Source organism: Enoplosus armatus, chromosome 13, assembly GCF_043641665.1.
Source record: "Enoplosus armatus isolate fEnoArm2 chromosome 13, fEnoArm2.hap1, whole genome shotgun sequence".
Taxonomy (NCBI): Eukaryota; Metazoa; Chordata; class Actinopteri; order Centrarchiformes; family Enoplosidae; genus Enoplosus; species Enoplosus armatus.
This window is the reverse complement of record NC_092192.1, coordinates 23178920-23422076: the sequence shown is the minus strand read 5'-3', so window position 1 is coordinate 23422076 and position 243157 is coordinate 23178920. Positions and strand designations below refer to the sequence as shown.

The window sequence follows — 243157 nt, the reverse complement described above, 5'->3', positions numbered from 1 at the left end:
TCGCATTCAGCTCCGAAGTCGGGCGAGCGTGCCTTCAAAATAAAAGCACGGAGCGAAACGATCTCATCGATATATTCGACCTCTGTCTCTCAGGTTTTCAGTTTCACGCAAATCCGGGCTTCCTCGGAGTTAAAGAGTTAAACCGAGAAGCGCTATTTGAGTTTGTTTTTTGTCCTCCACAAATAGGGAAGTGTAAGGTTAGCAGTTTTTTTGGCAATTTGTTTAAACTGGTGTTTATGGTGTTAGTAAGATGAGTGGCCCAGAAAACAGAATCAGGAAATTGAGGAAAAGTACGCGCACTAAGAGAAAGTTTTACACCTTGTAAATAAAAGAAATATTATTTGAACAATATGGTTCCATGTTGAAGATGTTTTAAAAGCCCTACAATAACCACGGTGGCCTGGATGTGATTACTTTTTTTTCATGTTTAAAAAAAAAATAAATCTATATGAAAAAATATAGACGGCAGCTTTTTTTACTGTAGCGTCGATGTTTTTATTTTGAAAGTCACGGCGGGAAGTCCAGTTCCTCGCTGTGGCTCGCTTACTGCTGGCACTCAAAACTGTTGGTGATGCTGTCAGTTCATATGGCAAACGCCACTGTACAGCACCTGGCTAAAGAATAAAGAGATATATGTGGCGGCTCGAGGACAGGGCTGCCTCTTTGCCAGGAGACGTTTCCGGCGAGCGCACGGTCCGAACCGCTTTACGGAATATGAAAGTACATGGAGTCGTTTGAGAGCCATGCGTTTTCTCCCACAGTTGGCAGGCAGGTATTTTCCGACAGCCAGGCGTCGCACTGGGAAAGCATCATTCCGCTTGGCCACCGCCGCTGGCTGGTGATTTAGCACGAATGCTAGCTAACAAATGTACAACACGCATGTTTATATTTGGCAGCAGCAGGCGGCGTTTACAGGCAGCGTTAGAGGTTTTTTTTATTATTATTAATTTATTTTTTATATCATGAATTGCCGTTACCCGCCTCATGGGGAGTACACACACGTCCCTCCATAAGTCAAAACACCCAGACAGAAACTCTGAAGTCACTGTTACGTGCTAGCTAACATCTCCTGTATCGTTGTAAGAAAGAAAACGCAGGGACAACGCACATTTCTTTTTCTTTTTTTTGGTCATTCAAGTGTGGGGCACCCTTTGTCCTGCGTTTTGGCTCGCAGGCAGGTGAAAAGAGAATTCAGGTATGGACTGTCGGGCTGGAGAAACGATGTAGACCTGCTCCTCAGGCAGGAGGACCGAGCGAGGACTGCCACACCAACGCCGGCTGCGTGGACGGAAGCAGAGAGCGTTCCAGCACCGGGCTGACGGCTCCTCCTCACCGGTGAGGCACCAGACCAGCTCCCGTGCACACCCTTCACCCGTCTGCGAGGACTTCATGGCTCGGTGTCCACCCGTCTGTCTCCAGCATAGTGTGTTTGTAACCCGTCTGGACCGGCGCTGAATCAGACATGACAAGGCACACCTGTGGTCTGCCAGCTCTTCAGCTAAAGGGTGTCCTTTTGAAGTGGATCCAGACAGAAGTAATACACAAGCTCAGGTGCAGAAACCAGGGGCTCCAAAGCGTTCTCACATCAAGGACCCTTGACCTACTGTACATACACAGTAGATAAAAGTACTACAGGGGACCTTATCTGAGCTCCTTGTGGATTTCTGTCAATACTGTCATCTGGGACAGAGACACCTGTGATCACAGTAATTCATTTCTCTTAAATCTGGTCTTTGGAATTTATCTTTCCCTCATTTTTCTGGGCCACCCCCCTTGGATAACCTCCCCCTCAGAGGCCCTTCTGGTGGTCCCCAGGGACTCCACCTTTGAGAGCCACTGGCCACAAGTTCTCGTCTCCCAGAGCCCTCGGGAGTGGAGCCAGGTTTACCAAAAGCCCGTCCCGTTTCCTGTCGTCGCCATTTAAGGAAGAAATGTCTTTGACCACGCACAGGAGGCTGAACCGGCAGCCTTAGCGAGAGTCAAGTTTACACGGGAGTCAGCCATGCCGATCAGAAAAAAAGGTGAGTTGCTCTTCCAGCGTCAGACCCCCTAAATGTGTACAATATGGATGCTGTCACACCACCAACGTGGCATTTGCCAACAGTTTATAGTAACAGTCTGAACTCAAGCTTTTGGTCCATTCATTGCCCACAGAATATACATAGACAATACGGCCAAAAGTATGTGGGCGTTACTCCACACACACACACACACACGCACACACACAGTGGACGAGGCTCCCGTTGACATGAAGTCAGCTCCATAAAGAAACATTTTTTCCCCCCTAGTTTGGTGTGGAGGAACTTTTGACTGGGCCCGCGCAGAGCCCCTCCCTCGTCCAGCACCTTTGGGATGAGCCAGGTTCCTCAAAAACCTGGTGGGAAATCCCGAGACCAGGAGAATTGGAGGCTGTCAGAGCTGCACATTAATGGTCCATGGTTTTGGAGTGACATGGCAAACTGTCACATATGGCTGGGAGTGCTGGGGTGTCCACATACTTTTGGCCCTATATTGTGTATCATCCTCTGTCCTTTTCTGGTAAACTATGTCTTTACTCATCACCAAACACCAAAGCTGGTCTTCTCTGCCCCCCCCCCCCCGCCCCTTCCTCTGCAGACACAGCTCGAGCCCTGGGGCTTTTGGAGGAGTACTGCACTAAACTGAGGAAGCCGGAGGAGCAGCAGCTCAAAACTGCCATTCAGAGAGTGATGGGGATTTTTAAAAGCAACCTGTTTAAAGCTCTTCTTGGTAAGTCAGTGAATCATGGCCGAGTCCGTCAAGCACCTGGTACATTCTGCCGAGCTCATACCATGGTGGTTTTAACTAAACCAAGGACGAAACTGTGAAAGGCACGCAACCTTTCATGGGCGGTCACACCATGACTGCAGTCTTCCTAATGCCCCCACAGGAAGCAAACTTTACACATTACATATAGGCCAATTTCAAACCAGCCTCAGCAACACACAGAACACTACTACAGGAGGAGGAGGAGAGAGCTTTATAAGTGTGTCTCCTGTATGAAACCAGACTGTATCCTCATCGGGCTGCGTTTCATGAACTATGATAACGCACGGCGCTGCTTTGCTCTGCCCACCGAACGAGTGTTCGACTCATGCTTGGAACTGTTCATGGGAGTCAGCTGTCGCATGTTAAACTGTAGCCGTCGCCGTCAGCTGACTGAGACTCCAGTCCGCAGTGCAGTTCATACACTTCACGCGAACCCAAATTAACACTGAATCACATTACAGAATTTCCATAAAAAGTTAAAGGTTCTATATGGAGTTTTCAGAGCGAGCCAAAACAGTAAAGTGACATAAACTAGCTTACCGTTTTGCAATTTACTTCATCAGCTAACTTCAACGCGGGATCCATGCTAAGTTACAGCTAGCTGGCTAACCTTAGCTTAGGTTAGCGAGTTGTCCACCCCTGCCTTGCAATCAACACCCATTTTGCTTTGTACCACTACGTCATTTATTGTTGGCTAAAATCAACGCCGTTTGTCATAAAACATCAGTTAGCATCATGGATCACATTAGCTGGTGGAGTAATGTGGCAAGCTCGCCAACAAACAGATCCACTCAGACAGTATTTTGCTAGCCATAATGTTAGCGAGCAAGCGAAGGTTAGCCCGCTAGCTGTCACTCACTGCTTGGTATCGTAAGATGACAAAGTGATTTGCATACGGCAAGATAGCCAGTTTACCAGCCAGATTAGCCCCGCGAGTCTGGATGGATTAGCTCACTCAAGACAGTATTTTGCCACGTTAGCTGGCTGACAGTTCGTCCGCGTTGGCAAGCAAGCTACTTGGACTTTGTGTCGGGCTCTGTGTTTTGGCGGGTGGCGGGCTTTTGTTGACGGCAGCAGACTGTGCTGAACGTGGAGGGTCTCATTGGGTCCATCTGTGCATGCCCCCCCATATCTGTCTGTCTCTCTTTTTAAGGAGTCAAGTTAAATCAGGTGAACAACTTTAAAACTCACCGTCTATAGTATCGGCTAAAAGCTATAACCAAATCACTACATTGTAATGAAATACGACCTATTGTACACAGTGATTATTGCACAGCAGTGGTAATGAAAACTAGACCCACGTTCTTGTGACTTGTCACGTTGACAGGAGCACTCTCAAGCACCGAGCTAAAAATGTCAAAGTGTTTGCCGCTGATAGACATGCTCAAACCTTTTCGTGAGTACATGTCAACAAGTGTCAACTTTGCGGGATGTTTTGATAATTAAGGCATAATTAAGACCAAAAGAGAAGCTCAGTTCTGCCCCAAACTCTGGTATTCATGTGCAGCGCTTAGCCTGCATATAAATACACCCCCAGTTCAGGCAGATGACTGAGGGATGCTGGCAGTACAGTAGCTACTAGGTTTTACATCATGTGTAGCAGCTGTCTGGCTTACTTCCCCATTTACCATAAATAGAGTTTATTTGGCCGCCCATACTAATATATATTTTCGATATTTTTATTTTAGTTCTGCCAGGATATTTCATTCCAGTGCTATTTTGCTGCCAAAATCCAATGCTCAGAGCTCATTGGAGCAAATCAGCCTGTGTATAAACATAGACACTTGTGCCATTTGTGATCGCGCAACTGTGCACTAATGAGTTGCCACTTTTTCAAGTTCAAACGCATGAGAACCACCGTGGAATTTGTTTGAATTCATGTCCTTTCCATTCGTAACCTCTTATATTTTCCTTATATGTCCACACACCACCCCTCAGAAGGTGGTGGTGTCATGATTATCCGTGCAGCATAAGCTCGATGTTTTCCCTCCGTTTTTTGCTTACGTATTGAACAACAGTAGGCTGATCATCAGAGTGACTGTGCACTTTACTAATAGCCCCTCGCTGGAGCACAAGACCTGTTCCGCCTATCCACTGCTGTGTGTAGTGTTGAATGTGAACAGATCATTACTTAGCTTTGTCTGCTAACTCTTTTAACAAGTTACTATACCACAATGGGAGCAAACTGCTTGGCTATTGAGTACAGTTTCATAAGTAAGTTAAGCCAGGTCATAAACTAGGAATTATTTGAAAAAAGTGACCCCCCCCTTCCTCCTGCATTTGCTAGACTATGTAGAGGATGTACTGTAAATGCAGTCATCATCATAATGTGCTATATAATATGCCTGCTTTTAGAGTGCACTTGCACTTGGTCAAGCTATAGGGCTCTCCATGCTACTTAAAGGCTCTGACCACCTTCCTCTGTGAGGGTTTGGAATTGTCATTTCCTAAACCGAAACCAACCGCTGGACCACATACACTGGTCCCATCATCATGCGCACTCATGACAAGAGACTTAAGGGACGTTGGAAAATCAGCCCAACCTGGTATCAGAGGATGTGGGCAAACCATACGTTTACACCACTGGCCACAGATCTTCGTAAAGCTATCGGAGTTTGGCTTGAAATAATTCTAATACACAGTGAAGCTTATATTGTTTTCCTCCTTCTTGTACCAAAGAAGAATTTCACAATGTATTATCTGGAATTTCTCTCTCTGACGGATAAATAAAAAACAAAAAACACACACAAGCACATGTGGAGTGACGTACTTAAAATGACTGAAAGTCACATTTAAGTATATTTGGACAAAAATTAGACAACTTCATCATTATCATTGTCATCACTATTGTTGCATGGATCTGACACACTGCAGCAAGTGTTGCAGCCGGGGCTGAAGCAGCGACGTGAGACAGATACGGCAGTAGGACAGCGGTCTGCCCGTGTAACCCAAGACGCAGACCGTCTCTCTGTTCTCTGCTGGGCTGTGTGCTGCGGTCAGGAGGAGGCTTGACGAGGAGGTAAAAACACGCGCCAAACGGTGACAAACAACATGCTTGATGTACTTGTCCAAAACGACTCGCCAGTCAAGTTGTGAATTTTAAATGAGCCACATCTGTCCTCTGGTCAGCCCCGAGTGGAGATGCTGGTGTTCCTCCGCTTCAGTGCCACGCGGGCTCACCTAATGCTTCTTCGCAGCTCGATCCAGAGCTTTTGGTGTCCATATACTTCACTTTAGTTTGACTGACATCCCAACTCTGCATGTGGCTCACAGCCCCAAGCCCATTGGTTCTTACTGTCATGAATCCTTAAAGATATGTCAGAAATATGTACATATATACAATTTACAATACAATCACATCAGGGTGACAATCCAAAATAAGTATTTTCTAGATGATAAGCCCCTTGAGGCAAACTGCGACTTGTGATATCAGGCTATATAAACAAAATTGACTTGACTACTTGATGAATATTAATCGTGTGGACAAACTGCATTATGACGTGTGGATTACATTTGCTAATCTTTCCCAGCGCTTACGTAATATCCTGCAACAGATGTTCTCCAGGAACATGCTCACATCTTGGACTGACAGTGCTGCATATAAAAAAAAAGAAAAAAAAAAGCTGTCATTCCAAAGTAATATTGATGATTAGTCAACTAATGTCATTCATTCATCAGAGCCCAGTGGTTGTCATCAGGATATATTGATTCAAGGCTTTATTAGTTAGCCCAGTTGTTACGCACACTCGTCGCTACTCGCTCAACAAAGGCGGGCCTTTAAACGGTCTTACCATATTCCTTTGGCAGCGATGAGGAACAATATAGGCCCATGCGACGCAATCAAACACAGTTACCACTCCGATGGAATAAATGCCTCCTGAAATAGATGTAATCATCTTACAAAGCATTAGGTGCTGTCTAATCTGGTCAGTGGCGTGGGCGCCCCGGCTAAACCCCATCGCTGCAGAGTGGATCCGTGCGTGGATTAACCCATTCATCATCCCCACTACTCCTCAGTCGCTCATCTGCCCAGTTGAAGGACTTCGTGCTTGCTGCGATTCACGGAAGAAATAACTTGTTACTTACTCGAGCTGAGCCCAGCGTTCTGTCGGGGTGCTTTTCAAGGTGCTCATGATTTCCCAACGCATTTTTGATTCTCAAGTCATCATTGTCTTTTTAACATACTGTAAAGTGCAACATATTAGGGTTACATGGGCCCCATTTCAATAGATTAGTTTGAAGTGCATGTTGGCTTGTACACTTCCATTCGTGGCCTCTTATAGATGTACTAAATTGTTTGAGAAAGACGAATCTCTCCTGACTTTGGTGATCCTTCATCAAGCGCAATTGTCAGGTTGAAATTCCCATTTGTCCAACCCTTTGGGTTTACGACCAAATGCCTGCAAAACTAATGACATTCGCATTAGCCTCATCTGTACCCTGTGGCTAGTGCTAAGTAGCAGATGTTAGCTTGAGTACACGCTAAGCTAAGACAGTGAACATTGTACCTGCTAAACACCAGCATGCTAGCGTTGCTATTGTTATTGTTAGCACTGCGTGATAAAACCCCGCATTCATTTGAATGGGGCCGGTCTACAACAGTTGAACCTGGCTGAACTGCTTTGTTGGATGGCCGCAACCCCGCCCACGCAGCCCCATCCACTAGCATGGCCGGAGACTTTTTGTCCAACTAAGGATCGGCATCAGCCCCGATACCGACCTCATGAAGCAGATCGCGCCACCAAGTGATGAGTGATCAGTGCCAAGTGCGTGCTCATGGTGGGAAGTGTTGGGTCTCTGTAAATGATATTATAAAGAGTACGGTGTCGACCTGCTCTACAGTGCATCCGGAAAGTATTCACGGCGCTTCACTTTTTCCACATTTTGTTATGTTACACCCTTATTCCAAAATGGATTAAATTAATTTTTTTCCTCAAAATTCTACACACAACACCCCATAATGACAATGTGAAAAAAGTTTTTTTGAAATTTTTGCAAATTTATTAAAAATAAAAAACTAAGAAATCACATGTACATAAGTATTCACAGCCTTTGCCATGAAGCTCAAAATTGAGCTCAGGTGCATCCTGTTTCCACTGATCATCCTTGAGATGTTTCTGCAGCTTAATTGGAGTCCACCTGTGGTAAATTCAGTTGATTGGACATGATTTGGAAAGGCACACACCTGTCTATATAAGGTCCCACAGTTGACAGTGCATGTCAGAGCACAAACCAAGCATGAAGTCAAAGGAATTGTCTGTAGACCTCCGAGACAGGATTGTCTCGAGGCACAAATCTGGGGAAGGTTACAGAAACATTTCTGCTGCTTTGAAGGTCCCAATGAGCACAGTGGCCTCCATCATCCGTAAGTGGAAGAAGTTCGGAACCACCAGGACTCTTCCTAGAGCTGGCCGGCCATCTAAACTGAGTAATCGGGGGAGAAGGGCCTTAGTCAGGGAGGTGACCAAGAACCCGATGGTCACTCTGTCAGAGCTCCAGAGTTCCTCTGTGGAGAGAGGAGAACCTTCCAGAAGGACAACCATCTCTGCAGCAATCCACCAATCAGGCCTGTATGGTAGAGTGGCCAGACGGAAGCCACTCCTTAGTAAAAGGCACATAGCAGCCCGCCTGGAGTTTGCCAAAAGGCACCTGAAGGACTCTCAGACCATGAGAAACAAAATTCTCTGGTCTGATGAGACAAAGATTGAACTCTTTGGTGTGAATGCCAGGCGTCACGTTTGGAGGAAACCAGGCACCGCTCATCACCAGGCCAATACCATCCCTACAGTGAAGCATGGTGGTGGCAGCATCATGCTGTGGGGATGTTTTTCAGCGGCAGGAACTGGGAGACTAGTCAGGATAGAGGGAAAGATGAATGCAGCAAAGTACAGAGACATCCTGGATGAAAACCTGCTCCAGAGCGCTCTTGACCTCAGACTGGGGCGACGGTTTATCTTTCAGCAGGACAACGACCCTAAGCACACAGCCAAGATATCAAAGGAGTGGCTTCAGGACAACTCTGTGAATGTCCTTGAGTGGCCCAGCCAGAGCCCAGACTTGAATCCGATTGAACATCTCTGGAGAGATCTGAAAATGGCTGTGCACCGACGCTTCCCATCCAACCTGATGGAGCTTGAGAGGTGCTGCAAAGAGGAATGGGTGGAACTGCCCAAAGATAGGTGTGCCAAGCTTGTGGCATCATATTCAAAAAGACTTGAGGCTGTAATTGCTGCCAAAGGTGCATCAACAAAGTATTGAGCAAAGGCTGTGAATACTTATGTACATGTGATTTCTCAGGTTTTTTATTTTTAATAAATTTGCAAAAATCTCAAAAAAACTTTTTTCACGTTGTCATTATGGGGTGTTGTGTGTAGAATTTTGAGGAAAAAAATGAATTTAATCCATTTTGGTATAAGGCTGCAACATAACAAAATGTGGAAAAAGTGAAGCGCTGTGAATACTTTCCGGATGCACTGTATATGTAAAGTAAAGAGATGACTTCTGTTGTGATTTGGCGCTATGTAAATACACGTTTTTAATGACACCGCAATCTCTGGCCTGATGCCACTTTACATAAAATGACCCCAATGAGTTCCAGTATTGACTTATACCCCTGTTGAGGCATCAGAGTATTTGGGAGAGAAAAAATTAGATCTGTGAATCCCTACTTTTAGTCCAACATGATAAGATGCTGATGAATATTTGAATGAGATTTCTTAATGGCTTTATGAACACTCATTTGCTCTGTCTCCTTATTAAGAGGTTCGTAAAGCATAATTAAAAAGTGAATCATATGACTCTTTTTTTTTAACACGGACAAGAAGCTGCCTCACGTAATTAGAATGAAAGATTGTTTTGTTTAACATGATATGGAGACTTAACGGGGAAAATAATGAAACAAAGCTGTGTCCAAGTTTAGGAATACAAAGTTGATCTTTGCCCCAATGGTGAGTTTAAAATGCAAACAAATTCATGATTTACGCTTTGGGTTCATGTTGACTGTTAAAAAAAGGTTGAATGTGTCGGACTTGGTTTTAGGGATTTGTTAGACGTTCAAATACTAAAATTCTGTTATTATTATTGGGGAGATTCATTGTGGTGGTGGTGGTGGTGGTGAAGGATGGTGCGTTGTAGAGACGCTCTTTCCCAACTCTTGTTGATGTAAATTGGAATGAAAAAGGCCAGAATCAAAAAAGTAGATCATGTTTTTTCTGAAACCAAACGTGGTACTCTTAAAGCTTTAGTATTAGTCACGTAATTACCGTAAAATCAGTCAGCAATCAATGTTCATTCAGGACAACGTATTTATAATGTCACTCTTCTGCCTGCTTATGCCGGCCGCTACTGTTTCGCTTTGTTTTCCTGTGTTTAATATAAAAACGCCAGTCCCTGGTTCACACAGTATATCAGCTGCCGCGGAAATGGAAAATTTCTTCCTCTTCTTCTGCACGAGCGGCAAATTGGCCCTGCATATTTTGGCACCGAACACTCAGCAGTAGGTAGACCTCACGGTGACGCATATGTTCCAAAAGCTGTGCTGCAAAGCTGTGTGTTGCTGTGCTGCAAAGCTGTGTGTTGCTGTGCATTCAGGAAATTGGACATTTCATAATTAGCTGCCTTGCGTTTGTTCATTTTGGGATGTGCACGCTTGTATGGCTGGCTTTTGTTCTGGTGGCCGTTTGCTAAAAAAAACAAAAAAAAACACCAAACAGTGGCTTTTTGACTACTTTCGAATGTGTGTTTTTTTTAAGAAGTAGAGCTGAATATCTAGTCTGAATGAACTGAAAGCTCAGGTGGGGTTCATTGGGTCCCGTTCTCATAACCCGTTGTCTGCGCACAACCTGTCAGCGTCTGATGGACAAAGGCAGGTCGGTCCTTTTTGATAGGAACGTGGGTCTTTTGTGGCTCTGGTGTCAGGGAGAGACCCCGTCCTGGGAGGCTTCACTTTCTCTAATCTACGCTCAGTGTTAATTGAATCTCTCCCCGGCAGACTGGTAATACCAGCGGGAGTTCACAATCGGGCTACAGAAAAAAAGTGAGCGAATTGGGGCGACCACACCGAAACTATTCACCATAATATTACTCTGTCTGCCATTGTTTATTGTTTTGATTCAGTACTTGGGTTGCGATATCAGAGGCTATTGCAGATTATAAAAGACATTATAAGTCACTGCCGTTTATCCTTTTCATAATATGGCTGCTTAATTGGCATATTTCAAATGTTCCAAGCCATGTCAAAGGTTTCGAGTGTCATCGGTAGGTTTTAAGGGTTTCATGCGTACTTAATGGATTAAAGGACTTCTGTAGGGCTTTAGACCAGATAGATCATCTGTTGGACCAGTTCTTAAGGTCAGGGCACATTTAAAATCATTTACTACTGTTTGTATATCGGGGGCTTAACAACAGCGCACATGTGAGCTTCATTTTAACTAAGCTATCGCTTCCACACTGCCTGGACTACTACCTGCAGAGTGATCATTTATTTCCACATGGTTCCACAGACTCACAGTGTGCTGTTGGTGATGCTCAGAGTCAGAGAATAATCACAGCCCAGTATGAATTGTTCTAGAGAAGGCTGCCATCTTGTGGAAGAGAGAGAGTACTTGTAATGAATCATGCTATGATGGCAACAGTGGCTGTTGGTTTTCCATGTTTTCCATCTATATAGCATCAAGCCTCGGACGTACATTCAGAAGAGCGTTTGCTTTGAAATGCTCATCAATACAATAATCTTCACACAAATCTTCACAATTGTTAAACAATTCAAGCATTTTGAGCAGGCAATCTCAATATATTTTTTTGCAATCTTACAATGTGGACAGGAGAACCTTTCCACCCGTAGTCAGATAGTCATCATTTATTTATTTCTTTGAAACCTCAAGTGAATCTCAAATATAGTAGTAATAATGCATTTTCCAAAACGGGCAATGGCGTGCTTAAAAAAACAAACAAAAACAAAATGTAAATGAAATAGGACTGAGACAAGCTGTAAGGAGCAGCACAGCTCAGATACCTACACACTGAAATCCCCTGAAACCAGTGGCCACAGGAGCATATTAATGTTGGGGAAGTGTTATTGATTGAGTTTATGTCACAGAAAACTCCAGGCAGACAAAGGAGATGGGAATGGAAGGTCAAAAAAAAAAAAAAAGGACAATGAATGAAATGAAATAAGGAGAAGCGCCTCATTTTCAAATTTTCATGTATTATCTCCATATTATATGATATATGTGGATATTGGGAGAAAAAGGGTTAGGGTTAGGTTCCCCTCCATTCCCCTCCATCGACAAAGAAATGTTGGATCCGTCCTCGTGTTCATTAAGTATGGCAGGCGCAAAATTACCATGGCGACCACTGTATGAGGGAAATGTGTTGCCGCAGAGACAAGTCAAGCATTAGTTACCCGTGCCCACGCAGCACAACGCCTCTCTCGGCAAAGTTTCAGGCCTCCAGGTGCGTTTTATTATTCACCTTCTCCGCTTGAGTTTTGACATTCAAGCCCTAAATTGAGGCGGTGTATTCAGGGATGGGTGGCATACATGCAGATTGTCAGAGTATTCTTAGGTGAAGTTGGAGCCCCAGAAGAGGGAGCCAGAAGACCGGGCTTCCTGTCGTTTACCTCCGGCTCCACCGCGCCGCACCTTGAGTCCCAGGTTTTTTTTTTAATGACAGTCAGTGTGAGGCAGGCACGCGGTTTAGCCCCACGTTTCACCACGTAATAACAGATGTTGTGCGTCTGGTGTGCACACTGTCGTCCCACGCGCGTGTGGTGTGTGAGGTCATTAAGACACCCACCCACTTGGCTGATCCCGCCGCAGTGGACCCGGCTTCACCTCAGCCTCGTGGCTGACCCCGCTGGAAATTTGCAGCCCCGCATGCATAAAAGCCATATGTTGCTGTTTTCAGGGCGGGGGGGAGCGTGTCGGCATGCAATTAGCATGAAGCTGTGGGACATGATTCATCAGTTACTGTATTCTTCCACTGTTGAATCTTGTTGGCTCCCAAATATCTGCCGTGATGTTCGGGGGTTACTTCTCAGTCAGTGATATCTATCTTTAACTGCCATTGCTTTGGTCATCAGCAGATGGAATGTACAGTAATGCAAAAGTCAGTGTGTGTGATTAAAAAAGAGGTTGCAACTAAGCATGGACCAGAGCAGGACGGGCGAGTAGGAGGGACAGATTCATTGGATGATATTAGCTTATTGCAGCTACAGTATATTGGTATCGGCGCGTATGTTGGCCCAATAAATAACAAGGAATTGCGCTGCAGCAATGCCGAAGACAAACCCGAAAGCCAAAGGCTTGCCAAAGTCTTTGACCCCCCTTTTATTTATCTTTTATTTAAAAGGCCGCCCCGCAGGACAATTTTAAAGCGTCACAGGTTTCATGTCATAATAAGAAAATATTTTGTAAGAAAAAGTATCAGCAGTCCTGTAATGCTTGAAGAAGTTCCTTGAAGTTCCACCGTCCTTTAGGTTGTCAATGTTTTTTTTCTTGCGGTGCCGAACACTTTATTCGTTGTCCTATCGGTTTTAAGTTGATAGGTCCCGGCCCTTTTTCTAAACTTCGCAAGTCCCGATCCCCATCTGTCTTGGCATTATGGTGGATCTGGCTATGTTTGTGACAGAACATCGCCGATGTCAGGCGAGACTTGGCTAAACCACGTTTTAATACATGGCGGCATGGTGGCGCAGTGGTTAGCACTGTCGCACGGGAGGTAAAAGCTGGTTAGAGCGGGTTGGGGGTTCGATCCCCGGCTGCTCCCGTCATGTCGAAGTGTCCTTGAGCAAGACACTGAACCCTAAGTTGCTCCCAATGGAGACCAGCACCTTGCATGGCAGCTCGGTTGCCATTGGTGTGTGAATGTGTGAGTGAATGAGACTTAGCTGTAAAGCGCTTTGGGAACCGTGAAGGTTGAAAGGCGCTATATAAGTGAGATCATTTACCATTTACCATTTACAAGCACAGCCGTTTCTACAAAATTACGAAATTGTGAAACAAAACTAGGTGGTCTTGATCCGGGCCTGATTCGGGTAACATTCTTCCTTGTCGTGACTCGGTCCGGAAGCATGTGGCTTTGCAATAAGAATACTGAATGGAAATCACTTGTAACCCAAACAAATCTGGTAACTTTGAAGGGGGTTGAATACTTTTACAAGCCACAGTACTTTTGAAACAGTGTCGCTTTAGCTTGCAACTAGTTCAGACGTAGTAAAATATCCGCAATACGTGTTGCACATGTTCTAAAACGTGACATCTTAAACATTAATATTAAACAAGATCACATTTTGAGTTCGGATGCATTAAGAATGACGGCCGGGTCACATTTACAGTAGCCATGCGAGTCAGCATTCCCGACAATAATGTATAATGTATAAGCTGGCGACACAGGCTGTAAGAAATTCACTATCATGCTGATAAGAAGTCGAAACTCAAAGTCATCATTATCCTCCAGTCTTGTTATGCACAATGTGTTGATGATAGTGTACTCACACAGTGCCAGTGATTTCAGTGATCCCAGTAATTTGCAACACAATTGATGGCAATTGCATTTCATCGCTGTCTTTCGTCAAATAATACGTTATCGGCTTATGTTTTCCCTTTATTGTCAGCCACTCTGACATCTTATATATCCCATTCTTTTTTGTTATGTTTTGTTTTTATTACTGTCACTCAGCATTAAGTAGATTTCCAATTTCTCTTTTTTTCATACGCAAGCGCTCCTTTCAGTTTAAGGCTCAACTTGCGAGAGGGGAGTTTTTGACTGAAGTCTAAGGATCCAGACACTCTTAAGCCTCCAGTCTCAGATGAATTGGTTTCGGAGGCAGATGTCACTGGGTGTCATTTGGGTCTGGAGAGCAGTGGGAGTTTGGCTCCATACGATGCTCTGACAAGCTTGCAGGAAGACCAACAAGCTATTAAAGGATATTTCTTGCTTTATCGCAACACGGATCTCACTTTTCATAGCTTTTGGCCATCATTTATATCGTGTTAATTGTTAAGATCCGGAAACATACCATTTAGCCTAACTGCGATTGAAAATAGAACATAGGCTTTCGTATGTTGAACGAACCTGCTTGGCCCACTGACTCCAGCCAAACTTTAAATTAGCTAAAAGCAGGACTGTGCTATCGATGGAATGCCGAAACCAATTTGCGAGTCGACGTTAGCTAACTTCCAGCTAACCAGCTAACGTTAGCTTGCTGATAGGACGGGACTTTTCGTGAAGGAGCTCGGATGAAAGAGTCTGCTCCTCTAAGTGTAACGTGGCTATCAATATTTTGCATTAGCCCTGTTGATTTTATTATTTGGGATGTAGTGGAGGATAAATGCACATAAAGGCAGTTCATCCACCTGACTTAATCATAGAGGTAAGGTGGTGCAGACTGTCCAGAATCTCACAGTGTGATTTCAGAGTTTACCAGTTAAAAAACCCCAAAACAAAACAAAACTACTGCAGTTTCTCACAGGTACTGACGTTTGGGAAAGTGCACTTGGTATTTGTTTCCATGGAGATGCCATGAGCAAGGTACCTGGATATGGCTTCGAGAAAGTTCCGACATATTCACTCCACCCAACCTCCCTTTCACAGAAACCAAGTTTATGTTTTAAAGAGGACCTGTTATGCTTTTCCTTATTTTCTGTCATATATATATATGATGTTACAATGTCAGATATTCCTATTAAATGTCGCCAAAGTTGCAAAATAATGAGGTAAACGTATGTAAAAATGATCCCTGTGAGCCAAAAGCTCAGGCTGCAGACTGCTCTGAACGCTATGTTTCAGTTTTTTCAAGCACCGTGTCTTTCTGATGTCAGATAGGCACGGATGTCCTTATATGGTATCTCTGCTCCAGGCACAGACCAGATGTTTATGTCTATGTCAATGTTGCTTAGTTACGTTAGGTTCACAGTTTGCCGTTGGAAATTCTTCCAAAGACTTCCGCAAGTTGGCCGGCCAATCAGAAGAAAGTGGGCTGTGAACCATGCAAAGCTACTCTAGTGGAGTCACTAAATGAAAAATATAGAGCTGGAAATGAGCATAATAGGTCCCCTTTAAAGGGGAAAATAAATAAAATAAAATCAAGAAAATAGAGCAATATGGTGCATTCAAGTGTTAACTTCATCTTTCAGTCATATGTTTTTTAATCCTCTTCAAATTGGAGTTAAACCTGAGTAGAGTTGTCCGTCCACTCATGCACGGTCCCCGCGCACTACAATACAGTTGTAATGCTGTGTTATAAATGTTGCATATATGTTACTTGATATGTTATAGAAACGTTCACTTTCAAATTTTCGTTACTTTCGTAATGTCTTGTTTACTTTTACAAAAACCAAATAATAATATTCAATCTACAATGACATGAAAAATATATATATATATAATATTTGGGAGTTAAATTCCTGGACAAAACCACATCCCTGGATGAGCTATACATGATTTATATACGTGATTTCCTCGAGAGAGGTTAGAGCCGGGAAGGGGGGGGGGGGGGGGGGGGGGGGTGAGCAGTGATGTATTACCAGTAATTGGTAGCCTGTGTGTGTGTTGGGAGATAGAAGAATTAGCTGGCACCTTAGTCACTGTGGAGGAGGGCTAGCCGTGGGGAGGGGGGTGCAGCTGGAATAATCGCTCCTCCAAAGAAGCTGCACAAGAGCCATCGCTGTGAGCCCCAGCCCACTCCACCCACCCGTTACGTAAGCATGGGGGGGAAAGGGGGGGGGGTGCAGATCAGCATTGTGACAGCGTGCTTGCGTGTTCGCTGCAACACTGCTTTGTGTAAGTGGGATTTTGTGCTTGTTGAAGGAAAGCTACCAGCAAAGGCGCATGTGGAACATATGTGTCAAAGAGGATGCAGATGCTCCTCGGATCCACTGCAGGGTTGCCTTGGAAACGCAGGAGGAGCGAGAGCGGCATGCAAACAGCCACTGTCAAGCACTTGAAAGCGTTGTGACCAGAGAGTGTAAAAGTGCCTTCAAGTGATAGTGGCAGTAATGGAAATTTGCTATGCGCTGCACGATGTATGTTAGTGTTACCAGAGCATTCCTCAGAAGATGCAATATGCTGCACTACAATGAGCTGTCTCTCTCCATTTAAACTCCTGGCATTAAAATAGCTTTATAGCAAAGAAAAACTGTATTTGTAAAATGTATTTACATTTAAGTACATTTTACTCAAGTCCAATTCTGAGGTACACTCCATACAACAATGTAGTCCTAGTGCAGGGTTCCCTGTTTCCCTGTGTTTCAAGTGTTACCTGTGTTTTTGGACACTGTTTCTTTGGAATTTGGATTTGTTTGCCAGTTTTGGCCCTTGCCTGCCATCCTTGTAAGTCTTTGTCCCCCTGGATTTGCTAACAAATCCCCTGCACTGCATCTACTCTGCCTCAGTGTGCACATTTGGGTCCTATTCCTCGCGCTCCTTTGCTGCCCTGCCCCACCAGCCCCAGGCACTATTTTGCAACGGCGCCGCCGCTGCATCCTGGGCTCAGCGCCGCCCCAAGACGACTGTGATTGGTTTAAAGAAAAACAAAAGAAGCCAGAGCCAGAACGACGATGGGTTGAGCCAGACCTTTTCTCCAAAGCGTGGAGATAAGTCTGGCTTTGTTAGACTGTTAAGGGCCGTTAATTATACAAAGCTACTCTGGTGCGGCCCCAGAATGAAAATATAGAGAGGAAATAAGCATAATAGGTCACCTTTTTAAATTTCTCAAGAACAAAAGCCGAAACCACTGGTCTGCCAAAATCTTCGCAGCTAACAAACAAAGGGTTAGCGTTGCTGCCAGCAAACGTTTGTACGTCTTTGTGGCTTAATTTTACTACTAAAGGTTTGTAGCTAATCACATGTCATTTTTAAATAGTAAATCACTGAGTTCTCATCAGGGGTGCGACCAAATGCGAACGCGCCATTTGGATATGCACGGATCAATGTGCTCCCCATTGCATGTGTAACCCTCCCCCCTTTTTAAGACAAATTATGCAGCTATCGTGGCCTGTTTTTAAAATTTTTTTGTCGATGGCTCATTTTTCATCCTAGACGCTTCAGACCTTATACATTTAACCTGAGCCTCCTCCCATTATATACCTAGCTCTTAAAGAAACCATGCAATATGGCCCAATGCAACTCTTAACTCTTGTTGTTTCCATTAACAGTCACACAGCTTTTATTTAGACTCAGTTTAGGCTGAATTAGTTTGAAATAAGCCCAATATCTCATGCCCAAACAGTGATGACGTACTTTGCAGCTGAGCAGTGTTGCTCGTCCGTGTTGAAAGAGCAGACTTGGCCCTGCTGGCTGACAAAAATACCAGATTGGGATTTTTTTTGTTTTTGTTTTGGTCATTGTATTTTCTGATAAAGCCTATGGATTAACAGCTAATGCCAAGGGGCTTACCGGATACTTGCACTGTTAGCATAATTACACGATTAAGAATTTTAGCAAAGCACAATTTGTCCTTGTTTATATAAATAGCCGAATTTCCGGGCTATGCACGAACCTCATCTCATTCTGACGGGCGTCAGAAATTGACCTGCTGCGTGAAAAACGTAAATATAATGCGACGCGATGACACTGCGGCATCGGCGGAGGCTCGCGCCCTGAACCGAAAATGCCGGTTGCCAGTCTGTCGCGGGCAAGGCTTCACACCTCACATGTTTTTAAGTTTGGAGAAGCGTGCAATGGGAACAGTGTGACCGTTGACTTCACTTGATGCCAAAAGTGAATGTTCGCCGCAAGTTTCTCCCTCATGCTGCCTGGCAGGCCTTTTCCACAAAAAAAGTTGGATTTCCTTAATTATACCTAAATCGCCACTGAAAAAAAAGAAATTCTATATCCATCCACCAATAAGACAACAAATTCCTCCTTTCTCCTAATGACTGTTTCACTGGAGCTGTTCCTTTTCCTTTACAGTAGAAATGGAAGCACTAAAAAACAAAAAAAACAAAATGCAAATTATACCACTGTTTTGTTAAAAGATCAGGCCCTTTTCTCTGTTTTCATATCATTCTAAACAGAATGTCTTTGGTCGGACAAAATGAGCATTGATGAGACCACCTTCGGCTCTGCGAAACTGTGGCTTTTCACTCTTATTTATTTATTTGTTTCTTGTTGACATTTTATAAATGATAAATGAATCCCTTAATTACAATAATGAAATAAACCAACAGATTCCTCCATAATGAAAGTGATGATCTTGCACATGTGCTGCACTGAAGGAATCTACATGCTCTTTAAGTATCTGACGTGCAGTTGCGTGGTACTTAAAACACTGTGATTGGAAAGGGGGGGGGGGGGTAAGGTCATTGAATGCAATGGAAGGGAGCAGGCAAGCTTCTGTGTCTAGAGGATTAGGCTCGCTGTGGAACTCGCCACGCCAGACATCTGGTCCCCCCCACCCCCTCCCACATACACACGCACTGTTTCGCGGGACAGCAGCAAGTGCAACTGCAACATGACCGGGAGCAGGGAGGTTTGACTTGCGCTCGTGAGTTACTACTCTCTTCTCAACAAAGTGAAACTACAAGCAAAGCTCAGTTTAGGAACAAGCCGCTGATGAGCACAGTGGGTAGTTTTGAGGGGCGGGGGGGGGGGGGGGTTTGAGCCCAACTGTCTAACGGAGACGGAGGTGAGCGCTGGTCTGCGCGTAATTCTGCCGTATAACTTTATCGTGTCTGGTGACGGCTAACGAGCCAAGTTTCGCACCAGCGCTAGCAGCGTGTTTTTGGATCGAGACCTATTCAAATGTAAATGTGTTTCTCTCATGTGCACTGGGTGAGGCACTGGACCTGCGCGGCAGATCAACTCGTTCCGGATCCGGGTGTTTTGCCAAAACAAAACGATGGCCGGCCCCGTTCTCGGGAGACTGGATGAGTGCCGAACAAGGACGCGATTGGCGTCGATGTAGTGGTGCGCCAACAGACTTGTAAATGCAGTGAGGCCGCTGCAGCAGCAGGTTGCTCTCTCAAAGTGCTAAAAGTGTGGAAAATGTGCATGCAGTTTGGTACGTTTGTTGCGCATGGCTGCGTTTTTGTTTGGTTTTTTGATGGCATCTATTCTTACCCCGGCCTCCCTGATCTGCTGTGATGCTTAAGACAGGGAGGCTCTGTCGTCATGGTAGTGTGTGACTGTGTTGGTGTGTGTGTGTGTGTGTGTGAACACAGTAGGACGAACTTCTGTATAGAGTTCATGAAGAGTTTCGGGGCATTTTGCTGTGGACATTTGCAGGTTGGTTGTTAATATTGCTGGTTATCCGTTTGCTCTGTGTAAACATGCTGTTAATACATTAAACTGTTATATCAACGTCTGCCTCGCTGTCTGAAATAACCTCATAATTACGTCATGTATTGTCAACAAAGGCTACTTTAAACAATCTCTAAAATATATATTTTCACCTTTGCTTGGGGGATCCAGGCATATTGACAGATTTAATCTACGACATCTAAACCTGAACATCAGTGTAACGTTAGGTTTGATTCTTGTTTTCACTTTGTACAGTAAGAAACCAGAAAAGCGGCCCTTTACACTGACAATTGGAACAAAAGAACAATTCCTTTACAGCATGGGTTCAATCACGGGTGACTCCCCTGGTGATGTTGCGACCTTCTTCTTTGCGGGATTTGCATGTTCTCATCCGCAGGCACGTCGGCTCCCCTCGCACCCTAAAGACGCGTTGAGTACGAGGCACACTTGATCCTACATGTGGAATACAAGCATGCAGGAGGTTGTGGAATGTCTCATCTAGCTGGAACTTTGTCCTTTCTCATTTCGGGAAATGATCGGTTTGGGGGGGCTTTTCTTGAAATTTGAAGTTGAAGCCAGAGATAGAACGGAGTTATATTTTGGTGTGTGTGTGGTCCTGTGCTCACAGCTGGCAGCATTCTGCATAGAAGTCCGGAATGGCGTTTGCACCAGCTATTCATAAATCCATTGCTAAGTTTGTGTTAGAAGAACTCCCTAAGTTCTTAGTAGCTACTAGCTTTTTTTTTTTTCCAAACTAGTGATTGATAGTGAAGTATTGCACCATTTAAAGTTAAAAGAGCGTCTTGGCTATTCAAAATCTCAGCGATGTCAGGAAACACTTGTCGCACCGTCCAATCAAAAGCAATCAGCTGTGTAAACAGGACGTCAGCACTGGAACAGCAATTTGTACATTTTAATAGTTGTTTTTGAATCCTTTTTTTTGTTTTTTTGCACAAATATATAAATAACATTTGTGTGAGAGCCTCAGCTGCCTTCACAAACAAACTTGAACATGCACATGTCATGGCGTGTGAATCTATACGTGGGACCTAACCTTAGGCCCAAGATATTCATTCTGAACTGTGAGAATGTCACCTCCATCATTTGATGGAATCCATTTCATACGTTGTATGCGTCGAGCAATTGTTGCGGTGCTGATTTAAACCGGTGTGAATGTGTTTCTTTTATTGGCAGTGAACTGTGTTGTCTGCGAAGAACATTACGTAATATATATATGTTTCCACAGATATCCAGGAGTTCTATGAAGTGACGCTGCTGAACACACAGAAGAGCTGCGAGCAAAAGCTGGAGGAGGTCAACCACATGGCGGACAAGTGGGAGAAGAGTGTGTCCATACAGAACTCTGAGCTCGCACACTCCGCCTGTCCGGTGGAGGAGGTGAGTCTCTTGACACAGCGCATCAGCCATGCCTGGACTGAAGAGTTACCTCTGCATGACTGGGTTTGTCATGCTGGAAGCCATTCAAGTGCAGGAGTGAGGCAGGTGGAGGCTGAGCGGGGGGGGGAGGGGGTCTCTTGCAGACAGCAGTGACAGTAACAGGCAGCAAAGCATGAATCAGCAGACATGCGGAGTATGAGGGTCAAAACAAACAACAACAAAAAAAAGCCTTTAAATAGACGGGCAAGTCACTGCGGGGAGACGTGCTGTCAGCTGAACAGCAAAATGTGATGCTTGACATACAGTGTCCTGCCAGGAGTAGTTGATTTGAATACAGCATCTTAAGTCACGGGCTCATTAGTCATGGAGATGTACATGAAAATGTCAACGTGCATATTCATGTGTAAAATTATTTGTCAGCTGCTGTTGACAACATCTGTAACCTGAGCTTATTTACCCCCTTTATGGCTGACTAAAGTAACGTAACGTAGCTATGGGTGTATGGGTGGGACCTCGGTACCCCCCCCCCCACCTTCCATACAGCAGTGGCCGTATCCAGGATAGTTTGGCTTCATTTTTGTGGCCGTCTTTATATATAGTCTATGATAGAAACCAAGAAAGAATGAGTGGCCTCTATAACGTGGTTCTTTATGCCTCTTAAGCTTGCCTATCATCATTAAATTACTCGATATGCTGTATGTTGACAGCAAAATGAGATGAAGCGATCTTGATTTCGTAACAATGGTGCACCCGAGTGCTGTAACCACCTCAAAATAGTGAGTAAATGTCATGACCAGAAAGATGTATGCTCACAATTTATGAACAAGCTGCATTATGTCCAGGCCGTAAGTTGGAGCCTTATACTACAGTATTTTATTGGTAGAGCCATTGGTGTTAGGGACGACAGTCCAAGGGTGTGTTTGAATGTGCCAGCAAACCAATACAGTGGAACAACAGTGGACAGAGAAACCTTATTACATAAAAGCATGTCAGTAGAAATGAAGGTGAGTACCTAACCCTACGATTCCTGGTATGATGCAGCTTTTGGTTTTTCTTGTCGGCTGAAGGCACAAGGCGTGTTACTAATAGCATGTTTGACTTGGAATGGGACCAGCCCGTTTGGTAATCCACTAGTAATCCTATTTACTGCGCAGTCAAACCTTGCATCATACCTGCCGTTTTTTATTCCTCCTGCAGTAACAGCAAAGAACTGGTTAAGACGGGACGTGGATGATACATCTCGGAATCAGATCCCGTGTGCGACATCTTCATGGCTTTCAAAATAGCCCCGAACCACTTTGCCATGGTCAGCCAGTAGCACCAGGGTAGGGATAAGTGAAGGGGATTAGAAGAGTCCTCAGAGACTGATGACCCCGGCATGAGGCCGTCGGTACCCTGCTGTTGCGTCCCCTTTTTGGTTACCACAATCAGCCCTCGGAAGATTAGGCAAATGTCCTGTCAAATAATGGAGGCGGCAGATGGCCCCATCCGAATGAATATACAGGGTCCGTATGGGTTATTGAAATATACAAACAACTGATTTGGCAGATTCCCCCCCCCCCCCACTAGTGTGCCTTACACAAGAGGCATTATTACACCTCCGAATGGCCACTTGGGGGCAGACGCGCTAGGCCAGCCATGAATAAATGAGTGAGAGTGGGGGACCGTGAGAAATCCCCAGCATTTTTTTTTTTGCATTTAAATGTTGTTTTATATAGTATTAAGGCGTATATTTGATGTATGATATTCTACCTGTTCAGTCAGTGCTTCAAATGTTCATCAATGTAACAGCATCGGGCAAGCCAGGAGAGGTTAATGGCTGCAATACATGCACTATACGGGGCTAGCAAGTCATTATTTCCAGGGCCCGATTTTTGTTGTGATATTATACACTCTTTATTCGTCAAATCGAGTGAATTAACAAAACGCTTGTGTTTTTAAGTCAGAACGGCTTTGCTGCTATAAATAGAGGGAGCGTTAAAGCGAGCCTGTGTGTGTACTAAAGGGGTTGTTTCAGTGTGCTGGGAATTTATTTTTGGTTTGCCACAGGGCGCATATAGGCTTACGCTATCTGAGCCTCTAATTAAAGACTTACCAAGGCAGCAGACACAGACTGACCAGCCAATGGTGACGTCATCTCTCGTGTCTTTTATATTAGACATATTTACCATATGCACGTGGTTATTTATTTATTTATTTTTGCATTAGGATAGGGATTTCAGTGCTCACTGTTACGGTGCACCAACCAACAATATCCGCAATGCATCCAGGCCATAAAACAGTCGGTGGGCTTGTGTCTTCAGGTGCCTTCAGGTACAGTGTGTTGCTACACTTTGAGCATGCCTGTGTGGAGTTACTCATGCACCCGATTGTTGTTCCCAGCAGAGGGAGCAGAGCAGCTCAGAACCCAGTGGGATGGAGCAGGGAGAGAGCAGCGCCAAGACCTCTGAGGTGAGTTATGTCCACACACTATGTGTCACGTCTTCACGGCTCGTGGGACCTTTTTATTCATTTGGGACCCAAGTCACCAGTCGTGTTTTTTCGCTACCACCGTCCATTTTCAGTCCGTTTCAGGTCCAGTGATCCCATTTTTGGATTTCACCTCGTCATCATCCACGGCATGGCAGAACACTGCAATGTAACGCAGCATCTGTGTAGCATGGACTACATAGATTGGAGTCCCTCACATGTGTGTACTAAAATTAATAACAAATCCCTACATTTTTATTGCTTATTTTAGGGCACTTTCTACCATTTTAGGAAAAACAAGTAGTGCCCCAAGACTAAATATAGTACGATAAGAAAATTGCAAAAATTGCAAAAGTGTTTGGTATCTATGAACTCATAAGAAGTTGAATATCAAGGATATACACATATATGTAGTGTAAAATATATTTATATATATATATGGAAGAAATTTAATAAACACAATTTTAGCATTTCTCTTCAAAAATCCTGACTTTGACCTCATGTAAATGATCTCACTCAAAGTGTTCAAAGTGTGCTGTTAGATACTCGCCAAAAGTACGTCTGCGCCAAATTTCAAGACTGAAGACCAATCAGAGCAAATATTGTGGCATTTTTCCTCATCATACCAACTGTAGTCTTCGGTCCGCAAATGATTCATGTGCATGAAGGCCTTATTTCGTTTTCATTTAGTTTCATTGGAGATCTGCTGGAGATCTGCTGCGTCTTTCTTTAGTCGCCGTGTCAGAAAATGACTTGGGAGAATGTGTCGGGGTCAGCCACAGGCCAGCTTCAAGGTGAAAAAGTAAAGGCATATCCGTCCCGTGGGCTGTTAGCACCGTCAGCGCTGCCGTTCACATTCATGGACGAATCCAAATTTGTCACACCTAGTCTGTGAGCCGCGGCAGCCCACGACAAAAGGAGGTTAAAGCGTTCCTCCTCTCTAATACAATAAGTCGAAGCTGCCTGAGCCGCATCGCCTGAAAAGATTAGCCCTGCTGCTCTGGCAGAGGGAGTCCGAGCCTGCGAATGTGTTCGGTGAGAGCGACGGGAGATCGGGAGTGTTCGTTCCACAAATGAAAGCAGTAGTCAAGGTCAAGTTCTGCAACGCGCCTCTTCACCGGGATGGCTCCAGGAAACAGGTACCAGGACAGTTTAGGCTGTTTAGTTCGGAGGCTTATAGTCTCAAGAAGTGGGGGGGGAGGTTTCAACATCGGAGGGTTATCAAGTTCACCTGGGAGCTAGAGCTACACACCCAGTGCTGCTGTGTCTCCTTTATTTACTTCAGCACTGTAATAAAGTTGCTGTACTTGCAGGCTGGATAAATGCGTTCTGCACTTGAAGAATATGTTTAAAAATCTGTTAATTATCTTAAAAGAGAGATTGTTGTCAAAAATGTGGCGAGTGCATCTGTGCATTTCGACAAAGCGATACAGGACGTACAGTTACAGAGGCATTACCATTTAAGTCCTAACAGGAGACTACAAATTGGCCTTAAAGGGGAGATCTTACTTCTAGAGTGCTGCAGGGATGACATAAAGTTAGCATCGCCCTGGTTCACCTCGACAAAAAGCCAGTGGGGATTTTTTTTCCCACGGGATTTTGGATTATTGCAGGAAGTGAGCTCTGTGGCAAAACAAAACGTTGAAATCTCTTAAGCCCGTGTGTAACCACGGACCTCATTTCAGGCATCGAACTAAAAACCCACTCAAAAAAACCCACCGACTTCCAGACGAACGGGAAGCGGAAGTGTAAAAAAATGCGGACTCATTTCCTGGTTTTAGGACTCGCTCCTGCAGCGAATTAGTGAAGCTTTTAATCTGTAGGTAGGCTGGGCAAGACCTGTTGGAGATAAACAAACTCTGCGGACAAATAAGAACGATAAAGATGGAAGTTGTTAATAATAATAATAATAATTAATAATACATTTCATTTATAGAAGGTTCTCAAAGACACTTCACACCAGTTAAAATGGTGATAAAAGCAACGTATTGATAGCAGTTTTGATTTTGAGTTTTAGTTTTGATTTGAACGCGGGGCAGTTTGGCAGTGCAGCCTCGGGTGTGTTTGGGGAGAGAGTTCCGGCAGCTATGGTTCAGGACAGGGGGGGTGATGCGGTCATGATCTTTCCGTCAGTTTCCAAATTGCGGCATGCTTGAATGGCCGTTAAACCATTGTGCGCATGCGCTCATTCGTGTTGTCCAGCCACTTCTGAACTTAACAAAAATCAACCCCCCCCCCCCCCCCCCCCCAAAAAAGTAGCTTTTAAGTAAGTTTTAAGTGATTCTGTCATCAGCAGTGCATTGCCCGTCTTTGTACATCTTTGAGTCATATTTAATGCAGTGTGATGATGTGTTAAAAAGACAATTAGAATTCTTTGGTGTTATTAGTTGTTATTGTTGGCACTCAAATGCTCAAATCCCAATCCCAGCATTCTGTATCCTTCAAATGCCATACTGGTCAAACCTCTCTCTCTCTTTTTCTCACACACACACACACAGACACACACACACACAGTCAAAAGTCAGCGGAGGGCAGTGCTGCCCCCGCTCTGCAAGTGAAATTAAAGCAAGTGTGTTATTATTAAGTTCCAGCCAGTCGGCCACAGCAGCTAATAGCCAGCAAGACAGAGCGGCATGAGAATCCAATTCATTCCGCTGAGCTGACGCTCTCTCGTCCTTCACTCTCTTCTCTCGCTCGCTCTCTCCCCCTCTCTCTCATCCCATGACGCTGCTTAGTCGCTCGGCCCAGAGACAGGAGAGAGAGAGAGAGAGAGAGAGGAGGAGGAGGAGGAGGAGGAGGAGGAGAGGATGAACTGAAAACAAGAGACAGAGGATGAATGAGAGGGAGAGGAAGCTAAGGAATGATTTCGGGTTGTTGGAGGAGGCCAGGCCAGCTGCTAAGCGTTTTTAGCGTGTGTGTGTGTGTGTGTGCGTGTGTGTGTGTGTGTGTTCTGGCTGATGACGCACGCTCCGCTCTGAGATGGCGTTAGGAATCCTGATTGCCTCCAGCGCTGTGGAGGAGGCATCCCAATCCTCACCAGGGGCCCACATGCAGTAACGTTTGTCCGCCTTGGCTTCTCTCCCTCGCCAGGGTGTGCGTGCGAGTGTGTGTGAGTGTGTGTGTGTGTGTGTGTCTCTTCCTCTTCCCACCCCCCCCTCTTCTTCTTCCTCCTTCAGCAACCCCTACCTTTTTTTTTTCTTTTCTTTTTTCCTAATCTTTTCTCCTTGCTTCTTCTCTCACACTGGCATCTTTTTTCTCCATCTTTCTGCTTCCCCCCCCCTCCTTCTCCTCCTCCTCCTCGGTGATATTAGTAGTGATGAACGTGAGCATAGGTTGAGAGCTCCAGCATGGATTGTCTTTGCATTGTCACCACAAAGGTAAGAGACCCGGCACGGATGAAGTGACTCACCGGACCAGAGAGGGGGATGAGAAGGTGGACGTGGACTGAGAGAGCACTGTGGGAGAATGGAGTGAAGCAGGAGGAAAGAAGCTCTGTCTACATAGTCGGTTATTTCTGGAGGTTTGCATGTGCATGCGTGTTTTTTGTCTTCCCTCACCGTCCCCCGATAGTCTCCATCACCTCGTCGCATTGAGCTTTGAAGCACAGAGACGTAATAAATGATTCAGTGTTGCTGTAGGATGCTTTCAACGCATATATATGTGTGTGTGTATACTCACATATATACACACACATATATATATATATATATATATATATATATATATAGTGTGGGTTATTATCTCCCGACCGAGTGGGTTGTCATGTTTAGGAGTGTGTGTGTGTGTGTGTGTGTGTGTGTGTGTGTGTGTGTGAGAGAGAGAATGATTCACTTCTCCCCTCTAACTAACAGTATGCGCGTCAGTCAGCAAACTGCCAGTCCGACGAGATGTGGCGGCAGAAGTTGGCTTGAACTTTCTGTCTGCCGGGCTCGTGGCTCTGCCGCAGCCCGCGTTGCAAAGTGCGGTTTGCGTCCTTGTAACGCACAAGTCCTCATGCGGGCTGCAGAAGTGCGGCGTTTTCACTTGAGAAAGATGCCAGTGTGCTGTGTAAAAGGCACCTCCGCATCACCGGAGAGGGGGAGATCCTCCTCCCGCGGCAACAAGTATGTTCTTGCTCTGTGTCCGTCTCATGATTAATATGAGCAGAAGACCGCATCGGTTTTGGTCATGAGAATATGAAGTTTAAATGTTTTCTGTTACATAATTATTGTTATTTTCACGCATATAATACGGTTACGGCTTGCTGCATATATATGCCATATGCTTTGTGTTAGTTTAGTTTTTTTTTTTATGTGATATGTATGTTGAGTTGAAGTACAGCACAGGAAGTACAGTAGTGTTGTTTGATTGAACTTTTCTACACGGGTCAAAATGTTGTCCAATACATTGGTTTATGACTTAATTCACCTGTAAAACGAACTCCTTTCCCACCATTTAGCGCTAATTAGCAAATTTTTAGCACCCTAACCCACCAGACTAAGATCATGAGCGTGCTAAACATTAGATGTGCTGAGCATCAGCGTGTTAACATTATTGTTGTGATCCAGCAGCATGGCTGTGGACTCTCAGTCTTGTTTACTAGCTGTGACGAAAGGCAATATCTTCAATATATAAGCAATGGTCATAATTGATAATTGCTTTTTTATTATATAACCTAACCATCTGCTATCTGCAGGCATGCAGCAACAGCGAGCAGGTTACTCCTTTTTTACGCTGTCATATATGCTGAAAATCCCAGCGCTGACGGCTCCACTGAGTGGCTCGCAGCCTAAGTATAGGCACAGTCCACGTCCAGTAAGAGAGAGTTGGCCCACGTTCCTGGCTGGTAATGTTAAAGATGGACACATACACCCCCCCCCCCTCCCCTCTCTGCATGTGGTAGATCACACACGTGGCAAGAGCAGTGACCCCCTTTTCCGTCAGTCAGGGTGTCGATATCCTGCAAGCCGTGGTGAAATATTCACACCGGCTTTTGCATGAAATCCATTACCGAGTTGGTGTGCTGCCTTTCACTCGGAGAGCGCCTCACGCAGGGCGGTTGCCCCCTGCGAGAAGCAAGCATGCATTTTGTCGATGGGGGTCGTGATTTTCCTTTTAAAAAGTCTGTTAGTCTGTGGGCACGAACAAACATTTGAATGATAATTTCTTTCACACCTTGAGTAGCCCCATTCGTTACAACAGTCATGTTAGGGCGACGAACTGGTGAAGGTGTTGGGGGGCAACAGGGAATGACAGGGCGTGTTAATACCCAGGTCAGTAGGTTTGAGGCGGAACCACAGAAGGCGACTTCCGACGGGCATGAATGAGATGTAAACAGTCGATCGCCTGATTTGTTTGGGTGGATGCCGTCCCTATTGTAAAGATGCAGACCATTCCGGAACAGTTTCAAATTGTCAATAAAACCCACATTGTGAACTCTACAAGGTGGACTGCAGCCAAGTATGAAGATAAAGGATCCTGCCGAAATAACCAGTACCGCAGCCTATACTATGGAATGGGCCCGGAGATAAAAACAGACTTCCCGCAATGCTTTAGGAAAAACGATGGTTAAAATCAAAATTTGGTCAACTTGGACTGTGCCATTTGTTCTGACGGGGATTATTACGCCTCTAATGGAGGGACAGGAGTGATGGCGGTAAACCCTGGAGCTTTTTTTTTTTTCGTTTTAGAATGTCAGAGGCTGTGGCGCCGCATTCACTGTGGTCGGACTGTGGATGGACTGTGAGAGCCGGAGGAGTGGGGGGCGGCAGTTTTGCCTCACAACTCATTGGCACATTCAATCCTACTGCACAGGGTTACCACAGAGCGTACTCCTCACAGAGACCAAAACTGACGGTGTATTCGGGCGCCCTTTCAGTGATATAGTGCATGTGACCGACGACCGGTTGAACCAAATACGTTGTCGACATGATGTGGCCATGTGATGCTTTTTTTTTGTGTTGGAAAGGACCGACTGCTGCGCGAGCAACAGGCCGCAGGTTTTATGGTGTCCATTGAAAAGTCCACATCGTAGTTGTGAGACACCACCAAATTCTGTTCAGCAGCGTTTCCGAACTGTGATTGCAACAGCTTGCATACTCGAGCGCGGAATGGAGCCTGGAGGAGTATGTGACAGCATTGTTAACATGCTTTATATAAGGTTTAACTTCAGCCCACACAATGCTCAACCTAAGATTAGATGTCCTCCAGTCTTTTAAAAAACACATCCACTCCTTCTTGGTGATGCAGGTGTCACAGGGCAGCACTGCTGCTCTTGAAAAAGACTCGCCATAACTTCGAGTAAACAAAACAATCAGCTCTTCTGTATATACCGTGTCCAGCTATTCTGGTCTCTCTGAGTACCTTGATTCATAATGCACACATTATACAGCAGTCACTCTGAGCTCTTCAGAAGCACCCCCCCCCTCTTAGTGCTTGCATGACACTGTGAATATTATATTCAGCTCTACTACCTTTAAGTATTCAGCTCTCCATAATGAATGTGCACCGTATAATGACATGCAGTTTTCATTCCATAGCCATGTTATGTAATGCTTCCGGGAATGATGAGTACCGTGCTGTAGTTCAGCATGAGAGGGAAATGAGAGGGGAGGAGGGGGAAACCCCCCCCCCCAGAAAGAAACCACTCCTCCATGAGTGTGTTGATACTCTGCCATTGTTGCTGTTTTTAGATTAGCTGCTCTCTCATCTGGATTCTGACACCCATTTGGCGAGGCGAGCGTTCTCGTCTCTCGTCCTGGGGAAAACAAGCATACAGCATAGACGGGTTCAGCTGGGCTGAGCGGCGAATCACTGTCATGTTGAAAATCGTTAAATTGAATCGGCGCGACTTCTAAACTTCGTTTTAAATGTCACTTCCACGAGGCAGTGTCTTAACGAGCTGCAGCAAGTAGAAGTTAAAGTTAGAACTGTAATGACAATAACTTCCCAATGAAGGTCTAGAACTGGAGTGGGCTTACAGAGGGGTTTTTTAGTCAGAAGCCGCGAGGAAGATTTCAAGTTACATGAGGAGTACATAGTACTTTGTCGTCTGCGGAGTTGCCTGGTCCCCTCTTTCTGCACCTTTCTCTATTTTTGTTGCACTCTTTGGAAGTGCAAATAGTTGACTGCCAGTAAATCCCTCTGGGTGTGCGCAACGCCTTTTTTGGTTTCACCCCACAAGCCTGAAACACTTTCCCCCGTTGTTTCTCAGTTCGCATGCTGATCTGAACCTTTTTGCCGAGCTGCGCGGTCAACTGCGTGACCTCTGTTGAGGACCCTGTCCTCTGGCACCCTATAGAGTCCAAAGCATCCTGCTGTTGCCTCGTCATTACCTCAAAATAGAGATCACCCCTCCAGGCAAGTGACTTCAATTGTGATCTTATTATTAATGCAGACATTTTAGTCATTCATTCGTTTTTTGTCCACCAATCGACTACTATGTAGACTTGGCAATAAAACATGGACACGTGCCGGAAACATTACATGAAGTATATTGCAGATAGTGAATGTATTCTAGGAAAGAAATACTGTAGAGGCAACATAAAGTAATAATTATTGTAGCGTAAATAGATTAATATGGGGCACCAAAATATGTAGCGTAACTACATTAATTGCTGCAAAAGATGAAGTACAGGGATTACACTCTTCAGGCTGTCAGAAATGGTCAGTACTTACACTATTCAACAGTAGTGTTGAACTTGTGTTAAATTCACCACGGGGCACCACCCTTTGAAAAAGGAAAATGGTAGCCAATTCATGAATTCAGTCTCAATCCGGAGGTTGCACACGTTCTTGACAGTGACCGTAATACTTCGTACGCACAAACCATGTGATCAACTTCTTTAAGCAAGGAAAAGTTTATTGAACTACTAATGACACACAGATCTATTAACTTATAAGCCCACGAATAAATGAATAAATACAATGACGATCGAGCCAATGAATTGAGCGGTCAGCACTTGAATGAATGAACGAGGACCACTGTATACCAGATAAAGCAGTGACCGGTGTCTCGGCAAGGTGGATTACTTGTGGGAACAAAGGAGACCACCAAGAGGGTGGAAGCTGTAACATTAACCAGTTAAATTGAATTAATGCACCATTCGGCAGCTGAGCGAGGTTATTGGGAAGTAAAAGTAATACCTGAACAATACGAGATTGTTTCTATATTGATGGGAGACCTTACTCTTAGCTTAACATTCCCTGATTGCTCCCATGCTACATCACCAACCCCAATGTCAGGAAAAAGTTAAAGTTTCACCTGCTGACATGGGGGAAAAGGTGAGCTGGACAGGAGGGGTGAAGCGGATGATGAGCGCCGGTTCACACGTGGACTACTCCCTGGAGCTCGGGTGTCCTGGGGTGCTCTGTTCGGATGCAGTCGGTCCCAAAGTGGCTGATGATGATGAGGTCTTCGATCGCCCCCACTCAGCAGGGTGTGAGAGGAAAAACGCGACGATATTCAGATGAATTCAGATGAATTCAGATATCGTTGTGGTACTGAACTTTGGCAGTGTCTGAAGCCCAGACGTCGAAGCAGGTTCTTTTCTTTCAAGGTTCGGTTCTGTGGGGTTCCATCTGAGCGAACGGGGCGTACCTAGCCGGGCGCAGTGCCAACGAGGCAGTAGAGTAGATGAAGAAGAAGAAGAAGAAAAAGGAAAATATAGAACAGGGAAGAAGAGGATCAAAAAGGAAGAACAAAAGAAGAGAGTGAGCTTTGGGGCTCTTCTGTTCTTAAAGTCTCTTGTTAGGGGGCGGTGTCTAATGCCAATGGCGCACCTCCCGCCACTGAATCTGTCCCAGCTGATTCTTTTCTTTGTTGCACTTTCTTATTCTTTATTCTAAAGAATGAACAATGTTTACCATACACTAATTCTAGTCTAATTCTCCCATCGGACAGGGAGCTTTACCTCACAGCATACGACACCCTCTGTCCTTAGACCCTTGATTCAGATGAGGAAAAACTCCCCCAGAAAAACCTCCAACAAAAGAAATAGAAACCTCAAGAAGAGCAACAGAGGAGGGGAGCTCCGTCCCCTACTTATAACCTGCAAATGAACTTTTACAGCCTCTGTAAGCAGGGACAGAAACTAGCTCGTGAAACCATGCCAGATTGCTTGACTAAATGCTTCTTCCGCCGACAGAGAACATGTCGAAACACCACTGATCTCTGACACCTTCGGCGTGACTCGAGTTTTGCCTCACTCGATGTGCTGCATGGTCATGCTTGGCTGCTGGGGCTGATTCAAAGACATTAGGAATCTAATGTGTGCATGATGTGAAATTATTAGCAAGTTAAAATCTTTTTTTGTAGGAACACATACCAGATCCATGTGCTGGTTCCTCATGATGTTCCTATCTGTCTCCGTCCATCTCTGCGTCTGCTCTGTCTGCGATTGACACAGTTTAACAGCATTAAGCTAACAAATCTTGTTAGAGCCTGGCTGTGGCAGAAAGCACATCCCCTGCAACAATAATAAAACTTTCCTCCCACTACAGGGCAGCCTGCTGGGTAGATTTGTGATTAGTTGTGTTGCCTGGAAACAGCACCGCTTCTCTATAGGGGTGAAGGAGGACAGGCTCTCTGGAAAGGGCAAACAGTCAGATGTCTAGTGGTTCTGCTGGCACCCCTTACATTGTGTGTGTCGTGAAGCGATTAAGTTGTCCGATAGTTAATTCTCCTGACATTATGTCTGCTCTGAGCAGAAGCCCGTCAGATCTTTAACCGGCTCACCCTCCCGCATCACCCGAGAACAAGCGGGGCCGGGCCACTCTGCTTGTGGGTGGGAAGCTCAGGTGACTGTAGCGCCGAGGGTGAGGACATGTCAGGCTGTCAGGGCAGGGTAAGTTACTACCAGCGGAACTGGAAGAAGAAGAAAAAACAAATTTTAGAGAGCAAAGGTCAGAACGGAGTTGAGAGATGTAGAAATAGGGAAATTTAAAGCACAACTTACATTAGCTATGCAATATTCCCCCCATAAGCAAAGACATCGTCGGCATACGGCATTGGCATGGATCCATGTCTTTGAGGAGTGAGTGACGTGTACGGAAGGAGAAACCTGTACAAGCAACGTGGATGCCCTGCTACACCCACGCTTCAACAAACTCATGCGCGAAAATAAAATCAAACTTTAGGTCTAAAAATATATAATTAACTTTACACTTGTTTAAACTGAGATACACAGCAATGCACCAACAGAGACAGAAGAAGAAGAAGCGTGCTCGCCAGGAAACACAGACGAAAACAACAACGCAGGGTTAAGACTTTTAAGAACTGGCTGTGCACATGTTTTAGGAGGAAGGGAATGCACTCGACGTGTTTGTCCGTGAGTAATTCTGAATATAAACATACCATTTGTTTACAAGGCAACTCCACCATGCACCTTTTAGCATGTACCTAAGCGCAAACAAAAAACCTAGAATTTTACAAGAAGTTATAATGTCCTGGCCCTGATTTAGCGCAACGGCACACACACTACTGCAAATGCGCAATCATGCATGTGGCAGCAACTACCATTCGACCAATATCAAGTCGTGCCTTTTTATTCTGTTCATGTAATGTACAGTAAGGGAGGGGGTGAGGCGCTTGTACTTTTGATCTGTTGTTATGTGACGTTCAAAGAGGTGGGGGGTGGGACCAAAAACAGAAATGGAAGTTTTGGTCTGTGTGTCGTCTCCACTTGAGCCTGTCAGTTGAGGTCAGCAAAGTGACCCGGTGCTTTAGCTCCAGCTGCTGCGTTGCATTCACAAGCTGATCCACACAGACAAAGTGTAAGGGGAACACTGATTTTTTCCTCCAACTGAAATCTCTTTACTGAGATTAGATTTTTGTGTTGAAATGATGCGATGAATACTGACTAAGATTGATATTATATGGTACTTTGCATGGGAATTTATAGTTATGAGTCGCAATCAACGAAGGCCACTCCGGATCAAAACATTTTCGATGCAGGTGTGGTGGACCTGAGCTCCCGCCGAGAGGCCCTGACAAGTCGCTTTCCACACGTCCCAGCTTGGATATTTTTGCTGTGTGGGGGTAGCTCACAAGATGACAATGGATGATAGTTAGACCCAAGCACCCCCTTTCTTCATGTGCCTCATGCTGCCCTCTGCCTGTCGCCCTCCCCTCTTCACCAGCTGTTCTTCTTCTGTGAGCTGTTGCAGCACTCGCTCCTACAGGCTTTTCATAATAGCACCGAAGCGCCTAAAATGTGGATGATATGTCCGCTGAGCTACAGTGGCACGTTGGCATGTGTAACTAATATTTCCTCACGCAGGGGGTCATTTCAGGTGGCAAAGAAAATAGCTATCGGGCTGGATTTCATATAGTTTAACATGTTTTGGTGCAGGAAAGCTAAAACATTTTTTTTGGAGACTAAGAATCTTACTTCAGAAGGTGCAGACAGCAGTACACACCTGCAGTATGAACTTGCATAGCATTTAGGCTTGTGCTCAGTGATACTGATAGTGAGCACAAAGAGAAAAATAGTGGATAGTTCATATTTTGTGATGGCTATCTTGTTGTTAAAAGGGTAGTAGTAGGGGTGTGCATCTCTCCCTTATAAGACGATTCGATACATATCGAGATACATGGGCTACGATACGATTCAGGGGCGATGCATTTTAATACAGGACGATTCGGTGCGATACGATGCGATCTGATACAGTTCTTAACATTTGTTTAATGTAGGCATTAAAGCCAATTATATTAAAGTAGCATCGCTTACCTTCAAATGGGTACTGCATATTTCATGAAAGACCAGGGAATCCCAACAGGTTATGTAACAACAAGCAACGTTCAGTTGGGTATGTTTTGACTAAAAAGCGAAACAAAGACATCCTCCGGGACAGCTACGTATTATCTCATGACAGACGCATTCGGCTGAAAGTCGCCAGTTAACAGGGTCACCCGTTAAACCGGGACACCCGCATAGGTTTCACCGTGCCGTCTCGCCAGGTGAGTGTTGAGATATGTCGTGCTGCCGCGGTACTTCATCGCTGCTCCTACAGACCTCACAAACGGCCAGACGTTGGTCCAATTTTCCGTACTACTCATAAAACACATCTTCCAAACTTTAGATTTGATGGCGCACTGCGTTGACCTTTGACCTTTTTACGAGAGTGGAGACGCTGTGCAGAATTAGCATCAAAGCTTCAGTCGACCGATTTGTAACTTTAGAATTGGGCCATGTGCTGGTACATGGTACGTTTACATCGCTCTGGGGGTCTGTGTACCCATGTGGTCGCATCTTTAACGTTAAAGCCGAATCCCGATTTGTATCGGTAAAGCGTTACACCCCTACGGTTAACTAGTAGTAACAGTAGTATATAAAAGTACATAGGGAATGAATTAATTGCAGAATACACGTAAAAAGCCATTTATTGGATAATGGCTGATTTGAAATGATGATAATCATCTGGGACAATTTTGTTATAAATTCTATAGTATTATGTAAGTCATTATAATTGAACCCCTGTAGTTCGGAGGGATTCAGTGGCCTCTTCAACCCTGATCAATAGTCCGCCCTGCAGCTGAGGAGCCCTCTCAGTTGTCCCCCCCCATACAGGGGAAGGTCTCATCAAATACACCACGTTGCTAGGTATCCTGTAGATTCAGCGGTGCCAAGTCGGTGTGCCTGCGTTTGGGATGTCAACTTCAGTCGTTTCTGAGCAGTTTCATCTCCATCCTCCAGCTCGTCCACCACCCCCAGGTTTCCTCCTCCACTTTCCCTCTCCGCTCCTCATCCGAACCCCCCTCTCTTTCCTCCTCCTCCTTTTCCTCCCCCAGCACAACTTCACTCTCTCGGAGAGATCCGTTTGGTCTCCTCCGTTCACTAATGCTGCTGAATCGATGGACTGTTACCACGGTAACAGGAAGGCTGGCACCAAAAATATATTCTATACAACATCTTTAATACCTCCCCCTACACTCAGTTTGCCGACTGGTGCATCTTCCCACATATGCCGCCGTGACCTCACTTCCCAAAGCAGGATGCACGTTGCACGCTGCTGTCTGATGTAGAAATTAAAGACAAAAGAATCGAGTGTTTGTGAAACATTACAGTACATTTAAAAGTGTAAAAGACCTGTAACTTATGAAGTAATATGAGCACAACATGAGAATGCCTCCTCCCCTGAGTAAGGAGCTCAGTCTTGTTAGAATTTGTGAAAGCACAGGATCACATGCAAAAGTCTGAGTTTAGGTCTGTCCCTGCTGCCTACGAAAAGTCCTTTCCTCATAACCCTAAAACTAACCTTCATCAGTTTATTCTTGTTGCTTTACTTGTTGAACCTTTTGTTGCACAGTTTAATGTTATACACCCAAGTGTATATATATAAATATACATATATATATATTTATATATATATAAATCAATCCACTTGGTTGCCTAGGGCTACCTCAGGTGTGAGCTAGCTGCAAAGCTAATGTGGCATCGAGGCAAGCTGAGCCCAGAGCTGCAGCTGCTACATGGCACTGTAATCATTTGCTATTATTAGTCACATTTCTGTTGTTATTATAGTTATTGTCATTACTGTAGTCCCCCCACCCCCCCCCACCCCACCCCCCTCAGGGAACTGTGATAATATCATAAAGAGTACGGTTTAGACCTGCTCTGTTTGTAAAGCGCCATGAGACGACTTTTGTTGTGATTTGGCGCGACATAAATACAATTGAATTGGAACTGGGCCGTGGGGCTGTTACCCAGGGTTACCCCACCCTGTCTGAACACAGCCATTGATGATACAATGGGCTACCATGATATGCAGGGCAACCAACAGGTCAACATGTGAGGTCTTCGCTGTGTGATGTAGCGCCGCTGCTCATTTTCCCCAGAGGCTTCAACAACACAGTATGTACATTTTCTGCCGCTAGGGGTCTCTCAATCAAAACAACAACAAAAGTGAAGTAGCACGGGATCATGGGAGTTGTTGTCTTTACCACCATTGCTGACGGAAGTCTGTCTGACGTGACTGCGGCTCAGAAAGGAGTAGTTACTGGATGTGACTCCGGTTCTATGAGGTCAATCCCCATTCACAGACTAGGGAACGTAAAGTTTTATCCGCTTTGCCGCTTTTATTCATTTCATTCTAAAAATAGCCGCAAGTGATGTGAGCTAACGTAACGTCAACTTGCTAACTTACCCTTAGTTGAGTTGACTATCCATACAGGTACTGCAGCTAATGTTATGTGGCGAATGCAATGGCGGGGTTAGCTCTGGGCCGTTATCCATGGTCAAAGCAGTCGTGCGCAAAATGACTTCATGAGCACGTTGAACGTTGTGGAAACGTTCTAACATGGCTGCACATCTGGTGTTTCCCCGGAAGTTACGGCAATGAGAGGAGGTAAAGGGGATATGATGCCACTGACAGGCGACCAAATGAAACGCACCGTTACCTTGAATAAAACTGCGCATTTCTCTGGCTTTGGACATTGTTGGAAACATTTGGGATAATGCAAGCACACAGCTCAACAAAATATGTAGTGCAGGTCTAACCGTTTTTAGACATTTTAATGTGGAAATGTTACATGTTACACCTTGTAATAAGCCTGATGTAGTTAATGATGTCAGCGGAGGCAGTCTTTATTGCAGGTGAGGTGGTGTGTGCTGATAATACAGTGGTAGTGTGCGCTGCCGTGCAGTACACGCAGCTAGTAATCACAAGGAGTCATTAGAAGTCGTTCCTGTTAGTGTGTGTTTGCTCAGTATTACGTAAGGTTATAACCCATAGTTGGTACTTGATGTATTTTTCACGCTCCGGTGACATGTGGTTAGAAATGTAAATGAGTTACGTGTGTAACATGTTGGGCTTTCCCCCGGTGGCTCCTGATTGGTTGACACCGCACCAGAAAGTAGCTGGAAATGTTGCCAGATTGGGCGATTTTCCGCCCATGCAGGTGGCTGTAGGATGGTTTTATGTCGGTAAAAATCAGCTGACAAAACTTTGGCCTGACTTGTCATAGTGCAGACGTTTTTTCTCTCTCTTTTTTTCTTTTTCTTTTCAATATTCATATTATGATCTGGCTAATAATTACGTTTTTGAAGCAACCCTGGCTGACACAGCCCAAGTACTCCAAAAATGACACCAAAAACGCAGTAGCATAGTTTTTTTTTTAACCACGTGACAGTATGGCGGGTAGCCTTCCAAGAGTTAGTAGCCCCACCTAGTGGAAAAGTCGCGCCACGCCACTGAGAAGCACCCCCCCCCCCCCGCCTTGCATCGGTTCAAATCGCGTGGTGTTACTCTGTTGCTGGTGTTTTTTTACCAGAGCACCGCGGTAGTGACAGCGTGGAGTACTGCTTGTTATGTAACACTGTGTGTGAGTGTGTGAGTGTGTGAGGGAGGGAGGGAAGGAGAGACAGTAATCCAAGATGGTTTGCAGCATGCTGGAAATAAAAACACTACTTCTAAGTGCACATGACTCTCTCACACACACAGATATTCAGACACACAGATACAGTATGCCAACCAATATCCGCACCACGTTTCTCCTGTTTTTCCTCTCTCGTCTTCCTTTCGCTCCTGCACATGTTGATCACATTCAACCAGCAGACTTTTCTTCTTCTTCTTCTTCACCCCCCCCCCACCCCACCCGTCTTGACAGTTCAGTCCCGCCTGCTTTGCCTGTGAGCGGCGATGGAGCTTTGCATCAGGCACAGGGTCCTTTTATTGGTGTTTTAAACCCCCCCCCCCCCCCCCCTACACACAGAAAAGAGTGGTCCGGCCACCTCAAGCGTGCCGCCACAATCATTTCTCTCCACCAAACGCCGCCTCAACCGACACCGTCCCTTTCTTCGCTTTCTCCGGCTTCCAATCCTCGGGAGAAGGTTTGGCAGTTATCCGCTGGCTTGCCTTCATGTTACGACAAAGCTGCCATGTTTTTTGCGTGCTACTGTGCTCTCAGATCACACGCGCAGGTAAGGGACCTCCTCTGTTTGCGTGAAAGGGGGAGGACGTGCATGTGATTCCGCGTGAAGCCCGGGAGTGAGCGGAGGCAAACTTGTGGGTCTGTAGCACAGGTGTACACGTGGTGTTTAATCTCCTCTATGTTTTTCTCTGCGTGTGTGTTTACCGGCTCTCTTGTTATACAAGTCTTAAAACTGGAAGGCTGTGTGAGTACAGTTGCCTGACAATAAACCCGCCATCATTTAATCGTCTCTCCAAACTGCCGTGCTTATTGTGTATTTATTTTTATTCAAGTTACAGCACTTATCTTACCTATCAGCACAAAGCCGTGCCCCGCGGTCACCTCCACCTTCAACCTCGGCTGATATGGGAGTTAATGCTGCCAGCTAAGTAGGCTCAGTGCAAGCTTTGATCACTCACTACCGCAGAAGCTCAATGGCATAAGCCGCCAGCCGAACAACAGCTAGCGTATTACATTATTCCACGGTAGGGGATGTACGGTTGCTGTCATAAAATAAAGACTCGGCAGCAATGCGTAGTCTTAATGTGTGCGTGTACTGGTACACAGCGTTGTGGTTTTAAATCAGCACTGGCATGACTCGTATAGCTGCATATCAGGAATTGGTTGATAAAGATTAAATGAACAGATTTTGTGATGAATTGCACGGGTGATTTTTCCCAATTTTGGATTCTGAATGACAACCGTCTGCACGTTACAGTGAAGATGTGCGGAAATCTGAGAATCACTCTTGGAGCCACTTAAAGCTACAGTTGGCAATATTATTGTAATATAATTTCAGTTTGAATAACAAATTTTTGACCATTGCATGTCATCAACAATGAAAATAAATATTTAAAAAAAACGTGTCTGTGAGCACCGGCCCCTTTTTGTGTTTAGTCTTTTAAAAAACTGGACCAGGTCTGAATCAAACAACCAATCAGGGGTTAGCTAGCACGTAACTGGCCAATCACATCGGCTCCGTACAAACGAGGGCGTTCTACAGAAGGTTCCACCCTCTGGATTGGAGTGTTAATCGGAAAACAGTTGGAAATCAGAACCCCCGTCCTGATTGGTTGTTTGATTCAGACCTGGTCCAGTTTTATTTTTTTTAAAGGACTAAACACAACAGGGGCTGGGGGTGCTCACGGACACACATTTTATTTAAAGGAGCCCTCCAATTAAATATTGCCGGTGACATGCAATGGTCAAGTTGTTTCAGCCGATCATGGGGGAATGAACAAGCACAGACCAACATGTAATATCTATTAAAAAAACAAGTATAAACCACCTTATGACGAAAGTTTAATGACAGTGTTGCATAAACACGATCTGTTTGCCGAAATCTCCGAAGCAGCTAACGTCAAGGGAAAAGTGCTCCTGAAAATAGAAGGTACCAAATCTCAGAATCCCTCCTGAAATCTCTCTCGGAGGAATCATGCTGAAAGTGAACCGAGGACCAAAACGTGTGAAAAGTGTGGCCATCGAGGTTTTTAGACCCTCAATGTTGCAAGTAGAAAAGTTATAATGACATATTTTGACTTTTATGTGTGTTTTTTTTCTTTCTTTTTAATTTTCTCTAACAACTGTGGAGTTTTACACAAGGGCAAAAGTCAGCACTGCACACCTCACCTGTATGCCTACAGGGAAATAACCCAGGTGCTCATTTAAGCAGAACATTATTTCATGGCTTAAATCTCATGATAATTACCCATTTTCCATCAATTTGCATAGTAGGCTGTACGTAGACCTTAACGTGAAGGTATCACAGCCCATCTAACTACATTGTTTTGTAATTTCTCTGCACCCCGCGAGTGAATCTGGCAGGAAAACACGCTGATAATCTCTTGTAAACGATGTAAATCATATATTACATGCAATATAAATGATCTGATTCGCATAGATGATAACATATGTGGCCCATGCTCCCCACTCCTGGAGTTTCAAGAGAGATTGGAATCATTTTAGGAAAGTCGATCGGATGCCTCTACTCGTAGTCCTAAAAGTAGGACTAGGATGAAAAGGTAGTGACATTTACAGCTGACGGATTCGGTTCCGGTCATCCGGTTTGGTTGTGATGTGTCCCAGCTAGGCCTGAGGAATACCAGTTATCAGTTTCGGCCCCGGACCTGATTTGGTTTAAATGAATGCTGCCCTGGTGGGTGATGAATTATCACAGTTAACAAGTTCTCCATCCCTCTCTCCCTCCTTTGTCGGCTGCCTCCCTCCACAGCAGAGGGGGGGAGGAGGAGGGGAGGGCGGGGGGTGCCCAGACTCAGCAATGTTCCCATCCCCAATTCCCTGCCTCCCGGTTCGCCTTCTAAACCCATTGGCACTTGTTTTTGTTTTTGCTGCTCAGACCCTCAGAAATCAGTAATGTAATTCAGGGTCCAGATGTTGTGAAACCAGACTGTACATCACCAGTAATAGCTAGGATGCTGTCTAATGACACATGCGTTACTTCATGCTAAATTAGAGTCAGGCCCCCTGCTTCGAAAAGCGGAATTGTGACGCAGCACTTGACTGAGCCTAATTCTTACTACTTCTTCTTTTTATAGAGAGAGAGAGATTTGGAGTCGAGGGATTGCTGCACAGCTGGAAGGGATCAGTGGTGTATGCATTTCAACTCTTCCGTGGCCTTGAAAACCAATGCTCCCCCATCAAGTAATGCACAAGTGGCTGTATAGAGAGCCATACTTGGGAGGGATTATTCCTCACTGTGATACACATGTCAGAGCGAATCGCAGGCAAGGGGGACTTTGAGCTACCTCTTAAATACTGTATGACACAGATTAGGTTGATAAATGTGTAGGAAATAAACCCAGCAGCATTTGAATGCAAACTGCACCGCTAAATGATGCTAGGGGTGTTAAGAATTAACCGTTTAACCCCCCCCCCCCCCCCCCGGCTACTACAAGTTTCCGTCTTGACGTTTTCACCGGCTCGGCAGCAGTTGTTAAGCACAAGTATTCCAGTTTAGCGGCACCTAGTGACCGCAGCAGGAAACTGCAACAACATTGGAAAACTTTTTGTTCAATTTTGTGACTTTTTACAAATTCCAAGCCCCCCACCCTCTTTGCTAGGTAAGCGATTTGAGATGTTTGAAAGAAAAGAAGGGAGAAACTTTGCGGCCTCAGTTGGAATGGAACCCCCCCCCCCCCCCCCAAATGTCCCGTTCCATTTTGGTGTTGCGGTTGCAAAGGGTCTAAACAGTCATTTGGAATATTATCATTCACCTTTTGGCCCTCGCATGGATTTTTGTCGCAGCTCAGCTATCATCTTTGGGGATTAAAATACATTCAGGACCCAGGTAGTAAAATTATCTAGATTTTTGCAACTTTTGCAATGGCAAAATAATAATAATAATAATAAAAAATTTGTTGTCAGATGTCACGGAAAAAACTTCACTGCCCAAACAGGCAAAAGTTGAAGAAATGCAACTTTTGCAAGTCTCATCTGCAAGCACAGCAGATACAAGCTTTGCTGACTTCGGATAACACAACCCACCAAACGTACACATCACATACTTGCCTTTCTCTGCTTGTAGTCAAACTTTCCTTGTGCTCTGCTGTGTGTGTGTGTGTGTGTGTGTGTGTGTGTGTGTGTGCGTGTCACCCCGTGAAGTGTCCGTGCCGCAGCAGAGTCCGTCCAGCCCGTGGTTCCCTCTTGGCTGGACTCCCTGTAGCGGGGGCGGGGTGTGGGAGGGAACTTGTTTGCCGCAGTTACCGATGCAGCGACGGGGAAGCAATTCATTGCTGGCCCACAACGCTCACACACACACACACACACGCGCATATACTGGCACAATGAGCAGCCCGTCTGAGTGCTGCCAGAGAGCAGGCAGTTGTTTGAAGAGAGCACTTCCCAGCTAGAGGGAGAGCAGGTTGAATCTCCACACACACAGACACACACACACACACACACACACACACACATATACGGTCTAACACACATCTTCATACACAGGCATGCAGGAGGAGAAGGGACAGAGCGCGGAGGTAAGGAAAGACTTTAAGGCCGTTCACAGTTTACTATTTACAATGTGTGAGTGTGAGATATGTGAGTGAGATGGTGCGTGGGCGCGCACTTGTGTGTGTGTGTGTGTGTGTGTGCATTAGCTGCCAGCTCACCCTGCAGTCCCGAGTGGTAAGAGTGCTTGAACTCTGTAGCAGTAAAAACTGCAGCAAAAGTCTTGCTGGTGTCTTCTTCTCTGCTTCCACCTCTCACTGACAGCTCCACGGGCTTATAGAGCCTCAGCCGCTGAATCATTCATATATGTAAATCTCAGTGGCGAGGTACCGTAGCACCCCCCCCCGTGGGCTAGAAATCTGCCTTTATTTGTGCTCCGGTTCGGTGAAAAAAGCAGGAGGTTTTCCGTTTGCTGAACGCAAAACAGCCTGTGTTGCAAGGGTTGGGGGGGATGAAGTCCTGCTGAAACAATTCATGGCTGAGTCGGTCAGTCACTTGCAATTTTGATCATCTATTCATGATGTCAATTACTTACTGAAGCTACAACCCGTTGCATTGGTAGCGTATGAAGCCTGTCTTCTTTTATTTTGAAATGAATATTTTCTGCGAGTGGTCCATGTCAAGTAAATACTGAAACGGAACTGAAACTACATTTGGAACCATGACAGGCCTGCAGAAATATTACTATACTTTATTATTTGTATTTCTGATTTGGACAACGATGGAAGTTCAAGTTGCACTTAACAGAAATTTATCCTTCAGTGATGTCTGGGAGACATTTCTTTTTATTAAATCCTCCACTGACGCCTTAGTGCAGCCGTGGTGTCATGAGCTGTCACTCAGAGGAGGATTAGGAAGTACTAATGTGGGGACAGGTGCGTGTTTTATCCTCCCGTCTCCTTGTTCTGCGGCTTTAGTCGCATTGTAGTTGACCAGCGGTACAAGTTGTTGTTGTTGTTGTTGTTGTTGTTGTTGTTGTTGTTCCGGCACTGCAGGCTCAGCCATCTACAGGCCATTATGAATGCGCGCCCGCCTTTTACCGTGTAAGCGGTGGCCCCCGTTAGTTACATGACAGAAAGTTTGGTTGGTGACGTGTTTTCTCATCTTGGCCGTTCGTAAATCATTTGTGCTGGGGGAGCTGTTTGCGATAACGAGCGGAAAAGCACGTTGACTCCACTTGTGTTTGTCCCAGGGCCTCCCTTTGTGAGATCCAATAAAGTGGCCTCTTTCCCATTCATGCTTTCCCTCTCTCTGTCAACCCCCCCCTTCCCTCCTTCTCTCTCTCTGGCTTCCTCCTTTCTCTTGTCAGAGCTCAGGTATTGTTCCGAGGGGAAAGCCCCCCCTTTGGTTTTCGGGACACAGGGGAATTTAAGAGGTAGAAATGAGGGAGAGAGAGAAAGGTAAGATGGTTCCCAACTGGAGGGAAAGAGAAAGGAACAATTTCCCCAGCCTTTAAGCTCTCTTTGTCTCTCACCCAGTTAGCGGAACAAGGAATCAAATTCACATCTAGAATCAATGTGGCCTCATATTCTCGGGATTAACTAACTGTTTGTGTGTAGTTCTGTCACATTGTAAACACACACCCCTCTTGCCCAGTGCACTTAACTGGTTACCACTAACTATGAATCAGAAAGCGCTGAGAGACACACCATTTTGGTTTTGGTCTTTTAATGGGATTTTGTTGACAATGACAATCAGTTCTTCCAGCACCAGTCACGTTTCCATAAACCTGTTTTTATCGCATTGGAAAAGCTGTTAACGGCAAAATTCGGTCGATTGCACACAAGAAGAAAACGGAGCGCGGCGACACGTCCGGCTATGCGAGACTACCCCAAAAGTGAAGCCAAAACTATCGCCCCCCGGTGGCTGGCTGTTAGTTTAGGAAGTCTTCTATGAGTTGCGTTTTAAGCGTCTTTATCGCAGCCGGTCAGGTTCATTTAATTGTGGGAAGTCAAAATCGCAATCGGGATTAAAATTCGATGAATTGCACCGCCCTACAGCGATCTCTAGCGCTAGCAAACAAGCCGACCGACTAACACTGTGACAACTGTGGCTTTCCCTGCTAGCACTGCAGCACAAAGGCTGGAGACGTAACGTCGTGCGCCTTCACAGGTCCGACATTTATGCAACTCAGTAGTAGGAAGGAACCTGAACGCCTCCTTGGCATTCTTGTTACTCTTCATGTATGTTATTATAGTCAGTCCACATGAAATGTGTGCGCAGCACCGAGGCTCCGACTCCATCACTTCCTGCGAGCTCACACCTTAAAGGTTAGCACAACGAGAGGCCGTAACATGTTCAGACTGGGGAGGGGGGGGGGGTCTGACTCTATAGGTTGTATCTTTGCTTATTCCATACTGCCACTGAGACAACAACTTCTTGACCTTTTTGTAAACTGAAAGCATGAATTTGTCGAGTTTTAAAAGGTGAAGGAGACAAGTGTGTTGATGGTACTCTCCTGTATTATCGCAACAATGTAATTGTATTCGTAGGACTCATAGCACGGCACGGCACGGCGTGGCTCCTGTATTCCGTTAACGCGAGAGCCACGGTGTGAAAGAACGCGGCTGCGCTCTGTTGACATGTTACCCGCAGCCACTTGAGAGACAGCGTTTCATATTGCTCTTGAATGGACATATTTGTAATTGGACCATTAACCCAGCGTGGGGGGAGTGTTGTGTGTAAACATCATCCGTCAGCCACATGTCGTGTAGGTTCAGTTTACAGCTCCATGTGCTGTTTGTCTCTGAGTCATGGGCTCCGTGGTGGTGGGTTTCATTCTGGATTCGTTTCAGTGTAAAGATGCAAAATGTGATGTCGGTATTTAAAATAGCAGGAAGTGGTAATAGAAATTGGCATATGGGGTTAGGAATCAGAATCAGAATCAGAAACTGTTTATTGCCAAGTAACATACATTACAAGGAATTTGCTGTGGTCTGAAGGTGCTATTGTTTTGATAACAAATAAGTAGAATATAAAAGGTAAAATAAGAATAAGAATAAAAATAAGATAAGATAAGGATGCAGAAGCCTGATGCTGGCTTTGGGCCTGTTGATGCTTGAGTCCTGTCACTGCAAGCTGCAAGCATTCCGCCGTGTCCTCTAGTTCTCGGGACACGCAAGTGGATTGTAAAGCGTACCGCATAGTGGCCTAATCAGCAGTAAGAATGTCTCTCAGTGTCCTGGGTAGTCAGATCTTCTAACGAAACGCTGTATAAAGCCCATTGTCACAAATCACAAGTTTGCCTCAAGGGGCTTCACAATCTGTACAGCGTGCATCCTTAGACCCTCAATTTAGACAAGGAAAACTTACCCCCCCAAAAAAACCTTTAATTAGAGAGTCTCGGGCTATTTTCGCCGTTTTTGAATACTTTTGATTTTACCTTTATACACCACTCTAAAACAGGTTTAGCATGCCAGTGTTTGGTATCTCTTTCTTCAGCACAACCTCACCTGTATGACCTGACAATTCGTTTTTTTTCACTGTGGCATGCTGTATCAGCATGGTGGACCCCCCCCCCCCCCCCCCCGTACAAATCAGATTTCTTTTTTTACTTTTTAAGGTTTAAGGTTGCAAACATAACATGTGAGAGGTGAAATTGACATCACAACAAGCAATACACAACTAAGATACAACAAAGATATTTAAAGACCCATCTTGCGTACTTGTAAATATGATATTTATATCAAATGTATATCGTCCTGTCTCCGTTTTTCACTCGGCCTGTCAACACCAAACAAGAACTCAATCGCGCCGGCGGGAAGAGCAACCGAGTAGGGGTCCCTCCTCCAGGACGGACGTGCATTAAAAAGTGCAGTCAGAGAAGCTTTAATTGGGAGTTGACAGCCTCGAGGATGGGGAGTGACATTTCGCCCTGGTTTTGTGTTTTTTTTAATTCATGAAGTGCACTGTGGAATTGTTTCCCCCCACCCCACAGGCTCCCTGATTAATTAATCCTCACTGACCTCAGTCCCTGTTTATTAAAGTTGGTTTATAATTGAGTTTTTAGTTACCGGCTCCCTCTCTCTGTGTCACCACTCGCACAGCGTGATGTCCTCAGTGCTACGGTTCCATCTAGTGGTTCAGTTCAAACAACACTGCGCTGTCCACTGTAGGTTTATACTGGCGAACCAGCGCGCAGCGCTCGCACAGTGCCTGCCAGGCCTGCTGCTGCAGCTGTGTTATGTAGCCCGAGTGCTCGACGGCCCGCCAGGCTTTTAACAATCTCGCCCTCTGCAGCTCTCCCGCAGGCTGAGGACTGACTAAGAGTCATGGAGAGAGGGATGGGGAAAGTTTCAACCAGCTGTTAGCAGGGTTACATGTTGTTTTGTGTGTATTTTACAGTACTGCATCTTGGCTGCGTCTGACGATCGGGGGGGGGACTTCAGTGTGTTCTCGTGCAGGAGTCAAACCTGCATTATCAACCATTCAAGTTCATAACTGCCATTCACCATTCATAACTGCATGTCCGCTACAAACCAATTTGGCAACTGTCTCAGTTTCATAGCAGTGCATCTAGGATGTTAAAAAGTATTTTCTTTTGCAGGGAAAGGCTTGCCAGAAATGCACACACACACACACTCATGCGCAGACACACTCTTTGGTAGAAGTTTCTAGAAGTAGAATCAGATAGCACTACATTCTGACATGAGATATGTAGTCGCCACCGGCAGGGCGTGACTTCTGAACATATGAACCTGCTGTGGGTTTTGTCATTTTCACCCGGTAATGCACACATCTCTTTACCTGGGCCGGGTGCCAGATGAAGACGTCCCCCGGGGGGTGAAGTGTGGGGGGCGTGGATATGATAATGCAACCGTGTGGAAGAAAGGAAGTCACTTTTCTTTTTTTTTTTAGCAGGTTAGAGGTGCAAGTTATAATGTGGATAGCGTAAATTTAGATACTGCGCAAGTTTATTTCCAACAGTGTTACAGAAACAAACTGAAGTAGCAGAATGACTCAAGTGCTCCATTTAAACAGAATGTGATGAGATTGCGTGGTCAAAATGCAACCGGGCATCTCAGATGGTTAATCCCGCCCCTAATCGGCCACGTCAGTCGTTTCCTCGGACTGCGTGCTCCTCGTGCCCTACCTTACCTCACCTCAGAGTAAACGTCTCATAAAAATAACCTGCGCTTTAAAGCAGTCGTGTGTGAGTTTTTAATCCAGTGCAGAAATACTGTAAATTTACTACACTACATTTATGCCATCAAGCACTTGTTCATTCCATCAGCTAAGCACTAAGTCCTCCACACGGCCTGAAGCCTGCGTACAGCACATGACCGCTTGAATCACATTATTATGTTTAATTGTAATTCTTTGACATAACGTGCACGTTGTGTATGAAACGGCTGCAGTATGAGGATAATTAAAGAGACGGATGTCGTATGTTTAGGTGGAGTGATGAAGCATCAGAGAAATACTCAAATACTTTTTTGATATTTCACAAATATATAGCTTCATTTATTAAAAAAAAAAAAAAAAAAGCAGATGTTACTCAAATAGGAGGAAATCGTGCATTTGTTGATTTGCCTTTTTTTTCCCCACATTTATACAACTATTGCACCCGAATGCATCATTCTGGCTGGCAATAAATTCCCACTTTACACAGCTGCAAAATAAATAAATAAATACAAATCTGTTGAGATGGACCTCCGATGGAAAACACTAAACTTGACACTTAAAGTGGCTGTCTGCAGTTTTAATTTGTCAGGCGGAACCTTGGCCAGCTGGGGGCACCCTCACAACATCAAGACTGAGAGAGAGAGAGAGACCCCTTTGCTTTACCTGCTGCTGCATGTGCACGGCAGCCACAGACTCAGCCTACGAGTCTAAAACAAAAGCAGTAAGCAGTTCTTTTCTAAATGCAAATTAGTCCCAGTTAAGGACTGAGGAGGCTGATCCCTCCACAGAAGTGAGACTTGCAGGAGGGGGGACGGTCAGGGCGCTCGAGGTGGAGTGGGAAGAGAGAGAAAAGAGAGATAGAGAAAGTGGGCATTGCTGACAGAGAGAGAGAGAGAGAGGGGGGGGGGTGTATGGTGGGGATAGAGGGTGTGTGTGTGTGTGTGTGAGCAAAAGCCCGTATGCAAAAACCTCCCTCTCTCGCTTTCTTGCCGGGTTCGACTGTAGCTCCTCGTCCCCCTGCCTCGCAGCTGTGCCGTCCAGCCGGTCACTTCTTCTTCTTCTTCTTCTTCTTCTTCTTCTTCTTCTTCTTTTTTTGTTTTTTCTAAAGAGGAATGTCTCCCATAGTCAAAAGCCCAGAGTGCACCCCGGTGCTGTGTCACTGCAAAGTTGCCTGCACCAACAACACTTTGTCGCTGATGTTTGGATGCAAGGTAGGTCGCAGACCGCTTCTTCTTTTGCTTCGGAGGTTTGCGGTGATGTCGGCGGTTGCTCTGTTTGAGTAGTAGAAGTGGCTGGGGGGGGGGGTGTAGGGGCTCTCTGTGCTCTGTTACACCTGATCCAAGTGGGAACCCTATGGGGTGAGGACTGGTTGTGTCCTTCCATAAGCCGAAGAGAGAGAGAGAGAGAGAACAGTTTAAGTTTGCATTTGAAAGGCAGTGCTAACGCGGTTTTGTTTTTCCCCATCTGCGCCCCCTTGAAGCTGTGCTAATGCTCACTGGGGCTTAATGAGAGCATATTTACAGTAGTATTTCTGCATCCCCTTGCTGTCACCCTTCGTTTATCGGAATGACCGGAGTTACTCCCCGTAAGTCATGACATGTCCTCCCTTTAAGTGATCTTTAAGTGCGCTTCAAGTCCAGCTCCCCGGAGTTGCCAGAGTTGTCAGGAATGGAGGGCTCACCGTTATAAAATGATTTCGATGAATCAGAAAATGAACACCGGATGATTTATGTTCTTTTTCAGTGACGTATCGAAGCCCATTTACTGTCTGAAACTAACTTCTTTTTGTTCTCCTATTGATGCATAAAGCCACTGCTGACAGTACGTCACCGCCCGCGTGCTTTACGAAAGCGGCGGTGGGCCTTTACCGCAAAAAAAACCTGGAAGCGTTCGCTACTGTTGCCAAAATATTCTTTATTCTTTAGCTGTTCCAAAACTACATTTAGACATCGCTTTTTGCTGGGAGGTCGTTTTGAAACGTTGCATGTTTAACAAAGCTCAATGAAGAAGATCTTTTAGCAAGATTATCTTGCACACACACAACATCTCTCTTCGTTACAGAACAGAATGAAAACAATTAACGAATCAACAGACATCAACTATGGTGCATGAAATACCCAGTCTGTGGACATTGCTTTGTTTAGGACCATAATCCCATCAATAACTATGGTGCGTTTTGTGAACAGCAACTGGAAAAACACCCAGACTATCACCCAAAAAGAGCCTGACACGCTGAAGCTGAAAAACACCAGATCACAACAGAAATGTGTATGTTCGACTGCAAAAGCAAGACAAGCAGCAGAGCCATGGCTCGGCTCTCCCTCCCACTGTCTGTAGGAATTAGGACCGCGGCAAAGAACGGGGGAAGAGAGTCGAACTGTAGGTATATAAAGCCGCAGAAAGAGGTCAGTGCACACAACCGCCAGGAGATTCCTACGCTAAATCTGCACAGAGGCTCTGAATCTGCCCTCGGCCATGCCACCCCACATTTCCATCTCATCGTGATTCTGCTGGTTGGGGCTGCAGCGGACGTCAAGAGAGGAGGGATCCTCTCAGTGGAGCATGACAACACCACACGTGAGCGGTTTCCGCTTTGCACACAGCTCGGAGGAGGGCGTGCAGTGTTCACGGTGCACCGACTTGCTCAGGTTTTAATCAAGAGACGCGTTTTCATCGTCGCTATCGGGAGTGCAAAAATGGCAAAAGCGACACGGCGTGCGCGATGCTTGGTGCGTTACCCTCAGGACAAAAATGGCCCACGTTGAAAATGGCTCCATGAGAGGAGAATTTGATGGAGATTAAACCTCTCAAACTCTTGCTTATAAGTAAAAGAAACGCGAGTCTAATTGCCAAAATTGCGTTATCGCGCAAGAGAAAAGAGACTATTGAACGCGTTGGTGTAACTTATATGTTTGTGGCTCACAGGGCCGAATGTGCGAGCCTGTCTGTGGCCGGCACGAGACGATGTGCGACGATTAAAAAATGAATGGGAGTCAGAACAACACTCTGACAATGATGGATATGTACTGCAGTTTTTTTTGCGATTTTAGCAAAAACTAACTAATTTTCACGCATGGCATTTACTTTGATTATTTGACATGAAAGAAAAAAAGAAAAAAAAAGCCAAGACCCCCAGCTTTTTTTCGTTGGACCCTCCCCTTGACAGAAACTGCCAGTCAGTCAGCTATAACTGGCAGTGCTGGTGTCAGTTTTTTACCGATTTTACACTAGTCTAAAGTGTATGTCTTACCTGCCAAGATAAGCAGCAGATGTTTTGTGATGGTAAACATGTCAAATTTTACAAATACAACCAACAGTAACCGCGATTTACGGTTGCCCAGGGGGAGAAGGTCCCCACGCTCCCTTCAGAAATCACACAGTCGCACCGTCCACAACAAATTATTAATTCTTCATGCCTTTGAATGAATTTGGCATTAAATGTAATACAATCACTGTCTTTATTTATATATTTAAAAACGCAGGACTACAACTACCATGAGGATCCCAGTTGCGTTTTCATGCCACCTGGTGGTTGTTGGTGCGCACAACAACTCCCGGATGTTAAAATAAAAAACGAAAAAATTAACTCAAGTGCCCCCTGCTGGTATTGCAGCTATTAACTAAAGCAAATATTTGCACTAAATATAGTTTCATAACTGTATGAAGTACTTTGAATGTACAAATCCACAAGCCCAGCTTATTTTTGATGGTTTTGTTTCTTGACAAAAATCCCGCTAACGTGGCCTTTTGTTGCCTGATCAAAATATGATCTAATCAGCCTTAAACCACCCTCCCTTCCTTCCCTTTACTCCAGACTCCTTGTTCACCACCAAGAATAAAACAACGTTGTAATTAGTGTTAGGCTGAACTGAAGAGAAGGGGTGTCTTTGTCACCATTGTGCCTTTTGATAGCTTTGGAATGGAACCTTCCAGAGGTTAAAAACAGCCCCTTGCATGGCTCTGATAAATCATAGTATTGCACTCTCCCTGCATCTGCTTAGTTTAATGAAGACATTTCCTAATCCTTTATCCGCGTGGTCACGTGCCCCCCTCCTCCATCTCTCTCCCTGGGTCTTCTCTATGTCTCCCTGTAGCATTAGTCACTCATCGTTAAAGTAAACATCAGTTCTAAAAGCATTCGCCCGTCATGCCTCAGTGCCATGACTTATTTTTTTACTGTACACAACAAACTGCAAAAGTAGCTTTGGGGAGGCAGTATGATGCACTCTCGCTGTCTTGCTTTTGACACGTGCTGCCAGCTTTGGGAACTGTGCTGAGCTTGTGCTGTTGGGACACCGGTGGCGTCCAAACTTAGATCCTCTTTGTATACACTGACAGGACTTGCTTCAACTGCACAGCACAGGGGCTATCAAAACAAGACGTTTGGGGCCAGATGAGTGAAATATAGGCGGCGAGTTCAACCGTGAAGTGTCATGAAAATGGAAAACGACGAGAAAAACGCAGCTAACTGCGCGTTACTGTTTTCAAAGTCCGTGCTTTTAACGGGTCCAGCGAGCTCCTCCAGAGCTAAAGTATAGGTGGGCTTCACCCCTAGGACACCGCTGATCAAGTTATGTTTGTCTTTTTTAACAGTAAAAGTTGTATCACATGCTATCCCCCCCCGGACACACATTTTGCAAGTGCAATTTTTAGTGCATTTTCTTTCCCCCCTATCCCAGAACAACGATGGGTTTGAGCCGGACCTTTCTCCAAAGTGTGGAGACATTAGGCTGACCCAGTAATTCTGCTTATTTTCTCATTTAGCCTGCACGTATTAACCCGTTACTAGTTTAACCAGTCATGTTATGTACTGGAAACTTCCTCGTGCCCCATTTATTCTGCTTTGCCAGTCGTTTTAATGACTCCTTTCGTCATAAATCTTGGCCCCACTGATCACAACTCCATTAACAAACCAAGTAAGTCGAGCAACACAGTTGTTCACAGTGAGCTTGGTGAAAAGACGAATGAAAAGAAAATGAAAATATACATTCATTTTCATGTCAGGCTTCATACACGCCAAACAATGCTCCAATAGCGCTCCACACTACACTACTATTAACCACTAATCTGGTTGCGTAACCAGAGCATGACTGATTTCACCCAGTGCCGTGGCGATGCTCTCACACAGTACATTGTAGGTCACTGGGCTTCTCTCAGGCTTGAGGTCAAAATGGCCTCGGATTGGTACAGTAGATGCGGCCTTTAGCTCCGAGCCTTCCTTTATCTACTTGCTTAGTTACGAGCATTCCGCCTCATTATAGCAATTCTGCTGCTGCTTATCAGCGTATTCTGGCCTCTGCCTCTAAGCTAGTGACACTGAATACAGGAAAGCCTACACATGCTCCTTAACTTTAGCACGCCCTTGCATTGTCGATAATGTTGCTGGATGAAAGATACCGAGGAATGTATTCCTCATAGGGATGTTTAATATCAAAAAAAGTTATTGTTTATTTGACATACAGGAAGACAGAACTACTACGTCTAGTGGGACTTTAGAATTAATGTGTGAAAGCCACTTACATTCATGGTTTGAAAACTGAATCTGCCACCTTCCTGGCCACTGTAGAAGAAAAAGACATGTTAGAAAGAAATATTTGATGCAGAAAGTGTTGATGGTGGAGGCAAAAAGGCTGAAGGCCCAGTGTGAATTGCAATATCGGCGACACCGCGCTGCAAAGGGTGTTGCTGCCAGCACGCCACAGATTCAAGCTCATGATGACAATTGGAGACAACTTTGACACTTAAAGATGTCGTTGAGGACGGCTATTAATGAGGAAAATGGACATTGAAACAGCAGCACTGAAGTGAACTCTTCCCAACACGGCATACGGCTGATCTGAAGCTCGTGGAGATCATAGAAGCCAAGAGATCTGACAAAAGTTCCTTGTAATTCATTTTCATTTAGTGGTGACCGTGTGTGCTGGTGTGTAGCCCCGCTGGCGGTTGTTGCTTGGTTACAAGGTATAAAAAGTAAACAGGCAGAGGGGTCCTGTCCTTAATCTGGCCACAGTGCTGTACCAGGGGACACTGGTCCTCATTAGCATACCACAGCCAACTGCAGTGCACGGACTGAGCTAACTCGGCGGAGTTATGAGTCATATTCCTTGAACTGTTGATCATGTAAGAAGAATCTCATTTCAGCTACGGTGTTCTTGTGGCTTCTATATTTAGACGCCCCTCCTGTCGCCCATTAATTCTGCTATGGTCGTCCAAACAGCAGTAGTAGCTGCAGACACCTGCCTCCTTGCCCCTGTAGCAGCACCCCAGTAGAAACGCATCTGTGTTTTGGGAACTGCCTATACAGCCCGAAAGCAGACGGGCACTGCCCCCGGCCTCCTCGCGTCCTCGTCTCTTGAGAGGACCGCTGAGAACAAGTGAGTGCACGATGTACCGTGTTCGTGTGTGTTTTTGTAGCTATGTTTAGACGGATCTGTTTGACCTGTAGGTGTTGTTCAGACCTGGGACATTTCACTGACTGCAGTTAGTTTGCTGGTCCTCACATTTTCTGGAAGTTAATGTGCAATTCTGATTTGTGTTGCAGCGGAAGTTTGGAATCCGGATCAGATTTAGGCTAAAGCTAGGCGTGGAATGGTGAGAATGGACAGTGGTGGAGCAGAGGACCAGCCTTGTGGTCCAGGTCTAGGTAAACCTATGTGTGGATTCAGCAACTACCGCTAGAAACCACATTTACTCATGACTTGAGACAAGACTTGGAGCGCAATGGATAACAAGTGAACATGGACAGGATATATAACATTTTCATCAAGTTGAACAAACCGATGTACTCAATCAAGATTAATCAAGTCACAAACTAGAGAGGACACAGGCAGGAGTTTCAGTCAAGTGACTGAATCAGAATCAAGGACTCTCACTAAAAAGAGTTCACTAATCTCTTCAGCAGTTTTTCATAGCCCGGAACTGGCCTGTGCAGTGTTGGCTAGCGGGCCACAAAGACTATAAGACTAATGCTGGGTTCAGACTGTTTCTTCCCATCTGCAGCTGGCCTCACCAGCTTTATATTTTCTACGTACTATTTTTAATGGTTGTGGATCAATAGCCATCCATCCATCCGTTTTCTTATTCCGCTTACCCGGGGCCGTGGTCGCGGTGGCAGCAGGCTGAGAAAGGTAGCCCCGGACGTCCCTCTCCCCAGCAACGTTTTCCAGCTCCTCCTTGGGGGATGCCGAGGCGTTCCCAGGCCAAATGAGGTATGTAATCCCTCCAGAGTGTTCTGGGTCTACCCCGGGGGTCTCCTACTAGTTGGACGAGCCCGGAAAAACCTCCAAAGGAAGGCCGCCTTTGTCCTGACAGAGAGGTTATTTACGTTGTAATATCCGTAAATAAGGCCGCGAAACCCGTCGAAATCTACGCCGTTCCAGAAATCACCTTTTAATGATGACCATAGGGTACCGTAGGGTAATGAGCCCCTCATTCTGTTCTGCATAGCCAATATGTTTAAAGTTTCGTAACCAATCAGTGAAGGGCAAACTCAGACCAAAAATGAAAAGTGCCTGCCAATGTTATGGTGTGTTGTCGTTGTGAATTGTACAGTATTCCGGATTGAGAGGATGAAATAGGCCATCGGTGTCCCCTGTGAGCATTATTACCTTCCCTTGTCCTTTTGAAAGCGACCTCTATCAATCGTTTTCGTGCAGATGTAGCTGCACTTGACTGTCGCCGAAGAAGATAGGCACTTGGTGCCAAATGGTCCGAGTTTACACTTCATTACATTGCATGATTTCCCGATAAAGTTTCAGCTCACGTCTCTCCCTCTGGCCATATATGCAGTCTCCATCTCGCCTCACTCTCTCGCCCACACCTGTGCTTTGCCCCCCCCCCCGTCTCTCTCTCTCTCTCACTAGTGCCGTTGACAGATTCATCATGAAAGATTTATCGCCTCAAAAAAACAAAAAACAGGAGTGACCTGGAATTAGCTTACGTTTGAACTTGAGTTGAATTAATGGACGTATTACCAGGCGTGACAGCGCGTGGACAATGACGTTAAGAAGGCAGCCTAACTCTCCTCCGTCACCGTTCTTTTTAAACGCCAAGATGGGTGAAGACATAGCGCGGTTGTTGTCGTTGACAATTCTTTCACCACCGCAGCGCGGCCGTTTAGGAATGGCTGATGGTTAATGTGTAGTGCTCATGTGTTCCGCGACTAAATAACGTTCATGCTCATTCAGTTGTCTGAGAACAGAAACAGAAAAGTCTGTAAACGAGAACTATATGGTGAATTTGGGTGCATTAGAACACAGTAGGCCAGGCAGTGACCACCACCTTTTCTGGGATCAAGCATTTAAAACGTTGACATGGCCGATCACACGGCACCGCTGCTGGGCTTGCGTTGGTTGGGGATGCCCCCCCCCCCCCAACTGAAAAGAGGGGCAAATCCCAATTCTAAAGCCCTACAAAAAGAAGCCTGCCTTTGTAAAGATTACAATCTAATAGTCAGATTTTGTATTCATTTAATTCCATGGGCGTTTGTTGTTGTATTGGATTGCATTACATTTGAAGGTGGGGAAAAATCTGGGGGTGGGGGCGGCGGGTGAAGCCATCTTGATTTTAAGAGTGTAAGAATTTTTATATATGGAATATAATATCCATGTATTTCATTAATTTCTGTGAAAACGACAACTAAATTGAAGGGTTATTAGTTTATATCTGCTGCTTGAGCTATCAAAACGTATGTAAAAGAAATTACAAGAAAATCATAATACGGACATTACGGAATTGTGTTCCTAAAAATATAAGGATAAAATCCTCTGATACGTGGCAATATCCACAGGAAATAGCCTGTTCAGAATTTTATACACATTGTTAGTTTTACACAACCTTCCTGTTCACTATTTAGGTTAATCCTACAGTTGATTGTTCTGTGCTGTTATTGTTAGGATATTTTAGAAGAAGTAGGCTACTTTTTGCCCTTTTTATGTGGGTGGGGGACGTCAGTTTATATACAAATGGTCAAATAGGGGTCCCTTAAGAAAAAGCTTGGGAGCCACAGCAGCAGACAACGCATGCATGTGAATGCAGCCCGGCACCAAAAAAAAAATTACAGGTTGCACCTCTATTTTTTTAGCCGTGTCCTCCTAACACTGGTACGTCGTCGTCTCTTTACATCGCTGCCTTCAGGCGCCGTCAAAAATAGCCGCGACCGCTGAGGCCTCGCGGTGGCTTTGCATCTCAGCGGTGCAGCAACACATACAGCCATGTTATTTCGCCTTTGATTTTAAACCCAGATGTGGCTCTTCCTTTATAGAAATGGTACGTGTTAAGGATTGTGTCATGCTTTAGTTCCCTCTTTCACAGATCTACTCGCCAACAGTTCACATTGACCTGAGTGTACAACCATGCCGTGGGATGATATGAGTGTTTCTCCGTGTCTACCCATCTGTTACTTACCTCTGTGTGTTCCACATCTGTCCTGCGTGCACTGACAATCTGTTGTGTTCGTGCAGAATAATAAAGACACCAACATTACTGTGTGTGTGTGTGTGTGTGTGTGTGTGTGTGCCAGTGCCCGTGAGTGAGCTTCTCGACCTCCTGCTGGTGCTTCTTGCTTCCATAAAAGTGTGTGTGCTTGGGATCTTGGGGAATGCGATCGATCAGTTACAGACTTCGTTTTCTACAGTCACGCCTGTTGTGTTTGCTCTTGGTGGTCACACATGGTCCTGTTGCTCTCTCCAGAACAGGCCGCCAGCAGTACAGGGGTCACCCCACAACGGCCAGCCCTCACCCTGCATGAACCCTGCCTTGATGAACGCTCCCTGGGTGAGAGAGGGGAGGAGGAGGGAGGGAGGGAGGTTGATTGGGTTGTTTTCTTTTTTCCCCATCCAAATTGCATTCAGTATCATCCTGGCAATCAACCACAGCATTTACTGACATGATATGTGACAAGTCACGACCGCACACTCCCATGACCATCCCTATTTACGTTGTTCACTTTGACACTATTCACGTCAATTCACTGTTGTTGTCGCGAAAGTTTAGTATGAGCAGGGATTTCAAGGAAATGTTACAAAAAGTCAACTTGTCAGGTTGCAGGACTGGTCCAATTAGTTTCAGGAGCGTGGTTTGAGAATAAATATCCTGACTGTTGTGAAGTCGAAATTCCCCCTTGTGAACTTTTTAAACGAAATGCATCACAAAGAATCCCACGAAAAACACCAGAAACACATTTGTTCACCAGCTCGTAACAAATCCCAGTGAACAGGGGACAGAACATGAAGACTAAGCTCGTCGAATCCGCAGCTTGAAAATCGTTGTCTCGGGGGGGAAAACACAATTTTTTAAACTCGAAAACACGGCATCTTTAAAATAACTGAGTTAGCATATACAGAAGATTAAAAGAAAAGAATATATTCCATGTCTGAGACACTGCCCATGTTTTCTGAAATAGTGGCACGCAACACATCAATTAAAACCTTATGCGTGTTGTGAATCTGGTGCTTCTCTGGGCGCTTTTATAGTGCAGCAGTATGAATAGTTTTTCACGAAGGAAACTTTTACAAACATACAGATTTAGCCCGAATATTTAAGCATTGTACAATAATTGCACCAAGAGAAGATAACATTGAAAATAATGGTAGAACTATGAATATTCTCCCCCTTATTTCTGGGAACGGTCACACAAAGCCCATTCTTACTTTTTGTTTTTGTGGGGGGTTTTTTGTTGTTGTTTTTTTTTTACCAGCATATGGATCTCATCGCTTGTCTTTGCCTTTCTTTCTCTCGCCACGTTCCACCCCTCCCTCTCCCTCCGCTCTCAGCAGTACCACTACCAGGAAGACGACTCGCCGCCTCTTGACCAGGGCTTCCCGCGGCTCACCAACGAGGTGCGTGCCCCCGAGCTCGTGCACGTGTCTGAGAAGAACCTCTCCGAGATCGAGAATGTGCACGGCTACGTGTCCCACTCCCACATCTCTCCTCTCAAGGTGAGCACCCCGCCCCCTTCACCCCCAACCTCTCTCCCTCTATTCCTATAAGTACATGGGCTTTTTGGCATCTGGCATAGAAACCATGACCCCTCCGACCTTCATCCCAAATTCAGCAGCATGAACGACGACATGGCCTCCTCCTCAGTCTCTCTCCCTCCTCCGTTTGTCTTTTTCTTTTGTAGCTTAAATCAGTGTTTATATATATATATATATATATATATACCCCGAAATTCATACTACTTTTTGTGTTTTATTAGGCAGTTATAAGGAAAGTACTAAACAGCAGCTTGTAGTGTTTGTGTTTTGGTAATAAAGAGAACCAGGAGAGAAAGATACAACACCCAGATAAATGATAGAACACGTGTAAACAACAAATGCATGAGTAGACCGTCGATTGTGGTCGAATTCAGGCCGATGTTGCAACAATATGTGAATTCTGCTCAGGTTCGATCTCAATTGTTGCTTTCCTGGCCCACAGAAGCACAGATTGGTGGCAATCATTTGGTTGTCACTGTGTAGTTTTATTTGTGTGTTATTAGAAGACGACATTCACACCCCCATCCTCCCCTGTGCCCTCACCATCCCCCTCTGCATTGTCTTGATCCCTGGCGCGTCAGCGCGTGTCCTGACCTGGACTACTAGCCACTAACAACCTCGGTGCTTCTCTCTGGAAGAGCATGCTTCCATTTAGTGTCCCACGTTGGAACAAAAAAAAAAAAAAAAGACATTCCAGCCGCGTTAGGAGGTCTCAGGTACACAGTACAAGAGTTAAAGACCAGATCCAGCAGTTTGTTGTGTTTCTACTCCGCTTTGAGCCAGCAGAGGGCAATGTTGGAAATGAAAGAGAGTTGATTTCAGGCAGTGTTTGACAACCTCCCTTGTTTCACTGGATGGGGGAAATGAATTGCCTGCATAAATGTGCTGTGTTTTTGTTCACAGGGGCGTAGGCAGAAAGAAAGTTGAGTAGCAACCTGTGATTTACAGCAATTGTAGAAATGTGTCATACCACTTGAGAAATCTATGGACCTAATATTCTCAGCCTGTGTAATTTTACATTATGTAATATGACATTTAGTGATGGTTTAAAAAAAAAAAAAAGAAGAAGAATACATTTAGGAATGCCATAGTGGAAGGAGGGACATTATAGTAATTTGTTTTGTTGGAATAAAAATACCACAATCTGACCTGGCACATACAAAATAATCCTCCCTGATGTCAGTGTTCAAAGCAACTGCTGTTGAAGGAAGTGACTATTTCCCCCACAGAAACCTGTGATTGGCTTTAATATTCCACCGGCTGACGTTGGTTAGAACGCATTTGATTGGACGACTGGTCTTGACTTGGATTTGATAGGCTCAGTACTTATCCCGCAGTGTTGTTGTTGTTGTTAGATGGCGATGTTAATGCTTTTGTCTTTGAGTATAAGATCCAGATCCTATAATTGTCTCACGTTTCCTTTTCGACATGTTGGAAATGATACACTGCCGCCCTATCTACTGCCAGGAGGAGCTCTGGGTGCCTCAGCTCTGTTTGCACTTCCTCTTCCTCGCGCTGCGTCACAAAAGCGATATCCGTCGGCGCACTGTCGCCGACATCTGACCCATTGTGAAGCCAAATGGCTCGCTGATGATCTTCATACGATGACGTCTCAAAGTGAACAAGCTTATTGTTGATGTGAACGTGACACACGGCAACCTTAAACCAACCTTTGGGTTCGTAGACCGTTTTCACACAGCGGCCATTTTCCTCTGACATCACGCTCAGTGCTGTTATCATGTCGTACTGCTGTGCTCCAGGTCACAAGTCGTGTATAAACGCAAGGAATCGGACAAAACAGTTATCATTGCACCGCTCCCTGATTGATCAGGGGCCATATTTCAAGGTCAAACAACATATTTGGTAACCCATTAGCTACCAGTTGACAGCTAACGTTAGCATTCAGCCACTTCCGAACGTTACCGCTTGATAAAGTTAGTGTTACACGATACGATAGATTCATTCTGTAATATCAACGCACATCTTGGACACATTTATTTAAGTCTGGGAGTAAAACGCACCGGATGCAATCAAGCTCGCAGTGTAGCGTTAGCTGACTGTCTTGTCGTGTCTTCACCCGACCGCGGGAAATGTGACCTTATGCTCACTGGAACACATGTTACGTTGCAAGTTTGATTACATCCAGTGCATTCTCAAACGGTAACGTTAGCTAGGAAGTGCTTGAATGCTAACGTTAGCTGTTGTCTAGCGGTTTGCCTTAAAAAAAGTGGCCCAATGTCCCTCTGGATTTTCACCTCGTGAGGTCAGAGGAAAATGGCCGCCGCGTGAATATGGTCTATTATGTCGCGCCGTAGTTTTTTTTGTTTCGTTACATTAGCAGTTGGGAGACGGATATGCCGTCTCTGCAGCCTTCACGGGTGTTGATTATTATTTTTCAAGCATGGCTGCAAAGCTGTTTGAGTGTTGACAGTCTGAGTCCCTCGTGGGTGCCGCAGCGATCATCAGTGACTGCGAGGTTTGCAGTTGCAGTTTGTGCGGAACATTTCTTCATTGACATAAGTGACGCAGGAAGCCAGAGTGATCCACTCCCCCTCATCCTCATTCAATCTTAACCCCTTTGAACATGCCCCCCCTCCGTCCCTCCCTTCTCCTCCCTTCAACATGTGACAGGGTAACCATTACTAATGCTTTTTTATCCTGATGCACCGGGCTCCCTTCTTACTTTCTCTCTCTCTCTCTTTTTCCCCCCAAGTATACCAGCTAGTGATCTTGTCTTTCGTTTCTTACCTGCAGCCTGCACTGGTTACCCGTTTTGATCTTGCATACCCAGGTGTGACCACAGCAAACTACATGGCAAGTTTTATTTCATTTTCATTTTTATTTTACCTCTCTACCCCCCTGTATTTTTCTTTCTTTCTTTTCTTTTGCCTATTTTTCTCTGAGACCCTTATTTCCGGGTCCTTGTACTCTTTCAAACAGCTGCATGGGCTCTGTTTTTGGTGTTGTCTTCAAATCCATCGCCTGGAGAAGCAGTCTTTCCTGACATGCCCACACTCTGTTCAAACAACCCCATGCGTGCTTGTGACCCATTTGCTTGCCGGCGAATCCCATGTGCTCGTTGTGGTGTGTTGCCGTGGTCTGGTGTTGATCTGTCTCTGTTAATGACCAATGTATTATGACATGTTGAGAGAGTTTACTGTTACCCAGGACATGTGTTGAGGATCCCCTTATGCGATTTCACCTGCGTTGACGTTCAAAGGCCAAGTTACGGCATGCTCTGCTGTGCACCGCGTTTATCACCTCTGATTTTTAAATTTTTTTTAATTGGTTAAACATTATTGTCAACAGTAAATGACAGCAAACGTTTAATTGGGTAAGGTGGAGGTGTAAAACGGCTTTACATAATAGATCTGTGCTTTCATTTTGTCAAGGAGTCTCAAGGTTGGTCACCAACTCACAGCTTTTAGCACCCAAAGTGATGCCAATCAGTTATTTGATTTAACCGCCGCAGACAGACTTTCGCTATTGTAATGGAGTCTTGCAAACATAAGCAAGCCAAGGGAGACTGCCCATCAGATACTTTGCCACTGTGCAAAATGAAATATCTGGTCTCTTGGTTGTATTTGACGAAGAAGAAATCTTTTTAGAAGTGTGTATCCCTTCTCCAGGACACTCGCACACTTAATTAAATGCTCCGTAACCCAGATTCATCCAAGCACAGTTGATGAGATAGTGTGAAGTGTATTGTTCAGTTTTACGAGAACTTTACCGCTACAATAAAAAAAAAAAAAAGCATCGGAGAGGAGTTTTTAGAGGACAAACCTCCGAGCCAGACACTGACGGTGCACTGTAGGTCTGTGTTTCATAGGTAAGGCATCAGTTTAAGCGGACTTGCACCCAGTTCGAAAGTCTCCTCGCACACAAAAGAGTCTCAGTTTCATATCATAAATAAATTGAACACTTTTTTTTGCCTTTTCGGAGCCGTTTTAGCAATTCTTGCCAATCCTTGCCCTTTTGGCGCGGATTCGTCATATTTCTTGACATTTTATCGATTAAATTATTCATAAAATAACTGAAAGACAAATCAATAATAAACATAAAATGAAATATGTAGTTTCACTTCCTCTCTGCAGTTTTGTCTTCAGCATTCTCACACGTGCACATCTGCTTAGATAACTATTGACTTTTCTCTGAGTGTAATTTCCTGGTGGGTTGGTTCCCTCGTGGCGCAGAGGTGGACCCGGCCTGATCCTTAATGCGAGTGTGGGGAAAGGCAGAGTGTTGAGGAGGCCGAGGAGGACCATGAATTCTGTGCTCAGCCTATTTGTTTCCTCTCAGCCGTGGGACTTTTTGAATGAAAAATTGCTTTAATACAGCTGGTGTAATTGTTAAGGCGGCAGGGAGGTAAGAATTATGGTTCATCTATGACCAGAGGAAGTGTAACCCCTCCCTCGCGGGCCAAATCAAGCACCACAGATTGGAGACTGCGACTCAGGGAGGACATTATTGATTCTAACTGCTGCGATGTTTATTGATTGCCAGCGTCTTTCCATGGTAATATCAGCTTGTAAAAACACATGCATTTCTTTTTCTTTCTTTTTTTTGGGCAGCAATTACTTCTCTGTCAATCAGGCAGGGTGAAGTTTGTGAGTAATAAATAGCAGTTTAATGAAGCCTGCAGCAGAATTCTCCTGTTTCGGAATCAGAAATAATTTATTGATCCCTTGTGGGGGGGGGGGGACAGCGTTTAAACAACAATGTATATGTATGTATATATATGTATATATATATATATATATGTATTGCACTGAAACATTCAAAGAATAAACAATAGTGAGGTAGGTGAGCAGGTCCAGGTGCTCTTGTGTCTGACCAGTACATCATGGAGAGGATGGGAGACGTTGTCCAAGATGACCTGCAGCTTGGACAGCATCCTCCCTCTCTGACACCACCGTCTGAGAGTCCAGCTCTACCCCGACAACGTCACTGGCCCCCTTGCGGATCAGTTTGTTGAGTCTGTTGGAGTCCGCCACCCTCAGCCTGCTGCCCCAGCATGCAACAGCATAGAGGATGGCACTGGCCACCACAGACTCATAGAACATCCTCAGCATAGTCCGGCAGATGTTGAAGGACCTCAGCCGCCTCAGAAAATAGAGACTGCTCTGGCCCTTCCTGTAGAGGGCGTTAGTGTTCAACGCCCAGTCCAGTTTATTTTCACTGTGAACTCCCAGGTATCCACCTGCATCTCCGTCAGCTTCTCACCCAGTAGAGCCGGACGGATGGTGTTGAACGCACTGGAGAAGTCAAAAAACATGACTCTCACAGTGCTCGCCGGCTTATCCAGGTGGGCGTAGACGCGGTTGAGCAGGTAGATGATGGCATCCTCGAGTCGGGAGTTTACTGTCGCCCAGTTGGAGTTAAACTCCAAGTCCAAGTTTATGCTCTGCAAGGGGCAGCAGAGGTCGCGTCAACCGCGCACTCTCAGTGCAAACTTACATCCCATGGGGAAAGGAGTACTTTTTCCTCATCCGCTTCCTGTTGTCATTATCCCTTCCCTGCCTTCTTATCCACACAACGGGGAGGCCCTGATTGCCTTGTGAAAACTCTCAGATTGGCTTTTCAAGCCACTGTGGGTTAGTGCGGACGTGGATAACAACGGTGCCACCAACAGCGCAGCAATGAGGAGAATCACTTTCAGTCAAACACTGCACAAATGCACTTCATGATGCCGTTTTTGTGGCTAGTTGCTAAAGCCAAAGGCTTTCCATTGAGAGCCACATCATTATTTTTAGGGTTTTTTTCTGTGCACATGGCAAGGCAAGTTTAATTTTAGGGCACCTTTCAAACACAGAGATAATTCAAAGTGCTTAATGCGACATTAAGTCAGTGTTGGTAATTCATGACTAGTTTATATAAACCTAACCCAGGCTGAAGCAAAGACCGGGTTGAACACAACACATTATAAATTAGATCAGTCAGATGTTTTAATTGTGCAGTGAACAAATGTCCAATTTAAAGGGATACTACTCGAAGTCATCTTGACAGTTTTGATGACAGTGGAATGCATTTCCTCTGAGCTAAAAGTCATATCGGAGTGGAAAAGAAGTCTTTTAAGGTGGTGAATTTATTTGTCGGGCAAGGCCAAAACAAATTCATAAGTGACTAGTGTCCTTGGAACTGGCTGAATATTATCAGGACGAAATGTTGTGACAATGAGCCAACAGTTCCATCACTCTGAGTCTTCTACTGCTGTCTACTGCTATTTCATAACATTTCATAGGATTTCATCTCTGGGAATATATAGATGACATTCTTTTATACGAGTGGGACAGATTGTGTTTTATCTTCCTGCTTCTTGTATGGATTTATTTCTCGTCTGTGACATTGAAACACTGTTCCTGGCACAAAGTCAATAAGAAAGGCTGCAGTGCAGGTCGGGTTCCTGGGAATGCCTTTGTTATATCCGTTTTGTTTTTAGGTTTTGTGCTTTTCAAGTTAAAGTTTGTATAAAAGACTGTGCCCCGTGACAAAAGCACAGATTCAGACCTTAATTGAAATACAGTAGACAATAATGTTGTACGGTATGCATTGGTGGAAAGGAGTGAAGAGGAAGACGTGTCATTTTCAGTGACAGACTGCGGCACACTAAAGAAAGGGAGCGTATTGTAGATTATGTCTTCTCGGATATTAGCATTTAACTGTATGACGAGTTAATCAAAGGAAGATAATTCACAAAAACTCCATTTCTTCTCATGCAAAATGTCTGCTGCTTTTAAATGAGAGTGGCATGAAACAGAGTAGAGGGCTTGTCCAATTGGTTTGGGGGTGCTTAAACTCAATGTATATAATAAAAACATGTTGAACTTGAAGTTCCAAGCATGATGATTTAAACATGTTTTTACACAGTTCATTTTGCAAATAATGACCGTTGTTTCCAAGTAGAGAAGGCAAATGGAGTACCGTAAAACCTCTTAGGAATGCGTTCTTGGTGGATAAATGGGTCCTTGGCTTTCAAATGTAGGATTGTCACATTACAACCGGTGCCTTGCACTAGCTGAGGTTTGCAGACCTTATTACATAGATATCTTTTTATTGTCTCACAATGTAGTTTGCTTTGGGCCCTGTTAATGCACCAGCTTCATTTGTAAAGCTGTAATATTAAGGGACAGAGCACTTTCCATTAAGACACCGGAAAACTTGGTCACAGACGAAGAGTTTTACACACCCAAACCATGGCCGAGATGGCCGAGATTTGGGTGAAGACGCTTCACTCAAACTTAATTATCATCAAGAGGTTACACAGAAAATTTCCATTCATCATAGCAAGCGCATGAATATTCATTACACAGTTGATAAAACAGCACTTTTCAGTCTCTTTAATTGGGTGAGAGGAACTGTCTAGACTCCCAGTCATCAAAGAGATTCTTTAAAATGTCTCTTCTTCTGTAGATTGACTGTTATAAAAGTGCCCATCTGCCTCAGTCACATTTGGACAGTTCTTGAAAATCTTCTTTCCTTGTTGTCTCACTACCTTTTATTGGGAGGGAAAAAAAGATTGAAACTTGAGTCTCAAAAGATAATGTTACTATCAAATACTATCAAAGGCCTCCAGAAACTTTTTTCATAGTCCAGTCATCAGATGTATCCCTGAGTGGTAACCCGAAATGAGCACTCAGAGGCTTTTAGGGGGCCAAGTGAAGCGAAACAGTTTATTGCGACATTGTGGAGGTAGAGTTCACTGTTTATCTTCCACCGGAGCACCTGTTAAAGTGGGTTCTGTCCTGTTATCAGAATGCGAGCTACTTGCAAATGAAGCACGACTTCTGCCGGCATTGTGAAAGACATATTTGTCGTTGAACATGCTTGAATGTTGCGCCCAACTTCTCGCAGATCCAGTCGAGCAAATTTTTTGGCTCATTCTGGAGTTTGCCGTCCAGTCCCCTTCGCCAAAAGACCCCAAGACGATACGCTCCCGCCACTCATTACTCTGTTCTCTCATCCACGCTGACCGGTTAACTGTTGTAGCATTTACAGTTGCCGCAAATGCAATTGCTGCAAACGGGGCCAGTCGTCTTTTCCGCTCGCTCCTAACAGGAAAACGTAGAAATTGACCCCTTCCTCGACAGAGAAAAGGTAGAAACACGTGGTACAGTAATGGCATCTCTTACCCCTGCCATGTTGACAGCCTACATTTGCCACCGCCTCAAATTACTCACGCGCAGCAGAGATCCGATCTCAATGAGGATAAGGAGAACGCGTTAGAATACCAGGTGTAAATACAAAGGCACGATCGGACTGTTTATTATCCGGAGAAGGTGTCCGGATACAGATTGCATTTTAATACCAGGTGTTAATGGGGTGTTAAAGTCCAAACCCTTGTACTTGTAGTATTATAGTAATATAGTTATAGGCAGTAGTGATAATCCTTTATTTCTGTCGGATGAGGTCTTTGGTCGGTGTGCCTGGTGATGGTAAACACAGTTGATGTGGTATCTTGGCTCCTTCGGCACACATCCACAGATGGCCTTTGTAATTGCGTATGTGTGGTCCACGACACTCCGTGGGCGTTCAGAATGCATTTCTCTTTCTGCTGGCAGCGAGGGAAAGAAAAGGAGTGGGGAAACACACGCAGTCAAAATGTCACCCAAAGTGTGACTGACATCTCCTGTTGATGGCCTGTTCACAAGGAGTTCCCATCAAACCTAGATTGACCATAATGATGCACTGCAAATAACCCCACAGGCCCATCCCGCCATCTATGTGAAAGATTCGGCGCTCGCCGTCTGCGCTCAGACACACTATGGGATCCTCCAAAATTGATTTGCTCTTAGTGGGCTTCTGTAAGAGGTCAATTTTGTGCACTTTAGCCATTTTCCCTTAAAATAGTTTTTTTTTCTTCTTTGCTGATGGTTCACCGTCTGCGAACATGAATTAAAGGTGCTGGCAACACTCAAAGAATAAAACATACATGGAACAGTTCATTTAATATCGTCGTTTCGAAAAAGACAGAAAAAGAAATAGGACAGCGTTTAAAAGAGGTCAGCTCTTAAACAGAGGAAAGGGAAATGGAAAGCCATTAAACAGGAACAGCCATTAGTACTTACAGAGTGCTGTCTTTGCTTCTCGAATCATGAGATGGAGCCTGACTGTAGCTGAAGGCTGGGTCTAAGCATCGTGAGGGACAAGCTGGATGTGTGCTGACCCTTTTTTATTCTTTCAGACTTCCCAAAGAAGCACTTGTGCTCATTTGACAGTGAGTTATATCCTCAAAATAATTTACCAAAGACCTCAACAAATATTTGGCGCCCCAAAAAGTTGCATTTGTCAAATTTGTGTTGTGAAGATGTCGATGCCGATCTATTTTCACACACACACACACACACACAAAACGGTCGGATCTCAGCTGCAGCAGCTTGAATATGGTCTCTCTGATTTTAATGTTGAACTGTCAAAATTCAGCCCGTGTTTTTCCCCAGTTAAAGCGTCTTATGCAAATTGCAGGAACACATTTAGTTAAATCGTCATGGGGCTGTTCATTAGATTGGAGGAGCGCTTGCCTCTGCTGAATTCTAAATTGGCCATCTTGCACAGCAAAAAAAAGCACTTAATGGTAAATTATTAGCATGTGCATCCAACATGCTTTTGCCTTTTATACTAAGTTGAATGAGATGTCTTTGAATCATTATAAAGCCTGCGTAAGTAATGTTAATGGAGTCAAAGCAAACAAGCCACCCAACAGTAAAAGTAACAGTTTGCACGACAGTGTCTCAGATAGCTCATCCCAAATATTTGCCTAAAATAAATGATTCATGAGTCTTTTTGTCAGTTTTCTGTTAAGACTTAATATACCTTTAGCTAAGCATCCTGATTCAAGCATGTAACAACGTTGACAAAGGGGGCACTCCACCAGTTACAATAGTCAAAGTCAATTTACTCGTCACTGCGCAGACCGTGAAAATAGCTTCATAATGTCCTCTGTGGCGCAGTTAGTCTCAGGCTGGCCTTGAATGCTACAATTTAATAACAGCAAGACTGTGTGACAGACGTGGGCAGTGAGTTCGAATGAAAGACGCTATCAAGTTGCATGATGGGAAATGTAGGTCCAAGGGTTTTTGGAGCTGGACCCATACTAATAGAGCGCTGCAGGAATGAGCCTTAAAACCCTGAAATTACTTACCATTTTTACACTTCCTGTTCCCTCGCCTGGAAGTCAGCAGGTTTTTTTGAATGGGTTTTTGGTTCGATTCCTGAAATAAGCTTGAGAGATTTTCATGTTTTGTTCTACGACATAGAGTACGTCAGTAGATACCCCCACTTGTGAATTTTGAAGCTTTTACTTGTCTTAAAAAAGGCAGTTGCTAACAAGCGGCTAAATGAGACTACAGAGGTTGTCGCGGACATTAAACGGAAAGTCATCTACTCACCAGTTCGCCTTTACAGCCTCGTTGTGTTTATATTCTATATCTATCTGCCTATATATCTATAGCTATCTATATTCTATTTAGTGGTGGTGACGTTGAAGTAATGCGACCGTGGTGTAGTTCCTTTATAGCCTAACGTTGGCTTTTTACTTCTGGCGATTCCATTTACGCTTCAAAAATCATAAAAGTGGTGTTCATTAGTGAAGATTATCTCGCTATCATAAACTCTTTGTTTGCCACACAGTTTATTTTCTAATAATCCAAAATCCCATTGGCTTTTTGTCAAAGGGAACCAGGGCGGCGCTAACTTCGGAGTTGGCCTACAAAAATATGTAATTAAATATATCTTGACCTCTGCTACATCAACTTTCAAATACTCGTGTCTCTGACTTGTCCCCCAATGTTATGGAAGTGCCATACTGAGTGCACTTCAACGTAAAACAATTTCCTTTTCATAATTTAACAGGGCAAGTTTTTAACTGCAGCTGTGTGTTGTGAAAATTAGGGGGAAAGCTCCCTGAGCAGGAGCTTCAATCCATTAAATGCCCCTTTAATGTCTGATTGTCCATACGTCCTCTTGTCTTTCTCCGTCCAAGCTGACTCCCTGACACTAAAGATCTCTAGCTGGATTCTCTGAGCTGCTTCGATGAAACAAATAGTAGCTCATAGGACAGAAAAAACGTGTTGCGTTTAACATAAATGATGTGACAGTTAATGGGCGGTGGTGGATGAACTCTATGGTTTCTATGAGTTTACAGATCGAAGTGGAGAAGAACCAGAGGGCTTGGGATTGGTTTTTCATTGTTTCATTGGTGTTTAATTGACTATCAAGCAACTGCAGCATCTAGTCGAGTGCTAAACAGCTCAATGATTGACTCACTGGCCTGTAAACCCACCAGAAAATAGGCGGAGTGATCCATCTCAACTAGTTCAGTCTCAAAACAAACAAACAAAGCGGTCTGATCTTTTTAAAATGGCGTCCTGGTTACTATGGGAACCGAGTGCTCATCGACTCGACTCGGATCGACTCTAAAAGCAGTAAAAGCTATTAGTGGGGAAAGAAAATCGTCCGCGCTGCGGCAGATCTGATCTGATAGTCCAGACATAAATATATAAGAATAGTTACAGCAATATTAATATATTGTGTAAACAAAGACATGGCTGGATTAAAGCCAATGCTACGGGGGAAGGCGTCTGATTATTTGTTCCAAAATGAAAGGTTACATTGCTCGTGCACTAGCTTTACATTACAGCCGAGGGTGCTGCGGACAAAAGAGGTGACTATTAAGAGGCACATGATCATCAGCCCCATAATTACCTCCCCTCAAAACCCTATACATCATCAGACACCGCCCACTACATTGTCGGACGGATTGTGCACGCTACAGACTCAGGACGGCCTGCGTGGTGTGCAAATACGCCACCTATGGGCGACCAGTGGCCTCATTAGCAAGAACGGGAATTTACAAGGGAACGACGAACAGGTCAGCGGCCCAGTTCAAGATCTAAAATCTCGGGTCAGCGGGCAGCTCGGAGAGTCGAATTCTATGTCTTTCTAGTGCACAGGGGTGTAAAGCTGTTTACGTACTCATTCGGATGTTTCAAAACAAATTAGCTCATCAACTTGATCGAATTTGAGACGCAGCACACCGTACGTCAAGTATTTTGGACTGAGATAACCAGGCCGTGGCTGCCCGCATGGTAGATTGTTGGTGTGGAATCAGATTAGGGGGCAACCTGTTGCACAGCGATGCCGTCTGTCCCAGTACACTGTGTAATCTTCCTTTTTGCAGTGATTAAATTCACATTTATACTGCCCTTTGTTCCGGCCGCAGGATTGTTGGATAAAAATAAGAACAGTGATATCACGTGAATCGGAGATCATGGTTTTTCCTCTCCCAATTCTTAAGGAAACCATTTCAATACAAATGTGGTTTGTGGACAGGTGTAGTATTTGTGTGATTTGGCAGCATGTTTGCGTCATCGTAGTGTATTTTGTGGTGATGTTTCAGGATGGTTGTATACATTTTTGTGGTGAAAAACAAGTCCCTCATCGCCTTTTTTGAGAACTAGTGATGAGACAAATGCATTTCCCTTTCCCCACCATTACAGGTGAGGTTTCCTGAGTTCTGTCTCATTTTTAAGTGTTCCTCCAAAGCCTTTTCTTCCACCGATCACTCTCGGAGTCTGCCTCTCTCCCTCGCTCGCTCTCTCACACACACACAAAATCGATGCGTTTCGTCCTCTCCCCCTTCTGTGCACTGCTCCTGAGGCTGTCTTGACCTCTGTTGATGCAGCTCCGGGGGGGGTGGGGGTGCGGAATTCGGAGCGCTTGGTTTGGCGCAACAGTTCTCCCTGCTTATGCAAATGTGGCTGAATTGTCGTCATGTAAGAATGAGATGGCAGTGAGGTCTGAATCACGCAGTCCTCTGCCCTGTGTGACTTGCTGAGAGCTGTGCTCTGTTTCTGACTTACTCTCGATTGGTATCAACAACAGAACCTTTGCCACTCAGGTGGGAGTTTTTAGCTTTACTAAGGCACACAAGGAGATTGTTCTATTGTTTTCGCTTCGGGGGAGATTATGAATGATGCTGCGGTATGTAGAAATAAGCCACTTCGTACCCGTTTATAGTTTTTATGATCGACCCAAGTAGCATGTGATTTGCTGATCCTATTCTGAAGATAGTTTAATTAATATACCATTGTCAAAATAACATGTACATAGGCACATACTATTTTCATGTAGGACAAAGCACACTTTTACACAATTACAATTGGCATCGTGAACAGCAACCAGTGCAAATACAGTTTGTCTTTCGATCAGCATCTTGTTGCTTTTAATCCATAGATAACCTAGAAATCCATTTGATATATTCACATATATCAATTCTCATTTTTTCCACTAAACATAAGCAATCTGTTGCCGTAATGTTCTCCAACGTGTTGTCCCTGGAAATATCATCCTGTTGCACGTGTGTTTGGAGAATAAGAGAAAGCGAATGCAGTCTGCTGACCTCCTTTACAAGGCCGAGGGTGGCTTGACGAGATCGGCCCCATCCCCGCTGAGTTCTCCTCCCCGCCATACAGACCTTTCTGTCACACACACATTTGCACACATGCACGCCGGGCAGAAAAGTTGTGTGTCCTCCCGCGCACGAATTATAACTTGAGTGCGACCCTGGGGACACCAGGACCCTCCGCTCCAGATGGTCAAGGCCTCCTCCAGCCCCTGCCTGACAGCCTTTCACAATCCGAGCTCCACAGTTAGTGAGGATCCAGCCGCCCTGGACTAACCAACCTTGACACGTCAAGCTCTCAGTGGCAGACACATAAAAATACAACACTATACCAGACGGAATATAAAGGAACACTAGTTCCTTTTCATATTCTGTGATCCCTTTGTTGCTACACAGACTGATACTTCATTAGTTTCCCAATAAGCTTCTATTTGTAGACTCTCATGTATGATAAAGTCTTTATTTAGGGTTGAATTTAGATGAAATAATTCTTTATATTTTACTTGAGACGACCAAGAATGTATATAACTTACATACCATACAAACTGAACAACTGCCGGGAAATGTAGTTTGCATGCTTTGCTTGCTGCACTTTACTGACGTCATCTGCGAAACAATGAAAACACTCGCAGTGGTTTTTAATGTGCCCCGAAAACTGAGGTTTGAGACCCATCATAAATAATCAATGAAGCAGAGGGAAATGTAATCACTAATGCTGGGAAATGTCAAATATAACAACCTTTTCACAGCAGGTCCCTAAAGGCATCAGCACCTTTTTACATTTTTAATAATTACCGCAATCTCCTGATTAAAAGCTGCCCTTAGATCAGCCAACATATACACCCACGTCTGAAATTACCGTTCATCAAAAGATTTTTTTATTTATTTTCTTTACCACCAGGTGTTGCCTGAATGCCACGTTTTTGTTTTTTTTAGTTTTTTAGGTAAAATGTCGTCTCTCATCAAATAGTCTGGAAGATGGTGTAGACGCAGCTCGAACTAAAAGCAAGTAATCACCCACTACCCCCATGACAACTTTCAAGGATTTAGTGTTAGTGATGTATTTACCCGGGCCCCTCAGCTGTGGAACTCGGTATCCGAGTGTCTTTTTAATCTCTCTCTTTTTCTTAACTGATGGTAATGGCTGAAATGATTTTACATGATTTTATCTCGTTTTGTATTTGATCTAACTTGGTTGAGAAAGATGCTATATGACTGAAGTTATTATCATCTGTAGGACTGACATTCATATGCTCATATGCAACACGCTGTGATATCCAGAGAGGCTCAGTATTGGCTCAGGAGGTATATTTGCAAATCTAATACTAGCAACAAAATGTTTGCGTTTTCCCCACAGCTACCACCAAATGAGCGTATCACAAACAAGCGAGAATTGCATTACAATTGAATCCAGGCCTTGGTTTTTGTAACGTCATCGTCCTCTGAGCTCTCCAGTGAAAACCCATCCTCGTTTGAAAAGCTGTGAGATTTGGACAAAGGAGTGAAACACACGCAAAAAGATTTGTATGCTGTAAAATGGTATCAGCCGCAACCATCTGCAGTAATTGCAAACAGAAAGCTCTGTCATAGGACAAAGCAGGACAGGGTGAGCCAGGCTGAGGCTCACAGCCACGTCATCCTCCCCATCCTGTAGTTTATCATTGTTCAGCTGTGTGGTGCCATCTCCCCTGGCAATTAGCCAGCGGCGTTTCTCTCTTCTCTTTAGTGATGGATGGGCAGGCGTGTTATTACAGGAGGACGGTCCGGAAAACACGCTGTCGACACGCACGTTCTAATGTGGGAGGAACGCAGCCTCCTTCTGGTGTTTCTCCCTCGTGGTTCGGGTTGCAGAGTGATTTGGAAAGCAAAGCGAGTCGACCGGTTGATTAGAGAGGCTTGAATTGAAGCCCAGAAGGAAAATGCAGAGCGTCGGGGTTCGGAGTTGATAGATGAGAAAGAGGAGGGTGATGCATGGGACAGGAGTGTTAATACGGCTCATTATGAGGTGTGATGTCAGCGCCTGGCACATTAATGAAACACATCTTTTAACTCCCGATATTTGCAACTGTCAGTGTACTGATCCCCTCTCTCCAGGCCCTGCTGCATTGTACTACTGTAAAACTGCATCTATTTCTGTCTTTCAATCACATTACCTTCACACAAAGCCTTAAGGTTGACTTATAGTTGCGTCTTAAGGGGGTTACGTAGCTTCAGTGGCTACATGCATAGACTCTGTAGCTACGGCAATGTAATCACACACGGCGGTGATGGAGATACCACCACATGGGGAACACAAGAACTGCGACTGGAAGCTTATGTTTCTGATGCTGGTGGCCAATGGGATTTTTCCGTGGGATTTTGGATTATTGTAGAAAAAAAGCTCTGTGGCAAAACAAAAGTTTATGATACTTACACGTTCAGTTCAGCGGGATAATCTTCTTCTAATGAACACCACTTTTATGATTTTGGAAGCGTAAATGGAATCGCCAGAAGTACAAAGCTAACGTTAGGCTATAAAGGAACTACAGCACGGTCGCATTACTTCAACGCCACCACCGCTAAGCTTCACTTTTAAGAGAATACAGATAGATATAGATATATAGACAGATAGACATATAAACACAACGAGGCTGTAAAGGCGGACTAGTGAGTAGATGACTTTACATGTTCGGCCTGAAGACGTTTAGTGTCCGCGACAACCTCTGTAGTCTCATTTAGCCGCATGTTAGCAACCGCCTTTTTTAAGACACATAAAAGCTTCGAAATTCACCAGTAGGGGTATCTACTGACGTATATTGTGTCGTAGAACAAAACGTTGAAATCTCTTAAACTTGTGTGTAACCGCAGACCTTATTTCAGGCTTCTCACCAAAAAAAAAAAAAAAAAACCCTGCCAACAACCTCTTTGAGACAATGGAACCAGAAGTGTAAAAATGCGAACTAATTTCCCGGGTTTTTAGGACTCACTCCTGCAGCGCTCTATACCTGGATGTAACTCCAGTTACAGCATATATGTAGCATTACCTGCATAGCCTACTGTCACTCATATCACACAGTGAGGTGGAACAGTTGATGTGGGGAATAGAATCCGTCAGGTGTTGCGGTGGTGCTATCGATGAGAGGAATCTGACACTAAACTATAAAACAAAACCTGGGAGTCCTCTTAACCCCCTTCATTTCCTCACTTCCTCAGGTTTTATTCCAATTGCGAAATACAGTATTTTCTCTCTGAAATGTTGATTGGTTGATTTGGCAGCACCTGTGGTTTGCTGGTGGTAACACAGAGTGCATTTTAGTGACCACCGGGGGGCAGCAAACGCATCTTCTCATCGTCAGAAATGCACACAGAAGAAAAGGCTACCATTTACAGCGCAGCCAAACAAACCAGGAACTGAGAGGATTCCTCACCTCACATTGTGATGTAGAAGACTAAAATGGACATTTAACATTGTCGTACTGAGCTCATGATCAAATGGTTGTCTTCCACAATAGGCAAAATGCGTGCATGCACCAGGTTTTGTCATTCACACCATGTCCAGAATGTACACGCAGCGCCTCCTGTGCAATTTGATCACGTGCAAGGCAGGCGAACCACGCCAGTAATAGTGAAAACTGCTATACAGGGGACAAGAAGGGAATGCAAATACATTGAATGGCTATCGCTGTAGCAACGCTGTCCTTAAATGGCACAATGAGGTTTGTTATGAGGAAAATCTCTGTCATTATTCACAGTAATACAAAAAAAAGGTGACGTTTCAGTCAGTTTTTTCTTCTTTGCTGATCATGGTTGGCTTTAGAATGATGTGAGTGGCTGCTGGCGTAGGTATAGTGAGAGCAGAGCCACCCCCCCCCCCCCACACACACACACACACACACACACACCTCTGGAAACCGCGAGCTACCGACAACCTCTTACCAGGATTCAATTGGTGCTGAAGATGCTGTTTCCACGTGGAAAGCAGCAGCCCCTCCCCTCCTCTTCTTTCTCTCCCTTAACCTCTCTCTCTCTCTCTCTCTCTCTCTCTCTCTCTCTCTCTCTCTCTCTCCCCCCTCCATCTCTCTCTCCCGTTCTCCCTCCCCTTTCGCTTTTGTGGCTGACGGAGACCTGACTTTGCTGTGCAGACGCTCTCCCTCCCCACAGCATCATCCCATCTTTTCTCCCTCCCTCTCTTTTATTATTATTGTTTTTTTTGTTCTTTTTTTGTTTTTTTACCCTCGCCTGTGCGCTAGAGTCCGCTGATAAGGAGCACTCGGTCCAGATGGGCAGCAGCGCCGTTTGGGCTGTCACCGCGGACCAGAGAACATTACTATTTCACCTGCCGCTATGTTTGCCTCTATTTGGTATGCCAAGAAGCTAGGGAGACGACTTGTACAGAACAGCCGGAAAGCTAAAATGCTGAAAGACAAGGTAGGTTTGCCACTGTGCGTGCTGCTTAACTGATTTACTTTGGGGTTGGCAGAGCAGGTAGAGGATACCATTTCGCGGCAGGTCTGTGTGGAAGACACTTCTGCTGAGCTCAGCTTCAACACATCCTCTGATATTGTCATTTTCAGGAGAGGTGCTGCTCTTTATAGCCAGGACGAACGGTTCAGGCAGCACTGCAGCAGGTAGCACCGCTTCAATCCACCTGTTGATTATTAATAGCGCTGTTGACGTCCGCGCTAGTGATTTGACTTTGGGGGTAAATTAGTTGACTTTGCTCAATTGCATCCTTTCTTTCCGCCTCATTTGAAGAGGGTGAATGAGCAACGGGGTGGGGGCACGGACCCCGCTGCTTGGAAAGCCCAACCTTGTAATTCTGACCCTGCCTATACGTCAGAAGCTCACTCCAACTCAGCTCATTAAGCCACAGCAGATTCGCCCTATCCCAGCCATTCCGTCCCCGGGCACCTTCTTTTTTTTTTTTTTCTTCATCGACATCTTTTAAGTCCTCTGCCTTCAGCGCAGCCAAGTTTTGACACTGCAGACACTGCTCTCGCAAGCAAATTCTCCCGCTGATAGATGAACCTGAACCTGAGGTTTACTATACTAGACAGGACAAGGAGCTTTTCTCTGTTGCCTATGGATACTCATGATGCTGTTTGCACTCGTCTTCAAAAAGAGTGACGTGTGTATTGTCTAGGGGCTGCAAATACTGACGTGGCTGAACATTCGGAATGCAAAATGAATACACTTAATCAGACTTTGATCTCTGCCAGGGGCAGGGCCTAAGGCAGAGTTCTCAACAACCTTCTGGGCAAAATCTTCTTGGGATTTACTATAGATACTTTTCTGACTAAACCTTCCGTTTAGCAACCGCAAAATTTACCCTACATTTGGCCCTCAACTTCCAGCGAGATCACCATAAGATTTGCTGTGGATATCCATTGGCAATAAGCCCAATGTGTCTGGTGACCCACTAATCGTGCCACCACCTTGTCTACAAGGAATATTCAGATCTAATGAAATTCACTGAGGACATTCAGGCTCCGCAGAGGATGAAGCTTTTTTTTTTCGTTTTGGACACTCCCTGTGCGACCCTCTAGCACTCCCCTCTGGGCAAAAAATATCAGCTTTGCGCACATCCCACGATCTCATTTTCTGTGCTCGTTCACGCTCCCAAGTGGGTGAGCACTCTCCTCTAGCGTCACTCTCGGGGCAAACTTTAAATTTGAAGCTCAGCTCACCGTCAGGCCAAAATGTCCACTTGTCTACTCATACAATCGAATTTTCTGTGCTCGTTCACGCTCCCAAGTCTCAGGGCAAACTCGAATTTCAATCTCAGCTCGCGGTCAGGCTCCGAGATGTCAGCGCGTAGCCCGTTCCATGCAGCGCTTTTTTTTATTGCGGGGTGCGTTGAGCCGTATAGTTCTAGAGGGCCCGCTAGTTGGGCTGCAGTCACCCTGCTTTCCGACCAGACGTGGAAAGCGCAACGTGAAGCAGACAATGGTCACCTTCTCTGATTTTTCTGCCCGGTTTTGTAGTATACTGACCTCCGCGACCATGGACGTTACACTTTCATAACACCGGGTTAAAACGATATTGTGATTGACGGCTAATGCTTTAAATGGATTTTTTGCTTTTGTTTGGTGTGAAAGATGGGACAGACTTAACCTCTTCATCCAGGGAGGGTTGATCTTTCTTTTTTTCCCCCTGCAGCATCCTCCCTTGACATATGTATCGTTTGAACTCATTTACATATGAGAGCTGCCCAACTGACAAGGGCAGTCACCCAGCCTGGTTTGGCTGCTCTCTTCTATTGACAGCCAGTGGTAGTTTTGACTGCCTTTAACTGTCATGGAGCCCCCCTGTCCTTGCTCAGAAGCACCTCGACAGTAGTTGCTGAGTGTCAATGGAGAGGGTTTCTCATCCACTAATCCAAAGCCAGTTCTCCCAGCTGCCGTTTTTCCAGCTAAATAAGAACCAGTTCTGGCCACAAGCCCAGTTTTGTTTTTTTGACATCACAAGTATGATCTCACAACTTCCACCATGGACTGGCTCAGCAATCATTTGCAGCGTCAATCCTACTGATTATACTCTAGCTACGTGCGTAATCTGTGACCCCCCCCACCTGAAGAGTGTGTGTGTGTGTGCACCAAGGCCACGTTAACATGAACAAAAAAAGCAGCGTGCTGCTTAGCAACAAAAGTCAAGCCGTTTATTAGGTTATTTATAGAGCCCGTTGACCAAAATGCTGTACAAATCGAAGGGAATGGCGCAGCAATAGGAGTGGGACGCGGCGGAGCGCTTGTAATTCGTTTAACGGCCCCGGGTGGAGGGGGGCCAGTAATGGGCATAATGCATTGAGATGATGCATTTTCACACAACAGAGGATTATCGGCAATATATATATTTATATATATATATATATACATATACCCATAGCGCATGAATGGTGTAGGACTTGATGTGTACATCTGATGGCGTGACTGCTAATAGGTACATAAGAGGGTCCTCCCTGACTATTTTTCTTCCCATAATAGCCTCTTCCATTGAACTTGAAATAACTTGCTGAGATCATTCACATCCTCACGGGATGGTATCAATATGGGTAATGTTATTTTTTCAAGCAAAGATTACACATGGGCAGGGTGTGTAGGTTCGTATGCATTAGATAAGGGCTGGAGGTGTGACCTGCTGGACGGACTGCGGTGGCCCTAAGGTGGTGGAACTTGCGAGTGTGTGTACATACAGCGCATGCACTGTATGTGTGTATGTGTAGTCATGCGTAAAGCACTGACAGAGGCACATGAGAGTAGGCTTTCCTCAGCACAGCTGGGTAAGCAGCTAATTGGATTTTTCTTTTTTTTTGATTGGCAGGCTCCAGGATTTCACATTCGGATATATATATATATATATATATATATGTATATACGTTCTGACTCTTTGCATACCGTGTTTGAAAGGTTTTTTTTGAGTTGTGAAGGATTCCATTCGGCTTACTCTCACTTTTAAAGTCAAAGACAGAAATGACAGAAATGTTGCTGTTCGATACCTCAGAAAACAATATTGACCTAAAGTTCAAACTATTGAATGCAACAGAAGACAAAGCAAGGTGTTCAAAAAGAAAAGCCATTTCTCTGTCGTCAGTAGAATTGGACGTTGTTGCTTCGGGTCCCGTGCTGTATCAGTAACATTTGCTTTCAGAATCAGAAATACTTTATTGATCCCCGGGGGGAAATTGTACAGTACCGGTGCTCCCATTCAAGAGTAAAAAGTAGCATAATTTAGAACTAAAAGTATGTACAAAATATAAAAATAAGAAATAGAAAATAAAAAATATACACATTTACAGTATTTAAGTGAACAGTGAAGTAAAAAATATATACAATAACAATGTATATGTATGTGTATACATATATATATGTATGTATGTATTTCACTGAAGTGTATGACTATATATGTATTGCACTGAAACATTTTAAGAATAAATAGTGAGGTAGTATATGAACAGGTGAAGTAGATCCAGATTTCCAGTCTCCGGTTTCTTCTTCCTCGCCACTCCCTGGACGGATGATTCCACCCCACACGCTACTTATTATTCTGCTGCGATTAAAACAGACACCTCACCTGTAGCAGAACAAGTCGGTGTGCTTCGAAAATCAAATTGGAAGAGGACTCTTTTCAATTACTGCATCTGCACTATCCTCGCCCCCATCCAAATGTACCCATGTGTCAACTCCTCACTGGAAAAAGCCTGTTTAATTTCCTCTTTCCATAAATGATTTAAAGATCCTTATTTCCTCCGTAGCCTATTACTTTTGTATTGGATCTGCTACAGTAAGGGGCGCCCACAGAAAGCTGTTCATTTTAAAGTCTCTCTCGGAAATGTTCTTTGAAGTGACTTGAAATTGCGGAGAAGCTGAAAGGAAGTGGGTCATAGGTAGAGTTACTGTACAGCGAGGCGTCCGAGCGGGCTTGCTGTGTGATTTTGCAGGTTCCAGTCTCACCATCTACGGCGTCTCTGCATGTCTTCAATGTGCAGTCTCAGTTAAAAGCCGTTTTACAGCAATTCAGTGCGTGTATTACGCAGTGATAGTATTTTGGTAACCAAAGGGCAACGCAATGGCAGTGAACTGAAGGGCTGTATCTAAAATTGGACCGCGGATATCAGGTTATATTATGGTCAGTGAGATGAGCAAAGCCGTGCTAGTGAGGTGGGGAATGAGTCACCGGCTTGACATAAAGCGAAGGGTGTTTTTTTTTTTTTAACCTGACACATTCAGGTTATACAGTATGATGTGGGCCGTTTTGTATCCGACTTAAAATCATTTTACAGGTGCTGTCTATGTTTTTAAAAGGGGAGGTGAAGAATATGAATAACCAAGGACAAGCCGAGTTATTGTGACTCAGGGTAGTCCAACCAGGGGTTAGCTCGCACGCAACTGGCCAATCACATCCACTCTCTACGAACAGGGGCGTTCTACGGAAGGTTAACTGGATTAGAGTGTTAATCAGAACGGTTGGAGGTCAGAACCCCTGATTACCCTGACTGGTTGTTTGATTCAGTCCCGGTCCAGAAATTAGTTGTTTCAACGCGAAATAGTAATTCAATAATATTGCGTATATTGCTCCAAATGATGGGTTTCCTGTGATGAGACTGTCAGGTGTCGGACAGATATTCTCTCTACTGCTTGTATTCTTGTTGTTAGATGACCACGCCTCTGCAACAAACTTTCGATGACATCAAATATATATATATATATATAATAGTAACAGTAACCCCTCCAACTCCGTCAAAGAAACATTGTACTTGTATTCCGGAGTCAATGGATGCTTTATATCTCTACCAACAACATTTTTGTAGCGTCTGTCTCTATACTAGAATCAGCTGTCCAATAAAGGCAAAAATGCCCCTAAAAATCTTTGCAGTGAAACAAACCAGTTGTCGCTTGCTGAGTCGATGCCACCACAGTCCCTGGAGTGATATATGTATATATATATATATATATATATGTATCCTTGCATCTGTTCATACTGCGTGAGCACAGCAGGGCGAGCGAGAGCCGTCGAGGGCTACCTGGCTCTCCACTTCAAATGGCCGCTTGCTCTCCAAACACCCGGCATTAATCTGTCCCCACAGCTGTCCACGGCAAACTCTGCTTTATTTCAAAGGACTAAGCCCCGGGATCACAACAACCCCCACAGCTGTTGAATGGCTGTCTGCTGTCAGAGATATCGTAATTACAAATTGAGCCCACATACATAAGCCAGCAAAGTAGAACATAAATACGACAGGGGGAGGGGTTTTTTTTTTGTGTAATGCCGGAGTTGCAGTCACGGAGCACTTGCGACGTTTTACAAATGAATTACTTAAAAATGTATTTTGTATTTTACAGCAGGACGTCCTTGAAGGTCCCGCAAGCCGCAATTGAGAGCTGCAAGATGCGTGACGAGCACTTGAAGGCGGCATATGCTGCATCATTAGTTGAGTGGGGCAGAGAGGTATGCTTATTCTTTGAGCGTCTCCTGTAAAAGAAAGAAAAATGTAGTCTATGAGCACAAATTAGAGTGCTCAGAGCCCGGGTTTGATTTGAGGCGGCTACAACTCCGTGTGACCGGTAGGGGTCGCGCTTAAGTCGCGCTCACCGGCGGCGTCACGTGGTCTGCTCCATTTCTCGTCTCTGTTTTGCATTGTGTCCAAACGAACAGTGCCGGTCAACCTCCAGCCACTTCTGACTGATTTGGAAACCCTAAAAGAAAGCATTTGTTCTTCTCCCCTTCTTGCGTGTCTTCGTTATCGAGTAGATTAAGAGATTGTCAAATAAAATCTATTTAAATTTTAATCAGTTAGTTATTTAGCTGTCAAAAAAAGAGATTGTATTGTTATTGTGTTATATATATACACTATATTGCCAAAAGTATTGGCTCAGCTGCCTTGACTCGCATATGAATTTAAGTGACATCCCATTCTTAATCCATAGGGTTTAATATGACGTCGGTCCACCCTTTGCAGCTATAACAGCTTCAACTCTTCTGGGAAGGCTTTCCACAAGGTTTAGGAGTGTGTTTATGGGAATTTTTGACCATTCTTCCAGAAGCACATTTTTGAGGTCACACACTGATGTTGGATGAGAAGGCCTGGCTCTCAGTCTCCGCTCTAATTCATCCCAAAGGTGTTCTATCGGGTTGAGGTCACGACTCTGTGCAGGCCAGTCAAGTTCATCCACACCAAACTCTTTCGTCCATGTCTTTATGGACCTTGCTTTGTGCACTGGTGTTGGAACAGGAAGGGGCCATCCCCAAACTGTTCCCACAAAGTTGGGAGCATGTAATTGTCCAAAATCTCTTGGTATGCTGAAGCATTCAGAGTTCCTTTCACTGGAACTAAGGGGCCAAGCCCAGCTCCTGGAAAAACAACCCCACACCATAATCCCCCCTCCACCAAACTTTACACTTGGCACAATGCAGTCAGACAAGTACCGTTCTCCTGGCAACCGCCAAACCCAGACTCGTCCATCAGATCGCCAGATGGTGAAGCGCGATTCGTCACTCCAGAGAATGCGTCTCCCCTGCTCTAGAGTCCAGTGGCGGCGTGCTTTACACCACTGCATCCGACGCTTTGCATTGCACTTGGTGATGTATGGCTTGGATGCAGCTGCTCGGCCATGGAAACCCATTCCATGAAGCTCTCTACGCACTGTTCTTGAGCTAATCTGAAGGCCACATGAAGTTTGGAGGTCTGTAGCGATTGACTCTGCAGAAAGTTGGCGACATCTGCGCACTATGCGCCGCTCCGTCATTTTACGTGGCCTACCACTTCGTGGCTGAGTTGCTGTCGTTCCCAATAGCTTCCACTTTGTTATAATACCACTGACAGTTGACTGTGGAATATTTAGGAGCGAGGAAATTTCACGACTGGACTTGTTGCACAGGTGGCATCCTATCACAGTACCACGCTGGAATTCACTGAGCTCCTGAGAGCGACCCATTCTTTCACAAATGTTTGTAGAAACAGTCTGCATGCCTTGGTGCATGATTTTATACACCTGTGGCCATGGAAGTGATTGGAACACCTGATTTCAATTATTTGGATGGGTGAGTGAATACTTTTGGCAATGTAGTGTATTAGCCTTTGCTGGTTGCTGCTCCATAAATGCTACTTATTGCCTTGGTTTTCGCTGCATCATCAAACCAGTGGGCTCTGGTTACTGATTTTTGACATATCTTTTCTCTCTTCCACTTCCATTCTCATGGATTACCTTGCTCTATTCCCCATCTCTCTCGCTGCCTCTCTTTTACTCCCCTGTGGTTGTTACTCTCATGATGTCCCGGTGGCAAAGCAGCCATTTGCCGCGTGGGAACCAGCTACTTTTTTTTCGATAATGGATGTGCACTCCAGCGGCGTGATGGCAAAGTGGGGTTTGAGAGGGGCCGGTGTGAAGCACCTGGAGAGCCGAGTGACGCAGAAGCATGGCAGTGTGCGATGGTGTCCGTGTGGCTCGTCGTTCGTGTTTCTTTAAGCGTGTCTGCGCTCTGCTTACCCTCTCGACTCTTGTTTTGCGTGTACCTGCGAGTCGTTATCAGCGCCACGCCAGGCGCGTCTAATCCAGCACTGAAGCAGAGAGCGTTGCTGCTTCCAGGCAGCCCGGGCCCGAAGCCTGAGTTGTTACAGCATCACACACACCGCCCCCCCCCCCCTCCTCCCCACCTGCACCCTGATCCACCGGAAGACAGTCAGGGAGAAAATGAGGAAGACACACGAGAGGCCAGTGTGTGGGAGAGGGAGATGGTCGTGGGCTGCGAGCGAAGGGGAGAGGTCATTGACGAACGAGCAAACAGAAGAGACAAGAGAACGCAAAGTGAGAGACGGAAGAATAGGAGGGGGGGGGACAGGTAGATAAAGCCGCTCATCTCTCTCTCTCTCTCTCTCTCTTTTCTGGCTGAGCCTCTTCTCTCTTGATTGCTCCAATCACAAAAGAGTGAGACAAAAGGTTGAAGCCGCTCTATTCTGAGAATTTTCAATTAGCCTCAAGCCAGCGCTCAGCGTTGTATTTGATTTGCCTCCCACTGCAGTGGCTATGCTGTTGTTTCCATTTGTTTTTTTGTTGTTGTTGTTTGTTTTGTTTTTTGCTCATTATGGTGTGTTTGTGGCAGGGGCCACCGTTGCTCCACCTCTTTTCCTGACGCGCTCCATTGATCTGTCCCTAATCTAGTTTTGGCTTCCTGACAGAGCTGACTTCCCTCAGGCATTAATTATGCCTCCATGTGATTTATATCAGTGGGCTCCAGCACCCAGCACTCTTCCCCGCCTAATCCAATCGGATCCACGTCTGTGGCCCAGCCACTGCAGCTCTCACCCAATCAGATATATTGAGTATGTGTCGCGAGTGTTTCCCCTCGCTTGCACCCCCCCCCTCCCCCAGAGCGATATCACCCATTTGTCCTCGACGGCTCCACTACATCCATTGTTCTGAAGAACTCCTATGTAAAGAAAGCGCTGTGTCGCGCCAAAACACAGCTGTAAAGAGGGCAGATGTGTCCAAAGCAGAGCCTCTAATCCACACACAACTCCAGCTCATGGATGAGAAGTTGATTTTGAAAACAGGATAAGCTGGTATCTAGAGGTACAGCTGATCCATGGATTATTTTACTCCTGAAGACGTTGTGGGAAATTACTGAACTTTTTGTCTTCGTCGGGGTATCTTCCCTATAACAAGATGCCTGGTGGTTTGTAGAGGCTGTCCGACCCGCTTGGTGACCCCCGTCACTCAGGGCACATTTGGACCGTACAAAACCGGCCTCAAGATGAGCTTTATGGGGAAGCGACGGTGGGACGGCATGTTGAGCAGCTCATCCCTGGGATACACTCTCCGTGGAGGAAGTGTCCCAAACCTCCTGCTGCCCCCTCCGCACTCCGAGAGCCTGGGGACCCTCAAGAAGAGGCTGTCCATGGAAATCCTGCGGGGCTGGGCCCCAGACCTGGGCAGCCTCAGTATGGGGCTCAATCTCAACCTGAGCCCAGTGAAGTGGCCCTCGCTAGTTACTGTCTGCAAGTGGAAACAGACCCTTGCGGAGAAGCTGAAGAAGAGACAAAATGGCTCCGAGGACGAATCGCAGGTTAGAAAGCTTGCACATGCCCCAAGACTGACTGACACCCCCGTGTTTGAAGGTCTTAATTATATATTTTTAGAATGTTCAGGCTTTAATTGCACCTTTCCTTTAAGCCCTTTGGCTAATTAATATGACTGACTGGCCATGCCTTGTATACAGCTGTGTGTTTGTAAGAAAACCAGCGCACAGGTCCTACGCCTTGAATCCTTTATTAAACTGTTTTTGAGTCCCAGTGAGATAAAGACTCCTCATCAAGGGCAACCTGGCCAAAAAAACAAAAAACAGCATCAAGATAAACAAAAGGTGCAGATGAACACATAGTACAAAATAAAGTTGCATAAAAAGAGCAAAAACCAGCAAGCTTGTAGGGCAAAGGTATTTAAATCTCGACCAAATGTGGCTTTCCACCCAACAGGTTCCTTGAATGTGTGGAATTCATGAAATAAGCTAATGGAATAGCTCACTGGTGATCTGTCTCTCATCAACAACCACTGGCTTCACTTCCACGGCTCTCTGGGTTGTGTCATTAATGGCGTAATATCAAGGCTCACACTTTGATAGTGGGGGTTGGTGGTTGAAACTATCGCCCTTCTAGTTGCAAAAGGAGAATGAGAAAGTCCCTTTGGTTGCTCTGGTGTCGTATCTATATTCACTGTGACATCTTAGGTTGATAATAATAACGATATTGATATACTTACGTTGATAAATACAACTTTATTTAGTGACCACCAGTATGGATTTTCCAACCAAGCGGTCTACCTCACGAGCGTTACTGGAACTGGTATAGAGGATTTTTTTCATCTGCAGTAGACAATAAAGGGTGTACATACAGCAGGAGTGTTTATAGATCTCAGAAAAACATTGGACACCATTGATCATGGTTTGCTTGTGAACCACCTTGAGAGCAATTATCCGTATGTTCAAGTGAATCATTTTGATTCAGAACTTAGGGAGGTCACTCGTGGGGTTCTGCAAAGGCTTCGGGTGCTAAAGCTCTTTGTACTCTATATACATATATTTCGTTATATTTGCCAAAGACAAACTTGAAGCATTTTACATACAGTTGGAGGGGAATTGGAAACCCTACAGAAATGGTTTTATACTAATAAACTCCCATGGAAATCGTAAAAATCTATGCTGAAGCAATTCTTACGATTAATGATGCAGAATTTGTATGTATTGAAAACAAATTCTTGGGGGTGATAATAGACGGTAAACTCTGTTGGAAACCTCACATTAGATTATATCAAACTAAAACTATCTGCGAAAAACAAAAACTAAGCACAACTTGAATCACCATTCATTATTTATTCTATTCTCTCTCATAGAAACAATCTAAAAAGCACAATACAGGTGCAGAGTAGCGGAGGATGTTAAATCATCCATTAAAGAATAAAAAAAGGGTGAGTTTACATCAGGGTCCTGATGGGAGTGCATTGGGGACCTGGTTTTCTCCGGACAGCTGAGACCAGAGTCCAGTTACGGCATCAGAAAGTGAAAACTAAAACATGCATGCATGCAATCGAATCAACCTATGTTTACGCTAACGCTAGTTGCGTTTTAAGCTGGTTTGTTATGGTCATTTCGACTTTATTCTCGAAATAATAATAACAATAATCATATACCTGGCCCTGGAGTCCAGAGGTAGGAGGCTGCCATGGAAATGGCCCTGTAACCCCAGGTCCAGTGTTTGGTCCTGGATGGTGGCGACCATGGTGGAGTGTTGGCAGCGAACCTCTGGATGTGCTGGAGTTTATTGAGGACTTTTGGATGCTGTACCATAAAGAATAAGCCATACGCAGTAGTCGAGTCAGGATGCGGTGGAGGCATGGATCCGAGTTTTTGGCGAGGACTATGGGACCGACGATGATCATATGGGATTTGCCACAGTTCATTAGAGTTGGCCCGCATCCATGATAATCAGCTTTTCACATATTTACCTTTTTAAAAAAGCTGCGTTACTTACCAATATCCTGTGTTTTAATTAGGGACGGCTCGATACCAATTTTTCATGTCCGATACCGCAACCATGAGTGTCTGCCCATACCATCTTTTCCCCTCTCTTAAACAACTAACTAAATGACAAATCTAAAAACTAACAACTCTCCTCCCCTAAAGGAAGAACACGACTCTGTCATGGACAGCATGGCATCTTCAGGCGCTCACAGCTGAAACTCTGAGGCTGTTTCACCTGATATCGAGTTAGCCGCATTGAAAAAAAACAACATATCTAAGGGTCGAAACAGTGCAAGCTCTAAATGTTTCTTCCACGTGTACCCAAATGCAACAAGTGTTTAACCAGGTTCACGTTCTAGCTGCTGTTCACGTGACACGTGCTGCTCACCCATGTTACTCTTGACACATCCCTCTTGCCGTTTACATGATAGTTTAGGCTGATGGATGGTATCAGATTATACTTTTCAATCCAGCGATTTTGGCCAGCATTGAACCAATACTGAGTATCGGATCGGGACCTCCCTACTATTAATTACTATTACACTTATTAGGGGAGGCTTCTTTGGCAGCTGCGTCTGTGTTCTCTGTGGTGAGAACAGTTAGATTGCCTGAGGCTCTTTGCAGTTTGTAAGTATTTCGACATGTTGTCTAAACTCCAGCACGTTGGCTGTGAAACGAAACAATGACTACGGGGGTTAAAGCGCTCACTTTCAGCTTTAATTACAGGGTGTCTGCATCCATATTTTCCCCACGCTGTTTGCTCACTAAGGCGATATGGCCGCGAACTCCCCCAAACACTCTGAAAGCTGACAGTCGGCTCTTTAACCAGTTCTTGAGTTATTTTTTTCTTTCCAGATCCAGAGCGCTGGAGCACAGAGCCGAAATGGCAGGAAGTGTGTCGCTGTCCAAACACTCGGGACGCACCTCTGTATCATCGTCACGTGGATGGTGATAAAACTACTGGCCACTGGTGTTTCCTCCGTTGCTACGGCAGTGGACAGTTTATAGAAGTTGGTTTGTCTGTGAGGAGGAACTCTGTAAACCCATTTTCCTTCATTCATATCGGTGGAAGTACTGTACCTTTTTACCCCCCAGTGGTTGATGCTGTCCTTTCTGAAACTAATATCACTTGGAGGTTTGAACAGGTTGCCATGTTGTCCAGCCTAGATGTTGGCAATTGTGAGTGCATAATTGTTAAACCTGGGTGGGATATTTTATCATGTCTTATCGGTCTGATTGCACGCTTGAAACAGCACTAAGCTGGTCCCAATGGTCCCTACTGGCTCCCTTCTCTTTTGGATACAGTAGAATTGGTTAGTCTGGGAAATTTGGCCAAATATGGAAATATGTGAATATGTAATCATTTACAATTCCAGCCACTGCTCACAAAGGCACATGAAATGACACTCATTGACCTCAGGGTGGCGCTGTAACCAAGTTGACACATGATCTCGAAAAGCGGCTTGGCGTTGGGTCAATTCTTTCGTCATTTTAATCTCTCAAGTCGTCTGCATCTGGTCTTCTGCTCTTAAAAATGTCAAATTTTGCGATTTGTCACAATCTTCGCTGACCTCGATGATTGACGCTTGCAGCAATATTTCTGTCTTGTTTCCTCGCAGGTGACATTTAAAAAAACAAAAAACAAAAAAAACAACATTATATCCAAGCAGTGCCAGACGATGCAAGACCAAGCGCTACATGTCAGTTTAGGCCAGCTTCTAACCTTGATCAAAACCTGACATACACCAAGCTACCATCAAGTCTCAGGGGGCTTCGCAGTCTGTACAGCATACGACACCCTCTGTCCTCAGACCCTCAATTCGAAAGGAAAAACTCCCCCAGCACGGACAGACATGCAACAGACATAGTAAAATTGCAGTATGGACTATCAGGATTACAAAATTATAGATTGAGATTGAAAACACATATGACGAATGGATCCAGGAGGACGTCGAGCAGCTTCAGGTGTTGCCAAACAGATCAGGACCCGAGCCACTACCACCTCCTCCCCGCCGCGGAGACCCGGAGGTAGACAGAACGCACAGCCTCGACAGGAGAAAGACACGGGCACACACAGACGAAGAGACAAAATACATGAGCGGCTAGAACAGCTGCTTCAACTCCACAGAAACATTCTTTCACTATCACCTTTGCTGCAGGGCTTTTATTGTGAAGCAGCGACAGGAGGTGTTGAGTTTGCATCGCACAAAACAAAACAAAAAACATTTTCTTAAAGAATGTCACCGACTAGCGCTCCAAGGCCACACACAAGTGCAAGACTGCCCCGCCATAGAGCATAGAGCCCCCCCCGGGCCCCCGACATTGCTGCGTGACTTGTTTGTGAAGAGAGCTGCAGCTTTTCCTCTGGTTAGTTAGTCAGGCCCACAGCTTGAAGCTGAACTGCAAGTGCCCCCATGTGGCAAGTCGGGTGTATTGCATGAAATGCACTAAAATGCCTGTTTCTTGGACGAGGTTTGAGGCAGCCAAAGGAAGCTCTTGTGTTTTGTTTCTTTTGTCAGATACGTGATATAATGTGGCCGAATATACGCAACTGTCCGAAACCACAGAGATTGTATGGATTGCTGAATCTTTCAATCAGCGTATTGCATGAATTTTACATGATGGTTCCCTTTTTTTCTTTTTCGTTCTTGCGTACATATTTTGATGTCTGCCGTTTGTTTCTGGTGCTACTGCATGCACGAGCAACGTCAACCTCTTCAAGAAGCCCAGGAGGGAAAAAAAACTCGCACTCTGGTTTTTTTGTGCTTCTTTGAACCAATCACAGTTGGGGGGGGGGGGGGGGGGTCGGCCAGTGGTGAGTCAGACTCATTGATCAGCAGCAGTGACTCAAAGACGGCGCTGGCTAATATCTGAAACTCCGATTTTTAGCTTTAATGTCTCATAATGTCGTCAATGCGAAACTGGAAAGGTCCCATTGTGTCTTGACAGTTGCGTCCTCCGTCTTCTTCTTTATGTGGGGGGGGGTACTCAAATAAGACACGTGGGCGCAAACCTGAAAGGAAGGGAGCTGAGAGCTCTGTGTTTGTTGATTTGTGCACATTTTTTTTTTTTCTTTTTCTGACCAACCGTCCATCCGACCAACCATCAGAATCAGAATCAGAATCAGAATCAGAAACTGTTTATTGCCAAGTAACATACATTACAAGGAATTTGCTGTGGTCTGAAGGTGCTATTGTTTTGATAACAAATAAGTAGAATATAAAAGCTAAAATAACAATAAGAATAAAAATAAAAATAAGATAAGATAAATAACAACAGTGCAGTGACCAGAATAAAGTAAAGTAAAGTGTCCAGATGCCCCCTGCCCCATGCCCCCTGCTGCACACACACACACACACACACACACACTCACTCTCTTCACCTCACGTTACAATATCACAGGCTGCCCACTGATGCTCTCCTGCCTCAGTCAGCTCTGATGAGGTATTATTCTCCACCGCTGACTGTTTCGTGGCTGTCGCCTCTGGTAGATGGAATCGGTAATCATGACGCCCACACACACGGACTCACACACACACGCTAAAGCGTCACATAGCATAGCTAAACCTCTGTTATTTTGTATCACAGTGTGGAAAGCTGTCACAGGGACATCATCTCCACGTGAGGATTCAGAATATACGTAGTTTGGTGTGTTTCCGACACCAGGAGGCACGCCGCCCGCTCCCTCCTCATCATCAACATCCCGAATGATGTTGACGCTAAAGCAGCCGGATGTTTCAGCATCATTCGCTCGCGACTAAAAGCCTCCGCGACCCTGATTCCATCTGACTTGAAGGAGTTGGCGGGGATGCGGTTTCTGACCAGACTGAATTAGCAGGCTTCCAGTAACTTCTCAGTGGACCCGGTCTCACAGCCGAGGTTTTCGGATCCATGTGGGGATCAGGGGCTTTTGGGATTTGGTTGCAGTTTTGCCCTCTTCCTCTTTGGTTTTTCTGTCTTTCTGACCCCTTTGAGGAACCGAACCTCTGGGAGGAGGAGAGGAAGGAAAATATTGTATCCGCCGTGGCGTAGAGAGGACAGGACCATACGTGCAGCTCTTTAACTAGCAAGCCTCGCAAGTTAGTGGCAGTTTTATTTTTTTTTTTGTTTTGGCCCGGCTCTTTAACTATTTATTTCTTTGTTTACATACAAAGCAATCCCAGATGCTGTAGATTTTGAATCAGAGATCCATTTTTGGATCTGGACCCACCAATTCCAGGATAATTAGAACACCCCAATGTTGTTGCCTTGTTGTGGCAAACAGGTTAGCAGCTACTGTGGTGACCTATGTATTTACAGGGCGGTATTAGCATTCATGGTCGCATGTCCACGTTCCTTTTCGCTCTGTTTTTGGTCTCTGAAGTTTGATTGTATTTGGATCCCAAGAGTCCACATTTAAGCATACATACATTGGCACATATACCGTAATGTGCCACATATGATACCATATACTCTGCAAACCTACCGACAATGCAGTCCAATAGTGTGATGATATTACTACATCTCGCAAACAACAGTTCAACTGCAGCACTGCTCTTGAGTGCTGTTATTGTAATTAATTTCATAATATAACTGTTGTGAAAATTCATTCAACCTTTAATTTAAGTCTGGAAGAATCATCGAGGACGTGCCCTCATTTTCAGTCATGTCGAGAGTGAAACGGAATGAATACATACAAAAGAAAATGAAAAAATAATATTAATAATAATCCATGAGAAAACAGACAGCAGAACACAGTTAGAAATGGCAGTTATTGACCTATAGGTGCCCGCTGTGTTAAGTTTCAGTAAGTGCTGTAAAAAGTTCCAGGTGTTTGCGGCACAAATGAAATTATTTTTGGTCGCGCATAGTGATTTTTTTTTTTATCTCTCCTTCCAGCAATAGCAACAACTACTGATACTTTGACTCCTCTGTAACCTCCTTCATTTGAACACCGCTACATGTTAAATGTGGCGTCAGTTTTCCTCCTATTTCCCTATTTCACATAACACGTAGCTATTGATCCATCGCAAATATTAAAGTGCAGAACTGGTGTCGCAAAGCTTAGTTTTGTTAAAAAAAAAAAAAAACACAGCTTCTTCAGCTTGTTTTGTCTTTGACCCGTCAGATGCAGCCACTCCCACAGTAGCAGTCTAGGGATTTGTAGTTCATGCTCCTGCTGCCTCCGATTCCCAGCAGCGCGGCCATCAATTGTTTCTGCCTGGAGGTGCGGATGCTGTCAAGCAGCACTGCCAGTTTGACTCATTTATTGACAGAGGGCTGGCAGCCAACACACAGACAATTCTCCCTCCCTCTATCTCCTGCTGTTCTTATCTGCCTCCCTCCTTCCCATCATCCTCTCTCACTCATCTCCCCCTCTCTCACCCCCATTCCTCCCTCACTCAGCTGCCCCCCCCCACTCAATTCCACTCTCATCGAGTATCTCTCTCTCTTTCCTCTTCTTCCCTCCCCTTTCTCTCTCTCTCTCTCTCTCTCTCTCTCTCTCATTTATCGTCCTTCCACTCCAGAAGCTCTGACACACACAAATTCACACACGCACACACACACACACACACACACACACTATGTAGCCCGTGCAGCTACAGCAGCCAGCCAGTCGGTTCATTCATCATTCATTTTGCCAGAGCGAGCGGCTCATACATCAGGCAGGACCGTGTCTTGTGTTTGATGATTGTACCAGCGGAGCTAAAGAGGAGGAGCAGAAAGAAGCGAGAGACGGAGTGTCGAAGTAAGCAGAGGGTTAGCGTTGCGTGGCCGCAGCATGACCGGGTACCTGAGCAAAAAGCAGAGTGGCCTTGCCGACCTGGATGGACGGGGGGACTGCGGGGAGGTGCCGTGTTCCTTCAGCTGGCATCACCAGCACCCCAACAGTCAGCACCACCACCTGTGCCAGCGCTACCACTACGGATCCGTCCCCGGTGGCGCCACCCTTCCCCGGAGGGGGGGCCGGACGGCGGCCTGGCACTTGGACAGCGCGTCCTCCAGGAGCCCTGGCCGCTTGGCGGCAGCAAGAGCCAAGGGGGGGAGCTGTGACCTGTGGCCCCCTGAGTGTGGCTGCGCCCAGAGCTGGCAGGAGCCCTATCAGGTAAAAGTCTGCCATTATCCTCAGCAGACGTGTCCACGAGGACCAGCAAGCTGTTGGCAGATCCCGACTCTGTGATTCATGGAGTGTTAATCTAGAATGAAGGTAAATTATGAGATGGAGGAGATTGTTGGACTAATACATCACTTCGTCAAGGGCAGTTTGGACTTTTCTCACGGTCACAAACTGCAGTTTCTGAGGTTTTCTATTTATTCTGGCAATGAAGTAGATGTGAATTAGACACTGTGCATTTGTGTAAAGAAGAGAAAGAGAAATGCAGGCATTAGAGTTTGATTTCCTGTTTTTTTTGGGGGGGGGGGGCTGGAAGATACCAGACCTTCCTGTTCAAGCTTGTTAAGAGGCTATAGACCTGTTTTATTAACTTGATAACCTCTGCCTCTGTGATGTTTTTTTTCCTCCTTTAGCATCCAAGCTAGGCTTCCATACAGCTGCTCTTCGTCATATCATGTCCAGAAATACGTTGTGTCTCGCGTTGTCCCCCAGAACTGGAATGTGTCAGTTACATTTCCGAGAGGTTTCACTGCCAGGGATCGTGAAGCATTGGTGTTTTTGTTACTCGCATCTGCGTCGCCATTCGAGTCGTGCGTCAAAATTGCTTCACCTGATCTGTGACCGAACTGTGGTTTGCTGTTGTGAAAGATCATTTAGTCAAGAGAAATCAAGGGTGTGGACGAAATCATAAAAAAAAACTCCCCATGACAAGGGAGTTAAGTATATAATTGTAAGTCTGACAAGTTGTGTTTCCAAAGGAAGTAAAACAGCCATTTCAAATGTGGATGGCAACATATGTCAAGCTTTGAAAGAGGTCAGGGACTGAATCGCGGGTGCACCGGTCACAAAACCTGCAATATTCAAAGTTGCAATGTGCACAGTCTTGGCAACCCTACCACACACCGTGTGCCAAACAGGAGAGAGTGCACTACTGAACAGGAAAAGCATCTACAAATCAAAGCGCAAGGACAAACGGTGGACCTGCTCCTTTGCCAACACTTGGCACTCATGATTTTAGTTGTTTTTGTTTATGACACACACCCAGTTGAGAGAAGGGGAAAAAAAAAAAAAAAAAAGAAATCAGGAAAATTTGATAGCACTGATGAAATTGATTTCAAGGGTGACTGGGTCGATGGGGGATCTCAGCCTCGGGTTCATCTCATCAGAAATCGGAGCAGTGAACCAAGCTGGTGATCTGCATCTGATTGCCAGAGCGGAGTTATTTGTTGAGGAGGCGCAGATGCCGGATTCTCAAGTGCCGAGAGAAACGTGGGTGTGGAAAGGGGGAAATTCGGCCGCTATTCTGGGATGTTTTTGCCAGTGGCCATTTCATGATCGGCTCAATGGACTACCACTGACCAGGCTATCTTCTTGAAATATGTCAGGAAATAAACAATCTTACTGAATAAGAAACAGATTAATACATTCACATGGACGCGTCTGGTGGACACACTATGTAGAGCAATGGAGTTTTGCAGGGGTGTGACGTATTTTTGTAGGCAAACCCGGAAGTTAGCATCGCCCTGGTTCCCTCAACTAAAAGCCAGTGGGATTTTTCCATACATTCAATACATTTATGACACTGACATGTTTTGTTCAGCGAGATAATCTTCACTAATGAACACCACTTTTATGATTTTTTTTTAAGCGTAAATGGAATCGCCAGAAGCAAAAAGCTAACGTCACCACCACTAAGCTTAGTATAGAGTATAGAGAGATATCGATATATAGACAGATAGACATAGAGTGTAAACACGACGCTGCTGTAAAGGCGGACTAGTGAGTAGATGACTTTCCGTGTTCGGCATGAAGACGCTTAATGTCCCTGGCGACCTCTGTAGTCTAGCTTGTGTGTAACCGCAGACCTTATTTCAGCCATCTAACCAAAAACCCATTAAAAAAAAACCCCATCAACTTCGAGACGAGGGAACAGGAAGTGTAAAAATGTCTAAACCACCTCAAGCATATCTTCTGTAATACAATTTCTTTGTTATTTATCGGCTAATATATGACCTGATACAGACATAGCTGCTATATGCTAATGTCGGCGAGTATGTTGACACTCAATGTTAACATAAGCAGCAACGACCTGAAAATCAAAGTCAAGGTGTCACATTGCCATTGGCAGGGACCTCTCGGACATGTGGTACCTGCTCTCCAGCTATTGCACTGCCTGAAATATGAAATATGGGGAGCCGAAGGGGTATAATAAGCTGGGACACCCTACGAGCACAGGAGGAGATGAAGGGAGAAGCCTATAGTAGCAGTGATGAACTGTAAAGGCTTTTTTTTTTTTTTTAATGGAAAAAAGCCAAATTTGACTCAAGCTGGTCACGTTTGTCTTAAAAATACTCGTCCTTCGTTATTTTCCCTCTGTGTTCCTTTGACACACCGGAGGAGCCGAATGATGATTTGCTGTTTCCAATTAGACCCAGCTGAATCCATCAGCATTATCTCTGCCGGACAGAAGTGCGGACAGGTGACCTCCCGGTTCGAGCATAGCCTCATTCGCAATCTTGGGTTCCCTCACTCATGCGTCCCATTTCGTCCTCCCATTTTCCTTCCCCCCATACTCTTGACTCCACTCCTGAAGCCTCTCACTCTCGCGTTGTTGACTATTTTTACATGCGATGCTTGTGAATTATTGATGCGCTCCCCCCTGTTTTTCATGAGCCGCTATACCGTACATAGAGGTGCCGCTGAATTATTGAGACTGGACCAAAGAAATACAAGCAGCAATATCAGAGTGAACGTTCATAAGGGAAAGACAAAAATGCGCAGCAACTTGCGCTCAATGGGTTTCAATTAGAGAGCAGCTCACATGCTTTAGTCGAGTGTTTAGCTGAATGATGTGCATGAGAAACGGGCCACGTAGGAGGGCATCTGGCCTGAAACCATCGGAGAGCTGCCCCAATTAATACAGCACTCTGCATTCAGCCTGTAGTTTGACTACAGCATTGAACTGTGGGTGTATCTTTTTTATAATTTTTTTTTTTTTTTTTTGCGCCGGCAGAACTCTTAATTGCTAGTTCGGCATTATTAGACGGCGATATTACCGTTTAGTTGACTTTATAGCTCCGTGAAAGCCTCTGAACACACACACACACGTGCACACTCCTGGACCACTGGCTTTTGATGCGTTTGTCGGAGGCGGTCGATCACGTGGCGATGTTAGGGAGCATGAAGAGAAATTAGTGCAGTTAAGTATGCCATTTGTGTTGCACAGTTGAGTGGCCATTACCTCTCTTGGGGCGGGGGGGGCAGAGGTTTGTGTGTGCATACATGTGGATTCGTAGTGGCAGTGGCATCCATGCTATGTGGTATTAGAAGTACTGAAGGGAATCATAATGCAAAGGGGTGAATTCAGCTTAGGATTTCCTCTCGGCAGCCATGCTGTAGGACATTAAAAGGCCACTCTTGCTCACTGCGGTACAGGTCACTGTGCCGGCATGTCGAGTCTATAACCAAATGTACAAGGTGGGTACAAGTACTGCATTAAATACATGCTGAAATCTCAATGGGATTCAATTCCGTAATGGGATTTCCTCTCTTAATTTCACCATGATGAGTGTGTTTGTTGGAGAATAGAGTAGGGGAGTCGACTCGGGTGGCAGAAGACCTGAAACAAAGGGGGGCGGGAGGTAAAAAGATCACAGAGGGACGTTTAAAGACACGCGAGTTCACTCTGTCTCCCTTCACGTCCACCAAAAAGCGGGTAAAATATCTCAGAGGTCTGGTCTGGATCTAATTTGTATTCACTAATCTGCAAAAAATAATAATTAAAAAAACACTGATTCATTGATTCGCACTCACTCGGATAGCAGAATCAGACCGAGCGTGACAACACGCTGATGGTGAGTATTTTAGCGGTGGGCAAACTGCATTATTCATTTGACTTGGAAGTGACGATGACGTGCGGTAATTAAACTTTGGAGCGCGTGGCTAATTCTTGCAAAGTCTTCCGCCGTCCAAGCAATCATTGTGACGTTCCAGCTTGGCTCGGCCTCGACGGAGCGGCCTCTGGGTCCTGCTTCTTCCTCGTGGGTTGGTTTATTTATTGCCCTTCCGGGGGGGTTATTTTGGTTTCGTCTCTACATCTTTTATGGTCAGGCGCTCTTCTTTTACCGAGGTGCGTCTGGGCAGCGCTGCTCGTAGATCAGCTGACAGTCTTGTTGATCTACTCAGTCCTTCTTCTGTTTCAAATCAGTGAAAAGTAACTTTATTTTCCAAATGAAGAAACTCATTTGGTCTGAGGCGCATACAGGGGTGAATAGAGCACAAAAGGTCATGTAAAAAGCCATAGAAGGAACCATACCAGTGCAAGGCCATATGTCGGCCTCCCGCGAAATAAAAATATCCTCTCAAATCAAGCGCACACACACACACACACACACTTTCACCCACACCTTTACGCATAAGAGCAATTACAACAAGAAAAATACATGGACAGAAATGTCTAAAATGAGTGTTACCAAAGCGCAACAATTCATTATTAATGCAGACGTTGACAATCTCTTGCTGATGACGTGCTGTCACTGGACTGATGTGATGACGAATCTGAGTGTGTGTGTGTGTGTGTGTGTGTGTGTGTGTGTGTGTGTGTGTAGAAACTGCACACAGTGTGATAATCCCTTCCAGCTCACGATAACGGATTTGGGACGGGATTAGTTGCAAAATTCAACCACTATTCTTCAGTTATAGTGGTGCTCTCGTCTTTATGCTACACTATTTGACATGCATTACATTCATTTTTGCCTTAATTGGTCACAGGAGAATGATCAGCCCCTTTCTTTTCTCATTGCCCTTCGTTTGTTTGAGTCCTAATCGCAATCAAAGGAGGGATTTCAAAGGAATCTCCTTGGGCGTCGTCCTCTGAAGCGAGTCTCATACATACGCCAGGCCCGTTGTTTGCGCACTGCAAACAGAACTGCTCTTCCCGTAGTCCCATATTATGCTAATTTCCAGCTGCTCATATATTTTTATTCTGGGCGCCCACTAGAGTAGCTTTGCATGATTCACAGTTGAAAACTACTGGCCCTTTATGTGGCCCCTCAGTTCACCAGTGCCTGAATCAGATGACCTGCTGGGGGGGGGGGGGGGGGTTGTGGCTGAGTGCAGTGACATTGCAACCTTACGGAATTCCCGACGGCTCGTTTTAAGAGGCGCAGTGTCTGAATACGGGCTGTGTTTCATTTCTCGGCGGACTGAGCGCTTTGATGCTTTCGCAGTATTTATACAGCACCCAGAGCTGCTTTATGATCAAACAAGACGCGGAACTCACTTTCTACTATCCAGGACCTTCAATCGGATGCTCGGCCACTACTCCCATCAAACACTTCCTCTCTCAAGGGTCCTGCCTTTAACCATCTGCTCATTTCCGACAGGCCATCAGGAGGCCGCTTATTTTGCGTGACATTTCATACCGCACAATTTGTGAGCAGCGTTATTATTATTATTATTATTATTATTACCTGACTGGAGGTCAGGCGCCTTGAACTGCTTTGGCTGTCTTACCATTGGGTGTCGTTAAAATGTGAGCAGTGCGAATCATGAATCCCGCGGTCACACTGTCTTGGCGATCAGTGAGGTGTCAGAATTGCATATCTGCACGGCGCGAAACCTACTACATCTGCTCGCTTACTCCCCGCGTTCTCGCCCCTCCCCCCCCCTCTCTTGTTAGACCCATTCAGCTATAATAACTGTATCAGAGTGCTGTCTATGAGAGGGGAGTGTTTTCTGGGGCCATCCAGCAAATGGAAGTCTGTTAAATTGTTGATGATACAGAGATCCACAAGCTTGTCCCCTGGATACATTTACGGAAAGTAGGACAGTGGTGGGCCCAGGCATCTCTCTCTCTCTCTCTCTCTCTCTCTGTGTCTGTCTCTCTCACTAAAACCTAACCCCCCCCCTCCTCTCTTGTCTCTCTTACAGGCCAGCCCTGCCCCGATAATCGTCAACACAGACACTTTGGAGTCAGTTCCTTACGTGAGTTCCAATTTTTGTGTCTTTTTTTTTTCAGTAGAAGATCAACACCTCCAGCGGATGAAAGTAGGGTCACGTTAAAAGAAAGAATCGGTCTCATCCTCTCCGCTCTACTGCCGAGTTTGAGGCAAGACAGGCATGTGTGGCGTATTAGTGCATTTTGGACGGCTACGGCAACTTATCTCTGTAAAAACAAATGAGGCCACAGCGCTGAATTATTGATGTTTGTCATGAATAAAAGACCGGCGCAGGCACTTTCACCTCTAGCGCTTTACACAGGGTTTCACAAAACAAATAAACGAAGCCTTGGTGCAGAATACATAACACATGCTACTCAAACAGAGCTCTGGGCTCCAAGAGGTAGTAAATAAAAGTAAGAGTTAAATGACTGCTCTTCCCTTGCCCGGACAACGTTATTGACTTTTAATTCAGTTTCAGAGCTTTGTCCATAAACTGAGGAGTCCCAATCAGACCCCAGGTCTTCCATTTCCTTTCTACAATCACATGAAGTTCCGATAAGAACATCAGGAAATGATGCTGGGGCCGGGGAAAAATGATATGCAGCCACCCGCATATGCGCTATTCCTGTGTAAATGCATCACAGCGGAAGCTGCTCGCTGCTAATTAGTCATCGCAGCGAGACACAGGATGAGGCTGGCTCCTCTGTAGCGAATCCTCAGTGTTGCAGAAATGCTGATTAACCATCACCCCGAAGTTTGCCTCAAGATGGGGCCTATTATGTTACAGATGAACACTTTTGACAGTCCAGTGTGATGGTTCTAAAGCCATGTTTCTAAGGGCTGAAAATGGAGGGGGATGTCTTGGCTCAGTGTGTTTTCTGTCTCCTCAGGTCAACGGCACAGAAATTGAATACGAGTTTGAGGAAATCACTCTGGAGCGGGTGAGTATCTCGGATCCCCAATACCCCCCCCCCCCAATATATCACGAGCCACTACCTGAAATGGATGCTTTCCATTCTCCCCGGTGTGAATTTGTGTGGGACCAGCGAGGCCTTTTATGTGCTCGGACCACCGTATCAAAGAAATGACAGGAATTCAGCTGTATACATGCATACCTCCTGACCTAACGGAGCCTGTCGTATGTGCAGAAGATCATGAAAGAATTTCCCATGATCCTGAAACCTTAATTGAACATATACATAGTCATAAAGTCTAATACCTCCCCGTCTGTAGTGGTCAGCCTCCGTCCATACTCCAGGACTTCCATATATTTACCATCAGCCGTCAGACGGTGGCCAAAACCAATCTGGGCCTCACCCCCACCCCCAGTGGGTATTGTAATCAAGTGAAGCTGCTATCAGCCAACAACTTAATCAAAGCTTGACTCTCATTTTTGTGAGCGGGCATCCAGGGGAATTTTATTTTCGCAGAGCCGACAAAGACACGACGCTGGACCCCCACTTGCCTTTTATAAGTACAGGCTGTGACCTGGACTTACAGCATGGGGGGCCAGAGCCATTTTTGCAATGGCAAATTGAAGGCTTAACACCTCTGACCCCTTTATAATCACACCGAGAGCAGCGACTCCATAAACTGTTAAGTTAATGCATCGATATTTCGTTGGCTTTTACAGAAATTTGCTACTCGTGCTTTTCAACGGAATTGAAATGTCAACATGTGGAAAGGGAAAGAGCCGCGGAATCGAGGTTCTACATTTACTTTTAAAAATCAGTTTCAATGAAGGGGTACTTGAGCTCATTTCATGGCGATGGTGGCGAAAAACCTGGGACGCCTGTGTTAGCATTAACGTTAGCTCCAATATAACAGTAGCAAACAATTGGCTTGTTTTCTCTCCACTGAAATTATAAACAGCAGCAGGAGTCGGGTTGTCTCAGCTCTGCTGAAGACAGTCCAGTCCTCAGACTGTGTCCCAAACACGCAGCTGATGCGTCGGCGTGCAGGAACGCCGCATAGAGAATAAGTTCCTCCCGCAGCGTCCCTGTCGTCACCGACTGCTTTTTCCCGTGGCTGGTTGCAGGGTAACTCGGGGTTGGGCTTCAGCATCGCCGGGGGGACCGATAATCCGCACATCGGCGACGACCCCGGCATCTTCATCACCAAGATCATCCCTGGGGGAGCTGCGGCAGAGGACGGGCGCCTGAGGTCGGTCACTTGCACTTGCACCACTCACACCAAGGTTTTTAATAAGAGATGTCTCAAAAAAAAAAACACTATAAAAGAAGATAATGTCTCTCATTAGTCACTGGGGACTGTTTACTCCTCCACTCCTGCACTAATAATCTCCCCTCAGAAAGCTTCCATAGAAAACACATCATACAGCGCTTGCTAAATTATGTTCCCTGTTTTATTTTGTTACTTGCCTCTTGAAACGAGAGGAGACAATAAAACATGAAAACTAAACACGTAATTTAGGAGGCCTAAAATCTGTGGATCCCGAACTGTCCAGTAATATGCATATTCAGCACCTAATCGGGTATTACACAAATGGAACTTCTGTTTATTCTCAAGAGTCTTTGTCCCTTTTTCTTTCCAGTTAAATCCAAGTCTTGACTTGGCTAATAAGTCACATTTCGGTGTGCGATGCCTGTCCCCCGCCTGGTCTGTACGTTTAGCACTTTCAGCTGCTCACATGCTCTCTGAATGGTCTGTCATGAGACACTGGGATGTCATCTGTGTCCCACACTGGACCCCAGTCAGTGCAGCCGCCTGTGAACGTTTTCCCACGTTTAGCAGTGCACTAGCAGAATGGATCAGTGCAGATGTAATACCTTTAATGAGTTCAGTAATGACTAGGCATTAGGTCTTGTATTCTCTCTTGTATTTTTAGAGCAGCAGTGATGGATAATGCTGGTTTTGGTGACAGGCCAGTCCCTGTTCTTCGTCCAATTCCGCAGCTCTGGACCATTACTGTCAGATCACAGACGCTGGAGAGGAGCGTAAATGCGTGCAACAGCGTCAGGTCTCGAGCGGAAGCAGGCCCGGGCATAAATCACTCTCAGCCCAATTGATGGCCGCCCGCTTCCAAGGTGGGCGGCGAGGCTAATGCATCGCTACGGATCTCTGCGAGGAAGGAGTCCCGATAGGGATTTGGTTATAGAAATGTTATAGAAGCCAGAACAACTCTGGGACGCTGTAGCAGAGCGCTGAGCGCACTAGCTCAGCTTAAGGGATCGCCCGGAGCGTTTGAAGTGTTTCTCATGGTGGCTGTTAAGAAGCGTGGATGCTGTCAGGGCTAAAACCCACAAACACCCCGCCATTTTATCTCCGAAAGATTTCTATACATTTCAAGTTGACCATTTACATTTATTCATCTCAGTTTAGACAACCACAAAGCTCCAAATAACGACTTACTGTAGGTGTACTACCTTAACGTATTGGTACTGTCTGAATTATACATTAATTATTAATTAATCTGTATCCTTGAAACAGAATAAAAATATTTTTTTTTATGTGAGACATTTTTTCGCTCAGCTTCCCACTGGTGGAAGTGTATGTATGTATGAATATATGTATGTGTGCATGGGATTTGGTGTGTGTTTGTGTGTTTGCTGGGTCCCAGCTGGTCCCCATGAGTACCCCCAGGAGAGTTGTGTCCTTGAGTGCCAGGGCATGGATGTTTTGGTCGACACCTCAGGGGAATTCAAAGAAGAAAAAAAAAGAAAGAAAGAAAAAACGGAGCCGCTCACTGACTCTTGATTTTTACACACTTGTGGGCTCGCTCACATGCACACACACACACACACACACGCTCGCAGGCGAACCGACTCTGTCTCTCTGTCACACACATCACTGACATACATATGCATAAGGGTGTATAATATGCAACATAACATTGCCTGCGATCTAAAACTCGTGTTCGGACACGTTGTTTATGCATTTCAATGTTGTCACGGTGGAGCCAATTTCCACGGCTTAATAAACTACCCATAATTCTCATCGCTGCTCCTCTCCCAGAGTAAACGACTGCATCCTGCGGGTGAACGATGCCGACGTGTCGGAGGTTTCTCACAGTAAGGCAGTCGAGGCCCTGAAGGTCGCGGGCTCTATTGTCCGCCTGTACGTGCGGCGCCGCAGGCCCATGCTGGAGACCATCATCGAGATCAAACTCATAAAAGGACCAAAAGGTGGGCTCGGACACACACACACACACACACACACACACACACAACCCAGAAACTAACCAGCTACTTTTTACACGTGCACACACACACAGGGCTTGGTTTCAGTATCGCGGGCGGAGTCGGAAACCAGCACATCCCCGGCGACAACAGCATATACGTCACCAAGATCATTGACGGCGGGGCCGCGCAGAAGGATGGCCGGCTGCATGTTGGAGACAGGTTGTTAATGGTGAGTGCACGAGTGAGTTCCATTTTTTTTTTTTTTTTTTTGAAGAGTTGCTGACGGATATGAAAACACAGCACACCTTCGGTGAACCTCGTTGGACACAGATGGATAACCTAAAGACAGAAACCACTCGCTAGTCAGGTAACAATTGAATTGGACTTGGATTAAACATGCTGTGCCATTGCACAGTTGTTTCAGGTCACTTAGCAAAGGTAAAAACATAACTAAATCAAATAAATATGTTCAAAACAATCACGATATTTTCATAATATGTAGCTAAATAAAGGACAAAAAAAGACAATATGACTGAACCCGAACATTATCCCTCGCATATTCAGGGACAGCTAGAGGCATGTCGTTTCCATTTCCACTATTAGAATAAAGGTTTTCTATAATTCAAATACAGTCCCAGATGTCTTTATATACACCCTACAAAGGTGCCTATTCTATTACCTTTTACATGATGTACTGCTTTAAATATGATATTTTTACAAAAGTGCATGACAGATGATAATCTCACGCAGTAAGTAGTCAGACTCTTGTAGCCCCATGACATCACACTCCTGAATCTGTGTGGCTTCTTTTTCTTTTTTTCTTCATGTTAATTCAACGGCCATTATTAGATTGACAGGTATCCAAGAGATTAATGGCGATTCCCTGAATCAGGTTACGCTGTGTACACTACCAGCAGTGCATTAATCAGGCAGCTGACAGCCTTCTCCCTGCGCCTTCAGTCGAAAATGATTTAAGCGGTGAAATGAGTCCCTGGCGCGCACTTTTGAAAGCAGGGACAGTGGCGTAACAGCGAGCTTCCTCTACACGAGGGCACCCCCCCCACCTTGCTTAACCAGCGTCTAATTCAGTTACCTCCCCCTGTACCGCCGCGTTCTCACCCGAACGCCATCTGCCCTAATCTAGTCTCCCGGAGGCCGCGAGCGCACCGGACTAATCTGAGCCGAGCGGTAAGAAAAACACGAGGCGGGGGGGGGGAAGAAAAAAAAAACCCAAAGCCTGATTGAACAAACGAGGACTGTGTCTGTGTCTGTGACAGGTGAACAACTACAGTCTGGAGGAAGTGTCTCACGAGGAGGCTGTGGCCATCCTGAAGAACACGTCAGACGTGGTCTACCTAAAGGTGGGAAAGCCCACCAATGTCTACCTATCAGATCCCTATGGGCCTCCTGATATCACACACTGTAAGTCCTCACCTCTTTTCATTTGACTGTTCAGTAAATGTAAAATATGCCTGCGTGTGTTCATGTGTCGCCTGCTGGTTATTACACGTGAGATTTTGTGTGCGTATCTGATAGCGTGACTGCGAATCCCTTATATTGTCCAGCAGAAACGGAGCGACATTAGCGTTCATTTGAGGTTGTGTTTCTGTCCACCTGACGGAAGTAAGTCCAATATTCACTCCGTCTTTCTGAGCCCTGGTTTGATCGAGAAAATGTCTGGCTCTTCAGCTCTCTAACTGGGTTTATCAGAGCTCTTTTCCGCTAAAAGCAGCTGCCTGTTGCTACTAAATTTTTTTTTTAAAAACTGAGACTGAACAATACAGTAAATGTTACGTTAAAGACCCTCTGGGCTCCCCTGTGAACATGTAAAATTCCGACATTATTCACCCTCTAACTTCAGCTAAATTATGCCTTTACTGTCACGTTGCACATAGGGGCACCCCTTTTTTGAAGCTGTACAGTAGGGCTGTGTGTGTGCGGGGAACACTCTCCTGGCGGCTAGTGTGTCTGTATATGCAGCTGCCAGCCTGCTTTTTACTCTCCATCTCCCTCTTCCTCCACAGCTTTCTCTCCAGCCATGGAAAATCATATCTCTTCCCCCGTCAACAGTGGCACTCTGGAGTACAAGTCCGGTGTCCTCCCCATCTCCCCCGGAAGTTATTCCCCCCTTCCTAGGCACTTACTGGGGGAAGAGGATATAAACAGGTTGGATGGTTTTTCCTTCTTACGGTAATTACCTCCCTTCCTACCAGACTACTAGAACAACAGGTAGAGACTTTGCCCCCACCCCCGCCCCTTGTCCCGACTGATCTGTGTTGGTGTTTGGAGCCACTCCCAGTCTGTGTGCAGTGTTTTTCAAAGGTAGCCTAAAAAAACAATTTAAAAAAAAGTTCTGGCACGATAAAGGTGGGTCCCTTGAGCCCCGATCAGGATCTGCAATGACATTTTCTGAAACAAATATCTACAGAGGGGCCCTCAAAAACAGCAATTTGAAAACCACTGGTCTGCTGTCGTCCTGTCTTCCTGTTGTAGTGTGTTGTGTTTGCGGCTGAATGTCACTTTTTTTGTTTAGTGTTATTGTGACGCATGCCTGGAAACCATTGGAGCATCAAGTAATTGCTTTGTAATTAAACGCAACAGGGCCATTGTGCGCATGTCATGTTTTGGAGTTGTTGTTGGTGCTGTTGTTTGGAATGTTGGTCGTCAGTGGAAGTGATGTTGCTGAAGGGAGGGTTGCCTCAGGTCCAGCAGCGGTGCCATCGCAGTGAAATACATTTGCACAATGACAACCGTAACAAGTGTTGCAGGGGTGTGACGTATTTTTGTAGGCAAACCCGGAAGTTAGCGTCGCCCCTGGTTCCCTCCACAAAGAGCCAATGGGGTTTTTCCACCCAGAAAATAAGCTCTGTGGCGAACAAAAGTTTATGACACAAGATAATCTTCACTAATGAACCCCACTTTTGGGATTTTTGAAGCGTAAATAGAATCGCCAGAAGTAAAAAAGCTAACGTTTATAACGGCTATAAAGGAACTACACCATGCTTGCATTACTTCAACATCACCACCTAGATATAGATATATAGACAGACAGATATAGAGTATAAACACAACGAGGCTGTGAAGGCAGACTAGTGAGTAGATGACTTTCCGCGTTTAGCGTGAAGACGTTTATGTTTATGTCCGCAACAACCTCTGTAGTCTCATTTAGCTGCTTGTTAGCAACTGCCTTTTTTAAGACACATAAAAGCTTCAAAATTCACCAGTGGGGGGGTATCTACTGACGCATTTTATGTCGTAGAACTAAACGTGGAAATCTCTTAAGCTTGTGTGTAACCACAGACCTTATTTCAGGCATCTAACCAAAAACCCATTCAAAAAAACCCAGACGAGGGAACCAGAAGTGTAAAAATGTGAACTCATTTCCGGGTTTTAGGACTCCTTCCTGCCACACTGTATTGTTGGAACTTAGTGAGTCTGCCCGGGAGCTGGTATGACATATCCTATGTCACGTCTGTAAAGATATGCTAATAGGCTACACCACTACAACAGCTTTTTTTTTTTTTTATGAATCCGTGCAGGAAAGCGATGGAGTTGGGCATACCCAAAAGTTTAGTGTGCGCATATGTGTGCCCCCCCCCCCCCCCCCCCTTCCTTATGTATTTTCAGTCGGTCCTCTCTGGCAGCTGCTCCCAGTCCAAACAAAAGAAAGCTTAAGATGTCTTACTGGACTGAGTCACAGCCAAACATTAGCAGCTCCCCACCTCAGAAGCCCCCAAAGTAAGCTGCCGTGAGGCTCGAGGACCAAACAGGCCAAATTTCCTATCAAGTCCGAATCTGAGAGTAAAGCTTTCGTCTTTCTGCTCAGCAAATGGTGCCTGGAGGTGGATGTTCCCCCCTGCTACTTGTCAGACAGGGGGTTTGGTCTGAGCGGCAGCCTCAGCTGGTCTATTTACTGGTTATGTGTCAGGGCATTTGAGGAATTGACAGATTAAAGCAGATTTTTAAGCAGCACAACTAGGAAAAGTGGTGGATATCACAGTGAACAAATGAGTACGTACACTCCTTAATGCTTCTCTGTTAGATTAGGTCGTTGCTCTGCGCTGTGGAATATTATGTTGTGTTGTCATATTCCATTTGCAAAATGGAGGAATATTGCAGCAGAGTGATAACAAAAGCTCATTTCAGAGGATAACTGAAGGGCCTCCCCGTGTTAAGCTTTGTCGAGTGAAGGATTAGTCCTCCATTCTCTTTGGAGTTAAGAGGTTTACTATTTGCTCTTGGCCAAGGTGCATCCCTAATAGCCTTTGAGATTACCTTGCTGACCTGAAGTGTCACTGTGGTCCACTGCGTTCTACACACACAAGTTGCACCAACGACAGCAGTGTGAATGCTTCGAAGCCAAGTGGATCCTCACGTCTCCAGTAGCTTCGTTTCTCCTAATTTTGATTGTAAATGTCAGACGTTTGAATACTAATAAGCGAGGGAGGAGGGGGGAACGACTTCTGCTTTATTAGCAGAGTGATCCCATAGTTGTTCCAGCCACTCAGACCTTGGTTTACTTGTTCCGGCCACTCAGACCTTGGTTTACCTTGGTTTAGTTGTTCCTGCCACTCAGACCTTGGTTTACTTGTTCCGGCAAACTCAGACCTTGGTTTACTTGTTCCGGCCGCTCAGACCTTGGTTTACACCTACAGGTCCTTTCCAAGGTCACTGCGTTTTTTCGGTCTGATCTGGACTGACTGGCTGCCTCTGCTCAAGCTCGTTGCAGTATGAATGATTCAGCAAGAGGAACGAAGCTGCAACTGCTCCGACCTCTCTGGCTGGCGCGTCTCACCAGTGGGTCATTATCGAGGCTCGGCATACAGATGCAGAATCAGAGGAATCAAGGTAGAATAACCGCTGGTAAGGATTTGGTTCTAGGTGCGTTTTGTGACCGCTTGCTCCCGTTAAATATAAGATATCATTTACACCTCTGACCTCTGACGTGCCTCAAACGTCAACCCTCCTCAGTCTCTTGTCATTGCTTTCTGCAAGCGGATGAGGTGACCTCATTTTGTTTGGTAAGACATCCACGCTCACACTTCTCACTGCTCTTTGAAAGCACTTCCATGTTGAAATAGGATTAGCGAAACACCCTTGCCTTAGGGGCAATTCATGTCACCAGATGCAGTGGAGGGTGAGCCCACCCAAACTCTGTTTGGCTCTTTATTTTAGCGCCATCTATTTCATGAGATGCTTAACTGTCAAGACGGACTGTAGTGTGTGTGATATACGATGACGCCAGATAGCTTTAAGGTGTACGTTTCCTTCTCCAGCCACACTCAGGCCAGAAGGGACAGGGTTGCTTGGTGAAGCATGCTTGAACAGGATGCAAACACACAACAGTTGGTCACACACACACAGAAAGAGGAAACAAGAGGAGGATGAGGAAGAGAGGAGTGTGTAGGTGGTGGTGCAGCAGTGTGCTCAGGGCAGGCCAAACAGTGACATCACAAGTCTAGTCCATGCGACACTGTGTATGTGTGTGTGTGTGTGTGTGTGTGTGTGTGTGGGCAAGACCTACAGTATATCCAGCTACTCTAATCTTGACTGCGATAGTATGACTACTATCAACAGACTACACACACACACACACACACACACACATTGTAAATAAATTCCTCCATTCCAAACCCACATACTGTATTCCATGCTCCAGTTGACCCACTTGAATCCCACATCAGGCCACGAACAGCAGACATGCACACACAGCATGACTGTTTTAGCCAATGACGTGCATTTGCAGTGTGTCTGCAGACACACCGCGTATGAGCTGACACACTCTGATGCCTCGTGATGATGTTGTCGGTGACTTTATGTATCCCTGACATGGACATTTACTTCAGCTGCTTTTCAAGGACATGGCTTTTTTCTTTTCTGTTTTCGGTGTCATTCTGTTCTGTGTGGCATCCCCCCCCCCCCCCCCCCCCAAGTGTTTCTTTTGATCAGTGTCGTAATGTATATTACAAAAAAAAAAAAAATCAGCTGTGTGCCATGTTAACAGCAAATATGCCAGCGTTTTATGATAAAAGACCGGTTATCAAAAGTTGACTTTTTCCATCCCATCAGAAATCCCTCGCTAGACGACGGGGAGGGTCACAGGTTTGATTCCCAGCACTTCCAGTTGAGGTGAGAAATCTAGCGCGCTCTCGGTCAACCTGCTGCATGGACGCATGTACATCAACACGTGGTTTTTGTGTTTGTCGCAAGGAATCGCTGGGCATCATTAAACGTCTTCAAGCATGCGGCCCCCTTTTTTCATTTTAGTTTTGGATGCCTGACGAAATGTTATGACGAAATCCCGCTGTTGAATGTTTCTGCCTAAACCTTTCTCCTCAGAGATAACCTTTCTATTGCCTAAAAGATATATGAATGACTTGTTTTTAGAAAGTTATCATGCATGCTTACACGCTCCTCTTACAAATAAAAGAGTTGAATTGATAAGCAATCCAACACACTCTCATTTTTGCTGCTACAGTCTTGCTTAGTCTGATGGGACCACTGGCTTATGGTGGCTAATGTTAGCTAGCTTTAGATGCGTATTGCTGTGCAACTGACATTACTGAGTCAGTTCACAGGTAACTAAAAATATCCATATATATTATCAAATAAAGATAAATCTCCCTGTCAAACCAAGATACTATATCTATGACTATAGGCCATATTCATATGCATATTTAAGGTAGAACAACATATTTGATGACCCATTAGCTGCCGCTTGGCAACAGCTAACGTTAGCATTCAACCACTTCCTCACTAACATTTAGCATAGTGTAGTGGATTTAATCAAACTTGCAATGTAACGTTAACTGTCTTGATGTCGTGTCACAGAGGTTGGGCGACAGTTAACGTTACATTGCGAGCTTGATTTACATCCAGTGCGTTTTAATTTCTGGCTTAAATAGATGTGTCCAAGATGTGCGTTGATATTTCTGGATTAATTCACGCCTTCCCTATAGCATCGTCTAACACTATCAAACATAGCTAGGAAGTGGTTGAATGCTAACGGTAGCTAAAGGGTTATCAAATATGTTGTTTAATCTTGAACTACGGCTCAGTGTCCCTCCGGACAAAAATTCCCTTAATCTAACAAAGCACATGATTTTAAGAGCTCTTAGCCATAATATCTTCTTGATTATGCCTTTTCTTTTTAAGATGTAACGCATGCCAACTCTCTGACTTTTGGGTTTTGAGCAGCAAGAACCATCCACCATTTACACCATATACCTTCCATATGTCCTTCCACCTGCTCTCTCTACCTTATCTCACACTGCTTTATTTCCATTATTCCTCCTGTCTTCCACCCGTGTGCCTCCATCGTCTTTGTTTATCCCAGACCCCCCCCCCCCCCCCCCCCGCCTCTGTCTCTGGACACTAACCTCTCTGCTCTTGTCTCTCACTCCACTGTAGGCCTCCTGAGCCAGTTTACAGCACTGTGAACAAACTATGTGACAAAGCACCCTCCCCCCGACACTATTCCCCAGTGGAGTGCGACAAAAGCCTCCTCCACTCCACCCCCCTCCCAAACTATCACTTAAGCCTGTACCCTGACACGGACATCACCAGGTACTTTCCACCACCACTATCACCGCCTCTCTGTGTCCCATCGAACCGTATAAATGGCATGCCATGTCACCATATCGTCCTTTCCACCACCTGGTTTTCTCTCATGCATTCAGTTGCTTGCTCCTTCCTTTTGAGCCCCACCGCAACCACGCTGTGGTGTTGTTTTGTCAAGCCAGCATGCCTTTCTTCCCTCCTCTTTCTCTCTCTCGCCTTATCTACCACCATCACATTGCCAGTTTTATCCAGTGGCGGAAGAAGTACTCAGATCTTTTACTTTCAGGCTCACGCCACAGAGTGACTCGGTTGTCAGTCACAAAAGATGAGCGTGTACAAAGTCACTGGAACAAGCACCATTACCTTTCATGTTCAGCCGCTGTGCCATGCCTGTGGCCAAACGACGTCGGCAATCGCCTTCATATCGAAAGAAGGTCATATACTTGAAAGAAGTGATGGTATGCGGGTAAGCAACCATTCGGTGCTTTCCATTCAGATAATTCTGCTTCCTCTGCGTCCTGAAAAATGGCGGATCGAGGTTCCAATCCCTTAAATGTGTCTCAAAGGAGGCGAGGAGCGAGGAAGCACAGGTGTATCCTTCTATATCTATCTATATTCTCTTAAAAGTGAAGCCTAGCGGTGGTGACGTTGAAGTAATGCGACCGTGGTGTAGTTTGTTTATAGCCTAGCATTAGCTTTTTACTTCTGGCGATTCCATTTACGCTTCAAGAATCATAAAAATGGTGTTCGTTAGTGAAGATTATCTCGCTGAACAAAAACGTGTAAGTATCATAAACTTTTGTTTTGCCACAGAGCTTATTTTCTGCAAAGATCCACAATCCCATTGGCTTTTTGTCGAGGGAACCAGGGAACGTCCGGGTTGGCCAACAAAAATACGTCATCCCTGCAACGCTCTGTACTGTAGACGAGGCAAACTACCCGTAGAAACAGGAACAACAGCAGCTCCAACATTATTCATGTTTATTCATGAAATATAAATCACAAGATGTGTGAACGATGTAAATCATCAATGAATTATAAAAGTGTTTTTTGCAGCTTTGCTTTTTTTTTTTTTTTTACCAAAAAGCTTTTGTTTTCTTTTTACTTTCTTACTGTAACGAGTGCATCTTGGCTGGTTCAGGAAAAACAAGGTCCAAATATTTGTCCTACCCCGCTGCACGATCGATACTGATGAATCCTGCTTCCTCGCTGTACCCGCTGCCTTCCACAGGCAGTTTATAGATTCCATTTCGTGCATTTATAGCTGATTTTTATTGCTCCCTCGTGTCTGTTCTGTTCTTTAAGTAATGAACAGATTTTAACTGGGGAGAGAGGAGAACGTGAGTGAGGGAGGCAGAGGCCGTGTTAGCCAAATGGGAAGCGCCCCAAATGGAGATGGAAAGTCATGGATTGGTTTAGTCAGAGGCTGTTGCATGCTGCCAAGGTAATTCTTTAAAGCTTGACCTTTAACCTCCTACCGGTGCCTAACCCTAACCACATGCCACCCCTCTGTGTTTATATATATATGCTGTTTTTACAACACATAACTTGGCACATTTTCTTATCGCTCTACTTTTTACTGTTTAACTTTACCCTTTAAACCAACTTTGTTCAGCTGATAACATTTACCGGTTTTTGCTTGTTACCATGGTAGCACAGTTCCCTCACAGATTCATTTCAGTCTCAAGTGAATGAGAGTAAAAATGAGTTGTAAGTGCTTTTTTTTTCTTTTTTTTTTCCTGTGACCAATCCAATATACAGTAAATTACATGTCTGGGACTGCAGGCGACCAAAGGTGCGCTGAAGGGTTGTGAAATAAGGAAGCCTGTTTTGACAGCTTTGAGATTGAGTCATTCGGCAGCCGAGCAGAAAAGCCTAGCTGAGCTTAAAACCAACTGCAGCGTTAAATTAAAAAAAAATGCAGGATAATCCATCCCTTTAGAAATGTAGAGCTGACATACTCTGTTCTGGTTTGATTTGATTCTGATTATTTTACGCAACAGAATATTGTATATTTTGGGTCTACACATGTTATCAAAGATCAATCTGCTAATATCTGACATGCTGTAGTTTTACAAATCATGCAAATGTGTAGATATGTAGTGTATTGCGAGGGTTGGTCTCACCAATTCGAGGAACCAATCCTCTGTCAAGAAACAAGAACAAGGTGCTTGTTGGCCTGAGCTCTTCCTTATAAGACAGAGAATTACTGATTTAATCCAAGATAATACCTTCATCTTGTTTCAATTGTACAATTCCATGCAAAAAAAAAAATCACTATCTCGCTTTAACCTCATCCCATCTCTGTACCTTTTTAGATGTACATCTTAGGCTTCATCAGACTATGAAAGATTAAGTTGTTGTAGTTAACTTATTATTCATGTCCCATGATTAATCACACATTTACAGTACCATAGGGGGTTGATTAAGTGTCTCATGTGACAGACAACAGTCAGGGAATCGTTTTCCAATGAACGAGACTATGATAGGGTTTATTCAGACATTGCACTCGGTATTGCTAGATACGCATGGAAGCAATTCTCTCCACATTGCGTCTCTTCCGCTCTTTTTTAACTCTTATTCATTTATTTCTGTTTAGACAAAATGTCAGTTCATTCTGTAGGGCATCAAAACCGCATTGCTGTGTGATCAGAAGACCTTTTTTTTGTTTTTGTCATAAAACTCGCAGGGTTGCAGAAATGGTTGAAAATGGCGGGGAGGGAATATTGCAGTCAGGGTGTCTGTGATCCATTAGAAATGCCTGAGTGTCCGCAAATTAGCCCGTTGTTAGACTACTTTATTTTGCCTGTGTTCAAGGTTAGAATTCATCGGGTGGGTGCTATCTCTAAGTACAAGATATGTTACAGTTAAGCATCGGACTGCACAGAACTTGGTACCTCCTGTAAAAACAAATTCATTGATTTAAAAAAAAAAGAAGAGAAAATTAGAATTAAAATGGCCCACAGTGCCCAATGGATGTGGCCTTCCTTCTTCATGCTCCTGTAGTTTACACATTCACCAGCAGATGGCAGCGTGCTGCTGACGTTCATGATGACATTCCTGTGCTTGGTCGTCCTCTTGAAGGGGGACTAGTTAGTTTGATGTGAAAGGAATAGTTGTTCAGTGTTTAGTTTGCTAGATATTGTTCCTGTTTGACAGTATAGAGCAATGACTGCTGTCATCATGCTATGTGAGAAATATAGGCATCTGAAAGAACAATGTATGTGTGATTTAAGGCTTGTACGGCCCCTCATATCATACAGTAGGTTTCACGCCTGCCATTGTCTCTTCGTGTACACTGTAGGCACTAATTCAGTGTTAAACAAAAAGAAATGTTTATACATGGAGTGCCTTGAACCAGTTTTTCTTAAAATGGGAGTCTGTGGCCGAAAGTATGTCTACATAAACCCTGATACCCCAAATGCTACTACAACCCTATATGGAGCTAGTGTCCTTTTAGTGTATGTTTGTACACATCCCATGCACGTATCCTACTGTGTGTGCATTGCTGAGAGAGAGACAGTGAGGGAAAGCGAGCCAGTCTGTGTGTAAGCATGTGACGAGGTTCCTTTTCCGTCAGAACTGAATCGGGGACAAGTGATCCTAAGTAGAGCACCATCCCCCTGTGGAGCTCCAGCAGCCTTTTGAGGTCCGTTGCCTGAGCAAAGCATCACTGAGGCTTCTGTCGGCGCACCGTGCCATTCGTTGTCCGCCTCCTCTAGTCCGAGCCGAAGATGCTAAAAAACGCAGACTCCCCCGAGCTCATGTACTACCTGAACTGTCTGTACAGGGAACCCAGGAAGGTCGTGCTCCACAAGGGCTCCACGGGCCTGGGCTTCAACATCGTGGGCGGCGAAGACGGCGAGGGCATCTTCGTCTCCTTCATCCTGGCAGGGGGGCCCGCTGACCTGAGCGGAGAGCTGCGGAGAGGCGACCAGATCTTATCGGTGAGTGCAGAAGAGCCACCTCAGCCTAGTTCTGCAGATGTAGACACACACCCATTCAAAAACGAGAGAGCTTGTGGAAAAATTGACACATCGCCATCTGGATTTGGGGTTTTGTCTCATGTGATAGAAACGTGTGGTCGAAAATGAGTGATTGAAAATGATTGTAGTAGCCTTTTTAATATTTCAAAATACAAGCTGCTCACACACACACACACACACATGTAAACAATCTGTTACACGATGAAACATCTTTCTATCTGGAAGTGACCACAAAAAGACCAAAGCTAATTGAACAAAGGCTGGGCAGCAGGGTTTCATCAAGGTTCCCTCACGGCACGTACAGATCTACTTTTAAAATGGTCGACTCTTGTTTAAACCTGTGTGTTCCCAGCATATTAATAGAGAGTGTAATAGTCCTACTGGCCTAGATTCATTTTCAGGGCCAACCACTAACAACCTAGTCTTTTTTTTTTCCTATCCCTGCAGCATTTTTTTTCCAATATTACGACAGAGAGGTGTAGGGTGTCTGTCTGTGGTAATTTGCTAGTAACTTTATTTTGCGCTGGTCATGTTAAATGGTGCCGTTCTCAGCTCCAGAAGTTGCACTATGTTCCTGGGTGTCCCCATTCATTTGAGACATTCTCATCCCATTAGGATATGAACATCACTACAGGGGGCATTCCGTCAGAAACCAGTCACTTTCTGACCTCACCCCCTTTTCGATGTTGACCTACATGAGAGATTGTTAGAACGTGGTTTGATTAACCAGAATGACCGACCATTCAGGAGACCGGGGCCCCCAAAGGGTGACCCGTATCGGACCATCACCCCACCAAAATCTTAAAATCTAAAATAAACATATAAACCTTAATTTAACGTAAAGCTGAAGTAGATATCTGTGTCTTTAGGTGGGGTGGGTAAAAAGTATATAGTAATATAGTACACACTGTAGTAATATAGTTCTTTTGCTTGGGTTTAAGCCTTTATCACCCTATAGTCCAAACATACAGGTGCGGTTGTTGGTTTAGTACAATTCACTTAATAATTTAACAGGCCAGCCGTCCCTAAAAAGTCTGCAGTGTCTAGTCTGAATGACTGCTTACCCCCATTCTGATGAAGTGCTTTGACAAACTGGGTTCTCGAGCACATCAAAAACAACACCCCAGCCAGCCTGGACCCTCACACGTCTTTAAAATAGCAACACCTACATCAGAATGCTGTTTGTGCTGAATGCTGAAACTGATTGGCAAACTTAGCACTCTGGGCTTGAGCACTACCCTCTGAAACAGGACATTAGACTTCCTCACAAACAGACCCCTGACAGTTCGGATTAGCAGTCACACCTCCTCCACTGTTACAACCCAGCTCACTATGGGTAAGGGAAGCAACATAAAATGTATTTGGTAAAATAAAGTTATTTATTCACAAGGAACTTGGAACTGACAACAAAGAATGCGTGAGGCAAGCTACAAAAGAAGAAACTAGAAATGGAAATAAAACCTCACAACCTAACGTCACATAACGAAAACCACCAAACAGTCTCAACAGCACCCCTTCTCCTAGTGAATCTAAACAAAGGAATTCCTGTGCACGTGTATCAGTAGTCGTCACTAATATACTTGGCCCAGTCCCCAGGTAGCTGACGAATACCTCAGAACTCTCATAAATGCACCACAACGATGTACCATCAAATGAAACAAAGCATGTTTGCGAGCTGTCCAATACGAATCCCAGCCACGCCAAAATGTCGAGCTGACCAGGCTTTTGTAACCTCCCTGTATCCCCGGATTGGAGCTCCGGACCGGGTACCGCTCCAATAAGGTTCATCAAGTCACCAACCAGGAAACAGGAGGGGCACCAGAACAAGGACACCAAAAGGGATTTAGACCCATGGGCGGGCGCTGGCTGCAGCTCTAACATCCACCGTAAAGCTGGATTTATGGTCGCCGTAGTGTCTCTGGCGCGAAGGTCAGAGTGCCCAAAATTACGTCATCGTGCCATGCCTAATGCTAAAGTATTTCTTCAGGTGAAATTCCACTCTTGGCATTATTGCACCTGCACACTATACTTCAGAGCAGTGTGATCATCGAGATCGGAAGACGATATAAACCGTCGAGTCATGTGGTGATATTTGACCTCATCTGGGCAAAATGTTCAAATAAAGTGCAACATCACAACCTTCTAAAAATCCAGACAATATTCGAAGGACTGATTTAAGTGTAGTATAGTCTTTCTGATGTTTTACTCAGTAGTAGGTGTTCTCATTCATTAATTTTAAGCTTCGATTGGAGCGTCTCTGAGCATCATACAAAAAAACCCCCTTGACATCGTCAGCATCTGCTGCCATTAAAGCAGCGGCTTTCAAAAAAAAAACACACGCTGTGTTGTTGAGTCGCAGTATTTACGAGTGCTGTATAACAAATAACAAAAAAATGAAAGTATGTATGATGACTTACTGAGATGATGGACAGAGCACACAGTGGGCAGTAGCTGGGAGGAAGTGATTGTTCTGCCTCATTATAGTTAATTGTAACAGTTTGCCTCCCACGCTAACGGCACACTGTGCGGCAGATTACACTGTCTCATTTCATTGCAGCGTTACGGCGTTGTACAGCCTGCAGATTGGTAAATCAACGCTGTCTGGCAGTTAATTTGCGTCCAATCAGCACCTCCGTCTACCTTGATGAAAGCCGGCGGTTGGTATTCCAACGGTGGCCTGGTTTTGAAGTCTAACAATAACCTCCCGTGTCTCTCCCCGATCATACTACTCCTATCTCTACACACACTACAATACGTTCACATCCAGCGTGGCTCTTTTTTTTTGGCGCTCACAACTGGGGCTCTGTGGTCCGTTGCAGCTGTTCAGTTGCCCTAGCTCAACGAAGCTCCACAAAGTCTTGAAGGCGTATCGAGCATATTTTTTGAAATATGCAAAAAAATATTAGATAAACAGTGAGAGAGAGAGATCTGCATGTTAAGTTAAGTTAAAGTTTAGTGAAAATCATCCTCTCAAGATGCCTCTGTGAAAGTGTTCTCAACCTCCATTCATTGCGCCTCAACCTGGACATTTGGTCAGACCATGTATTTGTTGTGGTGCGGGTCATTGTACTGTATCCAATGAAACAGAAATGCCACCAACACAAATATCCTGTGAACTTTCCTTGTTGTTGTCGAAACAGGTAAATGGCATTGATCTGCGAGGAGCCACACACGAGCAAGCGGCGGCAGCGCTGAAAGGAGCCGGACAGGTGGTCACCATCGTCGCCCAGTACAGGCCAGAAGGTGAGTCAGCACAAACAAACGGCTGCACAAGCACGGGGGGGGGAACCCTGCGGCGTCAACGTCCCGCTTACACAGGACGACACTTTGATGTGGTTATAATCAGGCCATGGGATGGCTCACCTTATGTTCCATTTGCTAGCTTTATTCACACATCACTACCAAACAACCTTCAAGTATTAATGCTCTGTTGTCACAACAAAAGAATCCCCCAGAGTTCTCTTTTCACCGACTGTGTCAGAAGAATTGAAAGCAAAATAGTCACTTTTTGATTCCAAAAATTGACTGCACTGTATTAGTTTGAAACCCGTCCACGGTACATTGGACAAAAGACAAATGATACAAGAGCCTACAAGAATAATTGCCCCTCGCACACTTGCACAGAAACATTCTGCCTGCGGGGGTTCAACTCGGAGCAAGAAAGGTCTTCACGCCAAAGCAATTGTCCCGACTGACGGCTGAAACTGGTCCGTGATGCAAGGCCACTTCTCATTTTGTCTTTGGTTCGACATTTTCAAATCCAAAAGTTGCTTTTTGTCCCCTCGTCACACCACACATGACTGCAACGCTTTGACTTTGAGGATTCTGGCACTGAATAGACTCTTATACGGACACTTAACGAACTAACTGAGCTTCTTCTGTCCAAGATGTCTCCTTCAGAATAAGAGCTCCCTCAGTCAAAGCATCCATGCACAACTTGGTGAAAAATCAATCAAAATGTGTGCTGAAGCATTTCCTCTGGTTTGTTGAATGGGTGACAATGGGGATCAGTTTTTACTGAGACAATAGCGGAGCCGATTAGTGATTCAGAAGTTGTACAGTGTAATGACAATTAGTAATGTAGTCTTTGTTGGAACTTTGCACTCCTTGGTCTTTTCAAAGCCCAGGGACAAGACATGTCGAATCATTTGAAGTTTTCTTACTCACAAGAAAACATTCGGTTTGTCTTAAACTGGTTTGTGGTTTCTTTGTCCTGTAGCGTCAGCATGTAAATTGTAATAACCCATGCGGGGCATGTTCATGCTAATTAAAATCTACCAAAGACTGTCTGCCTTAACCTTCTGTAAGTTAACATGTAGTGGACCAGACAGCTTTGACTGGTGACATGCCTCCTCGGATTAGGGTCAACAGCAGCTGTATCTACTCGAGGGCCGTGGAGATAGTGACTCAGGGTCAGAGACCTCTTCAATGTCTCAAGAGGTGCCAAACTCACAAACTGTTCAGACCCTTATACCAAGAGCTGTGGCGGGCATTTGAATCCACATCAAGTTTATTTTATCTGAGATACTAATCTGCCGAGTCCAGGTTCCTTTATGCGTTCCTTGATTTATGCTTAGAACACCAGTCAGACCTGAGCCAAAACTGTTGGCAGCGACTGCCTCCAAAGGCTGATCTTGGTGATAGATAGCTTCGGCTTCTCAAACATGTTTTAGAAAGATCTCGGAGCAAAGCCAGTCTGTACAATTTGCATCAGCTCACATCTCACAGGAGACTCTTGAGTAGTGTGGCAAAGATCATCATCAGAGAAGCTATTTGACTTGCATCATTTCGTCTTAGTTTAGGGACGACTCGGAAATCGGTTTCATTGAACGCTCCCGTCTCACTGCCTGGTCCCCATCTGAGGGGGACATCATACAGCTGACTAACTGGGCTCAAAACCCCCTCTCAGACTAACAACTGCTTTCTCTTCTTACCCATCAGAACTCGCTCTATGCTCACCGCGACGGGCCCACTCTCCTGCACCAGGTTTGTGCCGCTGGCACCTGTGGCTGCTCTAAGCTTTCGCATCATTCACCAGGGCTCGGGCTAAGCCAGAGTCACTGAGTGAATGTGATCGCAGACAAGCCTGTTCACTCCTCACCTCACTAAGCGTTTCACTCACCTGAAGCACGCCCCGATCCTCTCCTCCCCCAGCCTGTTTGACTCTCACTCCTCAACTGCACGTGCACTTTTTTTAAAACCCTGACCCCTGACTTCACCTTACTTCCTGTGCTCCCAAGTTGGGACCCTTCAAACAGTGTCCTTTCGTGTTCCCCTTTTGAAAATGCTGTGTTTTTGATGTCGTGTTTTGAGGAGGTTATTATTGCAGCTCAGTCTAACAGCTTTGTAAAGGAATTATTAAGTTTCATTACAGTTTTCATTGGGATCTGTTTCCCAAGAAAGGTAGATAAAAGTCAAAACTGTCCAAAGTGATGTCTTTGGATTATCCAGAGTAACCAGGACACAAATGTACATTGTCATTGTAACCCCCCACCCCCAAATGACACCCCATTCACCTCCATTGTATTAGGGTAGTGGCAGAGATGTCAGCAGTGAATGTCTCATAACCACAACAAATGAATCCAAAACTCTACGGAATGCGTGGCTGGATACCACCAGGGGTAAACGCGAGCTTTTAGCGGTTTTATGTGCAATATGTTTCCTTTTCTAGAGCACAACCTAAGTGACGTTATGCTCTGCGTAGGATTTCCAAACGAATGCCTTCAGAAACGCAGGAAAGAGCGGGCAGGGGCTTCATAACTTTGCAAGCAAATTCGTAAAGTATAGGTGTTTGATGGGGGGCATCAAGTTTCTTCACTGATTCGTCACATTGGTTAAGGACAGAGAAGCGACACATAGACCTTCATCTTTGGTACAAAGCTACAAAAACTGTACGTGAGACAGCCCAAGGGGGAGATGGCATGCTTTAACACGAAGCCGATGAGTCTGGATACCTCACTCATTGTCAACCGAAGACTACCGCCAACACTTTGGCGTGCTAGAAGATCCGCCGTGCAACCAAAGCAGATGTTATATGTCTCATGGCGTCTTCATCGGCAGTTGGCAACGGACTTTGGACAGTTCCTTTCAGGGTTTGTCTTGTATCATGTTCATGGTCAGTTACAGGGACATCAGATTTGCCTTTTGAGTCCAGTTAATAAGTGATAAGTTTAGTTAATTGAAAAGAAATGCCTCCATGTTATCGGAAAAACTAGGAACTTCCTCCCTGACTCTCCTAGCTCCCGGTTTATGATACAGCTTGTTTATGCATGATCAGATATGTACATTAAAAGAAAAATGGGAAAGGGGTTGTCTAGTAAATCCTAGACTGATAAAGCAAACAAGCGCTGGTTTAAGAACAGTTATCCTGCCTGGTGCGTCCATTTCCACTTGCCTCCGCCCCCACAAGAGAGAGAGAGAGGGAGAGAGAGAGAGAGGTGTTTCCCTGTCTCCACGTTAGCACTGCACTCGGCAGAGTCACAGAATTGGACTGTGGTTTAGAGAACAGAGAGCACGAGGGGCGGGGGGGGGGGCACGATATAAGAAAGAGACGGCAGCAGCAGTAGAAGGTAGAACATCACAGAGAACATGCAGACAGGTATGTGAGACCTATTTTAGCGTAAGGTGGGCAAGGAAAAAAAAACAGGGACATCAGAGATTTTGATTTTTTCATTTTGTTGTAGACGATTACTGAGTATTGCTGACATGTTTCGACTCTGCCTTTGTTATTTATTCAGTAGCCTAACTCAAAGAAGGACATCAGCATCAGAGAAGCAAGTTTGACGCAAGTGTGGCTGTTTTCTTGCATATTCAGTATCGTATCTCTTATCTTATTCTTGGCCTGACTGCAAGAATACAGGTTAGTCAGCGATTGGTCGCGTCACGGCAGGAACGTGCCACATCTCTTGTACTTGCCTGATCTTCTCCAAGTGACAGATTAGCCCGGCCGCGCCTCAAGTTATCAGCGTTTTTTTTTTTTTTTCGTTTTTTTTTCCCTGCCGGCCATGGCAACGGCGCTGTCAGGGGAAACCACGCTTGCCAACGGAGCGGCAGGCTCCCATGATCCTGACATCCTCTCTAACTTTGCCCTAAAGAGCTATTATTCGGTTGATGGCTTCAGACGTCACCGACGGGAAGCCCTGGCGGGTCAACACGCATAATAAAGTGGTAGATGTATGTGAAAGACGTCTCATAGCACCGTAACACGTGGACACAGGAAGTACAAGTGAATAGATGTGGGATTGCGGTGTGAATATCAATTTATGTCACAGTCGTGTTTGGCGCTCAGTCGCTTGCAAGGTTCAGGTCAGAAAATGTCATCTAGATGTAGACCGTGGTAAATACGCTGACCCCGGTGGTCTCCTTCGAGGTCGTAGTACATTACATGTCACCAGCTTGGGGCACAGTATTTTAAGAGGTGTAAGTTTAAAAAAATAGATCCTCTGTTGACGACTATAATCTACAATATATGCAATATCGCAGTTTCCTCGAACACTTCTGTCATCATTTCCATTTTTAATTTGACTGGAGTGAGAATAATCAAGAGCTCAGGTGACTAATTTTTCACTTCATAGGGGACAGCTTTGGGAGCATCGTTGGGCTGATCTCCTCTTTCCCACGATGCACTGGAGTCCGAACGCTGACCCGGCTGTCAGTCTTGATCCCGCTCCATTCTTGTCTTGCAGAGTACGGGCGTTTTGAGGCCAAAATCCATGACCTGCGGGAGCAGATGATGAACCACAGCATGAGCTCGGGGTCGGGATCCCTGCGGCCCAATCAGAAGCGATCGCTCTATGTGAGGTCGGTCTTTTTTGGATTTTTACCCTAGTTTTGGACGTTCAAGCTGATTTCTGAGAATTCTGAAAATAAAAAAGCTGTCCATTCCAGAGCCCATGTCTTTTTGAAAGGGCTGTGATGTAACGCATACTTACATGTTACTGTAAAATCAGGTTTGAGATCTGTGACAGAAACAGAAGAACATGTCTTATTATAGCCACCCCCATGGGCCAACAGTCTCTACTACCCTCTGACCCGGTAAAGCTGTGCTCCTAGTGTCTTTCCACTGAATTAGAAAAGACCTCACGTGGAGGAACGACGGAAAAATAGGAATTTAGTGCATTTTGCATTAATAATCCTGGTGTCTTCCACTGAATAGGGCACTGTTCGACTACGAGAAGTCAAAGGACAGCGGCCTCCCCAGCCAGGGCCTCAGCTTCAGGTACGGCGACATCCTCCACGTCATCAACGCCTCGGATGACGAGTGGTGGCAGGCCCGCCGCGTCACCCCACACGGGGACAGCGAGGAGATGGGTGTCATCCCCAGCAAGAGGCGGTGAGCAAGGGATGGGAACCCGTTTCTGGTTGGGGAAATTCTAGAAGCCTGTGGGAATGATAGCGATTGTCCTAAAAGAGGAACACTGCATGTGTGCTTGGTGTCAGCGTGAGTAGCTTCACGCCATCTCTGTGGTGAATGACGGACACGGACTCTTTGCTCGGCAGGGTGGAGAGGAAAGAGCGGGCGCGTCTAAAGACTGTGAAATTCAACGCCAAGCCGGGGTCATTCGATTCAAAGGGGGTAAGTGCCTTTTTATGAGAGCCGCAATATATACATCACCACGCCAACTTGATGATTCCTAGTTTATATTGTTATAGATGCAACTGTGAGCTTCCTCTGCGCAAGAGAAAGATCATCGTTAAATCTTTACGGTGCGGCTCCTTTAGCTCTGCTGTAGTTTCATGACTCGGGTCTGTAAAGTTCGACAGACCCCATTGATTCGAAAGGAACACATAAGCCAGTTTCGTCGTGTGTGTGTGTGTGTGTGTGTGTGTGTGTGTTTCTTCATTCACACACTCCATCAAAGACATCACAACTGGCCCACATCTCTGAAGTCATGGAATGACAGATAGCCCATTTCCTCTTTCTGTCAGTTTTTTTGACAGGTCAGGTAAATGAGTCAGTGCCTTATTAATAGGCTCCTGTATATATATATTTTTTCTGTATATATATATATATATATACACACATATACATACATATATGTATTTGGGTTTCAGTTGGGCTTGTTTGGTTTTTTAAAAGTACATTCCTCCCAACCTTTAAGCCAAAAACTACCATAGCAAGTGTAAGATGTTCACCCTCGAACACGTTGCAAGTAACAAACATGAACTTTAGGAAGAAATGGCGTTTAAAGTTTTGGGGGGTTACTACGCTCGAGCGTGACTCTCTCCACGTGGAGCCCCCCCAGAACTGTAGCTGTAACAAACATTACACATCAGCAGCAGGATTCTGCCTTCAAATACATGACAAAGACGGCATATTCGTTATTTGAAGTCACATCGTTCCATCATTTCTTTCCATCACTGCATGTCTTTTTTTTTGATGTGTGTGTGTGCTTAACACAATCGTTTCTATGATTAGACCCTGGTTCTGTCACTTCTCTCATAGCATGGCCACTTTGCTTTTACTTTAAATGCCTTTTGATGCAACTGTGGCACATCAAGAAGTACTGGGGACCCTACGGTGTCCTTCTCCCGGACGGGCGAAATTGAGACGAGCTCATGCTTAGGTTTCACCAATCGTGACGATAAAGTAAACGGCTGAAAGACTCACCGTTCCGCGCTAATTATGTAGTGAGATTAACTGACGTCCCGCAACCAGCTCGTCATGTTTTGCGAAATGAACAGGCATAATGAAAGCGTACTAACCTTTAAACTCCCTGGTTTCAAATTGGTTTAAAAGGGTGTAAACAAAATGATATATGTTACTATGTTATTTTGTTTTATGAGCTACCTAAATTAACTACCACAGGGCCTGTATTTTACCAAATGAAATGAAGACTCTTCAAATAAATCTTTGCTCGTGGACAAAAATGGAACTGCTGCTCAATCGAACCATTCAGTGTCAACATAGAATCTATTCAGATATTTTATATTCAATTATTTAGGGATACAACTCATGTCTGTAATAATCTTTCATCAGAATGTTTTATTTTTTCAATTGGTTGATTCGTCTAAAACATGTCAGAAGGTAGTAAAAATGCCCTTCATGCGTCTTGTAATCAGGATCTGAAATAACGACTTTGATCATAAATGTGCATTTTATTAAAGCTACAGCAGGCAATATTATTGATTGATAGTTTTGGTTGAAATAAGTCATTTTGACCATTGCATGTCACTAACAATATCTAATTAAAGCTGTGTGCACCCGCCCCCTTTGTATGTCGTCTTTGAATAAGCTGGACCAGGTCTGAATCAAACAAACAATCAGGGGTAAGCGAGCACGTAACTGGCCAATCACATCAAGGGCGTTCCACCTTCTGGATTGGAGGGTGAAAAAGAACGGTTTGAAGAGAGTAATCAAAACACAAGAACCCCTGATTACCCTGATTGGTTGATTGATTCAGACCTGGTTCAGTTTTTTAAACAGACTAAATACAAATAGACTTTTTTTTTTCTTTTTTTTTTAAAGGAGCCCTTCAATTAGATATTGTTAGTGACATGCAATGGTCAAAGTGAGTTATTTCAACCAAAATTATAATTCAGTAATATTGCCTGCTGTAGCTTTAACTATCATAGTTGAGTGAAAACAAAAAGTGAATCTGGGAGAAAAGGACATTCAGTTTTCACCGTAAAAACTTCTTGACGTCCCACTTTCTGCAAGCCGTTGTTTTGTCTGCATGAACGTGACAGATATGCCTGTTTTGCTCCCCCCCCCCCCCTCATGCTTTCTCTCCCCTCGCAGTCATTCAATGACAAACGTAAAAAGAATTTCATCTTCACGCGAAAGTTCCCGTTCTACAAGAACAAAGAGGGTGAGCAGGATGGCAGTGACTCGGACCGTAAGTAAGCTCGCAGACACACATGTACTCGCACCACGCAGAGAGCCAGTGTAGGTCGCCTGTAGGCGGGGGGGGGGTGGGGGGACGACTCTCGGGTGTCTTTCAGGGGACGGGGGCTCAGTGGAGACCTGTCCTGCTTCCTCTCGTGACCGTTTCCTGTCGTCCTTGTCTTTTCTTTCTGTTGGCTCGCAGCCCGAGACATCCTGGCTCAGACTCCGATCCGTCAGCAGGAAGACAAGCCAAGTCAATGTTGTGCATTTTACCGTGTGTCCCCCATATGGCGATATTGTACAACCCAGTTTCCCCTTCAGAGATCAACCAGCCTACCTGTTTATCGTGTTGTATTTGGCTCCCCCTGCTGGCTGGTCAGTGTCTGAACAGAGAGACAGATCTGCCTCCCAACTCATGCTTATGTTGCGGCTGTCCTCCTTCCTCTCTTTCTTCTGTTCTGGCTCTGTTTGGACGGCCAATAGGACATCCTGGGGATAGGTGATGATGGGTATGGGACAAAGACATTCAGTAAGTTGGTCCAGTAACGACTCCTTATCTCTGCCCCCCTCCCACCCCGCCTCCTTGTCACGTTTCCTGTCTGAACGTGTCTCTCTTGCCTGCATTGTTGCATGATTTGTCCTGCTTCTCAGTTTTGCAGTTTTTCGGTCCCAAGTGGTGAAGGCAGATTCACCGAACTCGAGGGCATTTAGGTTGTTTGGGTTTTTTTAAGCTTCTCTGTTTGACTCGCCAAGTCAAAAAAGTAGCTTTTTATGGATCACAAAGGGTGCAAAAAGTCACGAGAAACCTGTTTTTTCTCTTTTTTGGATCTTAAGTCCATTTATGGGGGAAAGTTTTTGTGTGTTGGAGCCTCACTAACTTACATTGGCAAGCTGAACAGACTTTTTTTTATATATGTATAATTGCACCCCTTACTTGACTGCCTTCCTTCAGATGCTGAAGCATGTTTGCATGACTCGGACATAACAAATGCTTATGAGCATGTCAGTTTGAAGTAGAATTTCGGCACGCATCGCAGTTAACGCCTGTTCGCTTTGTAAGGTATGTAGTAATGTGTCGGTTCCTGTTGGAGTAAATGTTTCATGTCATTTGGGACGCAGGCATCAGGGTTGTCACCATCAGGGCCCAGTTGTTCAAAAGTAATCCGATGGGATTGCCGATCCATCGGATTGGATCAGATCTCGAAAATGGGTTCTGGATTCTGGAAATCGGATCATGTAATCCAGTCCTGTTTTTTAATCTGGATAAAACCCTTCAAGTTTGTGTTGTTCAAAACTTTTTAGTAGGATTTGGGATCACTTTGATCCTAACCCTACCCCCCCCCCCCCCCCAAAAAAAAAGAGGATTATTCTGATCCCAGCTGATTCAGGGAGGATTTCAGGATCAAAATGTCATCAAAAAAACTTCAAAATTGATCAAAAATACACTTGAATCATGTAGTTTTAATACGTTTTGCACTTCATTGACATAATGTAGTTCTTTTAATGATCATTTACCACTGTAAATTATTGACAATGAAACAATTGTTAGAGATGAAGCAGCCAAAAGTAGTTTTGAACAATTGGATCCCTCATTCCCACATCTGGTCAATTAAAAACACATAAAGTGGCCCCCCCTGCTGGCTGTTTCCCGTTGCTACCATTCAGAGCACTCGTAATCTGGATTTGGTGATCCTAAAAAGTTGGATTTCAGATCAGGGTGAATCCAATTTTCTAAAAGACTGATGACCTGATCCTGGTTAGGGAGGCGGGGGGGGGGGATTTCCAAATCCAGATCATTTTGATCCAGATTACATATTTTGAACAACTGGCTTTTCTTGTGCAGGTGAAATAATTCAGGGATCCCTTTTTGATTTGATTTTATTGTCGGGTTTTCTGCACCTTTGCATGGTGTTTTTCAAGTAAACTAATGTCAGCATTTCTCATTGAAACCATATTTAAACACTCTTAACAGCAACCACTGGCTGAGATAGAGCATCCAACACTGACTTTTATTGCCAGGCATCTTTTAAAGTCCACATTGTGTCAGGGTTCCTGAGGTCCTCGATGTCTTTCAATTTGGAAGCTGGAGAAGTGGGAGATACTGATACTTGAGGCCAAAATGTCAGTGGATATTTAAAACGTGAATGAAACTGGGGTTTAATTTGAAATGTGACAGTTTACCACGAGATTCGTTTACTCAGCATGAGCTGCACACATGCATGCGATGTCCGAGAAGTCGTCTTGCGGAGCAGCGAGCGAGCCGTGCATGTGGCTTTTGGCCGAATGCGGTGTGTTTGTTTTATGGCATGTTGTGTGTTTGTCCGAATAACATAACAATATGTTTCACTTTGTGCCCCACCAGGGAGTCAAGAGGACGTGATTCTCTCATTTGAACCTGTGATGCGGCAAGAAAGTGAGTTGCCGTCGAAGCCAGCCCTCGACATCTGAAATCACAGTGTATTAGTGAGCTTCACTCACACGTGCGGCGCCTTTTGTGGGTCTGTCGGAGCTCGTCTGCGGAATTGAGGAAATGTAACTTTAAGCTCAAGCCGTGTCTTTGTGACTCAGTAAATTCCAGGCAGGGAAGATGTCTCAAATCGGTCCATCGTACGTAAAGTGGGGGGGGGGGGGGGGGGGGGGGTAATATTTTGAGGGGGAAAAAAGCGTGTATATTCCCTGAGATTGAAGTGGTACATTTACAAGAAAAAAAACTCAATCAAAGGAACCACATCGCTTTACTTCGGCTCACAATCCAGAACTACGCGTAATGCAGCCTCTAAGCTCGACTCAAACTGTCAACTCATCGTTTTCCCCCGCCACTCAACACCAGACTCCCACTGAACACGCAGTTAGAAAATAACACGCCAGCTAGCTAATCGCTGTCTCCTTTGTGGTCTGATGAACAGTAAATTCATCAAAGTCAGCGCCCCATGGTGTTATTTTACAAGCTACTGTGGCTGCCATATTTCACTGGACCCACTGAGTGCGGTTTCCATGGAGACGCAGCCAATCACCCGATCGTCCAGCAACTGTACCGCTTTAGTTTATGATGAGCGGCATGAAAACGTTGAATTAGAATGACGCCAGCTATCAAATGGCACACCAGAGAAAGGGTTTGTATGAATAATTGCAGTAGCTTTGCGTCGGTACTTCCTAAAGCGTGTGGAAACACAATGATGACGTCAGATCCGACAGAACAGGCATTAGAGAACCTCAGGAGGAGCAATGACATTGACTTTGCTCCACTATTGCCTTGTTATCCGTGCTTCGCTATTCACATCTCTGCACCGTAAATACACACAGATCAAACGGTTAACGTCGCTGTTCACTGTTGTCTGTTCAAAGGCATCTTTTAAAGAAATGCAGTCAGTCTTTGTCTTTCCTTCCAGTTAGTTACGCCAGACCCGTCATAATCCTTGGACCCATGAAGGACCGCATCAACGACGATCTGATATCGGAGTTCCCAGATAAGTTTGGGTCTTGTGTGCCACGTAAGTAGTTCATGGAAAACAAAAAAGAATTCATGCTGTTACCTAATAGCTGTAGCATGACGTGACACTTAGACGCGTAGAAATTGCTCATTGATGTTGTTTACCAGCCATGATCACATCCGCTGTGGAGTCAGCGTGACGTTTTTTAAGTTTCACCGCGCGCCGACATCGCCCGCTCATCCCACCAGCGTTCCCCACTGTTGAAATCAAGGAAGATTTAAAATGGCAAAAACAAGAACAAATCAAACAGGAAAAAAAGTGAAAAACAATAATCATTGTTATTTATTTATTGTCACAAGTAAACAAAAAAGCGTAGGTTAAAAGACAGACAGCATTATGTTGCCGTACGTCAAGTGTGCAAATCGAATCATGTTCGTCACACAAGGCTTACTTCCTGTCGCCACCAGGGGGCACAGTTACTATGAATCAGCATTGGCACGTAGATGTCTTCAGGCCCAGGGACTCTTATCTAACATGTGACGTTCGGGGCTGATTGGACAAAGTGCATTTGGGTTACAACGACTTCGAAACATGTAAAATGGCCGCCTCAACCTTTTTTTTTTTTTTTTTTTTTTTTATTGATTTAGATTGCACAGCCAACATTTGAAGCCTCTCTGATCAATTCTCTAGGAGGAGTTTCGTTAAAGTACGGAGCCCGGAAATGGCGGGAAAAAAATGCCCCTAAAAGTGAAGAAAATTCAAAATGGCTGACTACCTGTTGGGTTTCGGGTGTGGCTCCAAGAGGCTTTTCTTTTGAAAGTCTCGTCGTCGCACATGTGCCCACCAAATTTGGCAAATTTCCGCCACTTTTGACGCCTGTTTTGTGAGTTTTCGATCCCCTCAAAAATGTATGTGGGGTTATTAAATAATAGTAATTAATAAGCCGCTTAATGAAATGAGATTGTAAGACAGTGTAGTGGACACACTTCCTTATTCTCAGCTGCTTCTCCTCAGATTTTCGTCTGCCGCCGGAGGTAAATATTAGTTTGTCTAGGGCTGAACTAAGCTTTCACAGATAAATTGGGATGCTGCTGCTTATCTATTGCTAAAATGTCTCGAATACCACGGACACGGGATGAACGGGCTGTTGTTTTTTGGTTCACTATGTTTTGGAAGCGAAAGCTGCATGTATTGTGTTTGTGACCCCCACCCCCCCCCCCATGTTGACTCATCCTGACACTCCTCTTTACATTGTGTACATGTGTTCTTCATCAGCCAAAGCACCTTTTTTTTAATTTTGCATGTGTTGACTCACCTCATCTCTTTTTATTTCAATGTACCCTTTTTAAACCATATGAAGCCGCTAACAGTTCAGGGCACCAAGGTAAGTGAGTGGACCAACTGATGAGTTGATTCTTTCATCCCTTTTTATTTACAGTGAGTCTTGAAGTAATGTGTCGCCTTAAATACTTGTACCCCTTATCCTTGAAAATGTGTTTGTGTAGACTCTACTAGCGTTATACGTAGTGCACTTCCCACCTTTTGTAAAAGCATTCATTTTTAAAGATATCCAGTGAAACATTTGTATGCTAGCAAAGTATAATTAGGCATTCCTTTTTTTGGCCAAAGCTCTAAGAACATTCTGGTTTTCGTAGCACACATGTGGAGGATCCACCCCACTTGCCCTCCATGTATTAAAGGTCCCGTATTGTAGAAAGTGAAATAAAGCAGCTCTAGGTGCTGTATGAATACTGTGAAAGTGTCATAGAGAGGTGAAACACAGCCCGTATTCAGACGCCGCGCCTTTAAACGAGCCGTCAGGACTTTCCGTAAGGTTGTGATGTCACTGCACTCAGCCCGCCCCCCAGCAGGTCATCTGCTCCAATCACAGCACACCCACCAAGTACAGTCTAAGTTATTGGAGCGCTCTGCGCACGACTACTCTTTAAGTGTTTGGAGGTTGTTCAGTTTGTCTCAAACGGCTTGTTTCAGACAGAGGGGAGGGGGGGGGGGGGACTGAGGGGCTGCAGAAAGGGCCAGGAGAAGATACATAAGGACTTTTTTCCAACTGGGAATCATGGAAAGCTGCTCTAGTGGAGTCCCAGAATAAAAATATAAAGCTGGAAATTAGAACAATATGGGACCTTTAATGATGAATAAAATAACAAAGGTCAACATTTGCTCTTTTGTGCAAATTGCATGAAACATGCGAGCGGATATCTTTAAAGGTAAATGTGCGCCGCGGTTATATCCGAGGATTCAGGATATTTGCCGTGAACAAGTGACCAAACTCTGGTGGCCAGTAGGCCAAACCGCTGTCCTAAACAAATAACTGTAACCGTAACAGTCATTCTATTTGTGGTTGTTTGTGGTAATTGCAACAATAACGCGCGCAGTGTTTGCGAGTAGCATCTTTTACGTAGCATCTTCAGTGGGGGAAATTGTAGCAAGCGTCTACTGTGTCCAGCTTTGTAAAGAGCTTTATCGTCTTCCTTGCGCCAAAAGACACCACTCGGCCGAAGAGGGACTACGAGGTGGACGGGCGAGACTACCACTTCGTGATGTCCCGGGAGCAGATGGAGAAGGACATCCAAGAGCACAAGTTCATCGAAGCGGGCCAGTACAACGACAATCTGTACGGAACCAGCGTCCAGTCGGTGAAATATGTGGCCGAAAGGGTGAGACGGAAGCACAAACCTAAATGCATACGCGGGTTCAGGACATGTCATTTTCACGCCACAGGAGATTTATTTCAATATTTCAGTATTTACCTCTCTTGTAAATTCACGCCTCTTGTCTCAGGGGAAACACTGTATCCTGGATGTGTCTGGAAACGCCATCAAACGGCTACAAGTAGCACAACTCTATCCCATCGCCATCTTCATAAAACCGAAGTCCATTGATTCATTAATGTGAGTATTCTTGGACTTGGGCAACACTTTACCTTAAGTCCCCCTGTTTATCATTTATAAATAAACAGATAATAAATGGTTTATAACACAGTTGTAATGATATAAAATATGCCTTCATATTGACAGTGCTTTAATAAAAACTTGAAATATCCTCGTATCTGCATAACTACATTATAGTGTGTCAGAAACCATTTATTGGAGGTTTGTGTACCACTGATCAATGATACATCTAGGGACTTCAAATAAAGTGTCACTTGGAATTTTGTTCACAGTTGTCATATGTTGAAATAAAATAGAGCGACAGAATCATGTGTTGCCCCCCCCCCCCCTCCCCCACCCACCCTTGCAGGGACATGAATAAGAGACTGACAGAGGAACAAGCCAAGAAGACGTTTGACAGGGCCATGAAGCTGGAGCAGGAGTTTGGTGAATTCTTCACAGGTATGACGTTAAATAAAAAAAGACGCCATCTTCTGTATCGTGAAGACTTAACACCCATGGCCACGTGAAGATGCCAAAAAATGTCTCTGGAGTCCCATCCAGACCTACACGCAGACAACACGGACATGTCAGTTAATGTTTAAAGAGGACCTGTTATGCTTTTCCTTATTTTCTGTCATATTTATAATGTCGGATATTCACGCTAAACGTCGCCGAAGTTGCCAAATAAAGAGGCAAACGTATGTAAAAGTAATCCCTGTGAGCCGAAAGCTCAGGCTTCAGACTGCTCTGAACGCTCCGTTTTTCAACCGCCGGGTCTATCTGATGTCATAGAGGCACGGACGTCCTTATATGGTATCTCTGCTCCGGGCACAGACCAGATGTTTATGTCGATGCTGCTCAGTAAAGTTAGATTCACAGTTTGCCTCTGGAAATTCTTCTAAAGACTTCCGGAACTTGGCCGGGCCAATCAGACAAAAGTGGGCTTTTAGGGAAGGGGGGGCGGAGCTCAAACAGCTTGTTGGGTGAACTGAGGGGTCAGTAGAAGATAAATCAAGACTTTTTTAACTGTGAATCATGCAAAGCTTCACAAAATGAAAATATCAAGCTGGAAATGAGCAGAATAGGTCCCCTTTAAGTAAACGTCTTACAATTATAAAGTGGAAGGGGAACTTTTATGAAAAAAAAGTCCAATTTAAAGATATGTGTGTTACTTTTTTGGCGTCTTAAATCCAACTCTCGTCACTGTCTGTCTTTCATCGGCACTTGTCAGTCAAATTCAAATGTGCAAGACCTTGTTATGCAAGAAGACAAGCTCACGTTAAAGCCCCTATGTGTCTTTTTTTTTTTTTTATGTGATTAATAATTCAATTTTTATTTATATGGCGCCAAGTCATAAAATTTTCCATTCAACATGACACATTTAAGATTACACTGCAGGCATATAGCATCTTTTCTGATGGCAAACAATCCCGATGATAAATGGGTGTCAAACATTGGTTGGGGGGGGGGCAGGTCCACAGGGGCCTATTAGAACTCCTATACATCGGGGCTTTAAACATCTGAACAGCTGCGAGGCCTCATGTGTGACTGTCATGATTTCAAATGTGATGTATCCGTACATAAAGAGTTCCCTTATTTCTTTTTTTTTGTTTGTTTTTGCAGCCCTGGTTCAAGGAGACACCTTAGAGGACATTTATAACCACTGCAAACAGGTCATAGAGGAACATTCAGGACCCTATATCTGGATCCCGTCGAAGGAGAAACTATAATAACTCATCACCGCGGAGAAGGGAGTCTGGACTGCTAGGAACTAGTCAAACGTTGTAACATATGATAAACTGTACGGCGATGATGTAGTTTTCATAAATAATTATTGTGAATATGTTTTTGTTTGGTTTTGTTTTTCTCTTTTTTGTTTGGTTACTGCTTTTGTTTGTTGTTTTCACTTAACATGAATGTTCCTGAATGTATAACCACAGAGTGTTAGGAAATTCTAGGTCTTGAAACAGGTCTTTTTTTTCTTTTTTTTTTGAAAAATAAGGAAAAGAAGCGTGCTGGAAACAAAATTAATACGGGGCACGCGTCCACGTCGGCGGCACCGAGCGGAACCTCAAATGGGAAACTTGGCAACGAGCAAATAATCACACCAAGTCGGACGTTCTGTCCGATTCTTTTTGGCATCCCCTGAACACAGCTTTTTGCTTTGTGCTTGTTTACGTCGTCATTTTCCTTCCTTGAATTGCTGTATTTATTTTTCTGACGTGACATTGAGATGTAAGATTTTCATGTTTTCTTTTCGTTTGTTTGTTTGTTTTTTCAGTTCAAAAGCAGACAAGCAGCATTACTCATCCAGCTGTTGCATTGACAATGATAAGCTCCTATCAACAACGGGAGACGCTAACACTATATTTTGCTACTTAAATTGCTAGAGGGCACAAAAGTACAGAACTTTATTTATTATTGAGAATATAACTTTGACTTAAAGGAACAGAGCATATTTTATTTGAGTGTTGTGACTGTGTTACGACGGATGGGGGATATCATGGCGAGAGAGACGTCTGACGTCCGCGGCGTTTTGTAGAATACTGAACCACATTTCTGTCTTGTGAAACTAATGGCAAGACGGTGACGAAATAGGAATAAAAAAAGATAATAATAATAACAATCAAGGACCAATAGTTTTTTGAAAGTATAAAAATATCTGGTAGAAAAGGCACACAAATGATCAGACAGGAATATTCTGTAGCAACAGGATGAACTTTATTTTGCAATTTTGAAGGGAGTGCTGACTCCAACACACAGTCTGACCCAGTATATATATATATATATATATATCGTTTCTATACAACACGTTGGTGTTTCCCTGTTGAGCTGCAATGAAGCAGGGATAGCGTCACGAAAGAAAGATACCCAATTGATTTGTCTGAAGCCTAAAATTAGTGGATTTTTAAATGTGGTTTTGCACAGAACGAGGACCGGGGTCACTTTATATTGCAAGCTCATTAATCTCTTAATTGGCCAGAATGAAACAGCAAGCAAAACCCTGTTTAAATGTGTCATATTGGCACCTGGCTATTGTTTTTTAAGACAGACTTGAGACATTGTGAACCTATGATTTAATTGTTAGGTATGAACATGTAAACATTTATGGACACAAAAGTACATTAGTCATCGGTGGCCATCATGGCCGAATAACAATCTTACTCATGAGATGTTTTCTGTGCTTTAAATTCCTTTTTAAGCTCCCGAGCCAGATCAGGTTTTAAAAACAAATAAAATTAAAAAAAAAAAAGTGTTCAGCAAGAAGGTCTGACGGGACAGCGAGGACTAACCCGAACCAGCTGCAGCGGAGAGCCGGGAGGCCCCCCGAATGAAGCCATCAAGTCCAGATTTGTTACCGTTTGTCCCACGGTCCCGGTGTCCTCACCCAGCACGATTTATACAATATATCCACTCTTATCTAGTTTACTCACCGGTGGCTTGCCTTTGTTTGAAAGGGCATAAAAATCCAACGTACCTCGCTTTGTTTAAAAATGACAAAAAGAAATTTAAAAAAAAAATCTGTCGTGTACTTAAAAGCACTTGGAATGACTAATGCTTCTGCCAGTGTGATAACCTTCCCCCTCTGTTTAACTGCAATGCCATTGGTCGTTCGATTCCCACGACAACAATTTGTAAGTGATATATATATATATATATATATATATATATATATATTTGATTTAGACAGCATGTTCTATCTATTATCAAGTAAATATAGTTGTTACATTAAAAGCAGGTGTGTTTCTAATCAGTGGAACATCTCAAAAGTGCACTTACTCATCGTTTTTGGTAACGGAGACGGGCACTGTATGAGTACCAGTAATGACTGCAATGAATTTTTAAAGCAAAACCATAAATCAAATCCACTGGTCATTGTGTAAGGTGAAGACTGAGCCCCCGGCCCGTTTGTGCGGACCCCATGCTGTACCTGTAGTAGGATTATAAGCGCTTAAAATCAAAGGAGTGTGTACTTTGAGGATGTAAAAATGTTTTTATGTAGATCATATTCTGATTTGTCCTGTGTCACAAAATGAGGTTGAGATTTGATGGATAAAAGGAATATTTTCAGCACTGATGTGTGTCGAGCAACACTAGTGGGTTTTTTGTTTGTTTGTTTGTTTCTGCAATATGTTTCCAGACATCTGCCGTCATTCTCTTGCAAATTCTTCCGTAACGTTATTGGTCACCACTTGCCTTAACGGAGTAGGTTTACTGTATATCGGAGACGAAAGCTTCTAAATGTGCATTTTCCTTTTTTGAGAGTAGGACGTTTTTATTTAATCCTCCGTCACGTCTGAACTTCAGTGAAAAGAAGGCTGAATCAAATTCAAATCAACAAAAACAAAAAAAGAAGGCGCACGTCATCATGTCATGTGCCGGTAAAGTTAAAGGCGGAACAGATCTTTTATATTGTGGAATTTGAGCATTTCTCTTGCAACAAGAAGAAAAAGGACAAACATTTTAAAGCGCCCAGTCTTTTTTCGAAAGTGTTTTTGGCCAGCAATACGACGACATGTCAGAGAGAATCTATCTTCATACACTGGCTTGATGCTAAATGCTAACTCTAATACAGTACTTCCAAAGTCATTGTGAACATTGTGATATTTTACAGGCCAGGGGGGGGGGGGGGGTTGTGTGAAAAATGTAAAAAGGAATGTTGGACCTATGCATGTTGCAACAGTCTTCTGTCTCCTGTGGATGTGCAATATTCGACGCAACCGACGCATTGAGGCACTGTGCTGTGTTTTAAGATGGACCGGACTGCAGGTTGGAATCATTCAGTCAGACTTGTGTCTATTTTAAACTTAAATAAAAACACTTGTAAGAGGTGGTGTCCAATCAAGATGTTTTGGTTATAACGCATTTAGCGCATTCGCTTTCCTGTCGTTTATAATAGTAACCCCAAAATCCACAGTTGATTACTCGCATTTTCCTGTTGTTAACATAAAAATATGTATTTAACAAAAAGTCTTTCAACAGCATTTTTTGCAGGTCAGTGTTCTCCAGCCAAGTTAATTATGCTTTTCCTTCTTTTCTGTCATATATGTAATGTTACAATGTCGGATATTCCTATTAAACGTCGCCAAAGTTGCCAAATAATGAGGTAAACGTATGTAAGAGTGATCCCTGTGAGCCAAAAGCTCAGGCTGCAGACTGCTCTGAACGCTGCGTTTCAGTTTTTTAAACCGCCGGGTCTATCTGATGTCAGACAGGCACGGATGTCCTTATATGGTATCTCTGCTCCAGGCACCGACCAGGTGTTTCTGTTTATGTCGACGTTGCTTAGTAACGTTAGGTTCACAGTTTGCCTTTGGGAATTCTTCCAAAGACTTCCGGAACTTGGCCGGCCAATCAGAGGAAAGTGGGGTTTTTTTTGGGGGGGGGGGGGGGGGGGGGGGGCTTAAAGAGACAGGCGCTAAAAACGGCTTGTTGCAGACAGAGGGTGAACTGAGAGGCCATCATCAGCATTATTTGCGCCGTATTTTTTTTATGAAAATGAAAGCTGCGTCATTTTGTAGAAAAATTGAGCTGAACGTGTTGCATTCTGTGTTTTAATACAGTGCTTCTATGTATTGTTTGGGTTTTTTTTGACATAGTGTTCCTTCATTGGTCAGAAATGATTACACTCTAGTCATGAAGTCAAGCCGGTGATGACAATGTTGATAATAACGGGGTTTGCACCAGGAATATTTATTTACTAAACTCACCTTTGTGTAAGTAAATGAATGAATGACGAGACCAAAAAAAAAAATGTTCAGAATCATTTGTATTGTATCCAAGAGCAAAAGGATTCCAACATTCAGTTTTATCTTTAGAATATTGACCTTTTGTTTTCTCTTTGAAGTGAATCTCACCAGTTCTTACTTTACCCTTCAAACGTGCTTGTTACATTTCTGACAACCATGAGTCTGTCTTTGTGCTGCATTATGGTGACGTGTGTTTATTCTACTTTTACACTAATTTGACCGGCTGCAACGTTCATCCTTGTGGGCAAGTGCACCTGTAAAAAAAAGCATGTCCACCTAAAGTCACTCGTTTTTGCCCTTTTTTGCCCTGGTTCAGATTGTAACTCTAAGTGTCTGACAACATGATGGAACGGATCACTGCAGAGATGAGGGAAATTGAGGGTGTAGCCCCTTGGAAGAGGACACCCGCCCACGTGTTGAAGACTGAAGCAGCACCTGCGTCTTTTAGTGGCGAGCCAGCCGCCAGTGCAGAAGCTGCTTCTGCCACCATAGCACACCAAGACCGGGGGGGGGGGCAAAAGGTGGTGTTCCTCTCAAAAGACCCCCAAGAAGCACTGAGACAGAGATAGATATCTCTGTATCTAGATAGATAGAGAGAGAGGGATATAGAAATAGATAGATAGAGAGAGCTAGGTAGATATATATAGAGAGAGAGCTAGGTAGATATATATATATATGTATAGAGAGAGAGAGCTAGGTAGATATATATATATATAGAGAGAGAGAGAGAGCTAGGTAGATATATATATATATATATAGAGAGAGAGAGAGAGCTAGGTAGATATATATATATATATATAGAGAGAGAGAGAGAGAGATTTTGTTCATGATTTTTTGAAATACCCCCTCCCGATGTGAACGTGAATGAATACACATGTTCAGGCTAAATCTGATTGCATTTAAGCACACAACAAAATGAATCAAACTGAAATGACAGGAATTCAGAATTTAGTGTGGACCAGAATGACAAAAAAATAAATAAATTACAATAAATATAACTGAACAGTTAAATGAATGAATAAAATGCAAAACTTGATGATTTTTTTCAACAGGGTTTGGTTGGCGGCACAGCAACGATATTTCAAGTGAGCGGGGTTCTGAGTCTCTCTTAAATCTCTCTTTTAATCGTGCGCTGGGTGTATGTATTTAACCTGTGTCCACCCACCCCCCCCCCTTCTGTTGCCACTTCCTCTTTGTCCTTTGTGCAAAGCATTCCAGTGATTTCCTTCGCGTCTAAAAAGGCAGTAAAACACTACAAGGGCAGGGGCAGAGATGGTAAGAGCAGCACAAACAAAAGAATTGTAAAATCATGTTAGACAATTGACAACGCAGGACGAACCTTTTTTAAGAGCAACTCTCGCATGATTAATTACACGTGTGCTCAGTGCAGGAATAGCCAATCTGAGACCAGCATATAACTTTTAACCCTCACATTTTACTCTTTTTTTACAACTTTTTTTTTTTTTAAGTTCATTTTATTTGTGTGACATCTGATATATATATCAAAATATAATCAGGTAATCTATATATATATGTATATATGTACATATACAGTACATATATGTGTATATATGTATATATACACATATATGTGCTGAAATACTACAAAAATGGAGATACGTCAGAGAACATTTTCACAGTAAAGAGAATTTTTGTTTTAACAGATTGTCCTGGCAGAGTACCCCACCTGACATCTAGTAACCCTGTCCTAGGTCTTTGGCCTCAGATCTCCTTGATCCTTCTCCGGTCGTCCCGCTGACCTCTGGTCGATGACCTTTAACCTCTTCCCCTGTGGCTGCTGTGAATACATTCCAACTTCAAGCTTAGCTTAGCTTAGCGTGAGGACTGGAAACAGGGGAGACGGCTAGCCTGGCTCTGTCCCACAGTTACAAAATCCACCTACCAGCACTTCCTAAAGATCACTGATTAACACGTTATATCTCGTTGGTTTAACCCATACGAAATAGTTTGAAAAGTGCCGGTAAGCAGATTACTTAAAATATAATATGTATTATTATATCATTGGATAATTATTGATTATTGCTATTAACGTGCAGACACCATTGTAATGTTATAGCCGATGCAGGCGGAGCTAATCTTAACTGCTTTGTACACTGTTGGGTGGTTTAATCTAACAGTGCATCACGTGTTTTGTATGAAAAATTATAAAAGATGTCAGGTGGAGTCAAATGTACAATTTGTAATACAAATTTCAAAGTACTCCAAAATGCTTTTACTTGTGTACAAGTGTAGAAATCCTATAATCTAAGTGGAAATGACTAACAGTGTTGTGATTAAGATCAAATCCAAAGTACTTAGAATATTGTATGTATAATTTCTGAATCAATCACGAGCATGAAAGAAACTTCCTAAAAGTTTTTTCTATGCATCGTTCATCTCCAATATGTGAGGCTGAATTTCGGGGAGATGTGGAACATGTTCCGTAAAAAAGAAATTAAATATGTGGTGTTGTCAGATAGTACAGAATGTTTTTATATATATATATATATATATATATATATGTTGAAACAGTTTAAAAGGAAATGTTCAAGGAAAAATCTGGTTTGCGTTTGCATCAAATGGCCTGTGGTTGGTCAAGATCAGTGATCTCAGTCTAGAAAGAAAATATGCAAAGATAGAAATTCATGTTTTGCTTTCCTCAAGAGACAGTATTTCAATTTGGATGAAAGCTACGTCTATTTTTTTCCAAATTGTGAGTATTTGATCATGACATCAACAAACTCAAAACCAGATCCTGTACGCTGTGTCGTCACCGATCCACAAGAGGGCATAAATGTACCGCTGGTGAGGAGTGCACGTTTCCCTACATGAGGCAGGCAAGTCTCACACTGCACCTTGTGTCCATCTATTGCAACCCTCATATTTCATGAAATACTTACATACAGATGATCCATCGTCGTCCTTAGTGCATTCATAGGTTTTAATAGTCGAAGCAGTCTGGCTTTATAATAAACCAAAAAAGATATAAACTTCTAAAATAACCCTTCAATTTAGTTGTCTTTGTCTAAGAAATTAATCAAATGCATGCATATTACATATCATGTACATAAAAATTGATGATGGGGGGGCTCAGGACCTCTAGGTTGGGAACCACTGCAGCAGAAGACTATTTCCTGTTTGTGGATTATATTTCAAAGTCTCACAGCCTGGGGAGAGAAAAATAATTGGATTATTATTGTACACATGCACAAACCAACCCCATAGAAAGATCTGCATAGTCAGGGGCAAGCCTTGCGCCTATAGCAGTACCATGTAATAAAATGTAAACCAGGAAGTCAGTCGGGGCGAATGTTCTCTGGCCTGGCATCAAGAAAGAACCTTAGCGGTCATTACACACCACACCGAAACATGGAGAAGGCTGTGTTCAAGGCATGTAGCTGCAGAAAAAAAATACGGTTGCGTAGACTGTAATGCTGTAAATGCACATTCACAGTGAACATATTGTACACTGTAAGTACTGCGAGTAAGTGCAGTATTGAATGTCTGCAGTATTCAGCACTTGCGTGAAAATACAGTACTGCGAAAGGCCAAAGGAAAAAAAATGAATGAAATGAAAAGAACATTACAAAGTGGACGAGAGATAGTCCAACAAAGGCTCCTTAAAAACCGCCACATATTCATGAGCTATTTAGCATTGAGTCCAGAGCGGAAAAAAAAACCCTCTGGTGTGGCGGACTCCGCCACAACACATACTCTTCCTCCCCTGCCTCAGCTTTACCAGCATTCTGAACCGGCGTACTCCACTGGTGTGTGAATAATTTCGAGTCTGCATTCAGCTTCCGCCATCCGTATTTGCCGTTGCGCAACACAAGTGCGTCGCAGTGCGAAATGTGTTTTTTTAGCGAGTGAGTGGTTCCGTAAATGGGTTTAGGTTTGATTCAGCACCGAATGTTAGCATGCTAACAAGCTAATCCAAGACGGTGACCATGGTGAACGGTATACCTGCTAAGCGTCAGCATGTTAGCATTGTTCTTGTGGGGAAGTTAGCGTGCTGACATTAGCATTCAGCTCAAAACACCACTGTGCTTACAGGAAGTGAGGCCTCACAGAGCCTGTCCTTTTTAAAAGAAAGAAAATATTTTAATGTAATAAGTTTTTTGTGTGTTTTGTTACCTGTGCAAATAAATAAACTCTAAATGTAACTGGAGTTGCCGTTGGACATTTGCTCACTGCTTTCCTCAGCAAGCAAACCATTCCCTTCTTCCACGGGAGCCTCCTTGCTCCAAAATCCTACCTAAGTAAATGTACAGACATCAAGTAAAAGTACTCTATTTTTCAACATTGCATTATTAGATTGTTAATACTGATGCAATGATGAACGAGTAGCATTTTGGAGCTAGTTTGAACTGCAAGATTTTAATTTCTTTTTTGTTGTAAAACACCGTAGAGTTTCGACCTCTTCGAGGTCTCAAACAGTTTTACTTGAAATCATCTGAGACGTTTCAAGTAAAAGCGAGCGAGTTAGGGGCATCTTAAACATGATAAGGAGCCCCAAACAGACGTAAAATTGTTGTAAAAAGGGGGTCACAAGCCAAAAAGGTTGGAAAGCATGGGTTCAAGGGCCACCGCCATGCAGAGAAAAACTATTAGATGAGGCTGAGGAAAGGGGGAAGGGGAAGCATGCTGGAAGACCAACATTTCCGAGTCTTCTGGTTGAAGTTGAACCGCTCATGGATCCGGACAACATGTTGAAAACCTGACCCTGTCCCGGTGAGTGCTCAGCCTGCTCATGCTCAAACAAAACCTCCGGTGGCTATATGGCTCCAAGGTGGCACGGCGGCGGATTAATCACAATTTATAGTTCCACCGCTGTTTCACCGCTGAGGCCACGCCTATCAAGGCTCAGGCTGGGAGAGGTGACAGAAGGCAGATGGACTGCGAATGTGCTGCAGCCGACCAGCAACTCGCGTTCAGTCAGGTAACCGCACCAAGTTGGAGTGGACAGGCACCGTGGGGAGGACACTACCGAACTCTCAAGAGGTTTTTGCACCAGCAGCATGGAGGATAAGTCAGGTCGTGCTGCCCGTGGCCTCTGAAAGGCGTGAGAGAAGCTGTGGACTGGCTGACATCATGCCGTTTGCTCCATTTCCTCTTTTCCAGAAACCCATGAATGCAACTTCATGTTTCTGTGGCAGCGGACTGTTGGCGCTGAATGTGTCACGCTTGCCCATGCATGTTCATTGTTTGCCATCTGCTGGTGAATTTGTGCAATGTTACCCCCCCCCCCCCCCCCACACTCCAACAATACTAATCAAATCCAATGCCAAATAGGCAGTAGACATTTTGACTTGTCACAGTATTCAAGTGTTCCACTGAGTGTGACAGGGAGCCGGCGTGAACAATACCAGAGCCCTGAAACTTTTTCATAGCCACACATCATCTTTGGGGGGGGGGGGGGGGGCTGTATGGAGCCACCGTGCAAACTGCTGCAAGACAACGGCACTGCCTTGGAAAAGGAGCTTTGCATAATGTGCCTTGTCTCAGATGAGTACTTGAGATTTTAAGACTTTTTACTGATCACCACGCTTAAAGCACCTCATGGGCTGACCCCTGGTGAATTGCCCCCCCCCCCCCTGTCAGCCACAGCCACAGCCACGGCCTCAGCACCCTCAAAGCAGGGCCCCTCTGGCGGTTCCGAAGCCCCGACTTACGACGGAAGTGGTCTGATTTTATTGAACTCGCATCTGAACAGTTCCACCTTGATTTTCCCATTGAGCTTAAAGCGCACTGTCACGTTGTTTTTTTTGTGAAAAGCGCTTTGCCAATCAAGCAATGAGGTTGACTCATTTCATGTCAGTCGGCCGGTTTATTTCATTGGGCATACTTTGCACTCGTGTCGTAATTTTAGGATCTACAGCACGGGCAGAGTTAAGCTCCAACAGTGTACATTATCATCGTTGCGGCCATCTAGTCCTTTTTTTCAATGCAAGGCCTTCAGCTGATCACCTCTCCCTGATTAACTGATGCAATCAATCATCAAACAGGCTGCTGGGAGACACTGGAATGTCTACAAGAATGCAACAAACTTGCATGGACATTTAACAAGTCCCTTTAATATCTGCTCTAAAAAAAAACCCAATAGTGGTCAAAAGAGTGCAGCTGCAGGCTACAGTAGCATTCTTTAGGAGATTAGAAATACACCATGAAACACCACAAGGCCACTGGAGTTCCACTACTGATCACTACGGACACACACTTGAAGTTGATGCTAGCGTTATTTTCTGTTGTTTCGGCCTAAATGTCCCACACGTGTCCCGAACAGTCAATTTGAGGACGTTACACTAATCTCAAAACACTAGAATCTAACGTCGCCTCTCATTGGCGGAGTCGAGGCGTCCATCAAAGGCAGCGTCCACTCGCGCGCGGCATTACATGACGGGGGTGGATATTTTTCAATGTGTACAGTATGCTGCAAAACTGTTGATAATTTCACGGCTAAAGCTTTTAAAGGAGGTTTTCTAGCCGCTAGCTAGCCGTGTGCTGCGTTGTCGCCGGCAGGTACGTACTGTTGAACTGCCGTTTCACCTTTCTGTGATAATTTGTGCCAGTTATCACGCGCACAAACACCCAGGAAGCTTAGAACAAGTAGTCAACTGAGATAGATTGCAGCCCAGCGTTTGGTAAGTCGTTATCAGGGTGCTGTGATGTGGCCCGCACCTCTCCGGCGACCTTTGTCAGTCGGACAGCGCTAGCAGATAAAGTTAAGTCAGGGATGTTGTTAGCAAGCACAGGCCAGTCTGGGTACGAGCACTTTGCAAAACCGGGGGAGGGGAGGGATATAGCCGAGATGAGAATTTTTCTGCTGCCTCGAAGAAAACGAAAGTGATTTTTAATACATTGTGTGACTGAACAAGTGTGTTTTTCCGCCGGAGTCAACGCGCCGCGGCGTCATTTTGGCGAGTTGAGGTCGCTTAATGTGTCGACTCCGGAGACGGTAATATTCATCATCTAGCGAAGTGCTGCGTTTTCCGTGCCACCGTCAAAGCACACGGAATGACAAAGACGGCTTCCGGTTTACGTCATGAAAATAAAAGTATTGATTTGGATTTACGCTGGAGTCGGTTCGATTCCGTTTTATTGTCTAGCACGGAGACAACTAAATGCAGTGTAGCGTCTAAGTAGTCTGTATATGTATAGAGGTTATACAGAATAATAATGTGCAATACAGTGTGAACACGTGCAGACGTTTCAGTTGGGAAAACATAGCGCAGGTATGAGTACAAGTGTAGACAGTAGTATTAATATGAATACGCTATAGGTCAGATACATGCAGTCTGGACAGTAGTATAAATGTGTATTGGTATGTAAGAGCATATATAGTACAGGCAAGTGTTTGCACAGTAGTAAGTAAGGAAGAACCAGCAGCCAGTGAGGAAGAGCTGGATGAAGGTGTGTGTTTTGGGGGGGGGGGGGTGGAGTGGTTGCCATCGTGGAGCAGAGTTCAGCAAGGTGACAGCTGAGGGGAAAGGAGCTGTTCCTGACCCTGCTGGCACTGGAACGGGGAGTCCCGTCGCGCCTACCAAAAGGGGAGGAGGGCCAACAGTCGGTGGCCGGGGTGTGAGGCGTCCCTGGCGATGCTGCGGACACCAGTTGCGCTGGGCGGAGGGATGCATTGGTTTTCAACCACCCTCCGCAGTGCTCTCCGGTCCAAGACAGAGCGGTTGCCACGCCACGCTGTGATGCAGGTGGTGAGGATGCTCTGGATGGTGCTGCGGTAGAAGTTCACAGAATCCGAGGACACAGGTGGACTTTCTTCATGCTCCTCAGGAAGAAGAGATGCTGGTGTGCCCTCTTGGCCAGAGGTCAAAGTGTTGAGGATCCAGAAACTTAAAGCTAGGGGACACACTCAACCTTTGTCCCATTGGTACGGATAGGAAGGTGGGTGTGTGTGTGTGTGTGTGTGTGTGCGCGCGTGTCACTTTTGGTCTTTCTGAAGTCCACAATGAGCTCTTTGGTCTGGTGTTGATGTTGAGGGCCGTCTGCACCACGCCTGAGGGAAAGGGGGTGTAGAGGAGAGGACTCACAGCCCTGTGGGACGCCGGTTGCAGAGGGAGGTGTTGACGCCGAAGTCACTGAGTTTGGAGAGGATGATGGTGAATGGATGGGTGAACTTAAGTTGATAATATATATGTGCAAGTCTGTTCCGAACAGAGCCTCGCGTTGTGCCTGCACCCGCCATCTTGGTCAATCAAAGATGGCGGAGATACTATCGCAAAAACATAATACCTACGGCTCGGATTTACCACCAAGACAAAGTGAGCATCTGCCCTCGGGCCCCAGACCCCAAGGGGCCCCAGGAGTGTCTCGTTTGGCTTTTGCTAATTGCAAATTCAACACAGATGTTGCAAATTGAAGTGCAGTGGTTGATAAAGTACTTAAGTGCAATATCAATGTCAGTACAAGATGAGCCAGGGAGTATTCTTCCAGCATCATAGTACTGGTCTCTGGGCATGTAATGAATCATGTTTAATCCTCTGTGCAGTCTGAACATGGATGCAGGGCTCAACAGTAATTTTTTTCCGTGGTCCCCCAGAAAGGTTAACTATACCATTGCTTTCATTTTTCTCTACATTGTCTCAGTGATTGGGATGTTACACAAATGCTGCTGCTTTAAAATACATTTAGGTGGAGGGCTCCTGAGACAGTGTAATATTGAGACACACATCATGGACTGTATCATATTCTAAGGACACTGACTTACAATAATGTTTTCCTGGTGGTAAATTGGTAGTAGCATTTGAGCCTCATCGCCTCAAGCGCAAACGTCTTTTACTTTGGTGACAAATCGCTACGCTTCCGGTTTCCGCGTGTCTCCTCCGGGTGGACTTGACGCAGCTGCGTTTAGTACAGCTAGTGCTGAACTGTTATGATGTGTCAATAAGTTAAAAAGGTGGACGGCACCAATGATGAGAGGCCCCCCCCGGTACCTGAGCAGGACATTGGAGGTTTGTTTAGACATCAACGAGGCGTTCATGACAGAGAACTTGTGGTTTCATCGGTTTTCCGTTCAAACCCGGTCGCTATTTTCTCAACCTCTCAGTCAGTCACTCTGAAAAATGTGTTATTATCGCTGCTTTGGACATGATGTCCGCCTGCTGGCTTTCCCCCTGTGAGTGTTTGCTCCCCATCGACATTTCATTGATAACCGGCGCTGTAGACCGTACGTTGTTACCGCTGTTACTGTGTTGCTTAAATATGTCTCCACTCCTGTTCGAAATCGCCGTATAAAATTCATGGCAAAGCAACTGTTTCTCAGTGAGGTGGTATGACTTGCCCCCTCCTCCCTCCTCCCCCCCTCCTCTTCTCTCTTCCTATCCGCATCAAATACATAGCCACAAACCTGCGTTGTTTGCCGACGAACGGTCGCAACGGCGCGGACAAGTACTGTTGTATCACGGTCGAATGTGTCGGCAGCTGTCCGAGAAGCTCGCACCGTCTCGGAAGCCATTGCATCGCCACAGCCGTGATACGTCCAGTTCGCAGGCGGCGGAGCTAGCAAGCTAACTAGCTACTTTTATTCCTAGTAACACTGCTAGAAAATGGAGCTAACAGTCACCGCTCGGCAAAACATTGCCCACAGATGCACGTGCCTGGACAGAAAATCCCCAGTTTAATTAATCACTGTGGAGTTTTTTCCCCTCGGAGCGGGAGACATTTCGACGACATTGTCATCGGAGAGTTTGACAGGAGTGAAATATCCCCACTACTGTACTGTACTTGGGGGGGGCGGTGTGGAGGGAGGGGGGTTCTCCTCCAAAACCAAAGCAAGATGGACTCTCATTCGGCTTGTCTGTCTTGTCAGAGCTCAGCTCGACATTTTTGCACGGAGGTGAAAAATGTGCGCTTAGAGGTAGGAGCACACTAGGTAGGCAAACGAGTCGTTTATTCGCACACCTCACACATTTTTTGTTGTTGTTGTTGCTGTTATTGTTGCGTGAGAGGCTCGACACAGTAGCTCAAGACCCCCCCCCCCCCCCCAAAAAAAAACCAGGCAGTCCGATCGGGCATCAGCGGTTTTACCTGAGAGCTCAACTAAACCTCTGCGCAGCAAAAAAAAACTCCAAGTGTGCCTGCTTAATATAAGCTGTTTTAATGCTGTGTGAAATGCATCCAGTGGTCGCAGGGTTCTGGCCTACATGTTTTGGTTTTTTTAGCCGTAAGGGCGGATCGCCTGCACGGATTGAAGTGATCGGCTATCAGATCAGACAAAATGTCCCACCGTACTTTGGAGCTGGTGAGGTCTTGCGCTGTGTGGTGTCCCTCGCTAAATGCTCTTATTAAAGTTGCTTTGCACCCATCTCCAACCCCCCCCCCCCCCCCGCAGCCGGGCTCGTGTTGTTGGGGAGGGTGTTGGGTGGTGGATTGTTGCAGAGATGACAGTGTAACGCATGACTGAGAGCGGTGTCTTGTATTTTTATAGGTCATCGTCATTGCATGACAAAGGCTGTGTGGCAGATTCATCTTCATCCCTCATACAGCATTTCCATAGTTTTTTCTTCAGTAAGTATCCCCCCCTCCCCACACACCCCCGTTTTCCACTCGACATCCATACATGCAAACACTGGCATCTAGTCTCGATTGGTGTCCAGAAGAGCAAGGCCATTAAGCCATTCATTCATTGATTGCCAATTTCATGTGTGTCATGTTGCAAACATGTTGGGAATTAAAAAAGGGGGACTATACAGAGATGCTTAATTATCAATGTTCAGTATTACAGCTAATAATAAGAGAACATGGCTGTGGGACTCTTTGCGACTCATTTACATTTTGACATTGTTAAGCTGAATGGCCTATAATGGGCGCAGAAGCAGAACAAGCTTCAGTCCATTGCAGGACACTTAAGAAGGCAAAGGGTCAAAGATTCAGAATCAGAAATACTTTATTGATCCCCGGGGGGAAATTGTACAGTTTTTTTTTTTTTGCTGTATGGGTACAGTGTATGCCCATACAGCAAAAACAATCAACAGTTATTGTACTGTGGTGTCCCCATGATCTTTGTGAAGAAGCCATCAATTCTGTTCCTCTGAAAAGTCAATAGAGAGGCAATATTGAAGAGGTCTGTGGCCAACTGACCGTTTTACTGTTGTGACCGTGTTCCTGTTGCCTTTTTCACAACAACAACAAAATACTTGCCAAGGAAAAGGTCTTTAGAAAGTGCAGAGTCTTAATGATCTTGTAGTGACCGGTTAACAGAGAGGATGTTTTTCACAACTTGGACCCGTGCGTAATGGAGGTTGTGTACTTTGAGTAAGGCAAAGACGAAAGAGCTAATGATTTTACTTCGGTTTAGTCTGACCCAACAAAAAAAAAAGCAGTGTCCTTTGTTTTTTTTTGCTAACCATCCCACAATGCGATAAAGACCGTTTGTTAGATGCAGAACTGCTTAATAACTGTGATTAAACACACAGTTTTGTGTAGTTAAAGGTCAAAGTCTCTACATCCTGACTGTGGCTCCATTAGGGGATGACCTCAATTTTTCCACAACAGATAAATTTTTTGATGTAGCGATGTAAGTTGACATCTAATGTTTGTAATTTTGCATTGTCCCAGTCTCATCAGCCTATCTGCAGAATGTCTTTTATATAGACGTGCATCATGCAACTTTTTTATCACGTGTATCAGGTGAGACTGAGATCCCGGGACAACATTTTAAAACGAACTGGATCAAAAAAGGTGCCAGTACCCTAATTCAACAGTTACATGACATGATCATTGCATGTATCTTATATATATTCATATTCATACGCTTATCTTGGTAATATATCCCACTTAAAATGTATTTTTGTATGCACTTCATTACATACGGCATACATTTCCAGTTTATACATAAGTTTGGTGAATAAAAACTTTACGTAGCTATTGATACTAATCAAATGCTACACAAATAGTTTTGCATATATGCTAGAATAAAACCAACTGAAAACATGATGTCTGTTGGCCTACAGATAAAATAATAATAATGAGAAGGAATATCAAAGGCAAGTCCATAATGCATGAGCAAGCACTTTGAAGTACAGTGTGTCAAATCAACATAGATAAAAAGCGTTAAGCTAGCTGTGTGTTTACACAAACACGCAGTAACATGTCACTGCTCATGCCTAAAAACCTGACCAACCAAACCAACCAACATTAGCCAATCAGAGGCAGAGTAGGGCGGGACTTCGCGGAAGGAAAAAAAATAAAATAATCAAGCGAAATCTGAAGTGCCAGTACTTGTTACCGTGACAAGCACTAATACTATGACAGTACAATCAAGTATGCTTGCCTTAATTAACTTGCAGAAAAGCTGAAGTTAAATTCCCACCATCCTTCTGCTTGAATATTTATATTTTGGACATTTTTGTGAAACTATTTTGTTTTGGCCTATTTTAAAATTCCTCTTTTCTGCCATGGCGCTAAGATAATTGTAGTCGCTCTATTCTGTCTTCTACAATTTCTGATACAAGTGGATGGCATCGTTTTACACGTATTGGAGATTCACCCAAACTTCACAGAACGCCTGCCGCCTGCAAGCTGTACGCCTTGCTGGCTCAGCGCGACTGCATATTCTTTAAGCGTTTTACTTGGAGATAGGTCAAACTGATCCTCCAACAAAGTGCCAAAAAATGTCCCAAATCCTGGTGACTTCAGCTGCAGCTGCTTCACATTAAGAGCACTCACAAGCGTGTAGGGAAGTAAGGCATGGCTGAAAATAATGTAAGCCTGGACGTGATGTACATCCACTTAATATTCATTGGTCTTAATTCTCCTCATTGGTGTTTCAGGGCTGCAGGGCTGCTCTGGAACCTTGTAGACCACGATAGGATAGTGGGAGGTATCTAATTCAATATCCAAGCTCGCTACTAAGTCCTCCAGCTATAAATGACATCCTTTGCAGCTGTGTTTCATGTTACTCATAGGTCCCACAGTAAGGTAGGGGGGGGGGTTCCTCCAAGGCAAGTTGAGGGAGAAAATTATCATAGTAAATTCAGGCTAATGAAATGATGGTCAGTGGGGGCATAATTTGGCTTCTTCACTTGCTCATGTTACATTAACACCAAATATAGACTGAAGCTTTGCAATTCAGAGGTTTAAAGAGAGTCAGAGATCAGCCCCCATTTTCTTTTACTACAGCTGGAAACCAGTTCAGCTCGTTTCGCATTCATATTTTTGATGATGTTATGAGACTGGGTGCTTGTATTTCCTGTTTTTTTTTTGTTTCAGTGGTTAATATTTGTGTTTTATATTAGAGGGTTCCCACAGTAAAGAATTGGTCTCTCATTTTAAGATGATGTAGAATGAAATTTCGTTAATTAAACATGAATCTGTTGGGGGGGGTTGTTTTAGGTGCGGTAGTACCATGAAGGGCGGAGGAAGGGGTAAGGAGCCACCTGTTGCAGGGGAGGTCACTGGCAAGCGCCCCAAACGCAAATGCCTGCAGTGGCACCCGCTTCTCTCCAAAAAGGCTCTGGATTTCTCTGAGGAGGAGGAGGAGGAGGATGAAGAGGAGCTGGAGAAGGTGAGTGCGTTTGACGCCTTCACGGGTCGTCTCATCAGCGTCAACAGATCTCTTAGGTTATCACATAAAGGGGGAGACAAAACCGGGTACAACATTGCATCTGACGGTTCATGAATTTTGTCACCAGCAGCCGGTGCTGTGTGGCCAGGACCAGGGGTCGCAGGTGCAGTGCGGGAGCACCACGGAGGAAGCGGAGGAGGACCCGAGCGAACAGCGGGCGCGGCGGCCGATGAACGCCTTCCTCCTCTTCTGCAAGCGCCACCGCTCCCTGGTGCGGCAGGAGCACCCCCGCCTGGACAACCGCGGGGCGACGAAGATCCTGGCTGACTGGTGGGCCGTGCTGGAGCCCAAAGAGAAGCAGAAATACACTGACATGGCCAAGGAGGTGAGACTCCACTCTTCCACTCTCGCAACATTATTTCTCTCTTACAGTAGGAACATGTCAATTTTGGTAGCCTACATTATTTTCGATCCTTTAAAGAGCTGGTGCAACTTCCTGGAGTAATGACACGATTAATCGATGATCTTTTAGTCAGCTTCTTAGTTTTAAGAAGCTGGAACCAGCAAACGTTTGACATTTTTTGCTTGAAAAACGACAAAATAGCGGGCCACTAATTTTCTTTCATTCAAATAATCGATTCATCGTTGCAGCTCGAGTGTAGAGCTTTACTCGTGTGGTGTTATTTAATTATGATGAAAAAGATTTTATAAGAAAAAGATTTGATTGGTACAGGTTGGCATATACGTTCGAAGGTGGCAATATTGCATCAAAGAGAAGAATCCCCTTAAACCGCTGATTTTGTGAATCAGCTTCTTACTGTGAGTGACGAACATGCCAAATTTGGGCACAGGAGCAATTTATGGAATTGTAGGTTTTTTTTTTCCTGTCCTTTTCTCAGTTGGGGGGAAAAAGGTGATGTGACGAACTCCCATGCACAATTCGGCAACCTTTTGAATCGAGGGCTGTTGTCAGAAATCACTGTCTATTTATCATACAGTGCATTGTATTCACTGTCCGCCACTTTAATGGACTGAATACTGATGTTCTCATTCAGTAAGTCTCTAGATTTTTTTGTCATGAACTTTTAACTTTGATTGTTGCTGATTTGGCACCAGTATTTAATGTCACAATGAAACACTTAAGATGTGATGATTTTGAAACCAGGGGCTTTAAGGTTTTGCTTGTGATCAAATCAATTGCGGATCTTCTTTCAGTACAAGGACGCCTTCATGAAGGCCAACCCGGGCTACAAGTGGTGTCCCACCACCAGCAAACCAGTGAAGAGCGCTGCCTGTCAGCCAGTCAGCAACCCCCGCAAAAAAGTTTGGTCCTTCTCTTCCAACTCGTCCAAGGACTCCACCACTGCCAAAAAAGTGCCCAAAACTGACAGCATGCCACAGTTAAACTTTGCCATGGCAGGTGCGTATGATAAAAGATTGTGCATCAACGACGTGTAGTTTGACAGATTTGTTTCTGTAACCACTGTCGTCTTTTGCCAGACCCGACAAAGATGGGAGGCCTTAGCATGCTGCTGCTAGCTGGGGAACATGCCCTCACAAACAGAGAGGTAGGTCACTGTTGGACGCCACCAATGGGTGCACCCGTGTAATGCACCAGCTCTCCAAAAGGTGGCCTCAAAGGCCAATCACTGATGTTAGTTTTATCTGTAGCCCGTCATGCTTTTGAATTTCTTTTTTTTCAATCTAACAGACTAACTTTTTACCTCTGTAGATCCCTTCCAGCACTAAACCTAGTTTACCGGACACAGCCAGCGAAGGGAACTCCTTTCCAGGGGATGAAGAAGAGGTGCGTTCTGAGACTGTATTTCTCCCCCTCCCCCCTAATATTTTTTGACCAGATACTTGAGGTTGTGTTATCCCTCCAAAGCGGGTCACTGATGCGGTCTGACTAGACGGAGGATATGTGCAAAGTCAAAAATGACTTTGTGCTGCACATGCTGCGTTGCAGTAGATAGCCGTGGAAAGTAACCAAAGTACATTTACTCAGGCACTATACTTAAGTACAATTTTGAGATACTTTACTTGAGTATTTCCATTTTATGCTAAGTTATACTTAAACGTTATACTAGCGTTTATCTGACGGCTATTTACTAGTTATTTTGCAGATTATTAAGATATAATCAACACATAAATGATGATGCATTACTATAGATTAAGCAGTGTATATAGAGTAGTTAGGGGTAGTCCAGCTGCATCCTTAAAGTGATGCTTACACGTCAGCACATCAATAATTAGAATAATATCATATGTTTTTCTGAAATTGGCCAATGTGCAGGATTGTGACAACAAGATGTGTCTTTTAAAAAGTGTGCACTTTCACTCTTTTGTGCTTTCCTCAATGATGATTTGCTGAATCCACTTAATAACTTTGAACCGATTTGTGTTTTTTTTTTTTTTCCCTCACTCTTTCAATCTACAGATGTTGTCCGGGACAATACCGAACAGAGTGCCTGACATTATTGAAAGCAGGGTCAAGTCTGCCCTTTCCCCACAAGCAGAGGTACGACTGATACATATTATTATATTCCAACACGAAATCTACAACGTTTCTTGTCACTTATGTTCATAACAGTGCTTTTTAAACAGCCGCTGACATGTAAACAAACATTTCGGCACGTCACAGCAGGAAAAGCGCGGGTTTAATTAAAGCGACCGCATTACATTTAGGTGAGCTAGGTGTCCAGTGTGAGTCCCTCCGGTGACTGCAACCACAAGATTGACTTTATTCAGTCATATCCCTCCTTGGTATAACCCAAATCATCGCCGTCTATGCAACCGATGGCAAGGAAATGATCTGCGCAGCCGCATTAGCAGGCCACAGATGATGAGAAAAGATGAGAAAAGTTCGACTTTCAGGACATCACCGGATGACGTCAACCAGCCAGTTAGTCACAACAAACAAAAACACAAGGGGCCTGTATCACTAAGTGAGATTAGTGGGTTATTCAGTCTTTGGGCTTAATGCTGCATCCACATGGATTCCGGCAGACGGCAAACCGGATATCATTTTCGTGGATGAGAGTTGGACGGTAAAATTAGGCGAGGCCGGCAGAGAATGCCGGCGACGGTAACGGTGGACGGCATTGCCGCCCAAAGTTAAAGTATTTTCACTTTGGAATTTTACGGAATGTTACGTAGCTCCCTCGTGCAAGGAGAAAACGCGGGCGATCTGGACAACGAGAAGCTAAAAACGTCTCTTTTTCATTCATAAACAAGTCATACACCAAGTTCATTTCTCCTTTCACTGTACATGTTGGAAATGAATGAATGACTTGGAGGGACTTTACATTTCAGAGGGAATTTAACATAAATTTTAAGTCTGCGATAGAATATTAAGAGAAAGCTGCATTTTATAGCTAACATTATGCATTACTAGAATAATTACATAAGATAATAGACTCGAAATAATTTTATTTAATCTATTTTATTTACCAAAATCACCATAGCAACATATCGTCATGTGTTTCGTTTTGCTGTCCTGCCATTCCGTCGGCCTGTTTGTTTGTTTCTTCCCGCGCCGTCCAGAAGGTGTTATCTCTCTGCCGTATACCGTCTGCCTGAATCCGTGTGAATGCAGCATAACTCCACGGTAACCTTTGCCGCATGGCTATCCTGCTCTCGAGCAGATTGATCGTCTCGCTCATAGCCTGACTGGAAAACTCCGAGTTAACAAAGCCAGTTGATCACCAGCTTCACGACGCCGGCTTATCCGGGATCGCCAGTGTCGCTTCAGAGCCAGACTTTAGTCGAACTAGCTTCGGAACGTAAACATGGTGAAATGTGTTGTGGAAAGTAAATATTGCTGAATAATAGAATCTGCGGAAAGCCAAGCAGAGACAAACATGTGACAAAGCGTGTTTCTGTATGTCCACAGGCATCTCTCTCTGCGGCACCTGAAGGAAAACCATGCAGACAGTCCACCCTCTTCCAGCTTGCTGAGGTAAGGCGTTTGGCGCTTTGCACGCAGTTCATCTTAGGTAACGCATTGCAAATTGAGAATGTTTAAACCGTGAAAACGTCTGATTTACCTGATTGGAACATAACTGTCAGTTATCTGTCACGTTGGAGATTGAAAGATAGTGAAAATGTGACAGCTCAATGCAAGAAAGAGCTAAAACTGGAAAGCTATGTTATTTTTCGCGATGGGGAAGTCGTAACTATGACATTTGCTCCCTTTTACTTCATACACATTTTTTTCAAAGCGACGGCCAGCCCTATAAATGGGAAAGTCTGTCCGTGACTTACTGAGTGAGTGAGTGAGTGAGTGAGTGAGTGAGTGAGTGAGTTACACCACTGGTCGGTTGAGTGTTGGGGCACTTGAAACTGCATTTATAACATTTTTGGACTCAAACGTAGCTTTACCATGTCATGTGATATTCTACTTCAGTACACTTTAAAGGTCCCATAGATTTTTATTCTGGGACTCCAGCAGAGTAGCTTTGCGGCTGTAGTTGTGACATCACAACCTGACTGAAGTCCCGACAGCTCGTTTAAAGGCACAGTTTCTGAATACGGGCTGTGTTTCATTTCTCTGTGGACTGAGCGTTTTGATACTTTCACAGTATTTATACGGCACCTAGACCTGCTTTATCATCAGACAAGACTTTCTACAATACGGGACCTTTAAAGAACAAATATTACTGGAACCACTACAGAAAACTGCAGAGGAACATTTAATATCCAGGAAATCACATTATAGACACCACCACCGACTACCACTGTAACAATTTGGCCACAATAAAGCACATTGACATCCTAGCGCAGTCATATAGCAGGCTTGTTGGCCTTTTTATCCGTATACTCAATAGTAAATGGTACAGTTCAAAAAGTAACACTGTAATGAGCGGCAAAATTAAGTGTTGGAAAGGAAAAGGCAGTCAAAGCAAGATTCTTGAAATTCAATGAAGAGATGTACTATTAGGAGCATCGATGGTTGTCATTGTATATTCATTTAACATTGCGTTATCTTGTTGTTTTTGATAAGATGTGCTTAGCATCTGAAGCCGGAAAGATGGACACGGTGGTATCGCAGCCCGAGGACAGCTCCTCTACCGCCTCTCTCCAGCAAACTGCAGTCAAGGCCGAGATCAAGGACGAGACAGCAGCCACATTTGACGCTGACGACTGTCCTCCCTCCTCTCGCACACCTGCCCTCTTACCTTTGCTCTCCTCTGTCACTTCTACCTCCGCTGATGCCATTCCCCCACAACTCAGCAGCCAAAATGTACGTGTCAAAAACAAGGGCAAGAAGAAGGAGGCGGCCAAGTCAAATGACAGCGACGAGATCCTTTGCTCAGCAAAGAAGATCGTCAAGAAGTGTGACCACGCAGAATCAAGCGTGGACAGTGTCTTCAGTACGATTGAGGCAGTGGCCAAAGGGGCCTGGAAGGACGCAGAGGAGAAGCCCAAGAAGAAGATCCAGAGCAGTCCGAGTGGTGTGCCCAAAAAGAGGAGCAAGCCCAAAGTCAAGACCTTTGTCAAAGACAAAGAGGAGGAGACGGAGGACGACGGCGGGCAGTGCGGGCAGTGCACTTCCTCCGAGGTGGAGATGAAGGAAGAGATGGCCGACGTTAGCCCCAAGACAGAATCGGAAGAAGCAAGCGCAGGGAGCGCGGACCATCTTCAGGGCGACACGGCACAGGCCCATCACTCCCCCGGCCGCCACTCGCCCGCTAAACTCCGAGAGGAGGACAAGGGGAAAGAGAGGTCGAGCGAAGGGACCTGCGAGTCCGGCGCAGAGAACCGCGGATACAGGAAGTCAGAGCGGAGCTGCAAAGGCGCTTTGTACAAAACCCTCGTTTCTGAGGGAATGCTGACTTCACTGAGAGCCAATATTGACAGAGGTACCCGTTTTGATTCGAAGGCAAACTGATTGTTAACTATAGCGGGCTGTGTGTGTCACATACTTAATTCATCTTACTGAATGCAGGTAAAAGAGGTGCTTTCCGCGCTTCTGATCACGATGCAAACTGGAGTGACGACAGCTGGACCATTTCGCAGATGGGACCTAATAACCCCAAGAAGCTGAAAAAGTCCAAGTCCAAAGATGAGTCCTCACAGGGGTGAGTCACGTCTCCTCTTGTTACCATGTCGTGGCTTTCTGTGTCGCCAATAGCGCAATCCAGATTGGTTCTGCGTTACATGTTTTTCTGTATAGCTTGTCATGTGACAGGTGATTTTGTGCAGTGAACATGTGTTTATCAGTGTTACCTTGCCGAAACCAGTCCCATTTCATTTCAGGCATTCAGAAAGGATCATTTGAGTAGTTTGCAGCTGTCTGTGTAAATAACTTAATTATTTTATTTATTTATATATATATATATATATATATGTGTGTGTATATATATATATATGTACATATATATGTATGTATGTGTATATATATACACATATATGTATATATACATAATATATATATATGTGTGTATATACATAAATACACATATATGTATATATACATAATATATATGTATATATATGCCTGAAGCATCAGGCCTGTCTGAATGGGGCTTTAGATCATTTTGGAAAACGATTTTGCAACGTTTTAATCATTTTTCCGTTTGCGTCTCACTTCAGTTTGCATTTAGTGAATTTTACCGACCTCTGAAGGGAAACGCAGAACTTGTTTTTGAGGTTAGGTGAGGCTGTTGGCCACATGCTCACCTGTGTAAACTCTGAACTTCGCTCGCCAGCCTAGGGAAACTGGAGGAGGAGTTTGAAAGGAAGTTTAACAGCCTGCCACAGTATAGCCCCATGACATTTGATAAGAAGGGGACTGCTGTCGCAAAGAAGAAGAAGGCTGACACCTCCGCTGTCCAAGAGGCAGCCTCGAAAGGCGGAAAAGGTAAGAGCAAAATCAAAGATACTTAAGATCCCCTCATCTCATCCATGGCCCTGCTCTGCGCCTGTTTGTAGAGTCATGTTTTCCCACACTTGCGTGTGTCCAGGACCAGTTCTTTCTCTCTTTGTTAAAAAAACCAAACCATTTTGGACTCCATAACATAGCATTTCCATGCTCTTTTTTTCTTTGTTTTTTTTTTTTCTTTGTTTTTTGTTTTTGCTATATCAGGGCCATCTCCATCTCAGAAAAAGACTTCATTCCACAAGATTGTTAGGAAGCACAAACACAAAAAGGACAAACCAGGTGCTGTGGACAAAGGTGAACTAGAATGTTGATGTTTGTGCATTATAAAGTAGGGATGGTATTTAACAGATTCCTCTTAAGAGTTGCCCATTATGACATTTCCTATATAAGTTTGAATATCTAGTTTATTGCTTCAGAATCCCCTTTGGTGAAGAAACAACTTGAATTATGTACTGTAATTTATGTACGACACTCCCATGTTATTTATATTATAAATAAGTGGATGTAAATGAATATAATATATCTGAATTGTTGTTGTAACTTACCTCCCTGTTGAAACAAACGTGTGCCACTGATTGTCACTGCTGCCTGTGCGCAAAGGTCAAATCACCAAAATCCGTTCTTCTCTCCCAACAGTGGTACAGAGTGATTCCACCATGCTGGATTCAGCTTCAAAAGCCAAATCATGTGCCCCCGTTGCCATAATGTGCCCCGACCTCCCGGGCGCCGCTAGCATGGAGACGCTAGTCGGTAGCCAGAAGAGGAAGGCCAGGAAGACCAAGATCACGCACTTGGTGCGCACTGCTGATGGCGGCGTGTCTCCAGCCGAGGGTGAGTGATGAGCGATTGATCACATTCTTTCCGTTTGGTTGAAATTACTCTGTAGAATAAGTATTAAAAACTAAAGAGGTACTTTTCCCAGTTTTACAGTGGAAGTTTTAACATTTTAAGTTCCTGTTTCTTTTCTCCGCTAATGTCATTATAATAGTGTTCCTGAGAAGTGTGCATGATTTTATTGTTTTTACAGAGGACAAAACTAGGGACCTGAACCAGGAACAGGATACGAAGCCATTACCCCAACAGAATTTATGCAATGACAAAGGGTGCTACAGTAATCCCAGACAAGAGGAGGCGGAGAGGAGCACCGTGCCGCAAGAGCTACCTGCTTTCTTCAGCTTGGCGGCCCTCGCTGAGGTAGCGGCCATGGAAAACGTCCACAGGTAGGGACGCAGCCGAGCCAGAAACCCATCAGCCTCCCCATGTGACGTCACATCTCAGATCCTTTCCACTGGGCCTCATGCACGAACAGATTTGTCAGCCGTTCGCCACTTTCCTCGTATTCTCTCTTTGGTATAAAAGACAGTGAGGAGTGATTCACGTCTGCTGTACCAGTCATGTGCAGATTGTCTGTTTTCTCTCCACAATGGGGTAAAAAAAAAGACTTATTTGATTTAAAGGTCCCGTATAGCAGAAAGTGAGATCTCCACGTCTTGTTTGATTATAAAGCAGGTCTAGGTGCTGTATAAATACTGTGAAAGGATCAAAACGCTCCACGGAGAAACGCGCAGCCCAAATTCAGGCACTGCGCACCTTTTTTAAACGGCAAACATCTTCAAGTGAAGCTCAGTGGTGGTGACTTTGAAGTAACGCGACCGTGCTGTAGTTCCTTCATAGCCTAACGTTAGCTTTTTACTTCAAGTGATTCCATTTACGCTACAAAACGCCTAAGTATCATAAACGTTTGCTTATTTTCTGCAGTAATCCAAAATCCCATTGGCTTGTTGTCGAGGGGACCAGGGGCGATGCTAACTTCCGTTCGTTTGCCTACAAGAATACGTCACCCCCGCAGCACTCTCGTGTGCAAAGGTTCTTGCATGAGGCCCATTGTGTCAGTTCTGGCCATGTGACACACCCTTAAATCTTCTTTAATGTCCTGTTTCAGGGGCCAGAGAGGCTTGGCTGAGAGTCAGAAGAAGGAGCTCACCCAGACTCCAGTCCTCATCTCCTGCGCCGATCAGTGAGATTCTGCTGCTGTTACGAGAGGCCACAACACGGACACTGGCAGTGGAGCGTTACTTTCCTCAGTGGTCACCCCGCGCTGAAGGGGAGACTTGACTGGGAAGCCTGGATGGACTCCACCTTCCCCCTTGTGGTGAATTTGCTTGAGCTCGGGTTCATGTGGAGGGAGGGGACCCTCTCCTCCTCCCCCTCTTCCTCCTCCTCTTCCTACTCCCCCTGCTATCTCAGTGTTTCCCCCCGAAAGCCTTCCTTTGGTTTGAGGGAGGATGCCTTTCTGAACTCCCCTCACCCCCCCCCCCCCCTCCCTCAGATGCCCTCTTAGGGCCTGTGGAAGAACCAAGCTGTCCCCCAGTGCATGGCTTACCTTATAGAGAGGGTTGTCATGGGTTTATTGTATACCGTTTTGTCAAATAGAGGCCGTTTTTAAAGGTCAAGTCTTGCGATTTCAAAATAGCGTTTTAGGTAGGGAGAAACCCCCCCCCCCCCAACACTGCATTGGTTTTATAGATGAACACAGCTTTCTGTTACCTTTTTACCTCACTGAAGAGTTCCCTCCACCTCTGCTAGAATACCTCTGTATTTGAATAGCTCTTACCCCTTCCATTCCTTCCAGCTTCAACCCAAAACGACTTTAACCAGGGTAAATGTTCATGACGGCTAGGCTCCCATTACTCGCTCAGTGTTTCTCCCCCCCCGCGGCACACTAACTGTGGTGCATTCAAAACCACGACGAAATCGCGGCCGAGTATTTTGACATGTCCGTTAAGGTAACGCTTCTGTAAAACAGCGCGCGGTAGCTACAAATAATCATGTTTAGACTGAATGTGTAAGATTAGACCCGCGCATCCCCTTGCATCCCGAACTGGAGCCGAGCATAGCTGAGGGCGTTTGCCTGTCTATGTTTATCTTTTAAGTGGTAGGTTCAGCGTCCCCTGTGGGGCTCATGAGACAGTAGGTCAGCTTAAAAAAAACGCTTCTTGTGATGGGAGATTGCGTGAAAAGTGATTTCAAATATAGCCTTAACCCTCCCACCAAGACCCGCTTCGCCACCACAGAGCCCCTCGGCCAGCTTGTCGCTCAACGCCATCGCAGTCCTAAAGTCAGCGTAAAGCGTTTTCTTTTTTTCTTTTTTTTTGGAATAGTGAAATGCAGTTTTTTGTCAATACTTGATCTTATTGCAGTTTGCGTAGCAACTAGAAAAAGGTTAATTCCTTGCGTGCAACTTATTTCACGGAATAGGTGTGTGTTTTTTTTTTTTTTGTTTGTTTTGTTTGTTTATATTGCGTAAACACTGCACTAATTTGTAGCTGAAGTTTTGAGTTGCTCTCGGAAGGAGCAATAAAATGCCTTGTCTCCACCGATCACAGTGTTCTTATACCGTAGCCTCTTAATAGTGTCTTCGATGTCCTGGACCAGGCCCCAAGCGCCGATGTAAAAAGCAATCTAAACGGATTATTTGTTTTATGAAATAGTTTTATACCACACATGTCTCATAAAATGAGAAATTTGGGGGGTGGGGGGGTGGGGGGGTCTAAATGCAGAAATAAAATGTTGTAGGGTTTTTTTCCCCCGATTTCGTGCAGAAACAAAATTTGATGCGTCGAAGTCAGACCCCGCTATGCTATGGTTCCTCTCAGAGCTAATGGAGACAAGGCATTTGATAGTACCCCCCACCCCCCCCTCCCCACATTCGTTTCCTATCGGCCTTTTGAGATTGTATTGCATTGTAATGGTCTACTCAGAGGTCACGTGTAAATCAATGTTTTGATTTTTTTTTAGTTTTTTAGAAGTATTTATATTTAGATAGCAGCGTTGTGTTTCTTTATTTTTGCCTTTTTGTTTTTGTTCATGTTTGGTCACAATCATTCCATTTCCGCAGCCTCTGTCTCGGCCGTACCTTTTCTTTTTTTGTTGTTGTTTACAGTTGTGTCAGCTGTTGTAACGGTGAGGTTCAAAAATAATAAGGACGGATGCAGTTCAGCTGCAGGTTTGTTGTCTTCCCAAGGGTTGGTGCAACCTGGAAGAGCTGCTACAGGCTAATGGACTCCCCAACAATACCCCTCACCTCTTTTTTACCCAGCAGCCTTTTTGCTCCTCTGTGTAGACCAATACTCTAATTTATCACATTTTAGATACAATCACATTTCTAACTTTTATAGCTCTTTTTTTTGTTTTCTATTTGATCATTCTTCTGTTGAAGTGTGTGCATTTATAATGCTCTTTTAACTAGGTCCTCTTTATGAATTTCAATGTTTGTTTGTTTGTTTTTTTCCTGAGGTCAAGTTTACTGGATTAAGAATGTTGTCAAAAAAAAAAAAAGACGGAGCTCATAGACGACGAATGCATCCATGCTTACCTGCGAAGCAAACCGGCACTGAGATATATATATACACACATATATATATGTATATATGTGTATATATATATATATATATATATATATAAAGAAATGCACCGTCTCTCAGACAACGACCTTATCTTTTCACCTCTGGAGGACTCTTGGATATGTGTTGGGATGTGTTCAGAGTGCTTTCAGGACGGACGAGTAAGAAATGAATGGTTACGTGGTGATAATGTTTTGCTTTTTTAGGCCCTTGTGTGCAAGCAGTGCAGCATATGCAACAAATCAAGAATTCCTCTAAATTTGTCCTTTTAAAGTCTAACAAACTAACCGCAGATGTCTCCCAGTTAAGCTTAAGGGATACCGCAGCGCGCTTTATGATAATCCTAATAATAAACGGTATGTATATTTTTTCAGATACGAGAGAAAGTTACATCAAGGATGAGGATCATCCGAGCAGTAAACTGTATAGTTCTTCCCACTGGTGGACATCAGTGTAGTTCTTTGCAAAGACAAAGAAACGGTCCCCCACCCCCACCCCCACCCCCAAAATAGAGATATATTTGCTTGTAGCAAGTGAGTTTATTGACATTTGCCAAAGAAAAGGGAAAGGTATATTCAAATGGAAATCCTGTTTAAAACAAGGACAAAGAGAGAGGGAGAGAGAGAGGGAGAGAGAGAGAACGCTGGCAGAACGGTTGTGCTCTGCATTTTCTAGGTGTGTAAACTCTTCAGGTAACAAAATCAGCACAATTCATCCTGTGTGTCCAATGGGATTTTCCTCTGCGTTTGAGCCCAGAGTTGGAAGGAAGTGCAACAAAAGGGCGCCGCTCAATGCCTCTTTTAATATAGAGTATTTGCACCTTACGACCCAAACCAAAATGATCACGGTCTTTGAGGAAAAGATGTAGTTTTTACCCACTCTGTGGAAATTATGCATTTTAACTATTATATATACGCGAGAATCCAGTCGATAACAGATCCACACATCTACCAAACAGCCATAATACTGTCATTTCCTCATCCCCTCACTTTTTCTATCTAGAAAATGCTTCTATAAAGTTGAAAATTCCTATATTAGTTACCTAAATGACTATAATACCCTTTTGTGCTAGTACTGTCTTCTTGAATGTAATCATTTTGTACCTGTATTTTTCTAATTCAGTCTTGATTGTACTGTACGTATGCTATGATGGTATACTGTTCCTTAGGTGCATAGTTCGTCACAAACCCCAACAGTGCTCACGACAGGAATAGCCGCTGCGCTGCGAACTCCAATGGAAATGTGTTTGTTTGTTTGTTTTTTAAAGGTCCAAGACGACTTTACTGTACCATATGAGCATCCATGAGACTGATAAACTGAGAGATTCTTGCATTTTGAGTGGTATAGAACAATAACTCCCCCGCCCCCCCCATTGTTTGCAACTTTCTTTTCTTTTTTGCAGTAAAACTGAAAGTCTGTTCAGGACAGTTTATAAAACAGGGACGCTCCTGCAATCAGATAGAACAATTGAATGCTTGAGTTGCAACTTATTTATTACTGTTCCTTTTTTTTTTTTTTTTTTTTTTTTTTTTTTAGAGGTTTAGCTGAATAAAATAAACAATAAAATATACAACTGAATATGCATCAATTTATACATGAACGTGTATAAGATTTACCTACCCTTTACTGGAATGTAGATCATGGCTTCCTTTTTTGTTTTTTTTTGTGTGTGTGAAGAAGAATTTATGTTATTCGTAATCATCATGACAGACAAACATGTTTTTTTTGTCGTTTTTTTTTTGATTGTTACAGCCCAGTTGTTAAATGCAGCCATGCCTTACTGGAACCCCTGCTTAGTGAGGGATCCCCCCCCCCACCCAGCCACCCACCTTTCCCACCTCACCCCACCCACAACTCCTATGTCATAACACTGTTTGCCGATGCAACTATTATTCCTTTTACACTTTCTGCTGACGCAACTATTACTTCTCGAACACCTATTAAAATAACCTCTATTATCTGTACGTGTGTGTGTGAGAAAGTATTTTGTCGCTTCATGCCAATTCGTAAAACACAGTTTTCCATCTCATTTGGACAGTAACAGGTTGTTATTTCCTCACAGGGTTATGTTGTGGTGTTGAGTTGAGCCCTTGAACGGCAGAACGAAGCTCCCACAACGGATTCACACAAACAGAACTAAATTCAAGCTCCCGTATTCTGCTCTATATTTTTATTCTGGGAGTTCACTAGAATAGCTTTGCATGATTCACAGTTCAGAAAAAGTCCTTATTTATCTTCTGCTGGCCCTTCATGGGGCCTCTCAGTTCACCAGTGCCTGAATCAGATGACCTGCTGGGGGGGGGGGCGTGGCTGAGTGCAGTGACATCACAACCTCGCAGAAGTCCCTACTGCTCGTTTTAAAAGGCGCAGTGTCTGAATACAGGCTGTGTTTCATTTCTCCGTGGACTGAGCGTTTTCTTTTTTTCACAGTATTTATACAGCACCCAGAGCTGCTTTATAATCAAACAAGACATGGAGATCTCACTTTCTACAATATGGGACCTTTAAAGATTGAATTTGTGCTTCAGAACCTTACATAATACATACAATCAGAAGTTATTTTATATTTATCTATATATATATATATATATATATATATATATTTATTTATTTATTTATTTTTTACCATGGACACTTATATAGTGGTCGGGTTATACATGTGTGCACGTTTTGTGTAGTTCCATTTATTCGGTACACCTCGGTCGCAGTCGAAGCCGGCTTGCTCACGTGACTTTCTGTGTCACATGACAACGCCCCGTTGAAGCTACTTTGCTACCGCTAACAAAATGGCAGCGTTCTTACAGTGGAGGAAATTTGTCTTCTTTGACAAAGACACGGTGAAGGACCCGGTGGACAATGGGAAAAACTTTGTTCTTCCAAGCGGAGTGTCGGCTTGTGACTCCGGCCGGGGTCACATTGTTCTGGGAGATATCCTTTTAAGAGCACCAATTAGCTAGCTCGGCTAATGTTGTTGTGGGCTACTGACAGCTGATGCTAGCCCGGAGCAAACCCCAAAGCGAGGTAATTCGGTACCCGTCTTAGAAATGAATAACTTTGCCTTCACAGTAAGTCGAAGCAATGGGCTGAAGACCGCACTGCAGAGCCAGGCTGTGTTGCGTCGGCATTGGTAACAGCGTCACGCCAGACTCGGCTTAAAAATCTCCCAATTTAGTGAGGACTCTGCCGTTCGACGTAGAAACGACTTAATGTCAGACGTTCTGGGTCTTTGGGAGCTACTTTCCATTTCGGTGTACATTCTGACCGAGACACACAGAACAGCAATGAGCTAAATTACATTTTTATTGGTCTGTCTGCGAGAGTTTCTCAGTAGTTGTTTTTTTTTTTGACAACATAGTCGAGGTTTCAGTCATGGTGTGGCGGTATTATTACCTGACAGGCAACCCAACTTGGAATTATCAAATATGTGCATGGGATGTGTGAATAAAAAAAAAGCATGCAGATTCACATGCAGCTTTGTATTGAAGTGAAATTCCATGGCAAGGTCCTGTTTATCTACAGACAAACCAGGACATGTTGCCTCTACACAATCCAGCCATGCATGCATGCATAGCTTCTGTCTATTTGGAGCACAGAAAAAACACAGATAAAAGCCTTTATACAACACGACCATACAGAAATACTACATTGTATGATTGGTTTCGTGGGGTTAGAATACAAAGAAGTGTGTTTTAACAGTTAAGTGCTCAGTGATTGACAGTCTGGCTTTGGTTCCCACATCCTAAAACTGCCACAGGAACGACCGCTCTTGAACCGCGTCATTGAAACTGCCAAACACATCATACACGCTCCCCAGCTCACTGCATCTCTCGTACACTAGACTGTACACAATTGCCCTTAACCTCCGATAATGTCACATATGGATGGCAAGGTCTGGCTTTTGACACGCTCCCTGCAGTTGACGTTTTTTCAGGCCTACAAGCTGCGGGTGACGCACCTCTTCCAGCTGAAGCAGCACAGCATCCTCGTATCAGTGGGGCAGGATGAACACGGGATAAACCCTCTAGTAAGCGTGCGGTTCTCTAAGAGATTGTGTCAATGATTGATTATTGGGCCGCCACTAAACTCAGCTGCTCAACTCATTTTTCAGGTGAAGGTCTGGAACCTTGACAAGAGAGACAGCGGGAATCCTCTCTGCACCCGGATTTTCCCCGCAATTCCCGGCAACAAACCGACCGAAGTGTCTTGCCTCAGTGTGCACGAGAACCTCAACTTCATGGCCATTGGTAAGACCCTGCTTGCATGACATAAGTAGTCGCTTTCTCCTCCCGGATCATCACAGATGTTTTTCCTCTTCCCTGACAGGCTTCACAGATGGCAGCGTGGTTTTGACCAAAGGCGACATCACCAGAGACCGCCACAGCAAAACTCTGACCCTGCACGAGGGAACCAGCCCCGTCACGGGCCTCGCTTTCCGCCAAGTTGCAAAGGTCACGCACCTGTTTGTCGCCACCCTGGAGAAAGTCCATGTAAGTCAGGTCGCTCCCAGAACACTGGTTTTGCAGCGTAAATCTCGTCTGTTTTTTTTTTTTAACCAGCAAGATTTATAGAGCACCCCTCTCCGCTCCCTTCTTGTCTCCCCTTGCTCAGTGCTACACCCTGTCCGTCAAGGAGTACCCTAAAGTAGAGCTGGACACACATGGCTGTGCGCTGCGCTGCTCCTCGCTGGCGGACCCCTCCCAGGATTCCCAGTTCATCGTGGCCGGTGATGAATGTGTGTACCTGTATCAGCCTGACGAGCGAGGGCCCTGCTTTGCCTTCGACGGACACAAGCTGTTGGCCCACTGGCACCGCGGATATCTGTTCCTGCTCGTCAGGGACGCAAAGTCGCCCAACAAGTGAGGACAGCGCTAAATGAGATGACCGTCGATTTTAACGTGCCACTTTAGATGCTCACATGGTAATATTTTCATTTGAAAAGTGGATGGGGATGTTTAGGAAGGATTCGCAGCCCTCCTTTAGGCGACGAAACGTCAGATTTAAGCTTCAGCCTATTTACACAGGGGGCCCGCACCTGAAAATAGCACCTGCTTATATCTATTTTAAGGCGCTGCTGTGCAGAGATGCAAAATACGGGAGGAGGGAATGGAATGGAAATCCATACAAATAGTCACTGCACCTGATTGTATCACTGCTGACTGCAGAGGAGACTTGTAACGTCTGGTCTGTTGTTTAACCAGTACTTCCTCACACATAACCTTCCTCGTGCACCCATGAATACACACACTTGCAGAGTCTCCTCAACCTGTTATTCCAAAGTTCAGCGGTAGAAGCACTTTTCTTTTTGTGCTGCATCGGGTTAATACCCTGCTAAATTTGCTGAAATCACACTGTACGTTGTGGTGTTACCAAACACAATTGGAGCAAATCTGACCGTTTTCATTTGATGTAGTGTCAGCCGAGCCTCACGTGAAATTACGGTAAATAAGAGTGTGTTGTGTGGGGGGGAAAAAAAGAAACTATCAATATCAAACGGAGCAGCTCTAGTGCAGAGTGCAGCCACGTTGGTTCATGACTGGCGGTTTTGTTAAGCATTAACGCCTAATTACTTCTCTTCTCAGGACCGAGTTCGGGAGCAGGGAGAGCTCTCCATCAGACAAACAGCTGCTGACCATCTACGACCTGGACAACAAGTTCATCGCCTACAGCGCCTCATTCGATGACATCGTCGATGTGGTGGCCGAGTGGGGCTCCTTCTACATCCTGACCAGAGATGGAAAGCTGTTTGTTCTCCAGGAGAAAGACACGCAGACCAAACTGGAGGTGAGTCCGCAGGGTTCCCACCTCTGTATCAACCAGCGGTGATGTTGCTGCGGATCGGCCGTCACCTCCTCGTTTGTGTGTTTTTTGTTTTTTTTTAAGATGCTGTTTAAAAAGAACCTGTTTGTGATGGCCATAAACCTGGCTAAGAGCCAGCACCTGGACAGCGACGGACTTTCAGAGATCTTCAGACAGTACGGCGACCACCTTTACCTTAAGGGAGACCACGACGGTGCCATCCAGCAGTACATTCGGTAATGACAACACTAGTCTGCCCGGGCTTAACCTGCTGCTGCTGCTGCTGCTGCTGTTGTTGCTGTTGTTGTCTTAGAGCGGACAGTGATTGTACCGTGTTTGACTAATCGTTAGCACCATTGGGAAACTGGAGCCGTCGTACGTCATCAGGAAATTCCTGGACGCGCAGAGGATCCACAACCTGACGGCGTATCTGCAAGCCCTGCACAGGCAGTCCCTGGCCAACGCGGACCACACCACGCTGCTGCTGAACTGTTACACCAAGCTGAAGGACAGCTCCAAGCTGGAGGAGTTCATCAAGGTGACCGACCGGTTAGGTGTTTTTTTGTTTTTTTTTAAGTGAGACAAAAGCGAAGGGTTTCCTTCAGAGGCTCAGTAAAAGCACAGCACGTCATTTAAAGCCTACTGTCTTAATGGACAGGTCACTGACGGCTGCCATGTTATAACGCCAGTGTCCTCTCCCGCGCTCCACTCCAACAGAGCAGTGAAAGCGAGGTCCACTTCGACGTGGAGATCGCCATCAAGGTTCTGCGGCAGGCCAGCTACCACAGCCACGCCGTTTTCTTGGCCGAGAAGCACATGCACCACGAGTGGTACCTGAAGATCCAGCTGGAAGACCTCAAGGTAAATAAAAACAAACATTATTTGATCGAAAGAACATTAGTTCAGCCGTTTATTTTTTTTCAAGCAGAAACGTCAAACGTTTGCTGGCTCCAGCTGCTTTAAATGTGAGGATTTGCTGCTTCTCTTTGTTGTTTATGGCAGTAAATAAAGAGTCTTTAGGGTTGTTGGACTGTCTGTTGGACAAAAGAAGCAATTTGAAGGCCTCACTTTGGGCTCTATTTTCTAGACGAAACGACAATCGTCAACAGCGACAATAACCGATAATGAAATGAATGTTCTGCGTCTGAAAAAGAGCTTCGCTGTGTTTCCCTCCAAATCCCAGAACTATCAGGAAGGGCTGCGCTACATCGGACGCCTGCCTTTCGAGCAAGCTGAGAGCAACATGAAGCGCTACGGCAAGACGCTGATGCACCACGTTCCCGAGGGTACCACGCTGCTCCTGAAGGGCTTATGCACCAACTACCAACCCAGCGGAGACACCGCTGAAAGAGACAGCCTGGATAGGGTTTGGGTCAGTCTGCAGTACTAAGCACTGGGATAGCCCTGTCCTGAAATCACCAGAGCGATCGTGTAATATGTTACGACTTTTGTCAGAATTTATTAATTTTTTTTGTCCCATATTTGTTTTGGTTTAAGGCCAACTCCGAGGAATTCATCCCTATTTTTGCCAACAACCCCCGGGAGCTGAAAGCCTTCCTGGAGCACATGATCGAGGTGGACCCCCGTTCTCCCCAGGGTGTGTACGACACACTGCTGGAGCTCCGGCTGCAAGACTGGGCACACGAACAGGACCCTGAGGTCAGTCCAGAACGCACGGACCAGCCACGAATCCTCGCACAATACATGCGTAATACAAGCTTTGACTAAGGGTCTTGGTTTTTCCTCTCATGCTTCTGTTTTCGACATAGAGAAAAAAGGTCCTGCAGGGTGAGGCCGTGTCGCTGTTGAGGAGTGACAACACTGTGTTCGATAAGGCCCTGGTCCTCTGCCAGATGCACAACTTCAAAGAAGGCGTCCTCTACCTCTATGAGAAGGGCAAACTGTAAGTGAGGGAGAGCAGGCCAGTTAATGTGATTTCGTCTCTGTGTTTGTCAGCGGTTTCCCTACCATTTGATCCAATATATATATATATATATATATATATATATATATATATATATATATATATATATATATTTGTGTGCAGGTACCAGCAGATCATGCACTACCACATGCAGAATGAGGAGTACGGGAAAGTGGTAGAGGCCTGCAAGCGCTACGGGGACCAAGAGGGTTGCCTTTGGGAGCAGGCGCTGGGATACTTTGCCCGAAAAGAAGAGGACTGCAAGGCCTACATCAGCGAGGTCCTGCACCACATTGACCAAAACAACCTGATGCCTCCGTTACTTGGTGAGCTGGGGGACATTTTGCTTCGCACTTCATGCACGCTTGTTGGGATTTTGGTCAAAATATCTAATCTATAAGATTGAGATGGTTGAGGTTTCTTGGCATTAGTAGGGTGTTGTTTGATCCATGATTTAAATGTTTTTTTAATGCGCACCGTAGTGGTGCAGACGCTGGCGCACAACTCGACGGCCACTCTCTCCGTCATCAAGGACTACCTCATCAACAAGCTGCAGAGGGAGAGCCAGCAGATAGAGGACGACGAACGCAAGATCGGCCAGTACCGCGAGGAAACCGCTCACCTCCGCTCCGAGATCCAGGAGCTCAAAACGAGGTGGGTCACGTCAAGGACGGGGGTTTGACCTTGCAAGAGGCCGTAGATTGTCCAGTATGAACGTAAACCTTCTACCCCGACATTTCCACACAGTGCCAAGATATTCCAGAAGACCAAGTGCAACATGTGCAACAGCCCTCTGGAGCTGCCGTCGGTACACTTCCTGTGCAGCCACTCCTTCCACCAGCACTGCTTCGAAAGCTACGCCGAGAGCGAGGCCGAGTGCCCCACGTGCACCCCGGAGAACCGCAAAGTCATGGACATGCTGCGTGCCCAGGACCAGAAGCGCGACCTGCACGACCACTTCAACAGACAGGTAACAACGCTCGAGCGTTGACAAGAAGGAAGTTAACCAAAACCAATAGAAAATGAGTGTTTTTCACATGATTTGGTTTTAATCTCATTTATTTATCTACTTGCCTGAACACCACCAGAATGTCTGAGTAAATGCTACTTCTCGTGTGCTTTTCTATGGTTTTCAGTTACGCAGCTCTAACGACGGTTTCTCCGTCGTGGCTGACTACTTCGGTCGAGGAGTGTTCAACAAACTGACTCTGGTCACCGACCCGCCCGGCAGCAAAACTGTCGGGAGTCTCGAAGTGAACCTGCAGCGAGACCTTCTCATCCACACCAAGAGAAACTGCTAGAAACCTCAGCGATTATGGTCTGAATCCCTATCTGAGCTTCACGCTTCTCACACTCGGCCACATGCGTTGCTGCACGGGATGCCACTTTATTTAGCCGCGAATGCAGCTGCCTGCTTTTTTAGTACCTGTGCTGGACATATTTGCATTTGTATAAATGTACTTAAACTTACTTTAAAACATGTAATATTGTGTCCTAACACCTTGCTGAATGATACCTTGGAGAATTTTGTTTTTGGTGTTTTTTTGCCTGTACTCATAACGTAATCTTGCACATACAGAAAAATGATAGAACTGTCTGTGGTGAAATTATTTAATGTCTGTCACTCGAACTGGAGGATTAAAATTGTGACTTAAGTCTTTATTAAGTGTACTTTCTTCATGTAGCTTTGGTTTTACAGTTGATAATAAGGCACAGCGATTACAGCAAGATTGGTGTCAGAAATGTGTACAAGTCAGGAGACGTGCTTTATTCTGAAAAGACAGATTTACAAAATAAAAACTACCGTCAGTGTAACAGTATATAACATACAGCATTTATGCACGTTACCTTCAGTTATAAACTGAGCGAATAAACAATTAACTAAATCATTCACTGGTATGCTCAGACTTTACCTGGGAATGTCGTCACTCAACCTACGCCCACTGTCTGCACGTGGACCAATTGGATGTAGCCAGAAGTCGGGTTTTCGACGTCGCTCACCTCACGTGGCCCAATCACGGGGAAGTGCGTGGAGCGAGGTGGGCGGGCTCTGCACTGGAGGGTCATTGCCGGTTGATGCACCAGGCGTAAAGGCTCACGAGGTTTATTACCGGAGACGAGGGGGCCTTCCTTTCAAAATAAGAGCATAGACAGTGTCCCTGCTGGTGCAAGGAATTACAGTTTCGCTGTACTAGTGAAATGACGTGACATTAATTCATCTCAGACAGCAGACAGTTAACGCACTGCTTTGTACACGTTTCCCTGACGAGTGTGTGTTCACCGCGATACCTCAGTTTGTCTACGTCGTGTTTTGCTCTTACACGCTACCCGGAAACACTATGTCCGTTTGCCGTTAGCTCGTCAATAGTTTTTCCTCCCAGCAGCGGCTTCAGTGGATCCAATGAGGTGACGCCGCGTTCGGGGCCCGACTGCTGAGAGCAAGCCGGTGATAAGGGGAACTAAAAACTACCAAGTGTGACAACAAAGAGGCTCCGAATTAGCCCGTTAACCAGGACAACTCGCCCGGGGAGAAAAAAAGAAGCACAAGTGTGTCGCTGGCGCCCGTTCGCAGTTTAATTTGTGCCGGCTGAGGAAAAGGTAGGTTCACGCCACAGCACAGTGTTCCAGTCATGCTTTTGATATTGACCGTTGTCAGACAGCGAGCTAGCTAACAGTAGCTGTCAACTTATGTTGGAGCCATTTCTTCACCCTTTTCTAGCAGTGCTTTTGGTCGTTTTGGAAAGGTCCAAAGATGGCCCACATGTTTCCAGTTGTGTTTTAATTTGAACGCCAGGCAGTAGTTGTGGTATTCCAACTTAGCTTAACTGTTTCATAGCTAATGCACATCAGCAACTACGAGCAGCCAGTTCATTCAAGTGGTTTCCAGAAGCCAATAGGCTAGAATTGTTGTGTTTATTTTGTTTTCTGTTAATACTGAGGGTGTGAGTTGTACATCCGTTTCGCCGTCATGCGTCACTGGCTCACCGGGGGCTAGAAGTTTCTGTGCAGATTGCCTGTTGTTCTCTCCCCTTAAACAGTGTTCTGGGTTTTTTGGGTTTTTTTTCCCCCCCGATGTACTCAATCAGAGTTGCAAGCATGCGTTTGCACCGTTGAGAACGAAACACACACTTCCCTCAGAGTGGTTTCTTGGTGCATATTTAAAGCTTTAGCCAACATCAAAGCTTGACAATGGGCATTAATGCCACGTGTTTGGAGACAGTCCACACCTATGTGGGTTGGATCAGGTGCAATAGAAGCCACAACACCACCTACCTGGCAGTGGCACTCTGAACCCGGCTTCAAGTCCCCCACGGCCGCAGAAAGCACTGAGGAACCATGAGGAAACACCAGCTGCGATTGTACGTTCAGATATCCCCGTTTCTACTTGTGGGGAAGAAATCAGGCTTTGGTGTGGATGCAAAAGAGAGCAGGATTGGCTTTTCATCATGGTGTTCCTCTTGGGGGGGGCTGCACCTGTTCCCAACATAAAGAATGAAAAGGACGAGCAACAACAACAACAACAACACTGGACAAATAGCGTCTCTCCAGTGCAGGTGGATGTACAAAGATGAGCAGGGGATAAAAGCTGTTTGATATTGACAGTGGTGTGAGTGTGAGTGTGAGTGTGTGTGTGTGTGAGAGAGAGATGAGGGAAATTTCAAAGGTGAGGTTTCGACACACTCTGCAAACACAGACGAAGATTAGGACCAAGAAAGGACCTGTGAAAAGTCCATGCAGTCGATTTTGTCTTGTTTTCGTATAAATGTGTCTTTTTGTTCATCTTTTACAGCTCATCATGGGGGGGAGGACGCTGGCGCTGGTCGCTCTCTCCTGCCTTGTCCTGGCCACGTTGCCCTCTCGCACAGGTAACGGGATCCACCGACATGAAACCCTGCAACACTGATGAATACGTACAGCTGTTTGGGAATGGATAAGCCGGGTCAATAATTCCACCCTGCCGTAATGCAGGAGCTTGCCAGCTTTACATTAACGCATCCTTTTGTGCTCGCAGTGACCGTGGCTGTCATGTCAGTGGACCTGGGCAGCGAGTGGATGAAAATGGCGATAGTTAAACCCGGCGTGCCGATGGAGATTGTTCTGAACAAGTGAGTGTGACTTGGGTGTTTGTCGTCGTGATCACGGCGCGGTTTCCTTGAGATGCACGCTTAATTAATGGACGACCAGAGTACAAAAAGCAAGTGAAATGAGTACAGCAAATGACATTTCAGAGTTGACCTTGTCTGTCGTCTTCTGTTTTTTTGTTTTTGTTTTTCTTCAGGGAGTCGAGGAGGAAAACGCCCACGGCCGTATGTCTCAAGGAAAATGAACGACTCTTTGGAGACGGCGCACTAGGAATGGTATGACGTCTTCTCAAAATGTCCTAAGTAGAGTTCAGACATTCGAATGGCCTCAATTTAATATATATATATATTTTTTTTGTTTCATCACATCGTGTACATTTCAGTCTGTGAAGAACCCCAAAACGGTTTATAGACACCTCCAAAGCCTCCTGGGCAAGAAGCACAACAACCTCCAGGTGGCGCTCTACCAGAAACGCTTCCCTGAGCACCAGCTGCTGGAGGACCCAGTCAGAGGCACAGTTTACTTTAAAAACTCAGAGTGAGTCTCTCTTCTTTCTTTTTCCCACACAATAAATGCACACTTTTGTCAACTCATTTGTGAGGTTTATTTATTTTAAAAGAGTTGGTCAACCCTGACCTCACAAGTCCAAAGGGTGGTTTGTTTTAGTCTCTACATGGTATATACTGTCAGATGATCAAAGATCTTTTCTAATAAACTGACTGATGATGAGGTACTGTAGCTATTCTCAGGGGTATTGCAGCAATTGTCGTGGAAGCATCAGTATTATGATGTTATGATTATTATTTTTTTCTGCCAGAGAAATGCAGTACACCCCCGAGGAGCTCCTCGGAATGGTGCTCAATTATTCTTGCGGACTGGCTCAGGACTTTGCAGGTCAGTGTGCTCGTGGGAAGAAGGTGCGTCATTGTGTGACACGTTTTGCATATGTAAAGCGTGCTCATTTGCTCGTCGCAACCTCTCCCGACTCGCAGAACAACCGATCAAAGACGCGGTGATCACCGTCCCGGCCTTTTTCAACCAGGCGGAGCGCAGGGCGGTCCTGCAGGCCGCGCAGATGGGCGGTCTGAAGGTCCTCCAGCTCATCAACGACAACACAGCCGTGGCCCTGAACTACGGGGTGTTCAGGAGGAAGGACATCGACAACACAGCCAAGGTGCAGCGTCCGGCGTCACTCCCAAACACGCATGTTTAAAGAATCAGTCTGGCGATATTCTGTATTTATCATATTGTCACCAAATCCCATGTGCAGACCCAAGGTAACAATGAACGTAGTGTGTGTGTGTGTGTGTGTGTGTCAAAGCCTGATATATCTTCTTCCACAGTGCCATATAGCTCCAAAAAACTATGTGACATGTAGTTTAATTTGACTCAACCCCACACACGCCGTCCTGCTGCCCCAAATACTCACTAGAGCACCAAATGGGGATTAATCCCCCTCTGAAAATAGTCCCCATCAAATGCACTATTTCCTCCTGTTTTAGTAACATTTGTTAAAAACTCCAGTGGCCAGTAAATTACTGAACCTTTCATTAAAAAAAAAGAAAAAGAAAAGAAACTACATATTTGTGAGTAGTTTTGGTGTTTTCAAGGGATTTGTTGACAACTACAAAAATGAATAGAATATCAACAGCTTTATCCTTACATGTATTTTACCATTTACTTTAGAAGAATCAAATCTCATGTTTGATATTGTTCAGAATGTTTTAAAGCAACTTCATATTTAGACCACGTTCACATTAATGTATCTGTAACTGTGTAGGAAAGCCACAAATTGCCGAACATCCGATCTCGCTTCCTTTCAGAATGTCATGTTTTACGATATGGGCTCGGGCAGCACCACCGCCACCATCGTCTCCTATCAGACCGTGAAAACCAAGGAGTCTGGCACCCAGCCCCAATTACAGATCCGAGGTGTCGGGTGAGTCTGCTGATCCCCCCCCCCCCATCAGACTCTCGCTTTGTCTTCCAAGCCCCCTTTTTTTTAAGACCAGGATGCAGTTTTGTTGTTTGTGTATGGAGTCCCAAAGTGCTCAATATTGAATAAATAAATAAGATCGAGATTAAATTAAAAATAGCAGCATATTAATAATTACTGCCACAACTGCCACCAAATGTTGCTAGCTCCTGTTAGCTAACAATAATACAGTAGGTACTTCTTAATCAACCCACTAGAGGCTGCTCTAAGTAAACACAGTGCATGCTACAGACGCACTGAGGCAGCAAACTAGCTGGTTGCTGTAGCTAACAGGAGCTAGCTGGAGGTAGGAGGGGTGATGTGATTGGCTGAGGGGTGAGGAGGTGCTGACATGAAAAATGCCATTATGAAATAAAAACATTTGTAAAAAATATGTAGAACTTAATATAATAGTATTGAAATAACATTTTATAAGTATTCAAACTCAATTCATTATTTCATGTAAGAAATGTGTCATTATGAAATCCTGTTTCATAATAAGTTGACTTTTCATAATTTGCTTTTATACTGTGTATTTCACTGAATTTCATGATTATTTATTTGACATTGAACATAGCCATATGTGAAGATATCAAAATGCATTTTTCGCAAATGAAAGGAAGAGTGGAAAGAGCGAATAAAAAGGTACAGGAGGAGTCAGAGCAGCTGAAAGCAGGGGTCAGATTAGCTTTTCTCAAAATTTAAGGGCATTCCATAGTAAGACTGCACACTTGGCCACCCACTGACACTTACAAGTAAAGGTGACTGAGTGTTAAAGATGCTTCCCGAAGTCTTTCGAGTGTAAACGATTAATGAATTGTAATCCAGTCCCTCCGCTCGTCCTGGCTGCAGGTTTGACCGCGGGCTGGGGGGCTTCGAGATGGACCTGCGACTCCGGGACCACCTGGCCAAGCTGTTCAACGAGCAGAAGAAGAGCAAGAAGGACGTGAGGGAGAACCACCGGGCCATGGCCAAGCTCCTCAAGGAGGCTCAGAGGCTCAAGACGGTGCTCAGCGCAAATATGGAGTTCATGGCCCAGGTGAGTCCCAGGAGCATGCAACCCGCAACCTTCTAGTCCGTCTCGCTGCAGTGGAAATACTGTAACTGCGTGTTGGTTTTTTTTCAGGTGGAAGGTTTGATGGACGACATCGACTTCAAAGCCAAGGTGAACAGGGCCGACTTTGAGGCGCTGTGTGCCGATCTTTTCGAAAGGGTGCCCCGCCCGGTGCAGGATGCCCTCGCGGCCGCAGAAATGAAGCTGGTGAGTATTCTCACGGCGCCGACTCCACAGGCCTCATCCGGCCGCAGCTTGGTCGTCCCACATGGCGGGATAAGATGAAACTTCAATGATCGCTGTGGGTAGTTGTGGCTGTAGATTGCTGAACAGCCAGGTAGAATAAGAATGGGAAAAGATCTCCTATTTGCATATGATATGGTATGACTGAAGGACGAGTTTGGGTAGGCGGTAGATGTTTTGCCTACTTGTCCTTGTCCTGGCTCTTTTAAGCCGGAAGACAGGGCCACCTAGAGTTTCTGGTGCCCATGACTTCATTTGTATTATTTAGTTTTTATTACTGAGATTAGGCTGACATGTTGGTTTTCTTTTGCTTAATTAAATCATCTTTTTATTTTGTTTATTATTATTATTATTATATATTTTTTTTTATGTGGGACCCTAAAGGGGGGTGGCAAAAATGTGAAAAGAAATTGTCCTTATGTTCATTCTATTTGATTGCACCTGACAAATGAATAACTACACACGAAAGAAAATAATAATTCTGCAATATGAAATGATTGATTGGAAAAGAAGTGGGACTACAAATGGGGAATTTGGAATGTCCTACCTCTGCTGATGAAAACTGGTTTCTTTTTCACACACACACACACACTGGTAACAGTGTTACAGTAGGGCCAAATGAGCAGTGAGTATAAAGTCATGGATGTTTGCGTCACCGCCGTGTCTCTGACGTCTTGTGTTTCCGCTGACAGGAGGAAATTGAGCAGGTGATTTTAGTGGGTGGCTCCACCCGCGTCCCCAAGGTTCAGGAAGTGCTGCTCAAAGCTGTGGGGAAGTAAGTGCTCTCATTTGAATGACTTTCACTTTGCGAAAAAATGTCAGCCATAAAGAGCTGCGTCCTTCCGTGTTTTCCTCACCGTCTGGATGAGAGAAAACGGGAGTTTTGGGAGAAATACCCGCGGTTGCTAACTGTGAGTTTTGCCCGTGCAGAGAGGAGCTGGGGAAGAACATCAATGCGGACGAGGCGGCTGCCATGGGCGCCGTGTACCAGGCCGCCGCCCTCAGCAAGGCCTTCAAGGTCAAACCTTTCCTGGTCCGAGACGCGGCCGTCTTCCCCATCCAGGTCGGCGCAGGTCATTCGCCGCCTCGTGCGTGCTGGAGGCTAAAAATCCGACAAAGACGTCCCTTCGGGGCGGGGGGAAAGAAAAAAAATGTCAATGTCAAAATGTGCTGTTTCATCCCGTTAGGTGGAGTTCACCCGCGAGACAGAGGAAGACGGGATCAAGACCCTGAAACACAACAAGCGTATCCTCTTCCAGAGGATGGCGCCCTACCCCCAGCGCAAGGTCATCACGTTCAACCGCTACAGCGACGACTTCGCGTTCGACATCAACTACGGCGACCTCAGCTTCCTGAGTCAGGACGACATCAGGTTGGACAGCTATTATTATTATTATTATTTATTACTTATTATTATTAACTTGCCTTAACCTGTCACTGTATTCCCTCCCGTGATTTGAATGCTTTTTGAATGAAAAACCCTGTTCCCCCTCCATGTTCTGCAGTGTGTTTGGCTCTCTGAACCTGACCACAGTCAAGCTGTCCGGCGTCGGCAGCAGCTTTCACAAGCATGCGGACGCGGAGTCGAAAGGCATCAAAGCCCATTTCAACATGGACGAAAGTGGAGTGCTCCTGCTGGATCGGGTCAGTTGCACCTCGCAGTGTTTTCACCTCCCCGTTACATCCGACTTATTGGATTAGACTTCCGTCGCTGTTCTGCCATCTCTCCTGGTTTGCCGCGTTGTCCAGCGAGGCTTATTGAAATCAAAGCCGAAACTACTTGACTCCGAGGAAATGTGCTTAACTCCACAAAGGAGATTAATAAAAGTGAAAAACAAAACATCCGGGGATTTATGCGTGCCTAATCGCACCATATCCAACACAACTTCCAAATTTGACAATCCTTTGGGTGAAACTTAACACGATGCACCGAGCGAATGAACTCTGGCAAGCGACACTTACTTGCAGACGCACAGCAGAGAAAACAGTGATTTGTAAAAAAGAGCATCAGGCAGAATCACCAGAATGCAAACATCATGTTAATGTTTCATTGTCATCCACAGGTGGAGTCTGTCTTTGAAACTATCGTGGAGGAGAAAGAAGAGGAGTCAACGTTAACCAGTAGGTTTCGCAAACGCGCATCTTTAACACCAACCCTTTTCTCAAGGGACCCCTTTTTTAATATTGTGTGTATATACGCCGACGACCCCCACCCACATACAATTACAAAAAAGGATAAAAAGTAGCCTACTTCTTTTGAAATATCTACGAATATTTCATTATATTCACTGCATAAAAAACAATAACCTAAATAGTGACCTTAACTGCATGCATGTTGCATTTAATGAATTGCAAATTCTTACACTCTTAAAATCAAGAGGGCTTCGCGGCGTCCCCGTGGAGCTTTGGCGACCCCCCCCCGACAGGGGGTTTGTGAACCACTGGCGCATAGGACTCGTTATTACGTAACTCAGCCACCACTTTGCTGTCTTTCAGAACTGGGCAACACGATTTCCACCTTGTTTGGAGGAGGATCGTCAGAACCCGCCGCAAATGTGACCGAACCTGTCCAGGTACGTTTAGAGCCGTGGTGCCAAGGTCCCGCCCATACATCCGCCCGACCCAATCACTAGCACACCACAGTCAATTACAGCTGTCAATCATGACGTCTCACCCCATTTTTTTTATAGCATCAAATAACTGATTAAAACCAAACTGATAAGAAATATTTGACGTGTACCATGTCCCATCGGCTAACATGGAGGGGGCGGGGCTTATGACCTAGCTTCTGATTGAGGTGTTTTGGCCTCACTTTTGTCGTCCATCTTTATATATACAGTCTATGGTGCACACGTGTCGGGCGGCATTTATCCCGCACGTCTGGCCTAAGATTGTAGCTAACGCTGTTCCCTGATTTTCTCGTGTCCAGGACGAGGAGGAAGTGCCCCCAGAGTCCGTAAAGGACAGCAAGGACGAAGCCCAGAAGGACGAGGCCCAGAAGGAAGAAGAAGCCAAGGAGAAGCAGGACAATTCAGAGAAACCTGCAGGCGAAGAGAAAAGTCAGGAGAAGACCGAGGAGGCCGGGAGCAAGACTGAAGCCAAGGTAAGATCTGCCGCTACCTCTCCGGGCAACGCTCCGATGTGAATACAGCACTTTGTGGAAAAATCTATATTCAAAAGAGGCTAGTCTCTACAGACTTGAAAGCAACTGTATTTCTGCCCGGTAAAGGAGGAAAAGGACGGAGAGAAATCTGGGAATGCTGAGTCGGAGAAGGACGCGGAAAAGAATGCAAAGCCTCAGAAAAAGAGCAAGATCTCTGAGGACATCGCCGTGGAACTGGTCGTCAACGACATCCTCAACCCCACCCTAGATGATGTCACTTCCTCCAAGAAGAAGTAAAACGGCAATTTTTCATTTCTCATCAAGTCTTGCGACGTATTTTTTTTATTTTTTATTTTTTAATCGTCCAAAACGACTCTTTGTGTCTTTTTCAGGTTGCAGGATTTGACAGACCGAGACCTGGCCAAACACGAGAGGGAAAAGACACTTAACAGTCTGGAGGCTTTTATCTTTGAGACACAGGTGAGCAACGTAAAAAAAAAAAGATGTATTTTTTCAGTTTTACCTTTTTTATCCGACATTAACCCTCAATGTAAAATCATTTAAAAAGAGGACGTTGTATAACAGTCATATCACCTGTGCCTCCTCCCCCAAAAAACACACCATTCTTCTGTTTAACTTTTTCTTCTTTTTTTTTTTCCTAGGACAAGCTGTACCAGGAGGATTACCAGCTGGTGGTGTCGCCGGAGGAGAAGGAGCAGATCTCGGCCAAGCTGAGCGAGGCGTCCGCCTGGATGGACGAGGACGGCTACGCGGCCACCACCAAGCAGCTGAGGGAGCGGCTGTCTCAGCTGAAGAGCCTGTGCAAGGACGTGTTTTTCAGGGTGGAGGAGCGGCGCAAGTGGCCAGACCGCCTGGCCGCCCTGGAGAGCATGCTCAACACCTCCAGCTTCTTCTTGAGGTGGGCGCCGAAAGGAAAGGTGGCAAGGCGCGAGGATTTTTGTGGCGGGGGCAGTTGTTTTGCATTAACCACTCGCCTTCTTTTTCTTTCAAAGGAGTGCCAGGCTGATTCCGGAGGATGACCAAATCTTCACTGAAGTGGAGCTGAACATGTTGGAGAAAGTGATCAACGAAACAACGGTAGGTGGATGTCACGCCGTGGACGATTGTCGCCTTATTTGTTTAGTTTACTTTAGAGAAGTCCCTCCAGAGCCACAGAAGACATTTTAGAACCGTGCTCCCAGGCTGAGCAGTTCTCCTGACCCTCATGTGTAACATGGCCTCTGTCTGCTTCCAGACGTGGAAGAACGAGACGGTGGCAGAGCAGGGGAAGCGCTCTCCCATGGAGCGGCCCGTCCTGCTGTCCAAAGACATCGAGTCCAAACTGGCTCTGCTGGACCGGGAAGTCAACTACTTGCTCAACAAAGCCAAGTTTGCCAAGCCCAAGGCCAAGGCCAAGGCCAAGAACGGCACCAGCTCCGAGAAAAGCAGCAAGGCCAACGGCACGGCGGCGGAGGAGGAGAAGGTCATCCCGCCCGCGGAGGAGAGCGCCGACACGAAAAGTGGTGGGGCAAACGGCTAAACTCGCACGTTCCCTTTTTATAAACATGAAAAAAGAATTAAAAAAAAAAAAAACTTCTCACATATCCTTTCATTCACGCACAGAAAGCCAAGAGGAGGTGCAGCCGGGCGAAGCCCCGCCCACCGAGGAGAGCGCCGCACACACAGACTCAGACAGCCAATCACAGGCCACAGAAGAAACAACCACTACAGGTCGGTCCGCCATACCTGTTGCCGATGATGCCAGAGAACTTTAAGGGCGGGGAGGCGGGGAGGCGGGGAGGGGTGGACAAAATGATTGGAATGAATGAACTCCTCGCCGACACACTTAGTCTCAACACAGATGGGACATTAGCATTATTGCTGGGCTGCATTAAGCTTGTCAATCATCCCGTTACTTTATACTGTAACAATAGGCGTTTTTCAGGCCGGATAGAATTATTTTATAGTTCTAAGAACAGTTGGAGGACCCCCCCCCCCCCCCCCCCCCGTTTTTATTTATTTATTTATTTTTGTGTTCTCTCTGGGAGCGTTCGTAGTTCTTAGAACGCACATTTTAGCTCCTCCTTCATAGTAGGTACTCTCCCAGCACAAGAGAAACCTTGGCGTGACATAAATGTGCGTTGATTGGTCGAACGCGATGCCAGTGCAGCACCGGCAACCGCCATCTTTAAAAGTAAAATAAAAAACCCTGTGTAACAGCCCGTAACGGTAGCCTTAAAAAAAAAAAAAATGTACCAAAACACGGAGTAATGGGGCCGACAGTGACTTTATTGAGCGATTGTGCGCGACGGCGGTAAATACAGCGCCATTTTGACTCCACCAGCCGGTTTACGTCGCCTCAGCGTTCCTATTGGCGGTGAGAACGTAAGGTATGTAGTTCTTCAGGGTGGGGGGGGTGTCAGTGGGTCCTATTTGGTCTGAAAACGCCAAGATGAATAAGCTGATTGATTTAAGAAGATATTTTTCTCAAATAAGGAACATAAAATTGAACTACTTGAGTTACAGTGGTAGCAGAAGTTGACATTTGACCCCACTGGACTGCGATGATGTGAATGAATGTGCTTGTTGTTACGCCTGTTCAAAAGTAATAAATCCTGCAAAATAATGTGACCTAATTTATTACATTTAAAAGGTTGCTTTCCACCCTGCTCTCAGAGGAGCAGCTGTGTTACATTTTTTGACATCGCTCGGGCCTTGAAATGGCTACAAAAGTATTTCACACCGGTCACGTCAGTGTCTTAACGTCAGCAAACGAGAATGAGATGACCAGGCCTTCTACTTCCTGCCAAGGCCTCCCCCCTCCCCTCCCAAATGTCTCTGCTAACAGGCTTTACCATAGCAACAGCTTGTTTCTGTGTGTCTTTTTTAAAAAAAAAAGTGAAATCCATTAACATGGACTAGAGTTACTGTGCTCTCTGAACTGAGTTGATGTGATCACACACAGTATTCATTTTTCCAACCCCCCCCCCCCCCCCTTCTCTGTCCTCATTTCCAGGACCAACGGAGAAGGCCCAACCTGAAAACCACATAGAGGATGAATTATAACAGCTGGAACTGTGGGGGGAAAAGAGAAATCACTATTTATTGACAGTGTATAAATGTTCCTTCTCACTCTTTTTTCTGTTTGTTTTTTTCTTTTTCTTATTTTGCCCCCGCCCCGCCCCGCCCCGCCCCGTGTAAGCAACGAACACTTAAAACACCACGAGGAAGCAGTTTAGATTAAAAGCCCGGGGCTGTGCTGTCGATAGATCCAGATCCAGACAGAACCCCCCCCCCCCCCAACCCCCAACCGATGATCACAGCGACGCTGATTACAGAGGGAGATGTAAGCGGCGCTTGGCCGTATCGAAGTATATGGACACTTGACAGGGATGAGTGCTGTGACGCTCCGGTCCTGTCAGTCATGAACATTTCATTCCTTGCTTTGTCCTCGGGCACCTGCGTCCTCAGCCGTGGTGTGTTGCTGCGAGGTTACTGCTAAGTCCGAACACCTGCACCTTTTTTACTGGCTTTCCACGGCCACTTAATGGTGAGGGGGTGGTTTAATTCTTGGGAGGACTTCTCCACAAACGTGACTTTTTTTCTTTTCCTTTTTGCTCCAGTCCATAATTTATTTGGCCATATAATTTGTAGGTACATTTGTAGAAAACATGGGCAAAAAAAGTGGAAGCAAACCTCGATAAAAAACTCAATTGGAAGTGCAGTTGGTTGATTTTTGAATGGAAACAATATGGGAAGTCGTAGTACAATTACCGACTGGGCTTTTTAGGACTTTTTTTTTTTTTTTTTGAAGGGGGAGAACTGCAGGAAACAAAAGTCAGGAATGGGAGATGAAAACAGTGTTGTTGTTTCTAAACTGTTAATAAAAAATAAAAAAATCTTTTTGTTTTTAATTCGATTGTCATTTTGTGAACGTATTAACGTCGTGATTTCACTTTTGGGGTCGGTGCATTGAAGCGGGCCACCCGGGGTCAAACACACTTCCATCCATCCTCTTGGAAGTGTGCCGCCGGTTTTCAGATGTACCTGGCCCCCGGCCCTTGGCTTTCTACAGGAGAGGTTTTTTTTTTGGTTGTTAAGCAATTACTGCTCAGCTTCATATTTATAAGTTTGTAATTTGTGGTTTCACTGTGCTCCAGGAATTACAAGTAAATATATTGAGGTCAAACTGAAATACCTGACCAAACAACATCAAAACCATCCTAGTAGTTTTTCTGCCAACAGAGGGTTTGTACCACAAACTCCGGCTTACGGGCTACTTTAGCGGGGTGCTAGCTTTGTACTAAACAGCATAGTCACTGACACTGAAATGTTTTATCATCAAGTTTTTAAAAATCCTGATCTTTGTAGTTTTGTTTTTTTTTACTTTTTCATATCTGTAACTTCATACCTAACACATGGAAAAGTAGTTTGAAAGTTGCTAGGTTTAAGGGAATCCCTTTGCAAGTCATTGACTTCTGCCACTAATTAAAAAAAAGAAAAAGTTAAAAGTTGCTTTGAGTTTGTCGGCTGGCTGAATGAAAACGGTCCCTGCCAATTTCCAGATTTGATTCCCCCCCTGTTGGGGAAATGAATGTGATGGTGTTGAAATCTCTTTATCCTCCGCCACCTCTACTCTCCCCAGGTTTTGCCCACTGACTCGACACGATGTCGCGTATCTGACTCCTGTAATGTCGGAGTCAACAGGTGAATGATGAAGGCACTGCTTCCTGTGTCCAGCTGAGGGGCTGCCAAAAAGGTCTGATCTGAAAACAAACGCAGAATAATCTAAAGTTAAGAATTATGGCATTTTGCACCGCTTTAGTCTTTTTATAGTTTTTCTCCGGGAAGGTTTTATGACCAAAAGGCTCTGTTAAAAGGAACCCCCCCCCCCCCCCCCCCCGGGTTTCAATAAAGTATTTTTGATTCTGATTCGCTCTATGAAATGTTTGAGGCCATTACATTTCTTTTGTAAGCTGTCTTGACCTTCGGTTTTTCTTGTTGAAACTGATATTAGACTCGGGCTGTAAAGAGTTATCATGTTATCTAGACATCTGTCTTTTGGAAGGGGTCACACGCCAAACATGTTGGGAACCTACAGCTTAGTAGTTGAAATGAATAAGTTTCCTATAAGTGTAATATTTCTCTCTGAAATGTAGGGATGAAGTATAAAGTGGAATGAAATGAAATGGAAATATTTGCGTACAAGTACCTCAAAATTGTACTTAAGTGGAGCACTTGAGTAATCTACTAGTTACTTTCTACCACTGCACTTTATTACACACACAATTCCAACCGGTTTCAACCTGAATAGTAATCAGTAACTGTAGCTGTCAAATAATACTTCATTTTGAAATGTAGAGATGTATAAGTGTAAAGTCATAGAAACATGCAAATACTCCAAGTAGAGTACTAACTAAAAGTACCTCAGAATTGCACTTCCGTAATGTAGTTGAATAAATGTACTTGCTTTCCACCACTGGGCAAATGCCCATAAAAAGTATGAAACGTGCAGACAAAATAATATACTTTTATTAAAAACACCAATATAAAAATACAGTATTGTGGTTGCGTACATCCATTTTTGGCACATCTTCTAAAATGAATGCGAGAAAACACCCTAAAAATGTACCATAAATAATAACCATTGTACATATCTGTCAAACACCTTATTAGAAATAGAAATTCAAAAACCTCTGAACCCTCAATAGATATAAAAGTAGATATAAAAGTATTAAAAATCCTTGAAGCTACAGGACCTATCACCCTGCTTCAGTAAAATATCCCTGTCCTCGGTTCCCAGTTTCAGAGTATAAAATGAATACAAAAGCCTGAAGCAGTGTGCAAGGCTATAATGTATAGTTATGAGTGCATGTACAGTATAACCTGATATCTCTTGAGCATACCCAACGGTAAATATGACCTATTTACTTGTGTAAGAGGATACAACTTCCTGGTATTCTCCCTCTCGTGTGCTTCAAGGAACCTGCTTCGAGAATCCTTTTCAAGCGGCTCCTTTTCTTGGGTCACTCTTGTGGGTACAGAATTGTCTTGTTGATACTGATTTTGGAGTTGTACGTGTGGTGAACGATGACAGCCACCAGGGTGAGGCAGACGGCCCCGACGACGCCTACTACGACCGACACAGCCAGCACGGTGCTGTTCATATGAGCCTGCTGAGCACCTGGGGCAGAAAAGTGACAACCAAGGATTAGACCGTATATAGCAAAGTACATGTTCTATACTGATGATGATGATGATGATGATGATGATGGCAACAACAACGAGCCAATTCTGTTCCCTGATCATACATGCATATACGTGGGCAAGGTGACTGTCATGCTGACTGGTGACGGTTAAAGATCCTTCTATCCATTCATTTTTGGCACCTTAGCCAGGTTTTTGGGCATACAGGGATCCATCCATTCTGATCAGATTACCTGCCTCAACTGGCTCCTTGTAAGGGGCGTCAGTGTGCTTCAGACTAAGTGGTTGCTGGATCGATGAACTGAAACCCCCTTCCCCCTCCACACCTTTCCAACGTAGAAAGTCCGACGATCACCCACCGATTTAAAGCCAGGGTAGTGCTTGAAACTAATTTGCACAACGAGTTGTCTGAACGCCTCTAAAAGCACAATTATTCACAGCCGAACGACCAAACCTGTCATTGCGCGGGGGTGGGAGCGTGTTCGTTGAATTGTTGGTTTCAGAAAGTTCCAAAAGATGCCGAACGCCTATCCCCGACATAGGACGGGCGCGGGGTTGACGACACGAGCACGTCGGCTGAGGCGTACCGTTGCATTTACGCAGCAACTCGTTTGTTTTCACACAGCTGCTTTGGGAAAACATGCAAATACTCCGAGTAAAGTACAACTAAAAGTACCTCAGAATTGCACTTTGGTCCCCTTTCATGTGAACGACCAAGTGCAACACAATGGATGCCTTTCCCACATATGTGCAATTCATTGCAACCTCGTCCATGGGTGTATTAAGAGAGCTGCATGCAGTGCGGATACGCAACCATTATAAAAGAGATGTTTGTGCAACCGTTGACGGGACCTGCCTTATCATTCACTTGGAGTTGTGTGTCTGACCACCTGGTGAATGCAAGTCCAACTACGAATGCCTTGCAGCAGACTGTCTGAAAAGTCCGGCCCGGTCCTCTTGGATCAAAGCCCGCCAACAAGGTGCTCACCTGCAACTTCCCTTCCCAGGACAGGCTCCAGGAAGAGGGCCCTTCACTTGGGAGAGATTCACTTCTACTACATCTGTTATTCCCTGGGAGCCTCTACAGCTTGTGTCTATATGATCAGGGTAACCAAATGACGTCGTCGTCCTATCTTGCCATCTGTTTTGTTCGATTAAAAACACAGGAATACAGTGAAAGAACTTGTGTCGGCGGTGTGTGCATACCTCCAGATGCCATCGGATACCCTGCGAGAGAGCAAAAGACACCCTCAGTTCATTCATGACCAAAAGAAACCTCCAATCAACTCAAGCAGACCTGACATACGACAGGTAGAGATTCAGCAAATGTCTATGTGTGTCTTCGTTACTCGAGTATCTCTGAATTCTGGAGGCGTCAACCTATGGGGACTATTCACCATTGTCGAGTCGGGTGGTGATGGGGCCTGAAGTGATGGTGGCCATGTCGCTCACTGTGGTGCCCTGGTTGTCGTTGGAGCTGCGGCGCCTCCTCGAGTTGGCGCCGGTGGTGCAGTTCTACGGGTGAATGGGGGTAATTGTCATTTTGGTTAGGATGGATTTCGAGCAAAAATAAAGTACCCTAGGCTGTAACAGTGTAACAGAGTATTTGGGAAGTAGCAGTAAGAATGAAGACGACTCCGGATCACAACTTTCCATGAGAATACACCAACTAATATACCTTTAAAACTTTACATCTAGATCTCCGTTACTGCACCGCCCAATTTACATCAAATGTTCAGTGCCATTGGTTGGAAGGAAGTAGTGTGCCCTGTTTGTAGCCAGGCAGAAAGCAAGGGTATTAAGGGAGGTCGGGCCGTGTAGCGTGTCTGACATCCCCATCCCATTACCGCGATCCTTCCCGAACCTTTACCACACACCGCACTGGAGCTGCCATGTGTAGATCTTGTAGGAAAAACATAACGCGGGGCTGTTCGAAGCGGAGGTCACCCGTCCTGCTGGGTTGGAGAGCCCAGGAGGACACTCCCTGGAAGCAGGTACAGGTGCGCATCATTAGGCAGCTGACAGGTGCACTGAGGGTCCTGAGTTCATTTATTGTTTGCACTTTGGTTGAGCTGGTTCTTTGTCACTCTGTTCCTGAGTGCGTTGAGTGAGTAGATCTTATAATAAGTTGTGTTGACTTGAATGGTTAAGTTGTAAATCTCTAGTTAATTGTGATATTATGACCTGTATTAAGTAGGGATGTCTTGATATACTGTGATCTTAGTTATTCCTTGATTTTTGGAATTGAGATGATGTGATAGATTTCATTTGTGTGTATACTTTATTTAAATTTGTAGAAAAATAAAACCGAAAAATAATAAACGCTTTGAAATGGAACCTAGTGGCTACTTATCCGTCTGTGCTCCCCTCATAAGTCATAGTCACAGTGTGTCCCTCACAAAACGGGCGGTTTTGCAGAAAACGTTCCCATTTGTGATGTGTTGCACCTGGGGGTAGGATCTGACCTGGATGAGGTTGGGGCAGAAGGAGTTCACGCACAGCCTGGTGGCACAGTGGACGTAGTAGGTGGAGAGAGGTTCCTCTGCGCTTTGGACAAAGCGGAAAGCCTCGAAGGAGAAGCGGGCTTCCTGCTGCTCCCCGTTGACTCCCATTACCGTCTGGCCGTCCCGGTTACACCTTGAAGAGGACAGATGGGGATTTTTTTTTTTTCGATCTGGTTCTTCAGAGTTTTTTTTTTTTTTACCAGGTTTCAGTCTGACTTTCTGGTTGCATCCACCAGGAATCTTTATTGTAGATTTATTATATTTTCATTCCTAAACATTCCCTCTGTGTCAAAAGCTCCAGTTGCTTCTCTTTTCATCTCTGTAAGCTGATAACTCACCCAACAAAGAGATCGTGATATGTGGTGTTGATGGGGAAAGGAGATGTTGTGGCATAACATCGGTCCAGGAGCACGTTGAATCTGCAAAGGAGGAGTTAGTCTGTGTGGATCCCTGGGTCAAAATGTTCTTTATTGTGCAAATACTTGTAATGTTTGAGATTTAAAATGATATACAATTGGTATACTTCAGTTGCTACAACTCGTGTGAAATACCTGCTGGTGAGGTTGGACGCCTTCACTTCCACAAAGATCCGGGTCTTTAGATCCAGGCCTCCTGCAGGGATCTTCAGCACGGAGAAGTAGTTGTTGTCCTTCAGGTCCAATAACAGAAGGGAGGGAAGGGACGTTGTTCAGATCAATACGTGTTGGTCATTTTGTGCTGAAAGTCCCAGTATCGGCTCCACACCACAAGGGAGGGCTACATGACATCAAAGCAGATGACCACCCCCCCCCTAGAGTCCGGCTCTGCTTGAGGTTTCTGCCTCTTAAAAGGACGTTTTTCCTCGCCACTGTCGCTATAGCACTTGCTCATGGTGGGAACTGTTGGGTCTCTGTAATATTATAAAGAGTCGGTCTAGACCTGCTCTATCTATAAGTGTTATGAGATGTTTGTTTGTTTTGATTTGGTGCTATATGAATGAAATTGAATGATGCAGAGCCATAAGATTTCTACATCATGGCATTTTCATCACTTGCCAGTTCAGAAAGAGACAGGAGGTGGCGTATAACAAGTAGCAAAGGTTCCGGTTTTAATTGAGCATGTGGGATCATGTTGCCATTCCTCAACCTGGTTTCTTTCCACCTGTCAAGTAATTAGAATTATAAGGTTTGTTGGTAGTATGATGTTGCCTGGACTGCTATCTTTTACGTCAAGGACGATGACGGTAATGCATCTTGGACTTAGTCGTGCAATCCTTGACATTTTTGTAGTCACGTGTGTTTTGCTGTCCCCCTCCTCAGATCAGCCGCATGTCTCCCAAGTACAACACATCTATTTAAATCAAGGACACCATCCACTAGAAGAACTAAAGCCGTTTAGAAGCAATTGCAGACATTTAACATAAGGCTCCTCTTACCGAGTAGAGTCGCATGCTCAGTGTGCTGATGAAGCTCCCGTTATTGTCTTTGACTGCCAGGTTGACCGCAGACCTGTTTTGGGGTGTGGAAACAAAAATGTTCTGTCAGCTGCTGGAAACTGTCATGGGAAAAACCCCAAGTCGTCAAAAACAACAACAACAACAACAAAAAAAACAGGTCATCTCTCATTTGATACACGAGGGAACGAAGGAACCAAGGTGAGATTCAAGCCCTGCTGAAACCGGACACGGGAGTAACACACACCTCCGAGTACACTGGCTGCTCTTGTGAGGCATAATCAAATATGGTCACTCGATACTTTCTTACATATAGTCGAGCCGAGCTGACGTCCGTTCGCCTACGGTCAACTTCCCCTCACTCAAACACCTGCGATTTTGAAAATGCATTATCCGGTGACTTGAGGTGAGTTTTGAGATTGATTTCCAGGATTGAGTTGGTGCCCCTGAACTTTTAACTTTATTGTCCCAAAGAGGACATTTATCCTGTGAAATCCAGAACATATTCTGAAACCCACCACGCAAGCTCACACAAAGCAGAGTACACGAGTGATGACAGCATATAGCCATCATCGTCCAAACCCAACCGTCATCGGCACAGTTGCCTTATAGAACATGTTCCTATTGACTTGAATGTCTCTCTCTCTTTTTATTGTTCTTCATGCTGAACCTGATCTCACTAACTTTGTCATTTTTATATTGTGTTTTTTTTTCTTTTTTCTTTTAGAGTGACTTATCAGGCAGTTCAACGCTTACGATCTCACGGGCCACCTTAACTATACGATGCAGGCCCGGCCTTGTTGAGTGACACCCCCCCCCCCCCCCCAACTGGAAAAGGTAAAATGCATCACTTGCTTATAGAGCAGCGTCAAATGAGGTCTACACACAACTTTCAAACAAACTCTTGTACACTGTATTATTTAGGACAATAAGAAAACAGTAATTAAAGCTACAGTAGGCAATATTTTTAAATGAGAGTTTTGGTTGAAATATCACATTTTTGATCATTTGATCATTTACTGGAGGGCTCCTTTTAAAATAAAAAAAAATATGCCTGTGAGCACCCGCCCCCTTTTGTATTTAGTCTCTTAAAAAAACTGCACCAGGTCTGAATCAAACAACCAATCAGGGCTAATCTGAAGGTTCTTGTGTTTTGATTCCTCTCTTCCAACCGTTCTGGTTCACACTTCGATCCGGAAGGGTGGAACCTTCCGTAGAACGCCCTCGTTTGTACAGAGTCGACGTGATTGGCCAGTTGCGTGCTAGCTAACCCCCGATTGGTTGTTTGATTCAGACCTGGTCCAGTTTAGACTATATACAAAAGGGTGCGGGTGCTTACGGACACGCATTTTTTTGCAATGGTCAAAATTCATTATTTGAAGCAAAATTATAATTCAATAATATTGCCTACTGTAGCTTCAAGTGGGCACCTTTAAATATGACTTACACGGCCATCTGGGTATTGTTGACCAGGTACTGCAGCGGGTAGCGACAGGAGAACCTGTACATCACCTCTTGGTGATAGGTGATGGCTCCTGTAGTGGGGTCCTCGGAGCAGATCATGCCTGAGATGTTGATGTATTGGACGTTGGAGTAGTCGGCAAACAGTCCGGTTCCCATCTCCTGAGTGACCTTTTGGGGGGGGGGGGGGGGTAAAAAAAAAAATTGTGGATGAGTTTGTTGAGCTAAATAATCTGCTGGGTGCTCAGATCACCTACTGTCAGCTTGCTGGAGCAGGTGGTGATCCCCTCCTCCGTGATGGAGAAGTTGAATTTGACGACAGGCGGGTCCGCCGTCCAGTCAGCAGTCCCTTTGCACTGGTGCTTGGCGTGCTCCGAGTTGAGGGCCAGCAGCGACTCGTTGTATCCATTGAAGTAGATGGGACACAGGAGGATCTGGAGGTCCACCGCCTGAGAGCCGCAGACGACCGCGACGTCGGAGTTGGCTGAACAGACCCGAGGATGAGACCGGAATCAACTTTTTGGGACTTTTGAACACCTGTCGCTGAGGGGCAGATTACTCCAGAGCTGACTTCTTCAAGGGACACTGCGCCCCATTTAACGCATGGAGCTTGAGACTTATATTTTTCATAGAAAACTCGTGTTACAAACTAGAGGTGCAGAGTCCCCCCCCCCCCCCCCCCCCCCAACCCCCCTCCCTCCACAGACAATGATACGTGACTGACAGTTGGAACACGTCTACGGCTTGGACGGAAAGCACCAACACACACACCTCAACCCCCCAGAGACAAAGACGCACTGATGTTGCAGAAGAAAGGGAGGCGGGAAAGAAAAGGAAGTGGAAGTTTGGGAAGGATGAAAGGGCGCGGCGCCGCTCGTTTCACTGACCTGGACTGCGGAACGTGGATTGTCCGATGCAGGCATTCTGACCTCGGGTAAGAAGGAGGGTGGCAAGTTGATAGGTGAGAAGGGCCAGCCACATTGTCCTCAAAACTGTTGGGGGGGGGGGGGACAACAACCCAAAAACAGATGGCATAAATTTAGAAGCGCACACGATCTATCTCTCTACCGGATCACGTTATGGAGCCGAGACCTCCAACTCCACTCATGAGCAATTTTTTTTTTTTTGGATTGAATTACTTTAGGTACAGTTAGGTAGTTTTGTGCCGTGGGTCCTCAACCCTAGGGGGTTGGGGGCCCCTCCCAAAGGGTCGCAAGATAAATCTGAGGGGTCGTGAGATGATTAATGGGAGAGGAGAGAATAAATAGTTCTGATACACAAATATATATATAACTTTTCCATGATCTTTGCAAGTTCTGGATACTTAACATCCTCAGGCCCCAAACAGTCATTAGAGTGAAACCATGTGAAAAGTTTAGCCATAGCCCTTTTTTTTTTTTTTTTTTTTTTTTACCTTAATCTTAAGCTGAAAAATAGCCAATAAGTGTAATATTTCCCTCTGCAAAGTGGAATGAAATGAAAATATTCCAGTTGGTGCGGGTACCTCAAAACAGCTCTTCAAGCACTTGAGTTAATGTACTTTCTGCCACTGCAGAGATGTAGAAACACTCTGTTACAGACGTGACTAATATAATGCGTCAGAAAACAGCCCTTTATTTATTTTTTTTCCTCCTTCAAATTGTGGAGACTTTCATATATTTCAAATCCTAACATCAAGGAGGATACTGCCGTGTCCAAGTGCCCCAAATGGCACAGTGGCTTGCTGCCATCTCTATAAATGCAGCCATTTACCATCAGCCAGACGAATGAATGTGATGTTCATTATATCCGGTTGAGACAAAGCGATTGTGTGGAGCATGAGCTGTAAATCCATTCATTATACAACCAATAAAAAAAACAAAAAAAAAACAACATTGCACCATTCCTTACCTTGTGTGTGGACGGCCGCAGAGTGTTGCCCCTACCTCTTCTTCTAACGTTCAGCCATTTATACTGGCCTCCTTTTTCCAGCCAAAAAGGAGCCTCCGCAGGAAGCCCACCGAGAAGAAAGGCAAAACCCTACAGCCGGATCGCCTGACAGCCGCGGAACAATGGGCGAGCCCATATGGGGCGTCTTTTGATCTGGTGGAGCATTATGTCTTGTCACCTCCGCTATGACCTCAACTGCCATCTTTTTTTCTTTTTTTTTTTTTTTGTAAGGGCAGTGTCCTAATGCACCCTGAATCTCTGCAGGTGGATTCTATTTTAAGAAAGTCAAGGTTTCGACGAGAGCGTTGTTGCGATTCTGACTGGAAACGATGGTTATTTGAAGGGTTTTTCTTAAATCTCAGTTGGCCACAGACACAATAAAATAGAACTATTCTATTTTATTGACTACCAGGCATATACCATCAGAACAAAAGCCACAGGAAACTACAAAACCCCCCTTAGATATCTGCAAGAACCTGAGGCAACATTACATAACCGCCATATTAACACCTGCTGCCTTGTTTCAGCCGTATTTACGCAAGAGCAACCTAAAAAAAAGAGACCATGTTATGAACTCTGCTCCACTGAAGTGCTGTGTTTTGTTTTGTTTTATCCCCCCCCCCCTACTTCTGCCAGGGGCTATCACTCTTTGTCAAGAAATTAGGTCTCCTGTACACCATCTCAGACTTGGAGAGAAAGGCACACCCTGCCGAACAAAACCCTGCTACATCCGTCACCTGAACCACAAACCCACCACAAACCCACCCCCAAGATACCCCCCCTCCGCCCAACAATGGAATGGAGATGGGCTTACACAGAGTTTAGCATTAAGTAGGTGTCGTGTCTGCCCCCCTCCCCATTCAGCAGCCACAAGTGCATCTGAGTGGGTCATTAGACACAGGTAACCTCTGAGATCTACTTTCTCTTAATCCCGGGTGCTATAGCGTATGTGGATGTTCCGTGAAATTCCTCCCCTCTCATGAATCACATTTGACCCACTCAGTTCTGATTTTTTTACCCATGAAGTGAAACAATAACATGCTCGTCTTTGGTTTGTGTTTCTGTCACCTAAGGGCCCCAACAACCTTAATATCCACTTAATTCCCCATTGAAGCTGCCGCCTCCCATTCCACGGTAACGAGATCTGCGCGACATCACTGACGCCCTTGATCATAGTGCCAATAATATGCAAATACCAAGACTTTTTTCAACTGCTTATAAACTAAACGTAACTTCACTAAACTCAGAGCTTTGCACCCTTAAAGAAAGCTTTTATTATTTCCCAAAAAGCGAAAGTCTGAATGTTATCTTCGAAGCCCTGTCCACACAGGAATGAACCTCTGGTGGAGAAATACTGAATCTAAAAGTAAAGTCAAATTAAAGTAGAAGTCCCCAAAAAAAATGACGGAGTCAGCCAAGAAAAGGTTATTTACTGTAGAACGTAAATCCCCCCCAGGTTGCTAAAACGTATAATCTTATAATTTTGGATTTGTTGTCATTTCACCTCGTCCACCTCGTCCCCCAGTCCCCAGGCTGACGGCACTCTTCAACCTGATGACTCCACCCCTCCCCCACCGGTCACCTCTACAATGTGCTTCACTGCCGACCATGTTAGAAGACAGCTGAGGAGACTCCACTCCAGCAAGGCTGCAGGCCCCGATGGTGTCAGCCCCAGGGTGCTTAAAGCCTGTGCCCCCCAGCTATGTGGAGTACTTCACCACGTCTTCAACATGAGCCTGAGTCTTCAGAGGGTCCCCGTGCTGTGGAAGACATCCTGCCTCGTTCCTGTTCCAAAGACGCCGCGACCCAGTGGCTCCAAGGACTACAGACCCGTGGCACTGACCTCCCACATCATGAAGACCCTGGAGAGACTCGTCCTAGAGCAGCTCCGGCCCTTGGTCAAGACACACTTGGACCCCCTTCAGTTCGCCTATCAGCCCCGACTTGGAGTGGAGGATGCCATCATCTACCTGCTCAACCGCGTCTACGCCCACCTGGACAAGCCGGCGAGCACTGTGAGAGTCATGTTCTTTGACTTCTCCAGTGCGTTCAACACCATCCGTCCGGCTCTACTGGGTGAGAAGCTGATGGAGATGCAGGTGGATGCCCCCCTCGTGTCCTGGATTGTCAACTACCTGACTGGCAGACCACAGTATGTGCGCTTACAACACTGTGTGTCAGACAGAGTGGTCAGCAACACCGGGGCCCCGCAGGGGACTGTCCTCTCTCCCTTCCTCTTCACCGTCTACACCACGGACTTCAGCTACTGCACTGAGACCTGCCATCTTCAGAAGTTTTCTGACGACTCAGCAATAGTTGGATGTATCAGTAAGGGTGATGAAGAGGAGTACAGGGCTGCTGTGGACAACTTTGTCACATGGTGCGAGCAGAACCATCTACAGCTCAACGTGACAAAGACAAAGGAACTGACTGTGGATCTGAGGAGGACCAAGGCGCCGATGACCCCTGTTTCCATCCAGGGGGCCAGTGTGGACATTGTAGAGGATTACAAGTATCTGGGAGTTCACATAGACAATAAACTGGACTGGGTAAAGAACACCAATGCCCTCTACAGGAAGGGCCAGAGCCGTCTCTACTTTCTGAGGCGGCTGAGGTCCTTCAACATCTGCCGGACTATGCTGAGGATGTTTTATGAGTCTGTGGTGGCCAGTGCTATCCTCTATGCTGTTGCATGCTGGGGCAGCAGGCTGAGGGTGGCGGACTCCAACAGACTAAACAAACTGATCCGCAAGGCCAGTGACGTTGTGGGGGTGGAGCTGGACTCTCTGACGGTGGTGTCAGAGAGGAGGATGCTGTCTAAGCTGCGGGGCATCTTGGACAATGTTTCACATCCTCTCCATGACGTACTGGTTGGACACAAGAGCACCTTCAGTGGGAGACTCATTGCTCCCAAATGCACAACTGAGCGACACAGGAAATCATTCCTGCCTGTGGCCATCAGACTGTTTAACTCCTCTCTCTGAATGTCAGACACTCAGGAAGAGACTGGAATCCGTATCTGTATCTACCTCACCTGTTCATACACCACCTCACTATTTATTCAAAATGTTTAAGTGCAATACATATATAGTCACACACTTTAGTGCAACACATACATACATATACATTGTTATTGTATATATTTTTACCTCATTTCACTTAAATACTGTAAATGTGTATATTTTGTATTTTCATTTCATTTTTCATTTCACCTCATTTCACTTAAATACTGTAAATGTGTATATTTTGTATTTTGTATTTCTTATTTTTATATTTTGTACAAACTTTTAGTTCTAAATTATACTACTTTCTACTCTTGAATGGGAGCACCGGTACTGTACAATTTCCCCCCGGGGATCAATAAAGTATTTCTGATTCTGATTCTGATTCTGATTTCAAGTGTGCCGCGAGGTAGGATTCCACTCTCGCATCTCTTCATGTAAAAACTACAAATGTCATCCATCTGTCGAAATGTGAGGATTAGTGAACATAAAGGTGATGTTGTTATGTGATGCGTTTGAGTGGATTTTGATATGAGCATTATGCTATGCTATGCAATGCTAGATGGAGTTTACTGATGCATTTGAGTGGATTTTGATATGGGCATTATGCCATGCTATGCTATGCTAGATGGAGTTTACTGATGCGTTTGAGTGGATTTTGATATGAGCATTATGCCATGCCATGCTATGCTATGCTAGATGGAGTTTACTGATGCGTTTGAGTGGATTTTGATATGGGCATTATGCCATGCTATGCTATGCTAGATGGAGTTTACTGATGCGTTTGAGTGGCTTTTGATATGGGCATTATGCCATGCCATACTATGCTATGCTAGATGGAGTTTACTGATGCGTTTGAGTGGATTTTGATATGAGCATTATGCTATGCTATGGTATGCAATGCTAGATGGAGTTTACTGATGCGTTTGAGTGGATTTTGATATGAGCATTATGCTATGCTATGGTATGCAATGCTAGATGGAGTTTACTGATGCGTTTGAGTGGATTTTGATATGAGCATTATGCTATGCTATGCAATGCTAGATGGAGTTTACTGATGTGTTTGAGGGTTTGAGACCTTGGTAACTAGGCCTAAGTTTTGTCATTATAATCACTGGAATCTCTGGAATTTCCCCACAAGTGTCCAGAAGCTTGGCGTTTGTCATTTAAGACCAGACCAAAGTGTGTTTGACCCTCTTGCCTGACCGTGACACACAAACACGAGGTCACAACGCTGTTGACTTGTTTTCCTGCTCGGACGTGTCAAAAATATCTGCTGTTTTGTTGGTGGAAGCACTGCAGTACAATTGTACCAAAAAGTGGCTATACGCTTTACGTGAATGTGTCCAATTGATGCAACTTAAGACTTTAATTGCACTAATTTTCAAGCGGAAACTACATCTGATTTTGCAAATGAAGATGTTACATAGAAAACATGTCAGTTTATAAAACAGGACACAGATGTATAGATTTATTTACTGATGAAATCAGCAGCCTAACACTATTCAAATGATTATAATGTAACACCCTGTGGGTACATTCTGCTGTATTTTTGGTTCATTATGTACATTTATATCAATGTTTTGCCTGAAGAGTTTGAATGCAGTACTTTTTTTTTTTTCAGGATTGCCACATTTACTTAAGATTCAAAAGTGTAACCTGATCTTAAAAAAGGAGAGGATGTTGGAGTGATGGGAAAGACATTTAATTCAGTTCATAATGATGTTTTTAAAAAAAAAAAAAAAAATCTGATATCTACCAAGCACACTGGATTGAATGCTTGGATTTGAGTTTAATTGGCAAAAACACTCCAATTAGGAGTACTTGCCCCCCCCCAGCATGTCAACTCCAGCTACCATTTGGTGTCGCTGTATTCCAGCACTTCCAGGCAAACTGCCTCAACTAGTTGATCAAACAAAACTAGTCCCAGCTGTACCATTGCTCACAGTGACGCATGTGCGCACCAGTCAGTACCGCAACGGTGCAAAGCGAAAGGAGACTTCCACCGACTTCCGTTCCTTCAGAATTTATTCGATGATTGGTTAAAAACAGATTACACAGCTTTAAAAAGGGAAACACTGACTTATAACAAAATGGCAGGCTACAGTTCCAGTGAATCTTTTAAGACATTCATCTGTAAGGCCTGGCATTCATTCTCTTCAAAAACAAACAAACAAACAAACAAAAAACCCCAACAATGGTGCAAAAATCACAAACGCAGTTTTTTTTTTTTTTTTGGCAAAAAATAAAACACCCGACACAGTAAAAAGGAGGGTGGGGGGTGTGTGGTGGTGGTGGTGGTGGTGGGCGGGGAAGGGGGCTTTTTAAAGACGGTCTTGGTTGGTGATTTTGTGACAGTCCTCGCGCCCGAGCCTCCGTCCGCCTCTCACTTGGAGCTGGTGTACTTGGTCACGGCCTTGGTCCCCTCGGACACGGCGTGCTTGGCCAGCTCGCCCGGCAGCAGCAGGCGGACGGCGGTCTGGATCTCCCGGGAGGTGATGGTGGAGCGCTTGTTGTAGTGCGCCAGGCGCGACGCCTCCCCGGCGATGCGCTCGAAGATGTCGTTGACAAACGAGTTCATGATGCCCATGGCCTTGGAGGAGATGCCCGTGTCCGGGTGCACCTGCTTCAGCACCTTGTAGACGTAGATGGCGTAGCTCTCCTTCCTGGTCTTGCGGCGCTTTTTGTCCCCTTTCTTTTGGGTCTTGGTCACGGCCTTTTTGGAGCCCTTCTTGGGCGCGGGGGCTGATTTTGCAGGGTCAGGCATTTTCTTTTACCCCCCCCCCTCTATATCCCCACGTCAACGGCGCAGCTGGGAGAAACACGGCGCAGGATGCAGCCCGCCCCACCGCGCGATACCGGTCCTTTATTTATAACATGGCTGTGCAAATAAGTGTGTGCCGTCGCATCTCCGCGATTGGAGCATCCTCCTCCAGAGGACCGTTATCGCCGGAGGAGGCGCTGCGCCATTGGCCCGTGCGTTTCAGTTTCACCCGGCCAATCAGACAAGCCTTTGCGGTTTATATCCCTTTACGCACAAGCCGCCCACATTACGTAAAAGGTCCGAGCTCCGCAGTGTCTCTCCCTGGTCGAGAACCACGCATTTCGACGATCATGTCTGGCAGAGGGAAAACCGGAGGCAAAGCCCGAGCGAAGGCCAAGTCCCGCTCCTCCCGGGCCGGACTCCAGTTCCCGGTGGGTCGAGTGCACAGGCTACTGCGCAAGGGCAACTACGCGGAGCGCGTCGGCGCCGGGGCCCCGGTGTATCTGGCGGCCGTGCTGGAGTATCTGACCGCCGAGATCCTGGAGCTGGCGGGCAACGCGGCCAGGGACAACAAGAAGACCAGGATCATCCCGCGGCACCTCCAGCTGGCCGTGCGCAACGATGAGGAGCTCAACAAGCTGCTGGGGGGTGTGACCATCGCCCAGGGGGGGGTGCTGCCCAACATCCAGGCCGTCCTCCTCCCCAAGAAGACGGAGAAACCGGCCAAGAGCAAGTAAAAACAAAAACAAAAACAAAAAGAGAGAGACTCCCCGCAGGCCCGGGTTTAGCCGGGACCAAAAGGGCCCACCTCGGAGCCGGCCACTTTTTTTCATATCAGTGTTCGTTTTTTTTGTGATGGGTTTGGGGAGGGTTGGCGGGGGGGTAAACAAGGAGGGCAGTGTTCGGTGTCGCTGTTTCTACGATGAAAACATACAGTCGCTTTCTCATCGGGGACTATTCATAGACTTGCTCTGTCGCCACCGTTGTGTTGTTGGATCCGGGGCAGAAGGGGAAAAAAAACAAAAATGGAGGCGCGTCCCGAAAGGACGAGAGGATGAGGAAGGCCGAGGACAAAACAAAACCCATCTTTTAATATGGACACATTCTGACAGGGAGGGGGAGGAGGAGGGGGGGGGGGGGGTATGTTAAGTCTCGAGCTGCTGCCAAACGTGCAAATGTCGTTGTTGTTGTTGTTGTTGTCCATTGTCATGTCGTTTCAATAAACGTCCCGTGGCCGTTTTTGGCGCACGGGGGGCGAACACACTCAGGCTTCGGTTTCTGTTGTTGTCATCCGGGGACTTTTCGTCTTTTGTGAGAGGGTGAACGGGCCGCAGCTTTTCCGGGATTTGGAGCGGTGCCGTTTTATGTGTGTGTGTGTGTGTGTGTGGGGGGGGGGGGGGTTACACAGGCCTTCAATGAAACAATGGCAATGTTTTGCTCAACTCTGTAATCCAGTTTGGTTTTCACGATGCTTGTCGATAGCTCCCTCACCTCACGTGATCATCCCTCCCCTGTGAAGGAGCCCCCGTGGGTGACACAATGTGGAACTGGGGTTGAGGGAACATTGTTTTCACATGAGGACAATAGTGTTCATGGTTTTCAACCCGAGAGCCGGAAACTGAACCCTGTGTTTTCCGGGTTCAGGATTACGTCTGTCTGAGGATGATGACTGGGGGGGGGGGGGGGCTTTTGAAAGTCTCCCTTGTTTGCACATTCAGCCTCAGAATGATGTGGAAAAAGTCATTTTCACGCTTTGGTGAGGCGCACAGCTTTTTTTTTTTAGAAAAAACATTAAGATTCAGTATAATCATAATTTGATCATTCAGGATGTCTGTGCTTCGCTGACCTCTCTGCCCCCCCCCCCCCACCCCCACCCCCGGGAGGTCAGAGTGCAGGGACAGCTGGAGCAGACTGCAGCTGGTGGGAAGAGTCATTCAGCATATTTCACTCCCTTTAGCACATTTACACTCAGGAAAATGCACAGGTTTTTTTTTTATCGCAAATACTTTATCCAGATAAAGTTAATGTTAACTGTAATTTCAAAATCTTGTCATAGAAAACAGGAGATATAATACAAATACTGTGGCTACAAGAAAATCCTGTGCAACAAAACGTACAATTTATGAATTATTAGGAGATGCACAGAGGCTGGAGCTAGTTTTAACATGATTGCTAATGATACATAATAATAATGATATTATAATGTTATATTTGCTCTGGTTTATTTAGCAGAACAGTGTGTTGTGCTACCTAGAACCACGGGATCAATATTAATGTCAAATATTCTAATTTATAGTTCCAAATTCCAGACATTGGTCACCTTTAGAAGTTAGCTAACTGATCCACTGGATAACTGTGTGTGTGTGTGTGTGTGTGTGTGTGTGTGTGTGTGTGTGTGTGTGAGCACAAAGCAGAAACCTGACGCCTGTCGAGACGCATGCTTCGGTCGTAATTTATTATTCTGGGCTCAAACATGACATATAGAATGCACTGAAGACTGTCATATGTTCACACGGCAAATGTCACCATCAGTCTGAATTTGTGTTTTCGGCCTCTGGGAGCGTTCGTGATTGTCCGGTAAGGAGGGGTACGAACGAGCCACAGACTAATCAACTTCCTCGATGGTTGGTCCAGAGGATCCTCCTCCGTCAGGGGCGCCACCAGCTCCGGGGAAGCTGCCTGGCATCCCACCGGGCATGCCGCCAGCACTCTGGTACAGCTTGGTGATTATGGGGCTACACACCCTCTCCAGATCCTGCTGCTGGTGTTCGTATTCGTCCTTCTCTGCAGTCTAGCGCAAAGAAATCAAACCATATATTCTCATATTCAGTAGGAACTAGTTTACAGTTTATATGTTTAAACTCTTATTGTTGCAACACAGATGAGGATAATGTTGAAATATTTTGGCTTAGCAGATGTGTAAACCTGCAAAATTCTAGACCCATTGCTTAATTCCTAGGAAATGATCCACTCACAGGTTGAAAAAGTCAGTATCATCATCACTAACTGGCCTCAACCCTCCGACTCACTTAAGGAATTGTCCTATACTGAGGTCATAAGTTTCGTTTAGTATTGTTTCGGAAATTCCCTTTGTGTGCATCTTAAATATATATATATATATATACTGTGTATGTGGTGATCAATTTTCAACATATTTGTTTGCATGTACCGCCCAACCAAGGTTGTACAGCACATATCTCTAAATTCTCACCTGGTTCTTGTCCAGCCAGCCGATGACCTCGTTGCACTTGTCCAAAATCTTCTGCTTGTCGTCGTCACTGATCTTGCCAGCGAGCTTCTCGTCCTCCACAGTCGACTTCATGTTGAAAGCGTACGACTCCAGGCCGTTCTTAGAAGACACTTTGTCGCGCTGGACGTCGTCCTCCGCCTTGTACTTCTCAGCTTCCTGGACCATGCGTTCAATGTCCTCCTTGCTGAGGCGACCTGGCACAAAACAGGCAAGATAATCGTTTAACTGTCCATTGTTAGGATAACACTGCAGCTGTATTTGGGTCGCTGTATTTGTATTGGCTCAATTTTGATCTTTTTTTGTACCCTTGTCATTGGTGATGGTGATCTTGTTCTCCTTGCCAGTGCTCTTGTCTACAGCAGAGACGTTCAGGATTCCATTGGCGTCAATATCGAATGTCACCTCGATCTGGGGAACACCGCGGGGAGCAGGGGGGATGCCCGTCAGCTCAAACTTGCCCAGCAGGTTGTTGTCCTTTGTCATGGCACGCTCTCCCTCATAAACCTGTTGGTTATAGAGTATGCAATGTCACTTCAGTCACTCAAACATCCCAGAAATGCACTGATAATGATGTAACATCTGCTAGAGCTATGAATTGCACAAAAAAACGGAATCCTGTCCACCATTGTCCTCACCTGGATGAGCACACCAGGCTGGTTGTCGGAGTAGGTGGTGAAGGTCTGGGTCTGCTTGGTAGGAATGGTGGTGTTACGTTTGATCAGGACAGTCATGACACCTCCGGCGGTCTCGATACCCAGGGACAGCGGGGTGACGTCCAGAAGCAGCAAGTCCTGCACATTCTCAGACTTGTCACCACACAGGATGGCAGCCTGGACAGCTGTAAATAAGGGTGACTGGTTAGATTTTGAAAAGGGACAGACGATGCATGTTTTTCACGTTAGCCATTCAACATTTCTCAGTTGAAAATTATATCTGGAGCTCTAATTGGGTGGATATGTTTTGTTAGGAAGCTAGGCCCTTACCAGCTCCATAAGCCACGGCCTCATCTGGATTGATGCTCTTGTTGAGCTCCTTTCCATTGAAGAAATCCTGGAGCAGCTTTTGGATCTTGGGGATACGGGTGGAGCCGCCGACCAGCACGATGTCATGAATCTGCCCTTTGTCCATCTTGGCGTCACGGAGCGACTTCTCCACGGGGTCCAAGGTGCCGCGGAAGAGGTCCGCGTTGAGCTCCTCAAAGCGAGCCCTGGTGATTGAGGTGTAGAAGTCGACTCCCTCGCACAGAGAATCGATTTCAATGCTGGCCTGGGTGCTGGAAGACAGGGTGCGCTTTGCCCTCTCGCAAGCGGTGCGCAGGCGACGGACGGCCCTCTTGTTGTCGCTGATGTCCTTCTTGTACTTGCGCTTGAACTCTGCGATGAAGTGGTTGACCATGCGGTTGTCGAAGTCTTCCCCGCCGAGATGTGTATCTCCAGCGGTGGACTTGACCTCAAAGATACCATCCTCGATGGTCAAGATGGAAACGTCAAAGGTGCCGCCGCCCAGGTCAAAGATGAGAACGTTCCTTTCGGACCCAATCTGGAAAATAAGACAAGTTTGAGTACAGTTGTGCAGGTGCGGGTAGACATAAATCATGGCACACCTACTGTATCTCACCTTCTTGTCCAAGCCATAGGCAATGGCTGCTGCCGTGGGCTCATTAATGATTCGCAACACATTTAGACCAGATATAGTTCCAGCATCTTTGGTTGCTTGACGTTGAGAGTCATTAAAGTATGCAGGTACTGTGATAACAGCATTCGACACAGACTGAAAAAAATGAATAGATGAGTTTTGAATAGACTAGTGGTACTACTGCAGATAGTTGCTCAACATGTTGTTATTTTGAAAACGTACCTTCCCAAGGTAGGCTTCAGCAATCTCCTTCATCTTTGTCAGCACCATGGAAGAGATCTCTTCTGGGTAGAAGGTTTTGGTTTCACCTTTGTATTCAACCTCCATTTTGGGGCGTCCACTATCGCTGATTATATTGAATGGCCAGTGCTTCATGTCAGACTGAACTACTGGGTCCTCAAATCGTCTACCAATCAAACGTTTAGCATCTGCAATCCCCAGGAAAAATAGAAAGACACGTTCAGATGCTTCTAGTTGATTTACATGTCGACATCATATTAACCCATGACAATGACTCATTTATTCACTCAGAGGTCTGGCAGTGACAGCACAAGATCATTGGGATAAATTAATATTTCATAACATATATCCCCCCCACCCCTGCTGTACCCTTACCAAAGACTGTGTTGGTGGGGTTCATGGCAACCTGATTCTTGGCTGCATCTCCGATCAGCCTCTCACTGTCTGTGAAGGCCACATAGCTGGGCGTGGTCCTGTTGCCCTGGTCATTGGCGATGATTTCAACTTTGCCATGCTGGAACACACCAACACAGGAGTAGGTGGTCCCGAGATCGATACCGACTGCTGCCCCTTTGGACATGATTGTTCTGGGAGAGTAAAACAATTCATAGTTTATGCTATTCCAGCAGGGGGCAGTAACACTCAACGATCAAGACGGTCAAGTCCACACATGTCAACATGTTCATCAAGTGGTTTTAGGTTTGGTCATGGCTAGCAAGTACGGTATATACTGCAAAACATTGTGGCATAATCAACAGTAAACACTGTAATTGTCATTGTTGTATCATTATAGTGAGCACAAACTCTGCCTGTCTTCAACCCTAACTGTGCTGGCCTCTGTAACCTTCTTTCAGGCGGCAGCTGTAGTGTCATTTAATGGAATAGCCTATGATGTCTGCCAGGGATAAGATGTCAGTGGAAGGCAGCCATTTTAGGTTGTAGAAACACACAATATATTCCGAGTTGAAACAGTGTAGAAAGTGGATTTAAAGAGGTCCGGTCGCATACATCAATCAGGGATCCCTGCAAAAGCTCTCATGCATTCTACACTTGTTTGTGTAAGATGATAATGTTTATTCGTGTGCAGAGCAGGATTGTGCAGCAGCCTGCAGGACCCCCCCCCCCCCCCCCCCCCCCACACACACACACACACACCCCTACCCGACACCAGGGAGCATTCTGCAGCATCACACTTGGACCATTTGGAAGAGACAGCCCCCCCCCCCCCCCCCTCCGCCTGTGACTGCATCCCTGTGCTGAGTTGCGTGGCTTGGTGAGTGAGACACCCTGAGCAAAGTATTCTCAAAGTAACGTCATCAGCAGTTTATCAATACCTTAAATACAAATGATCAACTTTGTCAGTCAAAATGATCCTTTTTTATTTTTTGTGATAAAATTAGATCACATGAATAAAGAAGGCAAATTAATATAATATTTATATGTTCATATAAAACACACACATAATCATGCTACATGTGTACTAATGAATATCATAGGAACATTATGATAGAAAGGACGAAAAACATTAATAATGTCACTATAAACTCACTACATAGTACCGCAGACAACCTGACATAGCACATAAAATGTGTCGTCAGTGTTGTTTGACACTAAGAAGCTTAACAGCATGCATAAGGGCTGACTGGGAACAACTAAGCATGGAGATGTTTCTCGTTTTACCTGGAAGATGCCGTGGCCTCGCGCAGCTGCAGCCCGACTCTCTCCTCCACCAGATGAATACAGGCACAAGCTGCCGGGCCTCACTGCTCCTGCACTAGCTCCCTCGACGGTCCCGTGAGCCAATCGGCTTGCAGAACAGCAGTGAGGGCTTCCAGCACATTCTGGTCCTGGCCTACACATTCTGGACTGAGCCGTCGTCCTCTGATTGGCTAGGGATTTGGACGGCTGTAAAAAAGAGAGAGAGAGGGAGATTAAAGACAGAAATAGTTGGAGAGAGTTCTAGGGCTTTCCTCAATGTGTATAACTATCATATATGTATATATATACATATATATATGTATATATATACATATGTGTAATTTTTTGCCTTCTTAATGTGTTTGAGCCCATCAGTTGTGTTGTGCAGAGGTAGGGTTGGTATACAGTTCTATACAGTCAATTGCCCTATTCAACTACTGTTCTAATCCATATTACGGCAAGAACCACTCAAATTAGTAAAGAGAAACGACAGTCCATCATTACTTTAAGACATGAAGGTCAGTCAATCCGGAAAATTTCAATGGAACTTTGAATGTATCCTCAAGTGCAGTCGCGAAAACCATCAAACGCTATGATGAAACCGTCCCAGGAAAGGAAGACCCAAGAGTCACCTCTGCTGCAGAGGATGAGTTCATTAGAATTACCAGCCTCAGAAGCCGCAAATTAACAGCACCTCAGATTAGAGCCCACATAAATGCTTCAGAGTTCAAGTAGCAGACACATCTCAACATCAACCGTTCAGAGGAGGGGACTGCGTGAATCAGGCCTTTATGGTCGAATTGCTGCAAAGAAGCCACTGCTGAGGAAGAACAACAAGAGGAAGAGAATTGCTCGGGCCAAGAAATACAAGGAATGGACATTAGACCAGTGGAAATCTGTACTTTGGTCTGATGAGTCCAAATTTGAGATTTTTGGTTCCACCCGTCATGTCTTTGTGAGAAGTAAAAAAGGTGAGCGGATGGTTTCCACATGTGTGGTTCCCACTGCGAAGCATTGGGGGAGGAGGTGTCATGGTGTGGGGGTGCTTTGCTGGTGACACTGTTGTTGATTTATTCAAAATTCAAGGCACACTTAACCAGCATGGCTACATCAGCTGTCATCAAAGAAAAAGGTGGCTACTTTGAAGAATCTAAAATATAAAACATATTCTGGTTCGTTTAACACTTTTTTTGTTTACTACATAATTCCATATGTGTTCCTTCATAGTTCTGATGTCTTCAATATTCATCTACAATGTAGGAAATAATACAAATAAAGACAAACCATTGAATGAGAAGGTGTGTCCAAACTTTTGACTGGTACGTATATACATATATACATACATATATGTATATATATAAATATATATATATACACACACACATATATACATACTGTATATATGTACATATATGTATGTATATGTATACATGTGTGTATATATGTATGTATATGTATATACAGTACTGTGCAAAAGTTTTAGGCAGGTGTGAAGAAATGCTGTGAACTAAGAATGCTTTCAAAAAAGTGTTAATAGTTTATTTTCATCAATTAACAAAATGCAGCGAATGAACAGAAGAGAAATCTACATCAAATCGATATTTGGGGTGACCACCCTTTGCCTTCAAAACAGCATCAGTTCTTCTCGGTACACTCGCACAGAGTTTTTGAAGGAACTCGGCTGGTAGGTTGTTCCAAACATCTTGGAGAACTGACCACAGATCTTCTGTGGATGTACGCTTCCTCAAATCCTTCTGTCTCTTCATGTAATCCCAGACAGACTTGATAATGTTGAGATCAGGGCTCTGTGTGGGGGGGCATACCATCACTTCCAGGACTTACGCTGAAGATAGTTCTTAATGACATTGGCTGTATGTTTGGGGTCGTTGTCCTGCTGCAGAATAAATTTGGGGCCAATCATGCGTCTCCCTGATGGTATTGCATGATGGATATGGATAAGTATCTGCCTGTATTTCTCAGCATTGAGGACACCATTAATCCTGACCAAATCTCCAACTCCATTTGCAGAAAAGCAGCCCCAAACTTGCAAGGAACCTCCACCACGCTTCACTGTTGCCTGCAGACACTCGGCGAACAAACTGCCTTCTGCTACAGGCCAAATATTTCAAATGTTGACTCATCAGTCCGGAGCACCTGCCGCCATTTTTCTGCACCCCAGTTCCTATGTTTTCATGCATAGTTGAGTCACTTGACCTTGTTTCCATGTGGGAGGTTTGGCTTTTTGGCTGCAACTCTTCCTTGAAGACCACTGCTGGCCAGACTTCCTCCGGACAGTAGATGGGTGTACCTGGGTCCCACTGGTTTCTGCCAGTTCTGAGCTGACGGCACTGCTGGACACCTTCCGATTTCGAAGGGAAATAAGCTTGATGTGTTTTTCATCTGCTACACTAAGTTTCCTTGGCCGACCACTGCGTCTACGCTCCTCAACGTTGCCCGTTTTCTTTGTGCTTCTTCAAAAGAGCTTGAACGGCACATCTTGAAACTTTGACATCTTTGTCTGGGAGAGAGACCTTGCTGATGCGGTATAACTACCTCGTGTCTTGTTGCTGTGCTCAGTCTTGCCGCGGTGTACGACCTGTGGCATGAAACTGTCTTCCACAGCCTCACCTCCGGCGGCAGAGTTTGGCTGCTCCTCGCCCAGTTTTAAGCCTCCTACGCAGCTGTTTCTGTTTCAGTCAATGCCTGTGTTTCAACCTACATGTGAAATTGATGATCAATTGATCACCTGTTTGGTATAATTGGCTGATCATACACCTGACTATAATCCCTGACTTTGTGCAAGTGTACCTAGAAGAATTGATGCTGGTTTGAAGGCAAAGGGTAGTAACACCAAATACGGATTTGATTTAGATTTTTCTTTCGTTCGCTCACTTTTCATTTTGTAAATTGATAAAAATAAACAATTATTTATATTTTTGAATTATATATTATATATTTCTCTTAGTTCACAGCATTTTTTCACACCTGCCGAAAACTTTTGCACAGCACTGTATATGTATATATACACACACACACACGTATATATACATATGTATGCATATATGTGTGTATATATATATATGTGTGTGTGTCTGTATATATATTTACAAGTATATAAAAGCCCTATAACTTTAAATTCATCCATGTACAAATATATTTGAACCAACACATCTTTGGGAGGACAGGCTCACCCCCCAAAAAAAGTTCTCATCAGCTTCAAATGAACTGCATATTTAAAGGCAAAATGTCGCGACAGTCCATCCGACATCGTCGAGACGTTTTGCTCGACCCGGCACGGGATCCATCTCCGTACCGACGAATGTGTGAATTGAATGCGCGTCGGTTTCCGTTTCACGCTGCTCAACGCGCGCTGCGTTCCCAGGGCTTTCCAACAGGAAACCACAGAGCCGCGAAAGGCCGTTCAACCTCCGCGACAGGGGGGCCAAGCGGATCCAAATGTCGACCTTTTTACGCAGCGTTTGGCCTCAGCACCCCTTTAGTAGCAACCCCCCTCCCCCCCTTCATATTTAGCTGTGATGTAAGTCCCTCTTGACCTTCTACTTTTAGCGCACAGCCGATCACACGAGGATCCCTTGAATCAAAAAAAAAAAAAAAAAAAAAAGTTAAATTAAAAAAAAAAAAAAAAAAAAAAAAAAAAGTTAAAAAAAAGTCCGTGGAAACCACAGGGCTGTGACGTCACGGAAGGCTCCCCCGGCGGAGTACAAACACATAAACGCGCGAGGACGAGGAAGTCGGGGGTCAGAGTAGTCGGAGCGAGTGATTTGCTGGCGAGCGACAGAGATGGAGGTGAAGCTGCAGCTCGGCGTCTTGGTCGCGCTCATACACGGTGAGTCCTTTCACCACTGACCGGTGTGTGTGTGTGTGTGTGTGTGTGAGAGAGAGAGTGTGTGTGTGTGTGTGTGTGTGTGTGTGTGTGTGTGTGTGTGGGGCACCGTGTGATGCTTCGGGAATCGAACTCTCGATCGAACTCTTGATGCTTCTGACAAACCGACGTGGGTTGCATTCGTCTTGTTGCCTGAACGCGAGCTTTTATTTTTTTGGGGGGTTGGGGGGGGCCATTGGATTTGTTTGTTTTACAGGTAAAGCTGTTGATTTGTGACCGTGTCCCCCCCCATTCGAATGACAAGTGTTTCACGCTTCCTTCCGCCAGTTTGACAGCGTTCACACACACACTGCATGTGTCAGTGCTGCATATATTTTACAGTGCGTACAGTGTTTCCAGTGGAATGCAGTGTTCTTCGTGAGTCAGGCGTTAAAAACACGTCTGAAACTCAGTTACGTTTGTTCCCACGTTCAGTTGAAGAATATCTAACACACACACGCGTGTGAATGTGTCTTGATGACCTTTGGCCCTTGAGCCCCCCCTCACCGACGGTGTCAGTGTGCCCCCCCCCCACGCTTGTGTTTTCCAAACAGGCTCGTCATTCTCACCCCCATTAGGAAAGGAAAAAAAAAAGCCCCCGTGAACAACCCACGGCCGTGTTTATAATTTCTCTTACTTTCTCTTTCGCCATGAAAGGGCCGACCACAACACTTCCTGCCACAACAGAAATGTGTCGCAGGGCGGGGGGCGGGGGGGCTGCTTCTTCTGTCTTCTGTCACACCACCTCCACACACACACACACACACACAAGACCCAGGCCAGTGGAACAGTTGAGTCAAACTATAAGAAAGTGTTAACTTCGGACACCTCTGCATGCGGGGGGGGGGGGGGGGGGGTACACTTGACTTTTTAGTTCCAATAAACTCATTTGTTTGTGAAGGGCAGCGGGGTAGCTGCCTGGAAGTGATGTCACATCACACATTATCAAATGGTGTGGCTCGTCAGCGACGGTGTGTCTCCCGAGTGGGGGATTTTCAAGGGGGGAGGCTGATGTTCCTGTTTATGTGATTGCAGTTTCACTCGCGGTGTGGCAGCGCGTGACCGTGATGCAAGGTCAGACGGTCAACCTGCGCTGCCCAGTTACAAACGGCCTCAAGACCGACGTGGACTGGAAGAACCCTGGAGGACATGTTATGTTCTTCAATCACAATACAGGTAAAGGTGAATCGTCAAGACGTTTGGGCCCAGAATTTGCCAGAATCCGGGGCACTTTCTTAAAACTTCCCCCTCGCTCTTTCCCAGGTGTAAAGAACAAGCGCTACAGCATCGTCAAGCTGACCGAGTCCGAATTCACCGCCAGCATTTCCGACGTCACCTTCAAAGATGGAGGCAACTACACGTGCATTCAGTATGACCGTCGCACAACGGAGAGGAAAGTGGAGGTGACCGTGTTGGGTGAGTACGACCGACTTGGGTCACAGGTGACGCCTTTTGTTGAGGCCCCCAAAGATCGTGACGAAATGGTTTCGTCAGAGCGACGACCTTGTCATAACGCTGCAATGACGCTTTGGTGTCTTGATCCCTTTTAAAGGTCGCCCCGAAATGAGCGTAGAAAAGAATGGAGGAGAGTTCGTCATAAAGTGCAGCGCTGCGGGGAACCACTATCCGCCCCAGATCTTCTGGAAGCTGGACCATGGGCCTGAACTTCTTCGTAAGTCGGAATCAGAATCAGAAAGACTTTATTGATCCCGGGGGGTTATACGGTACAGGTGCTCCCATTCAAGAGTAGAAAGTAGCGTAGGTTTAGAAATGAGAGTATGTACAAAAATAAGATATAAAAATATACACATTTACAGTATTTAAGTGGGAAATAAAAGTCACCTTTAGCTGCTGTAGAATGCGGCCTTTTGATGATCTAAATGTGATCTACCTCCCACAGTGACGGTAATCTTTACCCACGTTTGGTGGGTGGCAGATGTTACCTCAAGCCCTAATGACGACCTTCACCTTTTGTTTTCTTTTTGTTTTTGTTTTTTTGAAATCCCCCTTTGATTGCCCTTTAATGACATGAGATTAGTTTGGTGTAGAGTGATGTCATCATCGCTGTGACCGCCGGTGGCCGGCTGGGGCACCCGCTGAGAGACTAACGGCAATCTCTCCCATTCCACAGCTTACGCCCAAGTCCTGCGCGAAGGCCAAACCTACGTGTCGACGGACGTGCTGCACGTCTCCTCGGTGGAGAGCAGAGTCGCCGTGAAGTGCCTCGTTCGCCACCCAGCTCTGCGCTCTCGGCCTCTGATGAACTTCGTCAAAGTTGGACGAGACTGTGAGTGCAATCCAATCCGATCTGAGTGCAATTTGAGAAAAAAAAGAACATGCACAAGAAGTGACCCTCGCTTCCTCGAACGCACTTCTGCATAAAAATTTGAGAGGAACTGTGAAAGCGTCGTCACAAAACAGGGAAAGCACTGGAGAGGGGTTTTTTTCCTCTCTCTCATGAGTGGCTCCATGACGCTGTCCACGGCAGACTGTGAAACAGGCCAAAAAAAAAATATGTAAATTGTGATTTCCTCTTTCTGTATGTTGTAAAATAGCCTGGTTTCCTGTATTCTAATGGAAGAAAAAAAAAAAGATTTTCCCTTTGTTTTCCCACGAATTCAATGCTGTTTCTGCTTGTTAATAATGTAACCCCCCCCTCCCCTTCTCTCTCCTGTCACAGCAACAAAGCACCGCCGCACGACCACGACCAGCGCTCCCACACCTCAGCCTGGGGGGTCACCGACCACCTGGCGGCCAAGACGCGGCAGGACCGCCGCGCACCTCGCAACCACAGGCGCCAACGGGCCTTCACCAGAGGGCTCTCCGAGGTCGTCGGCTGCCCCCCCCAATCGGCTGCTTTCCTCCGCGACGGGTGGGGCACCCACGGGCTCACATCGCGGCGCGAGCGGTGAGAGACACTTTTTCGTTTTCACGGCTCCGTGGGGGCTTTAAGTGACAAAATGTTCCGCATCAGATTGCTGCACCGAGGCAGCAGAGATGAGAATGTGGGACAGTGCAGTATCTAAAAAAAGGAAAGTAAACTGCACACCATAAATAACAACGTTTTTTTTACTTTAAACTTGAAAACATTTTGACATTAAAAGTAGCAACCTTCCACTTCCCGGCACCTCCAATAGCATTCTGTTGTTCGTCTGCTTGTCTTCGTGCAGTACTGAGGTTTATTTGTCAAAATGTCTCACCATCAGGCTCAACCAGGAGGGGGAATGACACCACCAGTAATGCAACAAGCACTACAGGTATGATACCCAGTGTTCTGTATGGTCAGATTCCATGCAGCACCATTCTTGACTAAATGTCTGCCTGATGCCATCTAGTGGTCAATCTGAACAACTACAAGTGAAATAGAAAACAGCTGATTTAAGTCTTGTGTTCATTATTGTGTCTTTCTTCCTCACAATCCCTTAAAGGCCGGACCTCTGAGACAACGGAGGACATCACGTTTTCTAACCATACGGAGGGGAACGGAACAGGTAAATTCGCAGCGGTCAAGACTTGCATTCAGTTCCGCTGGTGTGAAAACAATAATGAGAACAACCGTCTTGTCTTACGCGCACAGCAGAAATGTGTAATAGGCTTTGAAAGCGATTTAAGGCGTTAACATGCTGTCCCATTCCCAGGGAGCTTCAATGACCCGAAGATGCGGACGGGAACGCAGGGCTCGTCTTTGCTGGTCTTCCTGGTGACCTGCCTGATCTTCTGTCTTCTGGTGGTGGTCATTTTCTTTGCCATCAAGCTGAGGAGAGCCCACATCACCTGGAAGAGAGGTGAGCAGACGGTGTTCCCATTTCACGCGTGGCTTCTGATCACACCAGCAACGTTTTTTTTTTGTTTTTTTTAAACGTATATTAAGAGAACATATGACAGTGTTTTTTGTTACAGACAATGAAGACTCGGATCCGTCAGAGGACAGCGGTAAATCAAAATCAAGCCAGGAAGAGAAGAACTCCTCCCAAGGACAAAGGCGGAGAGGTAGGCAGATGATTCAGCACTCCTTTTCAAGGCCTCTGGCCAGAGGGAAGGCGGGCGAGCGCTGAAAAAAACAACCCGTGCCAGCAGAGACTGTAATCCATGACATGCTTTGCGAACCAAAACCACGGATCATTTACAGACAATTTTAGTTTAGACACACACGTCCAGACATTTTATTCGATGAACTTTTACATTAGGTGTATTTTGTTACATATATTTGTATATTCCCATTGTCTTGATTGATGACCAATGTCCCATCAGCTGACATACACACCTCGCCAACCATATTGCAATGAAAATGCCAAATACTACATTTGACAAGTGCTGACTTATCACATGCAGTTTCAAGCCACTGCATTTCATTTCAAACCTACTTCATGAGGTTCAGTGTCGGCATGACTTTATGGCACAGTATGCGGTTTCCCACTGAAACAGGGTGTTGTGTGTGTGTGTGTGTGTGTGTGTGTGTGTGTGTGTGTAAAGGAGCAACCTGCTTCTGCAATGAATCACCAATATGTAAAAAAAAAAAAAAAAAAAAATGCCCTCTCTCACACACACAGGGCTCGTCAACACGGCGTTCACGCAGTACGTCGCTGAAAGGCCGGCAGCGACGAACACTGCCGCAGCGGCAGCGACGGGGAGTGGAGACGGCGGGCAGGCCCCTCAGCCTCAAACCTCAGCCAGATGCGACATAAAGGAGACAGAGCTATAACAGGCCGCGCAATACGACATCTGCAATGTCAGCAGCATCGTCAGCGCCGTTGCTCCTGCTCGTGGACGAGGCTGCTCAGCTTGCACTGCGCTTGTAGCAGAGTATGTGTGTGTTTACAGAGGAAAAGAATGTGAACGAACACCACTCCGATAACTGCAGCACAACCCTGTACCATATAAATACTGTATACAGTTTGTGTTTTAAACGTGCCAATAAATTATATTTTGCTAGAACAACACGCCGTACTCACTGTTTGAATGTGGATGAATTGATGTTTAAGGGAAGTATTGATAATGACTTTGCACATCATGTCTGTTACCTTTTGTGATAACAGTGGCATCATGTGATGTGACATCCGCAAGTATAATCATACCATAAAATAGTAGCCTACTACATACACATAGATGATTAAGGTGTTTTTTTCTTCTTTTTTTTTTTTAAATTTTAAATAACAGCGTTGATTCTATCAGTATAATATACAGGTGCGTCCATGTGTAACACTCAAGGCCTTTAGGCTGTAAATACTATTACAGAAACAGAAACCAAAAATAATACCACGACTGGGAACAAAGGCTAGCCCTAATCCGTTACAGTGGTTGAAAAAGGTGTGCTCCCGTTGAAAACTACAGTACCGTTACACAATAAGAGGAACAAAAAAATACTTCAAATATATTCTGTTGATTTTGAAAAATCACTGGTAGCTAGGGGTAGCTAGCCATGCTTGAGTTCGATAATTCCCCCAATACAATTAGAGTAATCGCCCGTTATGTTGTCTAATAATACGCACACATGCTTCATGTGGATATAAATGGTCGAATGGAAGGGTCGTTTCCCAAAACTACATCTTGTATCTTCAGACAAAGCTACCATCTCGGGCCATGCGGTCATTCCCAGAGATTACGAAACAGCGATACTAAAGCAGGAAGTAGGCCGGACCGTTGCCGACCTCACCAACAGATACTACGCGTCATTGGCGGACCGTTGAGGAAAGACTCCGAGACTCGACGTTTGATTGGCTGCTTTGCCGGTCATATATAAGGTTCCGATGAGTGTCAGTCCTCCTTTCCTTCCTCGTACCGGCAAGGACAAGTCGCCCTCGCCGCTGTCCACCCCAATCCCAACACCTAAAATCATCCACATTTCAACAATTCGGTAAGTTATTCTTCGCATAGGTCATAAATAATATCCGTATGTTTTCGTTTCGCTCCCCCACATCCCTCGTGGGGTGGTGTTGGTCTACGTTGGCCTCACTCACTGTCGGTATTAGCTGATATTCGAAATGTACTTCTGGTTTTATGTTACGAGTGCTGAATGGAAACGACAAATGCGTTGACAGCGGCGGTGAGTATAATTCATTATGCTCGTGACAGGACTGTAACTAGCTCACGAGCGTTGGCTAACGCTAGCAACTTAGCAAGAGTGGGGGTAGGGATTCTGAGACGTTCGAGAATGTTCTCGAACAGCCAATGTCAAGCCAGCCGGAATGAACACACTTCCGGTTTTTTTTTCGCTCCAGAACAAAAGCCTTAATTTAAATTGTTAGCAGGCGGGCTTATAGATTCGTCTGACAGTTTAATTATCAAGCTTTTTATGGGTGTGTATTTTTTTTTATCTTCTATTTTCGTTTACTGCGTTTCATGTAGAAGGTTAAAATAAAAAACTACTTTTGGCAATTTCCGGTACTCTAGCCGTCTCATTGTCACGTGACCAGAACTAGCGCCATGCTTTCCCGATGTCTAATCTTTAAAGCGTGGTTAGCCCCCATGTTTTCATGCACAATAAAGCGCTGAAGTGTAGTGTGGAAATGACATCTTACTATTTATGTATAACTTTTTTGGTTACTTATGATGATTGCTAAGATGTCATGCCCATTGGACAACTGCATAACTTTATATTTTGTTGTATCCTTGGTACACATCGCTAAACCTTGGTTCTGCTGCCACACGTTTCTTGGTCTGGCTTTTGCCAAAACTGCATTTATTTGAAATGGGCCACTATTGGAGGTTGTTGCAGTAAAATCCTAAATACTTTTCTGCATACAGCTTTGTTGTTACCTCCTGTCATATTTAAGCTCTAACTGTAAGGATTCATGAGATTAACAAACTAATTTCCCCCCTCCCCTCCTATTTCTCTAGGAAAAATGTCGAAGGGACCAGCAGTCGGTATCGATCTCGGGACCACCTACTCCTGTGTTGGTGTGTTCCAGCATGGCAAAGTTGAAATCATCGCCAATGACCAGGGCAACAGGACCACGCCCAGCTATGTGGCCTTCACAGACAGTGAAAGGCTGATCGGCGATGCAGCCAAGAATCAGGTTGCCATGAACCCCACCAACACAGTCTTTGGTAAGAATTAAGTTGGTATTAAATAAGTGATACTGTGGTCTTGTGTCATTCTTGTCACCATAGCCTGCTTTAAATTGGCAACATGTTAATCAAGTAATTTGCACTGTCACAATAGTGCCACCTGTGTTTAAAGAGACTGGCACCTCTGCCAGTGGTAAAACTTACAAAGTGTGACCATGAGGCAAGAATGACGCAAAAACGCTGAGATCGTAAATGGTCCCAAGTGACCATATTAAAGCACTTCCTCACTGTGATGACGATTATTCCTGCCATTCGTAGTTTCCACCAGAGGTTGAAAGACCAAAGATGGCCCAAATCCTTCCTTGGATGTCTGAGTGATCTTAATGGAAGCCCACTGTAGTGCGCATTTCTTTTTTGATTTTAATAAAAACCAAAACACACAAATTGTCTTTGCAGATGCCAAACGACTGATTGGCCGCAGGTTTGACGACACAGTTGTGCAGTCAGACATGAAGCACTGGCCCTTCAACGTCATCAATGACAACACTCGTCCCAAGGTCCAAGTTGAGTACAAGGGTGAATCCAAGTCCTTCTACCCAGAAGAGGTCTCGTCCATGGTGCTGACAAAGATGAAGGAGATTGCTGAAGCCTACCTCGGAAAAGTGTGTTATTTGGCATAGCTCTGGACAATAACTGCCAACTTTGATATAAAATTATATTAATTTTTGACTTGTTTCCTTCAAGACTGTCAACAATGCTGTAATTACGGTACCTGCCTACTTCAACGACTCCCAGCGTCAGGCCACTAAGGATGCCGGCACAATCTCCGGCCTCAACGTTCTGCGTATCATCAATGAGCCAACAGCCGCTGCCATCGCTTACGGGTTGGACAAGAAGGTATATACAACTTTTGTATAAGCTTGATTGACATCCACTGTACACATAAAAATAGAGGCAGTTCATCGTAATCAAATGTTAACACTATAATTTCAGGTTGGGTCTGAAAGGAACGTTCTCATCTTTGACCTGGGCGGCGGCACCTTTGACGTTTCCATCTTGACCATCGAGGATGGTATCTTTGAGGTCAAGTCCACCGCTGGAGATACTCATCTCGGCGGGGAAGACTTCGACAACCGCATGGTCAACCACTTCATCGCAGAGTTCAAGCGCAAGTACAAGAAGGACATCAGCGACAACAAGAGGGCCGTCCGTCGCCTGCGCACCGCTTGCGAGAGGGCAAAGCGCACCCTGTCTTCCAGCACCCAGGCCAGCATTGAAATCGATTCTCTGTACGAGGGAGTCGACTTCTACACCTCAATCACCAGGGCTCGCTTTGAGGAGCTCAACGCGGACCTCTTCCGCGGCACCCTGGACCCCGTGGAGAAGTCTCTCCGTGACGCCAAGATGGACAAAGGGCAGATCCATGACATCGTGCTGGTCGGCGGCTCCACCCGTATCCCCAAGATCCAGAAGCTGCTCCAGGATTTCTTCAATGGAAAGGAGCTCAACAAGAGCATCAATCCAGATGAGGCCGTGGCTTACGGAGCTGGTAAGTGTGTTCAGCCAGATGGATCTGGTCTTAATTGCCAACACAGTGAGAGGAGCTCAGCTTGGCCCTCATGACCTAAATTTGAGTTTCTAACAGTTCCCTGTTTTTTACAGCTGTCCAGGCTGCCATCCTGTCCGGTGACAAGTCTGAGAATGTGCAGGACTTGCTGCTTCTGGACGTCACCCCGCTGTCCCTGGGTATCGAGACCGCCGGAGGTGTCATGACTGTCCTGATCAAACGTAACACCACCATTCCTACCAAGCAGACCCAGACCTTCACCACCTACTCTGACAACCAGCCTGGCGTGCTCATCCAGGTAATCATAACAACATATAATGTGGTCTCTGAGTTTCGCGGTGATGAAGTTTATTCCTGCCATTCGTAGTTTCCACCAGAGGTCGCGAGACCAAAGATGGCCCTGACCTTCCTTGGATGTCTGAGCGAAATAGTTATCAGAGCTGTAGATGCATCGTGTCAAATGTCTGCTAACCCTGCATACTTCCACCAGGTTTATGAGGGTGAACGTGCTATGACCAGGGACAACAACCTGCTGGGCAAGTTTGAGCTGACAGGCATCCCCCCTGCTCCCCGCGGTGTTCCCCAGATCGAGGTGACATTCGACATTGATGCCAACGGCATCATGAATGTCTCTGCTGTCGACAAAAGCACTGGCAAGGAGAACAAGATCACCATCACCAACGACAAGGGTGAGCTTGAATTTGACGTGTGTTGAATTTGAGTGCACGCTCTCAAATGTCCTGCGCCACAATTTCTGACAGTTAAAATCTGCTCCCAGGTCGCCTCAGCAAGGAGGACATTGAACGCATGGTCCAGGAAGCCGAGAAGTACAAGGCGGAGGACGACGTCCAGCGCGACAAAGTGTCTTCTAAGAACGGCCTGGAGTCGTACGCTTTCAACATGAAGTCGACTGTGGAGGACGAGAAGCTCGCTGGCAAGATCAGTGACGACGACAAGCAGAAGATTTTGGACAAGTGCAACGAGGTCATCGGCTGGCTTGACAAGAACCAGGTTGGTATTCTGCAATGTTTTTGTTTTTATTTTTGCCATGATGGCAAATTCTGCCTGAATACTAAAATGTCCTCCTCGTTTTGCAGACTGCCGAGAGGGATGAATACGAACATCAACAGAAGGAGCTGGAGAAGGTGTGCAACCCCATCATCACTAAGCTATACCAGAGTGCCGGTGGCATGCCTGGCGGTATGCCAGAGGGCATGCCCGGCGGCTTCCCCGGAGCCGGTGGCGCCGCACCTGGCGGTGGATCCTCAGGCCCAACCATTGAGGAGGTCGACTAAACATTCCATCACTTCAGCCCCTACTGAGATGTTTTCTAAGAAAGTAACCCTCTTATAGCACAAGTTACAACAAGCTAAAGAGTGTAAATTTAAATTTAAAACCGGGTTTAGGGATCACACTTATTGCATTGTTTGCGACATAACTGTGGAACAACTTGTTGGCTCAATTGAGCTGTCAGTTCACATGTCTAGTAAAGTGTTTGGTATACTGAGATGTCACTGCCTTGACAATAAAAAATCTTATAACCCTCTGTCATCTCTCTTTCTGCTCTGCAAAGCCCATCAAGTTCAAGCTAATGGTGTTCAAAGTTGGATCAAAAGTGTAACTTAAGTTGCTACACTGGTTGCATAGAGGCTTTTAGTACACTGACTTTGTTTTTGGACTGCTGATGATGGAGAAGGGCGGGGGGGCCTTGTACCAGCCTAAAATACAGGAAGGGGATTGGAATATGTCTTGACTGAAGTACAAGTTTCGCAAGGATGTGCATGAAAATATGTAACATACAGTGCGTGGCGTGATGCGGTAATGGTAGCATAAACCACCAGGTGTGAGCTCATCACCTGGCGACAACTTCTTTGAGATAGAATTGCAAACACCTAATATATAGTTTATTTTGCGGTAGGAACATTAATTCAGTCATCATAAAACTACTGTAACATCGACACCACACGTATGCGCGGCAGCCATAACTCCGCATGAAAGGCGCAGGTGTAATGAACGACATGGCTGCATCCTATTTGGGGTGTCCGTTCCAAGTGGTCTTGCATTGCTGCATGCTTTCTTAAGACTCAAGCGGAACGGGGCCATTAAACTTTTTTTTTTTTTCCCAAGTTTGTTTTTTCTGGCTGTGACAAAATGTCTGCCGCGTGACCTGTGTTGTTGAACGTCGGAGCTTTTATGAAGAGCACCTCACGGAAGCCCGCGTGCGCGTCGGCGTTCCCATGGTTACGCTGATGAGCGCAAACAGAGGAAAACAGGTGCGTTATCTTGGCGAGTTCACTTACTTTTACTCTCTGAATGTTTCATTAGCGTGACAGTTAAATACTGTTTTCATTGTAACTGTGAATACCAGAAGTGCAGCAGGTACTTTTTAAACTGACGTGTCTTTGTTGTTTGTTTTTTACCGTTACGCTAGCGTCGTTTGGCAACATATATGATAACTAGCCGCAAAGCTAGCTGACAGAGAGATTTTATACTGCCGTTAAGCGATGGCAAAAGGTAGTTAAGGTACCCCCAGTGCTACCTCACTGTTTCCCTCTACATTACCACTACCACCACTACGTTACAAGCGGGGTAAGATACAACCGTTGTCGTTTTGCTCTTTGGTTTGAAAGCTGCTCGCAATTTCACTTGGCCGTCAGGTCAGTGCTTTCACTCCGCCCGACTTTAGCCCACTTTACCCTCCAACACGCGACACGGTTGTGGCGCGTTTACTTCTTCAAAGTGTGCGTGGGACGAGAGAAGACGGTTAGTTAGTTAGTTTATCTAAGGGTGGCACTATTCGAATGATTTCCCCCAAAGTCTTTAAGCTATTCGACCCATTTCCCCCCCCCCCCCCCCAGCATACAGTTTGGCCTGCAGGTGTCGCAGTAATCAATAACAGTCACGATGGCCGCGATTTGGGTGGCTGCACTCCATTTAGGAGTGTCACGGCTCTCCTGGGCAACTTGTATGGAACGGGGCCATCGTTAATGTCACCGGGAGCACCTGTGCTTTTCCTGCTGTGGCTGCTGCTTCCAAGCGTCAGTATAGGCCGATACGTGACGCACATTCCAGGTGACATTTATCTGAGCCCGAACACGACACTGTGTGTGTGTGTGTGTGTGTAAGGTGAGCCAGAAGACTGACTTTTTGAGGGTCAAGGACTTGAAGACGTGAAAGTATACCCACAGCAGATTGGCCTGCTGGCTGATGCTCTTGTCTAAGACGTGCCCTTAACCCAGACAGACATGTGGCGTTCAAAGCCGTGAAGTAACTTCACTTACTTCAGCTCCTTCATAAAGCATTTTTGTTTGTTTGTTTGTTTGTTTGTTTGTTGATTGCTTGCAGCGTTTGTAGACGATCAGACCTTCATGAGGCAAGACCGTCCACCTCCAGCATAAGCATGGATAAAAGACTCGAACAAGACTGCCAGTGGGACCCCGAAACAGAGAGCCCGGCCCAGGAGAGAGCCTGGCAACAGCAGCTCCAAATGCCGCAATACAAATACATGCTGGCCGACAGCTTACGGCGCGGGGAGGCAGAGGATGACGAAAGTGAAGATCTGCAGATTTATGACAGCCTGGACGTGGCTGCGCACCCCCACGCCAAGAGGCACCCCTCCCCGTTACAGCCCGAATATCTGGATGTGAGAGAAGGAACAAGGTAAAGTCACGCAACATTTCCAGTTTTCCTGCCAACAACAGCTCATTCGGTGTTGCAATGAAATGATGGCATCCAAAGCAACACCAGGGCATGTACACACCCAGCATCCGTTAGTTGTGGCCAGACGTGTGTTGGCATCAGCCTGTAATGAACTCCCCCTGAGCACACATTTATGTCACTGCGGAGGAGTTAGAGCTTCAGCCAAACAAGGGATTCAGCTGGGTGCTGCAGATCTCATCCAGCATCATTCAGAACAGTAAAACAGCAGGAAATAGTGTTTTTGTTGAGGGGTGTGTGTGTGGTATTATAGCAGCTACAGAGGGTGTGTGAATATGTGTGTGTTCATGGTAATTAAGGAACACGTCGGCCGGCGCAACAGTGAGCCAAATTCTGCTCTGGAGTTATGCGGTTTGTCCAGCAGATGGCAGTGATTGATTTTAGTTGTACCATTTTGTTATGCTTTCATTTAAACTGCTTTGAGTCAAAGTTTCACATTGGGTGGTTGTCGAGCTGGGGTATAGACCTTGGGGCGGGGGAAGAGATGGGGGGGGGGTGTCTGACTGATCACATTATTGGCTGCGTAGCCCCGCGCATCACAATAATTCCTTAAACATGTGGCATTATATAAGCTATTCACCACGATGAGATTTGTTGCCCGACCTTGTTCAATTTGCCCATTGAGCTGGACGTTCACATTCAGCGCCTGCGACAGATTCATTAAAATTAAGCAGATAATAGTGCTGCTTAGATGTAACGCGGCGGGGAGAATGGCAGCAGCAATCAAGCCTTTTACTTTTAAGCAGCGCACGGATGATAAAGGATAAATAGCCTTCATTCACCGCGCAACAATGAGACGGTGTCAGTTGTTTAATGAGATGCGGGCAGCGGCGGCGCATCGCAGCGAGAATGGCCTAATTCAGGTGCTTTCAGAATAACCGCTTTCATTTGAGGGAAATTAGATTTTTGTTTTGTTTGGGTGGATCACAATAAGTGGTCACTCGTGGTCCATTAACAAGGATCATTGTTGCCGTGGAGGAGATCTCTCTTTCGCTCTCTCTTTTGATGGAGCGCGGGCAGGCCTTCTCCCCCGTCCACTCTCCAAGGGCGGGCCCACTTCCAAACTTTTGCGTTGTGTCCCCCCCGCCTCTCGTCCGTTTCATACAGCCAAGGCAGTGGGCACATCATCACGTTCTCATAGGCCCCTCCACTGTCTCCTCAAAGCGGGCAAGCCCTCTCACGCACTGCCACTGCATCGTTTACGAACCCAATGGGCATCCCTCATTCAAGCAGAAGATTCCCATTTAAGCAACCCCATTCATCCCTCCTCACTATATTTTTCACGCCCATCTCACACGGAATATTGCTAAAGGATATTTGAGTATAGTCCTTCATTTTCCCATTCAGTGTTGTGCCACAATACTTCACTGGCTTTTTGTATTTATGTGTCTCTGTATCTTGGGCGAGGAATAATAGGCCGCGGTATGTTTTTTTTTTGTTTGTTTGTTTTTTTGTTGCCAGTGTTTTGCGGCATCACGCCCAGCTGCGTGTTGCATATAATGCGTTCTGTAACTTGTTTGGGTCTGAGTCATTAGAGAGACATCCCTTACCCTTTTGGCCTCATCGAAGTGAAGGGCCCTACACCTAGGCAACCCTCCTCGCCACCCCCCTCCCCACCACCCCGACGCACAACATCACGGCAGGAGAATTAGGCCTACCCTCGTCCTCCCAGTAAGCACAACAAAGGGGCTCTCTGCTATTTATTTTAATGAGATCTTTTCATCACCATCAGAAAGAGCATTTTAGCCCGCAATTTTCCAGCCATCTCATAAGCTGAAAATTGCCGTTTGCGAGCCATTCCCCCGCTAGTAGCTCTCAAATACGCTCTCATTAGTGGGCCTGGAGGTGAAAATACGAGAATTATCTGTAAATACAGGCTCATAATCCCCCTCATCTGTTTCAATTTCAGAAGTCTCTGATAAGGCCTGGCTGTCTTTGTTTGAGGACATCATCATTCTAATAATGGTGTAATGCCTCTTGTTCCTTTGACCTCTCTCACTCCAGGCCTATGTGGCATTCTGGTGTCTGGGAAACTTCCTTTGGGTGTGGAAATGTCATTAACAAAGCGGATTAGCGACAATTAAATCAACTACTAATAATATGATTAAGACTATGTATTCTTTGATGATTCCATTTAGTTTCCTATCTCCAATTAGAGCTTGCTGATGATGGAGTGTTGGGCTCAGGCTAGCTGTATATTGAACGCATATTCATTGCTGTCGTTTTTCTTTCACCCCCCCCCCCGCAGCCAGCTGCTCTCTGATGATGCCTATTCTGACCTGCGCTACGACCCCAACTGGAGGGCCAACCTGCTGGGAGCCGGCCGCTTCGATGAGAGTCCGCAGATTTCCATCGAGGAATACCGGCGGGCCCCCAAAGGGAAACCCGGCCTGGAGCCGGTAATAAGAGGGGGGTACAGACACGTCGTCACCACGAGCCCAGCCGCCGCGGCGACTCCACAAGCGGCCGGCAGCGAGTCCGACCAGCCGTACCGCCTACACCCACGAGATGGTCGGACCGGCTCGGTGACGTCTTCCCAGGCCTCACAGCTCGGACCGCCAGAGGCCGACATTTCAAGGCCCTCCAGCGAACGCGACGACGCTTCACAGAGAGGCCTCGCGGAGCAGCGCGATGGGGAGGGTGCGAGCAGATATCCCGAGGTGACAGAGGACACCCAAGGTTTGAACACCTGCACCCAGCAAGACCCGGGACGCACACAAGGAGGCCCCACTCCAACACAGCCACGGACCAGTCCTAAGGCTTTACTGGGCAAAAAGCCAAAGGACATAGTGGAACTCAACAAAATAAGCCTGGGGCGCAACGCATCCAAACGCGGCTCCTATGCGACGGCGCATGCTCTGAAGCAGGAGATGCCTCATAACGCGAATAAGGTGTGTATAGACTGTAGATGTCATAGGGGCCTGCTTCTGGTTAAAACCGCCAAATGAGGGCCGGATCTTTCAGCAGCGGCCACTCTGAGGCAGGCTGCAATTACAGAAACGGACACCAGGAGCTGCACTAGCATTGATGATGATTCTTGGGCAGCTCCGGCTATTGTTGCACTGACATGACTCGAGACTGAGAGGTGACTGGGGTCAGATGTCTGGAAATACTGGGATAAACTATAACCTGTCAGTGTTTTTTAAATTCCAGTTTAAACTTGTGACATTGTTTGGCGATGGACAGATGAACTACATCTATTGAACCTTTTTTTTTTTTCCTTGCACAACTTAGGTCTCTTGCTTTTGGAAATAAACAAAGCAGATTCTGGTGGTGGATGATGACGGTCGAGAGGTATTAGACTCAAACAGCCACCGGCTAAGTTTGTGATGTAGTGTATTTTAGGCAGTAAGTGGAGCTTTTGTGGTAGTTTTGCAATGACTTAATCCACTGAGCTCCATGCGACATTCACTAACAGTACTAATATGGTTTGGACACGGGGGGTCAGTTCTGGGTGTCGTTAGCGCGCATGCTGTTGTTTTGTTATGTTTTCCAGAGATCTGTGTTTACGGTGCATTCAGGTGATAGCCAAGTGTCAGTGTATTTACTCTTGAAATCTTATTCTAATCTCGGAGAACCTATTAATGGGCAGTTCCTTGAACGCAGCTTTTCTCAAGAGCAGAATACAGGCCTTGTTTGCGTCTTTGCCCCCCCCCCCCCCCCCCTCCCCCTCTACATCAGCCTCATGCTCATTTAGCAATATCATTCGTATCTATATACCTTTTTATTGTCATCTCGGACAACAACTAAGAGAATATCCTATGATGTTTCCTCCGAGCCAGTCTGGAAAATTAATTTGGCAGAGGAGAGCATTGCTGTTTTCATCTCCCTTCTCCTCCACCATATGAAAAGAGCCATGTCTGGCTATGCAGTGCTTATTATGAGTTGATGTGTACAACACGAACATCAGAGACGCATGGTTACCAATTGGCTCTTAGACATCCCTGCACCTGGCACAGTGGCATAATTGGTGGGGATGGCCCGCATTCCCCATTTGTCGGGCCACAAGACTGTTTGCTGGCTGTAATACACCCCCCCCCCAACCTTGTTCACCCATCTGAGCCCCAGCCCTCCACAATGCCTCATATCATCACCATTTACATAGTCAAGAGCCGTTAGCTTTGTGCAATGGTAAACAGAGCCAGAGCCTTTCCCTCTCCTGAACCCTTGTGTTTTGTCATTTTCCCTCCGAATTCGCTTATTAGTTTTCCATTGCCCCGTCTCCTCAAAGACGCGTCTCCCTTAATGGGGGACATAGGGCACAAAAGAAGGGGGCACCAATTTGCATGTAGCCCATTTCCTGTTTCATCACAGGATTAATCCATGAATCGGGTGTGTTACGAAAACAGTGTAACGTACCAACAAAGCTTTAAGAAAAAAAAAACCCTATTATAGACCACAATAAAATTGGAATTAACATCTGAGATTTGTATGAACTTTGACAGTTTATTCTTGATTTTGCTGACATGTTTCTCAAAAACAAAAGGTCCAAGACTCTTTCTTTAGAAGCCGGACTTCTCTTTGTCCTGCATTATTGAATGATTATTTAACTGTTAAATGCACACTGATATCGGGTCTACGAGTCATAGTTCCTAGGTAGTTATTAAGACAGCCATCCTCTGGTCATGTCTCTCGGTCAGATTGGGGTCTTGTTCTCTGGTCTCTTGTTTCGGGAATAGGGCTCTTTATTTTCACACACGCTAAATGAAATATTGAAGATCAAAGAAGTAACATATGAGGATTTTGTTATCCACCTTCCATAGTAGATTTTTGGAAAATGTACTTTTAGAGGTTGGAGAGAGACATCTTAAAAAAACCCCCAAAAAAACAAAAGCAACTTTTCATAATTAGGGTAAGCGCACATCTTTTATCACAAAGCTTGTTCTGCTCTGCTTCCTCCCTCCCTTCCTTGTCCGTATAGCTCCTTGCAAAAGATAGCAACGCCCCGTGCACAAATCGCATCAGTTTCGTAAATCAATATGAGTCCAGACAAAGCCAGTTACGAGGTCCTTTTGGTCTTTTGAAGAAAGTGGCCGTCTGAGGGCAACTTCCGATAATTAGACGTGTTATTAAATGTACACAATTTCCTAATGCTGCAAATGTTTAGCCCGGCCAAGTGGCGGAGTGGCGGTCGCGATGATTGGCTTCATCGGGCCTTGGACCTCCTTTGATAAAGACAGAAGTAGCAGATCAATCTTCTGCTATTGCACTCACCCCTTAGAGTCCCTTCTCCTCTTGCAAGCCCTCACTTCAAAGCCAGGGGAACATAATGTACAATCTTTTAATAGCTTTAGACCAAAGCTCTGGGGAGCTCTCTGCCACTGTATACCCTGCCTCAGTCTAAACACCTAATCAAGATTACCTGGGCTGGCCACAATAGCAGCTAAATGCAATTCAAGATCCGCAGCCCCTTTGAAGTCGTCATTGCGAAAAGCAGATGTTTCCCGGGTACAGGAGGTAATACAGCTAGCCCGCAATTGCCAGACTTTGTTGTGACATCGTCTCGCAGAGAAGCAATTACGGGCCTCCCAATTTAGTAGAAAAGATATTACACAGCTTACCATGCTCAAAATGCAATACAGGCTTGATCATTTGCTCCCAGCTGATTGGGATGTTTATAATGGGTGACAAAAGGCAATGGCAGGGGGAATGGGTAAAGGTGAGAGGCCCAAAGTGTTTGTGTGTGTGTGTGTGTGTGTGTGTGTGTGTGTGTGTACACTGCTGGACATACAGTAGTCACTGACACCTGCTCCTGAGCTTCAGACTGCTCCTCCTTGATGGTCCGTAACAGCACCCAAATGTCTAAAAGTCCCTCTGTAATTTTAAAGAGATTCCCCTATTTGGTTCAGTTAGCTACCAGAAGCATAGAAAATAGCTCGAAAGCTCAAGACAAAGGACCATACGGCTTACATATTGAAAGAGCTTAAGGTCCAGGTGGTCTGTCCAGCAGTGCCCCGAATGTTCCTCGGCATAATAGCAGCGTCTCAGCCTATTAGATGCAATCGCAAACGCACTTATTGATGGATATGTTACAACTGGATCCACTCCAGTCCTTGTGACCTTCACCTATTCAGGCTCACAGAATTAGTGGCATTCAGTGAGCAAGTCTTCAGCCTGTCAATACCATCGATCCACTCAGATGGTCCTCTGCCACCGAGGGGAGTCCCGAAGTTAACTAAATGATTTTCATTACAGCATTAACAGCAACATGTTTCCATGCCGCAAACGGGTACATTAAGAGCAACTGAAACAGCAAAATGGATGTAATCTGATGTGGTCGAAAGGCGACAGGCATTGATAGTAGTGGATGCGGTATTGGTACCCCTGAGTAGGTGTTGTGTAGGTTGTAATGGGCTCTAGAAAAGGCTTCAGTTCCAGCGCATAGACAGGAAAAAATCTAAAGAGCTTCTGTTTCAACATCTCTTTGTGTTCTGTCTGAAGGTGCACAAAACTCTCAAGGAGATGGCCAGCACTGAAAGTCAAGGGGACAGTTCAGACCCCAAGCTGAGGTGGTCGCCCCCATTCTCATGAGCGCGATATCTCAGGAACGCCTCGGGGGAATTTCTTCAAATTTGGCACCGACATCCACTTGGACTCGAGGATGAACTGATAAGAATTTGGTGGTCATAGGTTTTTAGCCATAACTTGACAACAAGAATGAATCGGGCGATTCTAAATTGTCGACTGGGACAACACAATGAGTAAACAATAACTAGCACACTTTCGCTTCTAGCACACATTTTGTGCAGCCATACTCTATCTATATAAGAATGCATCTTTTAGGTAGTAATCGAGTACACGTGTACCTGTTTAGCTAAAACAACTATGATAATCCTTCATTAATCTGTTCAACAATGTATATTCACTGGAATCATACATGTGTATCCTCAATATGGTGATAACTTCCATTTAGCCCAAAAAATACACTACATATATTATGAGTCTAGGCAGACGTGGATGTAAACTGCAACCTGGACTGGTTGGCAGAGGCATACAACAGCAGGGCGGTGACTCTAGTCAGCCCAAACATCGGTGTGAAAATCTAGTTTGTCTTTCAGGATTGTTTGGTATGGAAGCTTATTCGTCTCAAGTTCCAGCAAGGAGCCACCTAGCTGCTGCCCAGTAGGGACACTATCACCCTGGCTTTTAGTTTCCTTTAGGGAGTGTGGACACAATCACTGATGGCACCGGAGCTTGCCGGAGGCGATTTGTAGAGGAATAGAAAAAAGAGGAGTGGATTGGAGAAGCATTATTATTTTGAGCACTTGAGCGGCCACCTTAAGGCTGCCAAGCAGAGGAGGATGAATATTTCCCCACTGGAATGGGCAAAGCTGGCGTTTTTGCTAAATCGGCAGCATTAGATGCATGAGACACACGCTCGTGGACCCTCCTGCTAAATGATTTGGGGAGACCAATGCGAAGAGGAGCGCCGGCCCCTCTTACGCTTGTGCCTCTTATTTAGAGCTCATGTTTGTCTGTTGTTGTTTTTGTGGTGTAAATGGGTAGCTTTAGCCACCCTCAATAATAGGCCAAGCAATGCTTTGTAGGTTAGTATATCTATATATATACAACAGAAATGCAGAGGAGTTAGATATATTTAATGTTCACAGTAACAGTCCTTGATTACGACAATGGCAGGCATTAAAACTCAGTTTTACAGTTGGGTATGATAGTGACTATATCTGCTATTACGTCCCTGGTTTCTGTTTGGGTATGGAGGTTATATGCTTGGATTTTGCCTTATGTTTGGGTTTTGTGAATTAACACCTCTGCGCGCTGAGTAAATCCCTCACAGGAAATCAATCCTGTCCGTATCAGCACCCCTTTATTGCTCTGACATTCTACATCAATGAAAACATTTTATCCTCAAACTGTTAATCCTACTCTAACCCCAGGTCATCCAGATCAGCAAAGGGAAGAAAGCCCAGCGGAAAGAATACCCCAATCCCCCTCGACAGCAGCAGCAGCCCCCTGCCCCGGGGGTCAGAGCTGAGAGGGGAGACTGCCTGAGCTCCCCATTAGCGAGACCAGCTGCTGAAACGCGACCGAAACCTCGGAAGACGACTTCATCGCAGCCTTTGCCCCCCACCATCCACCTCAACATCAGCCTCAACACTTCCTCCCATCTCCTTCCGTTGCCCCAGCAGAAGAGCCAGGACGCCGTCGTCAGCTTAGCATCTCTCCATGGATGTCCTCGTTGGAGCCCCACACCTGCAGTTGAACTTGCACTGTCCCCTGGATATCGACAAACGAATCCAGGAAAGTCCTCCCAGATGTATCGGGAAGGGGTGAGCGCTACGGTGCTACAACTTCACCGAAACCTGGAGAGTAGCCTCGAACAATGGCAAAGGTGAACCAATTAAACAGGGTTTTTTTTTTTTACTGATCAAAGATGAGAATAGAGTGCTGCAGGAATGAATCATAAAACCCGGAAATTAGTCTGCAATTTCTGCAATAATCCAAAATCCCGTGGAAAAATCCCATTGGCTTTCTGTCCAGGGAACTGGGGCGATGCTAACTTCCAGGTTTGCCTACAAAAATACGTCACCCCTGCAGCACTCTATGATGTTACATTTCAAGGATCTCACTGGGAACATTGGATACCTGTGGCATCAAATGGATTGGATACACTAGTGCAATCACGACACAACAGCAAAATAAGGACGACTTACGGTCTATGTAAAATGACAGCACTAAGAAAATTAGTTGATAAATATGTCTGATACACCATATGATTTGAAAACAGAGTAAAATATGAGCATATGCAATACATAAAATAATAATATAATATGAAAAATACTTTTTTGTTTAGTAATGTATTATCATAGGACCCCTCATTATTAATAATGTTGTGTTTCAGGACAACTGCATTAAAGTGGCCATTACTCCGTGAAGGCGAGGCCCAGAAGTGGAGTCCAAATGAGGTTCACACAGAGCAATTTCCACAAGACCCCCCCACGACGCCCACCAGGACTTTGTCACTGGGCTCGGGCTCCCCTACCGCTCTGCCCCCTATCGGAAAGCCAACGGCGGGAAAGGAGCCCGACCCGGGCCCTGCTCAGAGTGGCAACACAGCCTACCCCATCCATCGAAGCGGCTCGGATGGATACCTGGTTCAGATGGAGAGGCAGAAGCAGCTGAGAGTCACTTACAAGGTTGGTGTGCCTGCGAGCGTCGTTTGTGTCATTTTTCCTCTGCTGCGGAACCGCCATTTGTGTTTCATCTGGGAGTTGTTGTACATCTGCCATCTAATCTGTGATGTCACGTAGATAAGAAAAAAAAAAAGAAAAACTCCACCTGAGTATTTGTTTGAAACGCATGCATTTTTAAACTGTGTTTAGACAGGGCTCAAGGGCCACAAAACCCACTCAACACATACTGACTAATCCTGCTCAAGTTGGAAAAATAAGAACTCATTATGCAGTTTCACCTACAAAAGTGACACGTGAATTCTTCAATTGAGTGGCATTCCCCTTTAATCCCCATGTACACGAGAGGTTACACAAATAAATGCCCCTTTGAAGTCCCAAATAATCCCCTCAGATGTCTCCGTGCAGGGACTGCTTAATCCAGCAGGAGTGTTCTGGTGACTAAGGGCACAAAACATCAGGTTAATTGTCTGGCTCCACTAAGATACACTTAATTGCTATAAGATGATGACTATATAAACCCACGGAGCTGCAGGCTCTGAAAAGCCATTTGAAGATGTGTTAGAGGATAAGGTGATTAGAAGGGAGAGAGTCCGTGAGGAGCAGGGCCACTAAAGATGCCCATTTGCATTTAATGATTTGGCTGTTGATGTGTTTTTCCCCTCTCCTTTGGTTTGTCAGGCTGAGCTGTGCAGGTGGGTCCTGAGTAGAAAGCTTCTCAGCCACGCTGCCTTTTCAAAGGTAGTTGCATAGACAGTCTAGCCATATGTGCAAGGTACATTTACATTTAACCGTCTCTAAAATGAAATTTAAAGGTGCTGTAAGCATTCTTTTTTTTTTTGTTCAAATAAGCATTAAATAGCTCTACATCCATGAAATAGAGTGGTTTGATCAGTAACACGTCTCCGAGTCCCTCCGCTGTGCAGTCAACAGAAAATGCATTTCCTAGTCTCCCATTCCCACTTCATCCAATCAGGAGAGAGCGCTCCACAAAGAGGTGGCCCTCCCGCATATCCGTGGGTGTGGCCTTTGATCGCGGGAAAAATCCCAAAAGTTTTGAAGGAGTTTGGAAAGTGATGCGCAGCTAGCCTTACTGCGTCTGAACAGCTATACGGATATTTGTTAGCCAGCCGGATAGCTAACGTTTATAACTGCCAAGACGCTCGTCATTTGTTCGCTGCGTAACGATAGCAGCAAAGCTTGTCGTTAGCTAGCTAGCTAGCGAGCTAATATTGTAGTGTAGTGTCGTGTAGTTAGCTATGTGTGCTACATTATAGCATAGCAGAAAATGAACTCAGTAATGCTAGCATGGAAAATGTATTAGACAATATTGGAGACATTCTTCAATGAAGTGGAGACACTTTTTTTATATTAAGGTGAATAGGGACCTTGGGGATAGTGCTGAAAGTCATTTGCACACAAATCTGTCTGCAGAAATTCAAATCCCAATTTGCCCAAATATACAAAAAACACTCTCTAAAACTTGTATTAGTAATGCATCCAATATTCCATAATTTACTGGCAAAAAACCCAATAACCGAAAATTACTCGGTATGTTTATTTATTGTCAGTGATGGAAAAAACTGATCCCGACCCGTGATGCCCTTCAAATAATAACTGCTCTCCATTGTGTTTTTAAAAGGACAGCAACACAGCAGAGTTCCTGCTTCATCTATCAGTCCCCCGGGCCCCCAGCAGAATATCTTGAAATACCAGTGATGTAAATATGAAACGATTATAATGCTTTATTTTAAGTCCAATATAAAAAAAAAAAAAAAAAATCATAATAATAGTCTCAACCTTGTTATTCCTGCATCATAAAATGAACCAAACTGACAATGAGATAAATGTAAAAATGTTTTTTATTTATATATATACATTTTGAAACATTACAATATACCTAATTACAATAAAACAAAGTTAAAACCCTAACACAAGTGTAAAGTGACAATGGTGTCAGTCCGACCATGTCCTCCTGGTTGGTCTGCCTAATGTGAACTGGAAATTAGAACAAATTCGACTCGCACAAATCAAATCGTAACAAAGTTCTTCACACCATATTCACACTGCCATGCAGGTGTCATGTATTGTTAGTCTCAGCAGATGGCTAGCAAGCTACATTTATTGCCAATGTTTGTTTTGAATTGTAACCAGTGAGGCCCAGAGCTTAGAGAGCTCTACCTGTACTCGTAGAATGTGGAGTTACAGGGAAACAGGGACAGATTGATTATATGTATGTATCATATTTATTGTTACATTACTGTGAAAAAACAAAGCAAACAAACAAAAACACTATTAGTAATAATACTGCAATGTACTGTATACTTTTCAGACCAGCTAACGACTAACAATTGAGATAGGTGGACCCAAGAAAGGCTAGAAAGTATGATTAAGTGCTTAGAGTTGTATTCACACCGGGCCCTTCACATAGTCATCCTGTGGTGCCTACCACTCCCCACCCCTTGATCTCCCATCGCTCCCACCATGTTAGCCATCATGTCTGACGAGATTACAGGCTCAATTTGTAAAGCAGTCTGGCTGCAGTGCCTGGGCATGAAAGCAGATGAGCGTGACTTAGGGGTCGGAGAGAGAGAGAGGGGGGAGATGGCCGGGAAAGAAAGGTACCCTGTTGTGTCCCTGGCCGATGGCTAAGGCAAACCGAAATCCTCCGAAAAGCAGCCAGTACAATCTGGAATGATTAGCTCCCCTTTGTCTGGGGCAGCTTGTGGATTGCATGCACCCATGCACACATTGTCACACACACACACACACACACACACACCATCGTCATCATCGCCAGCACCTGCAAAGGAACGGGTATACACTACACCTCTTTGTGCCCGTATTACTTGCATCACTTCAACTTCAGCTCACCGTCAATGTGCCTTAGAAAAGTACTTTGATATCATATCAGAGCCTGATAAGGAAACACTGTCTGTACTCAACATACTGTTTGTGTCATGTTGATTTTGGTCTTCCCCACGAACAAAAGAACGCTGGTGCACGCAAACTAATGTAAAGTAGTAACACGTGTCTGGTTTATTTGGAGGAAATTGGGTAGTTGGCATGACGTAGACAGCCGCGATCATTGAGCAGACAGATTTACCATCAGAAAACAAAGAAAAAGACGTTACAAGGCCGAACATATTGTTTGATTGAGTGAGGAATTCACTGAATGGCAATGCATAAGCAGGTATTATGTGTATAATCACTTTAATGTAAAAATGCCATTAAACAAGGCCCTGAGAGCTCCTTGCACTGCAGCGTAAGACAACATATGCAAATTGACAAAACTAATTAAGGAAAATTAAGGGAACATCTTCACCAATTTGACAAATACAGAAAACACAACCAAATACACAAACGCTCTGCAAGTAGCACAGTGCTGAACACGGCTTGGGCACGCTTGCCGTTGCCGTTGTTTGTCAAGTTTTTGAAGTCGGTCTTTGTTTATCCGTTTATTCAACAGTTCAATTTAATCCAGAAAACAAAATCAGTGTCCAAATGTTGTCGTTTGTGGGCACAACCGTGTGTTTTCCTGTTTTCAAATTGAAGTGGGTAATCAAATAAAATCGAAAACCAAAAAACAAATCTAATTCTTGAGATTTCTTGCAATTGTGTGGATTTCGGACTTGACGCAGGTGCTCAAACTGACCGCTGCATGCACCTCGCGGGACCATGCGGAGCTAAAAAGTGGTGACAATGAGACCTGTTTGTAAAGTAGTGACATTTAGTTTTGTATTTCCTTCCTAAAGTTATCCCCATACAGTGAACGTAACGCACCTAATTTACATAATCCCTTCTAGTGTGGATCTGTGTGTAATCATGATTCTGAGGATGACCTGTACTGGGGTTTTGGTGGTGATGAGGGACTCTGGGTGTCACAAATAGAGCTGATGTCTCTGTGAGGTTGGAGCTAAATGCTAATGTCGGCGTTGTCAATGTGAGCACCTGAGAATGCTAACATGCTGATTTACAGTAGCCGGTGTACCGTCTTCAAATTCTTCGTTTAGTCTGTTAGCATGCTAACATAGGCTAATTAGCATAAAATACAAAGCACAGTTGTGGCTGATGCGAATGCCGTTTGTCGTGGAGCCTACTGTCTCCATTCCTAAAATGTAATTTCCTTGCGTTAATGTTTGTATGTATGCTGAGAGGAAGGTGCACGTTCCTCTCTCTCATCTCCTCAACATCTGTAAGAGCTGTGAACTTGTGACGTGATGTGAGAAATGCTTGTTCACTTGTTAAGTCTTTCTGCTTACGCAGGGTTTGTTTTTTTCCATAGGAGGACTTTAATTCTCTGTCATGCCTGACCCTTTAAGAAGGAAAGCGTTTCCCCTTTAAAATGCCTTTGTGGGTAATTGTTTTCTGTTTTTAACGTTAGTCAAGTCCAAAGAAGGGAATGTTTGCAGGTATCGAGTATCATCTAGATCCAATTGAGGGGAGATTGATGTCAGCTGGCACTAATTCCAGAGATCCCTCCCTCCCTGATTGGCCATTGACAGCAGGTGACAGGGGTAAAAAAAAGGTTGTGGAAGACAACAAACTGGTTGGGTGTCCTCACTCTCCAGGAGAATGGAGGAGAGCCACTGTTTTGTACACTGTGACGGTTCCCTGAGTGATGAATCTCATGAAATCGTTTGTTTTTCCCACTCAAACTACCAACCATCCTCAAGTACAACACCATTAGTTTTGCAGGTATTTAGTCATAAACCAAAGTATTGGACACATTTCGACTCTAGATGGAAGGATCACCATGTTAGTACAATTGATCCTGGGGGGAGACATGAGTGTCTGAACCACATGTCATGGCAGCCCATCGGATAGTAGTTAAGACAGGCAAGCACCATAACCACATCAGTGGTATTGAATGAAATGGTGGCGCTCATATGGTGGCGCTCATGGTGGCGCTCGAGGAAAAGCCAGGGGACCACCGGAGTCATTATCATACATCGTCTGGGAACCAATGAATGTCCGCACAAAAATTTTGTGCCAATCCGTCAAGTCAATTTTTTAGATATTTCACTGGATAAGTGCAAACTTTGACCTGCTGGTGGCGGTAGAGGAACAAGTCAGAGGATCACCAAAGCCATTGAAATACGTCACTGGGCACCGTGGATATCTGTATCAAATGTCACGACAATCCCCCATCCAATAGTTCGACATTTCACTAAAAATGTTACCCTCATGATGTCAGGGAACACAGTAGGCTTCATTGTCTGGGGACATCGAAGGTCTGTACGTAATTTTATGGCAATCCACCCAATAGGAGCTGAGATACTTCAGTCTTGACTTAAAATGGTGGAGATTTGCCATCTTGGATAAAAACAGTCACTGGGTACGTGGCGGAGCAATGAAATAGAATCATAGAATCAAGTCAAGAACCCCCCCCCCCCCCCCTCTCTCCAAATAGATGCACATGAAGTCACTGTGCCCCATTTTTGATATGTGAGGCTTTTATTTTGGTCAGATATTTCACAGTTCTCCACCCACTATGTCTATATTATGGTGAGGGATACAGTGGTGTACCTCATCCAGTTTGTCAGCAGTGGTGACAATCTTCCGCAAATTACTGAGCACTTTTCTGGCACCCACACACACTGCTCTATACCAGTGTTTTCGTCTGTTTCTGCGAGTTGGTGAGACGAGCCAACGAGAATGAAGGAGCGTTCCAAAATGTCCGGTGCCGGCGGTGTCACTCACATTGAGCCCCTGTCTTGCCACGCCATCTTTTTTTTAATTTTTTGTTTGGTTTTGTTTTGTTTTTCCTCAATGCACCATTTGAACCCAACGGGAGACATCAAAATGCATCAAAATTGCAGCCGGGTAATTTATTGTTTGTGCCGCGGCGCCATTTTGACAGCCAATCAAAACAAATGCAGTTTGGGTTCGACAAAAGTCTGATTCAAATTAAGTAATCAAAAAGGGCCACGTCTTGACGCTTGAGAGCACAATTGGGGTCCGGGCGATTGTCAACTTGCAAAACGTCAATCTCTCTGTCTCTCTGTCTCTCTCTCAGGCATATAGTCTTAAAGACTACAAGCAGCTGAAGTCTGACATAGAGCTGCGAGGCCTGGGTCCTGACTACACAGCCACGGAAAAGACAGTAAGTACTGACCTGCAATGACTGCGTCACATCAGCAGAAATTGTCAGTTTGTGTTTGGTGGGTTCATTTATCCAGAAGCTGCACAGATGGATCCTAAACATCCGGTAAAAACTCTCACTCGCCATTTTCCTGCTGATCAGAGGTATGGAATATAATTAAGAAAATAATAAACAGGAAACAAATCCAGTCATCAAGTGTGCAATAGAGTGCTGCAGGGATGACGTATTCTTGTAGGCAAACCCGGAAGTTAGCATCGCCCCACTTTTATGATTCTTTTTGAAGCGTAAATGGAATCGCCAGAAGTACAAAGCTAACGTTAGGCTATAAAGGAACTACAGCACGGTCGCATTACTTCAACGTCACCACTGCTAAGCTTCACTTTTAAGAGAATATAGATAGATATAGATATATAGACAGATAGATATAGAGTATAAACACAACTGCAGGCTGTAAAGGCGGACTAGTGAGTAGATGACTTTCCGTTTAATGTCCGCAATGAACTCTGTAGTCTCATTTAGCCGCTTGATAGCAACCTTTTTTAAGACACGCAAAAGCTTTAAAATTCACCAGTGGGGATATCTACTGACCCCCCCCCCACATGCACACACAAAAACAGGTACACACACAGCCAGTTCTTGCTTTTGGCCACAGACGGGTGTTTCATGCACTTGGCAGCCCATCATGCGCTCTCCAAAGCCGTCTCCTTATTCCCCATCACGTGTAGGAAGGTGTAGGGCAATTTTACCTCGACAGACGGTAAATAAGCTCAAAACGGAAAAAAGCTCCAACAAACTCCGGCATTGATTTGAGACAGAGGAGGCGTAGAACAAAGTGGAGTTCCCAAAAGGAGACACGCATCTGACCCTGTGGCTCCCAATGCCGGCCGTCTGGTATATATATTTTTTAACATGCATTTATCCATCTTATGAGAGCTTTTCACCAATGTGAGGCTGAAATTTTTCAGCGTTCCATCTTTTTGAGAGCCTCTCTGGCTCTCTTAATCAATTTTTCGAGCCAAGAAATAGAAGATGGTGCACAGGAACGGGATACAAAAGCTGTCCCACATACAGGGATGCTGTATTAATTTGCTGTTGGGCGATATCGGCTATAAGGAGTGACTCACACAGAGGAAAAGAAGGGGGGAAAAAAATGTGATTAGAATTTGTTTGGACCAATATGATTAGCTGCCTTTCAGTCTCCTGTGCCTAAACCCTGACGTGCGCCAGTGTCATTGTGTATCCGCTGACCCTCTTTCCGATTGTCCGAGTTCATCATTTAGAGGCTCCCATGCCCCTCCGCAGATGAAACTGCATTTAAAAAGCAAATGAGAGTGCCCCCTAAGAAGTTAAGTGCTCTTTGTGCTTTGTTATACCTTTTTTGTTAATCCCCCAGTTGTAAAAAGTGAGCATGTTTGGCCAATTTACACTAGATTGAGCCCTGTGCATCTCCCGGGCCGAGCCTATTAGGGAATGATATGTGTAAATGTTGATAGGCCCGCTTTTTTTGGGGGGGGGGGTCTGCATGGAGAGGCTCTGTTGAGGGGGATACACAAAGAGAAGGGCCTTAAGGGAGAAATGGCTCAGTTAATTAACCCCCACCACCACCACCACCACCCCTTTTATAATCTGCTTCTATTTCCCTCTGTCTCTCTCTCTCTTCTCTCACGCGCCCTTTCACCGTCACCATGCCAAGAAAATGAAACGACAGAGGCTGTATTCAAACGTGATCCGCGAGCAGAACAAAACCATAAGTAGGATCCCCTTTCTACCGGCCAAGGACCCGGAAGGCGACGACAAGAAAGTTCCCAGGACTAAGGTGTGTGTGTGTGTGTGTGTGTGTGTGAACCCCAGCACATGTCTAATTGAGAACAGGCATGTGTACTTGTGGCTGCTGGCGCGAGAGACAAGTTGTGACGAGACAAAGGAAGAGTGTTCCAACCTGAACTAGGCCGGGCTGTTGGTGAGACACGTGGGTCCACCAAATACAGCAGTGCTGAACTGTTAGTCACGGTAAAACACTGAACAATGACTTCACAGGACAGTGTGTTCTCTTACCGCACGTGTGTTTAATAGCACGTCATTATTGTGAATGAACATATCATTAACACAAAGCAAGTTTGTTACGCCGAGGCCGGAAGGAGTAGTGCCGAGAATTAATCATAATGAACCTTGCCATTGTTTGTCCATCGGGCACGGGGCGAGAGCAGTACACTAAAATGAAATCATTTCACCATCGATAAATGCGTAACACAATTTCATTCATTACCAGCGACTAGGTCACGCTCGCCGCTACTTGTTAGGAAGTCCCGTTTCTATAGCCAGAGTGGCCAACTATCATACGTTGCGATGCTACAAATCATGAATCAGAGAACCAAGATTGTGCACGGTGCCCATTCTTGTCGCCTCGAATGTGGCATTTTGGGCAGGAGTGACGTCATCTTTCCGGAGAGTTGATTGGCTAGTGGGTAGGCCGTGTGCGTGTGCGTGTACTGTATTATATTTGAATGTATCAGTAAAGTTATACAACCATGTATGCATGCACTGTTGAGAAACATAGCCATGACATATATGGACCAGTACCATTTTTGACTGCAGCTTGCGCACAGTGAATAGTCAGTACATTAACGTATGTGCATCTCTCTCTCTCTCTCTCTCTTACAATCACACAGGCCTTGGAATATGCCAAGACCATAGCCAAGCCCCCTGCGCCGTCGCAACCAAAGCGGGGGCAGAAGCACTGGTCCGGGGGCCTCACCGAGCGCGCCCCTTACCTGGAGGGCCTGGACGTGTCCCGGCTGGAAGCCCTCCGAAAACGGCACGAGGAGGAGAAGCAGGCCGTGGCTCTCTTCAGAAAAGGACAGGCTGTGTGAGGCAAGGACCCGACATTGCGTTGCATTTGCTAGGCCCAGTGTCACGTCAACAAATCAGGACTACATACATTTTCACACATGTTCCAAAACCATTAAGAAAAGAGAGAGCCTCAGCCGGCGTCTGTGTTACTTTTTAACATTGTGTGTCACCAAGTTCTTTTTTGATCACCTTGACCATGGCCTAATTTGTTGAAGGTATATTGGCGCGCGAACCTATGGCAGAATAACTGTGACTCTCCTCACTGTTCCCTTTTTATAGTGATGTCGTCTTTGAGTTTATGTCATGACGACACCGCGTCACGCCCTGTGGAGGCGTCAGGCTGCGAGCACTTTTTTCCAAGCAAAGAAAGCGGCTCGATTGCCTCCGCTCTCTGTGTGCTTTCA

The 243157-nt window shown here is 45.1% G+C and overlaps 11 protein-coding genes and 2 non-coding genes across 18 annotated transcripts; 10 read left to right on the top strand and 3 right to left on the bottom strand.

The window, feature by feature from the left end:
• The first annotated feature begins 2002 nt into the window (after positions 1-2002).
• Positions 2003-135419, top strand: dlg2 (discs, large homolog 2 (Drosophila)). Of its 3 annotated transcripts, XM_070917314.1 has the most exons (28): positions 2003-2021; positions 2617-2748; positions 21275-21426; positions 23812-23877; positions 58565-58648; positions 59647-59811; positions 100764-100817; positions 101665-101715; positions 102813-102937; positions 104750-104919; positions 105009-105145; positions 106194-106338; positions 106941-107106; positions 110986-111045; positions 112327-112482; positions 116267-116423; positions 119603-119705; positions 121404-121448; positions 124148-124262; positions 124618-124794; positions 124962-125037; positions 127204-127300; positions 129653-129703; positions 130680-130781; positions 133227-133399; positions 133524-133633; positions 133983-134074; positions 135239-135419. In XM_070917314.1, the coding sequence occupies exons 1-28, from the start codon at positions 2003-2005 to the stop codon at positions 135343-135345; spliced, it is 3087 nt and encodes a 1028-aa protein (XP_070773415.1). In that variant the 3' UTR covers positions 135346-135419. The 3 variants fall into 3 exon arrangements, with proteins under 3 accessions (XP_070773415.1, XP_070773416.1, XP_070773417.1); XM_070917315.1 differs by lacking the exons at positions 2003-2021; positions 2617-2748; positions 21275-21426; ... (4 more) ...; positions 121404-121448; positions 127204-127300 and adding exons at positions 49987-50085; positions 70761-70787; positions 84061-84121 and having other exon boundaries at positions 100729-100817; positions 106941-107082; positions 124962-125041; XM_070917316.1 differs by lacking the exons at positions 2003-2021; positions 2617-2748; positions 21275-21426; ... (15 more) ...; positions 124618-124794; positions 127204-127300 and adding an exon at positions 127774-127819 and having other exon boundaries at positions 124192-124262.
• A 17303-nt stretch (positions 135420-152722) lies between these two features.
• LOC139295636 (HMG box transcription factor BBX) lies at positions 152723-161791 on the top strand. The gene is made up of 14 exons (XM_070917855.1): positions 152723-152884; positions 153012-153269; positions 154100-154304; positions 154385-154452; positions 154617-154691; positions 155325-155405; positions 156780-156845; positions 157890-158748; positions 158835-158967; positions 159598-159749; positions 159975-160064; positions 160407-160601; positions 160798-160990; positions 161713-161791. Exons 1-14 carry the CDS (start codon positions 152726-152728, stop codon positions 161789-161791), a joined length of 2613 nt encoding a protein of 870 aa, XP_070773956.1. The 5' UTR covers positions 152723-152725.
• A 5168-nt stretch (positions 161792-166959) lies between these two features.
• Positions 166960-173553, top strand: vps11 (VPS11 core subunit of CORVET and HOPS complexes). Of its 3 annotated transcripts, none has more exons than XM_070917342.1 (16): positions 166960-167101; positions 168049-168197; positions 168282-168417; positions 168497-168660; positions 168782-169029; positions 169753-169954; positions 170069-170205; positions 170321-170518; positions 170689-170830; positions 171153-171335; positions 171467-171628; positions 171739-171872; positions 172017-172219; positions 172376-172547; positions 172641-172863; positions 173030-173553. In XM_070917342.1, exons 1-16 carry the CDS (start codon positions 166960-166962, stop codon positions 173192-173194), a joined length of 2760 nt encoding a protein of 919 aa, XP_070773443.1. In that variant the 3' UTR covers positions 173195-173553. The 3 variants fall into 3 exon arrangements, with proteins under 3 accessions (XP_070773443.1, XP_070773440.1, XP_070773442.1); XM_070917339.1 differs by having other exon boundaries at positions 170054-170205; XM_070917341.1 differs by having other exon boundaries at positions 168049-168203; positions 170054-170205.
• Positions 173554-174352: 799 nt separating this feature from the next.
• Positions 174353-186265, top strand: hyou1 (hypoxia up-regulated 1). Its single transcript, XM_070917151.1, has 24 exons — positions 174353-174491; positions 175684-175759; positions 175906-175999; positions 176173-176251; positions 176359-176513; positions 176794-176870; positions 176969-177150; positions 177800-177915; positions 178804-178990; positions 179078-179212; positions 179941-180023; positions 180179-180311; positions 180436-180620; positions 180754-180892; positions 181312-181369; positions 181745-181821; positions 182178-182351; positions 182478-182644; positions 182744-182831; positions 183014-183270; positions 183365-183449; positions 183607-183874; positions 183975-184082; positions 185368-186265. The coding sequence occupies exons 2-24, from the start codon at positions 175690-175692 to the stop codon at positions 185415-185417; spliced, it is 2967 nt and encodes a 988-aa protein (XP_070773252.1). The 5' UTR covers positions 174353-174491; positions 175684-175689; the 3' UTR covers positions 185418-186265.
• Positions 186266-188377: 2112 nt separating this feature from the next.
• Positions 188378-194936, bottom strand: LOC139295770 (zona pellucida-like domain-containing protein 1). Its single transcript, XM_070918027.1, has 10 exons — positions 194843-194936; positions 194213-194439; positions 193942-194126; positions 192477-192549; positions 191614-191711; positions 191401-191481; positions 191024-191195; positions 189956-190073; positions 189765-189785; positions 188378-188535 (listed from the first exon to the last, which is right to left on the bottom strand). Exons 1-10 carry the CDS (start codon positions 194934-194936, stop codon positions 188378-188380), a joined length of 1227 nt encoding a protein of 408 aa, XP_070774128.1.
• Positions 194937-201223: 6287 nt separating this feature from the next.
• On the bottom strand, positions 201224-201653 carry hist2h2l (histone 2, H2, like). Its single transcript, XM_070917202.1, has one exon. It carries the CDS (start codon positions 201651-201653, stop codon positions 201273-201275), a length of 381 nt encoding a protein of 126 aa, XP_070773303.1. The 3' UTR covers positions 201224-201272.
• A 300-nt stretch (positions 201654-201953) lies between these two features.
• Positions 201954-202913, top strand: h2ax1 (H2A.X variant histone family member 1). Its single transcript, XM_070917244.1, has one exon. The coding sequence runs from the start codon at positions 202001-202003 to the stop codon at positions 202385-202387; it is 387 nt and encodes a 128-aa protein (XP_070773345.1). The 5' UTR covers positions 201954-202000; the 3' UTR covers positions 202388-202913.
• Positions 202914-204255: 1342 nt separating this feature from the next.
• On the bottom strand, positions 204256-207355 carry LOC139295368 (heat shock cognate 71 kDa protein-like). Its single transcript, XM_070917554.1, has 8 exons — positions 207151-207355; positions 206758-206963; positions 206518-206670; positions 205884-206439; positions 205536-205738; positions 205206-205404; positions 204862-205094; positions 204256-204441 (listed from the first exon to the last, which is right to left on the bottom strand). Exons 1-8 carry the CDS (start codon positions 207353-207355, stop codon positions 204256-204258), a joined length of 1941 nt encoding a protein of 646 aa, XP_070773655.1.
• Positions 207356-212162: 4807 nt separating this feature from the next.
• Positions 212163-217280, top strand: LOC139295573 (cytotoxic and regulatory T-cell molecule). Of its 2 annotated transcripts, none has more exons than XM_070917781.1 (11): positions 212163-212320; positions 213392-213532; positions 213620-213772; positions 213909-214028; positions 214488-214643; positions 215037-215264; positions 215563-215613; positions 215785-215847; positions 215995-216141; positions 216257-216346; positions 216907-217280. In XM_070917781.1, exons 1-11 carry the CDS (start codon positions 212275-212277, stop codon positions 217056-217058), a joined length of 1347 nt encoding a protein of 448 aa, XP_070773882.1. In that variant the 5' UTR covers positions 212163-212274; the 3' UTR covers positions 217059-217280. The 2 variants fall into 2 exon arrangements, with proteins under 2 accessions (XP_070773882.1, XP_070773881.1); XM_070917780.1 differs by having other exon boundaries at positions 216242-216346.
• An 853-nt stretch (positions 217281-218133) lies between these two features.
• Positions 218134-222477, top strand: hspa8 (heat shock protein 8). The gene is made up of 9 exons (XM_070918018.1): positions 218134-218210; positions 219194-219403; positions 219821-220026; positions 220109-220261; positions 220358-220913; positions 221027-221229; positions 221422-221620; positions 221710-221942; positions 222029-222477. Exons 2-9 carry the CDS (start codon positions 219199-219201, stop codon positions 222224-222226), a joined length of 1953 nt encoding a protein of 650 aa, XP_070774119.1. The 5' UTR covers positions 218134-218210; positions 219194-219198; the 3' UTR covers positions 222227-222477.
• On the top strand, positions 219649-219742 carry LOC139295855 (small nucleolar RNA SNORD14). Its single transcript, XR_011598432.1, has one exon. It is a non-coding gene; the product is annotated as a small nucleolar RNA SNORD14 (small nucleolar RNA).
• LOC139295864 (small nucleolar RNA SNORD14) lies at positions 221265-221357 on the top strand. Its single transcript, XR_011598441.1, has one exon. It is a non-coding gene; the product is annotated as a small nucleolar RNA SNORD14 (small nucleolar RNA).
• A 1854-nt stretch (positions 222478-224331) lies between the features above and the next one.
• Positions 224332-242773, top strand: jhy (junctional cadherin complex regulator). The gene is made up of 9 exons (XM_070917717.1): positions 224332-224591; positions 226897-227539; positions 231090-231157; positions 231707-231770; positions 232544-232998; positions 233509-233803; positions 239817-239903; positions 241597-241719; positions 242573-242773. Exons 1-9 carry the CDS (start codon positions 224332-224334, stop codon positions 242771-242773), a joined length of 2196 nt encoding a protein of 731 aa, XP_070773818.1.
• The last annotated feature ends 384 nt before the right edge of the window (positions 242774-243157 follow it).

Bases quoted from the DNA above. Each gene is read 5' to 3' on its own strand.
- dlg2 (XM_070917314.1), top strand. The intron at 111,046-112,326 runs GTGAGAAATCTA...ACTCCACTGTAG, and splicing joins TCCCAGCACTTCCAGTTGAG to GCCTCCTGAGCCAGTTTACA. The intron at 112,483-116,266 runs GTACTTTCCACC...CTGTCTGTACAG, and splicing joins CCTGACACGGACATCACCAG to GGAACCCAGGAAGGTCGTGC.
- LOC139295636 (XM_070917855.1), top strand. From the start codon at position 152,726: ATGAAGGGCGGAGGAAGGGGTAAGGAGCCACCTGTTGCAGGGGAGGTC. The intron at 152,885-153,011 runs GTGAGTGCGTTT...TTTTGTCACCAG, and splicing joins ATGAAGAGGAGCTGGAGAAG to CAGCCGGTGCTGTGTGGCCA. The intron at 160,991-161,712 runs GTAGGGACGCAG...GTCCTGTTTCAG, and splicing joins GCCATGGAAAACGTCCACAG to GGGCCAGAGAGGCTTGGCTG.
- vps11 (XM_070917341.1), top strand. From the start codon at position 166,960: ATGGCAGCGTTCTTACAGTGGAGGAAATTTGTCTTCTTTGACAAAGAC. The intron at 168,418-168,496 runs GTAAGACCCTGC...CTTCCCTGACAG, and splicing joins CCTCAACTTCATGGCCATTG to GCTTCACAGATGGCAGCGTG. The intron at 170,206-170,320 runs GTAATGACAACA...ACTAATCGTTAG, and splicing joins GCCATCCAGCAGTACATTCG to CACCATTGGGAAACTGGAGC.
- hyou1 (XM_070917151.1), top strand. From the start codon at position 175,690: ATGGGGGGGAGGACGCTGGCGCTGGTCGCTCTCTCCTGCCTTGTCCTG. The intron at 177,151-177,799 runs GTGCAGCGTCCG...GCTTCCTTTCAG, and splicing joins ACATCGACAACACAGCCAAG to AATGTCATGTTTTACGATAT. The intron at 182,352-182,477 runs GTAAGATCTGCC...TGCCCGGTAAAG, and splicing joins GGAGCAAGACTGAAGCCAAG to GAGGAAAAGGACGGAGAGAA.
- LOC139295770 (XM_070918027.1), bottom strand. From the start codon at position 194,936: ATGTGGCTGGCCCTTCTCACCTATCAACTTGCCACCCTCCTTCTTACC. The intron at 194,440-194,842 runs GTCAGTGAAACG...GGGTCTGTTCAG, and splicing joins ATCCACGTTCCGCAGTCCAG to CCAACTCCGACGTCGCGGTC. The intron at 194,127-194,212 runs GTAGGTGATCTG...CCCCCCCAAAAG, and splicing joins CCTGCTCCAGCAAGCTGACA to GTCACTCAGGAGATGGGAAC.
- hist2h2l (XM_070917202.1), bottom strand. From the start codon at position 201,653: ATGCCTGACCCTGCAAAATCAGCCCCCGCGCCCAAGAAGGGCTCCAAA.
- h2ax1 (XM_070917244.1), top strand. From the start codon at position 202,001: ATGTCTGGCAGAGGGAAAACCGGAGGCAAAGCCCGAGCGAAGGCCAAG.
- LOC139295368 (XM_070917554.1), bottom strand. From the start codon at position 207,355: ATGTCCAAAGGGGCAGCAGTCGGTATCGATCTCGGGACCACCTACTCC. The intron at 206,964-207,150 runs GTAAGGGTACAG...TGGGGATTGCAG, and splicing joins CCCCACCAACACAGTCTTTG to ATGCTAAACGTTTGATTGGT. The intron at 206,671-206,757 runs GTACGTTTTCAA...CATTTTTTTCAG, and splicing joins CTGAAGCCTACCTTGGGAAG to TCTGTGTCGAATGCTGTTAT.
- LOC139295573 (XM_070917780.1), top strand. From the start codon at position 212,275: ATGGAGGTGAAGCTGCAGCTCGGCGTCTTGGTCGCGCTCATACACG. The intron at 212,321-213,391 runs GTGAGTCCTTTC...ATGTGATTGCAG, and splicing joins CTTGGTCGCGCTCATACACG to TTTCACTCGCGGTGTGGCAG. The intron at 214,029-214,487 runs GTAAGTCGGAAT...CCCATTCCACAG, and splicing joins CCATGGGCCTGAACTTCTTC to CTTACGCCCAAGTCCTGCGC.
- hspa8 (XM_070918018.1), top strand. From the start codon at position 219,199: ATGTCGAAGGGACCAGCAGTCGGTATCGATCTCGGGACCACCTACTCC. The intron at 220,914-221,026 runs GTAAGTGTGTTC...TGTTTTTTACAG, and splicing joins GGCCGTGGCTTACGGAGCTG to CTGTCCAGGCTGCCATCCTG. The intron at 221,621-221,709 runs GTGAGCTTGAAT...ATCTGCTCCCAG, and splicing joins CACCATCACCAACGACAAGG to GTCGCCTCAGCAAGGAGGAC.
- jhy (XM_070917717.1), top strand. From the start codon at position 224,332: ATGGATAAAAGACTCGAACAAGACTGCCAGTGGGACCCCGAAACAGAG. The intron at 227,540-231,089 runs GTGTGTATAGAC...TTCTGTCTGAAG, and splicing joins TGCCTCATAACGCGAATAAG to GTGCACAAAACTCTCAAGGA. The intron at 241,720-242,572 runs GTGTGTGTGTGT...ACAATCACACAG, and splicing joins AGAAAGTTCCCAGGACTAAG to GCCTTGGAATATGCCAAGAC.